Source organism: Populus trichocarpa, chromosome 4 (assembly GCF_000002775.5).
Source record: "Populus trichocarpa isolate Nisqually-1 chromosome 4, P.trichocarpa_v4.1, whole genome shotgun sequence".
Taxonomy (NCBI): domain Eukaryota; kingdom Viridiplantae; phylum Streptophyta; class Magnoliopsida; order Malpighiales; family Salicaceae; genus Populus; species Populus trichocarpa.
This window is the reverse complement of record NC_037288.2, coordinates 6,175,326-6,447,367: the sequence shown is the minus strand read 5'-3', so window position 1 is coordinate 6,447,367 and position 272,042 is coordinate 6,175,326. Positions and strand designations below refer to the sequence as shown.

The window sequence follows — 272,042 nt, the reverse complement described above, 5'->3', positions numbered from 1 at the left end:
TTTCCTTATTATTCTAATGACCAACTCTTTGAAGGCTAATTAATGGAGTAGATTTGAACCTTAGAGGTGCTTATACAGGCTGTAAATCTATTAATCAGCAAGCCATGGGATTCCTCATCGAATTTGGTTATGCTAATCAGGATTAGTCACTAATAAACTCAAATTTTACGGGTCTAAAAAATCTTAAAAGTCTAAAAATTCATGATTTCTAGTAACATGTTTGAGTCTAATATCATGAGCTCAATTTAAAAAAATAACTTAGAAGAAAAGCCTAATGTCAAGGGTTTCTCCAAGAAAAACCATCATATGGCGGACTCAACTTAGCATGAGCTTGTTCAAGTGCCGAGTCCAACTACCAAGAAAAATTGCTCTATAGCAAACCCAACTTGGTATGAGCTCGACCAAGTACCAAGAGGAACTTAGCTTAAAGGAGAAACTCAACCTAAAGGAGGAATCTAGGAGAAGAGCCTAATGGTAGGAGTTCTTCTAGGAGGAATTGTTTTATGACGGACTCAACTTGGCATGGACTTGGTCAAGCATTAAGCTCAAGTGCCAGGGGGAGCTCAAATTAGGAGAAGAACCCAACCCCTATTAGGACTCATCTTCTTACTCCCCATACACCCCTATGTAAATAAAAGATCTTTCAAGGACCTACAATCTCTCTGTCTTTTTAATGCATGTATAAAATATATTTATTTCTCATTAAATACTATAAGGCTAAAAATTACACTTCAGTCTCTTCTATTCATAAAAAGACAAAACTTATGGGTTATAAATACTCTCATTAATCCTTCAAGTTTTATGTTCACAATCTTTTCATTCTTAATATATTTAACATATATATTTTCAAAGTCTATTTTTCTAAAATATCATTGCACTTTCTCTTTTTATAAATATATTTACTTAAGAATTTTAGAGTCCATACATCTACCACATGAGACTTTTTACAAATACTAGTTAGTAATCATCTTGACTTACCAAGCATTAACCATTCACTTTGACTTACTAAGTATTATCTACCAGCCACCTTAAATAGGGATAATGTATCAGATTTGTTAAAATTAAGAAATTAACCGATTATTCAACCAATAAACCTTATTCCTAAACTATTTGAATATTTTGTAACATCATCTATTATGATTAATTCTAGAAGTAAAAAAAATCTTTGGATACAATAAAAATAGATATATCTGGCACCCAATAGTTAAAAAAATAATAATATGGATATACATATTTTAATGGCTGAAATATATATGTATTTCATGCATAGTTTTTAAACCTAACATGTGATTGACTCGAGGAAGTTTTAAGTTATAGATTAGGTGTGTTGACTCGGGTTAATTTAGTTAATTCTTATTTTAATAAATAATCTTTAGTGTAGTGTAACTTAAACAATATTACTATCTTATTTTCTTTAAAAGAATTAGAATCCAAATCTGTGATTTGTAAAAAATAAAAATAAAAATTAAAGCCTTTATTGAAAAAAAGTTTCTTAAAAGACTTAATTGAAAAACATATTTTAAAACATGATTGAAAAGAAATTTAAAGCATGTTTCAATATTAAATAACTAGTTCAAAAATATAAATAGGAAAAGATTACAAACCGTTTGATATTGCGATCCAATTGTGTTCTTAAAAAAAAAATTAAATTCTTTAAGTTTAAATATGATATTTTAATGGTTTTTTTTATTGTTTTAATATGCTGATATTAAAAATAAAAATATTATTTTAATATATTTTTAGAATTATCGATATGAATATGTTAGATATAATAATAATAAATCAACATATTATTTGATATAATATATCAATATGTTAATTATCATATTAACATATATATTTATATAACAATCGTAAACTTGTGTATTAAATATCATTACCTATACTTTAAAACTAGAGTTTTTTTTTTTTTTGATAAAATGATTTTGACCGAGTTTGGACTAAGTTGATTAGGCCAATTTTTTTTTCTTTATTTAACTCGAACCCGTCTAAGCCTCAAAACAACTAGATCTAAGATCTTATAACTATGACCACCTTACACATTTAAAAAAACCTTGGCTTTCTTGAGTTCTCGAGTGAACTTTATTATCCATATGTAAAGTGAAGGAGGGGGGCTCTTTTTATTTTTACATTTCTATTTTTTTTAATATTTGTTTTTCTTTGAATTTATTTTTATAAATTATTTTGATTTATTTTTTATGAGGTTATCATAATTTTAAACAAATATCATGATAATTGTTTTTTCTTGGTTTTATGAGTATTTATTTTTGTTATGTATAAAAACAAAGTTTTTAACCCAACAGAGTCCATTGTCTTGATCGTGAATTTGACAAGTTAAACAACGAAACACGGGTTGATCTAATATGTTATTATTTTAATATTAAAAAAAATTTATTTTAAAGTTTTTGTTAAAACAAAACTATACCTTTCAGACTTCTCAAGTTTACTATATCACATCAATACAACTCTCACATAATTTAATTTTAAATCTAAACTAATCAAGAAATTGGTATAATATTTTTTAAAATTAACTCATTAAACTTGGATTTAATAATAATATCAAATAATGTCTTATAAAAAATATTTTTTTATGTTAATTTTTTTTTTTTTCTGGAGTCTTAGCATTGCACCATCTTATAAAGTAGTTAAAAGTTAAAACATCCTTCACAGGCGAAACTCCTATAACCTCGCCCCTTTTAAATTCCACCGCTGCCACTAGCTTTCCCTTCCCTCCCTTTCATCATCATCATCATCATCATCGACGTTTGCTCCCAAATCATGGATCCCCATTAGCATTCCTCAACTGGGTAATTTCTCTTTTTACAAATTTTTGCATTTACTTATATGGGTTTCAATTTGGTGGGCTGTTTTTTACTTTTCAGTGAATAAAATCTTGTTTTTGTTTCAGGGTCAAGAGAAGAAAAACTGATGGAGGGGAGTAAAAGCTTGATACAGATGGTCTTTTCTTGGTCTGTTCAAGATGTTCTTAATCAAAACCTCTATAAAGACAAGGTATAGTGGCTACTTTCACATTGAAGTTGTTTGTCTTTTAGGGCACGTGTGTGTAATACAGGCACAGTTTAGATGTCACAGTTGTGAGTTTAGCTAGCAGCAGTCATGTTTTTGGAGTGTTTTGATTCGTTTATCGAGTTGAAGAATATGTATGGAAAAAGGGGTTGCTGTTTTCTTTTTTTAAAGTTGTCGTTAATGCTTGTATAGGGAGAATCTTAGTTGTTGGAGGCAGTTTGAATTGTGGGGATAATGTGTTATGAGTATTGTATTTCAAGTCTTTTGATTTGTTTTTTGACGTGAAGAATGTGTATTGAAAAATGGGTTGCTGATTGTTTTTTAAGTTTTGTTGTTAATAGTGAGAATCTTAGTTATTTGTGTCCGAGAGATGCATGCCATTCTGAATTGTTGGATGACATGTTATGTGATACTCATTGTTTCTGCTTTTGCGAAATTAATGTTGTTCAAATTATTTGTTTGTGTTGCTTTGTTTGATCATCGTGTACATGTTGTACAAATTATTTTTTTTTCTTTTATGAATGTGATGAATGTAATATAAATTCTTACAGGTGAGGAAAATCCCAGAGACGTTCCCGTCAGTGACTCATTATAGGAGCTCATTTATTCTCCCACTTCTCGAGGAAACTCGTTCTGATTTGTGTTCAAGCATGATGACAGTGTCATCAGCACCAGTGTGTGAAATATTGTACATTGAGAAGTCAGGGGATTACAAGGAGCCCAATGATTTGATATATGATGTTGGAGTGAATAAAATGAATGATGCAGAGAATGGGAAGGAAGTGTACGTTCCCGAGAATGGAGATCTCCTTGTTTTGGCAGAGGTATGGCCGAAATGCATTGGTGATTTGAGCTGGTTTAATGAATCATATAAGATTGCTTTAGTTCAAAGGAAAAAAAGATTTGAACATGAAGATTATGACGAGATTCAAATTTTATCATCGAAGCCCATCAAAGAGCAAGACATGCAGCAACATACCAAGCAAAAGACTCGTTTTTCTGTTTTTCTGACAAACATGAAAACAAATGTTCGAATATGGAAGGCACTGTCCTTGCTAGGAGAAGGGAACATGAACATCATTCAACAAGTTCTGCAAACTGATTCCTCTGTAAGCTTGTGTTTCATGCTATCCATCAATTTCATAAACAAATTTCCTTTTGTTTTGTGTACAAATGACCAACATTTAGTTGCTTTCCCTATAATAAAGCTTGTATTGTGGTTTACTACTTTACACATAGTAAGTGTTGGTAGAATGAGTCTATTCACATGTTATTACCTTTTCATATCTAAATCATATAGGTGGTAGACAATTGTGCCAACTGTTTCATTAGAGAAAAGCACAACGTTGATGCATCAACTTTAGGTGCATATATTCGCTCCTTTGATCTAAATGCTTCCCAAGAAGAAGCAGTTTTATCCTGTATATGTGCGAGGGAATGTCATCATCGGAATTCAGTCAAACTAATATGGGGTCCTCCTGGGACAGGAAAAACAAAGACTATTGGTGCATTATTATTTGCATTTTTTAAAAGGAAATGCAGAACCCTTACCTGTGCCCCAACCAATGTGGCAGTGTTGGAAGTTACGACACGGCTTCTGAATTTGGTAATTCCAAAGCTTGAATATCAGACTTATGGTCTTGGAGATATTATTTTATTTGGGAATGGTGAGCGGATGAAGATTTGTAACCATGATGACCTTCTTGATGTATTTCTTGACTGTCGTGCTCATATACTTTCCAATTGTTTAGCACCTTCATCTGGATGGAATTATCATTTAAGATTGATGATATGCTTGCTTGAAGATCCTGGCAAGCTTTACCATGAGTACTTGCAAGAACTAGCCAACAGAAAGAAAGACAAAAATTTCAAAGCACAAGAGAAGGGAATTCTTAGAAATGAGAAGATTCAAAACAACAAAGAAAAACAGGATGATGTCAACTCTAAAAAGTCCAGAAACCAAAATAACAATGTTTTTTGGAGGAAAGTTATTTTACAAACCTTAGAAGAAAGCAAGAAGACATGGAAGGAGAAATCTTGTTGTAGGAAGGAAAGCCGCTTGAAGCACAACAGAAAAGTGGACATGGTTCATTTTTCTCAAGATCATGAGATTGAAGGATTGACATTCGAGGAGTTTGTAAACTGTAAATTTAATTACTGCAAAGATCAGATGCGGATGCATGTTGTAATCATGCATACTCACTTGCCATCTTCTGTCATTTCTCCAAGAGTGGTAAAAATGATGATTGAATTTCTCGAGTTTCTTGAACTGCTTGATTCTTTGTTACAAGCTGCTGATGAAGGGTTAAGTCATGCCTTCAGTCAATCTATGGATGAACCTTATGGAATTGGCTTTTCTAAGCAGCACAAGCTGGAAGAGGCTAGAGAACATTGCCTTAAGTTACTCAAATTGCTCCACAGTAAATTTACTCTTCCAGACATTTCTGGGGAGTCTAAAATCAAACTTTTCTGTCTAGAAAAGGCTCGCTTGATATTTTGCACTGCTTCAAGCTCTGCTAAGTTGTATGCAGAGGATATGTTACGGTCGAGTCTGGAAGTGTTGATTATAGATGAAGCTGCCCAACTGAAAGAGTGTGAATCAACTATCCCTTTACAATTTCCCGGTCTGCGTCATGCTATCCTCGTAGGGGATGAGTGCCAGTTGCCTGCAATGGTTCAAAGCAAGGTTTCTGTTTCTTACTCATGTTTTTTCTCATTTCCCTTGCTCTTGTGTTTTTTTTTCCTCATTCCAGCGTAAACTAATTTAAGTTGCATTATCTTTAGATTTCTGAGAAAGCTGAATTTGGAAGAAGTTTATTCCTAAGACTGGCACAATTGGGACACAAAAAACACCTTCTGAATGTTCAGTATAGAATGCATCCATCAATAAGCTTGTTTCCAAATGTAGAGTTCTATGGAAAGCAGATTCTTGATGCTCCACTTGTTAAAGAAAGAAGCTATGAGAAGTGTTTCCTTCAAGGAAAAATGTATGGCAGTTATTCTTTCATAAATGTAGACTATGGACATGAAGAGGCTGATGATAGGCACAGCCGAAAAAATGTGGTAGAGGTAGCTGTGGTCTCTGAAATAGTTGCAAAACTTTTTGAAGGTATTCCTAATGTTTTTACAAATGCATCTATGTAATGTATGTATGAATTCTTCTGGTAATTCAGATTAGTTTTTATGCCTTATTCACTTTGCAGAATCAGTTTCAATGAAAGAGACATTGAGCGTTGGTGTTATATCACCTTACAGTGCTCAAGTGTCTGCCATTCAAGAGAAACTTGGAAAGACATTAAGTAGGGGTTCTGGCAATGGTTTCTCTGTCAGTGTGCGCTCTGTTGATGGGTTTCAAGGTGGCGAGGAAGATATCATAGTAATCTCCACTGTCAGATGTGATTTGATGGGTTTGGTGGGGTTCCTTAAAAGTCCCCAGAGAACAAATGTGGCTTTGACTCGTGCAAGGTATTTCTGTCATAATTGTTATTGCATGGCTCAAACATGTTTTGAGTGATTTTGTTAGTTTGAAAGTAAAAGGCGGTGCTACTCCCTTCTTTTAGGTATTGCCTTTGGATAGTGGGAAATGGAGTAACTTTAGGTAATAGTGATTCTGTCTGGGAGAGAATGGTCATTGATGCCAAGACTCGGGGATATTTTTACAATGCTGATGAGGATGAGAGCTTGGCTCAAGCTATCATAGCTGCACTCGTTGAGGTTGGCAAAACTGATCAATTTCCTAATGCACATTTGGTCCTCTTTAAAAGTGCCACGTGGAAGGTGTGTTTTCACGTTATCCTTTCCAGGATTTAGCCTTTTTTTTTAATCTCTGTCTGCAGCATCATAAATTTAAGAGTTAAATTGAGCTGATTATAGTGGTTTTCTTTAATGCATTTAATTAGATGAAAGGATTTTACTTCATTTTATATATCATATATAAAAAAACACAAAACCTAAGAATTAGATGATTGCAGTTATATGAAAGATATTCGGTTTGAAGCATCCTTAGATTTTAGTCATGAAAACACATTAGTGCACAATCATTAGAAGAGAACTGGTTGGGTGTGTTTATCACCAGCTGCTGGGAAGTAAACTTGCATGCTTGATTTAGTGATTGGATAATGGGGTTGGTTCAGTAATTAGGTTGCACCAGATCAATTTGCATCCGCATAGGAATCAATGGCTGACGTCAAAAAATTCAGAAAATTTGACCCTCTATTCCACACTTCTTTCATCTATGCTTTTGAAAATTGAGAGTGATGCTTACAATCATGCCCAGGTTTCCTTTCATGACGGTTTCTCCAAATTTGTTGCGAGAACTAAAACCATGGAGATTTGTAAGGAAGTTATTTCAATGTTAAGGAAGCTTTTAAGCGGTTGGCGTCAGCCTCACAAAGGGAGAGATCCTAATTTCACCAATGGGGTTTCTTCTCAGCTGTTGGAGCAATATAAGATTAACGGATCACTCTATCTTGTCTGGACTGTAGACATTCTAGAGGAAAATGCATGCATTTTCCAGGTTCTGAAGGTTTGGGATCTATTACATTTGTCTGAGATACCGAATTTAGCAAAGCTTGTTGACACCTTCTATGGAAAATATACAGGGGATCAAATTAATCGATGCAAGCTAAGGCACTTCGAAGGGTATGCAATCCTCTAATTTCATCCTTTTGGGCTTCTTTTTCTAATTTTTATATTTCCTTTTCGTACGTGATGATGAACAAAAAACATAAAATGTTACTGCACAAGTGATTAAGACGTGTAAGTATCAGGGTAGCATTAACCTTAGAAATTAATGTATTGGTGAATTTTGGTTCAAAGAATTAGAGAATACGCTTCCTGTGGAAAGCTACCTTGACGTTATGCTATCTCATTCTTTGTTTCCAAGAGCAGTGGAGCTTGGAGTCAAATAAATACAAAATAGAACAGAAAAAACTCAAATACTTTGACAAGCATCGGATCCTGGATCATAACTGTCAAGACTAACATTGGTTCCTGGATCATTTGCCATCCATTGTGCCATGCCATGTTGCCATTTCTACTTTAATTGGTATAATGAAACCACAAAGTCTACCGTTACTGCCATTTCTTCAACCACCCACGTCATCAATCTCACAGTGACAAACAGTCACTGTCAACGTTTGATGCCACGTGACTACTGTAGATAGGGGCATCTTGGCCCCATCTGTTATAATGCCTCCACCATGACTGCAGTTCATGGCATATACGTATCACTTGATGGCCTTTTGATCTGTTGCTATCACCACACACTGCAATCTTGCTGTTGTATGTGGGAGTTTCTAGTGGAAAGGAGCTAATGCTATTGGAAAAAGTTAAGCTGGAAGAAGAATATAAAGACCTCTTAAGCTGGAAGAAGAATATAAAGACCTCTTAGTTTATAGCACTTGAAATGATATAAGTTTCTCCTGAAAATTTTACAATCAACTTGATGCAGGAACTTGCAGGTTCCGATGACCTGGCCTGTTCATTCTAATGAACACCCTAAAGATGATCCTGTGGAGTTTTTGTCTATCCAGTTTGCTTCACTCAGTTTACTGGATTAACATGGGCTATCAGCTAATTGTCATAGGTTAGTATATAGTTGTAAATTTTGGGGCGTCAGTTTTGTCCTTGGAATTCTTCATGCATTGATAAGTATGTGTTATTGTGCGGCACAATTCATGATATGTATCTGCATGAAAGGTTTCAGTGATATGAAAACAGACTGTTTCACAAAATTACCAGATCTGGATAATTCCTGTATGCCAATGACCTGTTATGGTCGGAAACCCTTGTTCTTACAGAACACCTTACAGAACAACCTGTTGGGCTGCAATAGGGCTGCATGAGTGCCCTTATCAGTTGTTTTGTCAAGTTATTAGTAAGATCGTAACCATACTATTTTATGGATGATGAGCATTGTATTACTTTGTATGTTATGAAGCTACAAAACTAATTTATAATATAAGCGTGGCAAAAGGTTAAAGCATAAGCCCCTCTTCTAAAGTGAACAAACCTCTCTTCTTCCTCTTCTTCTCATTATCCTTTTAATTTTCTAACTAAATTGTAGTCATGAAACTTTGCTTCTCAACTATTGATTTGTGTTTCTTGTTTCTCTCCTCTAGTAAATATTAATTGCCCTCGAGTTAGTAGCTTATCCACTTCGCTCTTTGCCTTAGGAGATGAAATCCTTGCTTCAAGCCTAGGCAATGAGATGGAGCTGGTATAATATATTTCTCGAAGGCTGTAAAGTAAAACAACAAAATACAAAACAATGTTAAGTGGTTTATATTTTCATGATGACAGATCTAACGTTACCCATCTGTGATACTCTTTGGATGCAGGTCGAAAGTAGGTGTTCTGTCAACATTGAGCATGGTATGCTGAAAAAATGTCTATGCATGACGTAAATACTTGCAGTATTTGTATAGTGTCTAGAGTAGCTAGTCATATTACTTGCCAAATGGCTAATTTCTTCTCCCCACGATTCACACTATGTACATGTAAAATCATGGCGGCTTTTTGGGGATTTACACAGATGAAAGTAGGGTGGTAAAATGTTTCGGATTGGGCAACAAGGTTGCAGTTTGTGCGATCTTTTGATTGAACCATTATATCGTTTCCATGCAATTGCATAATGAAGTTTCAGATGATGTTGGGTGTATTGTAATTGATGATTCCTGAAGGTTTCCGTGTTGTATGACAATGTACCATCTATGCTCTTTTTGTACTTTGAAATGTGAAACGAGGAAGAGATTGACTGGGAGACCACAAAGCGATCTGGTCATCACTTCTCTTACTTGGACACAATTTTAAGGAGAAGAGTGTTCCTCTCACATGTTTGGTGGTATAACAAGTGGCTGTTCCTTCTGTCCCTGTTCCCTCTACTTCCAAACCAGAAAAAAAAAACAAAGCACAATTTTCTGTCATAGAGAATCCAATATTGAATCCTGAAAGGGAAAATGTTTAGAATCCTTTTCAGCAAGCAGAGGGTTTTCCCATGCTAGGCTCATGCCTCGTGCGTTCAAACTTGTAAGATTTCATGGGTATGTTGATTTTTGTGTCCGTCTCCAAATCTGTTTAGATATCACATAAATACTCCAAATCGAGTGGCAAAACAGTCGATAGTGACGTTTCGGCTGGCAGTTCTGCCAAAGGATAGTCAGTTGACTCAGTTGTAGGAGTTCGAGTTGGCTGGTGATTCAATGTTGGATTGGCTGGTGATTCAATGTTGGATTGTTGGGTGTAAATCATGGTTTTAAACATATTTACAAGTCTACTCAAGAGTTCGACATGGTTTGAGGTGGTTTGGATCGCGAGTTGATCAGCAGGTTAAACCAAGGGTTTTTTTTTCAATAAAAAAACTATAAAAACGATGTCATAATATAGTTTTAAAGAAATTGTTTCACATGAATAACGTAATAACCGTGTTATATGATGCTGATGCTCTATATAGTGAAACTTGATGGTGATATTGGTTATGAAGAGAAGTAGTCATCATATGTGAAAACTGGAAAATAGTTTGGACATCTTGCTACCCATTCCCATTCATGTAGAATTCACACTTGAAATTACAAGTTGATCAGCTTTGCGTTTTCTTACACCTTGAAGTAAATGAAACTTGCTTTAATTCTAAGCAATACTTCGAGTGGATAGAATAATTCTCTTGTGAAAATCACGTGTACTAGGAAAGGGAAAGAGGCAGACATGTAAAGCATCATCGTATTGTACGAATGCATTTGTGTCCTTTCCTCTACTCAATAATCAACATTAATTCGTGCATCGGTAATGTTACAGTAAAGGAGAATACGTAGGAATATGGAGTCTCTCTGTTTTATAACCAGGAAAAGTCCGTTGGCCTCCTCGTATGAAAGCTCCCTCCATTTATTCCTCTCTCTTTTCATATGCTATCCCTAACTTTAATTATGGAAAATAAGAGACTGTAGTTTCCATAGGGACTAAGACTCGATACATTGCTTGCTTTAATTTACTTTTGACTGACTTGTAGTCAGTGTGTTCTTTCCATCTCAGTCTTCAGGAACCTGCCCCATTTTTTCTAATCAACTGTACGTTCATTTCTTTTCTTTCATTGGGATTTTTGATAGCTATCAAAAAAGAAGCATTGCCACTTTTTGGAAAAAATATCTGTACTAGCCTTACTGTAGGGTTGCTTGCTTCACTCATAAGAAACCTGTAGTTTCATTGTTTAATTCTTTGCAAGTTCAAGAGTTTTTATTTTGTTTCCTTATTATCGGCTTCGTCAACTGATTTTACAGACGCATACTAGAGAGGTGAAACGATGGAGAAGAAAGTAGCGAAAACGAAAACTAAAGAAGGATTAGTAATTCCTGGTAGAAGCTTGGTAGATTTGGTGTTCTCTTGGTCTATCGGGCATGTACTCAACAAAGATCTTTACAAAAACCAGGTTTGCATGCATGCCATTGTGGTCATGTTTATGTGTATGATGGCGCTTCAGATTTTTAATTTTTTACATGGTCTGTTTTTCTGGTCAAAATCTGGTTGTTTAGTGGGCAGGATTTTATTTTTCCTGATTAAATTTGGCAACTTGATTAAAGTGAAATCATTTAGAGACATTCATGTCAATTTTATTTTTAATTTTTTTGACCTTATGTTTTTTTTTCCCTTTTCTTACATTTGATGTCTGGCACTAAATTGTTCACGAACAGGTGAAGAAGATACCGGAGACATTCATGTCAACGACACATTACATGGAGTCATTCATTCCTGCGCTAATCGAGGAAACTCGTGCTGACTTATGCTCAAACATGACAATGGTCTCCCAAGCACCTAAAAGAGAAATCTTTTCACTGGGAATAGCTAAAGAGAACAAACCTCCGAAAGACTTGTTTTATAAGATCTGGTTTGAAAAAATGAGAAACAATGTGAATGGGGAAGGAATATATGAGCCTGGGGTTGGAGATCTCCTTGCTTTGACAGATGTAAGACCGAAAGACATTGATGATTTGAACAGGCCTGGGTTTAACTATCTTCTTGCATATGTTCATGGACTATCTATAGCGAAAGATGATAACGATAAATATGACATTTTGTCAATTCTCACATCCAAACCCATTCAATTTGAATTAGAAGACAGGGAAAATAAAAAGGAGTCTGTCATTGCTGGAAAAGGAAGGCGAAAGAACATGAAAGCTAATGTCTTTGTTGTTTACCTAGTGAACATGATGACAAATATTCGTACATGGAGATCATTGAACTCAGAGCTGGAAGGAGGGAACATGAACATTATCCAGAATGTGCTTCATACTAGCTCAGCTGTAAGAAGGGTGGTTCATTTTTCCTGATATGCGGAAGTTTTAGCTATATTCTAATCATTCAATTGCCTAACTGACAGTTGTTGTGTCTGCTCCTGCAGGATGGCCAAGATTGCACTCACTGCTTATCTGAAGTGAATAGAAGTGCTACACTTTCTGGTATGGAAGAAACCTCTTCCAATTTAAATGACTCACAGCAAGATGCAATTGTAAGCTGCATTGGTCTGAGTGAATGCCAACATCAAAGTACTGTCAAACTAATTTGGGGCCCTCCGGGGACGGGCAAAACAACGATGGTTGGTTTATTATTGTTGTCTCTACTTAAGTTGAAGTGCAGGACCCTTACATGTGCTCCAACCAATATTGCTGTGTTGGGAGTAACATCGAGACTCCTAAGGCAAGTTAGGCAAGTTACAGACTCTCTTGAATATGACACTTATGGACTTGGAGATATAGTTCTCTATGGGAACGGAAAGCGAATGAAGATCTCCGAGAATCATGATCTTGAAGATATATTTCTTGACAATCGTGTCGAAGCACTTTATCATTGCTTTAACCCGTCAACTGGCTGGAAGCACACTCTAGGCTCATTGATAACTTTGCTTGAAGATCCTGAGCATCAGTACCGCCGGTACTTGGAAAGTAAGGATGGAATGCATGGATTTGAAGAGATAAACACCAGCAAAGGGAAAGATGAAGCGGTCAACGATCAAGAAAAAAAGGGCACGAACAGCAGGAAAGTTTTGAAGAAAGCTCTTATTCAGGCCATGAAAGATAACAAGAAAAAGGAAAAACAGAAACAAAATAAAGATGGCAAGGTAAAGAAGGAAGTTATTCTCTCTTTTGAGGAATTCGTAAAGGATAGTTTCGAATTCCTTAGTGCGAAGTTGGATGTTTTAATTGTAGATTTGTATACACACTTGCCAACATCTATCATTTCATTAGAAGTGGTGAAGAACATGATCATAGCACTTGGTGGACTCAAGAGCTTCAAACCCTTGCTGTATAGTGTTAGTGTTGGAGATGAAGGTCTAAAGCAAGTCCTCAGTGATTTTGAAAATGAAGGAAGCGGCGCTGGTCAATTTTCACGGTTGGCCTTTACGAGAAAATATTGTGTTCAGACACTAAATTCACTTCCTCGAGTATTTGACATTCCCAATATTTTTGAAGTTGAAGGTATAGCAGCAAGAAACTTTTGCTTGGGAAATGCGTGTCTGGTTTTCTGTACTGCTTCAAGCTCTGTCAAGTTGCACACAGAAGGAGCAACACCGATAAAATTGTTGGTTATTGATGAAGCTGCCCAGCTTAAAGAATGTGAATCGACTATTCCATTGCAACTTTCTGGTCTTCGCCATGCCATTCTTATAGGTGACGAGCGCCAACTTCCTGCCATGGTTCAAAGCAAGGTGATAAGGTTTATCTTTCTTGCACCCCATTTACTAGGTTATTTATAAGCTCTAATGTTTCTGATACATACCTTCATCAGATTTCCGAGGAAGCTGAATTCGGGAGGAGTTTGTTTGAGAGATTGGTCATACTAGAACACGGGAAACACCTTCTGAATATGCAGTATAGGATGCATCCATCTATAAGCCTATTCCCAAATAAAGAGTTCTATGATAGGCTAATTGAGGATTCTTCAAATGTCAAAGAAAGAAACTATCGGAAACAATTCCTTCAAGGCAGTATGTATGGCCCTTACTCATTTATTAATGTAGCCACTGGGAAAGAGCAATCCTATAACGGCCGCAGCAAGAAAAATTTGGTCGAGGTTGCTGTAGTTTCAGCGATAGTTGCAAGCCTTTTTAAAAGTACGCGTTTCAGTCATATCAGAAACTATTAGATTTTTTGTTATTTAATAAATGTTGTCTGAAATATATGATATTGCTATTGGTTTTACTTTTGATTTGCAAGTTTGAAAGCTAAAGCTTTCCTTTTCTTTCTCTTGCAGAATTTATAAGGGCAAGAAAGAGGATGAGCATAGGAGTCATATCACCATACAAGGCTCAAGTGTATGCAATTCAAGAAAAAATTGGAAATGCTTACAGTAAATATAGTGACTTTGCTGTAAAGGTTCGGTCTGTCGATGGATTTCAAGGCAGCGAGGAGGATGTTATCATTATCTCTACAGTCAGATGCAATGCAAATGGATCAGTGGGTTTTCTTTCCAATCGCCAAAGGGTAAATGTTGCGCTGACCCGTGCAAGGTATTTTTTCCAAACACCAGAATTTAAACAATAGTTTGAGCAAGTTTAGGCAGGTTCATGTGTAAGTACATGTGTTTCGGTGATTTTGAATAAAATTTTACGACGCTATGTCTAATTAAGGTACTGCCTCTGGATATTGGGAAATGGAGCAACTCTTGTCAACAGTGACACTATTTGGAAGAAATTGGTTACTGACGCGAAGGAACGAGGGTGTTTCTACAATGCTGATGAGGATAAAAGCTTGTCCAAGGCTATAATGGATGCCTTGTTAGAGTTGGACCAACTTGATTATTTGTTGAATGCCAATTTTCTACTGTTCAGAAATGCAAGATGGAAGGTATGTATGCTGATTTTTCTTGCAGCACAAATTTCTTAATTCTTACTCTTATGTCTGAAGCTGAATACTACTCAGTGGACTTCTCACATCAACCTTTTTTCAATTGAAGTTTTTCTTCAGTGACAGCTTTCGGAAATCTATTATGAAAGTGGGAAATGAGGCTCGTCATGAAGTGATTTCTTTGTTGGCAAAGCTTTCAAGTGGCTGGCGTCAATCTCCTGAAGAGAGAAACATCATTGTCCTACACGGAACTTCTTCTGAACTGTTAGAAAATTACAGAGTCAATGACCAGCTCAGTCTCATTTGGACAGTGGATATAATCAAGGAAAACAAAAACGACACTCAAATTCTTAAGGTTTGGGATGTTTTACCATTACGTGATTTACCGAAACTAGCAAGGAGCCTCGATGCTGTCTTTGGGAATTATACAGTGAATAAGATGAACCGCTGCAGACACAAATGCACTGAAGGGTATGCATCTTTCTATTTTCCTTCTTCAGATATTATAGAGTGGGAGTTGTACAGCAGCAGTAGCTTGAGTTGGCTTCAGCATTAGGAAGCCATTGTTAAACAGGCGTGTTCTTTTTCCTGTTTTGAGGAATAAGGGCAGGTCTCAAACCTGTGACCTCTCTCCTCCCTCTTTCTGTGCATTGAAATGGATGTTTATGTATAATTTGTCATTTATAAATTGGCAGGGATGTGGTTGTTCCAATGAGATGGTCAATAAGTTCCGGTGCCGCTCTCGAGAGTAGTAATCCTGAAACCGATCCTGCACAACTCCTGTCACAAACATTAGCTTCACTTGTTATCAGGGATGAATCAGAAGCACCAGCAGCAACTAGTAGGTATGCAATACTAAAACTCTGAACAATTTGTTTCACAATAGAAAGGTCAAATTTTATGTTGTCTTAGCTTCGACCTCCCACTCTATCAGTAGTATTCTTCGAATCACCAATTCTTGTATGATATTCATGAGTATCAGACAGCCCTGGAGGTCTAAGAAAGATGGATTTAGCAGTGGAACAAGGAGATCAAAACCTAGGTGGCGAAGGACAAATGATAATTAATGTGGTAAGAACATCTTTAGTACTGCTCTTGTTAAAATATTTTTAGAATAATCTCTCTTGCTCTAATGTGTGAAAACAAAAATTAAGATGGCAATTTGACTCCTCAGGTTGCTCTACAAGCTCTTGAATGGAAGTTGCAGCTGTCTGACTGAAGAATGAAGTCCTCCCTACTTGTTGCATAGCTATATATCTGTTTAATCATGTCAATCTGGACTAAATATAATATGTTGCGAAAGGGTTGTAAAAATTAATGAAGATGTTTTTCCTTTCTAGTTTCAGGCATTAATTTAACGTTAATGTTTTTATTTTGGATGTGCTGAAGAAGAGAAATATGAAGTGGGAATCAAAGATGAGATGATGATTTCATCTCCCAGTTATTAAAACCCAGCCTAGGTTTCTTAAAAAACAGTGGGGAAGTTAAGACCATATAAAAAACAGGGAGCTAATACAATAATAGCAGTGATAATTGTAAAAATATATTATCTTCATTTTATTTGATTTTAGGACTTCATCGAATGAGGAGCATGGAAGAGGGGACGAAGATGAATATAAAAAATGAATTTTAACGAATTTTATATGAGTGGACAAATCAAATAAATGACCTAAATATTATGATTTCTACTATTATTATAATTTTAATTATAACACATACTAAAGGGAGTAGTGAAATGTCAAGATGTTTTACTCCTTGATTCTAAAAAACAACTTTTATATTTTATGGGATTATTATAGTCTCATAATCAAGGTTGTGAGTTTTGCGGGTTAGTCAGGTTGGTTAAGATTTTTATTTTTATTTATTTTTTTAATTGATTTTTTTTTTAATTTCATCTTTCAACATTGAGTTGATTGAGAATTGAACTTTATAATTTTTTTTTTAATTTTTTTTCTATAGAGCTATCCCGATCTCTTGACCCGAGTTTGACAAGTTAACCCGAGTTGACTTGAGTTATTTTTTTATTTTTTTTTCAATTTAATCCTTCAATATTAGGTTGATTGAGAATTAGGCTTTATATTTTTATTTATTTGCTTTATATGGAGTTGTCATGGTCTTATGACTTGGGTTAATACGGGTTAGGCCGATTGATTTTTGTTGAAACTTTTTTAATTTTATCATTTAATATTGTGTTGATTGAAAATTATATTTCATAATTTATTTCAGTTTATGTTTTATAAGGTTATCATGGTCTCATGACTCGGGTTACGACTTACGATTATGGTTGGTTGGCTCAAATGTTTTTTTTTTGTCTTTTTATAATTATTTTTTTCCTTCTATTTTTATCCTTTAGCATTCAGTTGATTAAGAATTGAGTTTCATAATTTATTTTAATTTATTTTTTATGGTGTTATCATGGTCAAATGATCTAGGTTTGACAAGTTAACCCGAGTTACTCAGCTCATTTTTTTAGTTGAATTTTATTTTCAATTTTATTTTTTAATATTGAATTGAATAAAAATTAAGTTTAATAATTTTTTTTTTTATAAGAGGTGTGCTGTCATGAAAAATAAGTGAGCAAAAATCACCATATTAAGTTACTAGTAAGTTTTAAATATTTTATTTTGCATACAAATAAAATATCATAATTATTAAAAACTCAACGACACAATTTCTTCTTCGTCTTATTTGATGGAGATGGTTTACGTTTTTATATTTCAGCTCATCCTATTACAGATTATTTAGAATCTCATAAAAAATTGGTATAAGATTTTCTTTTAAGAAAATCAAGCTAATATATTCAATTGTACATTTATCAAGGCAATAGTCTCTTCAATCCCTTCAAATTTAGAGGGATGAAAGTGGTCGACGACAGCGACAAGAAGATGATCTGAACTCGAGGAAAGAGTAAGGGGCAGAAATGTAAATCATCATCGTATTGCACGAATGCATTTGTGTCCTTTCCTCTACTCAATAATCAACATTTGTGAATCGGTAATGTCACAGTAAAGGAGAATACGTAGGAATATGGAGTACTCTATCTGCTTTATAACCAGGAAAAGTCCTTTGGCCTCCTCGTATGAAAGCTTCCTCTCTTGATTCCTCTCTTTTTTCATATGCTATCCCTAACTTTAATTGATGTTTAGTTTTGCTTTAAAACGCTTGAAAAAAAAGCAATGCTTGCTCTATATCTATAGGGGTAAAACAATGAACAAGAAAACAAGAGACTGTAGTTTCCGTAGGGACTAAGACTCTCGATACATTGCTCGCTTTAATTTACTTTTGATTGACTTGTAGTCAGTGTGTTCTTTCCATCTCAGTCTTCAGGGACCTGCCCCATTTTTTCATTGTTTCTTTGTAAGTTCAAGAGTTTTTATTTTGTTTCCTTACTATCGGCTTCGTCAACTGATTTTACGGACGCTTACTAGAGAGGTGAAACGATGGAGAAAACTGAAGAAGAATTAGTAGCTGGTAGAAGCTTGGTAGATTTGGTGTTCTCTTGGTCTATCGGGGATGTACTCAACAAAGATCTTTGCAGAAACAAGGTTTGCATGCATGCCATTCTGCTCATGTTTATGTGTATGATGCACTTCAGATTTTTAATTTTTTATATGGTCTGTTTTTCTGGTTGTTTAGTGGGGAGGAAAGCCTGCTTAAGCTTTATTTTTCCTGATTAAATTTGGCAACTTGATTAAAGTGAGATCATTTAGAGACTTCTCCTTTTATGACCTTATGATTTTGCTGCAACAAGGTTATCTAACTTGGGATCAATAAGCTAAGCATCTGTTGGTTAGTAAGGCATAACATATTGTTTCTGATGTTCATTTATAGCAGTGACTACTTCTTATATCTTTTATAATTTTGAGAAATGACTTAAGAATAGTTGACAATTATGTACAATTGCAAGAATGCTCGATTATTTCTTGTTCCTGTGAATATGCTCTCTTTTTTTCCTCTCCCTTTTCTTGCATTTGATGTCTATGGCAGTAATTATTGTTCATCAACAGGTGAAGAAGATACCAGAGACGTTCATGTCAACAACACATTACATGAAGTCATTCATTCCCGCACTAATCGAGGAAACTCGTGCAGACTTATGCTCAAACATGATAATGATCTCCCAAGCACCTACAAGAGAAATCTTTTCAGTGGGAATGGATAAAAAGAATAAGCCTCCGGAAGACTTGTTTTATAACATCTGGTTTAAAAAAAGGAGAAACAAAGCCAATGGGAAAGAAATATATGAGCCTGACGTTGGAGATCTCCTTGCTTTGACAGATGTAAGACCGAAAGACATTGATGACTTGAACAGGCCTGGGTTTAACTATCTTCTTGCATATGTTCATAGGCTATCTGAATGGCAAGATGACGACGATAAATATGTAATTTTGTCAACTCTCACATCCAAACCCATTCAATTTGAAATAGAAGACCAGGAAAATAAAAAGGAGTCTATCATTGCTGGAAAAGGAAGGCGAAAGACCATGAAAGCTAATGTCTACGTTGTTTACCTAGTGAACATGATGACAAATATTCGTATATGGAGATCATTGAACTCAGATCTGGAAGGAGGGAACATGAACATTATCCAGAATGTGCTTCATACTAGCTCAGCTGTAAGAAGGGTGGTTCATTTAATTTTTCCTGATATGTGGAAATTTTAGCTATATTCTAACCATTCACTTGCCTAGCTGACAGATGTTGTGTCTGATCCTGCAGGATGGCCAAGATTGCTCTCACTGCTTATCTGAAGTGAATAAAAGTGCTACACTTTCTGGTATGGAAGAAACCATAATCAGCTCTTCCAATTTAAATGACTCGCAGCAAGATGCAATTGTAAGCTGCATTGGTCTGAGTGAATGCCAACATCAAAGTACTGTGAAACTAATTTGGGGCCCTCCGGGGACTGGCAAAACAAAGATGATTGGTTTATTATTGTTCTCTCTCCTTAAATTGAAGTGCAGGACCCTTACATGTGCTCCAACCAATATTGCTGTGTTGGAAGTAACATCGAGACTCCTAAGGCTAGTTACAGACTCTCGTGAAGATGACACTTATGGACTTGGAGATATAATTCTATTTGGGAATGGGAAGCGAATGAAGATCTCTGAGAATGATGATCTTGAAGATATATTTCTTGGCCATCGTGTTAAAGTACTTGAATATTGCTTTAGCCCGTCGAATGGGTGGAAGCACACTGTAGACTCATTGATAAATTTGCTTGAAGATCCTGAGAATCAGTACCGCCGGTACTTGGAAAATATGGAGAAAAAAAATGAGGAGGGAGAGAGAGAGGATCAGGAAGATGAAATGCTTGAAATTGAAGAGATAAACAACAAGAAAGAGAAAGATGAAGTGGTCAATGATCAAAACAAAAAGGGCAGGAACAGAGTTCTTCTTCAGGCCTTGAAAGATGACATGAAAAAGGAAAAACAAAAACAAAAACAAAAGGTTTTTTCTCATCAAGAGAATCTTACAAAGTGTGAGGAAAAGGAATATAAAGATGGAAAGGTAAATAAGGAAGATATTCTCTCTTTCGAGGAATTCGTAAAGGAATGGTTCAAATTCCTTAGTGCGAAGTTGGATATTTTAATTGCAGGTTTATATACGCACTTGCCAACATCTATCATTTCATTAGAAGTGGTGAAGAGCATGACAAGAGCTGTTGATTCACTCAGCTGCCTCAAACCCTTGTTGTATAGTGTTAGTGTTGGAGATGAAGGTTTAAAACAAGTCCTCAACGATTTTGAAAATGAAGGAAGCAGCGCTGGTCAATTTTCCCGGTTGTCCTTTATGAGAAACTATTGTATTCAGACACTGAATTCACTTCCTCGAGAATTTGAAGTTCCCAATTTTTTTGATAATAGGGCAGCCAGATACTTTTGCTTGGGAAATGCGTGTCTGGTTTTCTGTACTGCTTCAAGCTCTGCCAAGTTGCACACAGAAGGAGTGACACCGATAAAATTGTTGGTTATTGATGAAGCTGCCCAGCTTAAAGAATGTGAATCGACTATTCCATTGCAACTTTCTGGTCTTCGCCATGCCATTCTTATAGGTGACGAGCGCCAACTTCCTGCCATGGTTCAAAGCAAGGTGATAAAGTTTATCTTTCTCGCGACCCATTTACTAGGTTATTCATAAGTTCTAATGTTTCTGTCACACACCTTCATCAGATTTCCGAGGAAGCTGAATTCGGGAGGAGTTTGTTTGAGAGATTGGTAATACTGGAACACGAGAAACACCTTCTGAATACGCAGTATAGGATGCACCCATCTATAAGCTTATTCCCAAATAAAGAGTTCTATGATATGCTAATTCAGGATGCTTCAAATGTCAAAGAAAGAAACTATCAGAAACAATTCCTTCAAGGCAATATGTATGGCCCTTACTCATTTATTAATGTAGCCAATGGGAAAGAGCAATCCAACGACGGCCGCAGCAAGAAAAATTTGGTCGAGGTTGCTGTAGTTTCAGCAATAGTTGCAGGCCTTTTTAAAGGTATGCATTTGAGTCATATCAGAAGCTATTAGATTTTTTGTTATTTAAGAAATGCTGTTAGGGAAATCAAATATATGACATTGCTATTGGTTTTACTTTTGATTGGCATGCAAGTTTGAAAGCTAAAGCTTTCCTTTTCTTTCTCTTGCAGAATTTAAAAGGGCAAGAAAGAGGATGAGCATAGGAGTCATATCACCATACAATGCTCAAGTGTATGCAATTCAACAAAAAATTGGAAATACTTACAGTACATTTAGTGACTTTGCTGTAAATGTTCGGTCTGTCGATGGATTTCAAGGCAGCGAGGAGGATGTTATCATTATCTCTACAGTCAGATGCAATGCAAGTGGATCAGTGGGTTTTCTTTCCAATCGCCAAAGGGCAAATGTTGCGCTGACCCGTGCACGGTATTTTTTTCCAAACACTTTAAGTTAGACAATAGTTCGAGCAAGTATAGGCAGGTTCATGTGTAAGTACATGTGTATTGGTGATTTTGAATAAAATTTTGCGATGCTATGTCTAATTAAGGTACTGCCTCTGGATACTGGGAAATGGAGCAACTCTTGTCAACAGTGGCTCTATTTGGAAGAAATTGGTTACTGACGCGAAGGAACGAGGGTGTTTCTACAATGCTGATGAGGATAAAAGCTTGTCCAAGGCAATAATGGATGCCTTGTTAGAGTTGGACCAACTTGATGATTTGTTGAATGTCAATTTTCTACTGTTCAGAAATGCAAGATGGAAGGTATGTATGCTGATTTTTCTTGCTGCACAATTTTCTTAATTCTTACTCTTATGTCTGAAGCTGAATGCTACTCAGTGGACTTCTCACATCAGCCTTTTTTCCATTGAAGTTTTGCTTCAGTGAAAACTTTCGGAAATCTATTATGAAAGTGGGAAATGAGGCTCGTCAGGAAGTGATTTCTTTGTTGGCAAAGCTTTCAAGTGGCTGGCGTCAATCTCCTGAAGAGAGAAACATCATTGTCCTACACGGAACTTCTTCTGAACTGTTAGAAAATTACAGAGTCAATGACCAGCTCAGTCTCATTTGGACAGTGAATATAATCAAGGAAAACAAAAACGACACTCAAATTCTTAAGGTTTGGGATGTTTTATCATTACATGATTTACCGAAACTAGCAAGGAGCCTCGATGCTGTCGTTGGAAATTATACAGTGAATAAGATGAACCGCTGCAGACACAAATGCACAGAAGGGTATGCATCTTTCTATTTTCCTTCTTCAGATATTATAGAGTGGGAGTTGTACAGCAGCAGTAGCTTGAGTTGGCTTCAGCATTAGGAAGCCATTGTTAAACAGGCGTGTTCTTTTTCCTGTTTTGAGGAATAAGGGCAGGTCTCAAACCTGTGACCTCTCTCCTCCCTCCTTCTGTGCATTGAAATGGATGTTTATGGATACTTTGTCATTTATAAATTGGCAGGGATTTGGTTGTTCCAATGAGATGGTCAATAAGTTCCGGTGCCTCTCTGGAGAGTAGTAATCCTGAAACCGATCCTGCACAGCTTCTGTCACAACCATTAGCTTCACTTGTTATCAGGGATGAATCAGAAGCACCAGCAACAACTAGTAGGTATGCAATACTAAAACTCTGAACAATTTGTTTCACAATAGAAAGGTCAAATTTTATGTTGTCTTAGCTTCGACCTACCACTCTATCAGTAGTATTCTTCGAATCACCAATTCTTGTATGATATTCATGAGTATCAGACAGCCCTTGAGGTCTAAGAAAGATGGATTTAGCAGTGGAACAAGGGGATCAAAACCTACGTGGTGAAGGCCAAATAATAATTAATGTGGTAAGAACATCTTTAGTACTCTTGTTAAAATATTTTTAGAATAATCTCTCTTGCTCTAATGTGTGAAAACAAAAATTAAGATGACAATTTGACTCCTCAGGTTGCTCTACAAGTTCTTGAATGGAAGTTGCAGCTGTCTGACTGAAGAATGAAGTCCTCCCTACTTGTTGCATAGCTATATATTTGTTTAACTATGTCAACCTATGCCAAGTCTAATTATGTTGCAAAAGGGTTGTAAAAATTAATGAAGATATTTTTCCTTTCTAGTTTCAGGCATTAATTCAATGTTAATGTTTTTATTTTAGATGAGCTAAAGAGGAGAAATATATAGTGGGAATAAAAAATGAGATGATGTTCATCTTCTAAACAGGGTTGTTAAACTCGGGACAAGTTTCGTATAAAATAACGCAGAAGTTGTCTCCCTATCTAGTTAAAATCCGTTGATATATATATATATATATTTCAAAACTACGTCAAAATTCTTCTACATGCACGTTATTTCATTAGGTACCAAAAACGTTGTACGGCAGACTATATTTTTGCCTCTATAGCTTTTCCAACATTGATCTTATAGTTTCTAAAATGTTTCAATTTTACCACCGATAATTAAATGGCTAACAAAATGTTGGAACCGGCCCATACGGAGGGATCTCTTTGACAAACTAAAACAAATTCAAAGGTTGCAACAAGTTTCACTGCATACAAAGATTCTTGGCGCAGAAACCATATATATAGAACAAAAATGAAAGAGAAGGGAGAAGGGATATTGCTTGAAAGAATCTTGTTTGAGTAGAAGGGTTGAGTTAGAAAACGTTTAAACGACAGAGATTATGCTAGGAATTCTGAACTACAGGGATAGGTATGGAGCATTTGTGAATCTAAAGTTATTCTTTTCTCTGTATCCCTGGCAAAGTCCATATACGAGGAAGAAAGACTTGAATATAAAAGGTGGAAACGATAGTTGACGTGAAGTCTATGAAAGGAATACATTTTAAATGTATCAAGCTTTTCTTTGTTTCCAAGGAAAAGCACGGCATATACTTTTCTTTCACTAGCAGAAGTGCTCAAGACATTAACTGTTCTGGATTTGCTACGGTATAGATGAGTTTGTGCTTCATTTTGCAACTCATAATAACCATATAATGTTGTTGTGCTTTTTGAGAAGCTGATGAATATGTAACAGGAAAGCAATGGACAAGAGAACTGATCGTGTGAAGTGGGAAAAGGTCAAGGGTAGAGGGTTCCTAGATTTAGTGTTTTCTTGGTCTATTGAAGATGTGCTCAATAAGGATCTTTACAAAGACCAGGTTCGTTAATTTGCAATAACATTCTCTTGGAAGATCATAATCTTATTCCATATATGTTTTGTTAAGTTCTTCATAGTTTTTTTTAAGAAGGAAAGCTCAAGGAAAAATATAGCTTGAAACTAAATAGAATAAGTTGAAAAACTAAGACGTAGGATTTATTAAATACTCTTCTTTCAACTTCTTTTATTAAATTGAGAATTTATTGTTGTCAATAATTAATTATTTGTCATTAATGTTCTATTATTATCATTTTTAGTTGTATTTCTAAATTAAAGAGAATAAGCTGAAAAACTAAGGTGTAGCCTTAATTGTCCACCATAAAACAAAATTAACAATATTTTTTGAATTTTACCTTTTCATGTTAAATAAAAAAACTTTTCATAATTATTATTCATAGACTAGGTCAATTAATGAATTGATAAAAAATAGTTCATTACATGCTAAAGAAGAGTCAGAACGAAATTCAAGTCAATAATACAGTGAATTGCTATAGCTAGTCTCTAAAACATGAGATCCAAGTCCATGCCGGTATCTAAAGCCAAGGTCACTTTGCTTATATTTATTTATGATTCTTTAATTTTTTATTATATAAATTATAAGAAAATTTTGTATTTATTCGGTGAAGTATCAAGGGTTTTAGATTCTACAGGAACATACTAAAGTACTGTTTGAGATTAATTTCTAGTTTACATATAATATATATAATTTATTTAAACCATGTTAATATTTCTGTTTAAAAAATCTTATTGAATTTTTTTTTTCAATAAAGTCTTAACTAAATTAAGTTTAACCATTTTAATTTGGCCCTTAGGAACAAATTTTCTAACATTATGTTCTTTTAAGAGCTTTTGGATTTAAATTTCTGTCAAAACCAGTTGGTTTTTCTACTGCAAGATTTTCTTCAAAAGTTTGGCAAATTAAGCTCTTGAAAATTCACACCAAGATTTCCTGCTAGCCAGATTACAAGCATGAGAATGATTCTGAACTCTGATATTGTCCCCTAATAGGTGGAGGAGATCCCAAACTCCTTCATGTCAACAGCTCATTACATGAAAGCATTCATTACACCCCTACACGTGGAAACACATGCTGATTTGCTTTCAAGTACAGAATCACTGGCTGGAGCACCAACTTATAGAATACTTCGTGTTAGAAAATCTAAGGATTACAAGCCACCTAAGGACTTGTTTTACGAAATTTCGATGGAAGAAACCAGAGGTGGATATGTGCCTTGGGTTGGGGATCTTATAGCCCTGACAAATGTGAAACTGAAGTGCATTGATGATTTAAGGAAGACCCAGCAATCCTATCATGTTGCTTTCGTTCATGCCGTGAAAAGGGGAAATCGTTTGACACCCTCGATTCTGTCTTCGAAGCCCATAGTGGATGAAGAAGGCTTGAAGAATGGAACACTCTTTGCTGTTCATTTGATAAATCTGATGACAAATTTGCGAATATGGAGATCGTTGCACTTGGAACTCGAAGGGAGGAACATGAACGTTATTGAGAAAGTGCTGCAAAATAATTTCAATGTAAGAAGAACTATGATTCTGGTTTCTTGATTCAGCATCTCATTTTGGTAATCCCCAGCTTTGAAGATGGAAAATCTGTTTGTTGTATTCATTTCTATATTGAGCTTGACTGCATCTATAACTGATCTCGTGCAGGATGATGGAGATTGTACTATCTGCTCTTCTCGTAAAAAAAGTGATGCTGCCTCTGCCTGCATAAGGGATACATTACAGTCTTCTAATTTAAACAGCTCGCAAGAAGCTGCGGTTTTAAGCTGTATTCACACAGCCAGATGCTGGCATCAGTACACTGTCAAATTAGTACAGGGTCCTCCAGGAACTGGGAAAACAAAGACAGCTAGTTGCTTATTACACGCACTATTAAGAATGAAATGCAGAACACTTACATGTGCTCCAACTAACATTGCAGTGGTAGAAGTTGCAGCTCGTGTCGTGAGTACAGTTGCCGATTTAGTTGAATATGAAACTTATGGCATGGGAGACATAATTCTGTTTGGGAATTGGGAGAGAATGAAGTTTGATGGTGATCAGAATGACCTTCTTCATGTATTTCTTGATCATCGTGCTGATATACTTGAGAAGTGCTTTGATCCATCAACTGGCTGGAAACGCATTTTAGCTTCATTGATAAGTTTACTTGAAGACTCTGAAGCGCAATACCATTTGTACTTGCAGGATAACATGGGAAAGGAAGGACTTTTGACTTGTGAGCAATTCGTATGGAAAAGATTTGATTTCTCCGGAAAGCAATTAAAGTTCTGTATTGTGAATTTGTATACACACTTACCGACTACTTTGATTTCATTACAAGTGATGAGGATCATGACCAGGGCTCTTGATTTGATGACATCACTTGAAACCTTGTTGCTTAGTCTCAGTGCTGCCGATGAAGGTTTAAAGCAGATTCTAGGGGAAAATGAAGATGAAGAAAGAAAACTTCATAATCGTATAAAGTTGATAAATGAAAAAAGGGAATGCCTCAATACTCTACGCTTACTTTCTCTAAAATTTCAGGTTCCAGAATTCGCTGATAAAAATGCTATTGAGAAATTCTGCTTATCAAATGCATGCCTGATTTTCTGTACCGTGTCAAGCTCTGCCAGGCTGCATAGTATAAGAATGGCACCTCTGCGTTGCTTGGTGATTGACGAAGCTGCTCAGCTCAAAGAATGTGAATCAACCATCCCCTTACAACTCTTCGGCCTTCACCATGCTATTCTCATAGGAGATGAACGGCAATTGCCTGCCATCGTTAATAGCGAGGTTTGGATTTTCCTGAATGGTTCTATTCCTCTATCTTTTGATGCCATCAAAACCTTTTACTTTTTCATACCATAACATGTTTAAAATGCACCGCTATTAGATTTCAGGGAAGGCTGGTTTTGGTAGAAGTTTGTTTGAGAGGCTCGTAAAGCTGGGATGCAAGAGCCATCTTCTAAACATTCAATATCGAATGCATCCATCAATAAGCTTATTTCCGAATACGGAGTTCTATGGAAGGCAGGTTTTGGATGCGCCAAACGTCCAAGAAACTGGCTACAGGAGACGGTTCCTCCAAGGAGACATGTTTGAATCCTACTCTTTCATAAATATAGCCCATGGAAAAGAGGAATTTGTTGAGAAACAGAGTTTCAAAAATACAGTCGAGGCTGCTGCTGCTGCTGATATAGTTGGGAGACTTTTCAAAGGTTCTATTTAGAAATATCAGATGTTTCTAATGTATCTATTGATTTACAGAATTCTTTTGACTTCATTTTGATGTTACAGATATTAATGGCACTGGGAAGAAGGTTAGCATAGGTATCATATCACCATACCAGGCTCAAGTTCATGCAATTCAAGCGAAGATTGGGAAATTCATTTCAGACTCTGACAGTGCCTTGTCTGTAAGCGTTGGCACGGTTGATGGTTTTCAGGGTGGAGAGGAGGATCTGATAATTATCTCTACTGTTCGAAGCAATGAGAACGGATCGGTGGGTTTTGTTTCGAATCCTCAACGAGCAAATGTGGCGCTGACTCGTGCAAGGTACTAAATAAGAATCGAGAAAACATCAGCAGCTCAAAAGTTTCGTTTCCTTTTTTTTTTGCCTCTCCATTCCTATTTGAACTTTTATATTTTCTGGTGTGGAGGTATTGCCTCTGGATTTTAGGAAATGAAGCAACTTTAGTTAAGAGTGGCTCTATTTGGAAGGAGATAGTCAACGATGCGAAGCATCGGCAATGCTTCTATAACGCTGAAGAGGATGAGAGTTTGGCTCAGGCTATTACAGAAAGCTTGATCGAGCATGGCCGACTTGATGTTCTGCTACGAACTCACTCCCCATTGTTCCGGAATGCAAGATGGATGGTAAGCTTATTAGTTCTTGGCAAGTCTTGAATATTTTTTTCAGAAATATTAACAGAATATACAATAGTTGCTGCTCTGCTGATCCATGGAACTGGAGCAAGCCATTCTTCAGAACAGATATTACTGCTTCTTAGCCCACAGTAATGTCATGCTCCGGTGCCAAGTATTAATCAGCTGTTACCTTCACTTTAATACAGGTTTTTTTCAGTGATGATTTTCGGAGATCCGTGGCGAGAGTTAGGAATGTCAGAATCTGTAAGGAAGTGCTTTCCCTATTAGCCAAGCTTTCAAATGGTTGGCGTCAGCATCATTCTCGCAAGAAGAGAAGCCTACTGGTTCACAATGGCATTTCTTCTCCACTGATAGAGCAGTATAAAGTTAGTGGACAGCTAAATATGATCTGGACTGTGGACATTCTGCAGGAAAACTCATTCTGCATTCAAGTTTTGAAGGTTTGGGATATTTTACCATCATCTGATATACCAAAACTAGCACCGCGTCTCGACACCTTGTTTCGGAATTATACGGAGGAGCAGATGAATCGCTGCTTATACAAATGTATGGAGGGGTAAGTTAACTGCAAAGATTTCAAGATATTTTTCATTCTTAGGATTCAAAATGTTGCTTATAACTTTTCCATTTCTGCTGCAGGAATTTGGTTGTTCCAATGAGATGGACAGTGGACTCGTCTAGTGATCATCAGGACAGCTGCGGCGAAGCCGATGCTGTGCAGCTGCCGAAATCACTTGCATCACTCTGTCTAGACGATGGACAGTGGACTCGTCTAGTGATCGAGTAAAGCTGCCAGGTATGCTACAGTTCTAGCTGGTACCGCCTTAGATTTTATCCCTGCCTTGATGGTTTTTGCTGGAAATAGCATCTAACATTAGTTTTATGCTGACTGTGATCAGAAAACAATGGAGGCTCAGAACGAATTAGCAGAAGCGATGTTGTCGATCAGAATGATCACTGTTGGGGTCAGATTCTTTCCTCATCAAGAACCAAATTACAACTCCAATCCAAAGAAATAGAAGTTCTTGAAGGGCAAGGACAATGATGCCTCTTTTACATTTCCAGCTTCTAGCCAGAGAATGTCTCCCTAGGCCTTTGAAACTCATGAACGTAACATTCCAGTAATTTCTGATTTTAGATTTCTTCAAATAATTATAATAATAATACAGTTTGGATTTCTTAAGGATGAAGTTCCATTTCCTCATATGTTGTGGCAACTAAAGGGGATTCATACTACTCATTTTTTACTTGTCAAAAACATAATTATTGAAACCCGCCCAACCTTACATATTGACCTTGCAAATTTAAGATTCGAAATCTAATCCGAATTTAATTTAAATCAATAGTGATATTAACTCGGCTAAACCTAAGTGATCCAATATATTGACTCACTACTCATTTGAAGCAACTCGGTCCAAATCCAATCGAGTTAATATTAAGAAATTTTGTTTTAAAAAAAACTAAACATTGTCTGAAAAAAAATAATTCAGATTGACATGATGATTCATTTTTTTTAATCAAAAGCACCAATTCTTCCATAGTTAAATAAAAGTCCAACCTCTGGATGGTTCGACTACACCCAGCTCTTCCTAAACTTCAGTGATATTACGATTATGAAACAAAAGAAAACTTAATGTATCATCATCCTTATAAAACCAAGGAGCAGTAGAGGGAGCAATGACAAAAAGAAAACTTGTTAGAAGTGTGTACTTCCTAAATATTAGACATTTAATGGGGTCCAAATTGTGATGTTTTGAAATAAATGAATAGGAAAAGGCAATAAAGGTTTAAAAGTGTGTATAAATGAATAAGGAGTATTGTGGTAATTGAATAAACATAATAAGTATAAATAGAAAAGGAAAAAAAAAGAAAGAGGGATTTGAAATTTTAGTGTGAGGGACTGCAGGAGAGAAGGGAGAAAGAAGAAGAAGAAGAGAAAAGAGGGAAAGATAAGGGAAATAAAAGAGAGTTGAAGAAAATAAGTTTAAAGGTAAGATTTTTTTTTTTAAAATATATAAATGTGTGTTCTTTTATCTTTAAAATTCTGTTTTGTTGGATATTAGAGTTTTGAGATTTTGTTTTGGGTTGATTGATAAATTGATTTGAATGTTATAGGTTGATTGTTATGGATAATTAGTTATTTAGTTGATTTTGGAAGATTGTAAGTAAAGATGATGATTTTGAGTTATGATTTTTGTTTAAATGGTGAATTTGAGTTAGAAATATTGAGATAATAGTAGGTAATGTGTGGAAATTCTAGGTTTGAGTTTGAAGATGATGAAATTTCAGTTTGGTCCTTCAATTTGTGAAAATTACAGTTTAGTCCCCAAAACTTGGAAAATTACATAATGGTCCCCAGAGCATAATATGAGATTTTGGACGGAATAAAAGATGAATTATAGGCAGAATTACAGTATAGTTATGAATTTATGACATTTTTTGTTTGGTCCTCCAATTTGACAAAATTACAGTTTGACCCCTAAAAATCTACTAAAATTCTAGATTGGTCCCTGGAGCATAATTCGAGATTCTGGATAGAATTGAGGATGAATTATTGGGAAAATTCCAGTATAGTCATGGATTTATGATCTTTTCAGTTTGGTCCTCCAATTTGACCCTAAAAATATAATAAAATTCCAGATGGGTTCATTGGCTATAATATTAGCTTTTTTCAGATTAGTTTGATGAATAATTTAGGGTTATTTAGTGAATTATTATCAAGTTTTATGATTTGTTATCTTATGAATTAGATTTCGGGAAAACCGTTTAATTTTTGAGTTTTTGAAAAAAAAATGTCTAGTTTGGTTCATAAACATATATGATTATGAGTTACACCTTTAGTTAAGTGGATTAAATAGGTTGTAAGTTCTTTTCGAGTTGTTTTTTAGTATGTTTCCTTTCGTATTTAGATAATCCTGATATTCTAGCTGCGGGATATTTGTAGGATTTCTTTCGGTATCTGCTTTCGAGTTCTGTTCGCTTTTGAGTCGGGTGAGTGGATAATTTTCCATATGCATGAGAAATAGTATAAATATTTGAATTGTTAATATGAATTGGATCATGCTTCTTGATAATAGATATATGTTGATTATTATCCTTGTTACGATAAAACATGATCAATTGTTGAATCTGAATTCTTGATATGAGCCAATATATACTTTTGAATTGACTTCTGAATTGATAGCTCCTCATTTGATTGATGTCATGAGTTGAGCATTGGGATATGAATATGTTTGTTTGATTATGATTATGAACCTATGGTATGCCAGTCAGAATACCCACGTTAACAGGGTAGTGTTAGTCTTTGTGCACATCGTATCTGAACCCTAGTTGGTCGGGGGAGTCACCAACCTGTATGGACTGATCATCCCACAGTACGGAGCCTCATGCTCATTGCATTTTGATTTTCTAACGAGTTTTACCATATGATATTCTTGTTATGGCCTACTTGAGAAGCCTTCCTATAAGAACCTAAAGCCATAATTGTATATATATTCCTCATTGTTGTATTACCTTATGTGTGTATATCTACTCATTGAGTTGTTGAACTCACCCTCTCATTATTTATCTTTTCAGGCTTATAGCTTGTTAGCAGGTCATTTTTTTTGGACTTTCAGAACCTGCTCTTTTGTTAAAATTTATACTTTTCCTTTATGTTTAGTTAGTGCTCCACAACTATGAATTTGTATTAACTTTTATATTAATACAATCTAATTATATTATGAAGTTAATTTTGTTTTTACTGTTGTGTTAAACTCTGATTGAGGTATTTAAAAGATAAGTTCGTATATGATTTTGAGTTCACATAAATATGAAACTCTAGAGGAGAATCTTACTTATATGCCGGTTAAGGATTCAAAAATCAGGTCATGACACTTCTTGAACTCCAGTGATATTACGGTTCTGAAACAAAAGGAACCTAAATGTATCATCATCCTTATAAAACCAAGGGGGTAGAAGAGGGAGTAGTGACAGAAAGAAAACTTGTTAGAAATGTGTACTTCTGAATGATTGAACATTTAATGAGGTCCAATAAGCATACATTTAATGAACATTTGGAATCTATGTGAAGAGACGGGAGGGTCAACTCGAGTTGACCCAAATTGTTTTCAAGAATCAAAACAATATTGTTTTGACCAACTTTTTTTAAAAAAAAATCAAAGGATTTTTGACACGTATTTTATTTCGTGTTGTTCGACCGAATCGTAGGTCGACTTGAGTTTTTGGTTGGGTTAGGTATGATCAATCATTCCTCTATTTTTTTTTAAACTCGAACTCGTCCAGTCTGAGTTCTATAATTAGGGTTATTATAATATTATTAATTTCAAAACTCAATATAAATTAAAGTAAAAAAAATAATATTTATTTTTTTAAAATATGTAAGTTTGACATTAATCCATATTAAGAGTAAAATAATTTTTTTTATATTTTACCTTCACCTTATATTTGAATACCTCTTTTAATTTTGATTTAGAAAACAATATATATTATAATCTACACTTCAAATATTAGACAAGATATCAAAACTACAGGACATGATATTTATTTATCTAGTACAGTTCAATCCAAACAATATTGTTCAACATACCAAAAACTACCTTAAAAGAAGGGAGGAAGAATAGTGCTTGAAAGAATCTTGTTTGAGTAGAAAGGTTGAGTTAGAAAAGATTTAAACTAAGAAATTATATTAGGAATTTTGAACTCCAGGGATAGGTATGAAACATTTGTGAATCTACAGGGATAACAATTAAATTTACTCAAAGCCATTCTTCTCTCTGCATCCTTGACGTATCCTTAACGAAGACCATATACGAGGTAGAAAGACTTGGAATATAATAAAAGATGGAAACGAAAGTTGACATGAAGTCTATGAAAGAAATACATTTTTAATGTAACAAGTCTTTGTTTCTAAGGAAAAGCACGGCCTTTACTTTTCCTGCACCAGCAGAAGTGCTCAAGACATTAACTGTTCTGGGTTTGCTACTGTCTAGGTGAGTTTGTGCTTCATTTTGCAACTCATAATAACCATAACGTTGTTGTGTTTTTTGAGAAGCCGATGAATATGTAACAGGAAAGCAATGGACGCGAGAACTGATCATGTGAAGAGGGAAAAGGTCAAGGGTAGAGGGTTACTAGATTCAGTGTTTTCTTGGTCTATTCAAGATGTGCTCAATGAGGATCTTTACAAAGACCAGGTTTGTTAATTTGCAATAACATTCTCTTGGAAAATCATAATCTTATTCCATGTTTTGTTATGTTCTTCATAGTTTTTTTCTAGAAGGAAAGCAAAAGGAAAAATATAGCTTGAAACTAAATAGAATAAGTTGAAAAACTAAGATGCAGAAGAGTTTCTATGTCAATTACTCTTTCCTTGAAGTCTTTTTTTATAGTGTATTTTGAAACAAAACATGATATAGAACTACTACAATTAATTTCCACTATTTATCCATTTTAATTACCCACCATGAACAAATTAATAAGCCGACAAAAAATGATTCATATAGGCTAAATAATTATTTTATAATAAGTTTAAATTCAAGTTTAAAATAGGTTTTAAAACAACTTTTCTTAACATCATGTTCTTTGGATTTAAATTTCTGTCAAAACCAATTAGTTTCTCCACTGCACATTTTTCTTCAAAAAATTGGGCAGATTAAGTTCTTGAGAATTCATACCAAGATTTCCTGCTAGCTAGATTACAAGCTTCAGATTGATTCTGAACTCTGACATTTGTTAAAGTAATTGAGATCAACTACAAAAAGAAGGCTACAATTTTGAATAATCTGTTTATTATGAATGCATAGTGTTAACCTAAATACAAATAAAGTATATATAGGTCAAACTGAAAGTACTATTCTACCCTTAATAAATAAGACTACATAAATATTATTTAACATCTCCCCTCAAACTCACGATGCGGCAGCTACAAGCATCGAGAGTTTGCCAACCAGAAAACGAAAACGAGAGATGGAATGCGCCTTGGTAAAGAAATCTGCAATCTGCAAGGAAGAAGGAACAAAAGGCAAAGCAATGGTGCCATGTTTGAGATGATGACGAGTAAGATGACAATCGATCTCAATGTGCTTAGTGCGCTCATGAAAAACCGAGTTATGAGCAATCTGAATAGAACTCTGATTGTCACAATACATAGGAGTAGGATGAGAAAAGGAAATTCCCATATCAGCAAGTAACCAACGTAGCCAAACAATCTCTTTGGTAGTAGATGCCATGGCACGATATTCTGCTTCGGTGGATGATTGAGAAACAATAGATTGTTTCTTGCTCTTCCAAAAAATAAGAGAATCACCTAAAAAGATACAGAACCCGGTAACAGACTTGCGATCTGTGGGATCACTACCATGATCAGCATCAGAGTATGCACGCAACTCCAAGGAAGAGGTGGATGAAAGTAACAGACTCTGAAAAACTGTACCCCGAAGATATCGCAAAATACGAAGAACAGCTGCCCAGTGAACAGTAGTAGGAGAAGCAACAAACTGACTAACAACATGAACAGCATATGCAATATCTGGACGAGTAATGGTGAGATATACCAAACTCCCAACAATAGTACGGTATAAAGTAGGATCTATCAAAGGTAAACCATCAGAAGAAGAGTACCTCGCGTTGACCTCAATAGGAGTATCTACAGTCTTGTTATCAGTAAGTCTAGCCGGCTCAAGAATATCTGCAACATATTTCGACTGAGAAAGAAGGTAACCTCTAGGTGAGTATGCTACCTCAATACCCAGGAAATATCGAAGATAACCCAAATCCTTCATTTCAAATCGTCTAGCCAACTCTGTCTTCAAAACTGAAATACCATAAATATCATCACCAGTAATAATCATGTCATCAACATATAAAGACAGAATGATACGACCTGCATCAGTGCACTTAATAAAAAGAGCAGAATCATGACTGCTAGAAACAAAGCCAAGAGACGAGATCACAATAGAGAATTTCTCAAACCAAGCACGAGGTGCTTGTTTGAGACCATATAATGCTTTCTTAAGCTTACAAACATATCCAGAGTCATGTGAAATACCAGGAGGGGGTGCCATATAAACTTCTTCTTGAAGATCTCCATTCAAGAATGCATTTTTAACATCAAGCTGAGAAATATGCCACTGACGAATCGAAGCTACGGCAATAAGAGTACGAATAGTAGTCATTTTGGCAACCGGGGCAAATGTCTCCTCATAGTCCATACCATACTGTTGAGAGTATCCTTTTGCAACCAGCCTAGCTTTGTATCGCTCAATAGACCCATCAGAATTAGTCTTGATCTTATACACCCAACGACAACCAACAACACTCTTACCAGGAGGTAGAGGAACCAGATCCCAAGTATCTGTCTTATGCAAAGCAGAAAGTTCCTCATCCATAGCTTGCTGCCAAAGCGGATCAAGAATTGCCTCTTTATAGGAAGAGGGCTCAAAGAGACAATGAATAGAAGCTAAAAAGGAAGTAAATGATGAAGAATAACAAGAATAAGCAAAATCTGGTAGTTTTGTGGACTTACGAATGCGGATGGACTGACGTGGAGGTGGATCCACAATCTCAGATGAAGCTTGAGGGGCTGTAGATGAGAATGGAGCTTCAGGTGTGCCAGAGAGTAAAGTACCAGTACCTGCAGAGTTATGAGTACAAATTGATCGAACATAGGGAGAGGTATCATTACCAGAATCTTCAGAAAAAGGATCTATATGAATAAGATCAGATTTTGTCAGGCTATGAGTAGTGGATGGAATAGAAAAGAAAGGTATATGCTCAAGGAAGACAACATGACGAGACACATAAAGTTTCTGAGTTATTGGATCAAAACAACGATACCCCTTTTTACCTTCACCATAACCCAGAAAGACACAAATAGCGGATCGAGAGGATAGCTTATTGCGTTCTACATGAGGACGAAGAACGAAACAAGTACAACCAAAGACTCTAAATGAGGAATAATCAGGGACATGCCCATATAGCTTTTCAAAAGGAGATAGACCTGAACTATGAGAAGATGGAATTGTATTAATCAAACTTACAGCAGTAAGAACAGCTTCTCCCCAAAATTCACTAGGAACAAAAGCAGACAACAAGAGAGAACGAGCAGTTTCGACAATATGCCTATGTTTTCTTTCAGCTACACCATTTTGTTCAGGAGTATCTGTACATGAAGTTTGGTGGATGGTTCCATCTAAGGCAAGCATTTGACAAAATTTATTAGAGGTGTATTCCCCACCCAAATCACACCTAAAGCATTTGATCACAGCAAAATGTTGAGTTTTGATAAGAGCTCGAAAAGCTGCATATATCTCAAAGAATTCAGAACGATGTTTCATTAAATAAACCCAACAATAACGAGTATGATCATCAATAAAAGAGACATAATATCGAGACCCTCCTTTTGTGGAAACAGGAGAAGGTCCCCATACATCAGAATGAATCAAATCAAATGGTGAAGATGAAACAGAAATACTTCGATTAAAAGGTAAAGCAGAAAATTTTGCCAGTTTACATCCACTACAATCAGAAATGTCACAAGTTTTCAAATTTCCTAAAGCTCCTGTGGATGCCAAAAATCTCAAACGAGAAGACGAAACATGACCTAGACGGGAATGCCATAAATAAAAACTAGAAGATGAAAGACTCAAACGAAAGGAAGACAAATCAGCAGTAGTAGCAGCGGCAGCAGCAGCAGCAACTGGCACTTTTAACTCATCCAAAATATATAGCCCATTCTCCCTACGGCCTGTCCCAATCAGCTTCTGAGACTGCAGATCCTGTACACAACAAAAAGAACCAGAAAACATGACTAAATAATCACCAGAATCACATATTTGACCAACAGATGCAAGATTCAATTTGAGTTTTGGAATAAGATAAACATTAGGGAGAGACAAGTGAGGTGTGACAACAGAACCAACACCTGCTAAGGGCATAGGAGTGCCATCAGCAGTCATAACAGGAATGGAGGACAAAGGGGACACTGAGGTAAAAGATGAGGAATCTGAAGACATATGATGTGAAGCACCAGAATCCAAGACCCATTCAGAGTGTGACATACCTGAGGAATTATGAGGCAACTGACCTATGGAAGAAGCGGACATTGCTTGTGGCTGCAAGGAGAGAAACTTCTGAAATTGCTCAGCTAAAGTATTAGGATCGGTAATAGAGCCTGGGGAAGCTACTGCTGCAGTATTGTGGTGTGGTGGTTTATAACCCTGAGGTGATCGATGAGCATTAGATTGTGACTGACTGCCAGACTTCCAAGCTTGATTCTGCTGTCTCAACTTAGGACACTGAGCCTTCCAATGACCTTTCTGCTTACAGAAACTGCACTCATCGAAGCCAACCCTTGTGTAAGGCTTGTTCTGATTATTAGAGAATGGCTTAGAAGGTACTGCTAGTACAGAAGGATTCGAAGCAGAAAGAATTCCCTTTTCAGAATAAGACTGAAGACGTATTTCTTCAGCAAATAACTCACTGACAACAGAGGGCAGTGGAGAACGATGCAGAATTGAACCTCTAAGTCCTTCGAAATCACTGCGAAGTGCTGTTAAAAATTGTACCAATCGTTGCTGCTCTCTACGTTCAATATAAGCACCACATGCTTTTAATTCTGCCGATTCTGTAAGAGCCAATTGATCCCAAAGATCTGTCATGGCAGAATAGAACTCCTGAATACTCATATTCTTCTGGTGAAGAGCTCGTATGTCATTCTCTAACTGATACTGTTTTGCAAAATTTGATTGCGTGAATAACCGTTGCAGATGATCCCAAACCTCCTTTGCTGTCTCATACTTTGCCAACTGTGTACCTATAGAATGCTCAACAGAATTGTTGATCCAAGTAATGATCTTTGCATTGTTTGCTTCCCATGTATCTATCGAGACAATATCTCCTTCTTCAGTATTCTTAGGTACCACATAAGTTCCACTAACATATCCCCACATCTTCTTACCCTTAAGAAAATTTCTCATTACATAGCTCCAATACGAATAGTTCTTCCCATCCAACCTCACACTCACAGACTGAAGCGAATCATCTCTTTCAGTAGCCATAATCAACAATCACAAAGAACCAGAATGCAAAAGCAGCGGAAAACAAAATACCAAATTGCAGAAACTGAACAGAGATTGCAGAAACTAAACAAATATCTTCTCAAACTTATACGATTACTCCAAAACACAAAACAAATTTGCAGAAACTGAACGGAATTACCAAATTGTAAAAGCTGAAGGGAAGACGAAACTGACGAAATACCAAAATAATTGCAGAAACTGACGAAATACCAAATTTTGCAGAAGCGGAAGACAAAATCTCACTCCAAAAAATTTATTACAAACTCCTTCATGTCAACAGCTCATTACATGAAAGCATTCATTACACCCCTACATGTGGAAACACATGCTGATTTGCTTTCAAGTACAGAATCACTGGCTGGAGCACCAACTTATAGAATACTTCGTGTTAGAAAATCTAAGGATTACAAGCCACCTAAGGACTTGTTTTACGAAATTTCGATGGAAGAAACCAGAGGTGGATATGTGCCTTGGGTTGGGGATCTTATAGCCCTGACAAATGTGAAACTGAAGTGCATTGATGATTTAAGGAAGACCCAGCAATCCTATCATGTTGCTTTCGTTCATGCCGTGAAAAGGGGAAATCGTTTGACAGCCTCGATTCTGTCTTCGAAGCCCATAGTGGATGAAGAAGGCTTGAAGAATGGAACACTCTTTGCTGTTCGTTTGATAAATCTGACGACAAATTTGCGAATATGGAGATCGTTGCACTTGGAACTCGAAGGGAGGAACATGAACGTTATTGAGAAAGTGCTGCAAAATAATTTCAATGTAAGAAGAACTATGATTCTGGTTTCTTGATTCAGCATCTCATTTTGGTAATCCCCAGCTTTGAAGATGGCAAATCTGTTTGTTGTATTCATTTCTATATTGAGCTTGACTGCATCTATAACTGATCTCATGCAGGATGATGGAGATTGTACTATCTGCTCTTCTCGTAAAAAAAGTGATGCTGCCTCTGCCTGCATAAGGGATACATTACAGTCTTCTAATTTAAACAGCTCGCAAGAAGCTGCGGTTTTAAGCTGTATTCACACAGCCAGATGCTGGCATCAGTACACTGTCAAATTAGTACAGGGTCCTCCAGGAACTGGGAAAACAAAGACAGCTAGTTGCTTATTACACGCACTATTAAGAATGAAATGCAGAACACTTACATGTGCTCCAACTAACATTGCAGTGGTAGAAGTTGCAGCTCGTGTCGTGAGTACAGTTGCCGATTTAGTTGAATATGAAACTTATGGCATGGGAGACATAATTCTGTTTGGGAATTGGGAGAGAATGAAGGTTGATGGTGATCAGAATGACCTTCTTCATGTATTTCTTGATCATCGTGCTGATATACTTGAGAAGAGCTTTGATCCATCAACTGGCTGGAAACACATTTTAGCTTTATTGATAAGTTTACTTGAAGACTCTGAAGCGCAATACCATTTGTACTTGCAGGATAACATGGGAAAGGAAGGACTTTTGACTTGTGAGCAATTCGTATGGAAAAGATTTGATTTCTCCGGAAAGCAATTAAAGTTCTGTATTGTGAATTTGTATACACACTTACCGACTACTTTGATTTCATTACAAGTGATGAGGATCATGACCAGGGCTCTTGATTTGATGACATCACTTGAAACCTTGTTGCTTAGTCTCAGTGCTGCCGATGAAGGTTTAAAGCAGATTCTAGGGGAAAATGAAGATGAAGAAAGAAAACTTCATAATCGTATAAAGTTGATAAATGAAAAAAGGGAATGCCTCAATACTCTACGCTTACTTTCTCTAAAATTTCAGGTTCCAGAATTCGCTGATAAAAATGCTATTGAGAAATTCTGCTTATCAAATGCATGCCTGATTTTCTGTACCGTGTCAAGCTCTGCCAGGCTGCATAGTATAAGAATGGCACCTCTGCGTTGCTTGGTGATTGACGAAGCTGCTCAGCTCAAAGAATGTGAATCAACCATCCCCTTACAACTCTTCGGCCTTCACCATGCTATTCTCATAGGAGATGAACGGCAATTGCCTGCCATCGTTAATAGCGAGGTTTGGATTTTCCTGAATGGTTCTATTCCTCTATCTTTTGATGCCATCAAAACCTTTTACTTTTTCATACCATAACATGTTTAAAATGCACCACTATTAGATTTCAGGGAAGGCTGGTTTTGGTAGAAGTTTGTTTGAGAGGCTCGTAAAGCTGGGATGCAAGAGCCATCTTCTAAACATTCAATATCGAATGCATCCATCAATAAGCTTATTTCCGAATACGGAGTTCTATGGCAGCCAGGTTTTGGATGCGCCAAACGTCAAAGAAACTGGCTACAGGAGACGGTTTCTCCAAGGAGACATGTTTGAATCCTACTCTTTCATAAATTTAGCCCATGGAAAAGAGGAATTTGTTGAGCAACGGAGTTTCAAAAATACAGTCGAGGCTGCTGCTGCTGCTGATATAGTTGGGAGACTTTTCAAAGGTTCTATTTAGAAATATCAGATGTTTCTAATGTATCTATTGATTTACAGAATTCTTTTGACTTCATTTTTGTGTTACAGATATTAATGGCACTGGGCAGAAGGTTAGCATAGGTATCATATCACCATACCAGGCTCAAGTTCATGCAATTCAAGAGAAGATTGGGAAATTCATTTCAGACTCTGACAGTGCCTTTTCTGTAAGCGTTGGCACGGTTGATGGTTTTCAGGGTGGAGAGGAGGATCTGATAATTATCTCTACTGTTCGAAGCAATGAGAACGGATCGGTGGGTTTTGTTTCGAATCCTCAACGAGCAAATGTGGCGCTGACTCGTGCAAGGTACTAAATAACAATCGAGAAAACATCAGCAGCTCAAAAGTTTCGTTTCCTTTTCTTTTTTTTTTCTCCATTCCTATTTGAACTTGTATATTTTCTGGTGTGGAGGTTCTGCCTCTGGATTTTAGGAAATGAAGCAACTTTAGTTAGGAGTGGCTCTATTTGGAAGAAGATAGTCAACGATGCGAAGCATCGGCAATGCTTCTATAATGCTGAAGAGGATGAGAGTTTGGATCAGGCCATTACAGAAAGCTTGATCGAGCATGGCCGACTTGATGTTCTGCTACGAACTCACTCCCCATTGTTCCGGAATGCAAGATGGATGGTAAGCTTATTAGTTCTTAGCAAGTCTTGAATATTTTGTTTAGAAATATTAACAGAATATACAATAGTTGCTTGCTCTGCTGATCCATGGAACTGGAGCAAGCCATTCTTCAGAACAGATATTACTGCTTCTTAGCCAACAGTGATGTCATGCTCCGGTGCCAGGTATTAATTAGCTGTTACCTTCACTTTAATACAGGTTTTTTTCAGTGATGATTTTCGGAGATCCGTGGCGAGAGTTAAGAATGTCAGAATCTGTAAGGAAGTGCTTTCCCTATTAGCCAAGCTTTCAAATGGTTGGCGTCAGCGTCAGTCTCGCAAGAAGAGAAGCCTAATGGTTCCCAGTGGCATTTCTTCTCCACTGATAGAGCAGTATAATGTTAGTGGACAGCTAAATATGGTCTGGACTGTGGACATTCTGCAGGAAAACTCATTCTGGATTCATGTTTTGAAGGTTTGGGATATTTTACCATCATCTGATATACCAAAACTAGCAATGAGTCTCGACACCTTGTTTTGGAATTACACGGAGGAGCAGATGAATCGCTGCTTATACAAATGCATGGAGGGGTAAGTTAACTGCAAGGATTTCAAGATATTTTTCCTTCTTTGGAGTCAAAATGTTGCTTATCACTTTTCCATTTCTGCTGCAGGAATTTGGTTGTTCCAATGAGATGGACAGTGGACTCGTGTAGTGATCGTCAGGGCAGCTGCGGCGATGCCGATGCTGTGCAGCTGCCGAAATCACTGGCATCACTCTGTCTAGAGGATGAACCAGGCACAACGGGTAAAGCTGCCAGGTATGCTACAGTTCTAGCTGGTGCCACCGTCGATTTTATCTCTGCCTTAATGGTTTTTCCAGGAAATAGCATCTAACATTAGTTTTATGCTGACTGTGATCAGAAAACAATGGAGGCTCAAAAGGAATTAGCAGAAGCGATGTCGTCGATCAGAATGATCACTAGTGGGGTCAGATTCTTTCCTCGTCAAGAACCAAATTACAACTCCAATCCAAAGAAATAGAAGTTCTTGAAGGGCAAGGACAATGATGCCTCTTTTACATTTCCAGCTTCTAGCCAGAGAATGTCTCCCGAGGCCTTTGAAACTCATGAACGTAACATTACAGTAATTTCTTATTTTAGATTTCTTCAAATAATAATAATAATAAAGTTTGGATTTCTGAAGGATGAAGTTCCATTTCCTCGTTGCATTTTTACTTGTAAAAAATGACAAACATAGTTATTAAAGCCCGGCCAATTGCATTTTTACTTATAAAAAACTATTATAGCTCAACCGGCCTAACAAATTGACCTTGCAAATTTGAAATTCAAAATCTAACCTCGAGTTTTCATTTGAATCGATAGTGATATTAACTCGACTAAACCTAAGTGATCTAATATGTTAACTCGTTACTTGATTGATTAGAAGCAACTCAATCTAAATCCAGTTGAGTCAATATTAAGGAATTTTTTTCTAAAAAAAAAAAACCCTAAAACATCATCATTTAGAGAAAAAAAATTCAGATTGATTCATGGGTTGACCCGGTGATCTAGTTACCCCGGCCCTAAATCAAATCAGACCTGAACAACTATGATAAAAAATAATTTTACATTTGAATGAAAGATTATTTCAGCTATTCAAATATGATAATGATGTTATATGTAGAAGCTTAACTAATCTTCAAAAATTTAAGCTTTAAGTAGCATGGAAATCAACCAGCAATTGCACCGTACCAAAAGCTGTGCCTTCTGCCATCTGCCTTACTCTTCTAACTAATCTTCATACCTAGTTTGATGGTAGATTATCGATGCTTACTCTGATGCAAAAGCGTGCAATCTGCATTTGCCACCATATTCAGATTTATTTATTTTCAATGTGGTCCATGAACAAAATAATTTCTTGATTTGGTTCCCAACAGATCAAGGATTCCGTAACTGGGTTTCTCCCGAAATTATCAGAAATTTATAAAATATACAGTTTAGATAGAAAAAGCTTTCACGGACATGGGAGGATGACTCAGTTAAGAAATGATTAAAACTTCAGAAACCCAATTGGAGAAACTTTTAGTTTGAGAACCCAATTAAAGAAACGATCCCCTTGATGTTTGAAGCTGAATGAATGAATAAAGATTATAATTGTCTCTCCATTTGGATAGAGGAAGAAAATGAAAGAAATCCTTCAGATGAAAAACAAAAATGATGGGGGGAAATGGAACTATGAATTATATTGGATCATATTTTCAAAAAAAAAAAAAAAACTACTATTGTGAAAGACCAGTTCGAGGATAGGAAAACATGACAAACGGTTGCGCATATGACAAAAATAAGATCCTAGATTGGGTGCTAATGCCAATTCTGAAGAGACCAACTTAATCCCTCACGGGCCTCATCATTACAGCAATTACCTCCTTTAGCCCTTTGTTTCCCATCACCATCTTTCTATAAGCTCTCCATTCCTCCCCTCCCAAACTAATGGCTTTGCTCCATGGTGATTATTGATTGCCCCAAGATAAAGGAAACTGTGGTTTTTTTCACTCTCTTTTGCTCTTCTGAGTCTTAGATTCAACCCCTGAGGACAAAGTATGCCATGCAATGAGCAAGCGAATACATTCAATTAGAAAACCCAATTCTATAACTGAATGGAATAAATAGAAATGAAGATAATCACTTCATGACAATTGACTTGTAAGGACAAGATTTGAATCCAATACTTTAGTAGAAAATTTGAAAGTGCAAAAGCAGTGATTCTTTTAGCTAAAAAAAAAACCTGCTTAACCGACCAAACTTTACTTTCACCATAGTTCAGTTAAAAATCTCCAGGGTTTTTTTTTTTTTTGAATCAAAAGCACCAATTCTTCTATAGTTAAATAAAAGACCATGGTTAAATAAAAGACCAACCTCTAGATGGTTTGACTACACCCAGCTCTTCTTGAACTCCAGTGATATTACGATTCTGAAACAAAAGGAACCTTAATGTATCATCATCCTTGTAAAACCATGGGGGTAGAAGAGGGAGCAGTGACAGAAAGAAAACTTGTTAGAAGTGTGTACTTCCTAAAGATTTGACATTTAATGAGGTCCAATAAACATACATTTAATGAACATTTGGAATCTATGCGGAGAGACAGACATGGGTAATGAAAATATGACAGGAACCATAAAAAAAAATGTTTCTGAATTGAAATGACAAGATATGAGCAATCACCTCCAATCACTCACCCCTTAACATGAAACTTACAATCCTACAACATCAGTTCTTGTAAAGTCAATTACTGTAGACAAATTCACATAGTTCTTCACAGCTTTGTTTCACACATAACTTTTGACCAAGTGAAGCTACTTATAAAAACTCAACAAACTCTGCATGTTTTACCAGATACACAATGCTTCAATACGTGTCAATGTTAATGAATGTATCATAAATGAGAATTGCATGTATCACAAAGCTTCGATACGTGTCAACGTTAATGACTGTATCAAAAACACTCCCCATAGTGTTTTTTGTCATGTCCATAATGCCTTTCCCAAAATATTACTATTTTGAAGAGTCAAGCATTAATATTATCATGTCTGTCCCAAATTTACCCTATATATGTCGTTCTCTAAGAGTTAAATGCAGAAAACAATATCTGCAAATTGGACTTTAATATCCTCAAGAAGACTTCATGGGAGCATATCATATGTGTTCAACTAATGGACGGTGTTTGCCAAGTCTGAACAGGTGCTATCACAATCCAAAAAATGCAAAATAGGGAATATACCAGAGATACCACTAACCTCATCATAAACTGGAATTTGGTTGCGCCAGAAATCTAGGGTAGGTAAAAGTAGTCTCCCTGCAACATGTACAAATTGATTAAATAGTTGGTGAATCATATTACAGAAGATATATTAACAGACCCTCCATAGAGATGATTTCCATCACTGGGTTTCTCAAACATGGGGAAAACCATGATCTCAGAAATGGCCATCTAAAACAGTTCAAGAGTTTGACAAATAGCTTCTGCAAAAACATAAGCAACAAGACATCTCATTTTGATTTCCTGAAATCAGAAAACTGATCTTTATGTCATAAAGACCATAAAAATATCATATTTCTGTAATGTTCCATGTAAAAAAATTCATAGACCAGGAATAAACTACAAAAAAGTAGCAAACAAACCTGATCTGGATCTTTTGAGATTCAAGGATTCTGGAGAATGAATACATGTTGTCATTTCTCTTATCTGATTACAAGAATTTACCAACGTAGACAAATTAAAAACAAGTATTTTGTATAGACTAAAAAGGAGTTAAAAAATAATGATAAAATTTGAGGCAGACATTTTAGTGCAAAGCAAAAGCGCAAATGAAAAACGCAGATCATAAAAAGCTCTATCAACTAATAGCAGGTTCAATTACCAAAAAAAGGTGATATTCAAGTCTAATCTAAATATAGAACTAAGCAAAAAGGTAACCCCACATAAATGACAAAATGTTACCCTTTATTTTGAAATGGTAGACTGGCAGATGCTAAAACTATCAGGATATCTACAATTTTCTTTTGAGAACATTTTTCAAGTGATGAGGGCATGAAAACATCAGAAACTTACAAGGAATTCACTTGAATTCTTGGGGGAACAGCTATCTTTAAGATGGCGATGATAAACATAAAGTCAGGCCAGTTGTAACTGGTTATGATTTATGAATCGGTGGACATTAAAAATAAATGTTGAGGATTTGCACATTTGAAAAGGAAAAAAACTAAATTACCATGAAAAAAAAATCAGAATAGCTTACATCGGCATCAAAAATAACTTTCCTTCTAGCTTGCTTCATGGACAAACCTCCTTTCTCAACAGCAATTGTTTCTTTCTTCTCTTTACTTTTTGAATTTCCTGACAGTGTATTCATCTTTCTTGAAGCTCTCAACATTGCCTCTGCTATATCAAGAGTTGTGCCTGAATTTCTCTTCGGTTTACCTTCAACTGATATCAACCTTTTGGCTTTGTACCTCACTGAATGTCCAGAGACCGATTTCTGTTTCGGTATATCTATCAGATTTATCACAGAGGCAGTGCTTTTCCTATGTCCAGAATCAATGAGATTAGCATCCAATGTCTCTGTTTCTTCCATGGATGGACTAATGATATTTGCTTCCGCACCTGACCGCATGCTGGAAAACACAGAGTTTTCCACGAGACATTTTTCAGATTGATTTAAAATATCAGAATCTCCCCGAGTCGGAGATCTAGAAAGAGACGGCCCTTGTGTAGTATTATTTTCAATGCATCTTAGCATAACCTGAGGGCCTTGAGGCAAAGATGGCATTGAGAAATCACTTCCACTCTTCAGTCCATCCTTGTTTCCCTCATTTTCCCTTTTCTTTTTCTTTAAACTCGAGCTCACTTCTAAGGATACAGCCAGTACCACACCTGAAGTTCTAACAGACCGTGTCTGGTCAAAGTTTGATTTAGTGATATTGCCCACATTATAATCCGTGAGTGCTGAGCATTCCCCCGATGCATCATTCTTGATGCTGATTCTTTCTAAACTACTTGACCTTTTAGCCATCAACTTTCCAAAGGACCTGGTTTTGCTTTTCTTGCTGCCTATCTTTTCAGAAGATAGTGCCACATCCACATGGTGACCAGAAGGTTTTGCTGGTACCACCACACTATCTTTCACCCAACTTACATCATTTACACGACAACTTGATAGTGGTGAAAGATTCTTTGAGTCGTCATTCTTCAAATTATTAACACCATCATCTACTGGCAATGATAAGAAAATAGGCCGGCATTCATTTTGAGACACCGGAGGCTCTGCCGCGCTTTCACAGTTACTATTCAGAAACTTGGTTCCACATTCTTCCCAATCAGGAGGAAAGCCGAAACAGAAATGCCGAAAGACCTGTTGCGACATAAACCTTAACCTAACTTAAAGTACGATGTGATGTCGAAAAACAAATAATATTAATAAACACGGAATAAAATAAGAAAAAAAAAACCTGAGAGGAAAACCCATTTTCAACAGTGAGTGTCCTGTTAATGTAACCTTGGAGAAGAACATTGACGCCATCAGCTGTCTGAAGAGTGAAAACATCGTATCTTTTGGTAATTGCTGCTGAGTGAAACACACGAACAGGTTTTTTCCTGAAATTTTTAATAATTAAAAAATAATAATTATTTACAAAGAAATCAAAGATTATAAGAGAGATAATGTAAAAATAAATAATTACTCAGGAGAAGTTAAGCCGGCAACAGCAATTTTCTTCCCTTGGAACTCCTGCTCGGCTTTGATCAACCACCAGTCATGTAACAACACCTATTTTTTCCAAAAAAAATATTAAAATAGGAGACATTATCAGCATCGTAGTGTAAAAGCGGTGGTTAAAGAAAGCAGTGATTAGTAACAAACTGTTTTCTGGAAAGATGAGGTGGCGGCTTCGGTAGTCATTTTGATACTGGAACATGGGATGAAGGTGAAGGAAATACGAGAGAAGTGAAGTGACCGTTGAGAAAGAAGAAAGAGAATTAGGAGACATTATTAAAATCGAATTGGGGTTTCTTTTGATCACTATCATTAAAAACGCTGTCGTATAAAGGATAGTTAGACACCGTTTGTTTGTTTTTGCGGTAACGCTTCTGAAAAAAATTAAGTCCAAGAATTGATCGTTAGAATAATTAGGAGAAACCAAATTAAGCCATCTCTCCATGTCTCTCACGAAGCTCAGACGCTCTTCTAGTCAAGAAAATATGCATCATGTTTCTGTCAAAAGACACAAACTCTTCAAGAATAAATTAAACTAGCATCCTATTCGCCATCGCCATCGCCATCTTGGGAGCTTCTTTTTCTAGTGGCTCAGTATCTAGACCCTAAATCCCTTGCTACTGCTTCTTGTGTGTCCAAATCATGGTTGGAGTCATTCTCCTCTGAGGATATTTGGCGGCCGATATGCTCTGCTCACTAACCTTCTGTCTACAACCTCAAACACGTAGACCCAGCGGTCTCTTGCCACCGCCTTTACGGTATTGCCTCCACGGCAGCCTCCAAGCTCCAGCTTCAAAAGCCAATAAAACCCCACCTGCCCCTAAATGACCTCCTCTTCGTCATCAATGCAAGGACCGGAGAGTCTTCCACTTTATTCACCCTATCGAAACCATGCGATGAACTCCAGATAGATCCTAATGGGATATTCAAGTTCGCTGTCGACATAGATCTTGAGTCTTCACTGAAAAAAGAAGCGATACGGGAGATAAAAGTCACATGGAACGTTGTGTTGAGAGGTTGGAAAGCTGTATTTAATATGATGGAATCTTGTAGTGGAAAGGCGAGCCTTGTTCCGGAGGCAGAAGACTTGTTTTCCAAGGAGCTTCCATTGCCGGGGTGTTGCTCAAACATGGTCACCGCAAGCAGCCTTGTTGCTGAGATAAAGTTGGGATTTTGCAGTGAGAATTATACTGATGAGGAGGAGGGTATAGAGGATGACGGCAAGTTCAAGAGAGGAAAGTTGAGTTTGGCCATCATGAATACAAAACATTGGAGGTACCTAAGCATGGACGATGCTCTGAGACATTTGCAACACTTTTTGCTGCCTTGCGATGCCTACGTCGTTCTCATCTCTTCTCTGATCACTTCTGGGAAGCTTGCATGGTGGCTCCTCTGATCAAGCTTCTTGCAGTTCTTTTTTTTTTATTCATTTTAGTTTTACAAGACTGGCATTGTGTAGGCTGTGATACAATGATTAATGTTTGTTTTCTTCATTAATAAATTTTACCAGCAGTGATTTGTACTGTTAATATCTTTGATGATTCTGTCTTCCTACCCATGAAATCTTTGTTACTCTCAAAATAATAATAATAATAAAAAATCTGACAGCACAAGAAACAAGCCCTTCTTCCCAAAAAAAAAAAAAAAATACTATTGCTATCGAATTCAGATATAATATAACTCAAAATGAGTCCCTATAACTCCTGCATGTATAGCAAAAGCAACTCCAGCCATGCCAATAACTTCACCAGCAACAGGTTCGGGGTGTTGATTTTTTCTCTTCTTTTTCAAGGTAAAAAAATATTTTTACCTCGTTAATAAAATATAGAATTATTAATCAAGAACTTTAACTTTATTGACTTTGCATAAGTTTTTTAATAGTAAAAATATATATTTGTCTCATAATAAATATATCTCATAATAAAAAATTATTATGATGCTGGATAAGGGTGTTTTGGAGTTTTTAAATTTTAATATACAATACAATTATATTTTTAACCTTAAAAAAGACAAAATATAAGATTACCATTTGGGGGTATTTTAATACTTTCATATGGGTATTTTGTGTAATTGTCGGGGTCATAACGGGAATTTGATATTTTTTTCAAATTTTTTAATGCTTAAAGCTGTTGTAGCGTGCTCGGGACTCCCCAACATGTGGGTGGCGTCTACATCATTCAGGAGGCGTGTGTGACGTCACCCAGTGGACGTAACTGACCTTCTACCGTATCCCTAGCGTCATCGTGTCTTCTTCCATTTGGAGTGGCGTGTGACAGTTTACAGTGATCGAATTATCTTCAGTGGTCATTTGATTCCCCCCCTCTTATTTTTTCTCTTTTAATATGTAATGTACACCATTATCTTCTTTTCAATTTCAGTCTTCAATCTATTAATTTCTTATTTCGTTCCTTTTTTCATTTATAGAAGTTTTTATTCTTTTCAATTTAGTCCTTTAATTGCAATTTCTCATATGTATGGTTTTTCATTTCGGTTCTTATTTTTTAAAATTTCTAATTTGTCCTTGGCACTTTTGTTGAAGTTTTTTTCTTTCAATTTCATCCTTTAATCAAATTTTTTGTTGTTTTATTTTTTTAAAATTTGACCCTCATTCTTTAGATTTTTTTAAAGCTATTTTTTAATTCAATAAAACCCTCCAATTGAAAATTTTTATCCCTCTAATTATTATTGTTTTCTCACACTCATTTTTTTTTATCCTTTTATGTTATTAATTTTTTTCTTGGTTTCATCTTTCGACATTTAATTTGTTGGGAATTCGGCTTTGTATGATCTTATTGTTCTACATTAGTTAATTTATAATATTGGTCTTGTGATTATCTTCAAGTTTTTTTCTATGAGTTTATCTCGGTCTCATGATCTAAGTCACAATATTTGCATGACTTTTTTTAATATAAGTTTTTTTTAGTTGTTTTGTTTCTATTTCTATTTTTAATGTATTATTTTAATTCATCTATAATTGTTTTATACAAATGAAGTTTTTTTAAAAATAAAAAGTATTCATTTTTAAATTATATTGCTAATGTATTCGGCCTTGCATAAAATTTTTTTTGGCATTGGTTTATTCAGTGAGTTTCATTTGTGTTTATCTTTTAAATCATGAGTTTTTTTAGGATATAGATTTATCTTTTATTTATTTTAAAAAATATATTTAATAAACATAATCATATGCACATCTCATTTTATGTTATGAAATATGTTGATCTTGCTTGCATAGACTTTTCAATTTATAGTTTGAAATTTCTCATGTAAAAAAAACATTGTGAAGCAACTTGCATACCATATTAGTTTTTATACCAGATTTAGTTTTTATTATTTTGATTACTATTTATTTTCTTTTTAATTTTTTGATGGTTAAGAATTTTGTTCAAGGTTTTTTTTTTATCTTCTATATGGTCATTTCAGTCTCATAATCAAAGTTGTTGGTTTTGAAAATTAACCCGATTTAATTTTTATTTTTATTTTATTATTTGATATTAAGTTATTGATCTTGAGCTTTCTATTTTTCTTCTTCTTCTGGGTTATCCCGGATCATAGATTAATCAAGTTAACTTGGGGTTCACTTAGGTTATCATCATTTGAATATTTTTTTTATGTTAAAAAAAAATTAATTCACTCCACAGCATAACACAGACAAAAAAATCTAGTGTGGATCTCGTCCATTCTCAACTAAATCTTCCTTTTTGACAATTGAATGTACCCTTATAAGCACATATATTTAGTAATTTCATAAGTCTTTCTTGGGTATTACGATCACCAAAGACAAGTAAAAAAATATTAATCAGACATTAATTAGTTATTTTTCTTGAATGGATTGGGATGGGATGATAAATTTATGTTTTCACCTTTTTGCCAATAAATCAAGATTTTTGTGAGGAATAGCATGATATATGAAATTATAATGACCAATACATATGATTCGATTAATGTCCGAATAATCAAGAATTCTACTTTCGATTTTACTAGAAAGATATGAACTAAAGAATTTATGTTTAATTTTATTATTATTATTATTATTTATTGAAGGGTTATAAATTCAATATAAACCTAAAAGGATAAAATTAGAAAAAAGAAAAAAAAATCATTGTTATATATAACAATTCAATGAACAATGAAGAAGTTAAATCATACTCCAATATGTGTATAAAAATTAGCACAATAGCTGCAAGAACGTTACCAGATAACCAGCCAGAAACAGGCAGCTAAGAAAATCAAGGCTCGAGGATCTAAACAAGACAGAAACATCCAGCTTCAAGCAAATGACCGCAAGGAGCTCACTGTTGTAGAAGATCTGAGCCAACAAGACACTGAGAATATACAAACAAAGAATTTAACACTAATGGCAAGTTCAAAGAAATCTTAATATCTTACTGGATGAATCAGTTAACTATTAATCAGAATGCAATATCATACCAGCTCGCTCTTCTTGCTCTGGTAAAGCTGGTTTTCCATTGAATCTACAGCTCCAAAACACAAGCATCGCATACTTATTGAACAACACACGGGGAGAAAAATGACACAACGTGTACCGAAAGAAGAACCTATTAAGATGTTTCTTAAATGTTTACATAGTCAACATCAATCTCGGGGACATGAGCAATCTTGGGCCAATCTTCTCCTGTTTTCTTTTGGCACCTTTCGCCCAGACTTGGACACATCCTGATCACAAGCTTTTGAAGTTTCTTCAGATTGCCGGTGCACTCTGGCAAGTCTATGATGTTTGGACAGTCTCCCATTGCAAATGTTTGCAAGGAGCCTGCATATCCTTGAAGAAACTGTTTTGGTAATGCTCGCGTTGCTGGTAACGTTATAAAACATAGAGTCTGAAGGTTAAGTGGCTTAAATCCCTCCTCTTGCTCTTTCTCTATTGTCATCAGATCAAGCTTTTCACATACCATAATACTCAAATACTCAAGTGCAGTTAGGTATTTCATACTTCGTGGCAAAGAAATCAAGTTTTTACACCCTCCAATGCACAATTTCCGAAGACTTTTAAGACCTTGCATATCTTCACACAAACATTCAAGATTTTCACAGTTAGCAATCAATAAAATTTGAAGACTCCCCAAGCACCCAACTCCACCCTCTGGCAACCGTTTCTGCTTGGTGATTAGAAATAACAATCTAAGGCTGATCAAGTACCTCACATCTGTTGGCAGCTCTTCGAATCCATCACCTAGAATCAGAGCCTGCAAATTTTGTAACTTGAAAATAGATTTTGGGAATCTTTTCAGCTTTGTATTCTCAACCAAATTCAGATATCTCAACTCTTTCAGGGAGCCAATCTTATCGATCCGGCAGAAATTCACAGACATCCATTAGTTCCAGCGACCGCAAATGCTTAAATCCTGACAAACATTTCTCGAAGTCTGTTCTGCAACTAGGTTCCTCTAGACTGGTTACAAAAACAAGCGTTCTCACACGCTCTATCTCATTTGGGAACTTAGGAAGAGCTTGGAAAAAAGAGTTAGAATCAACAACTGATAAATGTCTGGCAGTTTTGAAAACTTGGTGGTTATTTGAGCGTAGGATTGAACTTTCATTTTGAGCCAATGATGATGCAAGATCATGCACTAAAGCATGCATTTTAAAGCTAAGTACAAAAAAGCAAATCGTTAACATCTTGGAAGAAACATTTTGAGATCAACTCACGCACATAGTGAATCCCAACATCTTCCAAGTTTTCACTTGGATATTGTGATGATTGATGAATGAGTCCTTGTGCCATCCAAAACTGCACCAATACGGCATCCGTGAAGTCATAATCTTTTGGAAAGATCGAGCAATAAAGAAAGCATCTTTTCAAGTGATTTGAGAGTTGTTGATAGCTTATTTTTAAAGCAGGTAAGATACCATCTTCCCTCTCTTCCCAGGTCTCACTATCTCTTACCAATTTCCACTCCCTTTCATCAGTTATACCATAAAGTTGAGATCCCAAGTTGATTACTGCCAGAGGAATTTGCTTGCATTTTCCCACTATTTCTTTCCCAGTTTCTACCAAATTTGGATGTTGCTGTTAGAAATATTTAGTTCTGGAAACTAAAGTTTAAGTATAGGAGAAACAGATTCAAAATGGCAGAGTTGAGTAGAAAGATCAATGTTTCATTAATTTCGAATGTCTATATAGACTTACATAGAACTTGTAATGGTTTGAAACTCTAACAAACTTGAGAGATTATTGGAATTGAAATAACAAACTTAGCAGAAAGTTCCTGTTGCAAATCCTGAAGAAGAAAAACGATTACATAAAATTCAAATAACATAACTGCACTTAACTCTATCTTTCTCGAGGCAGAATCTCATAATTCTAACACTCCTCCTTGAGACTTGCCTTGGACAAACCAAGTTTCATCCTTAGAAATTCCAGCCTTGATCTAGGAAGAGCTTTAGTCATTATATCAGCAAGTTGAACATCTGTTGGACAATAGTGTAGCTTTATAAGCAGATTCTTCTCAGCTTCTCTTATAGAATGAAATTTCACATTGATATGCTTGGTTCTGCCATGTTGAACCGGATTTAGAGCAATAGCAATAGCAGATTTGTTGTCACAATAAAGCTCAGTTGGTGAGCTTTGATCTTGACCCAAATCAGCAAGCAACTTGTTCAATCAAATTGCTTGATTTGCAGCAGCTGCCATGGAGATATACTCTGCTTCTGCAGTTGATTGTGCCACCACCTCTTGCTTCTTTGCATTCCAATAGATTGCACCTGAACCAATGTTAAAAACATACCCAGAGGTGCTTTTCATGTCATCAACACTCCCTGCCCAGTCACTGTCTGCATAACCAATTAGTTTTACTCCTCCTGTCTTCAAGTACCAGATGCCAAGATCAGTTGTTCCTCTAATGTACTTCAACACCCTTTTAGCAATTCCCATGTGAATATTGCTAGGTGAGCTCATGAACCTTGACAGCAAACCAGCTAGAAACATCAAGTCAGGTCTAGTTGTTGTCAAGTATAGTAAACTGCCCACTAAACTTCTAAATCCAGAGGGATCTTCAAGTTTCTCACCATTATTCTTTGAAATCTTCTCATTTTGTGCCAAAGGAGTTGCTACTTCTTTGCATGACTCAAGTTTGAACTTCTTGAGTATATCAACAACATATTTCCTTTGTGAAACAAAAATACCCGAACTACATTGATGTATTTCCATTCCAAGAAAGTAGTTCATAATGCCAAGATCAGACATTTCAAAAACATCTTGCATTTCTGTTTTGAACTCTTCCAGCAACTTTGCATTGCTTCCAGTAACTAGCATGTCGTCTACATAAAGTGATATCACCAGCTGCAGACCATCTTCATCTTGTTTCAAATACAAAGTAGCTTCATTTTCACTTCTCTTGAATCCCAGTTAAATCAAATGAGTGTCAATTCTGTTGTACCAGGCCCTTGGTGCTTGCTTCAAGCCATAAAAAGCCTTGTGTAGCTTGTATACTTTGTGTTCATTACCAGCAACTATAAAGCCTTCTGGTTGTTGAACATAAATTTCTTCAAGAAGTATTCCATTTAGAAAGGCAGACTTAACATCTAAATGATATACACTCCATCCTTTTTGTCCCACAAGAGCAAGAAGGAGTCTTATAGTGTCATGCCTAGCTACTGGTGTAAAAGTATCTCCATAATCCACTCCAGCAACTTGAGCAAAGCCTTTAACAACCAATCTAGCCTTGTGTTTAAAGATTGAACCATCTAGATTGAATTTGGTTCTGAAGACCCACTTCACTCCAATTTCTTTTTTATCTTCAGGAAGTTCAGTCAATCTCCAAGTCCTATTTCTTTCAATGGAATCAATTTCTGATTTCATTGCTTCAATCCAAGCTGGAACTCCTGCAGCTTCAATATAGTTTGTAGGCTCAGCATGTACAAGATTACATCTTTCATACACATCAGACAATGGCCTAACCTTAAGTACTGTTGTATCTGAAGTTGCTTCAATGTCTTGTTGAACTTCAAAACCAATACTTCTTACTGCTGGTTCAAGTGCAGCTGTGATATTCTGATCAACTCCTTTTAAGTCCCAATTCCAGTAGGAATTCTCATCAAAATGCACATCTCTGCTGACCTGAATTTTAGCTGCATTCAGATTGAAAATTCTGTAACCTTTTGATTCTGTCACATATCCCACCAGAATTCCTTTCTCTGCTCTTTCATCCAGTTTCCCTCTTTTGGCAGATGGTACAAGAAAGTAGCACAATGATCCAAACATTTTGAGATGTTTGGCAGTAGGCCGGACACCAAACCATGCTTCCAATGGTGTTTTGCTTTGAACAGACTTGGTTGGAAGTCTATTAAGCAAATATACTAGAGTATTTACTGCTTCAACCCAAAGAAACCTTGGCAACTTCTTTTCAAACAAGATACATCTGGACATCTCCATCACAGTTCTGTTCTTCCTTTCAGAAACTCCATTCTGCTGTAGAGAGTATGGAATTGTCAGCTGGTGTACAATCCCAGCTTCTAAACAAAAGGCATTGAACTCCTTCGAAATATACTCTCCTCCATTATCAGTTCTCAACACCTTGATCTTCTGTCCACTTTGAGTTTCAGCCATGCTCTTGAAGTTTTTGAACATTAATAATGCTTGTGACTTGGTTTTCAGAAAATAAACCCAAGTCATTCTACTGAAGTCATCAATGAACAATATAAAGTACATATTATTGCTCAAGGAAGCTGTGCTCATTGGTCCACATATGTCTGAGTGGACTAACTCCAGCTTGTGAGTTGCTCTTTTAGATATACCTTTGGGAAATGGTTGTCGGTGTTGCTTTCCCAGTTCAAAGCTTCCACATGTATGAGCAGTAACATGAATTTCAGACATGTTTTCTACCATTCCAGTATCATACAACAACTTTAATGAATTGAGATTGTAATGACCAAATCTTTTGTGCCAAAGAATGTTTTCATCAATCTTAGCACTAAACACATGTCCTTTAACAGCATCAAGCTTCAAATAGAAGCTATTACCATCCATTTTGATTTTTGCTATCTCTGAATTATGTGTATCAGTGATAAAGCAAAATTTCTCTTTAAAAGAGACTTCATAACCATTCCTGAGCATCTGTGCAACACTAAGAAGATTTTGATCTAGTTCTGGAATGTAAAGAACATTTGTGATGGTTTTAATACCTTTATTTGTGCTGACTGCAACAGTGCCTTTCCCCTTAGCCTGCACAATATCTCCATTTCCCAACTTGATCTTCGGTTGAACTGATCTGTCAATAGAAGAAAAGATTGACAAAAACTTAGACATGTGACTTGTGCAGCCACTGTCTATAAGCCATGTATTTAGTTCAGAAGTATTGCTAGCTTGTGATGCCATAAACAAATGCTCTTCATCATCTTTGCCTTCTTCAGAAACATTTTTTTGTTGTTGTATTTGTTGTTGTGATTGTTTCTTCTTGATTCTACAAAATTTCTCACTATAACCCAGATTATTACAGAACATACACTGGAGAGAAGGTTTACCCTTAAACCAGCAATCTTTCTCAGTATGATTAGTTCTTCTGCAATAAGGGCATGGTAAGAAAATCTGTCTTCTTGAAAGTGTACTTGTTTTCCTTTTAGAAAACTTGACAAGTTTGTTTCTTGGCAGGTTACCAGCACTCATTCCCTTGTTGTTTGCTTGGAAAGCCCCTTTAACAGTCTCATCATCTCTCATGTGAACCCTTTGCTCCTGAACATGAAGTTTGCTAATTAACTCTACAATAGTAAGATTTTGCAAATCACAAGATTCTTCTATTGTAGAGATCTTGGCTTCAAACTTTTGCGGGACTGACATCATAAGTTTTTCTACTACCTTATGATCTTCAAATGTATTTCCAAGAAGTCTCATTTGATTTACAACATCCATTAATCTGCCAGAGTAATCTTTGACAGATTCATTGTCTTTCATCTTCATCAACTCAAATTCCCTTTTAAATGCAAGAAGTTTTACTGCTTTGACTCTATTGTTGCCTTCAAATGCAATTTGGAGCTTATCCCATACCTGTTTTGGTGTTTCCAGATTCATTATCTTCGTGAAAATATGATCTGCAAGTCCAGAATGTAGGCAGGTAATGGCTTTATCCTTCTTGAGTTTTTCTTCTTCATGTGCTTTCATTTGAGCAATTGTAGGATTTGCATTCAATGGTGGTGGATCAGAATCAGTCACCACAACATTCCATAAGCCTTGAGATCTTAGATAAAATCTCATTTTGACAGCCCAAATATGATAGAGTTCACCACTAAACATTGGAATTGCATATGCAATATTGCTTGAAGAAGACATTGATAAAAAAACAGAAGGAAAATAACTCACTAGTATTTATGCTCACCCTCTTTATGTTTAGCACTCAGAATACTTGCCTCACCCTCTCTGTTTTTATCACTTAAAAGAAAGAAAATGCTTGCCTCACAGCCCGTAGGATTTATATGCTTTGATACCACTGTTAGAAATATTTAGTTCTGGAAACTAAAGTTTAAGTATAGGAGAAACATATTCAAAATGGCAGAGTTGAGTAGAAAGATCAATGTTTCATTAATTTCGAATGTCTATATATAGACTTACATAGAGCTTGTAATGGATTGAAACTCTCAACAAATTTGAGAGATTATTGGAATTGAAATAACAAACTTAGCAGAAAGTTCCTGCTGCAAATCCTGAAGAAGAAAAACGATTACATAAAATTCAAATAACATAACTGCACTAAACTCTATCTTTCTCAAGGCAGAATCTCATAATTCTAACAGTTGCTCCTTCTGCCTTTCCTTAAATGCAGACTTGTAAAACAAAGACAGACAATCCTTTTGATCAAGAAGACTTAACTCGTGCGCGCCAGCAGAACCCATAATCTGTGCAACACGTTTACTTCTGGTGGTTACTATGATCTTACTTCCAAGTGCACCTTTTGATAATATAGGCTTCAGCAAGAGCCACTTCTGGGAGTCTTCGTTCCAAACATCATCTAAAATAAGCAAGTATTTCCTACCATTTAAAATCGCTTCTAGTTTTGCTTTTAGTTCAATCTCTTCCAAGTCGTTACATCTTTCCCCAGTTGCAGATTTGATCATCTTTTGCATCACTTGTTTGAGAGCAAATCCATCTGAAACAAAGGTATTTCGCAATGTCGGTTACAAATTCTTCCATTTAATACAAATAATTTATGTATGTTGATATTGACTATATAATGATTACAAATGACTTTCTTGAATGTCTATATATATATATATATATATATATATATTGATTTATTTTCCGAGTTTTCATTAGTTTCTTGAATTTGTATTCAAATTCTGTTGATTAAATTTGTATATATGTTATTGGTTATAACAGTCTATATACCTAGTTGGTGAAAGGCATCAATATGCGGCGACTTATCCTCCACAGTTATTAGAGCCGTAAACTTCGTTTGTTATCGAAACCTTATGGTTAATTTCATCTATTATCTGATCTTATAACTCAGTCTGATATCTGACATGTATACCACTACAACATTACTATTATGCTTAATATGTGTGTGTATATCTATATTATATCACAATTTATGGCCTATAACTTGAAAATATTTATAATGCATATTAAATGTTATTCTATTACTGAGTTAATTGAACTCACCTCTCCATTCTAATATTATTTTTAGATTCTTAGTTTCTATTAGCAGGTTGACATTTAGTTGAGAGTTTCTGCTATTTCATTTGTTGGTATACCATACTTGTTTTCGCGAGGTTTTTTTTCTTATTCTTTTTTATTCGATTATTAGACGCTTTAGTATTACGTTGTTTTTATTTAAATTTTTATTTTTATTTCAAATATTGAATTTTATTTAATATAATAAGTATTATGAAGTTTTGTTTTGTTTTTATTTAATGATGAGAAATTTTGAAGTTTTATATATATGTTTTATAAAATGTATGTTCGGAGATGTAGCGTATGTGACACATATACTGTTGGGCTGAGAAGAACAATGTGCAGAAGATACCCTCAGTATAAAAAGAAAACATATAGTACTAATTCCTGGGAAGGAGAAGATATTGTTGAAAGGGTAAAAATAAGTTGTTTTTGCACAAATTTATGGAGAAGGAGAATATGGAACAAGAGAAAGTAGAGAAGGCGAAGGAGGTAGAGAGTCTAAAAGGGAGGACACGTCATTAACGATCAACAGTGGCTTTGTCACGAACAAGGGTGTTTTAGGAAAGACGTTTCTGCTAACTTTATCTTATTCGTATCCATGTTAGAGGGATGAAAGTGGTCGACGACGGCGACAAGAAGATGATCTGAACTCGAGGAAAGAGTAAGGGGCAGAAATGTAAAGCATCATCGTATTGCATGTACGAATGCATTTGAGTCCTTTCCTCTACTCAATAATCAACATTTGTGATATCGGTAATGTCACAGTAAAGGAGAATACGTAGGAATATGGAGTACTTATCTGCTTTATAACCAGGAAACGTCCTTTGGCCTCCTCGTATGAAAGCTTCCTCTCTTGATTCCTCTCCTTTTTCATATGCTATCCCTAACTTTAATTGATGTTTAGTTTTGCTTTAAAACGCTTGAAAAAAAAGCAATGCTTGCTCTATATCTATAGGGGTAAAACAATGAAGAAGAAAACAAGAGACTGTAGTTTCCACAGGGACTAAGACTCTCGATACATTGCTCGCTTTAATTTACTTTTGATTGACTTGTAGTCAGTGTGTTCTTTCCATCTCAGTCTTCAGGAACCTGCCCCATTTTTTCATTGTTTCTTTGTAAGTTCAAGAGTTTTTATTTTGTTTCCTTACTATCGGCTTCGTCAACTGATTTTACGGACGCTTACTAGAGAGGTGAAACGATGGAGAAGACTGTGGAGAAAACTGAAGAAGAATTAGTAGCTGGTAGAAGCTTGGTAGATTTGGTGTTCTCTTGGTCTATCGGGGATGTACTGAACAAAGATCTTTACAGAAACCAGGTTTGCATGCATGCCATTGTGCTCATGTTTATGTGTACGATGCACTTCAGATTTTTAATTTTTTATATGGTCTGTTTTTCTGGTTGTTTAGTGGGGAGGAAAGCCTGCTTAAGCTTTATTTTTCCTGATTAAATTTGGCAACTTGATTAAAGTGAGATCATTTAGAGACTTCTCCTTTTATGACCTTATGATTTTGCTGCAAGAAGGTTATCTAACTTGGGATCAATAAGCTAAGCATCTGTTGGTTAGTAAGGCATAACATATTGTTTCTTATGTTCATTTATAGCAGTGATTATGTCACGACCCGAATCCCGGGTCCATGACCGGCAACGCAGGAACGGTGTCAAAAGGACACATCACCTACGCTAAACCTCAAAACAGACATATCAAAAGAATAATTCATTAAAAAAATACGCAGCATTTCATAATCTTCAGAAATATTATATTATTTAAAACTGATGAAACCAAAAAATAGTTCAAAACTCCTCATCGGTAATTAAAACAAAAACAATAAGCCATAATACTCATTACATTGTCAAAATCCAAACTTAATTAAAACAAGGTAATAGTGGAGCGTCTAAGATATCGAATCAAAACTAAAAGGAAAGTCTCGCAAAATAAGCAAGGCATACCGACTAAAACTGAAGAAGCAGGAACACTCAACAAAGTTCACCTGCTAATAGAAACTACGAACCTGAAATCATATTAAGAATGAGGGGTGAGTTCAACCAACTCACTGAGGGAATAACATTTAATATACATTTTAGATATTAATAGTTTGCAAGTCGATTTATCTTGATATACATATACATATTATCATAAAGTTGTGGAATACATGTCAGAGATTAGATGACACCCGAAGGTGACCAGATGACACCAGAAGATGACCACTATGGGATGATCAGGCTGACGCCTCTCTCACCAGTTAGGTATACAAAATACTATGTGCATATAGGCTAACTACTTTCTGCTATCATAGAGTTACTGACAAGTTCTATATCAAGTCATAATAGATATTCACAGAATCATCAAAGAAACGTATATCAAATCAAATAGAATTTAGTTCGACAGATTGCGAGTGCAAATTTAAGAATAAATGAGTACTCAGAAAACAAAGCAATATATATAAATATTCAAGAAATTAACTGGTTGTACTCATCGTATAATCAACATACATATTTATATATATTATATGCATATTAAAGATTATCCCACTCACCCTGAAAATATAGAACTAAAAGGAATATCAAATGAAAGACCTGAAAAACCTATTGAGAATCGTTAGGAGAACCTACAATAAATATACGAAATATACTCAAAAGCAACTCAAATCAACACAAATAAAAGATTCCAATGCATAAAAGAAAATCAGGTTTAGTCTCCTAGGTTTAGGGACTAAAACGACAATTATCCAAAACAGGGATCAAAACATAATTTTACCAAAACTGGACCAAACTGTAAATACATAACCATACTAAAATTTCACCCATAAACCATCCTCAATTCTGTCTAGAACGAACCAAGGACCGAATTGTAATTTTTATAAAGTTTAGGGACTAAAATGTAAATTCCCAAAATTGAGGAACCAAACTGAAAATATTCCAAATCAATTATCAAACTGAGATTCATCATCATTAATCTCATAATAACACTGTCTAGAATCTCAAAATACATTTAGGGGTCAAATTGTAATTTTTCCAAAGTTTAGGGACTAAACTGAAATTTTCATAAATCAAGAACCAAAATAAAATTTGGTCATCTTCAACCTCAAGACCATTCTGTCTAGATTTTCCAGCAATGTTAAAATAAATTTCTTAACCCATAAAAATTAATTTAAACAAATCAACTCACAAATTCTTATTTTTAACAACATACTAATTAATCACGTACCTAACATTAAACCCTTAATAATCATAAATCAATCTTAACAACATAAACTTCTAATCCTTCTAAACCCTAATCTCTCTCTCTCTCTCTCTCTCTCTCTCTCTCTCTCTCTCTTTTAATCCTTCCATAAACAAATCATAATTAAAAGTAACATGAGAGAGAATCACTTACTTGCTACTTTCACTTTTCTTAAACCCAAAACTCAAGATCAAAAACTGAAATCTTTAGTATGATAAGGAGAGGGTCACAGTGGCCACAAGATTTAGAAGAGAGAACAGTAATTCTTTTGCAACTTTTACTTATATACCTAGGTTAACTTAGGTTGAGTTTCAGCACACTTAGGCTTGGATTTAGACCAAAAGTTTGGATATTACAATTACTTCTTATATCTTTTATAATTTTGAGAAATAACTTGAGAATAGTTGACAATTATTTACTATTGCAAGAATGCTCGATTATTTCTTGTTCCTGTGAATATGCTCTTTTTTTTCCCTCTCCCTTTTCTTGCATTTGATGTCTATGGCACTAATTATTGTTCATCAACAGGTGAAGAAGATACCAGAGACGTTCATGTCAACAACACATTACATGAAGTCATTCATTCCCGCACTAATCGAGGAAACTCGTGCAGACTTATGCTCAAACATGACAATGGTCTCCCAAGCACCTACAAGAGAAATCTTTTTACTGCGAATAGCTAAAGAGAATAAGCGTCCGAAAGACTTGTTTTATAAGATCTGGTTTGAAAAAATGAGAAACAATGTGAATGGGGAAGGAATATACGAGCCTGGGGTTGGAGATCTCCTTGCTTTGACAGATGTAAGACCTAAAGACATTGGTGATTTGAACAGGCCTGGGTTTAACTATCTTCTTGCATATGTTCATGGACTATCTTTAGCGAAAGATGATAACGATAAATATGACATTTTGTCAATTCTCACATCCAAACCCATTCAATTTGAATTAGAAGACCGGGAGATTAAAAAGGAGTCTGTCATTGCTGGAAAAGGAAGGCGAAAGAACATGATAGCTAATGTCTTTGTTGTTTACCTAGTGAACATGATGACAAATATTCGTATATGGAGATCATTGAACTCAGATCTGGAAGGAGGGAACATGAAAATTATCCAGAATGTGCTTCATACTAGCTCAGCTGTAAGAAGAGTGGTTCATTTAATTTTTCCTGATATGTGGAAATTTTAGCTATATTCTAACCATTCACTTGCCTAGCTGACGGATGTTGTGTCTGCTCCTGCAGGATGGCCAACATTGCTCTCACTGCTTATCTGAAGTGAATAGAAATGCTACACTTTCTGGTATGGAAGAAACCATAATCAGCTCTTCCAATTTAAATTTCTCACAGCAAGATGCAATTGTAAGCTGCATTGGTCTGAGTGAATGCCGACATCAAAGTACTGTGAAACTAATTTGGGGCCCTCCGGGGACGGGAAAAACAAAGATGGTTGGTTTATTATTGTTTTCTCTACTTAAGTTGAAGTGCAGGACCCTTACATGTGCTCCAACCAATATTGCTGTGTTGGAAGTAACATCGAGACTCCTAAGGCTAGTTACAGACTCTCTTGAATATAAAACTTATGGACTTGGAGATATAGTTCTCTTTGGGAACGGAAAGCGAATGAAGATCTCCGAGAAAGATGATCTTGAAGATATATTTCTTGACCATCGTGTCGAAGTACTTGAATATTGCTTTAACCCGTCGACTGGGTGGAAGCACACTGTAGACTCATTGATAAATTTGCTTGCAGATCCTGAGCATCAGTACCGCCGGTACTTGGAAAATAAGGAGAGAAAAAATGAGGAGGGAGAGAGAGAGGATCAGTATGATGAAATGCTTGAATTTGAAGAGATAAACAACAACAATGAGAGAGATGAAGTGGTCAATGATCAAAACAGAAAGGGCAGGAACAGCAGGAAAATCTTGAAGAAAGTTCTTCTTCAGACCTTGAAAGATAACAAGAAAAAGGAAAAACAAAAACAAAAACAAAAACAAAAGGTTTTTTCTCATCAAGAGAATCCTACAAAATGTGAGGAAAAGGAAGATATTCTCTCTTTCGAGGAATTCTTAAAGGATAGTTTCGAATTCCTTAGTGCGAAGTTGGATTTTTTAATTTCAGGTTTATTTACGCACTTGCCAACATCTATCATTTCATTAGAAGTGGTGAAGAACATGATCAGAGCTGTTGATTCACTCAGATGCCTCAAACCCTTGTTGTGTAGTGTTAGTGTTGGAGATGAAGGTTTAAAACAAGTCCTCGGCGATTTTGATAATGGAGGAAGCAGCGCTGGTCAATTTTCCCGGTTGTCCTTTATGAGAAACGATTGTATTCAGACACTGAATTCACTTCCTCGAGTATTTGACATTCCCAATATTTTTGAAGTTGAAAGTAAAGCAGCCAGAAACTTTTGCTTGGGAAATGCGTGTCTGGTTTTCTGTACTGCTTCAAGCTCTGCCAAGTTGCACACAGAACGAGCAAAACCGATAAAATTGTTGGTTATTGATGAAGCTGCCCAGCTTAAAGAATGTGAATCGACTATTCCATTGCAACTTTCTGGTCTTCGCCATGCCATTCTTATAGGTGACGAGCGCCAACTTCCTGCCATGGTTCAAAGCAAGGTGATAAAGTTATTCTTTCTCGCGACCCATTTACTAGGTTATTCATAAGTTCTAATGTTTCTGTCACACACCTTCATCAGATTTCCGAGGAAGCTAAATTCGGGAGGAGTTTGTTTGAGAGATTGGTAATACTGGAACACGAGAAACACCTTCTGAATACGCAGTATAGGATGCACCCATCTATAAGCTTATTCCCAAATAAAGAGTTCTATGATATGCTAATTCAGGATGCTTCAAATGTCAAAGAAAGAAACTATCAGAAACAATTCCTTCAAGGCAATATGTATGGCCCTTACTCATTTATTAATGTAGCCAATGGGAAAGAGCAATCCAACGACGGCCGCAGCAAGAAAAATTTGGTCGAGGTTGCTGTAGTTTCAGCAATAGTTGCAGGCCTTTTTAAAGGTATGCATTTGAGTCATATCAGAAGCTATTAGATTTTTTGTTATTTAAGAAATGCTGTTAGGGAAATCAAATATATGACATTGCTATTGGTTTTACTTTTGATTGGCATGCAAGTTTGAAAGCTAAAGCTTTCCTTTTCTTTCTCTTGCAGAATTTAAAAGGGCAAGAAAGAGGATGAGCATAGGAGTCATATCACCATACAATGCTCAAGTGTATGCAATTCAACAAAAAATTGGAAATACTTACAGTACATTTAGTGACTTTGCTGTAAATGTTCGGTCTGTCGATGGATTTCAAGGCAGCGAGGAGGATGTTATCATTATCTCTACAGTCAGATGCAATGCAAGTGGATCAGTGGGTTTTCTTTCCAATCGCCAAAGGGCAAATGTTGCGCTGACCCGTGCACGGTATTTTTTTCCAAACACTTTAAGTTAGACAATAGTTCGAGCAAGTATAGGCAGGTTCATGTGTAAGTACATGTGTATTGGTGATTTTGAATAAAATTTTGCGATGCTATGTGTAATTAAGGTACTGCCTCTGGATACTGGGAAATGGAGCAACTCTTGTCAACAGTGGCTCTATTTGGAAGAAATTGGTTACTGACGCGAAGGAACGAGGGTGTTTCTACAATGCTGATGAGGATAAAAGCTTGTCCAAGGCAATAATGGATGCCTTGTTAGAGTTGGACCAACTTGATGATTTGTTGAATGTCAATTTTCTATTGTTCAGAAATGCAAGATGGAAGGTATGTATGCTGATTTTTCTTGCTGCACAATTTTCTTAATTCACATCAACCTTTTTTCCATTGCAGTTTTGCTTCAGTGACAACTTCCGGAAATCTATTATGAAAGTGGGAAATGAGGCTCGTCAGGAAGTGATTTCTTTGTTGGCAAAGCTTTCAAGTGGCTGGCGTTAATCTCCTGAAGAGAGAAACATCATTGTCCTACACGGAACTTCTTCTGAACTGTTAGAAAATTACAGAGTCAATGGCCAGCTCAGTCTCATTTGGACAGTGGATATAATGAAGGAAAACAAAAACGACACTCAAATTCTTAAGGTTTGGGATGTTTTATCATTACGTGATTCACTGGAACTAGCAAGGAGCCTCTATGCTGTCGTTGGAAATTATACAGAGAATAAGATGAACCGCTGCAGACACAAATGCACTGAAGGGTATGCATCTTTCTATTTTCCTTCTTCAGATATTATAGAGTGGGATTTGTACAGCAGCAGTAGCTTGAGTTGGCTTCAGCATTAGGAAGCCATTGTTAAACACGCGTGTTCTTTTTCCTGTTTTGAGGAATAAGGGCAGGTCTCAAACCTGTGACCTCTCTCCTCCCTCCTTCTGTGCATTGAAATGGATGTTTATGGATACTTTGTCATTTATAAATTGGCAGGGATTTGGTTGTTCCAATGAGATGGTCAATGAGTTCCGGTGCTGGTCTCGAGAGTAGTAATCCTGAAACCGATCCTGCACAACTGCTGTCACAACCATTAGCTTCACTTGTTATCAGGGATGAATCAGAAGCACCAGCAACGACTAGTAGGTATGCAATACTAAAACTCTGAATAATTTGTTTCACAATAGAAAGGTCAAATTTTATGTTGTCTTAGCTTCGACCTACCACTCTATCAGTAGTATTCTTCGAATCACCAATTCTTGTATGATATTCATGAGTATCAGACAGCCCTGGAGGTCTAAGAAAGATGGATTTAGCAGTGGAACAAGGGGATCAAAACCTAGGTGGTGAAGGCCAAGTCATAATTAATGTGGTAAGAACATCTTTAGTACTCTTGTTAAAATATTTTTAGAATAATCTCTCCTGCTCTAATGTGTGAAAACAAAAATTAAGATGGCAATTTGACTCCTCAGGTTGCTCTACAAGCTCTTGAATGGAAGTTGCAGCTGTCTGACTGAAGAATGAAGTGCTCCCTACTTGTTGCATAGCTATATATTTGTTTAACTATGTCAACCTATGCTAAGTCTAATTATGTTGCAAAAGGGTTGTAAAAGTTAATGAAGATATTTTTCCTTTCTAGTTTCAGGCATTAATTCAATGTCAATGTTTTTATTTTAGATGAGCTAAAGAGGAGAAATATGAAGTGGGAATCAAAGATGAGATAACGGAGAAGTTGTCTCACTAACTGTTCGCCAAGTCTGAACAGGTGCTATCACAATCCAAAAAATGCAAAAATGGGAATATACCAGAGATACCACTAACCTCATCATAAACTGGAATTTGGTTGCGCCAGAAATCTAGGGTAGGTAAAAGTAGTCTCCCTGCAACATGTACAAATTGATTAAATAGTTGGTGAATCATATTACAGAAGATATATTAACAGACCCTCCATAGAGATGATTTCCATCACTGGGTTTCTCAAACATGGGGAAAACCATGATCTCAGAAATGGCCATCTAAAACAGTTGAAGAGTTTGACAAATAACTTCTGCAAAACATAAGCAACAAGACATCTCATTTTGATTTCCTGAAATCAGAAAACTGATCTTTATGTCATAAAGGCCATAAAAATATCATACAAGAATTTACCAAGGTCGACAAATTAAAAACAAGTATTTTGTATAGACTAAAAAAGTATTAAAAAATAATGATAAAATTTCAGGCAGACATTTTAAGTGCAAAGCATAAGAGCAAATGAAAAACGCAGATCATAAAAAGCTCTATCAACTAATAGCTAGTAATAGCAGGTTCAATTACCAAAAAAGGTAATATTCAAGTCTAATCTAAATATAGAACTAAGCAAAAAAGTAACCCCACATAAATGACAAAATGTTACCCTTTATTTTGAAATGGTAGACTGGCAGATGCTAAAACTATCAAGATATCTACAATTTTCTTTTAAGAACATTTTTCAACTGATGATGGAATGAAAACATCAGAAACTAAGGAATTCACTTGAATTCTTGGGGGAACAGCTATCTTTAAGATGGCGATGATAAAACATAAAGTCAGGCCAGTTGTAACTGGTTATGATTTATGAATCGGTGGACATTAAAAATAAATGTTGAGGATTTGCACATATGAAAAGGAAAAAAACTAAATTACCATGAAAAAAATCAGAATAGCTTACATCGGCATCAAAAATAACTTTCCTTCTAGCTTGCTTCATGGACAAACCTCCTTTCTCAACAGCTATTGTTTCTTTCTTCTCTTTACTTTTTGAATTTCCTGACAGTGTATTTATCTTTCTTGAAGCTCTCAACATTGCCTCTGCTATATCAAGAGTTGTGCCTGAATTTCTCTTCGGTTTACCTTCAACTTATATCAACCTTTTGGCTTTGTACCTCACTGAATGTCCAGAGACCGATTTCTGTATCGGTAAATTTATCAGATTTGTCACGGAGGCAGTGCTTTTCCTATGTCCAGAATCAATGAGATTAGCATCCAATGTCTCTGTTTCTTCCATGGATGGACTAATGATATTTGCTTCCGCACCTGACCGCATGCTGGAAAACACAGAGTTTTCCACGAGAAATTTTTCAGATTGATTTAAAATATCAGAATCTCCCCGAGTCGGAGACCTAGAAAGAGACGGCCCTTGTGTAGTATTATTTTCAATGCATCTTAGCATAACCTGAGGGCCTTGAGGCAAAGATGGCATTGAGAAATCACTTCCACTCTTCAGTCCATCCTTGTTTCCCTCATTTTCCCTTTTCTTTTTCTTTAAACTCGAGCTCACTTCTAAGGATACAGCCAGTACCACACCTGAAGTTCTAATAGACCGTGTCTGGTCAAAGTTTGATTTAGTGATATTGCCCACATTATAATCCGTGAGTGCTGAGCATTCCCCCGATGCATCATTCTTGATGCTGATTCTTTCTAAACTACTTGACCTTTTAGCCATCAACTTTCCAAAGGACCTGGTTTTGCTTTTCTTGCTGCCTATCTTTTCAGAAGATAGTGCCACATCCACATGGTGACCAGAAGGTTTTACTGGTACCACCACACTATCTTTCACCCAATTTACATCATTTACACGACAACTTGATAGTGGTGAAAGATTCTTTGAGTCCTCATTCTTCAAATTATTAACACCATCATCTACTGGCAATAATAAGAAAATAGGCCGGCATTCATTTTGAGACACCGGAGGCTCTGCCGCGCTTTAACACAGTTACTATTCAGAAGCTTGGTTCCACATTCTTCCCAATCAGGAGGAAAGCCGAAACAGAAATGCCGAAAGACCTGTTGCAACATAAACTTTAACCTAACTTAAAGTACGATATGATGTCGAAAAACAAATAATATTAATAAACACGAAATAAAATAAGAAAAAAAAAAAAAACCTGAGAGGAAAACCCATTTTCAATAGTGAGTGTCTTGTTAACGTAACCTTGGAGAAGAACATTGACGCCATCAGCTGTCTGAAGAGTGAAAACATCGTATCTTTCGGGAATTGCTGCTGAGTGAAACACACGAACAGGTTTTTTCCTGAAATTTTTAATAATTAAAAAATAATAATTATTAACAAAGAAATCAAAGATTAAAATACGAGAGAAGTGAAGTGACCGTTGAGAAAGAAGAAAGAGAAATAGTAGACATTATTAAAATCGAATTGGGGTTTCTTTTGATCACTATCATTAAAAACGCTGTCGTACAAAGGATAGTTAAGGCACCGTTTGTTTGTTTTTGCGGTAACATTTCTGAAAAAAACTAGGTTGATTTTTGCTTTTAATTATTTTTTATATTTTTATATTATTTTAATTTGATAATATTAAAAAATAAATTTTAAAAAATAAAAAATATATATATTATTTTAATATATTTTAAAACAAAAAATAATTTAAAAAATAATTATTATTATAATATTAAACAAATTCTAAATAAATAACAAGAGTACCATCAGGGAAAAAAATATATTATTCTTCAACTTGATTATTAAACCTAATCTAACTTAATTTAAATCAAATTTTAATTTTAATATATTTTAATAATAATCTAATTAAATTTAGGTAATCAAATAAGTTAATTCATTAGTGAATTAAAATTATTTGATTAAACGAGATTTTTCTTAAAAAAAAACTTTTACCACCGGATTAGGATTAACCCAAACTAATCCGGAATAGGATAATCCAAAATGAACAGGAATCCCATCGGCTTGCTGATCAATAGATTAGCAGCCTATATAATTAAGCACCTCCAGGGTTGAAATCTACTCCATTCTTTAGCCTTCCAAGTATTGATCGTTAGAATAATTAGGAGAAACCAAATTAAGCCATCTCTCCATGTCTCTCACGAAGCTCAAACGCTCTTCTAGTCAAGAAAATATCCATCATGTTTCTGTCAAAAGACTAAAACTCTTCAAGAATAAACTAGTATCCTATTCGCCATCGCCAGCTTGGGAGCTTCTTTTTCTAGTGGCTCAGTATCTAGACCCTAAATCCCTTGCTACTGCTTCTTGTGTGTCCAAATCATGGTTGGAGTCATTTTCCTCTGAGGATATTTGGCGGCCGATATGCTCTGCTCACTACCCTTCTGTCTACAACCTCAAACACGTAGACCCAGCTGTCTCTTGCCACCGCCTTTACGGTATTGCCTCCACGGCAGCCTCCAAGCTCCAGCTTCAAAAGCCAATAAAACCCCACCTGCCCCTAAATGACCTCCTCTTCGTCATCAATGCAAGGACCGGAGAGTCTTCCACTTTATTCACCCTATCGAAACCATGCGATGAACTCCAGGTAGATCCTAATGGGATATTCAAGTTCGCTGTCGACATAGATCTTGAGTCTTCACTGAAAAAAGAAGCGATACGGGAGATAAAAGTGACATGGAACGTTGTGTTGAGAGGTTGGAAAGATGTATTTAATATGATGGAATCTTGTAGTGGAAAGGCGAGCCTTGTTCCGGAGGCAGAAGACTTGTTTTCCAAGGAGCTTCCATTGCCGGGGTGTTGCTCAAACATGGTCACCGCAAGCAGCCTTGTTGCTGAGATAAAGTTGGGATTTTGCAGTGAGAATTGTATTGATGAGGAGGAGGGTACAGAGGATGACGGCAAGTTCAAGAGAGGAAAGTTGAGTTTGGCCATCATGAATACAAAACATTGGAGGTACCTAAGCATGGATGATGCTCTGAGACATTTGCAGCACTTTTTGCTGCCTTGCGATGCCTAAGTCGTTCTCATCTCTTTTCTGATCACTTCTGGGAAGCTTGCATGGTGGCTCCTCTGATCAAGCTTCTTGCAGTTCTTTTTTTTATTCATTTTAGTTTTACAAGACTGGCATTGTGTAGGCTGTGATTCAATGATTAATGTTTGTTTTCTTCATTAATAAATTTTACCAGCAGTGATTTGTACTGTTAATATCTTTGATGATTCTGTCTTCCTACCCATGAAATCCTTGTTGCTCTCAAAATAATAATAATAAAAAAATCTCTGACAGCACAGAATTCAGATATAATATAACTCAAAATGAGTCCCTGTAACTCCTGGATGTATAGCAAAAGCAACTCCAGCCATGCCAATAACTTCACCAGCAACAGGTGTGTGTATTATTACTACCTAAAAAATGGCAAAAATGTTTTACTGTAGTAAAATATATCTTGAGATTCGGTAAAATTATATTTGTGCTCTTTTGAAAAAAAACAATTAAGCCTCTCTTAGTTAGGGGTGTTGATATCTTTTTCTTTTTCTTTCAAGGTAAAAGTATTCTTTTAACTTTAAAGTCAATTTCTTGACCTCGCATTATAAGTTTTTTAACCGTTAAAATATATATTTGTCTCATAGTCAAAAAATTATTGTGCTGCTGGAATATGATATTTTGGGATTTTTCAATTTTAATATATAGTGCAGTTATATTTTTAACCTTAGAATAGCAAAATATAAGATTAGTATTTGGGGATATTTTTGTACTTTTATATAGGTATTTTGTGTAATTGTCAGTTATAGGGGATATTTTGACATTTTCAAATTTTTTAATGCTTAAAGCTATTGGAGCGTACTCGGCACGCCCCAACACGTGGGTGGCGTCTGCATCATTTAGGAGGCGTGTGTGACGCCGCCCAGTGGACATAACTAGCCTTCCACCGTCTCCCTAGATGCGTCGTCATATCCTCTTTCATTTAGAGTGACACGTGGCAGTTTACGATGGTCGAATTATCGCTAGTGATTGTTTGATTTTTTTCCCTTCTTTTCTCTCTCTTAATATGTAATGTATATCATTGTCTTCTTTTTAATTTCAGTCCTCAATCTATTAATTTCTTATTTCATTTTTTTTCCATTTATAGATGTTTTTATTCTTTTCAATTTAGTCATTTAATTGCAATTTCTCATATGTTTGGTTTTTCAGTTCGGTTCTTATTTTTTAAATTTCTAATTTTGTCCTTGATATTTTTGTTGAAGTTTTTTTTTCTTTCAATTTTATCCTTTAATCAAATTTTTTGTTGTTTTATTTTTTTTCAATTTGACCCTCAATCTTTAGATTTTTTTTTCTTTTTTTAAAGCTATTTTTCAATTCAATTAAACCCTCCAATTGAAAATTTTTATCCCTCCAATTAATGTTTTTTCTCACCCTCATTTTTTTCGATCCTTTTATGTAATTATTTTTTTCTGGTTTCATCTTTCAACATTTAATTTGTTGAGAATTTGGCTTTGTATGATCTTATTGTTCTGCATTAATTATTTTTTAATATTGATCTTGTGATTATCTTCAAGTTTTTTCTATGGGTTTATCTCGGTCTCATAATCTAAGTCACGATTTTTGCATGACTTTTTTTAATATAAGTTTTTTTTAGTTGTTTTGTTTCTATTTCAATTTTCAATGTATTATTCTAATTCATCTATAATGTTTTTTATACAAATGAAGTTTATTTTTTAAAATAAAAAATATTCATTTTTAAATTATATTGCTAATGTGTTCGGCCTTTTATGATATTTTTTTGGCGTTGGTTTATTCAGTCAGTTTCATTTGTATTTATCTCTTAAGTCATGAGTTTTTTAGGATATAGATTTATCTTTTATTTATTTAAATAAATATATTCAATAAACACAATCATATGCATGTCTCATTTTATGTTATGAAATATCTTAATCTTATTTGCATAGGCTTTTCAATTTATAGTTTGAATTTTTTCATGTAAAAAAACAATGTGAAGCAACTTACATACCTTATTAGTTTTTATACCAGATTTGGTCTTCATTGTTTTGATTACTATTTATTTTATTTTTAATTTTTTTATGATTAAAAATTTTGTTCAAGATTTTTTTTGGTCTTCTATATGGTCATTTCAGTCTTATGATCAAAGTTGTCGGTTTTGAAGATTAACCCGATTTAATTTTGATTTTTTTATTTCATTATTTGATTTTAGGCTATTGGGCCCTTGAACTTTCTTCTTCTTCTTTTTCTCTTTCCTTTATCTAGGGTTATCTCGAATCATGAATGAATCAAGTTAACTCAAGATTTACTCAAATTATCACCATTTAAATATATATTTTTATATTAAAAAAAAATTGATCAAATTCACAACATCATAACACGGACAAAAAAATCTATGTGTAACTCGTCCATTCTCAACTAAATCTTCCTTTTTGACAATTGAATGTACCCTTATAAGCACATATATTTAGTAATTTCATAACTCTTTCTTGGGTATTAGGATCATCAAGATAAGTAAAAATATTAATCAAAGTGGTACATTAATTAGTTATTTTTCTTGAATCAATTGGGATGGGATGATAAATTTATGTTTTCACCTTTTTGCCAATAAATCAAGATTTTTGTGAGGAATAGCATGATATATGAAATTATAATGACCAATACATATGATTCGATTAATGTCTGAATAATCGAGAATTCTACTTTTGATTTTACTAGAAAGATATGAACTAAAGAATTTATGTTTAACTTTATTATTATTATTATTATTATTATTATTATTATTATTATTATTAATTGAAGGGTTAGAAATTCAATATAAACCCAAAAGGATAAAATTAGAAAAAAGGAAAATAAATCATTGTTATATATAACAATTCAATGAACAGTGAAGAAGGCAAATCATACTCCAAAGTGTGTAATACCAATTAGCACAATAGCTGCAAGAAAGTAACCAGATAACCAGCCACAAACAGGCAGCTAAGAAAATCAAGGCTCGAGGATCTAAACAAGACAGAAACATCCAGCTTCAAGCCAATGACCGCAAGGAGCTCACTGTTGTAGAAGATCTGAGCCAACAAGACACACAGATTATACAAACAAAGAATTTAACACTAATGACAAGTTCAAAAAAATCTTAATATCTTACTGGATGAATCAGTTAACTATTAATCAGAAAGCAATATCATACCAGCTCGCTCTTCTTGCTCTGGTAAAGCTGGTTTTCCATTGAATCTACAGCTCCAAAACACAAGCATCGCATTCTTATTGAACAACACACGGGGAGAAAAATGACACAACGTGTAGCGAAAGAAGAACCTATTAAGATGTTTTTTAAATGTTTACATAGTCAACATCAATATGAGGGACATGAGCAATCTTGGGCCAATCTTCTCCTGTTTCCCTTTGGCACCTTTCGCCCAGACTTGGACACATCCTGATCACAAGCTTTTGAAGTTCCTTCAGATTGCCGGTGCACTCTGGCAATTCTATGATGTTTGGACAGTCTTCGATTGCAAATGTTTGTAAGGAGCCTGCAGATCCTTGAAGAAACTGTTTTGGTAATGGTCGCGTTGCTGGTAATGTTATAAAACATAGAGTCTGAAGGTTAAGTGGCTTAAATCCCTCCTCTTACACTTCTATTGTCATCAGATCAAGCTTTTCACATACCATAATACTCAAATACTCAAGTGCAGTTAGGTATTTCATACTTCGTGGCAAAGAGATCAAGTTTTTACACCCTCCAATGCACAATTTCCGAAGACTTTTAAGACCTTGCATATCTTCACACAAATATTCAGGATTTTCACAGCCAGCAATCAATAAAATTTGAAGACTCCCCAAGCACCCAACTCCACCTTCTGGCAACCGCTTCTGCTTGGTGATTAGAAATAACAATCTAAGGCTGATCAAGCACCTCACATCTTTTGGCAGCTCTACGAATCCATCACCTAGAATCAGAGCCTGCAAATTTTGTAACTTGAAAATAGATTTTGGGAATCTTTTCAGCTTTGTATTCTCAACTAAATTCAGATATCTCAACTCTTTCAGGGAGCCAATCTTATCCGGCAGAAATTCACAGACATCCATTAGTTCCAGCGACCGCAAATGCTTAAATCCTGACAAACATTTCTCGAAGTCTGTTCTGCAACTAGGTTCCTCTAGACTGGCTACAAAAACAAGCGTTCTCACACGCTCTATCTTATTTGGGAACTTAGGAAGAGCTTGGAAAAAAGAGTTAAGAGTCAACAACTGATAAATGTTTGGCAGTTTTGAAAACTTGGTGGTTATTTGAGCGTAGGATTGAACATTCATTTTGAACCAATGATGATGCAAGATCATGCACTAAATCATGCATTTTAAAGCTAAGTACAAAAAGCAAATCGTTAACATCTTGGAAGAAACATTTTGAGATCAACTCACGCACATAGCGAATCCCAACATCTTCCAAGTTTTCACTTGGATGTGTTGATTGATGAACCAGTCCTTGTGCCATCCAAAACTGCACCAATACGGATCCGTGAACTTATAATCTTTTGGAAAGATCGATCAATAAAGAAAGCATCTTTTCAAGTGATTTGAGAGTCGTTGATAGCTTATTTTTAAAGCAGGTAAAAGACCATCTTCCTTCTCTTCCCAGGTCTCACTATCTCTTACCAATTTCCACTCCCTTTCATCAGTTATACCATAAAATTGAGTTCCAAGTTGATTACTGCCAGAGGAATTTGCTTGCATTTTCCCACTATTTCTTTCCCAATTTCTACCAAATTTGGATGTTGCTCCTTCTGCCTTTCCTTAAATGCACACTTGTAAAACAAAGTCAGACAATCCTTTTGATCAAGAAGACTTAACTCTTGTGCACCAGCAGAACCCATAATCTGTGCTACACGTTTACTTCTGGTGGTTACTATGATCTTACTTCCAAGTGCACCTTTTGATAATATAGGCTTCAGCAAGAGACACTTCTGGGAGTCTTCGTTCCAAACATCATCTAAAATAAGCAAGTGTTTCCTACCATTTCTAGTTTTGCTTTTAGTTCAACCTCTTCCAAGTCGTTACATCTTTCCCCAGTTGCAGAGTTGATCATCTTTTGCATCACTTGTTTGAGAGCAAATCCATCTGAAACACATGCCTGCATCTTCAGCTCAAAAAAGGCATCCACACTTCCATCGTCATACACCGATTTGGCAAGAGCAGTCTTCCCCAAACCAGCCATTCCGACTATTGGAATGACAAAGGGATGAGCGTCATCAACCTTTAAAGGTTCTACTAAGAGGTTGATGGTGCATTCCTTGTCTCTGTCTCTTCCAATAAGACCGGAAAAGCTCTCAAAGGATTATTTCATCTCTGATATTTCCTCAGGCAAGACAGAACTATGATCACTAGTCTGCTCGGTGAGGCCAAGCAGAGACTTCAGAGATTCAATCTCGGCTAGCCTGTCGTTGAGGTCCTTTATTTTATGACCCATTTTAAAACGCAATGCAAGCTTGTTAGAACTTGAAAAGAAGCGGCTTAGCTTTCTGCTAGTGCTCCCTGTAGTTTTCACCACTTGCCTTCTCAAATCTTCACACTCAAATCCATCCAGTGCGTCCTCTGCATCATACATGAATTCTCGGAGCATCTGAAGCCAGAACCGAATCTTCTCATTCCGGGACTGTTTCTTCTCGGCATCCATCAAAACTGCATTGATGGCTAACAATTTCTCTTCAAGACTTGCAAGTTCAGCTTTAAGTCCCCATGCCAGATAAAGTTCTTTAATTGCAGAAGAGCCTAACTTCCCTAAAAGGGATTTCGCAGCAAATTCTTCCATCTTCTTTTTGAGTGGAGAGGAGAAGTGATTGATAGGAAGAATGATCGAGAAGGGAGTGAAGTTATTTTCAAAGAGGCATAATACCTCTTCATCTCTAGCTAAAAGATTGCTTAAATTATTTAACTTTCATGTGAAGGCAACACAAATGCTTGTGTTTTCTTTATTTTGCTGACATTGCCCTATGAATATTCTTTCCTTTGGTAGTAATTAATTTATCTTACTTTGCGACGCGGAGAAAGGTACGAATTCGAGTAACAAGTCTAAACCTACGAACACTCTTTCCTTTGGTAGTAATTTAAGTTTTATTTAACATTCAGATCAAAATTTATAATTATTTTATGTCAGGCTACTCATTTGAAAAACTTAAACCGTTTCTATTCTCAATCTAATCCATAAAATCCCAGGCTAATTGTTCTGCAAACAAAACAAAACAAAACAAAAATGTTGAGAATCTATCCTATGGTACTTTTTATTTTGCTGACATTGCCCTATGAATATTCTTTCCTTCGGGTTGTAATTAATTTATCGTACTTTTGCCACACAAATTTTTTTCCCAAGAATCTGACCTTTGATGATATACTGTTAATTAATTTTAGGTTAAAAAAATACCAACAGGACACAGTTAATTAACATCATGTAATTCTCTTTTCTCATTGCCTAGACCTAGACTCCAGTCTCCTTTATTTTAACAACGACCGTAACCCTAAAATCAACAAATATTGGAAGATCAAACCTTGAATTTGCAGAAGCAGCAGCAGCAAATACCACCAATATTTTAGCATGATTTTGATGATCAATAATTTCTTCCATATATTTCTTGAATTCAATCAACTTTAATTGCACCCCAAGCCAATAAAATATCCATTTTGATGATCATTATGAGATTTATTCAAGGCTTTAGGCTTGTTTCATCATGTGTGCCTTAAAAATCTTTAGATGATTTACCTTTACTGTGATTTTACAGAGAAAGGAAGCTAGCAGATTCCTTGGCAGCGTATGCAAGTTGCCTCAAGCTGAAGTTGCAGTCATAAAGTAAAGCATCATTTCTTGAGAATTATTGCTTCCAGCTTTTTTACAATTTTGGATTTAGCATCAAGAAACTATTTTTACGACATTTGAAACTCTTGGATACAATAGTACAGATGCTTTAGGATTCCATTTATCCTTCAAGGAGAGAGTTCATTTTCCTAGTATGTTATTACCATATAAACGGGATCCATACCACTAGCATACCATGGCAAATTACGTTCACGGGAGAGTAGAAAAGAAAAGGAAAAAAAAAGAAGAAGAAGAAAAGAGAATTCTGTTTTAAGTCAGAGAAAGGCATGGAAACCTCATAACCACATAGGAATGCGCCACCACAAGCATACAGAAGTTTACAGAGATGCATCTGAACAATAATAATGCACATAATCACACTTCTAAACTTTCCCATTTCATGGGGGCTCCATTTGATAAACGGCTTAATGAAATTTTACAAGAGTATGCTTCAACCCTATCAAAACATCTTAAGCCTCTAAGAAAGTGTGAGGGCTGGACCATTTTACAACAGTAACCTTCAATCCTATCAACAAAACTAGGTCTCTATGAAAGTTCGAAGGCTGATATAAATTTCAGAACTCTTGCTTGCACTCGCTCCTTCTCTTCAGGTCCATCGAGGTCACCAATGTTATCATGATATTCCTATATATGATTCATAAAAGGAAGCATCACACAAAAGGTACTTGCTACGTTATGGCATTTGCTAGTTCAATGAAGTTTTTATGCAGTGCAATTTGATGGAAAATTACAATTTGTAATTTAAGGCTACCATTTCTACATATTTCATTCTTTTATATCCCATGTGATTATTTATGACTATTTTGGTATTCCATATATGGATTCTACACCCATACCCTTTTATAATGTGAAAATATCTTCTTAATAGTCTGAACTGTTAATTTCTTTTCAGACAGTGCTAAAAGTTCACTTCACAGATAAGAACTGAATATGTTTTATAAGAATGGACATCACCAATAACACAGGTCACTGGACAGAATCTAGATGCAGCTACAAAGCACGTACCAGAAGTATATCCTTAACATCGCTCTTAGTAAGCTTTTGCTGCTTCAATAATAGTTCAATCCTTGCTCTCATTCGAGGGTGCCTGAAGAAAACCCCACAAATCATCTTAAGAATTCAAAGTTAAGATAAGATATAACCTACAAATAAAGCTCCTCTAATGAGCTGATAAAATTATGGTTGATGGGAAACTTACTCGGAGCACCAAAGATGGCCCAGAATAATGGCTATCGACTGCAGGTTAAAACAAAAAACAGAGCTGAGATATTGAAAGCACGAAACTATTGAAAATCAGAGACAGAAACATGTTGAAACTCAGATAAATGGTTTTTTCAATCAGAAACTTTTCCAGATAACTTTTTTATCAGACACTTTTCCAGATTACTTTAAATGACCAATATCTGTGCTTGATATAAACTTTCCATAGCAATGCTAATTAAAAAGACCTCAAACTAAAAATTACATACTGATTGAATTACAGTAGCAAGATCTAAATTACAACCATGAATCAATGATAACTTCCTACCACCAACTACATGATATATCCCACAACATGTGCAAGTCCATCAACAAAGTAAACAATTTCATAGACAATTCTGACCAAAAGCCACTAGAATAGAAACTAACCTGAAGGGTGTACAGTCCAGATTCTAGTTTTCGATTATATCTTTCATCTCCATCCATCTGTATAACACACAACCCATTGTAAACGAAGTGGTTTCAATGTCAAATATGGACAAGACAACAAAAAAGCAAATGTGATGTACCTCCAGATCATCCAATTCAAGCTCATCCATTCGTTTAGTCTCTTCTTTTACTCTATCTGAATATCTGAGTAAAGATCATCATTAATCAGGTGTTAAAGTCTGAATATAGACATTAGAAACAGAATTTACAGCAACACCCCTGCCTCCTCTGCAGCGGCAAGAGGGTAGAAAGGAACAAGGGTGGAGGAATAGGGAAAATGTTCAAAATCCATGGGTAGAAATTCAAAAAAAAACGAGTGGGTTATTACCTTATATAGAGTTCCATAAGGCGGTCTATCTTCTCACACTCATTTTCCACAAATTTACTTAGCAGTCTCTCCCTTCTTGAACCTCTCAAAATTCCACCTGGAAAAGAAAGAAACACCAGGAAAGATAGATTACATCGTGGTTTTCTTGGGGGGGGGGGAATGGGGGGGACTGAAAATTCTTTGTATAATTCATTTTTTTCATGTGAATTTAGTTGTGTACAATTTAACTCCAGTACGATCTTCAGGTAATTCTTTTAATATTACAGCTATAAAATCCAGTATGATGAAAACAAGGTTTGCATAAATATATTACAAATAGAAGAGCACCATATATGACTCCAATTTGGGTCTACCAATCTCTACCACCATCATATAATTGGCCCACCACACCATGGGATAACAGATCTGACGGTAGACAGATATCTGAATATCCATTTGATTCACTGGTTTCAGCCCAGATATGCTTTTGCCAAGTGAAACTCAATCCTCCAATAAGTGAACTTTTAGAACTCTTTTTGGACATTAATTTACTTTGCATCAGGTGACAATGCCACAACTCCTCCTTCGTGACCATGTATGAAAGCCAACAGATTAATAGATAGAATCATGTATATCATAAGATTATAATGTTGTATTGAATCAATCAACTAAGAAAAAATGCCAAAATCTCAATTCTCAGTTCTTTTTTCTTTTAAGTTTGCTAACCAAACACCAGGAAGAGCAAAGGGGCATCATTTGCATCCACTCCAATTACTGTTATAGGTTACCAAATGGTCCTTGAAGCTTTAAGTATTGACTACTAGCAACCATGAACAGAATGTTTAAAATGGTTTCACTACTTACCAAATAATGATGCAATTAGGGAAATAACACGCTCTTCTAACTCCTCTTGATATCGTTCTTTCTTATTCTTCTTGCTCATGGGAATCTGAAGAATTGAAGGTAACAAAAAAAAACATGTTAGTCCAATTACCTTCTACGGAGACAAATTAATGGCACAATCAAATCACAATTTCACTGCACCTCTGTTGCATTATGCAGTGAAAGATGTGCTTATACTTTATGTCAACAAAAGATGAATGTTTATACGAAGAGAAGAAGAGCACAAATACATAAGGAGAACCAAGACATCTTCCACAAAGTAAAGATATTAAAAAGAAAGAAAATCAGAAAACTTGTGCATTCTAGCCCATCCAATTGTGGCTAATGACAGTTCCAAGAAGCTGAAATCCACAAAGAGACCAAGACAGCCAAGTTTAGGGCATTTCTTGCCCCATTGAATATTGATTGACAGGTCTCCTTTAAAGTACTAGAAGCTGAGACAACTAGCTAGTGATTGTCCTGAAAGGGATCATTAAAAGTTCTTGAACACAGTACCCTGTGCAACTGCAGCATCTTATAATGTTTCATGCTCCAGAACCTCCCAAGAACGCCTCCAATAAACTAGAGACCCCCTTGATTAACCACAAATCTCAAACAACATTTTCTGCACATCTTAAAACAATAAAAAAAAATGTGGGAAAATAATGTTACAGGTCTCCCAACTACTGTGACACATGACATAAACACCCACGCTCTATTCTTATCCCTACATGGTTGATGAAAATGAAGGTGAAACTATAGAAACTGAGAATAACCAGTGACGGAAGGAAATCCTATGTTTGTCTATCACAATAATAGACAACGCCATGCATGCACACATGTCTGGGGAGAAGGAAGCAGGGTATCTATGCAGGGATGATTTCTTCAAGAGATAAATAATCTCCATGTATGTTTTTATCAACTGCCAAAGTTTGATCTTTGAAGCTCAGAAAGCAACAGAAACTGAAACACAACAGAAAAACTTCAATCGTGAAACACCGCAGACAAGTGCTTTCATATCTATAATCTACTTCAACACTAACACAACCAACCACACAAAAAAAAAAAAAAAAACAAAAATTTAACAAGACTCAAACAATAAAATGTTGCAGAATCCCAAATTTTAACTAGAGTTCCAAACTAAATTCAATATCCATATTCAAGCATTAACATTAGCATAAAAAGTACAGCTAACCAATGAATGTAACTAAACCAATAGGAAACACAAGATCAGGGAAAAGAAGGAAATAACTTGCCTTACCCATGAAGGCAGCAAAAGCAGTTTTCAGCCCCAAAACATCAACAAACCTCTCACATGCCGGCGGATAATTAGTCATAGCAAAATCAAGCGCTCTAATCGCAGACCCATAAGCCAATTTCTTCTGTTTGATAATAATAATCATCAACTCCACTCCCTCTGCCTTCACAAACCTCTCCTTGTTCTCCAAAGGCATTAACAAACAACACAGACAATCAAACAAATTCTCCACCATTTCCTCCTCATCCCCACTCTTCGGGTCCTTACTCTTATACATCGCAACCGCCTGCAAAACCACATCAACCCCGTTCATTTGCCCCAATTTCTTCTGATTCGCCTCACTATTCTGCAACAAAATCGACAAAATCTCCGCCGCATACTGCTTATTACTATCAAACTCCCTCACCTTCAACTTCCCCAACAACCACTTCAAAACCCTCGTTTTCTCACAAATCATCTCCGCCACCTTCGGCTCCACCTCAATCATGTTCTCCACCGTCGCCAACGTGTTATAAACCGCCGCCATTTCATCCTGATCATCGGAATCCGACAACCTCTGCAAATTCTGCACTAGCAATTCCAACACATTGTTCTCGATAAGCGTGTTAACCAGAGCCTTCATCGACTCCTCTTCGTTCTCGTTGCTCATTTCCACTACATCCTCGTCGGTTAGGTCTTGTAATAACTGAATAACATCGATGGCAATATCAGTATTTTCATGTGATAATAGGGATAAAACGGAAGGAATGGTGTTCAGGTTTATTAAATCGGGGTAAAGTTCCGGTGCAGAGGAGAGTATTTTGAGTTTGTGGAGCTCGTTATGGAGGTCAATTTCGGAATCGGCGAATTTTTCCGGCTGGTCAGGGTATTTGAGGCGGGACTCGATGTTTTCTTTGTATTTGCGTTCGAAGGAGAGGATTAGTTTTTTTAGGGTTTTGGGATCTAGGGTTTCTATGGGTTGGGACTTTGACAAGGATTGGGATTTTTCTATTGCGTCGAGGAGAGAGAGGTCGATTTCTTCGGTGGTGGTTTCACCGTTGGAGTATGGTGGGGGAGGAGAGGTGGCGTCGCGTTTCCGTTTAGGGTTGTGGCTGCGCGCGGTGGCGATTTCCATGGTCGTTTAGCTTTTGCAGCTGGAGATGAGAAGAATGCACTGTGATGACTGTCTTCTCTATTTGTAGTGTGCTGGTAAAGTTTGATTTAGTCCCTATAATTTATATTATCTTATATTTAAACCTTAAAGATAAACAATTCTCAATGTTGAACTCGAATGAAAGCCGCGAAAGTTTCAATTTAATCCCTCGTTTGCTAACATAAAGGCTCATAGATATTTCTATTTCTATTTTTATCCTCTAGATTTTCTTGTTTTTCCCTTTTTTTTTCTTCCAAAATATCATAGAACTCTCACATATTCCACTAAAATTCTTAAAATAGAAAACATATTAAATTAAAAAAAAAAACAAAAACTAATAATATATTTAAATTAATTTGTTCATCAGATAAAAATAAGTTTGTTTTCCTCAAATAAAAAAAATATCATTAAAATACAATCATTACTGATCAGGACATGTACACATCTATATTATATTTACTTTTTATTTTTTTTTGAATAATATAGGTGTTCGGGTCAGATTGCGCGCACTTCGACTAATCCCACGAGCCCTGAAATTAACGACCATATAAGTCTCTAGTGGTCCTAAGATTTGTAAGACTCGAACTAGTAACCACTAAAAAACAAATCTAAAACCTGACTAGTAAACTTCACCTGGTTTATATTATATTTACTTAGAATGTAAGAAAATGGAGTGCTAAGCCAGGAAAAGAAAATGGAGTGCTAAGCCAGGAAACATTCAGCTCATCTCTCAGTTGATTTAGAGGTGATTATTTTTTGTTCGATTCGGTTTTTATCAAAAAAATAATCAAATTGAAATTATTTTTTTTTGAAAAAAAAAACTGAAACCGAACCGAAACCGGGTCAAACCGACCGGTTTCGGTTCGGTTCGGTTTTTTAGGGCAAAAACCGGTTCAAACCGGTTTGGCTCGGTTTTTTCGGTTTGGCTCGGTTTTTTCCGGTTTTTTGTCGGTTTCGGTTCGGTTCGGTTTTTTTAGTTTTTTGCTTATGAAACCGAACCGGCCGGTTTTTTCAAAAATTTAATCGGTTTAATTGGTTTTTTTTTTCGGTTCGGTTTTTTCGGTTATTTTTTTTTCGATTTTCTCGATTTAATCAGTTTTCCGGTTTTTTTGCTCACCTCTAAGTTGATTTGCTTGCTTGGTGCCCGGGTCTCATTTCAGCTGTTATATATTATCGTGCTAAGGATATGTTTGTTATTTTGTTGAAAACATTGTTTTAAAAAAAATATATATATATATATATATATATATATATATATATATATATATTTAGCAGGTGTCATTTTAGCTGTTATATATATTATTATATTAATATAAAAAATAAATTTTAAAAATAAAAAATATATATTTCTAAATAAAAATACTTTAAAATACAATCACCATTATAATTTATTATAATTGTTCTCGCAACACTCGGATGTAGACTTTATCTTTCAATGTCAAAAAAATAAAGTAGAAAAAAACATGTTTCATCATTTATTAAGGAGCACAACAAAGGGTTTGTTAGATTCTAATTTTTTTAAAAATGTTTTTAAATTTTTTAAAAAAATAAAAATAATTATTTTAATATACTTTTTAGTAAAAATCATTTTAAAAAACAATCATTATCATAATCTTTAACATATTCTAACTATGCTCATAACACTCGGATACAGACTCCATCTTTAGATTTAAAAAAAAAAAAGAAAAAGACTTGTTTTATAATTTATTAAGGCATTGTTTGGGAACGTGGTTCAAACCGTGTTTTATCAAAAAATTTAAAAAACATTATTTAAAATTAATTTTTTTATATTTTCAGATCTTTTTAAAATGCTGATGTCAAAAATGATTTTTAAAAAATAAAATAATATTATTTTTATACATTTCTAAATAAAAAACACTTTGAATCGTAACCGATACTATATTCTCGAATACAACTTAAAAATTTAGAAGGAGACAACCAAAAAAAAGAAATAGTTCTTAAAAGTACAAACCAACAGTGTGTTATTTGATATTAAAATTAAGTTCGATATGAAAAAATTGTATCAAAATTATTAATAGGAAAACAAAAGGATTTATTTGTATTAATTAGTATCAGTTAGGAATAATCTTATGATACATGTGTGATCAAATTAGAGAACTGGAGTCCTGAGGTGGTTGCAAGCGCTCTACCATTCATGGAGGAGATGCATAGATAGGGTTACATATTAAAAGTTTATTTGTTTTTGTATTTTAAAAATATTTAAAAGAAATTTTATGTTTTTATTTTAAATTTATTTATTTTTAGATAGTTTTGATGTGCTGATATCAAAAGCAATTTTAAAAAAATAAAAAAATATATTATTTTAATATATTTTTAAACAAAAATACTTTAAAAAACAACTATTATTATACTATCAAACAGCGGTAAAGATATGCTGGCTGCAACTTAAAAAACAAATAGTACAGAAGTCAGGTGCAATTGCAAAAATAAACGATTCCTCTGTTGGGGAAAAGATGAGAGAGGTGTGTAGCATTTTGAGTATTTGGAGACGTCTGGGAACTCAATTGGAATTAAGGAATTAATTTTTTTATGTTTTTATTAATTTTGGTAATATAGTATATAAATTTTGATTTTTTTATGGGAAAGGAATCCTCGTGCTAGCTTGCATGTCAATCGAGATTAAGTTTCTTCTTAGATGATTTTAAGAACACATCGACAATATTAATATGATGTATTAAGAAAAACTAAGTCTGCAAGAACAATTTAAACTAGAGCACATTTGTTTCTGTGTAATGAATACAAGTTGGGGGCAACTGTTGGTCTTGCTGATGCAAAAAATGTGCTGAAACTGATCACACTTCTTCTAGCCCTCCCATTTTGAGAGTGGAGTAAAGCTAGAAGATTTTGTTTGAAGTCTGTATTTAGAACTCAAATCGCCAACGTGCCAACACACTAATTGATTAAAGTTGGAACGGATTTTCTGCATCTGGATTATGCAAACAGCAGAGTCTTTGAGAGCAATATGCTACATTGACTAGCTCAGGCCATGGAGTTTTCCAAGATATTTTTGGTACAATGCTTCATGGCCTGCTGCAAGGAAGACGCGATGCGTATTTAAAACTTAAAGGTCATGGATTATGATAGCGGTGCTCGAGGAATCTGAAATTGATCCACGAGGAGATCTTGGAGGGGAAGACAAGATCGGTCTTGGTGGGATTGGCAAGGACTCGAGGCTTCCTTGCAGCATTTCTACCACTCGAGACATGGGTGGCCGATTTGAGGGATCAGTTTGTATGCACCACAAGCTTGCCAGAATCATTTTTCTTGCAATTTGCTCTTCCACTTTATTGCCCGTCCCTTGAAGTCCAAGTTCTTCACCTAGTTCAAGACGCTTGTATATCAAATATGGAAAATAGATCTCACTGGTATTACCAGCTCCGACGCAAAAGTTTTTTCTCCCTCCAATCATTTCTAATACTAGCATCCCGTAGCTATAAACATCAGATTTGTGAGAGACACCTCCAAAATTTCGACAAAATACTTCGGGGGCAATGTATCCAATAGTTCCTCTTGCACCCATCATCGATACGATACTCTCTTTTCTGGGGCATATTTTAGCCAGGCCGAAATCAGAAATTTTAGGACAGAAGTTTTCATCTAGAAGAATATTATTAGGCTTGATGTCGAAATGTAAAATCCTTGTGTTGCAACCTCTGTGCAAGTATTCTAATCCCCGAGCAATGCCAACTGCAATTTGGTATAGTGTTTCCCACCCCAATTGGTGATCTGCCTTCGAGAGATTTTCTTCATATATGTGCTTGTCAAGTGACCCATTAGACATGAACTCGTAGATTAGAGCTCGTTTGGAACCCGCAAAACAGAACCCCAGAAGAGTAACAATGTTGACGTGGGAAGTCTGGCTGATGCTTGAAACTTCGTTGACAAATTCTTCTCCGTTACTCTTTGCTTTCTTCAAGACTTTAACAGCAACAAGACGACCATCAGGTAAATTGCCTTTGAAAACACTTCCGTAGCCTCCTTGGCCTAGTTTCTCTTTGAAGGTTTTGGTCATTTTCTTAAGTTCTGAATAACTGTATCTTTTTGGTGCCAAGGTTCCATAGTTCCTCAGAAAAACCTCTATACTTCGACTTCCTCTGGTTTTTCTCAAACTGGAAAGGAAGTTGACGGGTGAGAACTTTCTGATGATGACGCAGCAGATTGTAATTATTAGAACTCCAACGCCGGCAGCTGAGGCAGCTGCAGTAAAGAAAGGTGATGAGGAAGGAAAATAATGCAGTCTAAGAATGAGTCATTTAAACTATTTTTGAAGAGGTTTCAACCTCTCACAGTGAAGGAAAGTTTGGTAAAGCATGCCTTGTATGCACATGTGCTGCTAAACACTTTGTACTACGCTTGTTTAAAAGATTGGAGAAGGAGGAGAACAGTTTCAGTTGGGAGATATAGTGTCCGTCTTGGTCAGGTTTTTTGGTTGAAGAAAATAATGCGAGGGATGAAAACGATGATTGGCTTGTTCAAGTTCACTGAAAGAGAGAACTCTGCTTTTAATCAGAAAAGGGAAATGCATAATGGCAACAGAATTATCATTATAGCTTGGCCTTCTGTTCCTACGCCTTGATGATGGACAGGCATGGAGAAAAGCATACGACAGTCGAATTCAAGTGAAGATTGTGAAGGAACATATAGAGCATAAAAATGATAAATTATTCTGTTACCTATTATAAGCTTTCGTCCCATATTGCCATTCCCTGCATCATAGTTGACAGAACATAATGTTATGTTCGAATAATAAGAGCTGAACCAATGCAGAAGAAAAAACAGACAGCTGCAAGTTAATTTCCTGATCTAAATTCATTGAAACAGAACCAGTTCTATTCCTGAAGAATCATTCAGAAAATGATACAAATCAAATTGTATAAATATTAAAAAATCAAGTTTATATACATGCATGAAAGTAGCTATCTCCCCATTTTTCATCGAAGACTCTTTGCCTAAACCACCCAGTACCTACTGCCAGTTTGTTAGTGGTGTGTGCCACTGTTCATCCAAGACTTTGCTAGCCTAGCAAGATGGACCTCTTCTAGACAGTGGAAGGAAGAGAGTTTTTTTTTTTTTTACCATGGTTGTGTGGACATAACGATCCCAGCGTAACACACAACTAGCAACTTTTTAGCCAAGGCAAACAAGTGGGCAATGGCTCTATGCCATAAAATAACATTAACAAAATTTCAAGACAGGAAAAAAGAAAAAATTAAAATGACTCACCGGAAGTACAAGCCCGAGAATGAGGTCTATCAGGACAGAAACATTTGAAATGGTATGTGGCGTTATCAAATCCACACTTGCCACCACTCTCTTCACAGATGCTACAATTACTTGCTATCCAATTCAACACAAACCCTCTTTCTAACAATAGCATCCTTTCACTCCCAACATTCTCTCCTCTATACACATCCACAGGTGCCACAGCTCCAGTTTCACACTTGTCCGATGCAGGACCCAACAGAGGATCATCATCAAGCATTGCTAGAGTTGAAACAGTTCCATTCTCTCCAAAACAATCAACCTTGTAATTCAGAAGTTTACTATCATTTGCTAGCAGTGTTGAGTTGCAATTGTAAAGCAAGAAGAGGCTTGCTCTGTTAGAAGGTAGACGGAACCTGTCATCAGCTAGAGACATGTTTTGTATTTGAGGAATACAGGAGGTGCTTTTCCCAAAAACAGCTGCATTTGAGACACGAAGAGATTGGTTGTGGTAGTAGATTTCGTGGATGATATACTCATTATTGGACAGTTTAAGGACTGGCTTGCCTTTGTTATTGCAAGAGAGACTGAATCCAGGGTAGCCACAGGAGGGTTCTTGCTTGTTCTGGATGTAAAATGGGAAGTTTATGTTTTGGCCATCGCCACAGCTTTCGGGATTGCAAGCTAGGAACTGAGGGTCTGTACATGAGGCTTTCTTTTCCAGGAGGAACAAAGTGACAACAAAGAGACTTGTTATTGGAGAAAAGGATGTTAAAAAGAAGTTATGGTTCATTTAGGAATCTTGATTTTGTGGAGGAGATAGAGGAAGAGACACGGTGGTGAATAAATTATGGGGGAGGAGGGTGAAGAGGGAATCAGTATAATGAAGGTTATGAGAGGGTGAGTTTGAGTTGATTATTGGAGCTTTTCTGCCTCAGACAATTTTTGACCAGCCGGCCTTTTCATCACTTGAAATGATAGTTACTGGGAAGTTTACCTTGTGCTGGCACAAAGGTTTTTTTTTGCAGTGTCACGGCGGGTTGTTTTGGAATATGGTGTTGGGTTTCTAAAAAAAAATTAAAAAAAAATATATTAAAATTATTTTTTTATTTTTAAAAAATTATTTTTAAATTAGTACATTAAAAAATATGAAAACATTAAAAAATATTAATTTAAAATAAAAAAATAAAAAATTTAATTTTTTTTAAATCCAAAAACAAAAATGCATGAGTTGAGTTTGAGAGGTAAATATGAAAGCATAATGGGGGGAGTTGAATTGGTATTGTGGTAGCTTTTATGGTTGTGGTTTGAAAAAAATTGTTTTATAAAAAGTACTTTTGGTTGAAGTTGGTTTAGTATTTATGTATGTTTGGTTAAAACTGTGGTTGAAATTGAGGTTGAACAAAAAGTAGTTTAATGTCTTTGGTTAAGAATGCTTTTGAAATTGAGGTTATAAAATAATTTAAATATATATATATATATATTGATGGTTTTTAATTTAAATATTGTAGATTTAACTATTATTATTACATCATGAAATAAATAATATTTTATATAAAATATTTTTTATTATTCAATTAAACTATCTACAATTCCATCACGTATGAAATACATCCGACAAGGATTACAATTTTCTTGGTTTCTTAAGCGCGCAACAACATCAGGTAAAATATAATCAGGAACAAAATTGAAATTGCGATCAAATTCTGCAAATGCTACATCATCAAGTGATCTCCGTCTAATTTATGTAGTGTTATTGAATAATATTAAACACTAGTTTTTCGAATAAAACACAATTAAAAATTAAAAATAAAATTTAATTTTTTTTTACTGGGTCAGACCCAGTTCAATGCATTTAGCAGTGTTGTGTTGCTTTTAGTGATCCTGCATTTTCAACGCAAATAGTAATAGGACCATGAATAGTAAATTGAGTTTTATTAGTTATCAAATGTTTTCCGTGGTTTGCTTCAAAAGCATAAGCAATCACGGAACAAATAGGCTGTTAGTCCATTCAATATGACAAGATGGAGTTTTTCTTTTCTTCACACCGCCGGCCCTCTTTTAACAGAAAGGCTAAACTTTCCTTTCTTTTTTTTTCATTTTAGTCCTTCACTTTATAATAATTTTAAAATTATCCCTCATGTCCTACTTAATTTACTAGACTTTCATTCTCACCTCTTACTTGTATAAGCCCATTTAATTATGTTTTCTAGACAAGTTTCAACTAGGTTTTACAAAAAGAAAAATGGCACTATTGTAATTCATAATGAAAATACAGAGCGTGCACAATAACTTCTTGTCCAGTAAAACCACTGGCTTTTTTAGTTTTTCTTTGTAATTGTAATTTTATATAGTCATTACTAGTTTATTTTATTTTTAAATGTATTGTAATGTATTTTCATTTTGGCACCCTTCATTTTCAAAATCCTAATTTTGCCCCCGTTTTCAGTTGATTAGAATCATCAAATTTTGGTTTTAACAACTATCACAGCCAAAGCTTTATAGAAAAAACAATCAGAAATACTTGCCAAAAAATTTAATAATAATCAAAGATGTTTTGGTTTCCAACTATATTTACTGTTTAAGCTATATATGATAAAAAGTTTCGATTTTAATTTATGAATACGTCAAAGAAATAATTGAAAACAATTGATGGTATTTTGAATAAGAAGCTATCATGATTTGAAAATATTGTTTCAATAAAAAAATATATATGCCTTGATAATTTTGATGTGATTGTATACAAAAATTAAAAAAAAAATTAAGTTGAGAGAATCGAATAAAAATTCATAAAATAAAATAAAAAATAGACTTAATATTCTCAATAAATATTCATGGGAAATTTTAAAAAATATATATAATATATAATTATTCATAAAATAATTTGCCATAAAAACCTCTGATATGATTTGAAAAATATGGGATCATTGTATTGTATGATCTTTAAAATGTCATTATTATTATTTTGTTTGAAAATAATATTATTTTTAAAATATTAAAAAAAATAAAAAAAAAATAGGGAAGGGTCAAGAGACTCAAGCTTAGTTGAGTCTAGGTTTGAAATAATAAGCTAGATATACACGTGCTTGCAAAGCTAGGCACATATATATAGTTTTGTTTTTAAAAAAAACAAAAACATAGCGAGCAACATGATAATAAAAATTGAACAAATATATTGTTCACTATAAGAATTTTTTTTGTAACTTTCGTGTCATAATTCAATTTTTGAACGAATAATAAAAATTGAATATAATTGACAATGAGATTATTAAATTTGAGAATCAATTGATCAATAATTGAAAAATTAAAAGTTGAAAAGTTAATTAAAGATCAAATTGAACAATCCAGGAATTAAGGACTGTTTTGTAAACAGTGCTATAATTTAGGGATTTAGGTAAAATTAATCCAATGGCAAAATTAAAAGAATTTTTTTTATTATTATTTGGGATCCAATTGTTAAATTTCCAGAAGCAGGGGTCAAAGTGAAAATTTCCATTTCTGCCGAAACAGCACCGTTGCTGGGGAACAGTCATGCGTCTTCTCCATCTCGATTCAACAGGGGAGCTGAAAAACTGCAACAAATCTGATCCAATCGTGGACCACGTCTCTTGCCCACGATCTCGTTCGTGGAAAATAACAGTCCTGTAAAGGCAAGACTGGTTGGAGGCAAGCTATTGGATCCACAGTTATTAAACCCGGCCCGGCCCGGCGGGTCGACCCGGGACCCGGTCGACACGGTGGCTGGACCGGTCCGGGTTTAACAAAAGACTGGCTGTGGCAACAGCCCGGCCATACCCGGGTGACCCGGGCGAACCCGAATGAGACCCGTTTTTTTTTTCTTCAAATGTGGGATTTGAAACACATTAGTATATATACTCTATGTTCCCATGAAAAAAGTCATGTTTTTTCAATGTGAGATAAAAAACCTTTTGGTTTAAATACTTCAACTTAAAAGGATAACATAGTATCTTTTCAATGTGGGGTTTGAAGCCCTTTCATATATATACACTATGTTTCCATGAAAAAAACCATGTTTTTTCAATGTGGGATAAAAAACCTTTTGGTTTAAATACTTCAACTTAAAAGGATAACATAGTATCTTTTCAATGTGGGGTTTGAAGCCCTTTCATATATATACTCCATGTTCCCATAAAAAAAGTTATGTTTTTTCAATGTGGGATTTGAAACCCATTAATATATATGCTCTATGTTTCCAAGAAAAAAGTTATGTTTTTTCAATGTGGGATAAAAAACTTTTTTAGTTTAAATACTTTAACTTAAAAGCTTAACATAATATCTTTTTAACATGGGATAAAAAACTTTGGTTGGATCTCTATAAAAGGGGAAGAAAAACCCAGAAGAGAGGAAAAACCGAAAATCGAAGACAAACAGAGCAGAAATACAGAGCAAAAAAACAAAACACAGAAAAGAGAAGGAAAAGTAAAGGAGCAGGACAGATAGGAGTATTGGCTTTTCCATTGTTTTCGTCCCTGCAAACAAAGGAAAGACCCGGAATCAGTCAAAGAAAACTCACAGCAGGCCAGCATCATCTTCGTAGTTTTAAAAGCTACTGAGAAAACAAAAGGAAAATACAGACAAGTGAGAACAGAAGGAAGACAAAGAGAAGCAGTAGGCGAGAATCATCATCAGCGCTGCAAGCATCTTCGATCTCCAGAAGCAGGTACGCCCGTTTCTTCATCCACTTTTGCATCTTCATTTCAAATTGAATTGTTACAAGAACAGTGTTCATGCACGCGTGAATTCACTTCACGTGTGCTTTTAGTTTTTTTTTGCCCAGCCGGGTCACTGGCTTGGGCCAGTGACCGGGCTGGGCTGGCTGGGTCTAGCCCAGCCCATGTGGGATGAGCTGGGCCCAACCCAAAAATATGAGCTGGCTGGGCCTAGCCCAGCCCAAAAAAATAAAAAAATAAAAAACAAAGATGTGTGTATGTATAAATAAAAAAATAAATATAAATTTATTATTTTTATTCATTGACGCCAGAATCAGAATAAAAATATTGATTCAAATTTATTTCATTGTATTTTATTTAAATTACATAAAAAAATATGCTTGCAAAAATAAAATAAAATAAAGTAAATTTATTGGTTTATTCACTGACGCCAGAGTTAGGAATAAAGATACTGATATAAATTTATTTTATTTTATTGTATTTTACTTTTATTTAGTCACATAAAAAAATGTGTATGCGTAAAAAATAAATTTATTTGATTTGTTTATTCACTGACACCAGAGTCAGGAATAAAAAATACTGATTTAGATTTATTTTATTTTTATAGCTACGTAATATTTTTCAACACCAAAGTTGAAAATATCCGTAGTTAAATATTCACTGACGTCAGAGTCAGGAATATTACACGCAAAACCACCGTAGCATAAACGAACAAAACATTAGCAATTTATGACAAAGTCAGCAATGCAGCCTGCCCTCAAGGGGTGATAATATCTTCCCTTTTACGTAACTAGTCTCGTACCATAGAATCTCTGTTGACCAGTTAGGGTTCCTAGTAACCATAATACTAGGTGGCGACTCCTTAAATAATATCATTCCCCGTTAAAGAACAGGATGCCAGAAATCCATTCTTTTCCATGATAATTTTTAAGGCCGCCGCGATGTCGAGTGCGACAACTAGAAAATTGAGGTCTGAGTTTTCTGACTCTTAAAACTCAAATTTTAACTTATTTTTACTTAAAACACCAAAAAAAAAAAACATGTTAGAAACCTCTATAATCTTATTTCAATTCTAAAACACATCTTAATCAGTTCAAAAACTCAAAATGAAATTAAATCAAAATATATTTTTTAAAATTTCAATCTGCTTTTTTCAACAAATTCTTTAAAATTTCAATCACCTTCATTAGACTCTTTTATTTAAGAAAAACTAATTGACACCGAGATATGTGATTTTCATAGCCGATATGAAGCTTTCTCTCATTATTTTCATCTTCAGTGCCTCTCTCATCTCTCCACAGTCAGAGATTGAAAGAAAGTGAAAGAGATGAAGTTTTATGATCAAAATGTAAACTTCAAAACCTAGACGGATAATATCCACATTGTCCATCTCTTGTTGTGGTACATAACGAGTGAGGTTTCCAGTCAACTTAATTTGTAGTCCAATTCAAGACATATCTTTACTGTTGCTTTAGGGTTGTAAAGTTCCTCAAAGCCAGCAAGAATCCAAACTAGGATGTTGTTACCACATGATTGAATATGTGGTTGCCGGTTCCGTTTGTCTATGTAGAAACCTCCGGCAGTCGTAACTTTTATGGGGCATTTTGAGGTAATGGGTATTTGATTCTACTTTTCAGGGGGGAAATCGTATATAAAACTAGGGTTTATACTCCAAGGAGCATAATCAAAGGGAGTATTGCTGAGGGTGATGTTAAAAAGATCCTCAGGGCAACCATCATCCTTCATATCCATTCGAACTACTGTACGAATAGGAAGCTCTTTGTCGATTGACATTAATGCTGTAATTCTGTGACATGATCTCTATAACAGTGTTATTGTTTTGGCACTAAATCTTGAATCCTTGACGTCCACAGTCTAGGCTTCGGTTGTTGCCCCAGAAAGGATATGACAAGTCTTGTATTGATCCGCAGCTGAACAGGTGGCTATGTTCTTTAAATTTCTCGTTGCCATGGCGATCTAGAGGTGTGGATATGTCCAAAAGGACAAATATAGTGGCCAAGAAGAAGAGAAAGGAGCGCGAGCGCGAGCGCAATATAGGATGCATAAGGAACGTTTTAGAGAGCAGGGGGCTGTAAAGAAATAGCACAATGATTAATGATGTATGATTGATTTGAAAGGATTATCAATATATTAAAATAAGATAAGAATATAAAAAAAAAAATAATTCTAGGGATTGTTGGTATGAAAATATTTTACTGATATTTGAGGAGAAAGGTTTGGAATACCGCAGTATAGCCATGCTTTTAAAAAAAATTTAAAAAATTATATTTTAGTGTTTTTAATATCGTTTTGATACGTGTCAAAAAAAAATTTTAAATAAAAAATATATTTTAATTTATTTCTAAATAAAAAATATTTTAATAAAAAATTTACAATAAAAATTATATAGTATGTATCAATTGAACAAACATTTTCAAAACTCCGCATCTGAAGTTAAGACAGAGGAGAGGCGGCTAGCATAATTGGTGGTCAAATCTCCATGTAACAGAAACTTCGACTAAGACACGTCCACAAACCAATTGAGCTAAGCACAACAATTAAAATATATATATATATATATTAACTTTTTTTTCTCCATGTTTTTATATGAAGAGTGTGAAACCGAACTTAAGTCGTTTTCGTTAATAACAAACCTCCCATTTTCTTTATTCTATTCGTCAGAATGCGCATCGAGTCAACATTAACAAAGAGAGTTAAAGAACAAAACGTTTCTCCTGCACTTATAAATTTATAATCACTCAAATAGCAATACACAGAGAGCTAAATCTCAAGCGTCATTGTTAGCATCAGCAATGGCTAATTGCAAGCCACAGAAGAAAGTTCTATTGTTATGTGGGGATTACATGGAAGATTATGAGGTGGGTTTCTTTCGTTTTTATCTGTCTTTCTCATTTTGAAGTTGTTTTTCTTCTTTAAGTGATGGGGTTTTGTTATTGTTTTTGCAGGCTATGGTTCCATTTCAATCCTTGCAGGCTTATGGAATAGCAGTTGATGCTGTTTGTCCTGGAAAGAAAGCTGGTGATTATTGCCGCACTACAGTTGGGGACTCTGGTGCCTATCATGGATATCAGGTCCCCCCCTTCCTTGTATTTATTAATTTGTTATTATATAAATATCCATTTCATGATTGTTAACGAAAACAAGCATGTTAGTATGTCAGTCTCTAGATATTAGTGGACAAAACCCATGGTGTTAGGCAAATCTTCTTGGATTAAAGAAGATTTCAAATCTAAGATTTTGATTTTTCTGAAACTAATTAGAGGGTTTTTCTGATTAATTGCTTGTCATATTGGTGATGATAGTGGTTGTGGTTGTAGTTGTAGTGAGACTGGTAGTGATAATGATTCCATGATCATTTTACATTCATAATGTGTCAAGCGAGCTCCCTTTTTGATAAAAACCGTGTTTTGAACTTCTGATAAACTTGGAGGGTGTGGCCCAACTGATCAAATAAAGTACATCCATAATATGGCCATTCATTTCCTTAGTTCTGATGTGTTTGTTCGAACTTTACTTGCTGTAGACTTATACTGAGAAGCCTGGACACAACTTTAGTCTCAATGCAACTTTCGATGAAGTTGATTTCAGCAAATATGATGCGCTTGTTATACCAGGAGGAAGGGCTCCAGAATATCTTGCCATAAATGAATCTGTGTTAAATTGTGCGAGGCAATTTTCCGATTCAGGAAAGCTGATTGCTGCTATTTGCCATGGGCCATTGATCTTGGCAGCTGCAGGCTTATTAAAAGGTCGGAAGTGCACTGCATACCATGCTCTGAGACCTGTTCTCATCGATGCCGGTGCTCATTGGATTGAACCCAAAACCATGATGGATTGTGTTTCTGATGGCAATCTCATTACTGGAGTTATATATAAGGCGCATCCTGAGTACATCCAGCTTGTTGTGAAGGCACTGGGAGGCAAGATAGCTGGTTCAGATAAAAGGATTCTGTTTCTCTGTGGGGTAAGTTCTAATACAAAAATTATTTGACTCTGGTTACTATCATCAAGCTCGAAGAAACAAGTGTTTTTTCTTGTTTACTAAGAAGTATTTATTCTCTTATTCTTGCTTTCAGGATTTCATGGAAGATTATGAGGTTACTGTTCCTCTTCAATCCCTTCAAGCTCTTGGGTGCCACGTTGATGCAGTTTGCCCCAAGAAGAAGGCTGGGGATTTCTGCCCGACTGCAGTCCATGACTTTGAAGGTGACCAAACATACACTGAGAAGCCAGGCCATAATTTCATTCTAACAGCTTCCTATGAAGGCTTGGATGCCTCGAGTTACGACGCTCTCGTCATCCCTGGAGGCCGGTCTCCAGAATATTTGGCACTGGATGAGACAGTGATTGCCTTGGTGAAGAAATTCATGCAATCAAAGAAGCCAGTTGCCTCTATTTGTCACGGACAGCAGATCCTAGCTGCTGCGGGAGTTCTCAAGGTAGTATCCAATGTTTTCTTTCCCCTTCATAGAATCACAGAAGTAATCATTTTCTTCACACTTGCCATCCTTATTCTTGTATATGTGAATCATGTTGCTGCAGGGAAGAAAGTGCACCGCATACCCTGCTGTGAAGCTGAACGTCGTCTTGGGAGGGGCAACATGGCTAGAACCGGATCCAATCGATCGTTGCTACACCGACGAAAACTTGGTTACCGGAGCCGCATGGCCAGGGCACCCTCAGTTTGTGTCTCAGCTGATGGCCTTACTTGGTATCCGAGTGTCATTCTAGCTGTGCTGTTGCAATAATACTTACCTGTTCATGTATGTCTATCAAATAACATCCGGATTCAAAGCCCTTGATGACCCTGCTTTAATGCTTAAGTAGATGGCCTCATTTGGCATTGTATTTTATTTTTTATTGAGTATAAACTATTAAATACTATATTCTAATTAAAAAAATATATATGAAAATACGTGAACCCGTACCAAATCCTATAAATATGTAGCAGGGGCAAGGGAGGAACAACTCCCATCCACCACTACATTTAACGTCCATGGCTCACGTTGGAACTTCACAAACAACAGCCGGCGTCTTTGAAAGATTTTCAAGTCAATTGGAAATAAAATGGAATATTTCTGCATCTATAAGTGCTAGTGTTTTTTAAATGTTACAAAACTCCCTCAAAGATTTGGCAATGGTAGCTCTACTCGCAAATCATTATAACAGTGTTTTTTTTATCTTTTATTTTCTTGCCCTTCTAAATTTTGTTTTGAGGTTTTTTTTATTTAATTGAGTTCTTTGATAATTGGTTTTCAAAATGTTTTTTATTTAAAAATATATTAAAATAATGTTTTTTTATTTTTTAAAATTATTTTTGAAATCAGCGTATTAAAATGATCTAAAAATACTAAAAAAATATTAATTTAAAATAAAAAAGAAATAAAATAAAAAATTAATTTTTTTTAAAAATGCTTTTGAAACGAAAAATAAAAAGGGTAAATTTAGGTATTTGTGTTCTAATTTGATCCTGCTTGCCTTCTGTTAGGCTACCGTGGTCTTGACAAGGCATTTCAACTTTAGGTTCGGACTTGATATTGCGGAAATCAAATTAATTTTATGGTTCTAATTGGATTAGAAGCTAGGGTACCAATATTGAATAACAATCAAAATGGTAGCTCTGATATAGGGAAAAAAACAGTCCCTCTGCTTTTTTATCAAAGTTTCCTTTTGGTCCATTTAGTTTTGAAAATACATATTTTGGTCCAAGACTTTATTTTGTTCCCATTTTGACGAGAAGAGAGAGAGTTGCTAGTAAATAGGAAAGAAGAGAGAAAGTTATTAGCTAGGCATGGTTCCGAGCACAAAAAAGATCAGGCCTGGTGCAAGGAAGACGCGATGCGTATTTAAAACTTAAAGGTCATGGATTATGATAGCGGTGCTCGAGAAATCTGAAATTGATCCACGAGGAGATCTTGGAGGGGAAGACAAGATCGGTCTCGGTGGGATTGGCAAGGACTCGAGGCTTCCTTGCAGCATTTCTACCACTCGAGACATGGGTGGCCGATTTGAGGGATCAGTTTGTATGCACCACAAGCTTGCCGAAATCATTTTTCTTGCAATTTGCTCTTCCACTTTATTGCCCGTCCCTCGAAGTCCAAGTTCTTCGCCTAGTTCAAGACGCTTGTATATCAAATATGGAAAATAGATCTCACTGGTATTACCAGCTCCGACGCAGAAGTTTTTTCTCCCTCCAATCATTTCTAATACTAGCATCTCGTAGCTATAAACATCAGATTTGTGAGAGACCTCTCCAAAATTTCGACAAAATACTTCGGGGGCAATGTATCCAATAGTTCCTCTTGCACCCGTCATCGATACGATACTCTCTTTTCTGGGACATATTTTAGCTAGGCCGAAATCAGAAATTTTAGGACAGAAGTTTTCATCTAGAAGAATATTATTAGGCTTGATGTCGAAATGTAAAATCCTTGTGTTGCAACGTCTGTGCAAGTATTCTAATCCCCGAGCAATGCCAACTGCAATTTGGTACAGTGTTTCCCACCCCAATTGGCGATCTGCCTTCGAGAGATTTTCTTCATATATGTGCTTGTCAAGTGACCCATTAGACATGAACTCGTAGATTAGAGCTCGTTTGGAACCCGCAAAACAGAACCCCAGAAGAGTAACAATGTTGACGTGGGAAGTCTGGCTGATGCTTGAAACTTCGTTGACAAATTCTTCTCCGTTACTCTTTGCTTTCTTCAAGACTTTAACAGCAACAAGACGACCATCAGGTAAATTGCCTTTGAAAACACTTCCGTAGCCTCCTTGGCCTAGTTTCTCTTTGAAGGTTTTGGTCATTTTCTTAAGTTCTGAATAACTGTATCTTTTTGGTGCCAAGGTTCCATAGTTCCTCAGAAAAACCTCTATACTTCGACTTCCTCTGGTTTTTCTCAAACTGGAAAGGAAGTTGACGGGTGAGAACTTTCTGATGATGACGCAGCAGATTGTAATTATTAGAACTCCAACGCCGGCAGCTGAGGCAGCTGCAGTAAAGAAAGGTGATGAGGAAGGAAAATAATGCAGTCTAAGAATGAGTCATTTAAACTATTTTTGAAGAGGTTTCAACCTCTCACAGTGAAGGAAAGTTTGGTAAAGCATGCCTTGTATGCACATGTGCTGCTAAACACTTTGTACTACGCTTGTTTAAAAGATTGGAGAAGGAGGAGAACAGTTTCAGTTGGGAGATATAGTGTCCGTCTTGGTCAGGTTTTTTGGTTGAAGAAAATAATGCGAGGGATGAAAACGATGATTGGCTTGTTCAAGTTCACTGAAAGAGAGAACTCTGCTTTTAATCAGAAAAGGGAAATGCATAATGGCAACAGAATTATCATTATAGCTTGGCCTTCTGTTCCTACGCCTTGATGATGGACAGGCATGGAGAAAAGCATACGACAGTCGAATTCAAGTGAAGATTGTGAAGGAACATATAGAGCATAAAAATGATAAATTATTCTGTTACCTATTATAAGCTTTCGTCCCATATTGCCATTCCCTGCATCATAGTTGACAGAACATAATGTTATGTTCGAATAATAAGAGCTGAACCAATGCAGAAGAAAAAACAGACAGCTGCAAGTTAATTTCCTGATCTAAATTCATTGAAACAGAACCAGTTCTATTCCTGAAGAATCATTCAGAAAATGATACAAATCAAATTGTATAAATATTAAAAAATCAAGTTTATATACATGCATGAAAGTAGCTATCTCCCCATTTTTCATCGAAGACTCTTCGCCTAAACCACCCAGTACCTACTGCCAGTTTGTTAGTGGTGTGTGCCACTGTTCATCCAAGACTTTGCTAGCCTAGCAAGATGGACCTCTTCTAGACAGTGGAAGGAAGAGAGTTTTTTTTTTTTTTTACCATGGTTGTGTGGACATAACGATCCCAGCGTAACACACAACTAGCAACTTTTTAGCCAAGGCAAACAAGTGGGCAATGGCTCTATGCCATAAAATAACATTAACAAAATTTCAAGACAGGAAAAAAGAAAAAATTAAAATGACTCACCGGAAGTACAAGCCCGAGAATGAGGTCTATCAGGACAGAAACATTTGAAATGGTATGTGGCGTTATCAAATCCACACTTGCCACCACTCTCTTCACAGATGCTACAATTACTTGCTATCCAATTCAACACAAACCCTCTTTCTAACAATAGCATCCTTTCACTCCCAACATTCTCTCCTCTATACACATCCACAGGTGCCACAGCTCCAGTTTCACACTTGTCCGATGCAGGACCCAACAGAGGATCATCATCAAGCATTGCTAGAGTTGAAACAGTTCCATTCTCTCCAAAACAATCAACCTTGTAATTCAGAAGTTTACTATCATTTGCTAGCAGTGTTGAGTTGCAATTGTAAAGCAAGAAGAGGCTTGCTCTGTTAGAAGGTAGACGGAACCTGTCATCAGCTAGAGACATGTTTTGTATTTGAGGAATACAGGGGGTGCTTTTCCCAAAAAAAGCTGCATTTGAGACACGAAGAGACTGGTTTTGGTAGTAGATTTCGTGGATGATATACTCATTATTGGACAGTTTAAGGACTGGCTTGCCTTTGTTATTGCAAGAGAGACTGAATCCAGGGTAGCCACAGGAGGGTTCTTGCTTGTTCTGGATGTAAAATGGGAAGTTTATGTTTTGGCCATCGCCACAGCTTTCGGGATTGCAAGCTAGGAACTGAGGGTCTGTACATGAGGCTTTCTTTTCCAGGAGGAACAAAGAGACAACAAAGAGACTTATTATTGAAGAAAAGGATGTTAAAAAGAAGTTATGGTTCATTTAGGAATCTTGATTTTGTGGAGGAGATAGAGGAAGAGACACGGTGGTGAATAAATTATGGGGGAGGAGGGTGAAGAGGGAATCAGTATAATGAAGGTTATGAGAGGGTGAGTTTGAGTTGATTATTGGAGCTTTTCTGCCACAGACAATTTTTGACCAGCCGGCCTTTTCATCACTTGAAATGATAGTTACTGGGAAGTTTACCTTGTGCTGGCACAAAGGTTTTTTTTTGCAGTGTCACGGCGGGTTGTTTTGGAATATGATATTGAGTTTTTTTAAAAAAAAAACAAAAATTTAAAATATATTAAAAAAAAATTTTATTTTAAAAAAATTATTTTTAATATTAGCACATTAAAATATTAAAAAATATTAATTTAAAATAAAAAAATTAAATTCTTTTTTAAAGTCCAAAAACAAAATGCATCAGTTGAGTTTGATAGGTAGTGTGTTTTGTATTGTGGTAACTTTTATGATTGTGATTTGAAAAAAGTTGTTTTATAAAAAGTACTTTTAGTTGAGGTTGGTTTAATATTTATGCATGTTTGGTTAAAACTGTGGTTGAAATTGAGGTTAAACAAAAAGTAGTTTAATGTCTTTGGTTAAGAATGTTTTTGAAATTAAGGTTATAAAATAATTTTAAAAAATATAGATTAATATTGATGGTTTTTAATTTAAATATTATAGATTTAACTATTGTTATTACATCATGAAATAAATAATAGTTTATATAAAATATTTTTTATTGTTCTATTAAACTATCTACAATTCCATCACGTATGAAATACATCTGACAAGGACTACAGTTTCCTTGGTTTCTTAAGTGCGCAACAACATCAGATAAAATATAATCAAGAACAAAATTGGGATTGCGATCAATCAAGCGATCTCCGTCTAATTTATGTAGTGTCATTGAATAATGTTAAACACTAATTTTTCGAATAAAACACAATTAAAAATAAAAAAATTTAATTTAAATTTTTTTACTGGATCGGACCCGGTTCAATGCATTTAGCTTTGGACCAGACCCGGTCAGACCGGAACAATAGAGACATGCTCCACTGTTCACGTGAACAGTGGAGACACTCTCCACAATTGAAAGCAGTATTGTGCTGCTTTCAGTGATCCTACGTTTTCAACTCAAATACTAATAGGGCCCATGAACAGTAAATTGAGTTTTATTAATTACCAAACGTTTGTTTTCCCGTGGTTTGCTTTAAAAGCAGAAGCAACCACGGAAAAAAACGGTTAGTCCATTCAATATGATAAGATGGAGTTTTTATTTTCTTCACACCGCCAGCCCTCTTTTAAGAGAGAGGCTAAACTTTCTTTTCTTTTCTTTTTTGCATTTTAGTCCTTCACTTTATAATAATTTTAAAATTATCCCTCATGTTTCTAATTTAGTCCTACTTAATTTACTAGACTTTCATTCTCACCTCTTACTTGTATAAGCCCATTTAATTATGTTTTCTAGACAAGTTTCAACTAGGTTTTACAAAAAGAAAAATGGCACTTTTGTAATTCATAATGAAAATACAGAGCGTGCACAATAACTTCTTGTCCAGTAAAACCACTGGCTTTTTTTGTAATTGTAATTTTCTATAGTGATCATTTCTAGTTTATTTTATTTTTAAATGTATTGTAATATATTTTCATTTTGGCACCCTTAATTTTCAAAATCCTAATTTTGCCCCCGTTTTCAGTTGATTAGAACCATCCTAATTATTTTCATGATAAAGCAGGAACCATGCATGCATGCATCTTTGGCATGGATAAGATCTTTCTTTTCCTTCAAAAAAATATCAACAGGCCATAGTATCAAGCAAATAGATTTTTATTGTGAATTTTTGCCAAGTTTTTCTTTGATTAAAACTTCCTTTCCTTGTTTATGTTTTTTTTGTAAGATTTAAATCACTTTCATTAGACTCATTTATTCAAGAAAAATTCATTAACACCAATCGATTTTCATCACCGATATAAAGCTTTCTCTCTTTATTTTCATCTTCAGTGCCTCTCTCCTCTCTCAACAGTCAAAGATTGAAAGGTGAAAGAATGAAGTTTTATGATCAAAAAGTAAACTTTAAAAACTACACGGATAATGTCCACATTGTCCATCTCTTGTTGTGGTGCATAACGAGTGAGGTTTCCAGTCAACTTTGGAGTCCGATTCAAGACCTATCTTTACTGTTGCTTTAGGGTTGTAAAGTTCCTCAAAGGCAGCAAGAATCGAAACTAGGATGTTGTTACCACATGATTGAATATGTGGTTGCCGGTTCCGTTTGTCTGTAGAAACCTCCGGCAGTCGTAACTTTTATGGGGCATTTTGAGGTAATGGGTATTTGATTCTACTTTTCAGGGGGCAAATCGTATATAAAACTAGGGTTTATACTCCAAGGAGCATAATCAAAGGGAGTATTGCTGAGGGTGATGTTAAAAAGATCCTCAGGGCAACCATCATCCTTCATATCCATTCGAACTACTGTACGAATAGGAAGCTCTTTGTCGATTGATATTAATGCTGTAATTCTGTGACATGATCTCTCACTATTAAAAAAGGAGGGTAATTAGCATAGGATGTTACTATCACAATAATTTAGATGTAATTTTAGTAACAGATTAGCAATGGATTAAATATATATTAATTTTTTAATATTAACAACGGATTCAACAATGAAAAATCAGATACTAAAAAATAAATTAATATATTAAGAATCAACAACATATTTTCCCTTGTAATATGATTGCTGTAAACTTTTATAAAATAATAATAATAATAATGACGTGTTGCTTTTTTATTACCTTGAAAACAACAAAAAGAGAACCCCACAGCTGCAAACTTTCTTCATTCTCCGGAAGAACCCAATATTGTATCCCTTTCTATAATTCTTCAAAAACCTAATTAACCCATATCTCTTCCTTTCTATTCCTTTTCCAGGAGCCAAACCCATATGTCCCTTTTAAATCTACCTATCCCTGTCATGTGTCATTTTCCACAAACATAACTTGTTGTTTTCTTAACTTCTTCTCCAGTTACTTTATGCTTCCAAAAATTCAATCTTGCAGGGAGCAAACATGGTGTGAAAAATTAAAATAGCAGGTATAATCAAAAACCCATATTTAAAAGATTATGTTTGTAATTTAGAGAGAATATATATTGTTTTATTAACTAATTTTACAGAATAATTTTGTAAATCTATTGCTAATTATTGTTAAATATGGAAGTAGTTAGACTTTTTATAGGGTTCTGGGTTTTTTGGTTTTACTGGGTGTATGGGTGTTGTTTTTTGGGGGAGAAATATGGGTAATGTGTCTTAGAAAGGATGGCAGAGTTTGTGCAAATTTTATGGTAAAAACTATATATGACAGTAGGGAATGTGTCTTAGCCGGCTTCCTAGCAAAGCTTCCTAACTTCTCCATACAAAGTTTGGGTAATGTATAGGGCTGAATATTTTCGGTTCGGTCCGGTTTTGAACCAAAATAAACAACCAAACCAAAATATATTTTTTTAGTTTTTGAACCGAATCGAAAACCAGTTCAAACCGATTAATTTTGGTTCAGTTCGGTTTGGTTTTTTCCCTTCCAAACCGATTCAAACCGAAATGCAATGCCAAGATGCCATCCTCTAAGAATCAACAACGTTGTTCTCATTGTTACAACTTATTGCAAAGGAAAAATTAATTGCAAAAAAACAGTATCAGTTCTTAGCAATCAGCCAATCACTGCTTTGATTTTTCTGGACACTCTTCAGCTTCTAGACCCAAAATAATCCCTCTCAGGCAATCGATGTGGGATTTTTTTATGTCATGACCCATAAAGGAGAATCAAGTAAATCAATGGAAGAATCATCAATAATTCACATCTGACATGGCAAGTTTGAGAGATGAGAGATGAGAGACAGAAAGCATGGAAGATTGGAAGAAAATAAGACAAATTTTACTCAAATGTTGAAAGGAAATATTAAAGCTTAACATGTAATCAGTTACTTTTCCCTTACGTTGAGAGATGAGAGACAAAGAGAGCATGGAAGGCTGGAAGCTGTGAATAAAAGGGACCCTTTAAATTGTGAAAGCATTCAAAGAGTTAATGGGAGGGGAGGGGGCGGCTGTGTGAAAGAGAAAGAAATGATAAATGGTCTGCTAGGGTTGTTGACTAATAGGAGGGAGGAGCCGGCCCGCAACTTGGTTTTTTTTTTCATTTTTAAACCGAACCGGTTCAGTTTGGTTCGGTTCGGGTTGGCCGGTTCAGGCACACCAAAACCGGAGACCGAACCGAACCGGACATTTTCCTAAATATTTTAACCGGTTCAATCGGTTTTTTTTAACGGTTCGGTTTTTTCTGTTAATTTTTTTTTGGTTTTCTCAGTTAAATTGGTTTTTCGGTTTTTTTTGCCCACCTCTAGTAATGTGTCTTAGGAAGGTTGTCTAGGCAGCAGAAATGCAAAAGAAGGCTGATTGGGGGAATGTGGGTTTGATTAATTTTGTGTTAATAAAAATATTAATTTTTTTATTTTTTTATTTTAGATTTAATGTTGGCTGAATCAATTTCAAGTTTTTTAAATTAAAATTGAACTGGATAATAGTTTTTTTGGATTTTATAATCAGTTAATTTGATTTTTTTTATTTAATTAATTTTTGAAGGCTTTTTTTTTTTTTCCAAGGCTTTACCGATACTGCATGCGCACTTAATGAACTCAAACGTCCAAACATGCCGAGAGAGGAGAAATTTTAAATTTTCCGGTTCAGGGAGAAGATTAATGACTCAAATATGTTAAAAAATTGACCTTCCGGCCGATATACTTTCCTGCTTTCTCCGATTTTGCAGAGGCAGCCCATCGCAATAGTTCCTTCATTCTCGATATGGCTTTGGCTTTGTCTCCTTTAACCTTGTCTTTTTTCTCCAACGTGCTACATTTTTCATTTATGCTGGCAGAGGACGACAACTAGTACGTAGTTACGTTGATTTTCATTATTTGAAACAAATGGAGACTCATTATCTGAAACAAATGGAGACAAGAACGATGCATTTTAATATGTTGTTTCTTCATGGTTGAAAAAAAAAAACATGACCTGCAGGATGGATCCAGAATTCATGAACTAGTCTGTGAAGATATTAGCTACTATGCGATTTCTTCATGTGTTGAAAGAGTCTGCTATGTTCAATTCAATCTGAATATTTTAACTAGAAGTAAATGATTTTCATCCAGATTTCTTGTTTTCTGTCAGGATGCTCAATATAATATGGGACTCTTCAGAAGACTATTATTGTATGTGTTACAAATGTGAGTCCAAGTTCATCAGCCTCGCCGTCTATAGCCACGAATGCTAACTTTTGTACCGTTAATTGCTGGAGGATTTCCTTCTGCGAAGGGTCAGCTGTCATCAATATCAGGTTATTTAGCCTGAGGTTGAGCAGAAAGGTGAGTTGAAATCTACTCCAATTCCGTTCCCCAGTGATTGCCAATTCTCTTTCCAGCCTGTTAAATGATTATTTTCTGACTTTATTTTTGGGTGTGCAGGGATATGGCAGTGTTGGGATTCTCTTTCCAGCCTATTAAATGATTTTATTTTCCAACCTGTTAAATGACTTTTATTTTATAAAGTCCTGATAAATCATAAATAAAATGGTTGGAAACATTATTCAATGCTATTCTTGCTCATTACATGCTAATTTACTTTTTTAATTTTTTAATATTATTATTCTTATTTATTGTTATTTTTTTAATTTCAGATTGTTGAACCTATCATCATCACATTACTTATTTGCATTTGGAGTTGTCAAGTTTTTGGGTTGTGCATATTGGTCCTCCAGGTTTGTCAATGTAGCTTAAAACTTTTTATTAATTTTGAAAGATAACTTGATTTGTAGAAAAATTGCATCGTAATTAAATCTTAGCCTCTGTTTGCTAATAATGATATAATTTGTCTCCAAAGTGTTTTTAGTTTGTTAGTATTTCTTTGTTTAATATGATGATCTTAAGTAATAAATTATTGATGAAATAAATATTTAATAGTTGGTTAAAAAAAAATAATTATGGCATATGTTTGCATGCAAACTTTATTTCTACAATATTACTTGACAATGAAAACGATTATATTTTTTTTTCCAATAGAATAGTCTATATTACTAAAGTTGAAGAAAAAAAATTATGGTGAGAAATAATAAACAGAGCAATTGCTTGGTGTATCCTATTTAGCTAGCTATTTTGCCTACATCATTTTACTAATCCAATGGACAATCAAAACAACGTATTATATTTCCCTTTGATAAATTATGGATGATGTGTTTTTGGTGTTGCATCAGAATGCCAAGAAGCCTGAAACCTTCATAGATAACAAGTCTAAAAAAGTTATTGTAAGTATTTTTTTATGTAATTTAATTATTATTTAAAATTAAAATGAATTTATTATTATATTTAATTTTATTGTAGGAGAATGACATAAAAGAGATGATTTCAAGATATGAAACTGATCTGGAAAATCATCCTTCATTTGATGGAGCAGCTTGGTGTATGGCTATAGAAGGAGTTATAAAGGGTAGAATATATGGTGCACCTAGTATGCCGAAATCCATGGTTAGTACGAGTGTTTCATCACAATCCTATACGATGGAGTCAACACCTCCTAGCCCATCAATTCAGGCATTGAAAGAGCAAATAAAGAAAAGAGATGGTCATATTTTATCACCACAACAGGAGATGACTTCAATCAAAAACTTTCTTAGTAATATGGGATACCAAGCTTGGGCATCAAATATGGACCAAGGTATGTTGACACTTATGGCTTCATTTATGCCATCACATATGGCTCCATATATGTATTCCTTGTCTAATCCAGTATATCGACCGAGGCCTCGACCACCGTATACCGGTCCCACCTCATGATGGTCAACATTGTTTTGGTTCGTTTCCACCACCACCCCCACCACCACCTTTATGATAAAACATATTTATTAAATTGTGACTTATCTATTTTGATGTAAGTTTAACGAAATTTAAAAATTTATTGTGAAATTTATTTTATTTGACTTATTATTTTTGATAAAATAATTTATATTATTAATTTATGTTCTTTGTATATTTATCTATAATTTTTGAAATAGCCACAAATAATTAAAAAATTCAATAAATGAAAAAAATAATTTAAAAAATTCATGTTAAATCAACAACGGATTGGCAACAAAATTTCTATTGTTAATTAGCAACGGATCAGCAACGAATATTCCGTTGCTGATCAGCAACGTTCATTAACAATGGAATATCCGCTGCTAATTTACACATTCAGCAACCGAATTTCAGCAACGGATAATTTGTTGCTAAACAAATTAGCAACTGATAATCTGTTGTTAAAAAATTAACATTTATTATTTGCATCTGAAATTATCTATTGCTAATTCTGTTGCTGAATTTTATCAACAACATATTTTAATATTATCTGTAATGGAATAGTTAGTTGTTAATAGATTTATTTTTTAGTAGTGTCTATAACAGTGTTATTGTTTTGGCACTAAATCTTGAATCCTTGACGTCCACAGTCCAGGCTTCGGTTGTTGGCCCAGAAAGGATATGACAAGTCTTGCATTGATCCGCAGCTGAACAGGTGGCTATGTTCTTTGAATATCTCGTTGCCATGGCGATCTAGAGGTGTGGATATGGCCAAAAAGAAAAATATAGTGGCCAAGAAGAAAAGGAAGGAGCGCAAGCGCAATATAGGATGCATAAGGAACGTTTTAGAGCAGGGGGCTGTAAAGAAATAGCACGATGATTAATGATGTATGATTGAGCTCTTCAAAGAAAAGGATTATTTCGAAGATATAGGAGATTAACAGAGAAGGTGTTCATTTGGAAAATCAAGCATTCAACTGCAGCAAGCAAGCAACCTAATGAATTTTTCTAAAAGAAAATAACAGAAAGAGAGACCAAGATTTTATTCACTTTCCCCATATGAATTTCCGTGAATGGGAATTTCTTGCCGATTTCTTAGATGAATCTTGTTGTATATACGAGACAATTCAATCATTCCATCATTCATCATCAAGAAATAGTGTCTTCGACAAGTTTTCAGAATGATATGGCTTTACAGACGACAAATTTTAGAGTGAACAGTAGCGATCAACTATAATTTTAGCGCAACATCTGCAGTGGTCAGTTTATGTTGTCCATTCAGACCGACACCAAAGTGCAGTGCATACATGAAGAGGAGCTTCAAATTGAACTGGCAAGGATCAAACAACTAATACTGGAGGAAATCTTGAATCTAAAAAATGAGTTCGGTATTAAACCCCACAAAGCAATTAGAGCAGCAACAGACCAAAATCATCACAATAGCAAGAATCAGATCCAAATTTAGGCAGTGGAAGCCAAAATGAAGTCAAGCAATCTTAGGACACCATATGAGTAGAGATACCTCGGAGAACTCAAAAGCAGGAAAATCTGATTGCAAGAAATAGAGTACTAATGTTTGCCAAAACTATGGCCTTGAAATTGCCTGCAAAGATGTTCTAGTTGCTCGGAGCATCATAATCTTTAACTGTATGTTTAGGAACATTTGTGATTTAGAGTATTTTTTATTTAAAAATACATCAAAATAATATTTTTTAAAAAAATTATTTTTAATATTTTTTATCTATGTTGGTATAAAAATAAAAAATATATTATTTTAATATATTTTTAAATAAAAAATATTTTAATAAAAAATTTACAATAAAAATTATATAGTATGTATTAATTGAACAAACATTTTCAAAACTCCGCGTCTGAAGTTAAGACAAGATAGGTGAGGAGAGGCGGCTAGCATAATTGGTGGTCAAATCTCCATGTAACAGGAACTTCGACTAAGACACGTCCACAAACCAATTGAGCTAAGCACAACAATTAAAAAATATATATTTATTAACTTTTTTTCTCGATGTTTTTATATGAATAGTGTGAAACCGAACTTAAGTCGTTTACGTAAATAACAAACCTCCCATTTTCTTTATTTTATTCGTCAGAATGTGCATCGAGATCGAGTCAACATTAACAAAGAGAGTTAAAGAACAAAACGTTTCTCCTGCACTTATAAATTTATAATCACTCAAATAGCAATACACAGAGAGCTAAATCTCAAGCGTCATTGTTAGCATCAGCAATGGCTAATTGCAAGCCACAGAAGAAAGTTCTATTGTTATGTGGGGATTACATGGAAGATTATGAGGTGGGTTGCTTTCGTTTTTATCTATCTGAAGTTGTTTTTCTTCTTTAAGTGATGGGGTTTTGTTATTGTTTTTGCAGGCTATGGTTCCATTTCAAGCCTTGCAGGCTTATGGAATAGCAGTTGATGCTGTTTGTCCTGGAAAGAAAGCTGGTGATTATTGCCGCACTACAGTTGAGGACTCTGGTGCCTATCATGGATATCAGGTCCCCCCCCCTTCCTTGTATTTATTAATTTGTTATTATATGAATATCCATTTCATGATTGTTAACGAAATCATTGTTTGCTTGGCAATACATATTTCTTTGTAACACCCCCATCTATGTCTTGTATGGATGTGCAAATTATTGTACAGGGCATGTGAGTATGTCAGTCTCTAGATATTAGTGCACAAAACCCATGATGTTAGACAAATCTTCTTGGATTAAAGAAGATTTCAAATCTAAGATTTTGATTTTTCTGAAACTAATTAGAGTGTTTTTCTGATTAATTGCTTGTCATGTGATATGGATGCTGGAGGTGGAGGTGGAGGTGGAGGTAGTAATATTGGTGTTAATGCTGGCTCCGATGGTAGTAGAGGATGTAATAGTGATGATCTTGGTGATGATAGTGGTTGTGGTTGTGGTGAGACTGATAGTGATAATGATTCCATGATCGTTTAACATTCATAATGTGTCTAGCGAGCTCCCTTTTTGATAAAAACCGTGTTTTGAACTTCTGATAAACTTGGTGGGTGTAGCCCAACTGATCAAATAAAGTACATCCTTAATGTGGCCATTCATTACCTTAGTTCTGATGTGTTTGTTCGAACTTTACTTGCTGTAGACTTATACTGAGAAGCCTGGGCACAACTTTAGTCTCAATGCAACTTTCGATGAAGTTGATTTCAGCAAATATGATGCGCTTGTTATACCAGGAGGAAGGGCTCCAGAATATCTTGCCATAAATGAATCTGTGTTAAATTGTGCGAGGCAATTTTCCGATTCAGGAAAGCTGATTGCTGCTATTTGCCATGGGCCATTGATCTTGGCAGCTGCAGGCTTATTAAAAGGCCGGAAGTGCACTGCATACCATGCTCTGGGACCTGTTCTCATCGATGCCGGTGCTCTTTGGATTGAACCCAAAACCATGATGGATTGTGTTTCTGATGGCAATCTCATTACTGGAGTTATATATAAGGCGCATCCTGAGTACATCCAGCTTGTTGTGAAGGCACTGGGAGGCAAGATAGCTGGTTCAGATAAAAGGATTCTGTTTCTCTGTGGGGTAAGTTCTAATACAAAAATTATTTTACTCTGGTTACTATCATCAAGCTCGAAGAAACAAGTGTTTTTCTTGTTTACTAAGAAGTATTTATTCTCTTATTCTTGCTTTCAGGATTTCATGGAAGATTATGAGGTTACTGTTCCTCTTCAATCCCTTCAAGCTCTTGGGTGCCACGTTGATGCAGTTTGCCCCAAGAAGAAGGCTGGGGATTTCTGCCCGACTGCAGTCCATGACTTTGAAGGTGACCAAACATACACTGAGAAGCCAGGCCATAATTTCATTCTAACAGCTTCCTATGAAGGCTTGGATGCCTCGAGTTACGACGCTCTCGTCATCCCTGGAGGCCGGTCTCCAGAATATTTGGCACTGGATGAGACAGTGATTGCCTTGGTGAAGAAATTCATGCAATCAAAGAAGCCGGTTGCCTCTATTTGTCACGGGCAGCAGATCCTAGCTGCTGCGGGAGTTCTCAAGGTAGTATCCAATGTTTTCTTTCACTTTCATAGAATCACACAAGTAATCATTTTCTTCACACCTGCCATCCTTATTCTTGTATATGTGAATCATGTTGCTGCAGGGAAGAAAATGCACCGCATACCCTGCTGTGAAGCTGAACGTCGTCTTGGGAGGGGCAACATGGCTAGAACCGGATCCAATCGATCGTTGCTACACCGACGAAAACCTGGTTACCGGAGCTGCATGGCCAGGGCACCCTCAGTTTGTGTCTCAGCTGATGGCCTTACTTGGTATCCGAGTGTCATTCTAGCTGTGCTGTTGCAATAATACTACCTGTTCGTGTATGTCTATCAAATAACATCCGGATTCAAAGCCCTTGATGACCCTGCTTTAATGTTTAAGTGGATGGCCTCATTTGGCATTGTATTTTATTTTTTATTGAGTATAAACTATTAAATACTATATTCTAATTATAAAAAAAATATGAAAATACGTGAACCCATACCAAATCCGATAGCAGGGACAAGGGAGGAACAACTCCCCTCCATTCACAAACAACAGCCGGCGTCTCTGAAAGATTTTCAAGTCAATTGGAAATAAAATGGAATATTTCTGCATCTATAAGTGCTAGTATTTTTTAAAAATTACAAAACACCCTCAAAGATTTGGCAATTGTAGCTATACTCACATGTCAATAGAACAGTGTTTTTTTCCTTTTATGTTCCCGGCCCCTCTAACTTTTTATTTTTTTTTGAGGTTTTTTTTCTTCAATTAAATCCTTTGATATTAAGTGAATTTAGGTATTTGTGTTCTACGTTGATCCTGCTTGCCTTCTGTTAGGCTACCGTGGTCTTGACAAGGCATTTTGACTTTAGGTTGCGACTTGAAATTGCGGAGATCAAATTAATTTTATGGTTCTAATTGGATTAGAAGCTAGGGTACCAATATTGAAAAACAATCAAAATGGCAGCTCTGATATAGGGGGAAAAAACAGCACCTCTGCTTTTTTGCCAAAGTTTATTTTCGGTCCATTTAGTTTTGAAAACACATGTATAATTTTCTTGATTATTTAAGTTGAAGGACCAAAATATATTTTTTCGAAACTCATGGTGCGTCACCCATGTTTGACATGTTTTTCATTTCGGTCCCTCTTTTTTCAATCTCACCCTTTCATAAAAATTTAAAGCCAATTGCTTCTTAATTGGGACTAAAATGCCCAAAAAAGAAGTTTGATTACAAAATTTAAAAAATACAAATTTTATACAGTAATAAATGTACAATGAAAATCCCACTCGTTTTAGAGTACAGGTAATGAGACCATGAAAATAGAGATGCATGTCTTTTATGTTTATTTATTTTGTAATACTTAAGTTGATTTTAAAATTAGTTTAAAAAAAAAATTTTCTTAAACAAAATATGTTGTTGTCTTTTGTTAAACTTACACGCTAATCAATGATAGTTGGATTAAGTGATTTGAAACTTATTCCTTTTATTTTTTGAATTCGAGTTTTATGAATGAAGTATATTATTACTGGAAGAGCTTTACCTCTTAGTAGATCATCCCGACTTGACCGAATTAATTAAAGCCTATTGAATTTCTAGATACCAAGATTTAGGAAAAAAAAGAAAAACTTCCGCTTATTTTATTATCTTCTGTATTTATTGGGCACAAAATATAAAAGTCAAAGCTATTGTAATGTTTTGTTTGATATTGCATAATGCTGCTGTGATATCAAAAAAGCTACAGATTATAGCTTTTTACTAGCTTTTGATGCCGACGCAATGCTGAGGGTGTTTTAAGTGAAATTTGATTCTAATTATTATAATAGACAAAGATAAAATGCCCAGAAATATTATGAAGTAAAAGGCATGGAATTCATAAAGTTAGTGATACGATTGTAAAAGTTAAGTAAAGGCATGGAATTCATAAAGTTAGTGACAGGATTGCAAAAGTTGAGTAAAGATAGTTAAATCAAAGCAAAACAAAAGGTGCCTGGAGCCAAGTACTTTATGCCTCGTACATAGAGAAAAGGTGGACGTCGATGAACTGCAGGTTGCAATAAAAAAGCAGGTGAAGAAGATGTCCAATGAGCTTGCGATGCTGGATAAGAAAGCATTGATTAACTGAATGCTAGTTTTTTTCCTACTTTAGGAGATAAGTGTAAGTGTAAGCTACAAATGATTCTCAAAGGAAATAAGAATGATGTAGCTGCTTGTGATTGAATAATTGGTTATCTGGCGAGTTGATCTGTACGAAAAGTATCTTTGTTAAACAGAGAGAAGGTGGAGCAGCACAGAGAGATAAATGATGTTGTAGATGCAAACCTTTTCAGGGGATGGAATGGAGAGGCATTGCTTCTTTGGAAGTGCTGGTGCAGGACCGACATCATCTCCGCCAAGATGTTTCTTTGATGAACCTGCATAATCTTCCAGGTTCTCTTGGCTGGGGAAGTTGGGTGGTGCTGAATCACATATTAAGATGAAATACTTAACCAATGGCAAGTGTAAACTTAAGGAATGAAAGGCAAAACCATTTATTTATTAGTAGAACACTCAAGTAATAACTGTCAAGGGAATGTATATGGAGCAAATGAGACAGTGGTTTCGGTCAGTGCATCATCTCGACATTGGAAAATAACAAATAAAACTTTGACATGGTTTGAAGCAGCATCCTGCAAGATGAAAAATGCATCACACTATGCGTGGATTGTCTATGTGTGAGCAAGTGGAACAAACCTGTCATGTTGCCCAGCATCAGTGAAGATTAATGCCCTCTTTGAAAAGTGCAGGTAAACATTATGTGATGTGTGTATATTTTTATAACCCCACGCTTGAAGTTAAGACAAGATAGGTGAGGAGAGGCGGCTAGCGTGGTCGATGGAGTCAAATCTCCACGTTTACAGATTCAACCATGTTTTTTACAACAGTGTGCACACGTTATTTATTTGATGCTAGCAAGACTGTCATCAGTGGACAACAGGGAGACATGGAAATGCTTAAAGATTAGTTTTACCGCTTTTAACATTTAAAACTATACTACTTTTAGAACTTTACCTCTGAAGAAAATTCGTATGCAACTGATCATGGCTCATATCATCAAATGACAGATTCAACCACCTTTATCTTCTATGTTTGAAACAGGATTGCTCCATAGAATTGCAAATATCATATGTTAATTACATGTGTTATACCGTATAATCCCTCATACGAATCACCTTTGCAGGGACTAAAATGCACAGTAAACCCTGCGGTGAAGCTGAATGTTGTCTTGGGAGGGGCAACATGGCTACAAGCCTAGAACCTGATTCAATGCATCGGTGCTACACCGATGAGAATTTAATCACAGGAGCTGCTTGGCCTGGGCACCCTGATTTCGTCTCTCTGTTGATGGCTTTACTTGGAATCCGGGTGTCATTTTAGCTATTTTCATGTTAACTGCTGTGCTTGTACCTTATATCAAATAACACACGGATGCAGACTCCATGTTTGGGAGTAGAAATCCATCTTGTAACAAATAACACATGGATTCTATGTTAGTGTCTAGAAATCTTTGTAACTTGTCTGCTGTTTTGCCTGTGGCGAAAATAGACTCTACTGCTTGGCAAAGAAATGGGTTTTCATCATGTTGGTTGTGCGAATGAATGATGACCTGTCAATGTCATTAGCAGAGGATTTTGCTTACAATATGAATGATGTCAGTGAAAAATTAACAAGATCACTTTAAATATCATGCTAATTTCGATAGTGAGTTGTTGTGTTTCATTTTCACCTGAAAATTATCATTAATAATGATTCAGTATTGATGTAAGACTTGATTGGATCAAGTCTAAATGCGATTTAGTCTAACTCGTATTTTTTTTTCTATTTTCAGGTTACGAACAACATTTATCATCCATTTTTTAAAAGGAAAAAAAAACGATTATCTATCACATAGCAGACACTTCGACTAAGACACGTCAACAAACCAATTGAGCTAAGCATAACAATGTTAGAAAACAATTAAAATATATATATATATATATATATATATGAACTCTTTTTTTTCGATGTTTTTATATGAATAGTGAAACCGAACTGAAGTCATGTAGTTGTTTTCGTTAATAACAAACCGCCCATTTTCTTTATTCTATTCGTCAGAATGTGCATCGAGTCAACATTAACAAAGAGAGTTAAAGAACAATACGTTTCTCCTGCACTTATAAATTTATAATCACTCACATAGCAATACACAGAGAGCTAAATCTCAAGCGTCATTGTTAGCATCAGCAATGGCTAATTGCAAGCCACGGAAGAAAGTTCTATTGTTATGTGGGGATTACATGGAAGATTATGAGGTGGGTTGCTTTCGTTTTTATCAGTCTTTCTCATTTTGAAGTTGTTTTTCTTCTTTAAGTGATGGAGTTTTGTTATTGTTTTTGCAGGCTATGGTTCCATTTCAAGCCTTGCAGGCTTATGGAATAGCAGTTGATGCTGTTTGTCCTGGAAAGAAAGCTGGTGATTATTGCCGCACTACAGTTGGGGACTCTGGTGCCTATCATGGATATCAGGTCCCCCCCTTCCTTGTATTTATTAATTTGTTATTATATAAATATCCATTTCATGATTGTTAACGAAAACAAGCATGTGAGTATGTCAGTCTCTAGATATTAGTGGACAAAACCCATTGTGTTAGGCAAATCTTCTTGGATTAAAGAAGATTTCAAATATAAGATTTTGATTTTTCTAAAACCAATTAGAGGGTTTTTCTGATTAATTGCTTGTCATGTGATATGGATGCTGGAGGTGGAGGTAGTAATGTTGGTGTTAATGCTGGCTCCGATGGCAGTGGAGGAATGTAATAGTGATGATCTTGGTGATGATAGTGGTCGTGGTGAGACTGATAGTGATAATGATTCCATGATCGTATTACATTCATGATGTGTCTAGCGAGCTCCCTTTTTGATAAAAACCGTGTTTTGAACTTCTGACAAACTTGGTGGGTGTAGCCCAACTGATCAAATAAAGTACATCCATAATATGGCCATTCATTTCCTTAGTTCTGATGTGTTTGTTCGAACTTTACTTGCTGTAGACTTATACTGAGAAGCCTGGGCACAACTTTAGTCTCAATGCAACTTTCGATGAAGTTGATTTCAGCAAATATGATGCGCTTGTTATACCAGGAGGAAGGGCTCCAGAATATCTTGCCATGAATGAATCTGTGTTAAATTGTGCGAGGCAATTTTCCGATTCAGGAAAGCTGATTGCTGCTATTTGCCATGGGCCATTGATCTTGGCAGCTGCAGGCTTATTAAAGGCCGGAAGTGCACTGCATACCGTGCTCTGGGACCTGTTCTCATCGATGCCGGTGCTCTTTGGATTGAACCCAAAACCATGATGGATTGTGTTTCTGATGGCAATCTCATTACTGGAGTTATATATAAGGCGCATCCTGAGTACATCCAGCTTGTTGTGAAGGCACTGGGAGGCAAGATAGCTGGTTCAGATAAAAGGATTCTGTTTCTCTGTGGGGTAAGTTCTAATACAAAAATTATTTTACTCTGGTTACTATCATCAAGCTCGAAGAAACAAGTGTTTTTCTTGTTTACTAAGAAGTATTTATTCTCTTATTCTTGCTTTCAGGATTTCATGGAAGATTATGAGGTTACTGTTCCTCTTCAATCTCTTCAAGCTCTTGGGTGCCACGTTGATGCAGTTTGCCCCAAGAAGAAGGCTGGGGATTTCTGCCCGACTGCAGTCCATGACTTTGAAGGTGACCAAACATACACTGAGAAGCCAGGCCATAATTTCATTCTAACAGCTTCCTATGAAGGCTTGGATGCCTCGAGTTACGACGCTCTCGTCATCCCTGGAGGCCGGTCTCCAGAATATTTGGCACTGGATGAGACAGTGATTGCCTTGGTGAAGAAATTCATGCAATCAAAGAAGCCAGTTGCCTCTATTTGTCACGGGCAGCAGATCCTAGCTGCTGCGGGAGTTCTCAAGGTAGTATCCAATGTTTTCTTTCACTTTCATAGAATCACACAAGTAATCATTTTCTTCACACTTGCCATCCTTATTCTTGTATATGTGAATCATGTTGCTGCAGGGAAGAAAGTGCACCGCATACCCTGCTGTGAAGCTGAACGTCGTCTTGGGAGGGGCAACATGGCTAGAACCGGATCCAATCGATCGTTGCTACACCGACGAAAACCTGGTTACCGGAGCTGCATGGCCAGGGCACCCTCAGTTTGTGTCTCAGCTGATGGCCTTACTTGGTATCCGAGTGTCATTCTAGCTGTGCTGTTGCAATAATACTACCTGTTCGTGTATGTCTATCAAATAACATCCGGATTCAAAGCCCTTGATGACCCTGCTTTAATGTTTAAGTGGATGGCCTCATTTGGCATTGTATTTTATTTTTTATTGAGTATAAACTATTAAATACTATATTCTAATTATAAAAAAAAAATTGAAAATACGTGAACCCATACCAAATCCGATAGCAGGGACAAGGGAGGAACAACTCCCCTCCATTCACAAACAACGGCCGGCGTCTTTGAAAGATTTTCAAGTCAATTGGAAATAAAATGGAATATTTCTGCATCTATAAGTGCTAGTATTTTTTAAATATTACAAAACACCCTCAAAGATTTGGCAATTGCTTCTAAATTTTTTTTGAGGTTTTTTTTTTCAATTGAATCCTTTGATATTAAGTGAATTTAGGTATTTGTGTTCTAAGTTGATCCTACTTGCCTTCTGTTAGGCTACCGTGGTCATGACGAGGCATTTCGACTTTAGGTTGCGACTTGATATTGCGGAAATCAAATTAATTTTATGGTTTCTAATTGGATTAGAAGCTAGGGTACCAAAATTTGAATAACAATCAAAATGGCAGCTCTCATATTGGGAAAAAAACAGTCCCTCTTTTTTTTTGTCAAAGTTTCTTTTTGGTCCATTTAGTTTTGGAAACACATGTTTTGGTCCAAGACTTTATTTTGTTTTCATTTTGATCCCTGATTTGATAGAAGAGAGAGCCGCCAGTAAATGGCAAAGAAATGAGAAAGTTATTAGTTGGGCATGGTTCCGGGCACAAAAAAGATCGTTGTTGATGGTTAATAGGTTTCTTCGATGAGAAAAGTTTTATTGAGATGTTTTTTGGCCTTCATCTTGTCTAAAAAAATAGAACAAGTTTCTGAAAGTTTTTTAGAGTAGGATTGATTTTGTGTTCCGGGGTTTTTTTTTTAATATTAATACCTTTTTTTCAATCTTGCCTAAAATGGATTTTTCAAGGTCTCTACATTATTTTATAGAAAGTTTTTAGATGAAATATTGGTTGGAAAATTAATTTTTAGGGTTCAAAAATTTGAGCCTTAATTTTTTAGCCTCAACAATGGTGACCAGAATTTGAATTCATTCAAATGACGCATAATTTATTTCTACATATGACATGTTATTAGTTAAGATAAAAAGGAGTTGATGACATGTCTTCCACCCTTTAGAAAAAACAAATAATGATCAAGTGTTTGGACTTGGTTTTCTTGTCAGGCATGTAGGGCTGACAAAGCAGACCTAAAAATACCTAGCTTTATTTTTTTGTTTTTTCTTTTACAATTTTTATTCAAACTCTCTTTTTTCTTTTTTTTTTAGTTTGTGTTCGTTTTTTTAATCTAAATTTTGATTAAAACCCTTCCTTTTATTTTTTAGATTATTAATCATTCAATTAAACAAGAAATAATTCCAAAAGACAAGGTTATTCGACCTAGTAAGGGCTATGATCGAGATCACGGTTTGTGTGGATTAAATTGGTTTGACCTAGATCTATACAAGATATCATCTTTCCAATATTTTTTCTAGACGTCACTATTTTTTTAAAAACAAAAGCATATCGGGTTTTGACACATTTTATTTTTTATATTGTTAATCATTCAGTTAAACCAAAAAATAAGCTCTAAAAGATAAGGTTATTCAACTCGATAAGAGCTATAACATGAATTAGAGGTTGGGTGGGTTAACTTTATTTGATCTAGGTGCATCCAAAATATCATCTTTCTAATATTTTTTTCTCGTCATCATTTTATTTTTAAAAAAAGATCAAGTTTTGGCCCTGTAAATCAAATCAGTTAGACTATACCTTGGGATCCATATCCACACAAGATAATATCATTTTTAATTTAAAAAATTAATTAAAATAACAACATTTATAAATTTTTTTAGTCTTTAATCATGTCAATTCAGGTCACACTCGTACCCTTTAAACTGGCTGTTCACATTCACATTGGTACCCTTCAAATTGGCAAGGTCACATTCACATTTGTACTGGTTAGGTCACAATAGTTCAACTTTACCAATGCCAAGTAAAGAGCCAAGTTGAGGTTAACCCACCCAATTTGATGAGAAACCAAAGTTTTAATGAGACCCTTACCCTTCTTATCTTTATTTTAGAACATCTAAGATTTTTTTTTATGTTAGTGGTAATGGTTTTTTACTTTTATTAAAAGAATGACATTAGAACAACAAAATTATTATTATTATTATTATTATTATTATTATTATTATTATGTAATAGATATTAATAAAAGAAAATAATAATTATACTAGCAAATTATTTTATTTCAATTAGCGTAATAAATATTAATGAGAGAAAAAAAACTGGCTAAACAGCTAAAGAGACTCCATGATGAAGATAATATAATAAAAGGCAGAAAGGTTCTTGGAGAGGTTCACAGAGAGCAAAGCATGTTACATGTGCATCTCAAGTTTAGCAACACCAACACAGAGAATGATGCTCGTTTACCTTTGGATAAATGTCATGAAATCTTCTTGTTCAGACATCACCAGTTGAATAATTTCACATCCTTGAGATTTGGAGGGGAAATGCAGCATCATGGATTTCACCTCTTGAGGGAACTAGCTGGAGCTTATCAAAGTAGCCAAGTCTCTCTAATATGTGTCCTTGACAGTTCTCGGCAGCCATGATTCCTGCCGAGTATGCTCCGTGCACGGATCCTTGATGGTCCTCCATGCTGACTGCTTCTCCTCCAAAGAAGAGATTGCCCAATGGTGCACGGAGTCTCTCATATGAATCTCCAGGCTTTCCAACTAGATCATACGAGTAGCAACCGAGTGAGTTAGGGTCTGTTCCCCACCTTGTTACAAGATATTGAACCTGTTCCAGCAGAGCCAATGATATTAGTTAATAACCTTTGACATGAGAACTGAATTGAGAAAACTAACATGAAAGAGATAATAGGAGCAGTGCAGAAACCATGTGAAATTTACCGGTTCTGTTGCATTTGGAAACATTTTCTTCAGCTGCAACATGACAAAGTTTGCAGCAGACTCATCAGATAGCTTCTCAAGATCACAAGCAAACCTTCCGGCAGCCATGTAGACAAGAACAGGGTGGCCAGTTGCCTTGTGGAGATTGAGAAAATAACCACATGCATAAGATGTGGGTGCAACAACACCCAATAGTTCAACATCTGGCCAAAATACTCTATCAAATTGCATTGCAATCTTGTTTTCACTGCCAAAACCAAGATCTGAAATTGCATCAACCTTCCACTGTGGCAGCTTTGGCTCAAAATGAATTAAGTTTGCTTTAAGAATCCCAAGGGGTACTGTAATGATAGCTGCATCAGCAATAAAGCCTGTTCCATCCTCTACAGTGACCATCACCTTATTAGGCCCGTTGGATATTTTTGCAACCCTACTCAATCACAATTCATTAAAGAATGAAATCATTTCACCGGGAAGCACTGTATAAAACTTCCAATTCAGAAAACAAGATACATCCAAAATATTAAGAAATGAGCAAGTATACCTGTGATTCAGGCGAATATCAATATCTTTTGCAAGAGCCTTTATTATAGGGTCATAACCTTGCACCATAAGACCATGACCGCCAGAAAGAACTTGCTCCTGCATGTCAAGCAATACCCTCAATAACGTCAGCATTCATCTAAAGATAAACTCAAATTGACCTTAACATAGTACAGATTTTGTATAGAATTTTGCAACATACAAGGAAGAGAACGTATTACATTTAATAGGAAAGCAAGCCAATTCTGCAATCTAAGATTCTCAAAAAAACATTCACCAATTTCTTTGCTGCTACCATCTCAAATCAAATTCATTTTTTTCTGAATCTTAAGTCAACCCATAATGATAAACAACTTCTTTTCAAGTCAATTTTATAAAGGCAAAGCATTTCTTGACATATAGCAATGTTGTGGACATAAAAGTATGCATTAAAGCCCAAACATCCTTATGCATAGTTCATGAAATCATTGCAGCACAATGACAAGACACTTTAGAAGAGGTGCAGAAAATCAAGTAGTCCACTTGCCTGATCCCAAGATTTCAGTGATATCATATCGGCATCTGCTGCAAACCAAGCTTCCATTCTACAGATGTACCATTGCAGGACTTCATACGCAAGTCCTTCTTGCCTGCGGAAAAAAGAAGTTTTATTAGTAACCCTCAAAACTCCATGCTGAAAAAAATTCAAAAGTTTGTATTTGCTACAAGCTGTGCTTTTTCCCGTACCTTAACTCTGGATGCCTATCCAACACAATCCAAATCGCTTGAAGAACAGACATGTCATCTGTGTGTTCATCTCTTACTTTCTCAGTCTAAAGGTGTACACAAAGAACTCAGTTTGCTTTAGGAGGAGAATTTTTAATCATAAAGAAAAGTTCCAGTCACATAATTTAGTATGAAAATCCTACCTCGTCAAGAATTCTTTTGAATGCATCTCCAACTTCGATGACCATCTGTTGTGGAATTTTGTGTCCTTCCTTGTCAAAAAGGGTGTAACTGAAAGGGAAAACCCAAATCCTCTTGATAAGTTTGGACTCTAAATTAATAAGAACCAGAATAGTGGCTCATAATTTTCTAAGCGATGCAACTTTAATCCATACAAAATAGAATCAGTTTGTTCTACTTGAAAGGAAAAGGAAGGAAGGAAGAAGTCTGCTTAATGCAAAGTCTGAAGTGAATTGCAGAGAACGTAAAAGTAAAACTGGCAAATGACAGACCTCTCTAGATCATGGTCATATAATACAGAGTTGTCTCCACTAGTACGGTATAGTTTAAGCCCCAGACCTCGTATCAGCGGCGCCAAAGGATTCTCATTGCAAACACCATGTAGCCTGGAAGGCAACATGAAAAAAGAATTAACACATTGAGGAGTCAATCTGTGTGTTGCTTCACATTTACAAAGAATCAAATCAAGGCAACCCAGCACATATTACAGCAATGGCAAAGAGTGGTTAAGGAATCAAATGACACATGAGCACAGAGATCTCTTCCTGAGCTCCATGAAAAATTAATTGTTTTTTCAACACACAATTAATGAGCATTAGCATCCCTAACAAACAAACATATGGATCAACCTTTCCAATGTCAGCACATGTAAAGTGCATTCATTCCACAAAACATGGCAATCACACTACTAGATTATGAGTCAAAATCTATAACAACTTGATATTAGGCAGAATATTAAAAGGTTCCAATAAAATTAAATATGACTGAGAAAGGAAAAATACCATGATGCTCCCAGATCCACAGGATAGCCAAATGAATGGTCAGTATGAATGCGGCCACCAAGTCTATCCCGTGATTCCAGCAAGATCACCTGAAACAATAGAACACCTATTAGCCAATTGATGCATATGAATACACATATTCCGACAAACATATAACTATGTGCATAAATACATATTCACAGTTTGCTAACCTTAAAAGATGCATCATGGAGTCTTCGGGCAGCAGCAAGCCCTGAAATACCACCACCAATCACGATGACAGTAGGAAGCGAACTGTTTGGCCTCTCAACTTGTGAAATGAAAGTGCCTAGTCATTGGTTGAAGAGAAATCAGCAAATTTGAAACACATGTGTTCATCAAAAAGTAAGAGAGCAAGACTGGAGAGACATTTAGAGTACACTGGCATCACTTGATTTTGTCCAATCGGTTGACTTCTTGCTCATGAAAATTATGTTTAATATTTTCAAAGAGACAAAGACTACAATACATCATACGCAGCACATGATCTACCACATCAACATGGTTGCCAACATGATCATCCAAGATGACAAACATGTCAACAACTTTGATGGCATGCTCATGCCAGCTTCCTTAATGTAACCTGACATAATTGATAACTTGGACGGTCATGTTAGCAAACATGACTAAATGGTTGCCGACGAATGTCCTACAATGTTTGTCCCAGTCCCAATGCATCGAAAACTTATTTTCATGGTAAAAATCATTTTTGTCCTAAAATAATTTATCTATATTAACTCGAGAAAATAACTGCCTTCTGTTATAGGCTTATAATCATGCACGAGTCACGTCAAACAAACAACAAAAAATCAATTAATACTATTTACTACTATATAAAATCACTATCTTTTCACCCTAACAAATCACAATTTATATCATAATACAATACCAAGAGAAATTCAATCAAATCATAAATAAATAAAAAAACCCATATGCTATCTTTTCAACTTATAACAAATCCAAAAACAAATTGAAAAAAAGAGAGAGAGAGGATGTATTCTATCTTTTCAACGTCAACAAATAATTAATGAAATCAAGAAAGTGTTTCATAGATTATACTAACCGTTCTCGATCAGATTCTCCATCTTTGAACCACACAAATTATCAGAACACGCAGAAGAATCAGCCAAATCGACGGATTATTATTCTTAAAAAAAAAAAACAACTGATCGCTCGCGGTTTTTTCAAAAGAAAGAAAGAAGAAACGATTTGTTCACTGGTGTATAGGAACAGGAAAATTAGAAATTAATTGAGAAGAATGGTAAAGAATATATAACAGAATTCCAGCAATAAAATGACTAAAAAGACTGCTCAATGAAGAAGAAGAAGAGCAATGTAGCTGCTGCTTCTGCTGTTGTTTATGATTTAGACAGCTCATAAGGAGATATTTTCTTAAATCCTCTCAAAATTCCTCTTTCTTTTTGATCAATTATCTGATTATTCAAACCTAAGAACCGAATTTCTTTTAGAAACGAAGATGGTTGCATAGATCGATTGATTGGTTTTTGATGATCAAAATATCAATCGATTGATCGATCAATGCAGGTGAGAAGGAGGAGGAATTTAGGTTTTTTTTTGTTTGGGTTTCCTTGAGTTTCTGTTGTGCAAGCAAAAAAATCTATGGTGGGTTGGGTCATTTTATAGTAGTGTTTTGTGGGAATAAATTATGAACTAGTCCTTCTAGTTTTTAGAGAGGAATGAATTAGTCTCCTTCGTTTCGTCCATTTTTTGTTCTTTTTCGGTTTATTTTTTTATTTTATTTAAAAATAGAAACGTTAAATAGATATTACGAAAAAATTTATGAGGGAAGAATATATCATCTGAATTAAATTAATTTAAATTAATTATTTGATTATTTGTAATACATTTAAGGGGCTAAATAATTAGTTTTAAAATAAAAGGAAGTAATTGATTATTGTTTAAGAGTAGAGGGACTAGGTTATAATTTACTCTGTTTTGTGGCGATGACCAAGTTGCTTACGGCTTTAGGTTGGGCTGGGAGCCTGGGAATAAGAATTGGAATGGGAATAGGAATGGGAATGGGGAGGGAAGGTTCCTTTTTTTGCTTTATTCTGGGTGGATGAGAGATCGGCCATCGAACCCGGCCACATTTGATAAAGAACTAAGAAAATATTCTATTTTTGTGATTTCTTTTTAGGAAAAGACAAATATAAAATCTTTTTAACGTGGAATAAAAGTTTTTTTATATATTTTTTTATTTTTTTTAATGTGTTGAAGTTAAAAATAATTTAAAAATAAAAAAAATATTATTTTAAAAATATTAAAATAAAATTAAAAAAAAATATTATCATATTTATAAACATCACTTTAAATATTCTCAAGATAAAATAAAATAGATACTGTTAGTTAGGATGAATTTAGCGATAGATATTTATATGTTGCAGTTCCAGCCTTATTTGACTTTCCCCTTTCATAACCTATCCAAAGAAGAATATGATTTTTCTTGATTTTGAGAGTACTAAAATGCATAGTAGTTGTTTATTAAAGTAGTTTTTATTTAAAAATATATTAAAATAATTTTTTATTTTTTAAAAATCACTTTTAATATTAGCACATTAAAACAATAAAAAATAAAAATAAATAAATTTAAAATAAAATAAATAAATTTTAGCCAACCTTAGTTTAAAATGCAATATCAAATAAAAACTTAATTGATTAATCAAATAATTGAAATATATATTTTACTCCCTTAGAAGATCTTTAAATTGAGAATACCTTTACTTCTTTTATTAATTCTTTAGATTACAAGTTCCAACTTTAGGATTAATATCCATGAAATGAAAAGATAATTTTGAAATAAAAAAATATAATTTCGTTAACTTAGGTGAGATTTTATATTAAAGGATATATTATATAATTAAATATTATACAATGATATAGTATACACTTTTAAAAGTGAAAAGACACATCGGAGACTTATCCATTTACCTTTTTTTCGTTATTATTATTATATGCATCCTTGAATTAGAAAACATTTATATTTTTATCCTGGATAATGATTTAATTATTCTAGATAAAGTGCCCGCTTTGACCTGTTTTTTTTTAAATTAAAATTATTTTTTATATTTTTTTATTATTTTAATATAATTTTTTTAAAAATAATATCTACCACACTTTTAAATAACTCCAAAATCATATTAACAAAAGAATGACATATTTTTATCAAGCATATCTTTATCAAAAACACCCCATCTCTCACGTAAGGTTTGATTTCAACAATCATAATGTGACATTATTTTTATTTTCTGTGTAATTTTGACAAATGAAAAGTAAAGAAAAATAGAAAATCAATATATGGTATAATTTTGATAAAATAATATTTTCGTTTTAAATAATATCTTAATTAATCAATAAATATTTATAGAGGTATTACTGTAATTTGATTTCGTAATTTTATAATCTCCATTTAAATTTAAATTGGATACGTTTTTAAGTGAATTTAAAAAAGAATTGCAACCTCTTAATCTTGCCAAATGACTTTACTGGCTCACGTAACTCTATTATTTTTATGTTACTTTTGTAGCCATCTAATTTTTTATGTGATTCAAAGGCAAGGAATATCTTTGTATTTAATTTAATTAAATACAAGTTATTTTTTATAATAAATGGTATATTAGTAACATCTTGTGCTTTAAAAAATATGGTAAGAACACGTAGTTCGTATAATCTAATACATAAAAAAAAAAAATGGAGAATAATGATTTTATTGGTAGTAATATTTTTATTTGATGAAATATATGGGTCCGTGCATGAGGAAAATTCCACGATGCTGCTGACTAAGGGATGATTGGAACACAGCTCAGCTACCCTCAATTATTCAGCAACTGATCAGAAGAGTCAGACCTGGCAGTGGTATCTTCGGAAAGTCGAAAACTAAGTAGGTGTCCTTGATTTAAAAAAGTACTAGTACCCGCTGCGGAATATTCTTTTTTAATGTAAAAAAAATATATTAAAAATATAAAAATATATTTTAAATGTTTTTATCTGATAGCCAAGCCAGATCCATGACACTTGAATTTAACAACCAAACTAGACTCTATAGCCTTAGATTTGATGACTATGTCTTGATTTCATCATAAATTCAACGCTACTCGTGGTCATATGAACATCTATAATGTGATTCACAGTGTAAATATTTTATATTTACAGCGTAGCCTATAATAAAAATATTCTATGTACATAGTTTAAAGTATAGTATAAATTTTTGTTAAAATTATTGTAAAATAAAATTTTATATATAAAATAAATAGAAAACATGTTATTTTAAATTTTAAAAAATCAAAATTTAAAGCATAATCTTATTTAGAATTTAATATAAAAAATAAAAACTATTTATTTAACAAAATAGTTTTTTTTTAAGGTGATTGGATAAAAAAAAAATCTCTGAAAACAAGATGATGATGTAGCAGCAGCCGTCAATGGCCCAATGAACCTGCAGAGAAGTGTTGGATTGTAGCGTATTAAAATATAGTATTTGGGTTAGGTGGGGGATTGGAAAGGGTTATCTTGCTTTTTTTGTTCAGATTAACTTTTTAAGGTGACGGGGGAGAGGATTAGACAGGAACACGGAAAGGTGACTCCATATCCGTCTCGATTCTGATTCAAGAATGGGTGCAGGCTACTGGGCAGTGGAATTAACTTGGTTTCAACGAATTAATTTGGATTTATTAATTTTTTATTTAAAATATTTTTTTATAAAATTATTGGTTTTGATGTAGTCAAGTTTAAGCTTAATTTGATGAAATTATATGTTAACTTGTTAGATCATACCAGTTTAACTAGATCAATATAAAAAATTAATTAAAAAAATAATAATTGTATGCGAAGGTCTAAAAAACAAACAACTTAAAGTTTGAAAAAATTTATATATATACCCAACTAATCATGTATTAAATAATTGTAAATTATAGTATTTATATTCAGGTTTTGGATATTTGTAACCCAATGGAGTATATTTTAGGTATTATAAATCAAAATCTTGCATTACTTAGATTTGAATAGTTATTTTATTTAAATAGTTATCATGTATTAAAACTCGATTCATGTATATACATTATTATCCCGTAGGTCCCCAAGGGGCGTAGCGTGATGACAAAGGGTTTGAGATCTGCACAGCAGGTCTCGAGTTCGAGTCAGGGCGTGCACCTCTTGTAAGAGCCTGGGACAGCCGGGGTTTTACTCGCTCACCTGGACCCACAAAGTGCGCTTTCCGGGGGGTGGGGTTTCCTCGAATCCAAAAAAAAAAATTATTATCCCGTAGACTATACTTTTATTTTATTTTTTTTCATGATATTCTTAGAAGTTTTTTTTTTTTACAAAACTTTATTATCCTATAACAAAAAAATCACAATTAAATTTACAATAAAAATCATAAAAGTGCATCTTTTTTTTTATGGCATGATTAGTGGCTTGAATTGTGATAATAAAAGAATGACTATATTGTTCACTATTAAACCATTTTTTTCATATTTTTATTTCTTACGAGGATGATTGAATGCAACGGTGGCGTTTGGTTAAGAAAACCCTTGATACAACCTTGAACTTTTGTCTTATCTCGCCTTTTGCAACCTCATAATTGTGCCAACACAAGCACAACCTTGTATTTTTTTTCTAGTATTAAACTATTAATGGGTTTAGATATTTAGGTGTAGAATGCTAACTATTTTGTCTTAATTATATATTTAAAAATGTTTGATTAATTAATATATACTATAATTTTACATAAATGTTACTGAAAAACTTTCTTTTAAAACCTTAATTAAAATAAAAACTATAATTTATAATTTTTTTTCAATCAATTCTTTCAAACCACAATTATAAAACCACAATTATTCTTTCTCTGTCCATTATTTCCTGGGCAGTCATAAAATGATGATTTGATGTTGAAAAATTTAGGGCAAGCTTTGATTTTGAGGGTGGTCTAGTTATGATTTTGAGAGCTGTGTTTTTGAAATTACGTTGGGCTTTGCTGAATTGAGCTACCATCTCCATATTTGGGATGATTCACGTCATCCTAATTAGTGAATTAATTTGGTGGTAAACATGGATTAGTCTGATGACTCAGTTACAACTCCCATTTCCACTAGGTTTCCCACCAACTCTTTTGATTAATGCTTTCTCATCATGCTAACCTAGTATCATCAAGTTAATTAACATTTTAATCAACTTGCTTAATGTTATTTTTAGATTAATGCTTTCCCGTGATCCGCGACCTTCTAGAAAATTCTTTTTTTTTTTAAGTGGATTAACTTATCAATATACTCTTTACTTGAAATTTATTAATTAACATGTTTATAATCATTTCTTTTCTTAATTAATCTAATTATTTCCCTTTCACTGTCTTATGAAAATAATTTTTTACTCTTTTTACTATTAATAAATCTTTCTTTCGTTTTGAATTCAATATTAAATTTTACATATTTTTGTTAAAGAAATCAAAGTCTTAATGGAATGATCTTTTTCTCTTTCAATCATCTTAATAATTTGAATAATTTCTTCTCCAATTTCAAACTCATATTGTGGCCTAATGGGACCTAGCCAATTTAAAGCATCCATTCAAGTTTTTTATTTATTTATTTACTTAAGTCTCTATCTCATTAATTCATATTCTAATCACCAATGAAGTGTTGGTCTAGCGGTTAAAGTACTGCTATATCCCTGCAAGGGTGAGAACACAAATTCGATCCCCAGAAAACGCATTTATTGAGAGGGACAGTCACAAATCCCGAATGGAACTAGTCTCATCCTTTAAAAGGATGTGAGGATATCCAGGTAAGAACAAAAAAAAATATTCTAATCAACATGCTTACTTTATATTTGTTCATATTATAGTCAAATAAACATCACAATCCCACATAAATATTTCTAGTTGGAATTTAGCATATTCTTTCAACAATTTCTTTCAATTACTCCTTACCTAAATAATTTATCACGCATAACAATATTAATCTATCGTATAGACATCAATTCAAAAATTAAATCATTCTACACAATTGTACCTAACATTCTTTTATGCTAAATTCATTAATATATCATTAGGAATGCATGAAATTCACAAACTTAACCACTTAACCACTTACTCATAAGGATAAATGAAGATAAAAGGTCTTAGAATAATTTTTTCTTTTATTCCTCCCTATTTCTTAAAGAACCCACCAATCCCCTACCAAAATCCTAAGGATTTTTTCTTGTTTCTTTGTCTAAACCCCCTCTAAACTTCTTCTAATCTTCCATTCTTTAGTATTTAGTGCTTAATTAGGTGTAATATAAGTGAAAGATGTAAGAAATCTCACACGATTTTCCTCTCTTCTAACCCTCACATTGGTCGGCCATGAATAGCTTCCCAAGGAAGCCATTAATGTACTTATATCATGCAATTTCTTTATTTGCGTAATGGTTGTAAGTTTTTTTAATTCTCATTTTGGACCCCACTCTTTCATCACCTTAATTGATTCAATCTAACAACCATTTGCTTAATGTTATTGCACCCCTCTCCAATTTAATTTAATTTTATTCATTTATATTTATATTTATATTTCTTTATTTTTTTAAAAAAAATTATTTTATATAAAAAATCTGACTTTATTAATAATTCTATTTTCTTTTTATTAAATTACTAATCCAAGAAAATTTTGACTGGGTGTTCATACCTTGAGCTTAGGCTACCAAGCCTGAGCTCAATATACAGTTGGGGTCCAAGAAAAATGAGCTCGAGCGTTGTAGCCCGAGCCCAACACCCAAATAATCTGGGCTCGGGTGTGGTAGCCTGAGCCCACCCATAGATTCGAGTTTCTGCACCCGAGCCCAACGTGCTTGGGTCCATGAAGTACGTTTGGACCCATTTTTTATCTTTAATGAGCTCGAACACCTTGTTCAAGCCCGACACTCACCAAATATTTTTTTGGGATCCCATACGGGTCCCTCAATATTTTATATTGATTCAATACGTATTATTTTGAGTATAATACAACTCGAAATATCATAAGGATGAAATTACACTTTAGCCCCTCCTCTTCACAAAAAAAAAAGACTCGTGGACTATAAATACACCATTAATCTTTCAAACTAAAGTTTTACAATCTCTTTATTCTTAACATTTTCAACATATATATCTTTATAATATGTCTCTCTAAAATATCATTGCACATTTTTTCTCTACAAAGTTACTAACGTTACCATCGAAGAGTATTCATGTCCATCAAATAGGACTTTTTGCAGGTACCTACTACCTTGACTTACCAGGCACCACCAGCTACTACTCACTTAGACTTTTTATATCAAGCCACCAAATACTTTGGCTTGAGAGAATGAATTAGATTGCTTGAACTAAAAAATTAACTGATTATCCAAGACATTAATCTTATTCCTAGGCATCTTGGATTTTAAAACTCATTAATTAGAAGCCCGTTGAATATATAAATTACCAATTTTTTTCATGTTAATTTCATCTATATTGTATAAGTTAGTCAGGTAATATTAAGTGTCGACAATGTTTAGTTTATGTGGTAGATCATCTAGTGGGTGTGATTAATCACTTTTTATAGCCAAAATTCATTTTCTCTAGGTTTCTCTTAGTGACTTCTCAAGTTTCATAGGCCAATAATGGGAATTATACTTTGTCTTGTACCACTAAAAACAAGTTTTTCCCTTTTGGTTCTAGCTACACTTAGCAGTATGTTCATGTATAATTGAATATTTCATTTATTATGCTGGAATTATAAGAGCAAAGTAGACTAATAACTTTTTCTGAGCTCTTATGGGATAAGATCTTAGGAACTCGAGATCCCATTTTAGATAGCAGTGCACATGAATCCAATCTAACCCTCTGAAGTTCATCATAGTTTTAACTAAATTATTGACATGTGTTACGTTGTGGATCAGGTTAAAAAATTTGAATGTTAAAAAATATTTAGATGTTGCTAATTTTTTTTTCTAGTGGGAAAATATTTAAATCATATGAGGGTTGACTTTGCGGGTCCATAATCAACCTCAATGACCCATAAAAACATAATTTCACTAGAATTTTTTTACATGACATCTTTTTTAAAAATATTAAGATAACAACATATTGTATTGACTTGAGTTAACATGTCAAATTCACAACTAGGACTATGAGATTATGATAACTCTATAGAAAGTAAAGCAAAACTAATTATGAAGTTGAGCTCTCAATCAATCCAAAGTTTGAAGGATGAAATTGAAAAAAAAATAATTAAAAAAAGGACCTAAAAAGTGTCAAGTTAACCTATCAAACTCGTGATCCGGGTCATAAGATCGAGATAACCATATAAAAAGTAAATCAAAACAAATTATGAATTCCAATTATCAATCAACCCAATATTGAAGGATGAGATTAAAAAATCAATCAAGAAAACATAAAAAATAATCTGAATCGATCCATCAAACTCATAACCCTAGTCGCGAAACTAAAATAATCTTATAGAAAGAAAATAAAAAATGACATGATTTAACTCGGGTTAAATTGTCAAATCTATAACTCTAGTCATAAGACTAATATAACCCCATAAAAACAAGTTAAAATAAATTATAAAGCTCAATTGTCAATCGATCATGTCGGATCCAATGTGGAACGGTGAAATTTGTCAAAATTTGAATTAAAAAATGACACAAAAAATAAATCAAGTCAACCTGAGTTAACCCGTTAAACATTATTCTTAAGTCATGATGATGAGATAACCTAATAAAAAAAACTAAAATAAATGATGAAGTCTAATTCCTAATCAAACATAATATTAAATGATGTAATTGGGAAAAAAATCAATTAAAAAAAACTGAGTTAACCGGGTTAACCTGCCAAACCCGTGATCAAGGTCATGAGACGGGGACAATCGAATAAAAAATAAATTCGATGTTGAAGGACCTGTGACCAAGGTTTTGAGACCGAGATAACCTCTTGTAATAAAATAAAAAAATGACCTGATTTAACTAGGGTAAAAATATCAAAACATGTGACCTTGGTAATGAGATTAAGATATCCTTATAAAAAGTAAATCAAAATAGATCATGAAGCTTGATTCTCAATCGATCTAATGTTAAATGATGAAATTAAAAAAAAAAGACAAAAAAATGACCCAAGTTAACTCTGGTTAACCCATTAAGCATTATTCCCAACTTATGAGACCGAGATAACCTAATAGAAAGCAAACAAAACAAATCATAAAGTGTAATTCTCAATCAATCCAATATTAAAGGATGAAATTGAGAAAAAAAAGTTATTCAAGAAAAAAACCGCAAGTCAGCTCGTCTAACCCACGATCTATGTCATGAAAGTGAGATAATCCAATAAAAAAATTTAATATTAAACAATAATTTTTTTAAAAAAACATTGATTAAAAAAAACAAAGAAAAAAATAATAATCCAATGAATGGAACTTTGTAAGGAGAGGTATACTAAAACCCCCTCATCTTTTAGATTTTTTTTTTTGTCAATAATGATACAAGAAACAATAAGAGAAGAAATTTTTTTTCCAATCATTTAGGCCATGATTTTTCAGCCAAAGATATACCAAAACCAGGTGTTTCTTAGTTTGACTAATGCTACTTAACAAACTTTTTTATGTATTTTTTTTAGGTTCCCATATGCTGCCCATACAAGCTTTTTATACACACAGTTCTTCCATGCACACAACTTTCTCAATGCCAAACTAATATGACACCAATTTTTTCACCAATGATACAATTTTTTTTCCATGAAGAAATTTCAAGGTTGGGTGTATAAATACACAAGTCACAGGCATGAAGCTAGCCAAGAGCCACGAAAGTTAAGCAAAACCATTGACTAGCCAAGCCAGACCATATAATTTTTAGGCTAAATATGTGCTTCTAGACACTAGCATTGCATCGTATATTTATTTTTCTCTACATATACATATTGACTTAAACGTCAAACAAAATCCATGTTTTTTGAAGGGATTTATTTTTTCAGAATCGGTCAAATCATCAACTCAGCCACGGAAATTTTAATTTCTGTATATAGTTTTTTTACGAACTTCATTAATTTCCTTTAGCAGTCAGTATATACTTGGATAATTATTGATCACTTCATCTTTGTACAAATCTCCTTATGATACTTTTCTATCATTTTTAATATCAATCTCCTACTTTTAACAAACCTGGCTCTTACTTGGTCATTGAAAAAATTTAAAAGGATTATCAAGCAACAAAGTTGTTGTATATATGATGCAATGCTAGTGAGAGCCTTAACCAAGATAAAAAACAATAAAACCATCTAGGTGATGGCCTAGTGATAAGAGCTTGAGATCAAGAGGTTTGCTCCCTCTATGGTCTCAGGTTCGAGCCCCGTGGTTACTCATATGATGACCACTGGAGGCTTACATGGTCGTTAATTTTAGGGCCCGTGGGATTAGTCGAGGTGCGCGCAAGCTGGCCCGGACACCCACGTTAAACTAAAAAAAAAAAAAAAAAGAATAAATAATAATAAAATATCCATTTTTTTTGTCATAATTATTAACAATAAAAGATACAACAAATCAATGCCCAGACTTTTAGATCAATCCTAAACTTAACTTGATTGATTAGAAATCTGGCCGAAGCTAAGTTTAAAAAATCTAAATAAGAGTTGATCTGGTTAAATTTAGATAATTAAGTGATTTAACTTGCAAATGAATCATAAAATTTATTTGATTTTTTTAAAATGATATAATTTTAATTTTTTAAAATCTTAAAATTATATTATTTTTTATTTATTTGAATTAACTTGAATTAACCTATTATTTTATAATAGGTCTAGGGTATGGTGCCAGGTTTGATAACTTTTGTTTAAACAAGTTGCGGGCTCAAATATTTGGGTCAAGTAAATAGGCCTATCTAGTGCCTTATGTTGGTCATGAATGGGCCGAACTTTCATTGAAAAAATGGAAAAGATAGTAATAAAAAAAAGAAAGGCTACTTCTTTCTAGACCAACTAAATCAAATTTCCATTTAGGTTTCTTTCACGGATTTGATTTCATTCTCGCCGAATCAGAGAAGACCTTAAAAAAAAAAAAAAAAACTAAAAACCCAATAGAGATCGTAACTTTTCCTTTTATTTCCCTCAATTTTCGATTGAATTTTCTCCATTTCTCTCTCTACAGGTACTTGCTAGCCTATTTTATTTTAAGATTTACAGCTATAGTTACATTAAATGGAACTCATTTCTTGATTTAGTTTTTTTTTTTAATGCAATTTAGTTGATGTATTGGTTAATTGAGATTTTGGGGCGGCTGGGTTTTTTGTTTTGTATGATGTGCTTGGTTTGTTGGGTTTTTGATGATGGTAAAGATGCAGACTTTTGAAGATTTCAGCTTTAGAGCAGTAAATAGAATTACGGGTTTTCCTTTTTGCTTCCTTTTACTGATTGTTTAAGCAGTGAAAAGGATTTTTTGGGTTCTTAATAAAGCTAAAGATGCCGAAGTTGAAGTTCCTCAAATTCTGTTTTATTGAAAGTTTATAGGGCTCTGAGTTTATTGAGATTTGTTATAGCAGCATCAAAATCGAGCTCGGGGTTTCATGGGCTTTTCTTTTTATGTCTTGTTATTGATTGTGTTTGGCTGATTTTGTTAAATGTATTGATTTAGTAGATAAAAAAAGGTTTTTTTGGGTTCCCAATGAAGTTAAATTTACTAGTTTTGAAATTTATAAAAGAGTTTTAGAGCTTAACAATTTCTCGGGGTTTCTCTCTGATGTATTTTTATTGATTGTTTACGATTAATGTTGTTAAAAATATGTTTTAATTTTGATTTCGGGTTTGTTGCCTTATCAATGAAGCTAAAGAAATGAAGCTAAAGATACAGACTTTGAAGTTTTCATTTTGGTACACATTAATAGCCAGCCTAAACAGGATTTTGTAGCCTCTTGGTTTTTGTGTTCTATTTCTTGTTATTGATTTTTTATGTTCCATTTTGTTAACTTCATGATGTTTTTTATTTTGTTGCAGGAATACGATTTGAGAAACTTTGATTATATGATAATTCATTGATAATTATATGTTGTTGTTTCAATTGTACTAAACACAGGAGTGCTTGCATTTGTTTAGTACATTATGGAGGTACAGACAAATGGGAAACCGATAGATTCACTCTTTGAGAAGGTCCTTTGTATGAACATTCTATCATCGGATTACTTCAAGGAGCTTTACCGATTAAAGACGTACCATGAAGTGATTGATGAAATATACAATCAAGTTGACAATGTTGAGCCATGGATGACTGGTAACTGTCGTGGCCCATCTACGTCCTTTTGCCTTCTGTACAAGTTCTTCACCATGAAGCTCACTGTCAAACAAATGCATGGTCTGCTAAAGCACAAGGATTCTCCTTATATCAGAGCGGTAATTGTGCCATACCCTTGCTAAAGCTTTACCAATTATTTTTTTGTTGTTATTGGCTTGATTTGGTTGCAACTTCCTGATGTGTGGATATTTATTCAAATACTTCATTGGTTGATCACTCTTGAATTTGAGAAACATTCCCTTGCTAAACAACTTTATATTCTCTTATGTGACTGTATTTACAAGGTCGTTTAATTTGTGGAAGCATTTGTTAATCTAAAAGTGTTTTGGTGTGTAAACATGCATAATTGGGTCTTGAGTTTTAAGGTCACAGGTTGACTTTTGCGGGCCTTGGCTTTAGATCATGTCTTATCAACTTCTTAAGGTCTTGTCTTTACTTTATCTTTTCTTGTTTTCACAAATATTAGCTAAGCTTGGAAACATGATGACTGACTTTTATCAAATTTGGGAACTTTTGGTTAGAGTCTATGATTTTGTTACATCTCAGGAAGTATTTTACCATTTTACATGATTTAAACTGCACAAAGGAAACTAAAATTTTTTATGCAACTTGATTCAAGCTGTTCTATCAACTGCAAATTTATGAATGGATATTTTTATATGAATCAAGCTCCACTTATAAGGACTTTTTATCAACTTTGCTGGAGTGTGAACTGCTGAGAAATTACGAGCCCGTTTTTAATTACAAGGTAATGGGCGAAACATTGCCACGTCTGAATTTTAACAACATTTGAAAATCTCTATTTTGATTTACATATCGCACATGATAATGTCCTTGTTTTTCATAGCAGATCTCTGCAAACCAAGGTTGAGGTGTTCTTGTTTCTTTGAGTTGCTCTGACTTTCTCACTCCTACATAAACTGCCCTTGCTTTGCTGAGCAGGTTTCGCAAAATTAAGGTTTGGGGTGTCTTATTTTTGATTCTCACTCCTAGGCTTTTTAATCCTGAATCGATGCTGTCAGCACTTTTTTAATCATGAATCAATACTGCTCGTTATCTTTTAACCCAATTTCTCTTGCTACTACTTTGACTGGTATTGTTACTATTTGCTAATTATGGGAAAACCAGAACTGGCATTCTGTTGCCCACTTTTATTGACCAGGTGCTGTTATTGTTACCATTTTGGTTCGTTGAAACCATGGATAGAGATTCCTTATTCCACTGCCATCAAAGCTTGGTTCACATTAATCCGCATGTTTACAGTTTTTCTTCTCTTTCTCTGCTTGATTTGCGGAATGTACTGTTTAGCATAGGGACTGCTTTATCTTAGCTTTGTGTTTGAAATGAGGGATTGATATCTCCAAATTTGATTGCAGGTTGGGTTCCTTTACCTGAGATATGCTGGTGACCCAAAGACACTGTGGAATTGGTTTGAACCATATATCAAAGATGATGAGGTACTTCTCTTATCCTTGCTTGAACTACAGTTTAAGTTTCTCTTACCAACCCATGTATAATAACTGGCAACTTGATGCCTTCTGATTCTTGAACGCCTAAGTTGCAACTCAATCTGCTTTTTGAAACATTTTTAGTTTGTGAAAAATGAATGCCCAATAACCATGTTTAAGCTTTCTTCCACATCTTTATTTTGCAACTGGTACTGATCTTAGCAGTTGCTTAGTTACAAGTAGTGTATACATGCCAGTTGTTTAAGGTCTTTGGTGGTGGGTGGGGGAGGGAATTCAACTTCAACACAAACTTATCAGAAGTGTTGATATAGTCTAATCTCCTTTAGAATTGTATTGTTTTAGTTGAAATGATGATTGCAATCGCTGTGCTCTGTATTCTTTGAATTAGAGATCCAGTGAGTGGTCTTTTGTTCAGGGGAACTGTCTAAGAGCACAAGTATGTTACATACATAGAGATGGACAAACACTTGGATAGCTCTTCTGCAACCCAGTTTAGCCAATGTATAAAAACGTGGTCGAACAGAATGCTGTTCATTTCACCAATTGCTTTTCAGATACATAAATTCAGGAGTTAATGTATGATGATTTTTTAGTTGATTGTGAAAACTTCTTGATGAAACTGGTAAAGCGGCTGGAACATTTTCTAGTTCTAATTGCTTGATGAATGTAGGCATTGAGGGGGGATACCAATTGCACAAATAACTGAAGTAGTTGAGGAAATAGGAAATCCTACTTAATAACTAAAATACTGCTCCATATACCAATGTAACACCTGGCCCCCCAAAAAAATATTCTGGACTTCTCCTTCAAATTATGTATTTATTTTTTTGGTTTCACATTATGTTCCTAATTAAAGTGTATCAGGATTCCAGCTAGATAGCTACCAAAGATTGTTTAATGCATGGGTTTCGGGATACAACTTGATTGCTTAAGAGGCTGACCTCTTTGTCAAATTGGTCATGTTTCTTGCCTGTCCTTTAGTTACTGACATGTATCAGTGCAAAAGAGCAGTTCGTAATTTATTTTGGCCCCTGTCCTTGTTGAGTAGCTTGCTGAAAAGAGCTCGCTCCCAACATCAAATGACCTTGGGAGAATTTTTTTGTTTGCATTTGGATTGGTGGGACTGAAATGCTTCCTTTTCTAATATGTGAATTTTCCAGTAGATCCTGCTTTCCAAAATTTGATATTTATATACAAGTACCAATCTTTGACAGTTACCTAGTAGTTTTCTAGCTAATGCCATCTTTCCTTTCACTGCTACTGTTAACTAAATGCTCCTTCATGCGAGATGTTAATCCTTCATGATTTTTTTGACATGATATGCATGTCCTTTTCCATCTGTAGCTTAAGTTTCTCTGTGTAGTGACGTAGTAGAGTTATGATATTATATTTCAGGAATTTTCTCCTGGATCTAGTGGAAGGAAGACAACAATAGGCATATATGTGCGTGATTTACTTCTCGGACAGGTCAGGTTGAAACAATATCTAATGCCTTGTATTGTAGTATTTTCATATTCTGTTACTCTTCCTGGTAGGCAAAAAGGGATTGATACCATATGTTTTTCTCTTGCAGTACTACTTTGATACCCTTTTCCCCCGTATTCCTGTTCCTGTCTTGCGGCAGATCACAGCCAATCTTGAGATGATGAAGCTACCCACAAAAATTTCTGGTTCAACAGGGGATGGCAACCGTCATGGATCTGATGATACTGCACGTCGACCACCATCTGTGAAGGCTGCACTTTCAGTCTCTTTTGGTCAGCGTGCTCCTCATCGTGCATCAACTAGGGACTCATCTCCTGTTCGTCGCACGCTACCGCCACCCTCCTATGACAGAACCAGTGATGATCCACGAAGTCATCGCAGCCAGAGTCGCGAATATTCTGATAAAGAATATTCAGACAGGGATCGGGATCAAGATAGGGGTAGAGAGAGGGACCGTGATAGGGACAGAGAGAGGGACAGGGTTCGGGATAGAGATCATGATAGAGAAAGAGATCGGGACCGTGGCAGGGACAGTGACAGGAAACAGGAACGTGAGAGGGGTAGAGACCGAAGGTCTGATTACGATAGGAGTTCCAGGTACACTGACAGGGAGAGCAGAAGGGATTATGAACGGAGCAGCCGTGATGGAAGTAGGCGTCATAGAGAAAGTAATTATAGAACCCGGAGTCGGAGCAGGAGCAGAAGTAGAAGCCAAAGCTTGCAAGCTGGCACATCACCATTTGATCAGCATCCAACTCCTCAAAGGGATGGAAGCAAGGATAGGACATCTGCATCTAGCAATCTGGCTAAGCTCAAAGATCTTTATGGTGATCTTGGTGATCAGAAAGGGGATGCTGGCCTGGAAAGGGGTCCTCGGAGGGACAATGATGGTGAAGAAGTTTTTAGACTGGGTGGTTCTACTTGGAGGTAGGTAGTTCAATGAAAGCTGTAACTGTCTGATGTATCAGTAAGGTCTTCAGCCATGCCAAATCACTGTTTGAGTCAAGAAAATGGTCACCATTATAAACCTTTCCTCATCTCTATCTAGTCATAGTTCATGGAAGCACGTGTAGTGCATGTGCTTGAGCTGTAGGGGTGCATGTACATGAGCCCCCCTTCCCTATGTTCCATGCGTACAATTGTTTTAGAAAAATTCATATCATGTCTAATTAACTTATTGCATTAAATACGCAAGAGAACTTTCTTTGTCATATCTCGAATCTGTTTTTCTTTTGCTAGTGTTTTCTACGATGTGGGTTGTGATATTCATGTCGATCAGGCACGATTTCTCCTTGCAGATACCACTCCTTGTATCATTGTAAGGGACTTCGTCTTTATGCTAGAGGTTATATGACTAGCAGTTTGGATCCCGTTGCGACCATGGAAATTTTAGATGAAACTGTAAAAAGTAGACCCAGATTCTCCAGGCTCTAATTGTTTTGTTTTGTTTTTCTGAGAATGAATATACAGTTTGGTGTAATTCAATAAAAAAACAGCAGACAGCCCTTCATTTAATTTCAAGATTTGAAAGAAAAAAAATGAAAAACATTAAGAAAAGATAAATGAAAAATATGATTTGGATAAAAAAAATATACTTTCCATGTTTTATATATTTTCTAATCTAGTTTCAGCAATTTTTACTATTGTAATGTATAAAAAAGCTAAAGTTGAAAGCAAAAACCGGCTAAATTGATGTTTATGCCCTTTTTATAAAGTCCACTTGCCTTTGAGGCAGAGATAATTTTATTTTTTCAAATGAAGTATTGGTTATTAAAGGATTGTTCTGGGTATAATTGTATTTTTCATTTTTGTTTGCATAATTAAATAACTTAATTACTTCCATATAAAAAATAAAACTTGTGGGAAGGGGTGTAGAGGTCTTTTCATTTATTTTTATATAGTAAATTGGTAGATATGTCCTTGAGGTAAAAAACAATTATACCATAGGATCATGGGTCTTTAAATCTTTTTACCAAGGTTTTTTTTTGTAATTATTACAGGGTTAAGGGTATTATTGTCTTTTTATATTTATTAAATGTTATCTAAAGTTAAAAAGTTGTTAGTACGTGTCATGCACTCATCATTGCCTAGGAGACGCTCATATATTTTGGACGACGTTTGTGGTGTCTCTTGATAATAGAGCCCGCGGTAAAGCATGAATCAATGCAATTAGACACGCAGCGGGCATCAGCTTTAAAGAAAAGAAAGATAGAGGCATTACGAAGACAATTACCTGATAACACCTCTCTACCAAGGAGCCTGACAGCCTAGGCCTATGGTCACACATGAATAAATAGGAAGAGGAGCTACTTCAGGGCTCTCGGACTCATTCAATAAGGGTTACATCCTACTAATAGTAATGATAATAATAATAATATTAATATTAATAACTATATATGATTTATTGACGATTGAGTTTTTTCTATTTTTCTAATGCTTTAAGTTATGAATTTGAAAAGTTGATGTAGGGCTCTCGAGCAAGGTCTTTTTTTGTCTATTTTTATCCAATTATGCATGTCTAAAGATATTTTTCTGGTTTATCATGATATTTTTATTTATTTAGTATATTTATTATTATTGCTGATTTTTTATCCACTGATTAAAATAAAATGATCTTATTAAATCTAATCAGGGCTATAACTTATTTATTTATTTTATTTTTTAAAAATATATTTGCAATACCTAGAGATTGTTCTTAAAAAATAAAAAAAAAGACACCCGTGGCGTAGTATAGATTTCTAGCCTTAATACAAAAACTTACAGTGAAAGAATATAATATTTTCTGCCAAATTCTGCTTCTTCTCTCTCTCTCCTTTTCTTTTTATTCCTTTGCTCTTATACAGAATCAGAGCATTAAGTTAAGAACATTCGTAACTTCACGATATGTTCTCTCTTGCCTTTTTAGCAATCAAGAACAACAACCTATTTCTTCCCTTCCAAATGGCCAGCAAACTACAACAACATCCTCCTTACTGTCACTTTATAATGCTCATTATTATATCTTCATATCAGACTTGTAAATGCATCAGAAAGATGTTAAATCCAAAACACAAACTCGTAGCAAAATCTTCTTCCGTTTCGTTTCTTCTTTTCATTCTCTTGATCTTATAAATCTTAAAAGTTCATTCCTTACATCCACATCGTACTTGTCTACTCGGGAATAAATTCTCCATGTAAGGCTCATATAACTCGATAGCAGGGGTTTTATCCCTCTGTCTTCACTATTTTATCTCCCTCTCTGGGAATGAAAAACTGTTGGGCCTAATCAATAAATAATGTTTCTGTTAACATGAGCCCAGACCTAAGATTTGAATTGGGCTTTTGTCTCTTCCTCAAAATGCTATTAACTACCCTAAATTACAATAAGAAGTAACTTCTAGCCGTTTCTCAACGACCTTGCCCTATACATTCCTTCTCGTACCTTCCCTTCGTTTAGATTCTACAGAAGTTTGGTTCTTTGCGGCTTTCTTCTTCAGCTTTATCTTGTGTTTCATTGCAAACAAGAGAGAGAGAGAGAGAGTTGCTTAAGTTAATAATAACAGAGAAAAAATGGAAGGCAGAGATAACAAGGAGCAAATAGTGGACGTGAGATCAGTTGTTGAAGCTATCTCTACAGCAGATAATAATGACATTAATGTCCCTCTTTATGAAGTTGAAAGTCTCTGTATGCGTTGTCGTGAAAATGTATTTCCACTCTCTTTCTTCCTCAAGTTTCTTTGTTTTCTTTGTGTCTCTTTCATGTTGGTGTTTTAGAAAAATGTTTGGATTTTGATTGATTTTAGGTGAATTGTGAGATACCCGTTAACTAGAATTTGATAAAGAAAAATGGGTTTTGGTTATTTTGGTTTGTTATTTGTTAAAGTTTCATGCTTGCCTTTGTTTTTGACACTAGCTAATGTTGTGTGTTTGTTGCTAACAGGGAACCACAAGGTTTTTGTTGACATTAATTCCACATTTTAGAAAGGTATTGTAGTCCTTGTGATTTGCTACCTATAAGGATCAATTCTGGTTTTTGTTTGTGAGGGTTTTGCTTTAGAAGTTCTAGTTTTGGTTGTGTTAATTATTAATGAGCCTAACTTAATTTTGTGCTTGCAGATATTGTTATCTGCCTTTGAATGCCCACATTGTGGTGAGAGGTAGGTGGGCTGGGGGGAATTTTATTTTATTTTATTTTTTGTTGCTGAGGATATACCATTTTAGTTTAAATTTCTAATTTTTTTTATTCCTTTATTTGTTATTAGGAACAATGAAGTTCAGTTTGCCGGTGAAATTCAGCCGCGCGGGTGTTGTTATTCTTTAGATATCCCATCAGGCGATCAAAAGGTTGTTTTCTTTTGTCTTTCAAGAACAACAAAACCAAAAAAAGGTTATGTTTTGGTATAATGTGTAGAAGTTCTAGCTGTACGAGTTTGTCATCATATCAAATTTGAAGAAGATGCACTTTGATAACCGAACAAAATTGTGTGTTTGACAATGCAGATTCTTAATCGACAAGTTGTAAAATCTGAGTCTGCCACGATAAAGGTACCTTTTACTTGATCCTACTTGTTATATTAGGTTTACATTATTTTTTTTACTTACAATTCCTAGCTTTCTGATATTCTATTGAGCTTATAACTGTATTAAAAGCCAGATTGGTTAACTTCTTTAGCAATTCAATGAATGTATCTTTCTGATTTTGATCTTGGTCTTGGTTTTTTTTCCTTCTCTTGGATACTAGTTCTGTTTCTTTAGTCTGGACAAAATTTTTCATTAGAATTAATGATTATAGTTTGGTTGAGGCCTTAAGTCATAGTGAAGATAAACTGGTATCAACAAGCTTTCTGCAAAATTTATGCCATCCTTTCTTATATTGTGAACAATGCATCATTTTATCCTAAAACAAACTTCCTACTTTAGGAAATGAAAATAGAATTATGAGAATCTTTCAGTAGTAGAATGCTTTCCATCATCCTTCTGCTTTTTTTTCAAGAAAATAATTTAACTGGTGGATGATGCATTGACATCATTTCCTTTCATTCTTTTATCTATCAATTGCAGATTCCTGAATTGGATTTTGAGATTCCTCCAGAGGCACAACGTGGCAGTTTGTCAACGGTATGCTTCAGACCCTAGTTTTCTTTCAGTTTTACTAGTTTTCAGTTTCCATCATCCTTCATTTTGTTGATGGCTTCAGTCTGTTGATATCCGTCTTTCCCCTGGCCTGGTGCTCTGATTTTGTGGAAACTGAAAACTGTTTCTGTGCATGATTAAATTTGGTGACATCTCTCTGACATTTCTTTTTGTTAAAGGGGAGTGAAAAACAATACCATCAGAAATAAATGTGATGGATTGCTAGAGTGAACAGTTTAGAGAAACAGAATGATGACTTTTTAACCTTTTTTTTGTCATCTTAAACTTGATGGCTGGTTGGTTCTATTTTTATTTATTTTATTGTTTTGGGAAGTCATATCTTGAATGCTACAAGGAGATAGCCATCTGGATAGTGATTGGTACTTGATCTCCCTTTATTTTCCTTAAATTGTATTATGGAGAAAAATAGAAGATGATTTAGTAGTGCTCGCTCCTCTGAAAGATGTTGGCTAGAACTACATTTGAAATCAAACCTTATGCTGCTTATATTTACTTTCACCAGAAAGATAAGTTCAGTTAGATATTGCAATGAGAGATTTGTCTCTGCATGCCTTTGACAAGATTGTTACTGCTTTCAACTTCAACATAAAACTTCCTTTTACATGTTTGTTGTTCTGAATCTTGATCTCTGACCATGATACCAATTTCAGAAAGGACCATGGCAGTGAAAAATTGTGTGGTGTGAAAGTTTAATGCCATTGGATGGGTGAATTTCTGAATAGTGTTTGCTGTGTTCCTCTGAATTGCTTCTGGTGCATCATGTCAACTTAGACAACTCATTCACCCCGGATATCATGCTTTTACTTTGACCATGCTTTTTGCTGCATAAGTTACTTGAAGATAATGTTTCTGTTATTTCCTGTATGTTCCTAGAGTATTTTATATCTTCCTTTGAATATTTAAACCATCTCTTGTTTGGCATAATTCTTTTAGATTGAAGGGATTTTGGTACGGGCTGCTGATGAATTGCAGGCACTCCAAGAAGAACGCAAGGTGAATGATAACTTTGATATCACTGTTGTTTGATGATGTTTAATCTGCTATTTTCTATTTCCTCAATGTTATTTCTTTGGTTACCAGAAAGTGGATCCAAAGACTGCTGAAGCAATAGACCAGTTCTTGTTGAAATTGAGAGCTTGTGCAGCTGGGGATTCATCATTCAAATTCATCCTGGATGATCCTGCTGGAAACAGCTTCATTGAGAACCTGTAAGAGGCTGTCTTAAACTTGAGCATTTGTTCTCTCCTTTGGTACAGGAACTGTACCAATTTTTATTCTTTGTTCCCTGCTGAGCAATGTAACCCCCCCCCCCCCCCCCACTAAAGTTTTGACAATCTAGAGGTTGATATTTTATTGTGATTTCTCACGGATGATTAAAATCATTTTGCTTTGGCTGACATGGGCTGGGATCTTGTTTTTCTATCATGTATTATGGCATATTGAACAAACCTTTGGGTGATTCTATTACATTTAAATTAGAATATAACAATATTTGATAAACAGGTTTGCTCCATCCCCCGATCCATCATTGAATATAAAGTTTTATGAGCGAACACCAGAGCAGCAAGTAGCACTGGGCTATCAAGTTGGCCAATCACAAATGGGAGTACCTGGTGATGGACCATCATCAGAAGTGACCAGCAATGTTTCTGATCAGATGCGAAGAGAACCTCATGGATCAGTTGGAGCTGCAGCTGGTCATCGGGCCATTGCTCAAAGTAATAGTGCAGAAATTGCTGAAGCCATATTTCGGTACTCTGCACCGGAAGAGGTAAATGTGATTGTCAATTGCAATCATTAAATATCTTATACGACGAAGGAAATTGTCTCTTATATATCATATTCTTTGACACATCCTTCCTTCTGTCAGGTGATGACTTTCCCATCAACCTGTGGATCTTGTGCCAGCAGTTGTGAGACTCGAATGTTTGTCACCAGTATCCTTGACCGTTGTTCCATTTCTTGTTGTTGATGATTTAGTTCCTTTTATCAATCAACTTGTCTTCTTTGCTGGAAATGTCGTAAGTTTCTAGTTTGAGTTCAGAATATTATAAGACTGTTTAATGGGCCTGCCAAACGTTTATTGGAAATTTGTTTATGGAGAAGCATGAAAAGAATAATTTAAAGGCCAAGTAGTTTGGCACTGAGGTAACTTAAAGTTAAGGCGTTGTAGTTCAGCTGGTGGGGAAGGGCAAGGTAATCTGATCTCATTATCTAAACCTGGCGCTTGAATTCATTATGATATCCATCCTTTTTTCAGGCATTGTCCACCATTTAGTATGTAGGGGTGCTGCTACAATATTATTTTCTGGGAAGACACTTATCAGTAGCTAATTGTTTCTTGCTTGAAACGTTCACTTTTTGCTATTTGCTGATAGATTTACACTTGTTGAGCTTATTGACAAGAGTTGTCTAAGAGAGCATTGGATGATTATGGTGGACTGTGTTTCCCAACTGTATTTCATGGAATTTTCTGTGTGAGAATAGCAGTCTTGAGGTTAATACCTGGTTTATGATTCAAGATAACTGTCTCAAGGAATTGTTTCATTGGTACCTTCTGCAACTTCCCCCGTCACTGACTTATTTTTCCTTCAACATTCTCAATTGCTAAAATAAACTGTAAAGGATTGCAGTTTTGTGAAATTTGATCATATTAGTTGCTGTGTAGAACTCATCTAACAAAATTCAGTTGAATGCTTCCTTTATAAGGATGAACTCGTTGAAAGCATTATGATATGAATTTTGATCCTTAAATGTTAGAGCATATTGCTGGTATAGTGGATGAAGATTGTGGGTCTTAACTTCAAGCAGATATTCCATACTTCCAAGAAGTAATTGTCATGGCATCTACTTGTGATTCCTGTGGTTACCGAAATTCTGAGGTTTGTGCTTTTGTGGTATCATGTTCTTACTTTCTACTCTCTTTTCCATGGAATGATTTTAATAATTATTTACCATGCAGTTGAAGCCTGGCGGTCGAATTCCTGAAAAAGGAAAGACAATCACTTTGTGTGTGAAGAATGCAAATGACCTAAGCCGTGATGTGATAAAGGTTTGCTCTTGTCTTTTATATAATCTTTTTTTTTGTGATACAATAAATTCCCTATTATGCTGGTTTTCTAGTCACAGAATCCCCTTTCAATTTTCCAAGTTTCCCTTGCCAACTCCACTATTTTGGATTGAGGCTTGGCTGAGTTGAGCTGCTATTGCGGAGTAAATTTTAATTCCAATTGTTTATACCTCTCCACTGAAAGGAGCATCTTGAAAGACAAGGAGGAAGTGATTCTAGGAGACAAGAAGTTCTTGACCTGTGCCCACAATTTTGGGGTGCTAACATTGGGACCATTTGGGCAAATAGATGATAATCCTGTTATCAATTTTGTGTTGCCTGCTGTTCCATTAGCTTTGTTCTTATGGGCAATAGAGACCTGAAGAGGACATCATGAAACCAATCTAGAGTTAGGGGAGGGTTTTTCATCAAATCTCCTAGTCTGCGTATGGCATGCACGGCACAAAACATGTTCATGTAAAGGAATGAAACAAACATTTCGCTGTATAGTGTGATCAAAACAAACATTTTTCTGTGCAGTTGATCATTTTTTCTTTGTGTAGTTTCATTTCTAATTTTGCTTTCTTTTTGTGTTTTGCTGCGTGGCTCTGCATATACTGACTGTCCATTGCTGGAAGAGTGTGCTGACTGTCCATTGTTGGAAGAGTGGATGTTACTACTGGTGTCGTCTAAATGGAATCGGATTAATATTTTTATTGTTTGACTTAGAATATTGAGGATACTGCAAGTGTGAAATATACTTAAATACACATTTAAATCAGTTACATGTATTGTCTGCTGGTGATGGAGAAAGTGTAGTCACTGTTTCTTTCTGCCTTTACCCATGCTCAATACTTAGTGTTCTGCAAGATGTTACAAACCACTCTCTAACAGTATTTTGGTTTTATCAGTCAGATACTGCAGGTGTGAAAGTCCCAGAGCTTGACTTGGAGCTGGCTAGTGGGACTTTGGGTGGCATTGTTACAACTGTTGAAGGTCTGGTCACAAAAATTAGTGAAAGTGAGTATTATTATTACATCTCGCACCTGTTTCAGTCATCCTATCATTTTATAAATGCTCTTGTATTTGTTTTTAATTTCTGTAGTAATTTTTTTTCCCCAAATATATTGCATCTGACCCAATATGTGTCACTGCTACCTTGGAATAGACCAAGTACCAGCCCAGTCCCTTCCTGGGACATGAATAATGATCCTGTTGTGTTCACATCTTATTGTAATTTTTTTGTTGGTCAGACAACAGACCACAATAATCAGTTTGCAATTATCTTTTCAAATTCTATACTATGAATATCATTTTTGTTCTTACAACATTTGCATCTTATATTATTGCTTGGCATCTCCAGTTAACTAAATGCTGGTTATCACTTTTAGGAAATTTTTACTTTTTTTTTTCAACTGTGCAAATTACTTCAGCTGTGCCCTTAATTCCAGAAAAAGGTTTGAAAGTACTGAAACCCTAAGCTTCTTTTTGTGTGAGTCATGCCTTTCCTTCATTTCCTTGAAGCGTCTTTCCCCTTATTTGTGCTCTATCTTTCTTACAACTTTTGTCAACTTCAATTGTTTCCTTGTCCACAATAGTAATCTTTTCAACTAAAGAGTGACGTTTACTTAGAAATGGTGAATATTCCTTTCTGTAGAACTGAATGATGTCGAGCCAAAGATAGTAATTTACCTTCTGTCATGATTTTCTTTTGAATATCCACTCTAGATCTTGTTACCACTTAAGTGTGATTTCCTTCTGGACACTGAACACTGACTAAATTAGATCCCAGTTTCATGTTGATTTCCATTCTTCTAGCCATTTTCCTTAGAACACAGTAAACCCCACCCAAGATTTTCCAAGCTTGCAAGCTGTAACTCTCTTTTTTGGACTGTGCATCTTTTTGGAACTCTTATAAGAACTTATGTATATGTGTTAAAATATAATCCTTGGGAGTTCTGTTATTATATGAAAATATTTTCAGGCATTGGTTGGGTGTGGTTTTTCTGTTTTTGTCCTGCTTTATTTATCACATCTTCATTGCAGTATAAGTTTAATTAGTGTCAACTTTTTCTGAAAAGAAAATGACATGTACTATACGATTTACTATATGGACTTCCATTTTCCAGCTTAAGTTAAGGAAATCATAATATGTATGCTTTACATGTGCAGGTATTGAGAGAATTCATGGATTTACTTTTGGAGATAGCCTTGATGGATCCAAAAAAAGCAAGTGGCAGGACTTTAAATTAAGGTTAAACAAGGTAAAATGTGGTGTATGGTTATCAAAATTGCAATCCAAGTGTAAATTGTACAATCAGTCCAACATGTTTTGGATGATCCTCATTTATTCGAAAATTGCAAATTTCTAGGATCTAGGTTTGGATCATGGCACTGTGATCTCATAGTCCTGCAATTTCATTTTAATCAAGACTATGCATTGGTAATTACTTGGTATATTTTAAGTTTTGACCTTCACCGGTATTTATTAAATTTTTTTTTTATATATATGTTTCAGCTTCTAAATGTGGAAGAACCTTGGACTTTGATTCTTGATGATGCATTGGCAAATTCTTTTATAGCCCCAGCTACTGACAATATCAAAGATGACCATCAGTTATCATGTGAGTTCTTTTCCTTACTGTCTTGGCAGGTTCAATGTCTTATACAAAATTTTGATGATAGGTCTATATGGATGCTTGCTTGCTTCAGAAATACATGTATAGATTCCTAGAAATACGTTTGTAGTTTGAAATGAAAACATTACACGACAAACAATTGAAGAGAGCATTGAAGGAATGTGTTTGAACTAGTATAGTACTCTGGGAACTAACAATTCATTGCATTTTTTATTTTTTAAAAAAACCTTAGCTTTGAAAGGAATGTAATTTGCTTACGAGGAGCTTATTATGTTTCAAAAGTCATGCTATGGATTTATTATTCAGATGTAAAACTCAGTGAATTTAGTACTTCAAAGATGGTGCATGTAATTTGTTTCACTCAACAGTTTTATGTCTAAACTGATTGTTCATCAAGTCTTCCCGTGTCAAATCACTGCATTTTCCTCTTGATGACTTCATTGTGTATTTTACTATTTTCAGATGAGGAATACGAGAGGTCCTGGGAACAGAATGAGGAGTTGGGATTGAACGATATTGACACTTCTTCAGCTGATGCTGCCTACGACTCAGCACAGACAACGATAAAAGAGAAAACGAGAGAGTAAATTGTTATGTTCAATCGCCATGCCCCTCTCTCTTTCTCTCTCTCTCATCATGGGGAGTAGGAGGAGAGAGGCGATGCTGAGAAGAGTGTTTTTAGAGTCTAAAGTTGTGCAACAATGTGTTAGGACTGCTTGTGGTGTGTACAATTCACAGTTTTCTGAAGGTCGGATACTGTATGATATGAACTGCCTGTCTGGTTCATTTAAATAAAGTGCTGTTTTTTGGGTTAAATATGGTAAAGCAAATGCTTCTATAGAAAATGTACTAGATTTTTGCGGCCTAGCTGTGCATTGGATTAAATATTTTTTTTTAACATGCAAAAAGAAACATCCAGTGTTCATGTTTTTCTAATAGAAAAAAACTTTTAAATTGTACAGGGATTTACCTGATTTACATTTGATAGACTGATTAATTTAAAGATAACTTAAACAATTAGTTTGAATCATGAAATTTCAAGAAAATATCTTTTTAAAAACAAAATATTATTTGAATTAATTTGGATTAACTTATTAAATTCTAAATATAACAAATTAAAATAAATTATAAAATTTAATTTTTAATTATCTTAATGTTAACTTGAGCTTAATTATATATATATATATATATAAAATCAACATGAGCTACTTTGTAAAACTTGTGACTCAAATTATGAGATCGGTATAATCTCATAGAAAATAAGCAAAAAAAATTATCCATGTTAAACTGGGTTAACCTGTCAAAACTATAACTCGGGTCATGAGACTGTAATAACCTTATAGAAAGTAAATCGAAACAAATCATGAAAACCAATTTTCAATAAATCTATATTGTTAGAGGTAGAGGATATAATTAAAAAAATAATCTAAAAACATGACAATAAAAATATCTTAATTTACTTCGGTTAACTGGTAAAATACTTGACTTGAGTCATGAGATCGGAATAACCTCATAGAAAGCAAATCAAAACAAATCATGAGACTAATATTGAACGATGAAACTGAAAAAATATCAAATAAAAAAAGAAAAAAAACTCAAGTCAACTAGATTAACCTATCAAACCTGCGACTCGTGACTCGGGTCATGAGACTAAAACATCATAAAAAAAATTAAAATAAATCATGAAACCTAATTCATAATCAATTCAATATTAAATGATAAAATTAAAAAAATAACAATTAAAAAAAATAAAAATAAAAAACTTGAATCAGCCAGGTTAACCCGTCAAACCCATAATATTAATCGGGGCTTATTATATAGAAAATAAATCACAATAAATTATAAAATTTAATCTCCAATAAATTACATATCAAATTATATATTGAAGAATTAAATTTTATATATATATATATATATATATATATATATATATATATATATATATATATATATATATTAAACAAACCCCTCGATGGCAAAGAGATGATGCACGGTAAAAACACGACCGCTTTTATGTTATTTTGTTAATGCTAATGTTCGACAGCTGGTAACCTTCTTGTTCTTTTTTCTTAGCGGCATGGAGTCTTTCAAAGTGCTAGAGAACAAATTGTCGACAGAGAATTTTCCAAGTGCTGCTCTCAGCTACAGTCTCGTGTTCAAAAAATATTTTTATTTTTTAAAATATTTTTTTATAATTTTAAATTATTCTAATGTATTAATGTAAACAATAAATTTTCAAAAATTAAAAAATATTATTTTAATATATTCTAAAAAAACAGGTGTTAAAATAATATGTGTAGCTATCATTATCTTGAATTATTTGTAACACACGCACTTAACAGCAATATAGCACTGAAAAAGGGTTCCGTTAAATAACGGTTAATGCCTTACAATACACTAAAAACAGAGGGCTTGTGCTCACATTCAAGCACTGCATGATATAAAGTCCTACATATTCTACTATAAAAGATAATATAACAAAAAGTCCTACATGTAATCTGCAATCATTCTCCAAGGCAGTGGCATAAAGCCCTTGAAATCCCAGAGCATGTCTTCCAAGCCACCTGCTGCATCTCCTCCTGTAGCATAAGAGATTCTATAAGACAGCATTCATGTATACAGATGTGCAGAGTTCTCTACAATGAAGCCAGTTAAGAGAAAGGAAAGGGGCCTACTCATTGAACATGATGAGCACCATATCACTTGCTATTCGCACTTGATTGAATGGTAAATGTGGCGGACAAAAAATAAGGAAGCACGGAAACCAATGGAGCCAAGCATGAGGAAGAAACCATAACAAACGCAAGCCATGTAGCCAAAGAAAAATGAGGTTTGCATGAAGCCGGACATATCCGATCTTGCAAAGTAGTAATACAAGCAATAGCCATAAATGAACAATCCAGTTGATCCACCACAGAGGAAAGACCTGACAAAAACCAAATACATGATAGTGAGTGTGTAGAAAGACGGATCAGGCAATCAGATATCCTTCTAAAACAAGACAATTTGCAGAAAACGTGAGGCAAATTCATGCAATGGGTGATGAAAAGCAAGCTAGGAGACCATTATGTCTGGAAAGTTTGTAACATGACACAAATGATGCCAGATTGATATTATGACTTGGATAGTTCGAGCAATTTTGATAACATCCAACAGTGAGAAAGCATAAAATAAGTAACACAATCTGCTAAAATATCACTACAAGTTAGAAAAGAAAAACAAAGATGAATAACTTTGCAGACAATGATGTAAAATTGAACCAATAACCTTAGAGACATTGATATTTTACAAGTGAACATTATATTGATCAGTAAAACATACCTCCACCACCACTCATGGTCTTCAGCAGCAAGTTGGAAATATGTCAATGCCACTGTTATAAAAGCAGTGACAATCAAGAGAATGATGAAGACAATGAACAAGATGCTGTATATGGTGTAGATCCTGTGACCCCAAACACTGGCAAATATGTAGTAAAGTTCGATATAGATTGCACTGAAAGGTAAGAACCCAGCCATGGCCATCTGAGGAAGTGTTTTCCGATACCAAGGCAACAAAGGAATCTCTCTCGGATATTTAGTGGTGCGGCAAGGAGCCTGAAACTCAGCCTTGCTATTCTTCCCAGCAATCCCACCAAGTACCAGCAATGGTGTTGTTACCAAAGCCCAAATAAGAAATATCACCACTATGGTTCCAAAAGGCAATGCTGCAGTGGCACTATATGTGATTGCAACAGTATTAAGAAAGCTGAATGTGAGGAGCAGAGGTCCGCAAAACAGACCTCCAGTTAACAACAAGTTCCTGACCTGCCACACCAAAATTTCAGAACTGTTTGGCCTAGCATGTCTCAAAGTTGAATGGTAGTTTCTAGAGTAAGAAGTTTTGCGATAAAAGAGGATATAGGATCACAAAAAATTACAACGATGCCACTGCAAAATGCTTACATCATTATAATAATGACCAATGAACATCAATATCATAGTTCTAATGAATGCTGGCCATGCTAATTTTCACTAAGCCGCAACCAGCATAAAATAGTCAATTGCACTCTTATCAAAGTCTACATAGTTTCATTTCATGTAAACTTATATTCAACTGTAATCTTGAATGTTGAAATCTAACTTATTGTCTCCTTAAGATCGCCTTTTCAAATGCACTGCAAGCCTTCAGGCAGCAGTACACCATCAATTTTCAAGTACACTGTTTCCATGCACTTTCTTCTTTCAAAAAGCTTACCTTTCACATCCCAATTGGTTCAGTTATTAAGTGAGAAGAACAATTCAGTTATCAAGTGATAAAAAAATTTCACAGAGTAGGTGGTTTTGACCCCCTTCTCCATGCTTAAGCCAATTTCCACTAAGCATTTATAAAAAAATCAACCACATTCTGAAAAACCATTTTCCATGCTTAATTTCTCTCAAAACCAAACACATTCCAAATAAACATTGAGAATTCCAATATGCATGTTACTGAATTTGAATCCGAATACCCTGGGAGACACAGTAATAACAAGTTTCAAGGGCATGCCCAGCAATGACAATGATGTGTGCAGAAGGCAATGAGAAAGGAATTCATGATCACTTACCCAGTTTGTTCCTTCCAGTTGGCAAAAGAAAGAGGCTGCAGTGTAGCCTGCAATTCCAGCTGTGAGGGCATATATGACAACCAGGGCGGTGAAAAGAGCTCCGCGATTATAAGGATAAAATACACCAACTAGAGCGAGTAAGAAAATGAAAATTGTGCTGGCAAAGTATGTATATACAAAGTTAGCAGGTTGCTCAGCAACATACAATAATTAAAAAAAAGGTTTGAGACAGAAACCCCATATGCACAGCTTTGAAGTTAAACTTACAGAGTAAACAGCTGGGTGCCAGAGCCAACTGCTGCCGCAAGGACAGACTTATACTTTGGATATCTAAATACATCACCATGGATGTACTTCCACCCGGTCTCTTCTTGGTCTTCAGCTGACTTCCTCATCGTGAGCATACCTATTGTAAATGGGAGCATCACCAAATAAATAAACCAGAAAGCTTAAACAATGTTAGTAGACATGTTCTAACAACATAAATCATTAACATGTTCTTACTTGACAAAATCATTCTTCAGGACTCGCATGAGAATTGTTGCAAGAAAACCAGTCAAGAGGAGAACAGTCACACATGAGTTAATGATTGAGAACCAATGAATTTCCAAGTGATGAGGCAGTGAAGAAGATTGTGAATATTTCTCCATCCTTTTCTCATATGGAATTTCTGTTTCCTTCCATTTAACTGAATACATGAACTCCACATTAACTTCCTTATTTTCAGTCAGCTCCACAACATTTTTCTGATCAGATAGTGCAGTTATCTCAATGACACGATCCTTGTTGTAAAAGATGGTGAAGTGAAGATGCTTAAAGAGGTAATATTTGTATTCGCTAGGGTCATTCTTGCCTTCCTTTTCAACTTTCCCTATGAAACCCCAAACGGGCAAGTCATCGTAGTACATTTGGAAGTAGTAGTCCTTGGAAACTGCTTCTCGGAACTGAGCAACTTGCTCCTTTGTCAGCTTGTTTTTGCAAGCAATTTCAGAGTCTTTGTCATTTAAAAAGTCAAGTTTGTATGGGGCAGTGACTAAACGATCCCCGTTCAACAGTTCACCAAGGGCTTCCTTCTTGTCCTTTGTAGGACCTGTAATAAATAACATCAGCAAACTTCCACAGTAAAACATGGCATTAAAGTAGGAATAATATAAATTGACGCAAACCTGATGAACAGAAAGGAAGATCGAAATACCGGTATGTTTCACTGACAGAAAGAACAAGAAAGAAACAATATCAGACAATTATGACTAAAAAATACTTAAAAAAGTTCATAGTTCAACGGTTAAAATCTCAGTATAAAAAACCAAAAAATTGGGATGATATGAGTACTTATAAGTTTCCTATCTAATTCATACCACCCAACTCACCACCAGCCATGCCTTCTAAATCAAAGCAAATACACATGTAATCTAGAGTGGACTAAGAAAATATAGTTAAATTTTCCAGCATAATTTTGGGTAAGGAAAAGAGTTCTTTCGATTGCTTATAGGATCTAAAACTGAGATCTAATTTTCAGCATTAACAAAGAAATAAGCCCCTAAATAAAATTTTCCACCTCACAAGAAAAAAACAGAAATACAAATCACCTCCTACATCTCTAGACATTATTCTGTTCTTTTACAAACAACCTTTCCTAGCTTGCAGATTTCTCTATTCAACAACTTGCATTCCCGAATCCCACTAAACTATCTCCCCAACACAAAATTAACCAGCTCCTTGTACAAACATTAAGCTGTGTTAAATTTCCAACTTAATTAGTACCTAACCGACATCAACAACATTTTCATGTTCAAGTCCAAGTTCCAATCTTTGATCTTCTTCTGTAGAAAAACAAACCCAGATCCACTTTACCATAAGCTCAGATCCACAACAATTAAAGAAACCAATCCAAAATTTCATTTCTAATCCAAATCCCACAGTCCCCACCATCCCAAATCATCAAAAAGTCACAAACTTGAAGACAACCCACAAAACCGACATCCTTGAGCTAATCAAAACTGCAAAAGACAGAGAATTGGATTACCTGGGATTGTGAAAAGGTCCAACTTTGTTAACATAAAGAGGGACATCATCACCTACTTTGTAACGATTAGTAGATGCATCTGATCTAACACGGGTCACATTGCATAGGATCAAAATAGAGACTACCAAACAAGGCACTAGTTTCATCTCCATTTTCGCTCTCTGTAACTCATAAACAGAGCATAGAGAGATAGAGAGAGAGAGTTATAAAGATGGATACTTTTCAGGCTGTGGCTCGAAGAAGACTTCAAGATGCTAAAACGGTTAACCTTCGTGTCAAAAAGAGGCCTTTCTTTAATTAACAATAACAAGGCGAGTAATTGACTTCTCATTAAGGTCATTTTTTTAATTTAAATTTTGGTTTTAATGATTTTTCTATTCTTGAAAATTCTCAACCTTGAATTTTTTTTTTTCAAAATAATTAAGTATTGGGCATCCCAAAAATATCATATTTTTACTTTAATGTTCATCTCTTTAACTTATTTGGAAATTAATCTTGGTATTTTTGTATTCATTTATTTCAGCACCACTTACAAATTTATAATTCCATTATTGGTTCGGATATAAAATAATTGTATTAAAAGACACCCTCAACATGTAGTTTTTGTTTTTCAACTTTTTAGTTTTGAAATAATTGTGCAAGTCATGTTGCAAATCAACTTCTCGGATGATCCAAGTTTAACCGATAAATATTAAAATTAATTTAAATTAAAAATCAATCAGAATCAAGTCTTGAATCACGAGTTTTCTAGATTAACTTATTAAGCTAGATCAATATCAAAACTAATTTAAACTAAAACCCGATTTAAGTTAGGTTTCAAATCATGAATTTATCAAGTTAATTTATTAGATTGAGTTAGTGTTAAAACCGATTTATTTTAAAAATTAACTCAAGTGAAGTTCTGAGCTATAAATTTATTGAGTCAACATCAAGCTTAAATTAAATCTAGCTCGAGTCATGTTTCAAGTTATAGATTTGCTGGATGAACTTGCTATGGTGGATTTAATAACTGGTGGTACTTAAATTAACTAATTATTATTATTAAGAAGAAGAAGCTGGACTTCATTTGGAATAGATCCCAATACATGCATAAACTATTAGAAGAGTAGGAATCAAGGAACCCTCCAAATTATGAAGGTGGGGGAATGCTTAAATGCCAAGGATTATAGCTTGACACTCATGAAGCCCTGGATATCAAAATTGCCATGCCATCATCTACTCTGTGGTTAATTCTGAGGTTTCTGCTGTCTTTTTTTGTGGTAAATTGCTTTCACTTTGATCCAACTCTCTTTCCCATTACGTGGTTGTAATAGTTATTTTACCATGCAGTTGAAGAAGCATGGAGGTCAGGTCAAATTCCTGAAAAGGAAAAGAAAACCACTTTGTGTGTTAAGAACGCTAATGACCTAATTAGCAGTTATGTTATGTGATGAAGAGGGTGAGGTGATGTTATGTGAGTTTCAACATGTTTTTTGTTAAAAAAATTTAAAAAATATATTCTTCAAGTAATTTTTTTCAATGTTTTGAATGATTTTGATTTACTGATATCAAAAATAAATTTTAAAAATTAAAAAATATATATTATTTTGATATTTTTCTAAATAAAAAATACTTTAAAAAAAATCACTACTACTCTCAAATACCCGTAAAGGCTTGCCCTAATCTTTCCATATAAATTATAATATTTTCTTCCTTTTGCAATGTAATCAATGTTTCATATTATAATTTAAAGTCATTACAAATTATACCATTAGATTTAAATAAAATAAAATAAAATTTTAAAATTCAAATTCAACCATGTAATGGACATTTCACTCAAAACAAATATTAATTTGATGATTTTTATTGATATTTTTTATTGTTTTAACATGCTAATGTAAAAAGAAATATGATAAAACATCATTTTAATATAATTTCATTTGAAAAATACATTGCACCACATTATTAAATACACACCAAGTCATCATGTCCACAACTTAAACTACATAGTTATTAAATTGATCTTAGTACAACAAGTTGACTTGATGATTTATCAAGTCAAAACTTTTTGAATGGTTTTTTCTTAAATTATTTTGGAAGTTTACCTGGTTAAATCTAGATGATAAGGTGAGTCAAACTGGAATTTGACCAAGCTTAGATAAAATCTAGTTGGGTTAACTTTAAGGATTTGTTTATCCAAGAAGATATCATTTTAGGATTTTTTTTTTAAATTTTGTCCAATTGACATTATTTGAGATTTAAAAAAATAAATAAATAAAAGGTTTTTTTTATTAGATTAGAGTTAATTTGTCCACTTGCTACTTAATTCATAAACCTCAACCTGGATCTTGAACCGGGATCCCCAAGTGATAGTTAGTCTTTGGCCGGCATTGTTATTGAAGAGAGGATGAATTCTAGAATACTAGGTTAGACTGTTAGGTTTAAATGCAACAACAGAATCGATCAATTCAAAACGAATCCAACAAATTCAAATCCAGCGATTTAGCAAGCATTGATATTTTATTTGCATCTGGTCTTGACTTGATTTGTTACTGCTTACATTGAAATGGACAGGCTACCAACGCCATCCCCTCCTGGACCAGAATGTTGTCTGAGACATAAATAAAAGTTTGCTGTCATGTCCACATCTTACTGCAAATATTTTGTTAATAGACCATGATTTTCTGTTAATGCAAGCACCATAGAAAACTCACCAAGGTTAACCAGTTCAGTTCCAAAAAATTAAGAGATAGTAAATAGATAATTTACAGCTTAGTTTAATCCTCTCGTTTTTGTTCAATCTAAAGATTTTAAGGCAGTGCAAAAACATAATTACTTGCATATTTTTAAAAATTACCGGTTAGGTTTCATCGCCATGCTCAAGTTTTCTAGTTTAACCCCCGAAATAAATGAATGATGGGAAATATATCTTGCTGCTGTAATAAATTGTGGAAATAAGAATGTTCAAAGTGCTGCTACCAGGAACACAAATTCTAAGGCTTCTTAAAGTTCTAGAATACATTCAAAACGATGGCTTGTGCTCACATTTAAGCACCACAGATTCTTATAACAGCATTCTAAGGTCCTATATGTTCCTCTCCTATCAAAAAAAGGTTATTACAGAAGTCCTCCATTTGATGTGCGGTCATCCTTCAAAGTAGTGGGATAAAGGCTCCTGCAATCCCAGAAGACATTTTCCCAGCCAACTGTTGCTTCTCCTGTAACATAATGCGAAACAATAGAAGACTACCTTCATCAATACAAATGAGCAGAGTTTCCTTCAATTAAGCCTGCTAAGAGAAAGTAAGGGATCCTACTCACTGAACACAATGAAAACCATATGACTTCCTACTCGCACTTGATTGAGTGGTAAATATGGCGGACAAAGAACAAGGAAGCACGGAAACCAATGCTTCCAAGCATGAGGAAGAAACCATAACAAACGCAGGCCATGTAGCCAAAGAAAAATGAGGTTTGCATGAAGCCGGACATATCTGATCTTGCAAAGTAGTAATACAAGCAATAGCCATAAATGAACAAGCCAGTTGATCCACCACAGAGGAAAGACCTACAAAACACCAAATATATAAAAGTGAGTGTCTAGAAAAATATATATCAGGCAATCGTATCCTTTTAAAACATGGCATTTTGCAGAAAACACAGCTACAAGAAAAGGATAAAAGAAGCAAACTAGGAGAGGACTAAATCAATGCCAAATTACATTATGACTTGGATATTCCAGCAATTTAGATAAAGATCTTAAGAGTCAGAAAACATTGAGAAAAAAAGGCAAAATTTAACTCAAAGTTAGAAAAGAACAACATTAAAGAACTCTTTTTTTTCCTGTGAGTGAACCTTGGATATTTTATTGTGCTTATAATAATGGAAAAGCAAATCAGAAGTAGTAACAGTTTATACCCGAACTTCATATAATCTAACAGTAAAACATACCTCCACCACCACTCATGGTCTTCAGCAGCAAGTTGGAAATAAGTCAATGCCACTGTTATAAAAGCAGTGACAATCAAGAGAATGATGAAGACAATGAACAAGATGCTGTATATGGTGTAGATCCTGTGACCCCAAACACTGGCAAATATGTAGTAAAGTTCGATATAGATTGCACTGAAAGGTAAGAACCCAGCCATGGCCATCTGAGGAAGTGTTTTCCGATACCAAGGCAACAAAGGAATCTCTCTCGGATATTTAGTGGTGCGGCAAGGAGCCTGAAACTCAGCCTTGCTATTCTTCCCAGCAATCCCACCAAGTACCAGCAATGGTGTTGTTACCAAAGCCCAAATAAGAAATATCACCACTATGGTTCCAAAAGGCAATGCTGCAGTGGCACTATATGTGATTGCAACTGTATTAAGAAAGCTGAACGTGAGGAGCAGAGGTCCGCAAAACAGACCTCCAGTTAACAACAAGTTCCTGACCTGTCACACCAAAATTTCAGAACTGTTTAGCCTAGCATGTCTCAAAAGTTGAATGGTAGTTTATAGAGTAAAGCTAGAAATTCAGCAATGATACAGATTAGGATCACAAGGAATTCCATCAATGCCAAAGAGAAAAACTTAAATCATCATAATAATGAATAATTAATATCAATATCAAAAGACCAACAAATGCAAACCACGCTAGTCTTCATAGAAACCACAACCAGCATGAAATAATCAATTGTACTTGTATCCATGTCTAGAATTACTCAGTTTCAATGCACCTAAAGTGATACATTTAAATGTGACTCTTTAAGTGTTGATCTTTAGTTTATTGACTTCTCAAAATCACTTTTTTAAAAATTTAGTGCAAGGCTTCAGAAAGCGTTAAGCCATCAACTTTCAAGTACACTCTTCTCTTTCTCTAGGACAGGTTTTTTTTGCAGCATCAAATGGGTTCAGATATGATACGTAAGGAAAACAATTTACCCAGCATAAGGTGGTTTTCAGCCCCCTTACCCATGCTTATACCAATTTTCACAAAACACTTGTCCCAAAACCAATCAGATCCTAAAAAAAACTGCAATTCCACTATGTATGTGTACTGAATCTGATAACATTAACCTTATAGAAATACACCAATAACAAGTGCTTTGGGCATGCCCAAGAATGATGTGAGCAAGAGGCAATGAAAAAGGAACCCATGATCACTCACCCAGTTTGTTCCTTCCAGTTGGCAAAAGAAAGAGGCTGCAGTGTAGCCTGCAATCCCAGCTGTAAGGGCATATATGACAACCAATGCAGTGAAAAGAGCTCCACGATTATAAGGATAAAAGACACCAACTAGAGCGAGTAAGAAAATGAAAAATGTGCTGCAAAGTATGTATATATACAAAGTTAGCAGGTTGCTCAGCAACATACAATAATTAAAAAAAAGGTTTTGAGACAAAAACCCCCCATGCACAGCTTTGAAGTTAAACTTACAGAGTAAACAGCTGGGTGCCAGAGCCAACTGCTGCCGCAAGTACAGACTTATACTTTGGATATCTAAATACATCACCATGGATGTACTTCCACCCGGTCTCTTCTTGGTCTTCAGCTGATTCCTCATCGTGAGCATACCTATTGTAAATGGGAGCATCACCAAATAAATAAACCAGAAAGCTTAAACAATGTTAGCAGACATGTTCTAACAACATAAATCATTAACATGTTCTTACTTGACAAAATCATTCTTCAGGACTCGCATGAGAATTGTTGCAAGAAAACCAGTCAAGAGGAGAACAGTCACACATGAGTTAATGATTGAGAACCAATGAATTTCCAAGTGATGAGGCAGTGAAGAAGATTGTGAATATTTCTCCATCCTTTTCTCATATGGAATTTCTGTTTCCTTCCATTTAACTGAATACATGAACTCCACATTAACTTCCTTATCTTCAGTCAGGTCCACAACATTTTTCGGATCGGATAGTGCAGTTATCTCAATGACACGATCCTTGTTGTAAAAGATGGTGAAGTGAAGATGCTTAAGGAGGTAATATTTGTATTCGCTAGGGTCATTCTTGCCTTCCTTTTCAACTTTCCCTATGAAACCCCAAATGGGCAAGTCATCGTAGTACATTTGGAAGTAGAAGTCCTTGGAAATTGCTTCTCGGAACTGAGCAACTTGCTCCTTTGTCAGCTTGTTTTTGCAAGCAATTTCAGAGTCTTTGTCGTTTAAAAAGTCAAGTTTGTACGGGGCAGTGACTAAACGATCCCCATTCAACAGTTCACCAAGGGCTTCCTTCTTGTCCTTTGTAGGACCTGTAATAAATATCATCAGCAAACTTCCACAGTAAAACATGGCATTAAAGTAGGAATAATATAAATTGACACAAACCCGATGAACAGAAAGGCAGATCGAAATACCGGTATGTTTCACTGACAGAAAGAACAAGAAAAAAATAACATTAGATAATCATGACTGAAAAGAAAATCCTTGTGATGCATAATGGAACTGTTAAAATATCAATATAACAACGAAAGATTTAGAATGTCTCGAGTACTAAAGAAGTTTCCAATCTAATTCAAAATAATCCAATGTGCTACTAGCCAAGACTTCTAAACCCAAGCAACATACACAAAACGCACATGAAATTTATAGTAGAAAAGAGAAAATATACATAATTCCAGCATAATTTTGCTTAAGAGTGGTAGTTTTCTCATTGCTTAAAAGATCTGAGAATGTAGATCCAAGTTCCGCATCCACAAAATAATTTAAAATCTCTCAAACACCTAAACTTTTCTAGCTCACAAGAGCCACCAGAAAAAGAAACACCTCCTACATCTCTAGACCCACTCTTATATTAACTACTGCTTCTTGCTTACAATTTTCTCTATTCAAATCAAACAATTTCATTTCCAAAATGCCACTAAACAAATTATCTCCTCAGCACACTATGGCCTACTTAATCAACTCCTATTATAACATTAAGCTATATGAGATTTCAACTTAATCAGTAACCAACCCATTTCTTTATCATGCTCAAGTTCCAATCTTTGATCTTCCTTTACAGGAAACCAAATCACGGATCCACTTCCTCACAGCTCAGGTCCACACAAATTAAAGAAACCAGCACAAACAGGAACAAAAAAACTAAACATGGGTTCTTTGAAATCAAACCCATTAGGCCATTAATGCTAAAATAAAATTCTCCAAAACCGTACTCCACAATTTCAATTCTAACCCAAATCCCACAAACCCCATTTTCTCAAATCATCAAAAAGTCACAAACTTCAAGACACCCCACAAAACCAATAACCTTAAACTAATCTAAATTGCAAGAAGATTGAGAATTAGATTACCTGGGATTGTGAAAAGGTCCAACCTTGTTGACATAGAGAGGGACGTCCTCTCCTACTTTGTAACGATTATCAGATGCATCTGATCTAACAAGGGTCACACTGCATAGGATCAAAATAGAGACTACCAAACAAGGAACTAGTTTCTTCTCCATTTTCTCTCTGTATCTCACAGATGCATCGAGCGAGAGATCAGGCAGGGTTATAAATTTGGGAACTCCTTAGGGCTGTGCCTTCGTGTCGAAAGACGGCTTCCTTTAATTAACACAAGGAGTGAGATTTTTTTTTTGTTTTTATATTTTTTTTTTTTTCCTGAAACAAATTCTCATTCAGGTCGTTTACGGAAATCTCTTTTTTAATAATTTAATAGTTTTTCTTGAAAAAAAACGTTTTTTTAAGATTTATGTACTATATAATAATGGCTGAGAGTTTCACTGCAGTTAAAACTAATTTTTTATAGTGTAAAAAAAATGTTGTTCAAGTGCCACAAATGCTATAAATATATTTTTAAAAATAAAAAAAATATCCACAACTCAACATTATAGAAAAACATTTAAAAAAATAATGATTGTCAATTCTTAAAAATCAAAATATAGAGAAATAAAATTAGAAATAAAAAATCTTTTTATATATATTTTTTCCTAAACAAATTTTCATTCAGGTTGTTTACAAAAATCTCTTTTTTAATAATTTAATAGAACTTCTTTTTTAAAAAAATATTTGTTTGTAGATTTATATACGAGATAGTTGCCCACATTTCACTGCAGTTCAGACTAATTTTTTATAGTGTAAAAAATGATATTTATGTATTGTAAGTGTATTTTAAAAAACAAAAAAAAAATCTAGAGGTATTAAAGAGAAATTTAAAAAATGATTGTCAATCCTCCAGAATCAAAATATAAAGATATGAAATTGAAAAGGAAAAGATCTTAAAAAAACAAAATAGATCGCTAAAACTCGCAAGTAGAATCATATGAACAGGAGAATTTAATAGAAGGCAAAACAAAAACAAAAATTAAAGTTTAATTCTAAAAAGAATCGAATTTTGAAGGATAAAATAAAAAATAAAAAAAAACGACCTAAAAAACCTGGACCACTCGGACAAACCTCTTACCTAAATTATGAGATAGGGATAACTTAACTAAAAAGAAAACCGAAGAAATTAATAAAGTTTATTTTTCAAAACAAACAACTTCAAATGATATAATTGAAAAGAAAACGATGTCAACTCGCGTTAACTTTTCAAACTTATGACTCTAGTTAGTAACTAAACTGGAAATACCGCATCTGGAAAGCTACTATTTTAAAATTCAGCTCGATCTAACAGGTTGACCCATGACTCAGGTGACCTATGGCTTAGACCGAGTTGGATTTCAAAAGAAATTAGGAGAGAAGTAGTCCAATGTAAGGTGGTGGTCAACCCATGTCTCGGTTAATCTAGGGCAAATCTAGTCGAAACCCATTGACTAGTTTGCTTTTTTCCCCTTCAAGATTGTATCTTTTTTACTTTTTGGTAAAACAAAAAGTTTTAGTTGATTTAAAGTTAACTTGGGTCAATTCACTCGACCCGTGACCTGGTACTTATTTCATATTTCAAAAAGCTAAATTATCAATATAATAACTAAAATAATTTAATTTATTTCCTTTTTTTTTCATGCAGTACTCTAATAGAAAATGACATTTTAACAAGCCATTTGTATTTTATATAAAACGAGAAAAGAGAGAAAAGAAGTTTTAAAAAGAAAAAAAAAAAGAGTTAAAAGTTTTTCCTTCATTTGACAAAAGGGACTTTAATAACCCATATGATGATTGAGTGAAAATCATGGAGTATCTATTCAACACAAGTGATTCCCACGTTCATGCTTGGAAATTAACAACAAGCCATTTCCTTCTAACGTGAATCCAATCAACTATTATGAGTTTGAATCCATACAATGTCCCTTTTCCCCCATTACATTTCTTTATTCTTCTCTTTTATTATAATAATTTTTACAATATAGGTTTGAAAAAATATATTTTAAAAAAATATAAATTTTAGTCTTTTAGTAACTAATATTTCTAAAAGGGTTTGAAATAAAATTATAACGAGTATAAATTAATCACATGTTTTTAAATTTATATTGAGATAAAACATAAACCATACTGCATTACCGCACTACCACACCACATCATTATAATAAACAAATATTAATTAAATATTTTTAAATTTATATTAAGGTAAAATATAAATCATACTATACCACCGCACTACGACGTGATAATAAATAAAGCCTAAAAAAATAACAAAATTGATTTGGGGGGTTGGGATAGATCTCTCTCTCAACAAGTATAGATCTCATTCTGGTTGTCAGTATATGCATTTGAAGAGTGAGAATTAAGGGACAATGCTCCTAATTGTAAAGGTGTATGGATGCTTAGATGCAAAGGATTCACCGATGAACAAACCTTGATGTCAACCAAAAAGCCAAGAAGGCTTGAAGGTAGGCCAGATTCATTGTTATTCTACTCTGTAACTTTGTTTTTAATGCATTAATTTTCTGACATGGTTTTTTTTAATTATTATTATTATTATTAAGTGAAATAAAAGATTCATTAGCTACAAGTTTGGTGGATTTTGATCCCTCACAGGGAACAGGCATCTACTTATATAATAAAATTTTACTTCGATTTTTCTATTGAGACGTGGGCTGGTAGACAGCCGCTAGATTTTTTATTCTCCAGCTGATTGGATGCCATGAAGCCATGAACAAATCCATAAATACTAGTTTAGAAGTTGTGTTGTGTTGTGTTGCGAATCGGATTAAATAGTTTGTTTAATGTAATGAAAAATATATTTTATAAAAAAATATTTAATATTATTATTAAACTCAGTTTAGTAGACATTACTCAAATCTTTGCTTATCCCAGATTTAAAATTAAATAATATGATAGTTATTCGACATGACTTGTAAAAAAAACCCTAGATAATTGTTAAAAAAAACATGGGGATAAAATGAGAAAAAATGACAAAATTAAAAGAAAAAAACATTTCCCTCAACTCCTTGTCTAACTCGGATTTAAAATTAAACATGTTAGATTTGTCCTCATATTACCTAGTTGACTTGATTTAAATGCAACCCAAATAACCGATAAAAAAAATTTAAGGATGAAATCAATAAGAAAAAAAATACAAAATTAGAAAAAGAAAAACTACTTCAAACTTGACTACTTTCTTAGCCTAAGTTTAAAATTAAATGCGTGAGATTTATCTTAACATGATTCTGTCAACTTGATCGGTCCAAAAAATCTGGATGGTTAGTTAAAAAAGTCTAAAAACAAGATTGAAAAAAAAATGAAATCAAAATAAAATAAAAAAGAAGATGAAAAAACAACCTCCAAGTTTTTTAGTTTGCAGTATGATAACTTCACCTTCATATTCTAATAATAACATAGTTAATTAATTAACTAAGAAATACTTTGAAAGGCATGGTTTCCGACGCTATTGTTCAACTAGAGATAAATTATTGTGGATTGTCCTGGTGATTTGTTTTTTAGTCTTTTTTTTTAATTACATATTTATAAGCTCAAATTGATGGTCAATTAAAACACATTTATTAAAAAAAACAAGATTCAAAGATAAAAGAATAAATTGAAAAACAGAAGTTTTTAAAATTTAAAATTTTGCATCACAATACCTTCAATTCATTATTTGATTATTTTCCTAAAATTTCTCTAACATTTAATACCATTCTTTATATCAACCTGTTCCAATTTGTTTTTTTTTTCTTTCAAAACAATCCCTCTAATCATTATTTATTTTTATCAAAATGAAATCCTCATGATGTCTTGTTTATCCATTCTTTATTATTTTATAAAACTTTCACGGGGCTTACAAATCTAACCAAAGAAAAAATTTCAAGAAATTAGGGTATATTATTTTGAGATAATTCATTCATAAAACATCATATATCTATTATGAAATTTTCTTTTCTTTTTTTATTTTAATATCTTGATTTTTATGCTAAAACCAGGAAATATTTTTTAAAATAAATAAAATAAAAAAGAAAAATCTTATAGATAATATTTTAAAATTAGTATACCTATTTAAATTCACTTAACTTTTACCTTATTTACCCACCTATTTAAATTGTTTAACCAATTCCAATGAAATTTACAATTTGGCGTGTAAAGACTTAATCGAAAATAAATCAAGTTAGAGACTAAATTATATCAGTGTGTTTTATTTATTTTTGGGGCGTGTAATTTTTTTTTTATGAAAAATATCAGTGTGTTTTTTTTTTTTGTCGGTAGTAAATTAATTATTTTCATAAGATCCATATGGACAAGATAGGTCCACATGCTATACTGACCCAATGTTGACAGTATGCATGCAAACAAGCCCAATAACAAGGGAGTTCACATGAAAATTATATAACAGCCCAGTCATTGTTTTAGTATTGAAGAGAAGGGATGATACATTTTCTTGTATTTTCTATTTTAATAATATATAAATTTATTTCAGAGATATATTTATTTTATATCCCCCACTTTTTTTTTTTTCAACTAAAAACATCTTATCTCCATTGTCTTTATTTTTTATGTCAGGACAGTGAATAAACACAATTTTTTTTTATTATTATTAACGTGGGTGTCTGGGTCAGCTTGTGCGTACCTCAACTAATCCCACGGGCTCAAAAGTTAATGACCATGTAAGCCTTCAATAGTCATCATATTAGCAACTACATGGCTCAAACCTAAGACCACAAGGAGAGGAAATCCTTTGATTCCAAACTTTTACCACTGACCATCTACTAGATGGTTAATAAACACAATCTTTACTTGGTTGTGATAGTGGAGATTCTCAGCAAAACTTTGTATGCATTTATTTCTTCTCTCTTTTTTAATTTATTATTTATTTTTTTTCTTATTTTTTCCCCTTTTATTTTCTCACAATTTTATTTATGTTCATGATTTTGCAATGCTTACTTTATCCTTTTCACTCAATTTTCTCTCCAAAATGAATGAAAACAATTTTAGAATATTAGAATAATCATATAAATGTATTTTTTTAAAATTTTAAAAAATCATTAAAATAAAAAAGGTAAAAAATAAGTTACAACAACAGCCGTGAACCTAGGTTACCATAAAAATTTATTGGATATGAATTTGCACAAAAAAAGTCAATATATTTAGGCATGTTAATAATTATGAAGAGGACAAACCTTCTGGAAGGAAACTGGCACTGTTAGCAATCTTTAATGATGCTAAATCCCCCCACTTTGTCCAAAATTTATTTTCTATGAGAAAAGTCTTACCCAAATTTGATTTTTTTATGCTGCTAGTTGCTTCAAGAACTTGCTCTCCTGCTCTATAAATAAATAATCCAAACCCCAGAAGAATTTCAAGAGGCATAAACTGTGACATCCAATATTATTCAATAATTAATAAACACAACAACTCCAAGAATCTATCTTTCTTTTAGAGCATTTTAGAGATGGAGAACGCACGTACGGTTGGTATCGGCATGGATTACTCTTCTACAAGCAAAGCAGCCCTGCGTTGGGCGGCTGAGAATTTGATAGGTGAAGGCGACCGAATTATTCTGATCCAAGTTCAGCCTCCTAACGCTGATCATACCAGGAAGCAGCTTTTTGGGGGCACTGGATCACGTATGTATTTTCCCATTTCTTACTGCCTGTTCTTGTCCTGAAAACTCAGAGCTAGCTGTTGCATGTATCCATGGATTTAATTTATACTCTGTTAAGTTATTTACGAAGCTAATATTTTAATTTTTTTTACGAGTTTTCAGCCTTAGTGCCACTCGCGGAATTCAGGGATATCAATTTTTCAAAGCAATACGGGCTTACTTATGATCCTGAAGTTCTTGATATTCTTGATACAGTTTCAAGGACCAAGGGGGTATGTATGCATGCATGATCCTAGTTTTGATCTATAATTTTCTGTATAATCTGGTCTTTTATTGGTGCCAAAATGATATATTTATTTATGTTCTTGGTGATTAATTGTGTGGTTAATTAGCAGGCTGAAGTGGTGGCGAAGGTCTACTGGGGAGATCCAAGGGAGAAGTTGATTGATGCTGTGGAAGATCTTAAGTTGGATTCTCTTGTTATGGGAAGTAGGGGTTTAGGTGCTATCAAAAGGTATTTTTCTTGTCAATCAAATCCAAGTGCCCTTATGTGAATTTCTTTTTCTTTTTTTTTCATTTTTCATTTCCGTTTATCTCCCATTTTTAAACTGTATTTATTTTAAAAACATCAAATTCCAACTTGTTCATTTATTTCATGTGTATATTCATGATGTTTTTTTGTTAAGAAAAGTAACTTGGCATGAATTATGAGTTAGATGAATGAATCTGAGTTGACATAAAAATTAATTTAAAATGATATGATTTTAAGGAAATATTTAAAAAGTAAAACAAGGTGGCTGTAAGTATTTTTAAAAGTAAAATCAAGTTAACCAAATTAATTTTCATTATATTTAATTTAAAATCTGGTTCCAATCAAATCCGAATCTGTTACCAATCAGGTGGTCAAGAAGTTGGAGTGTTGCTGGTTTTGGCCAAGTTAAAAAAAAACTTTAAATTTGACCGAATATTATAATATTCATAGTTTTTAAACTTGGTCAATCTGGGACCCGATCGATCTGGGGCTAAAACCGGGTTAGGTTGAAGAAAAATAAGGGAAGAAAAAACCTGGTGTGACCCAGCAACCCGGTTGATCCGGCAAGATCCGGTTAAAAACCCGGTTGCAACCCGTTGACTTTTTTTTATTAAAACGACATCGTTTTAATTTTTTTAAAAAAATTAACCCAAACAACCCAGTCAAAACCCAAAATCTAAACTTTGAACCGACCGAGTGTAAAAACTATAACAATACTAGATCATGTAGCATTTTTATTCTTAATGCTGAAAAGTAAAAGTCTTCGAAGACATTATTATTCTTTTAGATGCTGAAAAGTAAAAGTATTCGGAGATATTATTATTTTGTAATATATTTTTGTATTTCAAAAGTATTTAAAAAAATAATATGTTTTTTTCATTTATTTTCTACTATGCTGATGGCAGGGTGTTGCTTGGGAGTGTCAGCAACTACGTGGTGACAAATGCTCCATGTCCAGTCACTGTAGTTAAGGGATCCAAACCTTGATGTCCTCAAGAATCTAGCTTGTGTCGCAACATGGGATTGCTGACGATATCACGAGGCTCAATGTGTGTATTTTCATGTGTAGAATACAGTATTTTTTTGTTTTACTGTGACGTTGGTATTTGGTAAGAGTAGATACAACTTACGAGTGCTGGTATGATAAAAGTGTGACAAGGATATCAATGATTTGCTTCGAATTTGAGCTTATCTCTATTTATATTTATTTTCCGTAGATATATTATTTTTTTAATTATTGTATTTGAAAGTCCACTGAATTATTTTTTTTTTTTAATGGTGAGTGTTTAGGTTAGTTTATATATAATTTGACTATTTTTTTTGAGGTTTTAAAGTTAACAACTATATAAGATTTTAGTGGTTTTAAAATTTGTCGAATTGATAATTTTTAATGAATAAATTTAAGATCTAATCAATTAAATTATATTTTTTAATTAATTTAATTAGATCGAGTCGATTATAAAACTCTCAAAAATATATTTTATTCATAGAATTTGATCTCGGGATGTTATTTTTTTTAAAAAAAAACATTGAATCATTTGAACCACCCACTGTTAGTTGACATTAATAGACACACGTATGCATATAAAGTGTGTCCTTTTGTTATTGGGCTAGGGCATATTGATATGCTCCACGTCCATGTCCTGCTTGGACTGAAGATCTTCGATTTTAATTCATAAATTTGTGGTGGAGACCTGCTTCAATTATGTGAGGCGGCTACTGATATTCTCGTGTAGTCGTTTTAATTCGGAAAAAAATCTAAACACAAATCTCAAATGGGTGCCCAAACTATATAATTTCTTATTTGGATCATCAAAGTATCATACATTTCTCAATCGGGTCCTTCCATCCAAGGGTATTATTAATATTCAACATTAGAACCTGATTAATTAATGTCTGATACATTGAAAATGAAATTAACCAATTTTAAAAGGTTATTTGTTGGGGGATGAAAATGGAGTTACCCTCTTAATTCCCTTTCTCTCTCTATATAATCCCATTGTATAGTCATGGCTGGGAGATTATAAACATTTAGGATAACACATGTTGGAATCTATATCTTAAATATGATTAGATAGATCGCTCATGTTACGTCGCAGGCTAATCCAAATGTTTTTCTAACATAAAAAAAATGTTTAGTCAATTGTAATGTTTTCAAAAAAACAAGAAAAATCTGAAACACGAATCATTGATTTAACTAAATTCAATGAGTTGGTTAATTTAATAATATAATTTTAAAAAAAGATATCGACAATAAATAGAACAAACATAAAAAAAGCAATAATTAACTGAGAAAAATGACTTGCCAACATCATACATGTGAGGAGAAAAAAGAAAAGCATATTGGCGACTCACCATTACTCCATCATGGACACCACTCGATCACTAAGAAAGAGCTTACCGAAATTATTTTAACGCTATTGTGGAACGCTGCACGATAATATCGAAAAAGACCACATGCGCCTTAAAGCAACAACTCGAAAAGCAAATCAAATAAAATATCATTAATTAAGCATCTCATGATTACATTTAATCAATTAATTTAATTTAGTTTTTTAATTTCTTTTAAAAACAATTTTTTTGAAAAATCATATAAAAAACTCAATCACCAATTAAATAAATGAAACTAAAAAATCACGAGTTTAAAAAAATAAAATAATTTAATATTGAATGATGAAATAAAAAAAAACCCTATACGAATCTTAAACGTAAGTTAACTTTTTAAATTTGCAACCTGTGAAATTCTAAACTGAAACTCAATCAAAAAACTTAATCATCAAAAAAACAAATTAACTTGTTTGATTGAAGAGATATAATCAAATACATAAAATAAATCTATCATTGAAATAATTTTAAAATAAATTTCTATTAATCCAAATATAAAATACAGATAAATTTATCGTTTCTATCTGTATCTTTTTTATTCCAAGAAATTAACCCAACAATACCTTATTCTTTATCTTTAGACGAGACTAATTACTAGATTTTTTAGTTAGAATTTTTTATTTTCCTTTTAAGCTTGCCATTTAATGTCCCCTGCAACACCGTGTAATCTTGGAGTTACAAATCTTAAAGAGATAGTGATTAGATATAGTACTAGAAAATTGACAACCTTATGCTGTGACTTTGATAAATTGTTTTTTTAATATAACAATGATATTAAAATGTTTGATATAATTTTTTTAACTATATAAATATTAACTTGATGTGACCTGATTAATAATAAATTTAAAAATAATTTAGATAATTGATAAAAATATAATTTAATTTTAAAAAAATCAAGATGATATATTTTTTAAAAAAATATTGAAACGATAATATATTATATCGACTCGGATCAAATCGGGTTAACCTGTCAAATATGTTACCCAGATCATAAGGCCCTGATAATCCAATAGAAAATAATAATAATAAAATTATTAAACTCAATTCTCAATTAACTAAATAATAAATGATGAAATTAAAACAAAATTTAAATAAAAAAATAAGGCGAGTCAACTCGGATTAACCGAACAAACATAGATCATGGGACCAACATGACCCCATAGAAAGTAAAGCGAAATAAATTATGAAACTCAATTCCTAAAATCAATTCAATATCAAAGGATAAAATTAAAAAAAAAATCGCTTGAAAAAAAACACAATAACCCACCCAAATCGACCTACCAAACAATAAAGTCATGAGACTGAAATAACCTCATAGAAAACAAACCAAAACAAATTACAAAGTATAATTCTCAATCAAACAAATATTAAATAATAAAATTAAAAAATAAATTCAACTAAAAAAGAACAAAGAAACCTTCGGTCAACTGGCCTAACCTGTAACCCGGGTTATAAGATTGTGATAACACCATAGAAAGGAAATAAAAAAAATAAGGTTGAATTCCGAATCAACCAAATGTTAAAGGATTAAAATGAAAAAATAAATAAAAAAAGACAAAAAAACCCGAGTCAACTAGGGTTGACCTACCAAACTTGAATCAAGAAACTTAGAAAACTCCATAAAATGCAAATAAGAAAAATAAAAAAGTAAAATTCTCAATAAACCCAATGCTAAAGGATAAAATAAAATAAAAACTCAATTTAAAAAGGATAAAAAATCCCGAGTTAACATGGCTAACCCGCAAAACTCGGAAGCCGGGTTATGAGACCATGATAACCGCACAAAAAATAATAAAAATAATAATTATGAAACCCAATTCATTGAAGGATGAAATTGAAAAACAAAATCAACTAAAAAAAGGATAAAAAACACGCGGTCATCCGAGCTAACCCGTGACCCGGGTTATAAGATCGTGATAACCCTATAGAAAGCAAATAAAAAAAATTATAAGGCTCAATTCCTAATTAACCCAATATTGGAGGATTAAAGTAAAAAACATAAATAAATAAAGACAAAAAAAACCCGAGTCAACTAGGGTTAAACTGCCAAACCTGAGTCAAGAGACAGAGATAACTCTATAGAAAGCAAATAAGAAGAATTATAAAGTCAAATTTCCAATAAATCAAATATTGAAGGATAAAATAAAAAAATAACTACTCAATTTTAAAAAAAGATAAAAAAAAAATACCTGAGTTAACACGGCTAACCCATAAAACTCAGAAGTCGGGTCATGAGACCATGATAACTCCATAAAAAATAAATAAAAAAACAATTATAAAACTCAATTCCCTATCAACTCAATGTTAAAGAATGAAGTTGATAAAAATAATAATTAAAAAATATCAAAAATAACTTGAGTTAACACAGCTAACCCGCAAAACTTGTGATATGAGTCGTGAGACCAGAAAACTCCATAGAAAGTAAATCAAAGTAAATTATGAAGTCCAATACCCAATAAACTCAATATTAGAAGATGAAATTAAAAAACATCCACACAAATATAAGAACTAAAATAATAATAAAAAAAACTTGGCTTTTCACCGTTGGTCACTACAATAAAAAATCAAGCCCTTCTAGTTCTTTTTTATTTCATAATAATAATAATAAAAAAAAATTAACAACGACAACAACTAATATTTTAATAAATATGAAAATTAATGTAAATGATTACTGTTTTTCCTTATACAATATGATTTTGCTTGATATTGTTATATATAATACTTTTCAAAAATATTTTCAACTTAAAAATGTATCAAAATAAATTTTTTAGATTTTTTAATATTAACATATTAAAATTATAAAAAAATATTAAAAAAATATCAATTCATGTTTTTTCAATCTAAAAACATTTTTAAATTGCACTCAAACACAAAAAAAGAAAAAAGAAAAAAAACGCCTTAAAAGCTCTATCTTGAGTTTGTGCAAAGCACTTACCAGGTGATCAAGTCCTATTAAACCCCAATACTTACATGATTTCTTTCATTAAATATTTCAAGGCACTACCACTGTTCATGTTGTTCATAACCCTGAGCGATGCTTGCTGTACAAAAAGAACACAGCTTTCCATCACTAACGATCTGGATTCAGGCTCGGAACTCTTAGTTCAGTGTAAGCCAAGAAATTATGATCTTGGCTTAAAATCCCTCTCTCCTCGATATAGCTGGTCAATTGATTTTTATTTTTAGATTAATAAAGGTGTTCGGGTTATCTTTTACGCATCTCGACTAATTTTATAGATCTTGAAGCTAACGACCATGTAAATCTCCAGTAACCCTGAAGTTTGTAAAACTTGAACTAATAATTCTTAAAAAATAAATTCAGAGTTACTACTAATAATTCCTAAAAAATAAATTCAGAGTTTGACCAAACTAATCTAACTAAACTAATCTAGTTGGTTATTTGATTTTTGTCCTCGTTGTTGTTGGGGAGACGCCTCGTATTTTTGTATTATGGTATGGAATGGACAAAGTAAACTGTTCGATATCTACACAGGAGAAAGGGATGGTGCAATACGTGGTGTCGGTGGCTGGCCTGTCCTTCAAACTGGTCCGTGGAGGCATGTGGTGTCGGTGGTTGCCCTGTCCTTCAAACGGCAAAGTCAATTGTTATAAATAGAAGTATGTATGCTAGATTTCCTGTTTAATAAATAAAATAAATTAATTTTTTATTTATAACCTTTTTTTATTTATAACCTTACAAGTTGCAACCATAGTCGTTTACTGGTCTAAATCGATTCTCAAAAATATATATTTTTTAAAAAATTAATGAATCAAGGGTTTGGTTTTGATTGGATTAGCTAAGATATTTTTTCTTCTAATGTTTTCTTCTTAATTTAAATTAATTTAAATCTTGAATTAACTAGATCTTGACCCAACCTGCTAGAAAGGATCTTGAAGTATGTATGCTAAATCTCTCCTATTTAATAAAAAAAATAAATTATTTCTTTATTTATAACCTTATAAGTTGCAATCATAGTTGTAGAACCTGTTCTAGATTAATTCTCAAAAATATATCTTTTTAAAAAAATTAATGAATTAAAGGTTTGGTTTTGATTGGGTTAGTTAAGATCTTTTTTCTTCCAATTTTTTTTTCAATTCAAATCAATTTAAATTTTAAATTAGCTAGATCTCAAGTCAACCTGCTAGTCCCGTCAGGATTTTATAATTAAGGTTGCAACTTTAAAGATTATATATATATATATATATATCATTATACTGTACATGTCAGTGTAATTGGCATAGCTTTCTCTATTTATATTATTGCTTGTTTCCAGTGATTATGAAAAATATTTTTAATTTTATAAAATTTTTATGCCACAATCAGTTTAATTTCAGCCAGCTATTCATTTTCAATCCAATAAAAATAATTTTTATTTTTATTGGATTGAATATCGGAACCCAATTAAATAATAGCTGATACAATTAAAAATAAAATTAATTAATGTAAACGGCTATTTGTCAGGGATAAAATTTAAGATCGCCTCTGAATTTGTCATCCTAATAAATAATTTTTTTAGGTACGGGTGCTTGTTAAGTTTCATTTAATACTTTTAATCAATCACAATGTTTTCTTTTTTTGTTTATAATTTATTATAAAATTATAAGAATATTATCATAAAAAATAACACTTATTTAATGTCTTTAATACATGTAATTGGTTTTTTCTTAAATATCTGAGTTTTATTTTTAAAAAATTTAAAACAATAAATTAAGTTTAATAAAGCTCACATTTTTTGAATTCTAATATCATAAACTAATTTATGCCTCCCTTTGTTTTATTCTAATATTAAAAAAACTAAAAAACAAAGGAGATTAGTGTTTTATTATAAAGCCTGATATAAAACACCGTGAATTGAAATAATATAATAATTATTTTGCTTATTTCAATAAAAATAATTGAATTGTCTATTAAAGATAATACAATTTTTTTTTCAAGGTATACTAGTCATAACCAAAATGATTGGGGTAGATCGTTTTTTCAACCTTTTAAAGCACAATAGAATGATTAAATTAACCTTAAAAGCAAAAAATATTTAACTGGAGTCTAGGTTCCTTGTCGACTTTTTATTTTTTTATTAGCACGATAAAATAATTAAATTACCTTTAAAAGCAAAAAAAAAAAATTAATTGGTGTCCAAGGTTTTTTTTTTTGTAGTTTCAGCATAATTTTTTTTTATTATAATCAAGTTGAATAATTTATTCATTTTTCTTTGTTAGAATAAGCATTTTTTAAGGAATTTTTTTTAATTTAATTTAATTAATTGATTAAATATAAGAATGAAATACTCATTTTATGATATTTTGTTTGGTTTGCTTTCTAAGTCCTTGCTCTTGTGGTCATGCAGCCTTTCATAGTGATATTAAAACCATCTCGATGAGCTTTTTCTAATGGTGGAGTGGTGTCAACAATAAAATGATAGTGAGTCTCCAATGATTTTTTTTTTAATTTTTTCCTTAAATATGATATTGACAATTCATTTTTTATAATTAATTATTTCTATTTTTTTTCTCGTTTTATTTACTATCAATATCGTTTTTTAATCATATTATTAAATCAACCAAATTTATTAAATCTAGTCATGTACCCGAGTCTCAATTTTTTTTTCTTTTTTAAAATCTCTAGCATTACCTAAGTATCCTTTTTTTTTTAGTTAAGAAAAACCTAACCTGGCCTACTTACATAATGCAAAACACTTATCAAATATTATTGTCTACCAATTTCATAATATTGTCCTTCTCCCTGAACTAATTTGAAATTACCTGTAATTAAGAAAAGGTCCACTAAAACACCTCTTAAGATTGAAATTTCAAGGGATTGGTTAATTATGTTGTGTTAGGCTTATGAAACAAGCTCAATTAGACATTAAAGATAATTTTCAGTAGGTTTTTTTTCCTAATCATGTACCTTAAATTTGATTGTGAAATATGTATTGAATTTAGTTTTGATATATGAAAATTCACACGAGAATACTACTAATTGTAAAATAAAACCTTGAAAGCTTAAGAGGGATATATATTATTATCATATAATAAGTAGAATTTTAACAAATTAATTCCAGGAATAGAAAATATTGCAACTTGAAAAATATTATTCGCGTTTTCAAATCAAAAGTATTAAAATAATGCTTTTGGTTCGCAACGCGAATATAATCACAACCACACCGGCATTTCCAAATGCGACTAAGGCTCTACTCTCTTGGGAGATAATTGAAGAAGTGAGAAAAATCTTTAGCAAACACCATTCATCTTCTTCTTTTCCATCACAAACTTCCTCCAAATTGTAGTTATCTCCCTCTGGGTCTCTAGAGCAGTTTTCTTCACAACTACAGCACCATGCTGCTCATTATCACCATCACCAGAAATCGAAATCCTAGCACAAACTTTGCATGGTACGGTCTCAAGCTCATGCATAACTTTCTGGATATCATTGACAAGCCGTTCGGCTAGTGTTCGTGAGAAGTCTTCTCGTATAACGACGCGCAACACTGTAATATGTTGAGCATCAGGAGGCATGGTGTATGCAGGCACAATCCAACCAAACCGCCTTAGCATGTCGGATACCTCAAACTCATTGTGGGTGCTACTGTCCTTCAAAGAAAAGGCTACCAATGGTACTCCAATGTCTTTAGAGATAATGTCGAACCTGCCTGTCAGCTCCAATCCTTCTTTGAGCACTAGCATGTTGTCTCTGCAATTCTCCATAACATTCTTGTATCCCTGATGAAAAAAAGATTAATAATTTTGGTGTCTCAAAACTAGCTAATTTCTCATGTTCATAGATATTGTTGGAACCTACCTCATAACCCAAACGAATCAGTTGATAGTACTGGGCAATGACTTGACTAGAACCTGCAACAACAAGAGGCAAGATTTAGCTTATCCATGTAAGATACAGGGTAAGCTAGGTAGGTAGAAAACTGTTAAGAGAAAGCTATTTTGAGCTTGGAAATAACCTTTAGAGAAGTTAAGGGTGAAGGTGGGCTGATCAGCTCCGAGATAATTGATATGGAAGATAAGCTCTTCTGGCAAGTCCTCTTTGCTCCTCCAAATGACCCAACCAATTCCAGCATAAACTAGTCCATATTTGTGTCCACTAACATTGATGCTCTTCACCAATGGCAACCGAAAATCCCATTCAAGATCAGGGTATATGAATGGTGCTATGAATCCTCCACTTGCTGCGTCCACATGGATTGGTGTATCCCATCTGCAAAATAGTGAAATTCTTGTTGAATTTAGTGTAACGTACATGTAAGAATGTAATGTCGAGAGGGAGAGAGAGAGATCATACCCAGTTTCCTTGTTCTTCTTAGTCAATAGATCATTCAAGAGCTTGACATCTTCAAACTCTCCATTGAGAGTGGAGCCAAGGATAGCAGCAACACAGATTGTGTTCTCATCCACCATTTCCACAGCCTTTTCAGGGTCCATCACATAATAGCCTTCTCTTAGCTTCACTTCTTTCAACTCCACTTCAAAATACCTTGCAAATTTCTCCCAGCAAACCTTTCATGCAAAAGGGTCAACAAATTCTCAGCTATACTAGCAATGATCACATTTGACTTATTGAAAAAGAAGCATAGTACTAATCTAAATTTATTACCTGAACATTGGCCCCGGTGACGATGTTGGGCTGATCACAGGGCTTTCCCTCAGCTTTTCTCTTGTTCTGCCATTTTCTTTTGAATGCTAAACCTGCCAACATGATTGCCTCTGAGGATCCTACAGTTCCCACTCCAACTGCAGTCTCTGATTCTCCAAGTGGGGCATTGAAGAGATGTGCTATCATGTTAACACATCGATTCTGCTTGTATAGGAATTAGAAGATGAGCTCCACGAGCTTTAATATTAAATGTTCGTTATTTAAAAGATGATTGTAATTCAGATTTAAATTAATTATTTTTTGAGTTAATTGGGACTGATTTGTTTTCTCATTAATAAGACCATATGAAGAATAACGCAAAATTATATGAGAAGCTTTATTGTTTTAAGAATGGAATTATGTGGTTAAATTATTTTGATAATTTTCTAAATTGATATATTTTTTTTTTTGGAAAAAGACATTTTTGTCTCCAAAATATCCCATTATTCTTGCTGGCTCCCCAAACCAAAAGCAACTCCCAATCAGTCCCTCTTCTATCAAACATTACCCAATTAAAATGGTCTCGTTTCTTAAGATTAATTTAAAGGCAAAAAATTTAATTAAAGGGAGGGTTAATTGGGTAAGGTCAAATCGATTAGGGGATCCAATTGGGATTTGTTTTTTGTTTGGGGACATTGTTGAGAGTTGCACGATAGTTGGGGTATAAATATGTTATTCGCTCTAATTTTTTATTTGAATGTAATGATAATATTGTATATGAAATCTCCTTAAAATAATTAAATTATTTTTAACAACGATTTCTTAATAATATCAAAACTATTATTACCAATTTCTGCTCTAAATTCTTTTAATATCAAAACTATTAAATCTGTTTGGGCCATGGTTTGACTCACATGTTAGATACATAAATTAACTCGGATTATCCATGTAAATTTAAATTTATGTTGTTTCATATTTTTCTTAACTCTTTTATTTTTGCGTTTTAATTTTTTTTTAAAAAAATATTGAATTTTTTATATTTTAAATTATTTTATATGTTTTTAAATTATTTAAATATAATAATATCAAAAATAATTTTTTAAAAATAAAACAAATATTATTTTAATATATTTTTAAATAATAATAAATACTTTTAAAAACAACCAAAACATAAATATTTATTGCAATACCTCATTATTTACCTTTGGGCACACCGAAATTATAGAGCTTAAAGCTGAAATCTCGGATAAACAACACCTAGTCTTAAGAAAAAAGCACCAAGCAAAACTAATGACGACCCAATCAAACCTCAATCTGCCTAAAAATCTGCCTTCTTTCGGTTTTCCCTCTAGGCCAGCAACAACTATGGTAGGAGTATATCAATAATATTAATTACACCATATATAGATATGTGATAGTTTTTATTTTTTAGATTTAAATCCCATATATAACATCATATCATTCAATGAGTAAAAAACTGACATATTTATTACATTAAAATAGCATTTAATTATTATATCAGCAAAAGAAAAAAAACAATTAATTATTTAAAAAGAGAAAAACTTACTTCAAATTAAACTGTTTAAAAAACAGATCTATGTCTGTTTCTCTAGCCTAACATCTCTTTGTTTCTTCTTGTACATGTCACTTTTATCCCGAGACATTAACTAGACGTAATCTAAAGTCTTTGATATAATTTTTTTTATTTAGTCAAGATCTTTGTATAACAATGATCTGAATAGTGCTGGCTAGGAAACTATCTTGGCTGTCACACCTCCATGCATCACTTAATTCATGGGAAGATTACAGATCCAAAGAGCTGAAACAGGTTTTTGATCTAAATGAAATATCCATTTTAGAATTAATTAATTCATGCATGGAAATATATAATTTATGAATGCAACACAAGAATATGATCTGAAATACCAAGCAAATATAATTAACTCGCCTGTAATTCAGTGGTGACAGGATACTCATCCATGTCAACATAGTTCTTGTTAACAGAAGCCATGATGAGCTTGTCGCACTCAGGCTCCATCCATGTTGTCACAAAAGACGCCAGGTTCAGCCTAGGGTTACCATCCAGCATGAGCTCATCGTTTATGATCTGGTAGGCTGCCTCTTTTGGGATCGAATTCTCTGGCATTCTGAACCTGAAAGAATGTTCATCATGGAAAAAAAAATGATTTAAAGATCGAAATCAGAAAAACAGATTCAGGAAGTGATGGGATATAGATCACCTTGGAAGCGAGGCTCGAACATATCGAGATGCGAAGGTCGAGTGGACAGAAACATCAGTGTCTAGTGTAGTCTTGGAGAGAGCCATGGTGTGAAGACAAGATCAGAGGTAGCAGAGAGACAGAAAACGAGAGAGGGATGATGCTTATATGGTGAAAACTTTGAGGCTTTGTATTTGCAGCTTAATTTAATTTCTTGCCATTTATAACAGACATTGACGTCATTTATGGTTACTCTATCATTTCTTTTTTGTTTGGTTGGGGGAATTATGGAGTATGGTGTTCTTTTTTTAATCTCTTAGCATTTTAGGTTTGGCCTCATTTATTTTTAGATGACATTTCCTGTTGATTTCATTTATTTCCTGTTCTTTTTATTTTTATTTTTTTATTCTCTTTTTTTTTTAAGCAGGTTTACATTTTGCTCCATTGCATTTGATTAATGTTAGATGACATAAAGAATATAAATAAAAATATATTTGATTAAATAGATAAAAACAAAGACATAATTAATATAAATGTTTTAAAATAGTTTTGAATGAATTTTAATATTATTAAAATATGAAGTACAATAAGACATATCTCTGTTTTTATTTTTTCCGTTTCGAAATATAAAATAATAGTTATTTTTGAACTAGTTTGTGCATTAATTTGAAAATAAATCTCTTCTTCAAACGATCTTAAAAAGACCCTCTTCCTTGTGCTTTTAAAATAATTCAATAAATCTTGTACTAATTTCCAAATTTAAATACAAAAACTGAAGAAAAAATCATATATTTTTAAACATCAAACCAATTGTTTCCTCGCAATCAGTTTAATTTACTGAATTAGTAGTTCTCACAACTAAACAGGACATACAATTTTTTACAATTTCAAGCATGTATTATTGTGATGGTTTTTTTTATTATTATTTGAAGTTAATGGTAGTCTACTCTTCTGATTTATTTCATAATTGTCCCTGAGAATACCTGAGTTGATTGCACTTAATTAAATTAAAAGAAATTAAAGAAGTGTTGAAATTATTGTAGCGTGTTATGCATTTTTCACTCTCTCACAAATCATTGTTGATTATAAAGTGAGTTTATTTTAATTTTTAATTTAATCATCGAACTTTTATTTCACACAATCAAGCTTATTTGAACTTAAATTAGCACCCAATTATATTTTTTTTATAGGGACAATTGAATTGAAAAACAGAGGATTAAAGTGAAAAAAAAGTAAAATAGGTGGTGATTTTGAAATTTGTTTGAAAAGTTTAATTTAGCCCGCCATCTTTTTTAGCTATTAGGTAAGCCATCCCTTTAATTTTTAAAAATTCAATTTTGATATCAAACTTTATTTTCCTTATTTTCAGTCTTTTTTTTTTGTGGGAGAAGAGAGAGAGGCTTGCTGAATTCCAGTGTAAAGAGAGAAAGTTGTCGTTGACGATGATTCTGGCAATAAAAAAGATCGATTTTTATGTCAAATATTTTTTTATGATAAGAAGAGTTCAAATTAAATGTGTATTTTTACCTTGAAAGTGCCTGAGCTTAGAAAGATTTTTTTTATTTTAGGTTGATTTTGGATTTTGAGATATTTTTCTGTGTTTTAGGAGGTCATTAATTAGTTTAACAAGGTTTTCTATGTGTTTTTGGTAAAAAGGTGAGTTTTTGGGTGAAAAAACAAGAACCTTGTTTTTCCAGCCCCTAATCTAGGGAATTCTAGACAATGCGCCATCTATGTTTTTCCCAGCAAAATTAGGGTAGACTAACTTAAGAAAAAAGTTAACATCCTGCGCGCGAGCCTTTTCTTGATGGGTCAGGTGCTTGTCTTAGCTTACCAGGCACAACAACGCTTGCCTCATTCTTTTCTTTTTTAATTTTGATTTTTTAAATACTACCTTTTTTTATATATATTTTTTAAATAACACCCGATTACATAAGAGATACAAGGATGATTTCTTAACCCATCCAGAATTTGATATGAATTTATAGTTAGAGGTTGGATTGTCCAGTAGACTTGATAGAAATCGGGTTTACAATATCTCAAACACTACGATCAAAGACATGCAGACAAGCCATAGTGTATCAACTGCTAGTTCCTCGTAATTGGGTTTGAGCTCCCACTCTTTGGTTATTCAGGCGATTATATGAGAATAAGTTGAAGCTCGAACGACTTGGCTTAGTGCCGAGATGACCTAACTTAGATCCGAGATGACTGAACTTAGACGATTGTATGAGGAGCTGTTGCCAAGCCTCGATGGTACATGCATGTGGTCTACCTCATCGCCCACCTGGTCCTGATAAAGATTCGTCTCCTCCTCTTTCAGTTTTTGTCTACTACATAAATTGTATTCAATAATAATTTTTAAATTAATAATAAAAAATTGGTTTTTTTTATTTTAGTTTTATTTCTTTTAATTACTTTGTTTGTTTTTAATTTTTTAAATATTAAATATAATACTAACGGAATTACCGACGGACTTTAAAGCATAGATAGAATGATTGACAGAATAAATCCCTTAGAAGGTTCTAGAGAGTTGAAAAAAATTACATGACTTTGCCATTAATAATTACAAACTGAATTACCGACAAACTAATTCTCTCAGAAAGTTCCAGAGAGTTCAAAAACATTTACAGAACTTGCCACTGACAATATGTGAATCTCCGACGGGTTAATTTTGCTGATAATTTGCATTTTATCACTGATAGAATTACCAATTGTTTATTCTTTCGATAATATGCCATAATTCTTGATAAAATTATCAACGAAATAATACTGGTAATTTTTTTTTGTTTGGCGTGGTTTTCCCGCCAATAAAATCATTGGAGATTATATTACCAACAAAATAATCGATATAATATAAATCACATAAAATATGTTTTTCAATGAACAATTACAATCTATAATTTTATTGATATATTTTTTCTGACAAAATAAGAATTTAAATACCGACAAAATACTTTAATGGTGTTATGCAACATTCTAGTAAACCAGGCTATGAACCAATTAAAGTTTTATAACTATGGTTTTAGTGTTTGATATGGAATTAATTAACCCATCCTCTTCTGTTTCGATTATGATATTTAAGAGACCTTTTTTCTTTATGGAAGAATATTTTGGAAGAAAACTCAATAAAAATCTGAAGTCCTCATAATCCTTGCTCGAGAAGTACTTCAAGCATAAATCCATTCCTGGGTTTAAAAAATACACACAATCAAGTAGTTGTACATCACATAACGATGACACAAGAAAACAAAAAAAAAAACAATTTGATTGATTAGCAACACTAGCTCAACATCATAAATAATAAAATTGCGAGAGGGAAAATCACTCCAGCTCAATCCACCATCCTTTCATTCTCTAGCAAACACCATTCATCTTCTTCCTTTGAATGACAAGCTTCCTCCAAGCTGTAATAATCTCTCTTGTTTCTTTCTGGACGTCCTTCTTGTCTTTATCGGCCACGGCATCCTTCTCTTCATTAGCCAACACAATCTTGGCACTGATCCTGGATGGCAATGTCTCAAGCTCATGTAGAACCTTGCCAATGTCAATGACAAGACGCTCAGCGAGTGTCCGAGAAAAATCTTCTCGAATTACGACGCGCAACACAGTAACATGTTGAGCATCAGGAGGCATGGTGTAGGCAGGCACAATCCAACCAAAACGCCTTAACATGTCGGACACCTCAAATTCGTTGTGCAAGCTATTGTCCTTCAAAGAAAAGGCCACCAGTGGCACCCCATTGTCTTTCGAAACAATGTTGAACTTGCCTGTCTTCTCTAGTCCTTGTTTGAGTACCAGCATGTTGTCTCTACAATTTTCCATGACATTTCTGTATCCCTGATGAACAAGATGTGTTTCTGATGTTAATTATGATTATCTTATGCAAAGTATAATATGATTGATCATGTTAGCATATGTTCGCGAATCACCTCGTAACCCAACCGAATGAGTTGGTAATATTGAGCAATAACTTGACTAGATCCTGCAAAAGAAAAATAGGGTGAACTGAGTATAGATTTTGGTCGTGAAGAACTGAAGGAAAACGTTATGAATCATGGATGTTTTGTCAAGTTACCTTTGGAGAAGTTAAGGGTGAAGGTTGGTTGATCAGCTCCAAGATAATTGATATGGAAGATAAGTTCTTCAGGCAAGTCCTCCTTGTTCCTCCAAATGACCCATCCAATACCAGCATAGACTAGTCCATATTTGTGCCCACTGACATTGATACTCTTCACCAATGGCAACCGGAAATCCCACTCGAGCTCCGGGTATATAAAAGGTGCAATGAAGCCACCGCTGGCCGCATCGACATGGATCGGAGTATCCCAACTACAGAAGAAAAACTCAGGATTAAACAGAATGTGGATTTAAAGCATATTCCCCCCCTCCCTCTAAGATGAGCAAACTTAATTTTGTTAATAAAGTATATAATCAAAGAGATTAACTACCCTGTTGATTTGTTCTTCTCCACCAGGAGATCATTCAAGAGCTTGACATCTTCAAATTCTCCATTAAGAGTGGAACCAAGAATAGCTGCAACACAGATTGTGTTCTCATCCACCATTTGCACTGCTTTCTCAGGATCCATCACATAATAGCCATCACTAAGCTTCACCTCCTTCAACTCCACCTCAAAGTACCTTGCAAATTTCTCCCAACATACCTTCAAGAATGAATAAACATCACATTATTTAGTATGATTTCTTGCACATTATGGTTAGTAACTTGTACCTTGAGCATTAATTGTTATCAATATATATTCATATTAATCACAATACCTGAACATTGGCTCCCGTGACAATGTTAGGCTTATCGTAAGGCTTTCCCTCAGCTTTTCTCTTGTTTTGCCACTTCCTCTTGAATGCCAAACCAGCCAACATTATAGCCTCAGAAGATCCAACAGTTCCTACTCCTACCGCTGTCTCTGAGTCTCCAAGTGGAGCATTGAAGAGATGGGCTATCATGTTAACGCATCGATTCTGCATGTAGAATAAACAATCATCATATGGTTCAGCTCCTTTGCAAAAAAAAAAAAAAAAAAGGTCTTGAAAATTCATCAAATTAAAGACTAACAAATGCATTAATCAATAATTTTTATTTGTGGTTGAATGGTTACTTTATATTTAAGAATATCATAATTAACTATATATATAAGAAGAAAAGTATCGTAATTAATTAGTCTAGCTATGATAAACACTAAAACTTGTCATGTAATTAATTTTTCTTAACAATTAAATATCAGAAATCAATTACTGATTTTTCTTTAATTTATAAGACAGATTCTTCATGATTTTCATTTCCTAGCTTTATATCCTCCCTAATTATAAAACCTAAATAATCGGCGTGGCAAGTCAATCTCGAATATAGTTGATTTAAAATTTAGAGTAATTCAAGTAAAAAAAATTAAAACGACTCAGTTAAAAACTCAAGTTAATCAGAAACCAATCAATTCAAGATAAAAGCAAGTCAAAATCAAGCCATCAATTAGTTATTTATTTTTTTGAAAACAATTGTTAATAAAAGCAACACCATTTTAATCTTTAATATATATGACAAATATCCTGTTCTTTGTTGAAGCTCAATTGTGTACAGATCTGTCATATCTGTATTCGTCTTTGTCATTTGAAAAAGAAAAAAGAAAAAAGAAAAAAAGAGAGAGTAGAAGACAAAAGGACATCAATTTTGATTCATCATTCATCACACTTGTGCCATTCATTCATCACTGGCTCAATGGGCCCAGCAATGTAGTCGTCTTCTTCCTGACTCACCGACTAGTGGATGTGATGATAGAAGATGAAAAAGTCCTTAAATCATGAATTCTCTAAGCTGTCGGTGTGTGTGTGTCTTGCTCCTTTTGGGAGAATCAAAATAATCATAATTTCCAAGGTTAATCTCAATTAATTCTTTGCTGATAAAACAGAAAGTGAATCCCTGTTTCCTAATCTCTTATAGCAGGCAGTTGGATCGTGACCTTTTGTTTTAGGGCATACTGTAAAAGTCAACATCTAATTAGGAGAATGTCACATCATTGGACAGCTCGAACATCATCTACACACAGCCAATAGTTCAATAAGTAATTTTGGACCTGCAACTATAAAGTAAAGGCTTCAAAATCGGCAAGAATGAAGACTAAATTTATTCAGTTCGATCGCACTGTCCAATCCAACTTCAATTCAAACTTATATTATACTGTATTTAATTTTTATTAAATAAAATAAAAATAATAAGATTTAAATCGAATTAATTTTCAACATTCAAGTTGTTATGTCATTGTACCTGTGGATGAATAATGATGACGATTCTATCGTTTTAAAATATTATTTTTATTAATAATATATTTTATAATGTCAATTCTAAACATTAGATATTAATATTCCATTAAAAGTCAATTATATCTTTTTGTAAGATTGATTAAAAGGGTACTTGGCAACCTAGTTTATTCTGATTGTTTAATATTCTTAACTTGTTAAACTAGGGGATGCGTGGAGACCCATCACAGGCTTACAAGCTTCGTTTGCTTCCAATCTTCGTATATTTAAATTCGATATTTTTAGAGATTAAAACGTTAATTAAACCATCTTGTCCATAACTACCACATTATACAAGTCAAGATTAAATTATTTTAGAATATAATCTTTATTAGAATCCAATACTTTAATGCATTTTATAGCTTCAGTAGGTAGATGTAATTAATGATCTGTCTAAATTTATTTAGTTTTGAAGACTTGAATCTCTGTGTAGGAGAAGAAAATAAATAAAAAAATAGCAGCTAACATATCGTGTGTGAAGGTACTGGTGGCTTGCCTGAAGCTCAGTGGTGACAGGGTATTCATCCATGTCGACGTAGTTTTTGTTGATAGAAGCCATGATAAGCTTGTCACATTCAGGCTCCATCCATGTCGTCACAAACGATGCTAGGTTCAGCCTAGGGTTTCCATCCAGCATGAGCTCATCGTTTATGATCTGAAAGGCTGCCTCCTTCGGGATCGAGTTCTCTGGCATCTTGAACCTAATCGAAGGAAATTAAATAAAATACAGGAACACCATTTATTCATCATGTGTGTGTGTAGGTGGATTCAAAGGCGATATATGATAAAAAAAAATGGAGAAGAACATGATCAAGATGATCAGACTAGTAATTATACCTGGGAAGTGAAGCTCGAACATATCTAGAGGCAAACGTTGAGTGAACGGAGACATCAGATTCTGAAGCTGTCTTGGAGAGAACCATCGTGATCAAAGAGAAGTGTGAAGTGTTGCTGAGATGGGAAAGAGTCAAGAGTGAAATTGCGTGAGGAAGGTGAGACTTGTGGGCAGGTTTATATAGAGAAAGGAAAGGGAAGAAATGTCATTGGTCAGTCCGATTAAATATTACTGGAGTAGTTAGCAGGTTACATATTTTTCCAGAAAAAAAAATATTTAAATATTATAAACGTTTTTTTTTAAATAAATAATAATTCAGATTATATTTATGACCATTTTATTTGAATTATACGGGAAAATAGAGAGGTAACAATGGTAAACAAGAAAATATATCTATCTATATATATATAATTGCTATATAAAAAGGATAAATAAGCTAAAAATATTAAAGAGTGAGTATTAATTAAAAAATTAGTTTTAAAAATATTAAAAAATATTCTTATAAAAAAGTATCGATAAAAAATCAAAATTTAAAAACAAAACAAAAATGAGATCAGGTATCGTTGGGCCTGGTAAGTCAGGCTAAGCACTTGGTTTAGTCTTGAAGGGTAGCTTAATTGGTCAGGTCTTGGGTTTGCTGGGTCACAGTTCGAGTCCCTTCAGAACCACTGGAGGCTTACATGGTCGTTAATTTCAGGACCCGTGAAATTAGTTAAAGTGTGCGTAACCTGACTCAAATACCTATGTAAAAAAAAAAAAAAAACTCTATGCGCGGTTCTTTAATTATTATTTTTAAGTTAATAGGGAGGATGAGACATTGTCTCGTCTATTAAATTTAATATAATTATTTAATTTATACTATACTATAATTATAATTGGTCAAAAAAACAAAAACAATGGTGATCTAAATAATTGTGCATACAGTCCTTTTCTTTTGCTAAAAAAAGAAAGAGCTGATCGTGCATTGGATGCTTCATTCCAAGCTAGCTCCCAATGCCATCTGGGCCTTAATTTGTCTAATACAATTGGCCCTTTTTCTTTGTTTTGTTTTTTTTTTTAATTCATTTACTTTATGCAATTAAGGACTTTCTTTTTTGCATATATCAAGATTTGATGGCATTAGGGAAAAGAAAAGCCCCCCATAGTTAAGGCCAACATTAATTATGGATGTCCATGCCTCAAAATCTTGACTCGAGTGAGTTGGATATACTGCGTTTGGGTAGAGGGAAATCTAAAGTCAAAATAACCATGTGCCCTCTGTCATTTATTACCGTTGTCCTTCTGTATTAGAGAATCTAGAGTGCTTGTCAGACTTTTGAAAGCAAATATTTTTATTTTTTTGTGGAGGCTATGAACGCGGAAAAAACTCTTCGGCACGACTGATTGTTCAGTGATTTTTGTATTGTTCTTGTATGCAAATTGTTGCCTCGAGGGAACATTTGCCATGGGCCCTCGGCAATTAATTGCCCTCGCCTATCTCTTGTCCATAGATTCCCCTTCCATCATTGCAACTAATTTTCAAAGATACGTGGCTGCTTCAATTCGATCTTCCTCTTCCTGTGAGCTCAATTTGAATTAAATCCTTACTTTGATAAGAAATTTCTAAAATATTGGGGTTTACAGGCAATAAATAGTATTCAACATAGCTGGCAACGTCAAGCTAGAAATCCAAAGCACTTCACCGTTCGCCCCCTCTGTGTTTCATGAATTACCACCTTTTCTTTTTCCTTCCCTTGAGCAAAAAACCAAGAAGCTGAAAGAGAAAAGGGGCATGGAGGTAGGGATATCAATGGCTTTCGATGAGTCGGGAACATGTATGGATCTTTCATACTCGATCCCAACTCAATTGAGTCTTGGGTAACTATCGGGTACTCATGATTCGGATTTGAATGCTATAGTTTAGAACTATTTAGTATATAATTATCGTGGTACATGTATAGTTTTGTTTTTGAACTCCAAGGGTATTTATTTATCTTGAGTTGTTCCTGTCAAATAAACTAGTATCTATATCAAATTTGAAACCTGGATTTTTATCTCCAAGTTTTGCCGGAATCTGATGAAGTGAGTTGGTTCAGGTAAGTCTTCATCGGCATGAAATTAATTGCCATCCCAACCAAGCGGTTTCTGAATTATTATTATCTTTAAATTACTGTTGTGGCACAATTGAAAGCAACTATGCATTCGGCTTGAGCACGTTTTATGCATCCAAATGAAGGGAAGCTCCGATGCATATAAAAATGGGGGACACGTCCAAGCCGAAGAAAGCCAGAAAAAGGAACGGTTAATCTGGACACGTACATGCTGGGATGTGAAAGGAATTGCTAGTGCTTAGAAAAACGACATCCAAACATGTTTTTTCTCTCGAAAATGAAGATGGTGCCAGTGCCGAATGGAACAGCCTAGGTTTTGTCGTCCTATAATTGTGTACGATAACATGAATCATGATGGCCAGGTGGGCCGATGATGATAGATGATAACTTTGAAATATAAAGGAGTGGTCGGTGAAGTTTTGGATGTTCTTAGCTACTGTTCTTGATGATATTTCAGAGAGAGAGAGAGAGAGAAGAGAGAGAGAGAGGGCATGCCCGCTCGCTGTGGATTAGAGTTATTAGAGAAGACAAGGTAAATGCGTGTTTGGTACCGTAGGGTATGTTTATATATATATATATATATATAATTTTTTAAGAATTTTTTTACATTAAAAAATTAAAATTATTGTAAAATAAAAAAAATCAATTTAAATTTTTTTAAGCCCAAAACATTTTTAAAATGCACATAAATAATTTTTAAACATAAAAACAAATAGAATCGTTAAAAATCAAGAAAAAAACTCTATTGGATCAAATAAATAGAAAATATTTTGCTAATCGCAATTACAAATACTCTACATTTCATACATATAGTCATTGGTTAGGTGATTGAGTGAACTTTTTTTTATTTAATCAAAATAGCTTAGTAATTCCCCTAATTTGTAGTCATATATATCTAACCAGTATACAACCATAAGAATCTGCTTTCACGAGGAAAAGGAGAGTGCATGCAATTCACAATAATGAATAACTCATTTTCCACTAAATAAATAAAAACATTGCAATAATTTATAAATTATGCTATCATGCTCTCTCTTTTTTCAATGAATTTGTTAGCATATTTGTTAAATTTATTCCAACTTGGCGGGTTGATCTAAAAATTTGATAACCCGAAGCCTATTTAAATTTAAAGTTAAATTGAAAAAAATATTATTTTGGTGAAATCCATTTAATCCAACAAGGTTATTAGTAATCCGATTTATCAAGTCAAATCTAATTTAAGTTCGTACGTGTTCATATTAAATATATATTTTTTAAAAATAAAATGATATTATTTTAATAAAAATAATTGATTAAATTGATTGATAATATAGTAATATATGCTCTTTTTTAGGCCAATTTTTAGACGGACTGTGACAATTATATTTATTTGGCTTATTTTATTAAGCATAACCTTTTTTTAAGCTAAATATTGATTTTTTTTAATCTAAATTATTTCTAAACAAAACTTAAAGAAATTATAGAAGGATAACTGTACAAGCCCATTATCATTGGACCAACAACAATGGGCCGCATAGCCTACTGAAAAGCCCATACTCATAATCTGGAATCCTCACAAATTTTTAAGAACTCGGACCGTTTTTTAATATTTTTAAAAGACACCATACCTACGTTACCTCGCCGCCAAAACCACCACCAGCGCCACCATCCTTCACAAAACGAAATGACCTTCAAACAAAACTTCAAGCTTCCTTTAACGAAAAAAACTAAAATTTTACTGCTAACAGCAACCACTGGCACCGCCGCTCTCACTCTCTACACCAACACAACTACCACCGACTCCTTCACTAACAAAATCACCTCTCCAATCCACGCCGTCCCTCGCTCCTCTCGCGCAATCTCCACCGTCTGTAGAAAACTCTCCTCTATCTTTCTAAACTAATTACTTAATGAATCATGTTTTAATCGTTTCCATTTTTGGTGACAGATTGCGTTAACCATCGCTGATTACAAACTCTCTCTCCGTAACCTACCAGTGAACTCTGATTCTTATTATCAGAAATTATCCGAGGTAAATGAAGTATATTTGTTTTTCGTATTTTTTTAATTTATGTGTTAATTTTTGATTTAGTGAATATTTTAAGTTTTGATTTTGATTGAATTTAATTAATTAAGGTACATTTACGATCTGCGAAGAGGATACTAAAATTATGTGAAGAAAACAAAGGATTTTATGTGAAAGCTGGACAGTTTGTTGCTTCATTAAAACAAGTACCACAGGAATACTCTTTGATGCTTTCTTCATTGCAAGACCAGGTCTTAAATTTTGAATTTCTTGTTAATTTTGATTGTGTTTATTGCGAAATCCGTTTGTTTATTTGTTGCATGAAGAATTTGTGTCTGTTTCGTAGGCTAATATTTTGTTTAGTTATAATGTAGGCAGTTCCTTGTAGTTTTAAGGATATAAAACAAGTGCTTCAAAGCAATCTGGGTCGAGATTTAAAGAATATGTAAGTTTCGATTCAGTTTCTTTTTTAGATGTTGAAGGTGGACATTTGTTGTTGAATTATTATTATTATTATTTATTTATTTATTTTAACGTAAATGGCAGATTTTTGTCGTTTGATGAACAACCAGTAGCTGCTGCATCGATTGCGCAAGTGCATCATGCGATTTTGAAAGATCATCAAGAAGTAGCAGTCAAGGTTGGTTGGTGTCAGTTTTAGTTGTAAAACTCCCTTGGTTTCATTTTTTGCTTTAGCAACTAAGCAATTTTCTTGACCTAAATTTTGGAAGTTAAAGAATGCTTTTAACTGGAGATGATGTGATTCATTGACACCATTGATCCTTTGATAACATGTTTCCAATTTTACTTTGATTGTCTTTAGTTTGTTGAATCTTTGCTTACTTTCCAATATTAAAGTTGTCTGTGACTATTAATGCTGGGATTCTTCTTCTCTCTCTTGCCTATCTATTTTTTGACCTTTTCAAAAGCAAACTCTTTGCCATACAGTTATTTATTGGATATGTTGGATCTTGATTCATATGTGGAACTTAATCCATCATTATATATCCAATTTGCAGAGGAAAAACTTGATATCATTGTGATTTGATTCTTCCAATAAAGTTGATGATTACATTAGGAGAATCTATATGATGTTCTCTGGTGAATGTGGAACATACCCTTCCAAACCTTCTTTTTAAATGTTAGAAAATTTTCTTGTTCTTCAAAACTTTACGGATTCTTGTGAGTTATGTATTTAATTGTAACATGCTTCTCTTTTTCTGCATGTAGGTACAGTACCCTGGGTTAGAAAGCCAGATGAAGATAGACATAACCACTATGTCCTTTCTTTCAAAATCCGTGGCATGGGTGCGTGATAAAATTCTCTTGACAATTTAAATTATATCTCTGTTGCATCATAGTGGTATCATCTTTTTGTGAAGTTAGACTGTGGATGTTCTTTTTTGGATAAGGTAACAGTCAACACATCTGATGTCTCTTGAATCTTGAATATGAATATGTCTTCCTTTTCTTTTTGGACAACAATTTATTCTCCTGATTTTTTTTTTTGCATATTTCATGTGGGAGTTTTCACTTCCTAATTAACTTATACTCCTTTTATTTTGATGACTGATCCACTAGCTTAGAGTTATCTTTCTTTTTTCCCTTTCTTCTCCCCCCCTCTCTTTTCCACAGCTTTTCCCTGATTATAGATTTAACTGGCTGGTAACAGAATTCAGAGAGGTTATTTCTTCAGAACTTGGTCAGTGGTATTCCTTTGCTTATTTTATGCATTTTTAATCTCCTTCATAGACACTTGAAGAACTTGTGTAACTTCTTCACTGCATGCATTCTCCATATTCCAACATGAAAAATTGCCTGCAACCAAGGGTAAAAGTATGTGCTATATGATATTCCAACCTAAAGTATTCAACTGTTTAGAACGGATGTCAGTTAGTTACCTTTTTTTATAGGAAAAAAAAGAATATTTTAGACCCCCTTGCCATCATATGGCCAGTCAATGCGATGCGGAACAAAAAAAGATTTGAAGCCTAATAAGAAAGAAAAGAAGAAGCTAAGAAGAAAAGGCTAAAGAAAAAGTTAGAGGAAAAGAGTTGGGGTTGGAAAAGTTTGCAACTTTGCAATTTTTTATTTGATTTATCAAAACTCCTTAACATTTAGAAAAGTAGTACATAAATACTAAAACCTTGACTAGAACAAGCAATTGGGCTTATAGCCCACTAAATAAAATACCCAACAATAATTAAATCAAGCTCAACAAATAAAGCCTGATTAATAAACCTCAACATAAAGTTCAAATAAATTAAACCAAAATATAAGCTAAAGCCTAATCTCCATCGTCTATGATCATACAAGTGCGTAAACAATGTCTCGAGTCCGGTGTCCTCACCAATTCTCCCGAGATTGGAGAAACTAGACCTCGTCAAGTATAGTTCAAGGCGACTCCAATAATGATCCTAAAGATCATGATTAAGTTATTGTGATATCTCTCTGATAATCAAAGTATAGTCAGTATCTAGTTATCCAGCCCCTATACTGGGATTCGTTGAAGTTTTCCATCCCTAGTGAAAACAACTTGTGCATCCAAAGTAGCATTAATATGTTCCTTTTGTGTCAATGATAAAGATAATACGGTAAGGATATCAAAAGGAGTATCAAGAATAAACTGTTGTGTTTTATATATAACAAGATCTTTCATGTCAAAAGTAGAACTAATATCAAAATTTAGTGATAGTTTAATGACATAATTATTTGACTCAATCATTTACAACACTTTGAATGGTCTAGCACTACTCACTTATTTATGACTGGAAAGATATGATTTTTCACTTTTCCATGTTTCACAGATTTCATTCAGGAGGCAAGAAATTCTGAGAAAACTGGCAAAAACTTTAAAAATAACAAGTTCGTCAGGATTCCTCGTGTATTTTGGGTAGGATGACTGAGATTTTCCTTTACCAACAGCCATTGTCAAATTATTTGTGCTTACTGGTGAATGTAATTCTGAGGACCATATTAATATTTCCAGGAGCTGACCACATGTCAGGTTTTGACGATGCAATTTTGTTGGGGGCACAAGGTATGGATTTTGAACTTGCTGCATCTGTCTTGTGATTAGGATTCCAATGAACTTAGAAGGTCTATTTCAGTTCTCTGCGGGCCTTGAATTCTTTACAAGGCTGCCAGTAATGTATTAATAATACAAGCTTGGGCAACAAAATGGGTTCCAGAACCATAATTGCCAGGATAACCAATAGCGTTTTTTATTTTTTTCCCAGCAGAGAAAAGGTGCTACTTTTAACAAATAGTGGTTTATGACTCCAATTTTTGCACCAATTTTTCTACCAGTTACAGGGAACTAAATTGGGCACTAAACTAAAAGGTTCTGGGACTTATTAAAGGAGAAGTATCGGTTACCTAGCTCACTTTTCCAAAATTTTGATGGTGTTAAAATTCAAGATTTTTAAACCATCATTTTAAACAACAATTACAATATAACATAACCGATGAACATTTCTTCCATGATGGACTGTTGTTAAATCATGGACAACTTTATCTGATACTTCTCAGAAAACCTATTAAATTATAGCACTGTTCATAGTATCATTTTGAAACGTAATGGTTTCTTTTAATTGGTCTCTATATTATTATGAGGCTTTTGGGTCAACTGCTACGTGCTATTAACATGATGTTCCTAGCATTTCAGGTTGATGATGTGGAATTTATGAAGGAAACGAGAATAAATCCTATAAAGGTTGGTTTCATGAGTCCCCTTTAGGTTGTTTTTCTCTAAATTTATAACAAATACTCAGTTTCCTGCAATTGAGATTGCTTGTAAACGTTCACAAATCGAGGATATCATATTTATTTTGTGGCTGGTCATGATTCATCATTAAAACTTACAATGCATGATGCTGACTAAATTAATATTTTTTACCGATCTTCCCTTAGTCTGTATATTAGGTTGCGAAAGCTTTGGTGGAAATCTTTGCTGAGATGATATTCGTACATGGATTTGTGCATGGAGATCCGCACCCTGGAAATATATTAGTTTCTCCAGAAGGTCCAAATGGCTTTACTCTGGGTATGTGTTGAATTTTGAATTATCATAAATAAATTCTCATTTGCGAAAACAGCTTGTAGTATGAAGTTGTTTCGCCATACACCTGCAGTTATTTTAGATCATGGAATCTACAAACAATTGGATGAAGGATTTAGACAAGACTATTGTCAGCTGTGGAAAGCTATGATTCTTCAAGACACACATAAAATACAGCAGCTTGGCAAAGGACTTGGTGTTGGGAAGTATGCTAAATACCTCCCTGTCATTTTTCTTGGAAGAACCATGAACAGGTGATTTTTCTTGTTTTTATCTTTTACTGTGTGATGGTAGAGTTAATTGTTGAATAATTTTGCAATTAAATACAGATTTTTGTTAATAATATCATTGTCGACCATAGTGGTGATGAGATGATGGGGGTGATAATTGAAGTCTTCTTGATGATGTAGAGTGGTACAAGGGACCGTTCTGGAATTGTATTATGTGGTACACTTTTCTTGAGGCGCTACAGTATAACACCAAATATGAAACTCAGTATTTAACCAGGAAACTGGGGTTTTATGATTCCTAGGTATATAAGATTGTCACCTGACTTGGTTCTAACTTTCACTCTTAATTCTTTCATCACCTCCTGTTTCTTGCACTCCCTGTGTTTCTCCACAAATACTCGTTTTCTTTCTGTTCGTTTCATCCTTTACTGAATGTGCCTTTTAGCATTCCACAGCCCATAACCCCGCTTAAGGATACCCAAACAAAGACCGCAAGTGAAACATAGTTACACTGGTCTGTTCCTGTGAATTAGCATTTCTTATCATATAATGGAGATCTAGTGGCAATTTATTATTGAATATTAACAATTAAATTAGAGACCTAACTGAGCTTGGTTCATGCAACAGTAAAGCAATTCTTGGAAAGGGAATGTCAGATGAAGAAAAGAGTAGCTTGAAGCAGGAGTTGAATTATTTGAAAGTGGATGACTTATTTTCTTTCATGGAATCTCTACCACCTGACTTTCTCACTATATTGCGCACGGAGTAAGAAAAGTCCAACATCCTAATCATTTACTTTCTAATAAAGTAGCTGCGCAGCCCTTACTGGTCGGCTGTTCTTTTGCAGTGGCCTCCTCAGGTCAGTCATTAGGAAGCTGGGAGCTCCACAGAATGTCAGGCTATTATCCTATGTGAAGTACGCAATACGTGGCCTCTCTCCAAAGTTGAGTCCTGAATCTGGTAGGTTCTTGAAATACATGTCCTAAACAAAGGGATTATTTGATAATTCAAGCATCTAGGGATCTTACTCTCTCATTTCCATGCCCCTGATGATGAGTTTCAGCTGATATATTTTTATATGCTCTTGTTCTCCTTTCAGATTCATCAATGAAAGTTACCTTCTCCAGATTAAGGACAAATGCGAGTTATCTTCAGCTACGGCTTTTTCTCGGTAAGAATGCATATAATTCACATCGATAACAACCCTCTAGAGGCCTAGTTTAGACAACTGGATTTACAGGGTTTCCTTCTTTTGCAATTATAGCGGGACTGCAGCTGCTTTTTTGGATGGAGAAGGTCAAGCAATTTCTATGCACATTGTATAGAAAATTGTTGCTGAAATGCCTTCCTGGTAAGCATGATAATTGTCCTATATAGTTAAACCTCTATAAAACAGTATCTTTGGCACCATAAAAAATTATTAATTAATTGTCATATTATTTTATCAAGACATTAAAGTTTTAACAAAAATATCATTTAATTGAGGTTATTGATTTATCAAGGTTATACTGTAATTTGTATCTGATTGACGATGGGTATCTTGTAAAGGATGGGTGAATGGATGGTTGAGATTGATTTGATAAAATAAATAAATAAATAAAAATAAAGGGTTATGAGATTAGTTTGGGATTTTGATCTAAATTAATCATATTGTGCCATTCAATTGAAAGAGGGCAAATACATGAAATTATAAGAGAGAAAAAAGATGCAACTATTTCTAAACAGTAAATCAAGCCACTGTTATAAAACCTGCCTGGCATGTAGATTTTGGACTTGGACGATGTGGGATCTATTTTGAATGAATTGACTCGGTTTGATCCGGTTCGAAATCTAGGTTTAAATGAACATCTTCTTGACCAAAACGAACATCTACTTCTACACCTTTTTCTTCCATGAACTTGGCCAATTCCATCCGACGATCAAACATTGGATCCCCTTTCCATCAAATTACCATCACACTCCACTCTATCAACTTCATTCTATCCATCAACTTTGATCCACCACCCACCGTTGGATTGCAAAATTCATGGTCCCGAGCAGCACCAACGGGCAATGCGTGGTACCACAGCAAATCATTAACAGCTAGTGGTATAACAGGATCATCATCGATCGATAGAGATTCAAACTTTGTCCTAATAGCCCCACTAAAACCTGGGCAGTGAAATATATCAACCCTTTGATTTTCAATGGCTCGATATCATCAAAATGAGCTGAACGTAAGCCTGCATGGTAAGCTATGTTGCCTCCATCACTTTGACCCATAACATAACAGCTTGAGTAATCAGCATGTTCCTTGAACCAAACTTCGCTATTTTTTATAAAGTGAGTTGCTTCTATTGCATCATCGGAGGCCGCGGGCAGCCGGTGCTCAGGAGCGAGGCGGTACTTGACAGACATAACGATAGCCTGGACATGACTTGCCAAGTTCGAGCAAAAGCCATGATAAACAATCGAGGCTGCACCAATGGAAGTAATGAAACCTCCTCCATGCAAATAAACCACAACAGGGAGTGCTTTCTTGTCGGACAAAGAAGCATCTTATGCTTGCTTAGGTAGAAATATTCGAGCCCAAAGTGTCTTTTGCTTGGTTAACAGGGATGTCCTCGGAGAGAACTGGGGTTGGATTGTCAGGGTCTGGTGTAGCTGGGACGTTGTGAATCGTGCTTTGGTTTTCTAGTAATTGCACTATCAGGTATAGGCTACGTGACCGTGCTTTGTCACGGGTCGGATAAAAAAGCTTTCGAGAAAAAAAATAATGTTAAGCTAGAGTATTTTTTTCTAAATATCAAATGATAAAAAATAAAAAAATATGAAGAAAAAAAACTCTATGTTAACTTATTAAGCTTGTAATTCAAATAATTTGGCAAAAAAAAAAACCTAACTGAAAAACCTTGAAGTCCAATCCTTAATAAATAAAATATATGAAATTTTAGAAAAAAAAACAAAACCTAATATACAAAATGATGATAATAATAATAAAAAAAGCAATTATAAGCAAAAAAAAGACTTGAACCTACTTGGGTTAACCTGTCAAACTTATCGGTTAGGTAATGAGACCAGGATAACTTGGCAGAAAGAAAAATGAAGAAAATCATAAAATCTAAGTTATTTAAAAACCAATGTCAAAATATGAGATGAAAAAAAAAATCAAGTAAAAAGAATAAAATCAATGTCAACACTTGTTAACTTATAAAACTTGAGTCAAAAGTCATTTGATTGAAAGCACCAAATATAAAAAAAACCACGAAAGTTAATTTTTAACAAATCAGATATTGAAAGATGAAATAAAAAAAAATTAATAACACAAAAGGATTTTTTTAAAAAAAAAGTAACTGAAAGGAAAAAAAAGGGGCAAACCTACCTTGTCATGAGATCGAGATAACCCTATAGAAAAGACAAACAAAGAAAACCATGAAGCTTATTTTTTTAAAAAAAAATCAACGTCAAGTAATGAGATAAAAAAAATAAGTCCATGAAAAAAGATGAGAACTTGTGTTAGCTCATAAAACTCGTGATCTGAACCATTTAATTAGAAGCACCAAACTTGAAAAAACCATGAATCTCAAACCTTAAAAATCCAAATGTGAAAGGATAAAATTGAATAGCAATTAAAAGAATGATGATCATATTTGAAAAACAAAAGTAATATGTGGATAATTTTGAATTAAAGGGCTAAATTAAAAGGAAAAATCAATTTTACAAAAGAATTAAAAGAAGAAACCACCCAAAAATTTAGAACCAGATTTAAAAACAATAACAAACTAAATATCTTGATTAAAGGACGGAATTGAAAACGATTAAAACTTCATAAAAGAGATAAGAAATTCCATAGATGCCCCTAAAGCAAGCCTAGTTTTATTTTGATTCCAAGGTTAAGTTAGTAATTGAACTATACAAAAAAAGAATTAATCTAAAAAGAACTCTTAGTAACTAATTACCTAATTTTTGCCTTTAAAGATAATAAAGATATTTGACTATTCTAAAAAATTAAGAACTTTGTACCTCCAATGAAAATGTTAATGATAAATGGATTAGATAGAAAAGTTTATTTGACCCCTAAGCTTAGTCTTCTAGGTTAATTTGATGAAGGGCAAACACATTAATTTCCTATTATAATCCATGATAAATCAAGTCCAATGCATAATGATTTTTTCACATGAAATAGTTCTGTTAATTTGGAGATATTAATCAGGATCGACTAATGATAGGTTTGTTTAGGTATTGATGTAGCCAGCTGACATTTTGAGACCCATCTAATTTATGCACTAAAGGTGTACGTTATTTCGATTAAAGTTATGAATTATGTTTTGTTCTGATTGGAATTAATGATATATCTTATACTAAATTAAAAAATAAAATAAAATAAATTTTATCTTGTTCAAAATCTTAGATTATTCCAAAATTTTCAGCTAAATTCCAGCGAAGAACAAGATCTCATATTATTACAGATTTTTCAGTTAAATTCCAGCCTAGACATTTAAACATGAAATTTCATTCCACTCGCTCTGTTCCTTTCATGAAAAACTCTTTTTCATTTTTTCCATCTTAACTAGATTGCGTTTATTCTCCTCAATCAGACAAACCAACTATCCCAGTCCAATGCATTAAAACTTGTGTGATTTTTTTTTTTAATTTAATCAACTTAGTGATAATAGAACATATCGGTCTTATGGTAGAAATATGGACAGCCAAAAGGCATTTACTATTAAATTGGATTTCCATCAATGAAGTTTTGTTCTTCAACAGGATAGGTATATGGAAAGCCAAAATCCCTTGAGCCAGATGATTCTATCAGACAACAAGATAGTTCTCTCAAAATTATGAGGGCCCTTCTGCGAAGGCTCAGCCAACAATTTGATGTCTGCAACCAGTTACTCTAGTTATCATACCTAGTCCAGGTTTGCCTACATGCTCAAAGGTCTAGGTTGTATGCATGCGGGCTTAACTCAAAATAGAATATATGTGTATATAGATAAAAATAAAAGCAGTCTTCGACATAGCCATCGAGTAAGCAGAGATTTGAGATTAGGAACCGCCTTGCAGTAAACTAGTCGGCGACAAAAATTACAGTTGAAATGATATTGAATTGAATCAAACAAGAGAATGGAAAGAAGAAAATAAAGCTGAGTTGTTTAAATTCATGAGTTCCCTACTCTTCCATCTTTCCCTCTCCTTTATTACCTTCACTGCTCACTTTGCATGCGAAGTCCTGTAAACAACACCAACACCTCGATTAAGATCTCTGTTGGTTTCGAACTACAATTTGGAACAAAAACAGAAAACAATTAACAGAACAGAAAACCACAAGATATTACAAACATTGAAAAGTCGACAAACAAACATGAGATACAACTACTCTTGTTAACACATTGCTTATCTAGATGATATCAATATCCACTTCTCAGCTCAAGTTGATGACGTTCATGAATTCCTCATGGCGACATTTTGCAAGACGAGGAGTAGGTTATGATATAAATTGGAAACCTCCTATGAGACAAGAAGCCAGCCCTGATGTTTCTAACAGCTAAGTGATTGGCAGAACTAGACTTCGATGTTAAAATTATTTACTCATAAAAATCCTACATTCATAATCCTTTTTTTTAGCAAAGAGAAAAAAAACACAGATAATCATACGCTCCAAACTTGATTAACATCAAGGTAAAGAAGAAACTACAGCATTAAAACCATTCTAGAGCCGAGCAAAGTTGGTGAGTATCACATACACTTATGCCTTGATAGAAAGTCTGGCTTTCAGCTCCTCCGCCACAGCATCAATGAACTCCTCGGTATTGAGGTAATGGTCCCTACTAACCCTGCAACATGCACAAGAATAATATTAAACACTTACAATTCATATAAAGTAGAGCATAAACATTGATATACATTCAAAATACACTTTTTACTGGGCTGGTCTTACTTAGATCCATGGATAAGCAGAGCGAGATCCTTGGTCATCTTGCCAGACTCCACAGCTCCGATACAGGCTGCCTCTAGTTTCTCAGTGAAATCCAAGAGTCTGGCATTGTCATCCAACTTAGCCCTAACCAATAAAAAACACATTTAAATTATTGACCAGAGCTTTCAGCAAACTTAAATAGTATAATTTTCAAGACCAATGGCATAAATTTGCGGGATCATAATTACATACCTGTGGGCAAGTCCTCTTGACCAAGCAAAAATAGAGGCAATACTGTTTGTGCTGGTTTCACCACCTTTCTGGTGAACCCTGTAATGCCGAGTAACTGTGCCATGGGCTGCTTCAGCCTCTATAGTCTTTCCATCTGGGCACACCTGAACCATACCAATTTAAACATAGTCAGAGATGATGACAAAGAGAGAGTGAACAATATGCTAATATCTTAGTTGTTGCTGAAATTTCTTTCTGCAAACCATCCCCCCCCTTCCACACTAGCATTAACCTATTTCTTGTATCAGCACCTTGATACAAGAAAATCCCAAGTTCCACTGTCAATCTAATAACTAAAGAGTAGTTAGAGGATGCATTTTAATGTGTCATTTTAACTGTGGCGCATGAGAATTAGAGAAGCTTCAAAATTGGGAAACCAATGCTTTATGCATGTAAAAAGTAGTCCATAAGGAGAAAAGGATGCAAGACAGTTTGATTAGCAGAGGGATGATTATTCTACTGCAGGAGTACAGAGAATACAGATGAACAGAGACGGCTATCAAAAATTAAACAAAAGGCAACTAAAAAATATTACAAGAAAGTTTGTCGGATATCATACCAATACAGAGGTCATCAAGCCAAGAGATCCGAAACCTGTAAAAAGACAGCCAGATATCAGTACTGAACTTCCTACCCAGAACCAAAGGCCACAAAGAAGAATTATAAATGTTGCAGCCAGAATAAGATAAGCACACTACAAAGGTTTTGGAAGCTGAATCTTCATGGTGTCAATGGTCTGTTCCACATACCTTGGGCCAAGAAATCACTCTGCACATCTCCATCATAGTTTTTGCATGCCCATACATAACCTCCTTCACTCTTAAGAGCATAAGCAACCATATCATCAATGAGTCGGTGTTCATACCTTCCAGTTCAACCATACGAGTTATTGACAATACAAATGCAGCCAAAACGAACCATCATCTTAAATGAAAGACAGTGAGTCACTCACCATATTCCTGCGGCCTCATACTTTGATTTCCAGTTGGCCTCGTAGACTTCTTGAAAGATGTCCTTGAATCTGTATCAAATAGAAAAGTCGACATATATCAACTAAATAACCAAAAGAAAATACAGGCAGGTTCATGAAAGCCAAGCATGGAGTTCTAAAAGGTATACAAAGTGATGAAAGTGTCATACCTTCCATCATACTTCTTCAGAATGGTATTTTTTGTGCTGAGATAAAGTGGCCACTTCTTCTGGTAAGCAGTGTTCATGGAAGCCTCAGCAAAAGCACGGATGGACTGCATTCCAGGGTCAAAAATAAAAGACAATTAACATACCTGCATTTTGGCTCATTAGAATAATCATCCGAAAAAATTAATATACCTCATCAGTGTTATACATGGCCAATGCCACCCCACCAGCACCTGTAAAGTTGTAAACCTCCAACTCAGTCTTCTCATCCTGTCCTTCTGGTACTGCAGATTGAAAGACAAATAAGAAATGAGAAAATATCAACAAAATAGGAAATTATTCCTAATAAATTGTGAATAAAAGCTGCAAATCAACAGAAAATCTTACCAAACACCAGCTTGAGCTTGCCAGCTCCTTTGATAACTGCATCAGTTGCTCGATATTGATCACCAAAAGCATGTCTTCCAATGCAAATTGGCTTTGTCCAACCTGACAACAACAATAATCAGTACAGCCCTAGTCCATCACTGAAATTGTAGAGCTGCTGCATCGACAAAATGAAAGTTACCTGGGACAAGGCGGGGGATGTTTTTGCAAATAATTGGTTCTCTGAAGACAGTGCCTGCAGAGATCGAATATGTAATTGGAGCTAAAAGCAAAAGGAATGTTATATAAACATATGGTCTGTCTTAAGTGCAGCTTCACTGACCATTCAAAATGTTCCTGATTGTTCCATTTGGACTCTTCCACATCTGCTTCAAATTAAACTCCTTGACACGAGCTTCATCTGTCAATAACACATTGAATATAAGAATTGTGCATGGCTGCTTTAGAAGAAAAAAATATATTGCCATAGGAAATTAATGTTCATTTATATCGATGTTCATGCCAACAGAGATGAATGCATACCTGGAGTAATAGTTGCACACTTGATTGCTACGTTGTACCTGAAAAGATTCGAATTTTCATAACATAATCACAGTCAGGTCAAACACTTAGTTCAGTACTATTAATCCAATATCTACACCAAAATACTCACAAGTAAGAACTGAAGGATCGATCAATATTAACAACTTTTTACATACATCTTTATATCTAAAAGGAGAGGATTAAAGGATAACTCTATCTGGGATAAAGGATTCTCAGCACAAAGGAACATATATATAAATGAACTGAACACTCACTTAAGAGCAGCTTCGGCACTTTCAACAGTGACTTTATCATCAGTGGCATCACGGTGAGGGAGACCAAGGTCAAAGTACTTGATATCCAACTCCACAAAGGGGAAAATAAGCTGTCGTCATTACACCAAAACCCACATTACAGCTATAATCCATTAACTCAAACCTTTATCAACCAGCAAGATAAATTCATAAATGTACAAACAAATATTAAAATCACCTTATCCTTTATTGACTGCCAGAAAATTCTGGTCATTTCATCTCCTGTATCATCACAATAACAAACAAGCACGACATGAGAAACAAAGAATGACATAAAGTATTCAAACACAGAAAGAAAGGCACCATCTTTGTGATTGACAAAATGACGATTCCAATAAAACCCAGATCTCAAGTAAAGGGATCAATCAATCCCAGATTCAAAATCAGATCCTATCCATGACCCTACAACTTTTTTTAGACAAAGAAACATAAGGATCCAAACTTTCATGCATCTACAAAAGCAAGGATGCTTACTTTATAACACCATTGCATCACTAACAACCAATCAAAGTCTAAACTTTCAGTGATAAAAAAATGAATCCAAACAGCTTAAAGTGATAAGATCATCAAAATGAATAAAGGAGTCAGAGTTAAAAAAATAATAATCTTACCGTCCATTTCAACGATGGGGTTGGCAACCTTGATCTTTTCGAAAGCCATTGTTTTGTTGTCTTGTTTTCGTTTGAGCTGAAAGAGTTTTAAAGATTGAAACTTTAGAATTGTTTTTCTTTCTTTCTCCTCCCGTGAATTGAATAGAGAAGGAAAAGAGACAGTGGAGAAATAACGCAGAGAGGAAAGACAGGAGGAAGGTGGAACTGGTTTATATATTCAACCAGGGAGTGTTTTGCCCTACCAATCATTTTGATGTTGGGCTTTTTTTAGTAAGAGATTAGAGAAAGAAATTAAAAAATAAAAATATTAATTCGAATGATAATTTAGATTTAAGGATGATTAAAATAATTGGATTATTTAGAATATTTGTAAAATATTGATTCAAAATTAAAAAAATAAAATTCTAAAGCTTAAATAAAAGCACTTATTAAAAAGTATTCAGTTTGGTTTTGATTTTAAATTAAAAAAACAAAAAACAAATCAACAAAAATAAACAAAAAATCAAATAAAAATCAAATCAAATCGAAAAAAAAAACTACATACAATCAAATTAAATCAGATTATCTATTTTTTTTTCAAAAAAATCTTTGATAAAAATCACATAATTTTCTTTAATTTTTAACTCATTTTAAATTATTAAAAATTTTTTAAATAAAATTAAATCGAATTGGACCAGACGAAACTATTTAGTTCTTGTATTCAATTAAGTTAAGTTTAAATTTTTCAAAAAAAATATTAATTTGTTGGAATTTTTTATCCAAAAACTTATTTTAAATGAAACATTTAACATAATCATATATGAGGATTGAGTTTTTATTTTTGTTTTATATTTGTTTTAATATAATTGAAGGGGTTCATTTTTCAAATCCTTTATTAGCAATCCAAACCCTAAACCATAATTATTATTTTTCTAATAAAATAGTGAAAACCTAATTTGCATAATGCATTTTTTTCCTTCAAGAACGCACAATGATCTCTTAAATGATCCTTGATGAGTTGGAAAAAGGTTCTTCACATAATCAAAAGAGTCGACGACCAAATGTTGATTAACATAATAAAAATACAAGAATTAAAACTTTAAAAGGCACAGACGCAATGGCATATTGTAATTAAGGTATGGAATGATGGGCAATCGCTTTAGAGGTGGTCCCCTCCAACTAACCTCCACTTTTGTCAGAAATGATGGCATCATTTTCCACCTAACACATTGACATAACCCTGATCCGAAAAAATGGACTCTCAAACGATATGTCTTGTGTTTTTTGAAATATTTAAATTTTTTATTTTAAATTAAATTTTTTTATATTTTTAAATTATTTTATTTTGATGTGTTGATATTAAAAATAAAAAAATATTTTTAATATATTTTTAAATAAAAAATAATTTTTATTATTATCTCAAATATTACACACTGCAATAAAAAAAAATAATATATTTTTAATGTATTTGTAGGTAAAATACAGGTGCCACCTCTAGAGAGAAAGGGTAAGTTGATCCGCTTCTTTCTCCGCCTACATAAAATATAAGAAACTCCATGAATCCTTGAGTTAAAAAAAAAAAAAAAAAAAGAAACTCCATGAATCCTTGAGTATACTTTGTTATTTCTTAACTCGAAGCTTTTTCTTAGGAAAAAAGCTGAGGACGAGGAGGAGAAGATCTTGTTCTAGAATTACAAAAAAACCAGGTCATTTTCCATATATAAAACAATTATATATATATATATATATATCTTTTTATATATTGAAAATGACCTGATTTTTTCGCTATATAGATGAGAAGGGAGTATATTGATAAGAATGGAGTGGGACAATATTTATTATCGCTACGTGACAATATATATATCTTTTTATATATTGAAAATGACCTGATTTTTTCGTGTCTTTTTATTTATTATTTTATTTTTTAGATTTTGTTATTGCTCTAAATTAGCCCACATGTCATTTTATAAAATCTGCCGTATACAATTTTCAATGCCAAAAAACAACATTGAAGGGCATTGCACAACAAGAAGGAAAAGGTTTATAAATAGCCATTTTATCTGCAATAACATTCAGTTCTCCATTTGGAACTGCAACTTTCATTTTGCCATTCTTGTACATAAAATATTGTCAATATATAATCCAATTAATGGATCAACATCTATTAGACAAGGGATATGTCCTCTTGGTAAAAAAAAAGGATAAAATTTAACGGGTTGCAATCGGGTTTTTAATCGGGTCTTACCGAATCAACTCGCCGAGTCACCCTTGATTTTACCTTTCTTTATTTTTTCTTAAGCCTGGTCCGGTTTCAGTCTCTGGTCGGCCGGGTCTCAGGTTGATCCGCCGAGCCGGACCGAGTTTCAAAACTATGGTAAAAACAATATTCTTCTATATATATTACACTGTAAATGAGAATAATATTTTTATCTTCTTGTCCTTGAAGCTAAAAACATTAGGCTAATGGTTAAAATGGTTAAGGGTAGAATTGTCTTTGTAATAGAAGCATTTTAACATTTTTAAACTAATCAAGAGCAAGACGAGTATTTTACTTTTAAATTTCACAGTAAAATGTCATATATTCTCTTAAAAGTCATAAATTGTTGGATGCCATAGAGATAAATCCCCTTAAGAGTCGTTAATTGTTGGTTACTATAAAAGGGTAAATTTGTATTTTTCATTAAAAGATGCAAGATAAAACAATCTATTTATCTTTATAAAAACAAAAAACCTTTGGCAGTTAATGAGGGGTGTTTTCATCTTTTCCCTTTATAAGCATAGTAAAAACACTCATTACTTCAAATTTTTATACCCTAGGTCTGAGGGTATTTTTGTCATTATATTATTAGTTTTCTTTTTTGTTATTACAGGATTAAATTAGGGGAAGTTTTGTTTTTTAATAAATTAAAACTATTAATACTCACTAATACTATCTTACAAAGAATTTACCAAAAAAATCACCATCTAAGTCTCAAACTGAATAATTTTACTTTAATCTTTACATATTATTCACTCTCCTTCTCATAATTCTTTTGAGTTATCATATCCTTACCAAAGATATTATATCATTGATCATATTTAAGTTGGTTGATTTAACCCATTTAAAACACTCAATATCTATATAAATATTCTTATCGTGATATCATTAACATTGACATTTCCTTATCATTATTTTTTCCATCACTCACATTTAAAAGTTTACTGAATCATATATCCATTCTGATATTAACTGTAACATCTTTATTTTTAATAATTACATGTAGATTTATCTGCTTGTATTTTATTAGTAAAAACCAATGATTTTTTTTCAAAAAAAATTTAACATAGTTTTCCATGCAATTTTACACATCAAGTTATCGACATTCGTACTTCCAATTGCTATTGTTAATTTCAAAATTTTATTCATGATCCAATCACCTTAAATCCCGTTTCGTTCAAGACTAACCATGCTTTTCAGTTCACCTGTATCCAAACACGCATTTGAACCACCATATCATAAGTATTTAGGCTTAGTTTGTTTCTTGGAAAGTGGTTTCCGAGATCACTTTCCAAACTTTCATGTGTTTGTTTGCCATTAGGAAAGTTGGTCAACGGAAAACACTTTCCAGTCAACAGAAAACACTTTCCAATCAAAGGAAAATTTGGCTTGGTTTTTAGAAAAGTGTTTTTCTTTTATTTTGGACGGAAAACACTTTCCAGTCAACAGAAAACACTTTCCAATCAAAGAAAAATTTGGCTTGGTTTTTAGGAAAGTGTTTTTCTTTTATTTTGGATGGAAAACACTTTCTAGAAGTTGTGAAAAATTTAGAAATGTCATATTATTTGCTGATTATATCAAATTTGGTTCTCAAACTTTTGATTGCTATATATATTTTGTTTTGAATATTTGTTTTTCAATTTCATCCCTTAGAATTTAATATTTATATTAAGTTTGATCCTCATTTTTATAATTGTTATTTGCTTTTCACTTATTATTTTTTAATTGAAATTTTTTATCTATCAAATTTGGTCCTCATTCTTTTGATTGTTACTTATTTTATTTGAAATAATTTATAAAATGTTAATTATTATTATTTTAATTTCTTCATCTTTTAATTTTTTAATTTTTTAAATTTAATCTCTATTATATTTTGATTATTATTTATTTTATTTGAGATAATTTATGAAATTATATTTTTTTTTCAATTTCATTCTTATTCAACCTTTTAATTTGTAAGATTTATTTCTCATTATTTTAATAAACTTGAAAAAAATAAAACATTAATAAGTTATTTTCCAGCTCATTTTCTATGACATGACCAAACAATGAAAAGTGTTTTTCAATTTATTTTCCATTACACTACTAAACATCGGAAAATAAATCATTTTTTCCGGAATTCACTTTAAAAAAAATATATTTTTTTCAGCAAATAAACGAGCTTTTAAGAAAAATAAAATACAAACAACAGACATGTATTCAAAGGAATTCAATATATATAAACATCTACTACCTATTTTCAACTACTTGGCACATTACACCAGTATCCTCTCCATGCATTTTCTAGATTGTTGACTTGAAGTGAAAGCCTCCATGGAGTAGATGTGCTTGCTTACGTGGGCTCTTTCCCAGTGAAGCTGTTGAATGACATCGAGACACGTAATATTCAAGGCACTGGAGAGTGTTTCTGGAATTGGTCCACAGAAGAAAAAATTGTTGTGAATCTGAAAATAACAGAAGAGAGATTGCATACAGAGGAAGGGATAGTATCACACAGGATTATTAAATCCAAAATTGAAGTCGTATACTTGTTTCAACAATAAGCACCTGTAGCTTTAAGATGTTGACAGAAATCACGAGGGGTAGTTTAAATCGTCAGATCTTGGATTTGCTCCTTTAATATTCACGATTTCAAGTTTTTTTAGGGCCACTGGAAGCTTACATGGTCGTTAATTTCAGGACCTATGAGATTAGTTGAGGTATATATAAGCTGGCTCAAACACCCACATTAATAATAATAATAATAAAAAAAGATGTTGACAGGAATTTCATCACTAATGAATGTGTTGTTTCCCCAGGCCAACTGCTGTAGACGAGACAAACGATCTAACTCTCGCGGGATAGAATAGCTGAAGCTGTTGTTTTTCAGGTTTGGTATCCTGAGAAAGCTCGATTGGCGCCAATGGGGGGAGATAGGCTGTCCTCCGGCAGCCCCACAACTCTCTGATGATAAGGATTCGTTCCACGAGCTTAGCATACCCAGAGGATCATTAGTAATATTTGCATTTGATTAGTATTCTAGAATAAAAAAAAATGTGTTTAGTTGAAGAAATAAAAATAGATATATATAAAAAACATGTTTAGTTGAATTTCTATACTTTAAAATAGAAAATGCATGAAAACATATCATTTCTATTACTAACAAGGAGAGTCTATTTCCTGCTCTGGTAATGAGAAGCAAAAGGAGAGTTAAATTATTTGCAAGAGAAGTTACCAACGTAATTAGCATCACAAAAATTTCGAAGACTATGCACGAGGAATCAAGCAAAAATACACCTTGATTTTCATGATCAATCTCGAAAAAAGTAATGAATTAAATTTACAATTTGAAATAGAAGTTACAATTTTTTATTTTATTTCTTACAGAAACCACCACAACCGGGTTAATATGTTAAATCTACCATCCGAATTATGAGATTTCAAAGTTCAATTTCTAACTAATCTAGTATTAAAGGATGTACGTAATCGAAGAAAAAACAAAAACATAAATAATAAAAAACAACACAAGTCAACTTGAGTTAACCTGCTAAATCCGTAAACTAGGTTATAAGACTAGGATAATTTCATAAAAAAAATTATAAAGCTTCATTTCTAACATATCCAATGTTGAAAGTTAAAATTGAAAGAAAGAAAAAATCAATGAGGCAATGATAGCTTAGTTCTCAAACAACTTAATATTGAAGGATAAAATTAAAAAAAAATGAGTTGTTGGAGGGTGAAATTGAAAAAAAAAATTAATTAAAAAAAATCTAAAAAAATAAATCAAATCAACTTAACAAACTCGTGATCCAAGTTTTTAAAATTGGGATAACTTCAAAGAAAGCAAATAAAAAAATTATGAAGTTCAATTAAAAAAGAACCCAAAAAAATAAACATAAACAACTCGGATTAACTTACGAAACTCACGATCTAAGTCACGATTTAAAAAACATGATTATTGAAAGATGAAATTGAAAAAAATAAAAAAAATACAAAACATTATTCCAATAAATAATATTTTGTTAATATTACTATAATAATTTAATCATACTCTTTAGTGGTTTTTTTTTTTAATTAATGCTAGCTCATGTACATGGCATGCATTGTTTTAGAACATGTAGCAATGAAAAACATTAAATTTCTTACAAAATAACGCAATTTTTCAATAAAAAAAATATAATTTAGATAGTTGTTCTAAATTGAAAACTTCTAAAAATCCAAGACTAAGATTGATACAATAAGTTGTTTATTGAAAAATATGAGACTACTAATAGTCGTGGGGCATTTTTTAGGTTAGTAAAATCAATAAATTCTCTTAGATATGTATTTAATTCAAATAAAAAAAAATGGAGGAAAAATTTAGATTTTTAGTTTTTAAAATTCACAACAAGACTTTATCACCATCTAAATCCAGGTCTCGCTCGCCACTATCATAAACCCTAAATGGAAAATCTTGAGAAAATATGGAAGGTTTTGACAGGTCAGATTATAAATGATGGATTTTCCTATTTTCTTTTTCAGAGACAGCTGCAATACTTGATAGATATTTAATTTGCTTATAAAGCATTTTACTAAATATTCAATTAATATTCTTTACATCTCAAATATATAACCATAGTTGTAAATTCTCAAAATAATAGTCTCAAGTAAAATTAAAATGTTTTGAATATTAGTTTGAGATTTTCTTAATATATTTATGCAAACATTTTATTAAATTATTCATTAAATTAACTAGAATATTTTCAATTTCAAAATTCAATTAATTGTAGCTACTTTGGGATTTTTTTTAATATATTTATGCAAACATCTCATCTCAAGTTCATGGAATTTTGAATACATTATTCAATTAAATTAACTATAGATTTTCTCAATTTCAAAATTCAATTAATTGTGATTTTTTTTTAAAATTCTTAAATCAAGATATCTAGAGAACAACACAGTAGTTGCATTTAGAGCACAATATTGTTGCATTAATATTCCGTAGATGTATGCTAATACTTAATCATAATTTTGGAAAAGGTCTTACCAATCATCAATTTACTAAATTTGTTAAATGATTAGTATTATCTAGTGTTAATCACACAATAATTAAGGGCATCCATGGCACAATCAAAATGTGTCTTGATCAGTACACAAGACAAACTAAGCCTACCCCAATTCAAACATGTATCATCAACAATCCATCAACAGATTAAACTAGCCAAGCATGTTCCTTAGCCACAGCAATTAGTCCTCCACTCTGCGAAACTACACAGTCGAGTCATGCTTGTTCTTGGATTGATGAGGGGGAAAACAATGGTTATGAATACTTGGAAAAAAGTAAAAATCATTTGTATACATCCCACTCCATATATGGTACGTAGCTTTTCATGCGAAGCATATCTCTGAAACGACGAAATTTGCTGGCTTGCACCTTTTTTTTTTTTTTTTTGCTGTAACGTGTAATGCAGTTCATGGCCAAAAGAAAGAAAGAAAAAGTTTACAAAAAGCATTATGCCTAAAACAGTAGAAAACCAAGAACCAGAAATCTATCTTTGTAGGATTGGTTTGGTGTTCATTTGCTGTCCTTATTTGGAATTGAGTTGTTGGGCTATATATGCACAATATCTGATATATAATCATAGATTGTGCATTACTAGCCTGCATACCAAGAAGGGAGACTTGCAGTGATAATATTTGTGCGAGTAAGAGGAAAATAATGGAGCTTTCAATGGGAAACAATGGTGGCGCTTCGGGCGATGAACATGAAGCAGCTTCTAACTCTAGAAATCAGGGAAATAAGGCTTACCATCGCCATTCTAATCAACAGATTCATCAGCTTGAAAAGTACAAAACTAGCATCACTCTCTTTTCAAGGACTTTGTTTTATGTTCTTTAAGCAAAATATAAAAACAAGATTTTGATCTTTATATGTTGCATTTGTTGTTGTTTTTTATATGGTTTTTGTTTGGCTATTTTGATATGTTCTTCCGATTGATTCATAGTTTCACCATCCATTGATTACTGTGAAGCTTCTGTTGATGTTCACGAGGAAATCTATAAATTTTGGTGTTTCACTCTTGGCTTGCTCTTTGTTGGTAAGGTCTTCATTATTGAGCGGCTTTTGGATAAAGTCATTTCACTCGACATGAGAGGTCTATTTTATTTATCTGTGAATGGAAGAGGATTTTCCCATTTCCCCCCGTTTTCAGATTGCTGATGGTGTTTTTGATGGAGATTGTTTACTTCTTCTGTTGATGCATTCATTTTTGTCTTGATAAATCAATTTTCCTATGTGCTAGTTCGGTCCTTGATTGTGTTGTTTGGATTGCTTGCTTCCTTAATTCATTCACTTGGCTTATTAATGTCACAACTTTTTTCATGGATTTTTAATATGCATCCTGTAAGAATATTTGATGTTTCTTCAAAAAGGTCCGTCCTTCCACACCCCCCCCCCCCCCCACCTTCATTTTCTGCGTTTGAAGTTTGTGGTTTTGTTACTCTGATGAAGATTTTTCAAGGAATGTCCACATCCGGATGAAAACCAGCGGCGCCAGTTGAGTAGGGAATTAGGGCTTGAGGCTAAACAGATCAAGTTCTGGTTTCAAAACAAAAGGACTCAGAAAAAGGTACTCGTGATTTCTTGGTCTAAAACCCTGTGTTCGAATACATTGTATCCCTTAATAATGTACTGATGCTTTTGCACCTTCTGATCCATTTCGCAGGCGCAGAGTGAGCGAGCAGATAATTCAGTTCTTCGGTTAGAAAATGAGAGGATTCAATGTGAAAATCTGGCAATCATAGAGGCACTGAAGAATGTGATCTGCCCAGCTTGTGGAGGTCCTCCCTTCGGAGAAGAAGAACGCCAACGTAGTTTGCAGAAACTAAAGCAGGAAAATGCTCGGTTGAAAGAAGAGGCTAGTTTGGATTCTTTCAACGAAGTTCCCTTTCTAAATATCTCCTCGTTCTCTATTAGGCCTTTTCTTTTTAATGATCCATAAATGTTTCTGTTTCGAGAGTCTTAATGATTTTTTATTTATTTATGATTATTATGATTGTTGTGCAGCATGAAAAGGTATCCACCCTTCTTACCAAGTACATAGGAAAATCGATTTCACAGATTGATTCGTTGACACCTGGCGCTGGATCTTCACATGGCGTATTGACAACAAACCCTGGCATTGATCTGGAACGGAATCCAGGACTGGACAACAGTCAGTTGGTCTATAAACGTAGAGGAATTCTAGATATGGAAAAGGCACTCATGGCTGAGACTGCTGCCAGTGCAGCAGATGAGTTGGTCAGGCTTTTGCGAGTTAATGAGCCTCTGTGGATCAAGTCCCCATCTGATGGAAGATACATTATTGATCGTGTCGGCTATGAGAAACTATACCCCAGGGACAGTCACTTCAAAAGTTCTAATGCTCGTGTCGAATCATCCAAGGATTCAGCAATGGTGATCATGCCTGGAATGGACCTGGTTGACATGTTTTTGGATCCAGTTAGTGCGCTTTTACTTTCCACACTGTAAGATCAGACCATATTCTGTTGCTAAAGAGGAAACAAGTTTAACTATTTGCTTTGATTTTACAGAATAAATGGATGGATCTTTTTCCGACAATTGTTACCAAGGCCAGGACAATTCTATTACTTGAAGCTGGAACTGTAGGAAACCGAAATGGTTCCTTGCAGATGGTATGTTGAGTAGCTAATAAATCTCTATCATTCCTTAAATTTTGTCAGGTCTTGAGCTGAGTATTTATGAAGTGAAAGGGTTAAATGCAGATGTATGAACAAATGCACATACTGTCGCCCTTGGTTCCACCTAGGGAGTTTTACTTCCTTCGTCTTTGTCAGCAACTTGAGCCTGGGGAGTGGGTGATAGCAGATATATCGTATGACTTCATGAGAGATGGCTCCCCTTCCCGCGCTTGGCGGCTTCCTTCTGGATGCATGATCCAAGATAAGTCTAATGGATGTTCCAAGGTGAGTAGTTACTGCATCACTATACCCGAAATGATCAAATGATTGAGCAAGTGTCACTTCTGCGAATTACTTGTTCTAGATTAACCATACCATGCTTGTTCATAGCACAGATTAGGGCTGATTGTGGCCGAGCTTTACAGTTATCAAATGTTACCGATTCTGACGAACAACGACCAAGTTCTGATGCACATTTGTCAATTAATCAATGAACTATAAAAGGAATGGAGCCTGGCATCTCTATCCTCTTGTTTACAGAATATTTTGACGTCTGCATTTAGTGTAATGTTCATATTAATTAATGAGCATGGCTATTATAAATGTTTCGTAGATGCAATATCTAAAACAAGCATATCTGCAGACCCCCATTTATTCGATACCAATTTTTTCATCGCTGATAATGTCATGTACAGGATGATCTTTTTCTGTCATAAGCACTAAGCAAGCGTTTGTATGCATCGCCATGAGCTACCAACAAACGATGACTTAAAGATTGCAAGACTAGTTTAGCATAGAATCATTGCATAATATTAGTATATCTGAAATTGTCTAACAATAATTTATGTCAATTTTAAGTGAATCGTGTGTGAGACTGATTTTGCATCACACAAACTTGATAGGTAACTTGGGTAGAACATGTGGAGGTTGATGATAGAACTCAAACTCATCGCCTTTACAGAGATCTCATATGCGGAAGATCTGCTTATGGAGCAGAACGATGGATTGCTAGTCTCCGGAGGATTTGTGAGAGGTTAGCTTTCTACAAGGAGGAAACTGCAGCTGCTCGAGAATTTGGAGGAGGTGACAATAATCATTTTTTTGCCTTTCCATTTCTTTGACACCCATTTTATGCAATACTGTTGAGCTTTAACATCTTCCATTGCTCAGTGATCACTTCACCTGAGGGTAGAAAGAGCATAGTAAACCTAGCCCACAGGATGGTGAAGATCTTTTTTGCAAGTTTGGGCATGTCAGGAAAACTGGATTTCCCTCAACTCTCTGAAGTGCACAATAGTGGGGTTCGGGTGGCTATTCGTAAGAACACAGAACAAGGGCAGCCGATTGGCATGGTTGTTAGTGCTGCTACTTCTCTCTGGCTTCCACTCTCACCTCAGAATGTGTTTAACTTCTTCAAAGATGAGAAATCACGAATTCAGGTTTATGAAAAATAGAATGATTCATTCTGTGATCAATAAATACGTACATATTTCACTCATTCGGATATTTATAGCAATGTAACAAATGGTATTTCCTGTCATTGTCTCTAACAGTGGGATATTCTGTCCAATAGCAATCCTGTGCATGTGATTTCACACATTTCCAATGGGACTAATCCAGGGAACTGCATATCCATTACTCACGTAATTTCTCTTCCTTTCTCTCCTATTCTGATGCAGTATAAACTATAGCCAAAAGGCTTACAGCAACAATGTCTTGATTCATTTTCAGTAAGTTTACTTGTGCAGTTCTTTGATTGTTTTTCCTTTCAAATTAAAGCAGCCTTTCATTCCTACTGAGAACAACATGCTGATACTTCAAGAGAGCTGCACGGACTCTTCAGGATCAATGGTGGTATATGCTCCACTTGACATTCCAGCCATGAACATGGTGATAGGCGGTGCAGACTCATCGATCATTCCCATACTTCCATCAGGTTTTGTAATATCTGGCGATGGCCGTCCAGACACAGGAGGGGACAGTTCTACTTCCACAAGTTCTACTGGGGCAGACTCAGGAGGTTCACTTCTTACAGTAGCCTTCCAAATTCTGGTCGCTGGCCCTAATGTCACATCCTCCACAGAACTCAACATGGAATCTGTGGCAACAGTCAATACCCTTATCAGCACCACGGTTCTCAAAATTAAGGCTGCTTTGAATTGCTCTAATTTGGGTTAAGCATTGGTGATGCTGTTGGAAACTGAAACACAAAAAAATAATCAGCTGGTACTTCTGCTCAACTTTTGGCTGCCAGTCTAGTTGTTTTAAAACACTTTCATCTCCAGGATGATGGTCTTGCATTGCAAGAGAAAGACATTGAGTTTTTTTTTTCTTTGATGGATGATGGGGATATTTTATTTATTTATTTTCTTTCTTTCTTATATATCCTCTCTTTAATTAATTATTTGTGTTTATTTATTTATTTATTTGAAAATATTTCACGCTATATTTAGCATCAATAGAGATAAACCATTGATTAATATTTCTTATAATGCAAAGGATTTAATACTTAAGGAAATTTGTTACCATCAAAATGCTTTTATAAATCATTTGTAATACTGTTTTGCACTTGACATTTTGAACACTTTCAACAAAATATATATATCCTGATGGACTTCTTAGAAGAGTAAGAGACTTCAATAAAGATTAATTTCCAAATCCCATTAAAAGGGATTGCTAATGGCAAATCGCATAGTCACCTGCAGAAGCACAAAATATAAGACCAAATTTTGAATCCATAAACTAAATTAAAACTGGTTGCATTCATCTTTTGTTCCTCCATGCAGTATTCGTTCTTGTTTCTAATCAGATGGTTTAAGATTTCTGAAGCACTAAGTCAAGGATATAACACGCTACAAGACTTCAATTCCAAGCATTTTCATGTTTAAAACCAGAACAGAGTATAACAAAAATAAAATCCTGAAGTCAGTTTACAATGAGAACCATAAATAATAGGATACTCAAATCAACAACAGCACCGAGGTTCCCTGGTTGGCAACAAACAAGTACTCTTTACCCTGCAAGGTTATAAGGAAATACAAAGGACATAAGAGCTAAAGTACCAGAGGAGCACAAATTACTTCTTAATATCACAAGGATAAAACAAAAGCAACATCATAGCATCAACCCGTGACAATAAAGCATCAAGCTTGCCACTGTTCTTTAGAGATGGGAACAAATCACCATGTCCAGGAGGATACCTACATGCATAAATAGAAGTTTTCAGAACAGCAAGCAAGAAGATAACACGTTGATACGATTATAAATTAAACTATACACTCAAACCTACTCCTTGCACTGTACAATTCCTAACTTTTTTTAGGTGTTATTTTACTTTCATTTCTGAATTTTAAGAAATTGCCCATGTTGGATCCCACTAAAAAAATTTCTTTCTTTAAGAGGGACAATCCTTGATCAGACACCATCAGCTTCCAAAAATTTGAGTAACAGATAACATTAAAGATATGCCAAAGTAAGATTGGATACACAATCTTCCAATTGTGGCATACTTTCGTCACTGGCCAGTGATCCAGACACTCCATGCTAAGTTACACTCATCGCTCAGTTTTCAATAAACAGCTAAAAGTATAATAGGCATGTCTTTGTCACATATCATAAGGAAAGGAAGTAATTTGTGAGAGCATTAGTATGCAAGTATAGGAGTTACTTTCTGGATTTTACACATGTCAGAAAAGCAAAATTGATTTGGAGAAGTTTATACAACTCAGAAGTTGGTAAATAAATAAACGACTTGATATGCATCCAAATAGTCCCTTACATAAGACTCTAGAAGTAAGAGGTGGAATAGATTGATAGAAGTTCACAAGCTCAGAACAGCAGGTAAATAGAAGAGTTTTCAACTCAACTTTCTTAATCAGAATTCAAAGAAGTTCAAGCTCTCCCCTAGTTTTACAACATATTCAAACTCATAAGCATCTGGTGCCAAATATATTATCATCAGAGTGCATCTGATAGAATATATAATTATATAGTGCATGCAAAATGGTAAAAATTGACTGAAAGATATTCATTGAACTTCATATAGTAAAATATAGAAATTTGAAACTATACCATCCATCCTTGTCAGTGTGTCCTTTTGAAGGCATTGGCACAAAATCATCAGCAACCAGACGAGGATATTGGCTCTGTGTAATTCCAAAGGGGAAAAGGCAAATTTGTTGTTTAACATTTTCAGACGCAGATATTAAAAGAAACCGATCAAATAGTAGCATCACAAACCTGATTAAAGGTGTGAATCTCAATATTTGAGTTTGAGTGCTTCTCAATAATCTGAGTTGGACAGCAACTGGTGTTACTATACAAGTAAAATCTAGCAAGGACAAGAGAAAGAGCAGGAGAAAAAGGTAAGGATCAGGCACCTTCTGTGTATCATCATGAGTGTTGAATGAGTTCATTAGAAACAAGGGAACGCTGCACCCATATTTGTTGTTAAGATTCTGCAGCAACTTTAACAGTTAGTTCCATGCAAAAACAGAACCAAATCAAAATCAAAGCAGAAGAGAAGAGAAGAGACAAACACTCACCTCAATCTGGATGACAATAAGGTCAAGAAATGTCAGTCCATTACGAACTTCAATGCCAGAACGATGAAACACAACAGCATAAATCAATTTCAATGTCATATATATCTCCTAAACCTCCTTTCTGCTCCACAGACAAAAGGGTAAATCATTTCAGCCAAAAAAAACAACAACCATCACCCTAGTCACCAATCTGACATTCACCTTCTTTTTTCCCTAGCAATTTGACAGCATAACGAACAAAAGATTACATATTTAGGACCAGTGCATCCCATTGTTGTCCCCAAACCAAACCTCCATTAACCTTCAAAACAACAAGCTTGTCAAAAAGCTTCTTGGTTTCCTCTGGGTCCGCAACAAAATCAAATCACTTTAAGCAACAACCACACAAGTTTGGCTAAAAATAATGCAATAAAAATTCAGATCATTATCAATTACCCTCAGGAGCTGACTCCAAGGTATCATATGGAACCACTACTTCATCAGTAGGTGTCTGAATCTTACTCCACTCAACTTGCCGCGCTTCCCCACTTTCACACACAAAATCAATCAATAAATAATTCAATAAATTCCAAATCTCAGATTCATAACAAAAAAAGAAGAGCAATTATCCAAATACCAAAAACAATCTCCATCACATTGCGCTTAGCACTAATACAAATATCAGTCATATAAAACAGAATTATTCCTTTTTTTCATTTTTGAGCAACAAAATCAATTTTTTTAACGGGAGTTGGTTGAAGAATAATGAATTACATATGATAGCAAGAGATGAGGATGAAGAATGTTTTCTCACTCTCACTGCACCAAATCTCGAAACAAAATTAAGAAATTGTAAGTAGATCTGAGAACGTAATTACTTTGATTAGTGAGATTAGCAAGAAATGAAGGAGTGACTAAAGCAAAAGAACATAACAAGATTTAATGACAACACCCGAAAATCATCTATGAATTTTAAAGCAACACCTAAAATTATTTGTGTATTAATATTAATTGATGACTTGATAGGAGAGAAACTTAGGACCCACAATAATAATAAGAAAGAATGCAACATTGTCTCGACTCTAGAGTCAATAAAAACAGTGAAGCATGGCTAATCAGTTCTTGAATATCTTTTATTCATGTGCTATAGGGATTTTGCACTGTACATTCTAGACTACTAAACTAAGCAGTCAAGCCCTAGTACTTTTATAATTTCAGCAACGTTGATTCCTATTTTCTATTTTATCAACTCTTTAAGGTGTGGGGCATAAACAAAGTGGGAATCCAAAAGAGATCAGTTGAAATTGGAAGGAGTAAATGTTGTACTTTGAGTCTTGTTGGTTTCACAAGTTTGCAGCTTTTCCCGCTTAAAAAGCTTGCTCATAATCTTTAGTTTTATTGATGAAACTATAGCAAAAACATCACAGAGAAATTCACATGAGAGAAACAGAGGAGGCTAAGTAATAGCAGTGGCTTATGTTACTCGCAAAAGGAGGAAAAATAGAGGTTTGCTGCTGTGGAGGTACTTGGAGGTCTTACTGGTTATGCAAAAAAAATAAATTGATGCCCTTTTATGCATTAAGATTTTGAACAAGTCAAAATGGAAGAGGTGTACATCACAACAGCAACAAGTAAAATTAAAGAAGTCAAGTTTACTTTGGAAAGATTGATCCATTGGCATCCAGGAAAACTGGCTTCCAACCTGCCTTCTCCTATTTTATTTTTCTAGAAAACTTAGCAATGAAGGATCATACTGAGTGCTGAACATATTCACTGGTCAATTTGCTAAAACAACCACACTGGAGAATCTCTGATTTATTCACACACAAATGATATCAACTATCCAATTATAATAAAAATTAGATTAACACTTCACCATCGAATTCCAATTGCCTGTTTGCTATGTCATGTCATCAAACATCACGAAATTCAGCTGTACAGCACTAAAAATGAAGATCCGATGCTCTTTCATGGAAATACACCATACATATTCAACCATGAAAACACATATTACCCAACTTTGCAAACAGAACAAAAGATCCAAAAACCAAAATAAGAAACACAAAATAATCCAAACGCACCAGGGTTGTTTGCGTATTTATTTGTTTCTCATTTGCAGAATTGGGGGTAGCATCCACCTGCATCCATAAGGCAACAGTAATTGAGAACATTCTACATACAATAGCACTTAAATTATGTCTTGTTTGCTTTAAGAAAAGCGTTTTTGAAGTTACCCAAGATGATGAAAATTTTACACAAGTTTAATCACTAATGAGAAAATTGAATAGGTTCATCACTTTAACTCAATTCCACACATATTTATTGACAAACATAAATGTGCATGTATAACCCAGAAAGCTGAATGCTAGTCCAAAACAGGTATTATGATTTGTGAAACAAAAGCAAGTAACTGGTGTCATTGTCAAGTTTTTGACAAGACTGAACTAACAATATATTAACCAAGATTTTGACAAGACTGAACTGGCAATAAAATAACTAGAGAAGAAAAAAGCTACCTAATATTTGCAGTGTGAATTAGCAGCATGAAAAATTGACATAAGCCTTTTTCACCATGACGACTTCACGTAAGCCTAGATACTTCTTCAGAACAAGATTGTCTTCATTAGATAACAGATCTTCTACCAAGCTGTGGTTCCCGCATCTGTAATGAAACCTCTGTCTCTCATTTCACCGATAAGATGCACTGCCCTTGATTCATCCTTGTGTTGGAGAAATCCTCGGATAATAACATTATAAGAAAATTCATCTGGAGGGCAGCCATCGTCTTCCATATTTCGGAAAGCTTCCAATGCTTCATCTAACAACCCTTCTTTACAAAGTCCATTTATTATTGTAGTGTATATCTGAACATTAGGCTGCAACCCGATGACAAAGAGTTCTGAAAACAGTTCCCTTGCATCTTTAAGATTCCCGGATTTGCACATGGCATTAACTAGGATGTTATACATCACCAAATTAGGCTTCAAGTAAGTACTTTGCATTGCTCGAAACAATCTGAATGCCTTTCCAAGATACCCTTGTTTGCAAAAGCCATCAAGCAATATTGCGTAAGTATATAAATTTGGGAGGTTTCCATTAGTGTGCATATTCTTGAAAAGATCTTGTGCTTCCCTAAGTCTGCCTAATTGGCATAATCCATGAATAAGAGTGTTGTAACTAACATTGTTCGGAGTTGAGCCTTGATGAATCATTTCATTAAAAAGTTGCTTGGCCTCATCTATCCTTTTGGCCTTACAATATCCGTTAATTAAGATGCTGTAACTAAAAACATCAGGTTTACAACCCTTGGTTATCATAACATCGAAAAGCTTTCTAGCTTCAACAACTTCCGTCCACATGGAATATCCATACATCAAAGAATTGTAAGTCACTACATCAGGCTCCACACCCATTTCAGTCATTGTTTTTAACACACCTTCAGCCGCTAAAACCTTGCCTTCTTTACAAAATGTATCAACTAGCACGTTGAAGGTGACAACATTTGGCATGATATTCAAACTCGTCATTTCATTTAGCAATGCCGAAGCCTCCTTCCATCGGCTGAAATTGCATAAGCCCTGGATCAGAGAGGTGTAAGTGAAAATTGTTGGGGAAATGTCTTTAGCCTTCATATAAGAGAAGATATCTAAAGCCTCATTCACCCGCCTGTATTTGCAAAGACTGTGGATGAGTGTACTGTATGTCACCACATTCAGCTGGCAGCCTGCCTCTTCCATTTTCTTAAACAATCCAGCAGCCAGAGCAGTTTCCCCAATCTTACATAAGCCATTGATAATCGTAGTATAAGTGTAGTCATCAGGTTGACACCCTCTTGCCACCATGTCATCAAATAATTCCACGGCTTGGGCAAATTTACCCACCTTACCGAGCCCATTGATTAAGGTGGTAAATGTGACAATGGTGGGTTGAAGACCAAGTTTAATGCCTTTGGCCAAGACAGAGAACCCAAGATCAACATGTTGCAACTGGCAGAAGCAATTAATCAAGATATTAAGCGTACAAGTATTAGGAGAGAGCCCAGCTAATTCCATTTGTTTGGAAAGAGAAATCACAGCATCGTAATACTGTCTCATTTTGACAATTGCAGATAATAATTGATTGAATTGGATGATACAAGGCAGGGGTTTCCTATGAAGCATTTGATTGAAAGAAGCAAGGGCAACATCAATGTTTCTGAAAGAAGAAGAAGCATCATCATTTTTGTGTTTATATCTACTGCTACTGCTACTGTTACTGCTAGATGAAGAAATGGAGTTGGAGTGGTTGCTAGACAACAGTGATGGAAGAATCATACCCATTATTTTCATTTGGCATCGCTGAGTTTGGGACCCAATAAAGAAGGCTTCTGAACCTCGAAGTCTGACTGCCGCCACCGCCATCATCATCGGCCTTCCTCTGTGTTTTTCCTTCTCCTTGTGGTCTCGTTTTTTATCGACCAAAACGACAGAGACACTTTTAACAAATCTGGAAGATTGAAGAAAGGGATTTGGGGAAGCAGCAGCGTCTCCCTCTAAAACCACGTGGGCATGAACGGTTGGGACTTGGGATCATGCTTGGAGCGCTTCTAAAACGCTGGCGTTTTGAAGAAGAAGAGACAGCAAATTTACAGCTAATACAATCCAGTCCAGATTTGCTTTTAAATTTTAAATTGCATCCATTTTTAAATTTGAATATTTGTTCCAGTTTATATGTAGAAGTTCTTTTAAGAATAAATGTATATTTGAGTGTCCTAAAGCTATTAGTTTAGCAATTGGAGGCCCCAGCAACCTCGATTCTACCCACAAGTTTTTTTCTTCTTTTCAATTAAGTCCCTGTTAATTAAAGTTATTTCTTTCAACAAGAATCTCAGTTTGGGTTCCTTTCAATTACACCCTTTTTCAACACAAACTACTAAATTACAAACCCAATTTATCACATTATACATTCACAAAACACCATTAAAAAAGAGAGAATTGTTACACATTGAATGAATTACAAGCATAGTAATTCAAATTCAAGAAAAGTTGCCTCATCATTGAATGAATTACAAATATTGGAACTTGGAAGGTTTCTTCTCACCATCTTTCTTGCCCCCTCTCTTTTCAATGCATGTAACCTCTCTAGGGATGAGCTCTATAATGGCTTCCTGGTATTTTTTGTCAGCTTCTTTAGGGAATTTTTCTTGCTTGGGCAAGCAAGCACTTGCAATTTTTTTACCATCATAAGAGAGAGAGGGAGACACCACAAAAATGGTATTCTATGAATCTTATTTCATCTAATTTTGTAATTTTATTGTATTTTCTCATCAAATGCTCATTATGCACTTCAACTTCATTGATGATTTTATTTTTCATCTCCTTTTATTGTAGATGGATGGTTGTTTATCGGCATAATTAAAGAATATCCATGAAATCATTGCCATGCAAAACCTATCTATCAACACTAACAATTTCAAAGCCTTGATAATTCAATACATATATGAAGAACAACAACATGGTTATTGACGATGTTTTAAATTAGATTTAGGGGGTATGTGGAGTATAGTAAGATTTGTCTTTATGAGCAATTTATCCCTCAATAAATAACAATAAACTAATATCCTAGAACTAGCTTTCAAACAAGAACTATCTTTGTAATCCATTTAAAGATAAATTATCTATGTAAATTTTAATAAGAATCTTTCAATGTTTTTATAATAATATATAAAATTCATTCAAAATCAATTCTACTTGAAGTGTTTAAATAGAATTGCATGCACATTAAAAAGCTAAAGTAAAAAACTTAGACTTGTGATTGAATAAAAATAAGTTCCTAACATGCACATTAACATATATAATACAAAATATTATACTTATGACATCAAGTATGGACCTAAAAACAATTTAAATATGATTTATTTACATGTTGAAGATATTTAGAATAAGAAGGAAAACATTGTTCTCAAGATTCAACCATTTATCTTTAAAATTAAAATGATAATCAATGCTTAATGCAAATGATCTTCTTGCAAATAATATCTCATAACTCTATCAACTTAACTTTTAAAGTCTGCACTACCTTTCAGATTCCATGGATCAAGGAAATGAACTCAAAATTTTTCTGTGACATACCAAAATATAAGCTTTAGAATATAACTAGATTGTTGGCCAGAGCTACGCTACGGGTCAAATCAACTTTTTTTTTTTCATGTAAAAAAATCAATTGTTGCTAATGGTTTTTTAGTAGAAAAAATCTAAATCGCGAGGGGGTTAACTCAACATAACACGTGACCTCGTTAACTTGGTAGTCCAAAGACAATCTGAATGGACAGTAAAAGCATAGTTTGACTAAATAAATTCAAGAACATATCTTCTTCTTTTTAATATTGAGACAACAATATATTGGATCGACTAGGGTCAGTCGTGATTACCCTGCCAAATTCACAATCTAGGTCATGAGACCATGATTATCTCATATAAAGCAAATCAAAATAAATTATAAAGTTCCCAACAACTGAATGTTGAAAGATGAAATTAAAAAGAAATTAAAAATAGATAAAAAAAAATGACCGAGTCTACTCGTCAAACCAACAAACTAAGGCGTGAGACTAGGATAACCCCATAAAAAATAAATCAAAACAAATTATGAAGCCTAATTTCTAATCAACCCAATGTTGAATGATGAAATTGAAAAGAAATCAATATAAAAAAGAAACACGAAAAGGACCAAAGTCAACCCAGATTAACTCATCAAACTCATGACCTAGGTCATGAGATTGGAAAAACCTTATAGAAAGTAAATAAAAAAAATAACCCGAGTCAATTTAGATTAACTTGTAAAACCCACAACTCGGGTCTTGAAATTAGGATAACCCTATTAAAATCAATTTTAAACAAATTATGAAACTCAATTCTCAGCCATCCCTTTCTTGATGGATGAAATTGGAAAAATTCATTCTAAAAAAAAGACATAGTAAAACGACCCAAGTTTATTTAGGTTAACCCACAGAACTTGTGAGTTGGGTTATGAGATCGGAAAAGTCTCACAGAAAGCAAACCAAAACCAATCAAGAAGTTTAATTCATAATAAAAACTAATATTGAAGAATGAAGTTGGAAAAAATACAATTTTTTTTTTAAAAAACTTGAATCAACCAGGTTAACTTGTCAAACCCGCAACACGAGTCAGGAGACTGTGATAACCACATAAAAAACCAAACGCAACAAATCATGAAGTCCAATTTCTAGTAAATCAGATATTAAAAGATGAAATTAGAAAAAGAAAAACATAGATTTTAAAAGGAAGAAAAAACAAAGACAAAAATAAAATTACAATTGATAGTATTTTGTAAGGTGATGATTAGTAAAAGCAGCACTTCTTTTAATCTTTTGTTAAATTTTTTTATTTGATCAAACGATTATCTCTACCAATAAAAAGTTAAAAATTAATCACAAATGAAAGCAAACTGAATCAAACTATGAGTTCAACTTTTAAAACAACTCAATTTTGAATGATGACACTAAAAAAAAAAATCAGGGTCAACTTGTGCTAACTCATTAACCCCACAATCATGGACACATAATCGAGATAACCTTATGGAAAAAAAAAAACATGAAAACTAATTCCTAAAAATATTAAATGGTGAAGGATTAAATTGTTTTTTTTTTTTTTGAAAAAAAGACCTAAAAAACACCAAAATTAACTTGTATTAACTTTCAAAACCCGTTATCATGATCATGAGCCTGAGACTTACCGTGTAAAAGGCAAACCTAAAAAAACAATGAAGCAAAATTCTCAATAAAAAAATGTCAAGGTATGAAACTTAAAAAAATTTAAAAAAACCAATGAAAAAAAAATCAGAGTCAACTCTAATTAACCCACAAACCCAGCTACTATAAGAATATGATTGAGATAACCTCATAGAAATAAAAATGAGAAAAAAAAAAAACAAAGACCAACTCGTACAAAAATAAATATTGAAGGTTGAAATTGAAAAATAAATAATTAAAAAAAATACCAAGGCCAACCTGTTTTAACCTTCGAAACTCGTGATTGTGGCTATAAGGCCGAAACTAACCACATAGAAGGCAAACCCAAAGAAATAACAAAGCAAACTTCTCAATAAAAAATATGTTGAGGCATGAAACTGAAAAAAAAAAAACAATGTCAACCCGGGTTAACCCGCCATCCTCGTGATCATGAGTATAAGATTTGGATAATCTTTTAAAAAGAAAAGCCAAAAAGAAGAATCATGAAGACCAATTCTACAAAAATCAAATATTGAATGATGAAATTGAAAAAAAAAATCAATTTTATAAAAGGAAAAAAAATCAAAGTCAACAAAATTGATATAAAAATCAAACCTAATGATTGACGATGAAATTAAAGAAAAAAATCAATAAAAAAAATAAATAAATAGCAATCAAAAGAATAAAGATTAAATTGAATATGAAATATAAATGGTAGGACACTCTCATACCTTGTCCAACCACTTTTCTTTCTATTAATATTTTATATTTGTGAAAGATCAAATTAACTCTAAATCAATTTGATTATAATAAAAAAACCAAAATGAAAAGATGAAAAAACCCTTTGAATGAAGCTTTATTTTTGTAATTAATTCTAAATTAACTTGATTATAACAACAACAAAAAAAGATGAAAAAGCCCCAAGGAAGTTTTATTTTTGTTGTTTTTTAAGGAAGTTTAGTAATTTAATTATGCTTGAAAGATAAAAATATCTAAAAGGTCCCTTGATGAAAGGTTTTTTTATTATTATTATTACTTTTAAGGTTAATTAAATCATTTAACTATTCATAATGGAAGACAAAAGTTAAATTTGTCCTTAATTAATTTTTGTCAATAATTAATGTGTCTCATGAAAACACTAAATCAGCCCTTAATTGTTAAGTTAGTAAGTTTTTTATAGGGCCAAATTAGGGAAGATTTTGTTCATTGCTACAATACTTTCCCCACTTATTTTAGTTTCTTGTTAATAACAAACAAAGCAAAAATAGAGCAAAAGAAAGCTGAAAAAGAAATCAGAGGATAAGAAGGCAAAGAGTCATTGCTTGTTATATAGAACACCTCTCATTCAATCTTTTTTTATAAATGATAATTAATAGGAGGGACTAACATGATAAGGCTTAGAAAGATTGGGGATAAAAAGAAAACTAGAAAGATTATAAATGATGGTTACTAATTATAAAAATTATAAAATTTAGAGGCTAATTTTTAATTATTCTGTTTTAAAATGTTAACATTCAATAATTTGCAAAGCAAATAATGAAAAAAAAGCTCCAATCACTAGGATTAATGTTATTAAACAGTCCGGCCTAATAGATAAATTCAGTGACCCATTAATTTGAGACCTGACCATACCAAGTTTTATAAATAAAAAAGAAGACTCGATAACTTCGAGATTCAGACAACTGCAAACTGAATTCATCTCTTATTGTTCTAGCAAAATACATGGGAATTGCGACATGAAAACAGGGCTGCTCAGAGTTTTTCTTCAAAACATTGTTGCGCCAGGCAACTTCCTTAGAGGTCCTCTGGGCCATTAATTTCCTGGGCACAGAAAAAGAGATTGGTAACTCCATGGTGAGCCAATACAAAGAATGTTCTAATTATGATAAATCATTCAAGTTTAGCATCTTACCTTGTTTTCAAGAACGACTCCCTCTGGTATTTCCAGTTTCACACCAGATTTCACCACGATGCTCACTTTTCCCTGCAGAGGTGATGGAACAGAAGGGCAAGTGTCGGTCTGAAGGCTTTTACCCAGAGAGACTAAGGCAACAAATCAATAATTACATGCAACACGTTAAAGATAAAGGGATTTATACAAGTCGCAAGTTGTTGAGAATCAATACAAGGCCAGGCATAGAGAGTAGTGGTCACTAAAAGATCTCTATACAGTAAAAACAGTCATCTACGCCCATGATTATACAAAAAGAAACACAACAAACACTCACCTCAATCTGGATGACAATAAGGTCAAGAAACACAACAACATAAATCAAGTTCAATGTCATATATATCTCCAAAACAGACCTGTGAAACACAACAACATAAATCAAGTTCAATGTCATATATATCTCCAAAACCTCCATTCTGCACCACAAACAAAAGGGTAAATCGTTTCAACCAAAAAAACAACAACCATCAAGCTGTGGTCACCAGCCTTCTTTTTCTTCCCTGGCAATTTGATGTACAGATTAAAATGCACCAAACATAACAAACAAAAGTTTACATACCTAGGACCAGTGCATCCCATTGCTGTCCCTAAACCTCCATTAAGCTTCAAAACAACATCTTGTCCCAAAGGGAACCACTACTTCATCAGTAGGTGTCTGAATCTTACTCCACTCAACTTGCTGCGCTTCCCCACTTTCACACACAAAATTCACAAAAAAATTCAACCAATTAATAAATAATTCAATAAATTCGGAATTTATGCAGTCAAGCCCTAATAATTTTGTAATTTCAGCAACGTCGATTCCTATTTTCTATTTTATCGGCTCTTTAAGGTGTGGGGAATAAAAAAAGTGGGAATCCAAAAGAGATCAGATGAAATTTGAAGCAGTAAATGTTGCACTCTGAGTCTTTTGGTTTCACAAGTTTGCAGCTTTTCCTGCTTAAAAAGCTTGCTCATAATCTTTAGTTTTATTGATGATCTGTTTTCTCATCTCCCTCTCTCTTTTCTCTTTGTCCTCTATATGAATGGCATTTTGCTTGAATAACTATACCAGAAATGTTTATCAGTAATTAAGTATTATAAAGGATGTCAGCAATCTCTAGATATGACCATGAATTTACAGGCTATACATAAGAAAAATAACAACACAATTCCAGAAATTCTAGATTCCTAGATTCTGATGAAACTACAGCAAAAGCATCACAGAGAAATTCACATGAGAGAAACAGAGGAGGCTAAGTAATAGCATTGGTTTATGTTACCCTCAAAAGGAGGAAAAACAGAGGAGATACTTGGAGGTCTTGCCAATTATGCATCTAAGAAATAGATGCCCTTTTATGCATTAAGATTTTTAATAAGCCAAAAAGGAAGAATAGATATGGGAGTATTACTTTGGAAAGATTGATCCTTTGGCATCCATGAAAACCTGGCCCCCAACCTACCTTCTCCTATTTTATTTTTCCAGAAAACTTAGCAACGAAGGATCATATTGAGTGCTCACTGGAGAATCTCTTATTTATTCACACAAATGATACCAACCATCCAATTATAATAAAAATTAGATTAAAACTTCTCTATCGAATCCCACTTGCGTGTTGCTATATCATTATCATCAAACATCATGAAAATCAGTTGTACAACACTAAAAATGAATATATGATGCTCTTTCAAGGAAACATACCATACATATTCAACCATGAAAACAAATATTACCCAACTTTGCAAACAGAACAAAACACAAAATAATCCAAACTCACTAGGGCTGCTTGCGTATTTATTTGTTTCTCATTTGCAGAATTGGGGGTAGCATCCACCTGCATCCATAAGGCACAGTAATTGAGAACCTTCTACATGCAGTAGCACTTAAATTATATGTCTTGTTTGCTTTAAGAAAAGTGTTTTTGAAGTTACCCAAGATGATGAAAATTTACACTAGTTTAATCGCTAATGAGAAAAATAGGATTCATCACTTTAACTCAATTCCACACGTATTTAGTGACAAACATAAATGTGCGTGTATAAACCTAGAGAAGTGAATGCTAGTCCAAAACAAGTATTATGATTTGTGAAACAAAGCTAGTAATTGGTGTCATTGTCAAGATTTTGACAAGACTGAACTAACAATAAATTAACCAGAGAGAGAAAAAAAGATGCCTAATATTTGCAACATGAATTAGCGGCGTGAAAAAATGACATCACCTTTTCACCTTGACGAGATTCAAGTAAGCCTAGATACTTCTTCAGAACAGGATTGTCTTCATTAGATAACAGATTTTCTACCACATTGTGGTCCCCGCATCTGCAATGAAACCTCTGTCTCTCATTTCACCAATAAGATGCACTGCCCTTGATTCATCCTTGTGCTGGAGAAATCCTCGGATAATAACATTATAAGAAAATTCATCTGGAGGGCAGCCATCCTCTTCCATATTTCGGAAAGCTTCCAATGCTTCATCTAACAATCCTTCTTTACAAAGTCCATTTATTATTGTAGTGTATATCTGAACATTAGGCTGCAAACCTTTGACAAAGAGTTCTGAAAACAGTTCCCTTGCATCTTTAAGATTCCCGGATTTGCACATGGCATCAACCAGGATGTTATACATCACCAGATCAGGCTTCAAGGAGGAACTTTGCATTGCTCGAAACAATCTGAATGCCTTTCCAAGATACCCTTGTTTGCAAAGGCCATCGAGCAATATTGAGTAAGCAAATAAATCTGGGAGGTTGCCATTCTTGTGCATATTCTTGAAAAGATCTTGTGCTTCCCTAAGCCTGCCTAATTGGCACAAGCCATGAATAAGGGTGTTGTAAGTAACTTTGTCCGGAGTTAAGCCTTGAAGAATCATTTCATTATAAAGTTGCTTGGCCTTATCTATCCTTGTGGCCTTACAATATCCGTTAATTAAGATGTTATAACAAAAAACATCAGGTTTATAACCCTTGGTTATCATGACATCAAAAAGCTTTCTAGCTTCAACAACTTCCATACACAAGGAATATCCATACATCAATGAGCTGTAAGTAACAATATCAGGCTCCACACCCATTTCAGTCATTGTTTTTAACACACCTTGAGCCTGTGAAACCTTGCCTTCTTTACAAAATGTATTAATTAGCACGTTGAAGATGACACTATCTGGCATGATATTCAAACTCCTCATTTCATTTAGCATTGCTGAAGCGTCCTTCCATCGGCTGGAATTGCATAAGCCCTTGATTAAAGAGGTGTAAGTGAAAATATCAGGGGAAATGCCTTTAGCCTTCATATAAGAGAAGATATCTAAAGCCTCATTCACCCGCCTATCTTTGCGAAGACCGTCAATGATTGTACTGTATGTCACCACATTAGGCTGGCAGCCTGCCTCTTCCATTTTCTTAAGCAATCTAGCAGCAGCAGCAGTTTCCCCGATCTTACATAAGCCATTGATAATTGTATTATAAGTGTGGACATTAGGTTGACACCCTCTTGCCACCATGTCATCAAATAATTCCGCGGCTTGGGAAAATTTACCCACTTTACAGAGCCCATTGGTTAAGGTGTTAAATGTGACAATAGTGGGTTGAAGACCAAGTTTAATGCCTTTGGCCAAGACAGAGAACCCAAGATCAATACGTTGCAACTGGCAGAAGCAATTAATCAACATATTAAGGGTATAAGTATTAGGAGAGAGCCCAGCTAATTCCATTTGTTTGGAAAGAGAAATCACAGCATCGTAATACTGTCTCATTTTGACAATTGCAGATAATAATTTATTGAATTGGATGATACAAGGCAGGGGTTTCCTATGAAGCATGTGATTGAAACAAGAAAGGGCATCATCAATGTTTCTAAATAAAGAAGCATCATTGCTGTGTTTATATCTACTGCTACTGCTAGAGGAAGAAATGGAGTTGGAGTGGTTGGTAGACAACAGTGATAAAGTGGTTGGAGATAGAAGAAGAATCATACCCATTATTTTCATTTGACATCGCTGAATTTGGGCCCCAATAAAAAAGGCTTCTGAACCTCGACGTCTCACCGCCGCCGCCGCCGCCATCATCATGAAGTGGTCTGGTTTTTTATTGACCAATACGACAGAGACACTTTGTAACAAATCTGGAATATTGAAGAAAGGGATTTGGGGAAGCAGGATCGTCCGTCTCTAAATGCAGAAGTTTCGGGAAGAAAAGTATGTGGGAATGAACGGGAAACACTGGCGTGTCGACGATGATGAAACAGCAAATTATATTATAATTATAATTATTTTTTTAAAAAAAAAAACCTAGAAGATGGTTTGTTTTATTGTACTAATTTTTTTTTACTCAGTGTTTTAATAAAAAAATATTTTTTAATATTAAATTTATTTTTTACTGCCCTTCTTTCGTGACATAAATAACATAAATAATAAAGAGGCGGTTAACCTCATTGATTTAAATTTTTTTTTTTTGTTAATTTTATTATTTAATATTAAATTAATTTAAAATTATTTTTTATGATTTATTTTGTTTATTTTATATTAGGTTATTCCAACTTTATAATCCCGGAATAACACTTAATAGGTTAACTCAAGTTAACTCGGATTGTTTGTATTATCTTTTTTTATTTGAATTTTTTTTCTAATTTCATCATTGAACATTGAATCGGTTTAAAATTAAGCTTTATAATATGTTTTGATTTTTTTTTATAGGAATATTTTGGTCTCATGGTCAGTGTCATGAGTTTTGCCATTTTAACTCTGGTTAAATCATGTTGTTGTTTTTTTTTTATTTTCTTTTTAAGAAGTTATCTTAGTTTTGTGATTTGGTTTACAGGTCCTTATGACCCAAGAATAATCCTTAACGAGTTAATTCGGGTTGACTTGACTCATTTTTTTAATTAAATGTATTTTCAAATTTTATCGTTCAATATTGAATCCAACAAGGTCGATTGGGAATTGAACTTCATAATTTGTTTGTTTTGTTCTCTAATGTGTTATATCAGTCTCATGACTAGAGCTATGGATTTGACAGGTTAACCCGAGTTAAATCAAATCATCTTTTTATTTTCTTTCTATGAGGCTATCTCGGTCCCATGAGCCGGGTCATGGGTTTGGCTGATTAACTCGGGTTGTTTTTTATGTTCTTTTTAAAATTGATTTCCTTTTCTAATCATGTCTTTCAACATTGAGTTGATTATTGGACTTCATAATTTGTATTGATTTGCTTTTTAAGGGGTTATCTTGGTCTTATGACTTAGGTTGCGAGTTTGACAGGTTAATCCGGGGCTATTTTTTAGGTCTTTTTTTAATTTTTTTTTAATTTTATCCTTAAACATTAAGTTGATTAGGAATTATGCTTCATAAGTTGTTTTAATGGGGTTATCATAGTCTCATGACTCGAATCGTAGAGTAGACATGTTAACTCAAGTTGACTCAAGTCAATTCAATATGTTGTTATCTTGATATTAAAAAAAAAATGTCATCCTAAAATTTTATTTTGAGTCAAACTATATTTTTTATGATTCGTCTCATTTGATTTTGGACCCACAAAGTTAACCATGTCACATCAAGTCAATCTCCATGAGGTTTAGATTTTTTTTTCACCAGAAAAAAATAGTAGTAACATCTAAGTATTTTTTTTTGAAGTTCAAGAAAAATTTAACTTGGTCTGCAGTGTAACGCGGGTCAGTGATCAATATATACTAAAACGCCTAGTTATATTGTTGTTGTTGTTGTATGACAAAACTATGAACGTTATGACTTATGGGTAAAACATTATGCATACACGCATTGTTTACCCTCTTACATTTTAATATAGACTCGTTGTTTTTATTTTGATCTTTGAACTTTTTTTTTTGTGCAATTGTATTTTTTTTAGACCAATTTAAAGAATAATTGAATCAAATTTGTTGATAGAGAATTAAATTAAAAGATGGAGAATCAAAGTAGAAAAGACACCACAATGGGTGATGGTTTCAAGTTCTCATAAAAAGTTTATTTTAGTCCTCAAACTTTACAAATTATACCTTTTAGGCCCCTCAATATTTTTTAAATTCAATTTTAAAATAAAATCTCATTTTTGTTATTTTTTAGTTCCTGGTTTGAGAGAAAAGAGAGAGATTGCTTGATCCCAATGGTAGAGAGAGTTGATTATCTGACCACCAAAATGGTTGATCTTGGTATCAACGAGTTCCATTTGGTGATGAGAGTTCTACTTATGTGTTTTTTCACTTTGAAATTTTTTAAAGAACCAGATCTAAGCTCGATAATATTTTTTGTTTCAAGTTTTTATGTGATTTTTTCTTAAGGCCATTAATGCGTTTTTAAAGGTGTTTAGACTATTTTTTAGGTGATCTGGATCAAAACGAGCTGGAAAAAAACTTTTTGATATAAAAAATATATCTTGTTTTTTTGGCCACCACAGTGACTGGAATGTGGGGAAAACCAAACGATGAGTCGTCTAGAATATTTTTTAAAAAAATAATGGAGGGATGATTTCATTTTTCAAAAAAAAAAAACAGAGTCCACGTGCGAGCCCTATTTCTTTTTTTTTTTTTTTTAATTTTGCCTTTTAAAAAATCATGTTTTTTATGAGTTTTTTAAAATAATTTTTTTATTTATATTTAAATTAATATTTTCTCTCTGATTTCTTATTTTTTGTATTTAGCTTTTTTTAAATAGTGGTTTTATTTATTTATTTTGTTTGTATTTAATTTTTAAAGAGATTATTCTAATTCAACTATAATTTATTTTATGTTTTATATAATTGAAACTTTTTTTAAAAACATATTTTTTTATAGTATTTCAAATAAGTGCAACCTTGAAAGATATTTTTTTCCCTTTAATTTTATTCAATCAATTTTCCATGTGTGTCTATTTCTACTATTATTTGATTAAATAAAAAATTGATTTTAATAAATAGCGTGATGAACACAATCATGTAAATACCCTGTGTTACAATATTAAATATCTTGATTCACATCCCCCTCTCGACTTTTTCAGATATGTATTTAGTTATTGTTTATAACTTTTTATTTATTTACTGACACAAATAGTTTTTTATTTTATGTAATTAGATATATGCATATGTTTTTCAATTTACACTTAATACTTTTCTTTTCAGGTAAGAAAATGTGTCAAGAAATCTTGCATGTTCATTATTTTTGTTGGAAAAAAAATATCAAACCTGTGACGGAACGCAGTCAAATAGCTAGTAAAATATACTAAAATGCTTAGGATGTTTACTGTGGCAATAATTTTTTCAACCTTTTTTCTTTCTATGCATCCCTCTAAACCTAGAATGCTAAAAAAAGTTTGTCAAATTTTTTTAAGGATTGAATTATAACATAACGACATTTATTGTAACAAATGTTTTTCCATCCTTGAATTTTTCTTTCAATTGCTTCCCTCTATGCCTAAAATGATGAAGAATTTGCCAAATTTTGTTAAGGATTGGAAGCTTTCAATGATAGGGTACCAAGGTGAAAAATACATAGAAGTATAACAACCAATCTTATTGCCATCATAGTGTGAAATTCTAAATGTTAAAACAATATCATTTAAGTCAAACCAAAGTTAATCAAGTCAATTATTGCCTGATTTAATTTAAAACTCATCCCACGCTAGTTCTACACCAGTTCTAGATTGAACTTCTAGAGTCAAATTAATAGTCTTGATTTTTAGGTTTTCACCAGACTTGATGTGAACTAAATACGGACATCACCAAAATTTCCATGAGATAATAAGAAATGCAGAGGGTCATCATCATCGTAAACCTCCCAATAAACTAACTGATGGATAATTGAACAAAAAATTGGATCATATATAATTATATATTAATATGTAGCAGAAGCAGTTTTCACACCCTCGAGTATACCAGTTCTTGTTATAAACAAGGAAGACTTGTATGCTGCAAGAAAACTTCGATATTCAGACAACTGGAAACTGAATTCATCTCTTATTGCTCTAGCAAAATACATGGGAATTGCGACATGAAAACAAGGCTGCTCCAAGTTTTTCTTCAAAACATTGTTGCGCCAGGCAACTTTCTTAGAGGTCCTCTGGGCCATTAATTTCCTGGGCACAGAAAAAGAGATTGGTAACTCCATGGTGAGCCAATACAAAGAATGTTCTAATTATGATAAATCATTCAAGTTTAGCATCTTACCTTGTTTTCAAGAACGACTCCCTCTGGTATTTCCAGTTTCACACCAGATTTCACCACGATGCTCACTTTTCCCTGCAGAGGTGATGGAACAGAAGGGCAAGTGTCGGTCATGAAGGCTTTTACCCAGAGAGACTAAGGCAACAAATCAATAATTACATGCAACACGTTAAAGATAAAGGGATTTATACAAGTCGCAAGTTGTTGAGAATCAATACAAGGCCAGGCATAGAGAGTAGTGGTCACTAAAAGATCTCTATACAGTAAAAACAGTCATCTACGCCCATGATTATACAAAAATAAGTTTCAACACCGAGCTAAGGAAAACACCCTTCCAAATTGATGTTAGGCAAAGAGTCTATTAATAATTTTTGTAGCATGAGCACAGGGTAAGAAGGGTCACTAGCAAAGATACTGGGAGTTTAGTGAGTCAACAGAACTGGGATCAGACTCAAGAGAGAGTGAACTTTTGAGAGTGAGAGACCACCTCAGATCATTTCAATGGCAAGGTTAATCCCCAAATTTGCCTCATCATATGAAACTGACTTTGAGGGACAATAACAATTCAAGGGATTTTTTTTTGTGGGACTATAACAATTCAATGGCCTTCTTTTAACACCAATCGATTGCTTGTACCGTAATATAAGAACCTTACAGATTACATGGTTTTTTTCACTAGGAACTCCACACTATAATATGGATAGGTATTCAAGTTAGTAAAAGTTCAAAACACTAGCAACTGGTCTCCTAATTTTCCAAAGTACACCCATCCCACGGTACACATATGCATGGGGGCAAATGGTTAAATAGTGAGCATAAAAAATGTAATGAAAGAACATGTAATACCTTGAGAGTAATATTAGCACCAAACCATACATCACCAGCAACCTTAAGACTATCAAGCTCAATGATGCTAGGGATTGACTTAAATCGGCTCAAGAAGTTGGCAACCTGCCAAGAGGAGAAAAAAAAATCAATAATAATAATAATAAAAGAAAAAAAAAATCTCAAGAATACTTGATTATCAAACACTTTTTTACCTTCTTAAATTCTGGCCCCAGTTCGATAGAAGGATTTGCAGGATTTGTTCTAGCTGGATTTCGGATGACAAAGCCATCAACTACAGTGTAAAGATCAGACTGCGAAAGAGGCAATGAGTTAAGCGAGTCTCAAACACTTCACCAAGATCCAATGACAGTGACCGAAAAGAAAAGAAAGCAACCTGAACAAGAAGCAAATCTGAAGAAGCCTTCACTGGAAGGAATCGAGATCTAGGTACATTTATACCAATTGCATGGTCAAAGAACTGGTAGACAAGGAAACATTGCATCAAATGTGTGATTTCAACATAAAAACATCATGAAAAATCACGTTGAGTATCAAGTACCTTAATTGCTGCTCCAGCTGCAGTTTCTAGCTGAAGAACTTTGACTCCATCCACTTCCTGATAGCAAGATTAACGTTATCATGATTAGCCATTCTAAAAATGTAACTCGAATATCTGAAAACAAAGAAACAACAGTTAAAAGGAAAGAAATAAGAACATACCTTTGGGTTTGGAATAATCTCCATCTTAAGTGCATCAGCTTCCACAAGCCTTTTGATTGCCTTCAAGTTCACCCATCTATTATAGCATATATTGTTAGTAGCCTATCAAAGTATAATTTCTGCATTGATGGCAAGGTTGACTTACAAGTTGTTTGTATTGAAAATTTTGAACTTCTCAATCGACTTGAACTCATTGACCTGTTTCAAACAGAATCAGTTGGACAATAATTCAAATAAGATAATTCTCCAAAAATAGTGCAAATGAGAGCTAATTCCACTGCCATCAAGGCAATCTGCTTAGCAAATGCCAGATGGATTGATGGAAATGAAGAATCAGTTTCAATTACACAAATGCTGCCAGCCTCAAAGCGGGTTAATCAGTTTCAATTACACAAATGCTGCCAGCCTCAAAGCGGGTTAATCTCCCTCTTCTCCACTGGTGCCATTTACCTCAATACTGTACACTAGCACCTCAATGTTGTCTCTTCCCTTTATCTAAAGGCTACTGATCTACAACATATATCTAAAAGGCACCGCTACCTATCCATTATAGATATACAAAATGAAAACTGGAAGGAACACATTATCTGAAAAAGGGATCAGAACATGTCTTACATGCTGATCAGGGACCTGTGCAATTTCCAGGAGCTGCATCACATAATCAAGGAAAAAGTATTAGTCAACACCAAAAGCCATATTTTTCTTCCTTTTTCTCTAATAACTTTGATTCAAGAGGGAAGGGGGAGGAAAGGGGAGACTTTGGGGCTGCTGGAGGGAGCAAAGTGAATGGGAGCATTCCCAAAGAAAGAGGAAAAGGCAAACATAGCATGAGCAAAAAGAATTAACCTCAAAACTGAAAATTGGAGTGAAAAAGAAAGAACCAGATAAAAATGTCAAATATGAGAAATGAAAGCACTTCCAAGTCTACAGAATCAAGTCGTTTGCAAGTTCAAGCAAGTATGATTTAGAATAATTTATGCAAAGCTATATTGGGAATTTTATCCAATTCTGTTGGACTGTTGAACTCAAGGCAGGAGTTGCTAACACCGGGTAAGAGGTATATACCTGAACCTTCCCTTCATAAGAGATGAGAGTACCACCCTTCACATCAGCCAAGGTTTTGGGTGTCACCTGCAGAGGCACAAAGTATATGAGCAAATTTTGAATCCATAAACTAAATTAAAACTGGCTGCATTCATCTTTTTGTACCTCCATGCAGTATTCATTCTTGTTTCTGATCAGATGGTTTAAGATTTCTGCAGCACTAAGTCAAGGATATAACAGGCTACAAGACTTAAATTCCAAGAATTTTCATCATTAAAACCAGAACAGAGTATGACAAAAATTAAATCCTGAAGTCAAAAGTTTACAATGAGAACCAAAATCAGGATACTCAAATCAACAACAGCACCGAGGTTATCTGAGTTGGCAACAAATACATACTCTTTACCCTGCAAGGCGATAAGGAAATACAAAGGACATAAGAACTAAAGTACCAGCGGAGCACAAATTACTTCTTAATATCACAAGGATAAAGCAAAAGCCACATCATAGCATCAACCTGTGACAATAAAGCATCGAGCTTGCCACTGTTCTTTAGAGATGGGAACACATCACCATGTCCAGGAGGATACCTTCATGCGTAAATAGAAGTTTTCAGAACAGCAAGCATGAAGACAATACATTAATAAGATTTTTTGATAAATTAAACTATACACTCAAACATATTCCCTGCATTGTACAATTCCTAACGTTTTTCAGGTGTTATTTTACTTTCATTTCTGAATTTTAAGAAATTGCCCACACTGGATCTCACTAAATTTTTTCTTTCTTTAGGAGGGACAAACCTTGATCAGATACCATCAGCTTCCAAAATTTCAAGGGAGTTACAGGTAACAACAAAGATATGCCAAAGTTAGATTAGATACATTATCTTCCAATTATGACATACTTTCATCACTGGCCAGTGATCCAGACGCTCTATGCCAAGTTACACTCATCACTCAGTTTTCAATAAACAGTTAATTGAATTATAGGCATGTCTTTGTCACATATCATAAGGCAAGGAAGTAATTTGAGAGAGCATTAGTATGCAAATATAGGAGTTACTTTCTGGATTTAAATCAGGTCAGAAAATCATAAATTGAGTCAGGAAAGTTTATACAACTCCTTAGAAGTTGGTATACAAATAAATAAATAAATGACTTGATAAGCATCCAAAAAATCCCTTACATAAGACTCTAGAAGTAAGAGGTGGAATAGATGGATGGAAGTTCACAGGCTCAGAAGAGCAGGTGAATCAAAGAGTTTTCAATTCAACTGTCTCAATTAGAGTTCAGATAAGTTCAAGCTCTACCCTAGTTTTACAACATATTCAAACTCATAAGCATCTGGAGCCAAATATATTATTATCACAGTGCATCTGATAGAATATATAATTATAAAGTGCATGCAAAATGGTAGAATTGACTGAAAGATATTCATTAAACTTCATATGGTAAAATATAGAAATTAGAAACTATACCATCCATCCTTGTCAGTGTGTCCTTTTGAAGGCAATGGCACAAAATCATCAGCAACCAGACGAGGATATTGGCTCTGTGCAATTCCAAAGGGGAAAAGGCCAATTTGTTGTTTAACATTTTCAGCGAAGCAAAACACAAATATTGAAGGAAACTGATCAAACTGTAGTGTCACAAACCTGATTAAAGGTGTGAATCTCAATATTTGAGTTTGAGTACTTCTCAATAATCTAAGTTGGACGACAACAACTGGTGTTAGTATACAATTTAAATCTAAAAAGGACAAGACACAGAGCAGGAGAAAAAGGTAAGGATCAGGCACCTTCTGTGTATCATCATGAGTGTTGAATGAGTTCATTAGAAGCAAGGGAACGCTGCACCCATATTTCTTGTTAAGACTCTGCAGCAACTTTAACAGTTAGATCCATGCAAAAACAGAACCAAATCAAAATCAAAATCAAAGCAGAAGAGAAGAGAAGAGAAGAGAAGCAACAAACACTCACCTCGATCTGGATGACAATAAGGTCAAGAAATGTCAGTCCATTACGAACTTCAATGACAGACCTGTGAAACACAACAACAAAAAATCAAGTTCAATGTCAAATGCATCTCCTTAACCTCCATTCTGTTCCACAAACAAAGGGGTAATTCATTTCAACCAAAAAAAAAGATAACCATGACACTGTGGTCACCAATCTGACAATTGCCTTCTCTTTTTTTTTTCCCTGGCAATTTGATGTACAAATTAAAATGCACCAAGCATAACGAACAAAAGTTTACATACTTAGGACCAGTGCATCCCATTGTTGTCCCCAAACCTCCATTAAGCTTCAAAACAACAAGCTTGTCCAAAAGCATCTTGGTTTCCTCCGGTTCTGCAACAAAAATTCAAATCACTTTAAGCAACAACCACACAAGTTTGGGTTAAAAAAAATGCAATAAAAATTCAGATTATTATCAATTACCCTCAGGAGTTGACTCCAAGGTATCATAAGGAACCACTACTTCATCAGTAGGTGTCTGAATCTTACTCCACTCAACTTGCTGCGCTTCCCCACTTTCACACACAAAATTCACAAAAAAAATCAAACAATCACTAAATAATTCAATAAATTCCAAATCTCAGATCTCATAACAACAAAAAAAACATCCAAATATATATAAAAAAATCTCCATCACATTGCACTTAGAACCAATACATATATCGCAATTATAAAAAAAACATAATTATTTAATTTTTAAGCAACAAAATCAAAATTTTAAAAGGAAACTCGTTGAAGAATAATGAATTGCCTGAGATAGCGAGATACGAGGTTGACGAATCCAGTTTTCTCACTCTCACTGCACAAAATCACGAAACAAAATCAAGAAATTGTCGGTAGATCTGAGATCTCTTGGCTTCATCATCTCATTAACGAAACGGAATCACTTTGATTAGTGAGATTAGCAGGAAATTAAGATTACCTGATTTGATTGAGATTAGCAACAGCGGATTTGAGCTGAGAGATCTTCTCGGTATCAGTAGCCATTGTTGATTGATTTGATCCTAAGAGGTTAGAGAGAGAGAGAGAGAGAAATGAAGAATAAATCTGTGTGAGAAAAGGAGGATGTTTGAAAGGATGCGTTATATATATAAGTAGTGGTGGTGATGAAGGGTGTTTTTTTTTTTTATGAGAAACCCCAAGTTAGCCCCTAAACTAGTATCTATTTCTCAGTTGAGTCCCAAAATTGTTTCGTAGAGTGAGAGATTATTAGGGTAATGTTTGATTATTATCTCATTATAAAAAAGAGGAGACAATAGAGATAGAGTAAACATACCTTCACATATTTTTTATTTTTAAAGTATAGAGATTAATTTTAAAAACAGATTTATTTCATATTTTTATTTTTATTTATCTCCTAAATCAAAAATATTTTCACCTACTATATATTCTTTCTTTCTCTATTTTCTCTTCTAAAATACTAATCAAACGCAACTTGATCACTCTTGTTTTAGTTAATTCGTTTTATTGTTTACATAAAAGTGAAATTTATGTATATTTATCATAATAAACATTTTTATGTGAATGAAAAAGCATTGCATTTAAAATTAAAAAAGATAATTTATTCTGAACTTGATAAAGATATTAATCTGACTTGTTCTAAATAAATAATTATTTTTTTAAATAATTATCTTTCTTGATGGTTAATAAATAGGATATAGATATTGTTAAACGTTACCCAACATTTACATCAACCTAACATAAAATATATATTTATATTGTATAGATATACATGTTTAACATTTATTTTTTAAAATAAAGTAAATATTCTACAATCGTGATAAGGTATGGTGCAAAAGAAAACGTGTGTACCTAGAAAACAGAGATTTTGTTGATTTGTTTTTTAATATAACAAGACTTAAAAGAGAGTAAATAATGATGAGAGTAAAAGACAATAAAATTTTGTCTCTGGAATTGGAATAAAATAAAAATGTGATGGGCAAAAAAGGGGTGGTGCTGTGTGGAGGAGATGGAATTTGCTACGCCACAAACAGTGTTTTTGGACGGGCAGGAAGGCTAAAAAGGCCAAAAATAGGCGTCAAGGTGTAAGAGGATGAAGGAGAATATGCAGGAGAATATAACGTTAGGCCTTTTAGTTATACCCAAAGAGATAGACTTGAAAAGGAAGTGGTGGCGCCTGTTTTACGCAAAGCTGTGGACAGCTCTCGCGCCCCCGCGATCCATGTGTTTGGTCATGATTGGTTTCTATAAACTTTGTTTAGCTTTAGTAACTAGATCGATGGCCCCGCATCATGATGCGGCTAGTACTAATTTTTTTTTCTTTTAAATTAACATAATTAGGATACGGTTGTGTTTTTAAAAAAATAATAAAAATTTAATATTAGTTTAAATTTTGGTTAATTTAATCATAAAAAAATTGATAACACCAATAAATAAATTAAAATAATATTGTCTAAGTTAGAGTTGGACATGCAAAACTCGTGACTTAACATATAAGATAGTGATAAACCTATAAAATTATGGTATTAACAAAAATCATTCGTAAAAAAAATAATTAAAAATAATAATTAAGTCAACCTAGTCTAATCTTTCTAAAAGATTGTGGGTGTAACAACCCAAAAATACTAATTATATATCCAACTATAATGATTCATTTTTTCTTTTTGTATATAAATTATTTTATTAAAATTTTGACAAAATTTCCTCTATATCTTCAATACCGAGTTATCGACTTAGTAATTCCACAACCTATGTACATCAATCATAATATTTGTCCTATCATCCTAAATTTTCATATCTTAACCATAACATCAACTTATATTTCCCTCGACAAACATTCAATAGAATTATCATTTTAACATTTCATAATTATGGCATATAGTAGAACAAACATTTAAAAGTAAAATAATTAGAAATACATAAATGAATACACAGACACAAACACAGAGAGTAAACACACAACCATAAATTAGCTTAAAGTAGTTAAATATCTTGATTACAATATCCATAATTAAGTTAAACAATACAATTTTTTTATATAAAAATATATTATAACAAGATATTGATTCTTCAAAATGCATGAATTACTTAGACAAAAAATCGCCTATCCATGAAATATCATTATATATAATTCTAGATGTAATTAACTTTACACATTATTAAAAATTACATATATCCATGCACACATTTAAATCACAACATCCTGGGAAGGTTTGTTTTTATTTTATTACCATCTTTGCATAACATTTATAATAATACCAACCTTTACAAGTATACCAAAATTGTTTACAGGCTAACTCAAATATCTATCTTATCTAAAATTAATTTGTATTCTTTAATTACTTAGTAACAAAAAACGTAGACTCCAAGTCCGTCCATTCAGTAGGACATCATTTCCATTAATCCATGAAATAATTTGATCATTTGCTCAATAACTCGAGTATTAATCTCATTAACCAAGAATTAGTCTCTCAATCCACCCATTCAGCATCACACTATTTCCATTAACCTAGTAAATAGTTTCTTCATTCACCCAATAACTCAGGCACTAATCTTATTTACCAGGAATTTATCTCTCAATCCATCCATTCAATAAGACACTATTTTTATTAACACAAGAAATAGTTTCTCCATTCGCGTAATAACCTAGGCACTGATCTCATTAACCAATGATTTGTCTATTAATTTTCTCATTCAACAAGGCACTTTTTTTCATTAACCCGGGAAATAGTTTGTCCCTTCACCCAATAACCCGAGCACTAATCCTATTAACCAGGGATTAGTTTATCTGTTTTTTTTTTACCTTTTTCTTTCATAATTCACACTAAGATACAAAATAAAGAAAATCTCATCTAAATTTAATATAATTAATAGTTTGTCTTAAGATGTCGAATACCTACCTAATATATGTGCGCGCGAATTAGTAATCTGTTGTTAATTAGGTCCCACAACCTCTCTTGTAGCAATTAAATCATTACATCAATTGACATTCATTTATTATATAAGTCAACTACATTCTCATATAAAATTCCGAATTTCACTTTATTCTCGTCGAGAATTCCCTTTCTAGTTATATAAAACGTCCATTTCTTTTCTTCCATTCATTCTCCATTTTCTTTTTAATCAACACATTTTATATAAATCTCTTATTATTTAATCTAACCAAACCCATTTTATTTTTATTTTTTCTAACTCAATCAAAATCATTTAAACATATTTTTCCATAATAAATAGTTAAGAAAATTTATAATCCTTCCCATTTCAATACATCCTTGGCCGAACATGGGAAAGAAAAAAATAGGATTTATTTTCTCCTTTCTTCTTTTTACTTTCATCCAATAACATTCATCTAATCATAATCCCCTACAATCCTAATTAATTTCGTCAAAATTCTCAATTTACTAATTTCTTTACCAATTTCTTCTTATTGGCTGAAATTCAACACAATTAGGGAAGCGTTCTTATCCTTTACATTTTTTAAATTAAATCCTTACCCAACCCTAATTCATGCATACAAACGTAAATCAACCACAATAACATCTATTCATCATATAATTAATTCAATTTCATCCTCAAATACATCTAACAATTTCAATTTATTAACAAAATCATAAATTCAATGAAATTAATCTATGTGGAGGTATTCCTTATCTTAATGGGATGATTTTACAAGTGTTGGATGAAAAAAAAAAAACCCTAAGCCTTCATCAATCCCTTCTTTTCCCTCTTTTCTTCCAAAACCCTAACCCTTACTTTATCCCAAAAACTACCCAAAACACTCAATTTCTCCCTTTTGATTCCTTATCTAACTTCTTCCACGCACTAATTCTTTTAATTTTGAGTGGATTTGACAAGAATTTTGAAAGAAAAAAATCAAAATTTCCTACCCCTCTCTTTGCTGGAAATGCCGTCAGCCATGAGAAGAAAATTGGCATTTATAGTGCCCAATTTTCTAATTTTGCCCATTGACCCATTGTTTTTAGGTTTTTTTCTATTTTGCCCCCAAGCTTTCCTTCTCAATTAATTCATGCTTTACCACCTTTTCCTTTGTTCAATTTCACCCCTTCGTTATTTTGTTTTAAATCCTTTTATTTATTCTACTCACTTTTGTTTTCAAGTTGCATAGTAATTTAATTTCCACTCGAAATACAATTTTAGTTGGGTTATTACAGTGGGAGAAATCGCACACAACCACCTTTTTTATATTAAATAATATTTTATTTATGCTAAAAATACTAAATCGCCCCTTTTCAAATTCAATAATTACTAAAAAAATGAAAAGACAAAACAAACCCATTGACCCAAGGCAACACAATTATGATTCAAGGGTGTTGTGGTAATTTTACTATGCATTTAAAATGAAAAGGTAAAAAATGCCCCTGCCTATTAGTGTTTAAATTTTTGCCTCCATTGACATATCAATAATTTCATTGTGCAAATAGTGATAAAAGACTATTATACCCTCCCTCATTCACAAGGCCAATTGTTTTATGTTTACTTGGGCAAAATAGTCATCTCATTGTTTCAATCCACAATAACACTAAGTCTATGTACACAATAATAAATTCATAGTAAAACCAGGAGCCCCATCAGTTTATCTAAGTTATTGTCTAAGGATTCGATTTCACAATGTGAGTTAAAACTATATTATGTGTCAATCATCAATTTTGAAAGTATTTGATTAATTAATATACAACATAAAATTATAATTTATAGTTTTTTTTTAATTCACCTTTTTAAATCATAATCTCAAAATTTACCATAATATCAAACACATGCTATAAATAAGCAAATAGCTTTTGATGTTGTAGTGTGAAAAAAATAGGCTTAACAAAAACTATAAATTATAGTCTTTTATTAATCAAGATTTCAAAAGAGATATATATACAACTGTGGTGTATGTTGATTAAAGCAAAACATAGATCACAGTGCATCACAAAACAAATTGAGCCTAATTAATCTAGACAATGAATGATTTCTTTTGTGATGTTTGATACATGAGAATTAAGGCTCCAACCAATGTTCAGAAGGTTATGTAGCATTTTTTTCTAGCCATTTGATTTATGGATTTCTCAACAATAAGACAACCTTTTGTGTGTCACATATAAAAAAAATATTATATTAATGCCTTCACATTCATGGGTTATATTCAAAATATTAAAAAAAATATAGCATCTATGATCTGAAATATTTAAAAAATGAAATATTCAAAGTCTTTTATTTTTAACAGTTAAATAATATTATAAAAGTATAAATTTTAAAAAAAATTGTAGAAGGTGTCATGCAATGTTAAAAACAATGCATTATTGTTTTTGTTGTTAATTGAATAAACTATAAAATTGAAATCCATGAATTATATAAATAGATTAAAAAAAAAATACTTCTCCATGATTTTTAATGTATGTGTAAAATCAAAACTTTTTCTCTCATACTAGTGAGCCTTGTAGATGAGAACTTTATAATTAAGGTGCTTTCTGTTGCCTTATATGAATTGACAAATTGATAATCAATTGCTTTTAGCAAATTAAAAACTTTACCATTTTGATTAACCAAGTCATATATACCAGCGGATATTCTAGTTTTTATGAACATCATACTAAAACAATTAGATCGTTCCCATCATTTATAAAGTGCAATATCCTGTGAAGTGCTGATAATAGTAACTGTAGGTGATTTATATTTTCTAATTGCATAATATGTATCCATCTATCCTAAATGAAGAAGAATTCTTTCCTTCTATATTTTATAGTTATCGCCTTTTAGATCAGAAATATCAGAAATTAGCATATTGTATAATTGTAAAAACAAATTTAAAGTAGATTTTTATGTCAAATTTGAGGAACAAATAAAATTTCATACTTTACCAATATAATTCATGCTAAAATTGAATCTAATGACATAAAAATTACACGTGGGCTAAATTTTTAATTCAAGCAGGTTCAAATATATTGCATGATAGAAGTATCAAATTACATACTTAATTCATAATTTTGTGGGTATATATTATGAGAATAATTTGATATTCTATCTTAAACCTTACAATAAAACTATCAAATTATTTACTTAATTTATAATTCTTGTGGGTATAGTATAAGAAATAATATGATATTTTATTGTAATCAATTGTATAAATAATGATAATTAATTACAATTAATGTCTATAATTCTTTATGTGATCCATAGCATAATATATAATTTTATTTAATTAAGGATGTTATGGCTAATCCCTAATTATTTAAAATCATATAGATCACTAAACATTAAGTTAAGACATAATTTTATATAACATAAAATAACATGTTACCTTTTTTTAAATTCATAAAAGAAGCACCAAAGAAAACAAAAATAAAGCCATGAAAATAAACCATGTAAAAAATCAAAGTGACATCCACGCGAGTTAAAATTACATAGCCTGAAGAAAAATAAAATAGATAGCTCAAATATTGAATGATTAGAAATAATTTTTTTTAATGATTTATAATCATATAAAGCATCAAAACAACCCTTAAAATAAAAACCCCAAAATATTTATTTTTGGGACAAGTAGTTTTCAATTTATTCCTACTAGGCATGTTGATGGCAATTATCTTCTTTTTGCTACTAGGCATCATATTCATGGCAATTATTAAAACTCATTCCACCATAAACTAAACTTTGAAGCCATAAATAAAGTCAAGTTAATCATTAATTTAATTTGGAAACCAAGGTTGTTCCTGAAATTTTAGGGCATATAAAATATGGCAGAATAAAAAATAAATAAATCAATTGACTACTAAAAATTTTCATGAAAAATATAATTAAGAAGATTAATTAATTTATTTGGGCACGAAAATTCCTAAACATATATATCAACATAGATATTAAGGCATGTATATTATTACAGGCTCTGATACCAATTATTAGACTTGATAGATCTAAACATGTTTTTAAAACAATTTGCATTTAGATATTATGTGAAAAAACAAATATATCAAAATATATCTCATTTTATTGATGAAGAATACTCACTTTTTTTTTTTTAAGGTTTTGGTACTTCCAAGTTTTGACACGCTCAAATTTAATAGTGTATTTCTGTAGGTAAAAATTTGTATTTTAGTGTGCAAATCTAAGGAATGAAAGTTTATATTTATACAACAAGACCCATTAAACTCCTATTGATATAACTCTCATGCCATTAATTTAGAAAATATTAATTTGAGAGTTAATTTATTAGACCAAATTAAAGTTCCTATAAAAACTGAATCTCACATTAATATGAATTAATAAAACATAACTTTAACACTTAATAAATAGATATTATAGGTCGGATGCATGTTGAGATTTTTAAAACCCGTGTAAGCCACTCCAAGTAACCCTAGTCCTAGTGTGTGTGTATTCATGTAATCTTTGTTGTGTTCCATGCATTTTAGTTCTTTAGTTTTTAGTATATAGTTTAATTCGCCCGTTAAAGTTCAATTGTTGCAACATGATCCTTATAATTTCTCAAAGGTAACAATTATTTGGTTAATTATATTCCATAGCTAGTAGGTTAGTAGCCTTTTATACATGCATGGCGAATGTCTAATGAGGCATGTAGATGAAGATATTCACATTGGAAAGTGAAGAATTTATTATATTTAATTAATTTGAACCAAGAAATGGAAAATGTGAAGATCAATATTCATGTTTCCAAGGTATTGGATGGACCTGAGAACGATGGACTGGAATTCTTCTTGTGTTGATCTCATGGAGATATCATTTTCTGCTCATGCAAACTAAGCGCAAGAAGCACTCACGTGCATTTTGAAGATGGAATGATTGCTGTATTTGTATCTAATATATGTATTCTATGGATGCTATCTTCTTCTATATTGTTTTTTTAGTATCATAAAAAATATATGAGAATTTATGTGTCTAAACCCATATATATCTGTATTATTTGTAAAGAATTTAATCTAATCTGCTTGGATTTAAAAAAAAAATTAAATAAATTAAATTTATATTTTATAAAATATTAGAAATTAGGTTGGATACAAGTATAGAACGAAACGAACTCAATTATTTCTATAAACACTGTAATATTTATCATGTTTGAGGTGATAAGATTTTTTTTCTTCATTTCCTTTGGAGTCTCTCAATTAAAAAAAAAACTATATATTTTTTTAGTAATCACAATGTAATATTTAATAGTCAATATAAAAAATAAAAACATATATTATCCATAAGAATAATGAATTTATCACAATTCTAAGATAATGTTTGGTTACTGTCCTGGGACAAAAGAGATAAAGACAGTAAAGATAAAAATATGTTTGGTTGAAGAGACAGAGACAAACACAAACACAGGGACAAAGACATAAAAATAAATCTCTCTCGGGGATAATTTTAAAGTGAATTTCTGTACTTAAAAAATAGAAAGTACAAAGGAGACATGTCTACAGAAACAATATTTATTATTTTTTATTTCTAAAATATCATTGTAAAAAAATCTCAATTTCAAAATTATCCAAGTAAGACCTGTAAGTATAAAAATAATAATTATCATAGTTTTAAAACCCAATTTAGAGGATCGATCCTAGGTAAAACTTAGGTCACTAGTCGAGGCTTGGGTCACAGGCCGAGTTGACTCGAGTTAGTATAAAAATAAAAGTAGTTGTTATCATAATTTTAAAACCCGATTCGGGAGTCAGCCTGAAGCAAGGCTCAAGTCACGTGTTAAGAGGGTCAACCTGAGTTTACCTGAGTCAGTATAAAAATAAAAATAGTTATTATTATAATTTTAAAACTCTATTCGGGGGCCAACCCAGTGCAAGCCCCGGGTTATGGATCATAAGGGTCAACCCGGGTTGACCCAAGCCAATGCGAGGATAAAAGTTGTTGTTATCAAAGTTTTAAAACTTGGCTTGAGGATCAACCGAGACAATGTATGGATAAAAGTGATTATTATCATATTTTTAAAACCTGACTTGGGAGTCAACCCGGGGTAAAGTTTAAGTCACAAGTTGGGAGAGTCAACCCGGTTAACCCATTTATTTTAAAAAATAATCAAAGTAACTTTGTTTTGACTTTTTTTTTTAAAAAAAAGTCAACAAGTTTTTTACATGTGTTGTACCATTGGTTGACCTGGGTTTTTGACTAGGTTAAGTTAAGTCATTCCTTTATTTTTTCTTAAACTCGGGTCAGTTCAAGCCTTGAGTCAACCCGATTCCAAGTTAATCAGTCAGGCAGTCTTGGTTTTGTAACTAGGGTTACTATAGCATAATTAATTTTAACACTTAATATAAATTAAAGTAAGTAAAAAAAATTAATATCTAATTATTTTTAAAATATGTAAGTTTAATAACAATATATATTAAGGGTAGAATATATATGTTTATATTTTATCCTGTCTTGTTCATCATAACCAAACAGGATATAGAGACAGTTATTTTGTTATGTACATTACTACCAAGCACAATTTCCCCCCCGTCTTCTCTATCTCCATCTCTTCTGTCCCAGTACAGTAACCAAAGGTTACCTAATATATAGCTAAACACTAAGTTATTTGACCAGCGCTTTGCCGTAGGTCGGATATTTTTTTGGTTAAAAATGAATTTGTAGGCTTTTCCAACATGTTTTTTATAATATGAAAAGAAAATTCTAATCATAAATAAAAAAGTATATGCTTGCATTGAATTAAATAAACTAAGAACCATTTGTGCCAATAAAAATGAAAAAAATATGTTAACGTGTTTATTCGACTTGCCTTGTTGCGGGTCGAATAATTGTTTTTCTAACACAAAAGAATAGATGTATAGGTGTTATTAACATGTTTTTTAATATCAAGAAAAAAAATATAATTATGAATAAAAAAGTCGATGCCTACATATAATAAAATAAAATGAAAATCATATATGTTAATAAAAACTTTTAAGATCTTAAGTTAATTTTTAATGTAATAGAAAATAGAACAATGTTATAATTGCTATAACAAAACATCATTTTCTTTTAGTATTTGTATGATAATTGTTTTAAAAAAAAGTGTAAAGAAAAATAAAACATTACAAAACACAAATTACAAAATAATAAAAATAAAAACAAAAAAGAATGGTATAAATAAGTCAAGTGTAAAGAATAAAAAAATAATTTTTTTTAATCAAAATCTTAAAAAAAATAAATAAGAAACATTAATTTAAAAAAGTTTAAAAATCATTTTAAAGAAGGATTTGAACCAAAAAATAAACAAACCTTTAGTTTTATCTGTATCTGGTAGGGGTGTTCATGGTTCGGTTCGATTCGGTTTAGACTCAAAAAACCAACCGAATCGAATTACATTAATTTTGTGAAATATAAACCGAATGGGACCGAAAACCGGTTCAAACTGAACCGGTCTGGTTCGGTTATATCCGGTTTTCTTGGCAAAAAACCGGGAAACCTAAACCCAAACCCTGACCTGCCAACCCAAAACTCCACCTGGTTCTTTGGCTCTCTCATCCAAACCTTAGCAACCAAATCTAAATCCGTCATCGAAATCTACAAGAAAGACCTAGAAGAATTCGGATCCGGCTTGAAAAATAAATCCGCCATTATCCGCGATGTCGCTTCACACGCTGTCCATGATCTCCCCGCTTCCTTCGAGGCCAGCACTGCCGTCGCTCAGGAGTATATCAAGGGGTGATGGGCTTGTTTAGGGAAACCTGGCTGGATTTTCACCTTTGCTCCTATGAACTTGAACAACAACAATTGGGGTTTCTTGAACCAGAAGCACAATTCAAATGTTTGTGATCCCTAAAGCCAATAAAACATCTAAACCAAACCTCTCTATATACATATCTCATACATCCACTGTCAAGTCGAACCAAGCAGAGAAAGCCAGGGCTTTGCTTGTTAAACGCTTAAACACAGATGACAATGTAGAAACTGGAAAAGTGGAGAAACTGGGAAAGTGCAGAAATTGGGAAAGGAAGATTGAGAATTAATTGAGAGAAAGATTGAGAATTTATCTGAGAAAGAGACAACTTTTTGTGAGATGAGATACACAGGGAGGAAGGGTTAGCCGGTTAGGTTCACTTAACTATTTATATCATAATTGTTTAATGGATCCGGTTCAGTTTGGTCCGGTTTCTTATTCAAAACCAAAACCGGACCGGACCTGTTAAAATTTATATTTTTAAAAATTAGTTTAATCAGTTTTTCATTTTAATTTGGTTTTTTTAATTAATTTTTCTTTAGTTTTTTCAATTTTCTTAATTAATCAGTTATTTTAAACATTCGTGGTAATCGGTGATGTTTCAGGTCTGGCTGGTAGTATTACGAGGAACAGCTCGAAAAACACGAGCATTCATTCCAATATCTGCCCCTTGTGTGGAACTTTGAGCTGTCCCCTTCACCTAGGAGATTCTCTACTCTTGTGGCTAATATCCATGATAACAATGTCTGTCCTTGCTGAGGCAAATATATAAGGATAACATGAAGGAGGAGTGGAAGAGAAAAGAAGGGGCCCGTCCAAATTAAAGAAAAGGAAATGAGCTATTACATTTGATGTCGATTCTTGTTTTTTATTTTATTTTTTTCTCTTTTGCTTTTTATAACAAGGCTATAATCGATCTCCAATTTTTTTTTATATAATTTTTTATAATTATATTTAAACTTTTTCAGTATTCACATGTTGTTTGTTTACTGTTTTGTGATGAAAAAGATAACATAGTAGATATGTATTTACTATTTTAAAAATATAAAATTCACTTTAAATTTTTTCTAGAAATAGATTTATTTAATATATTTACCTTTATTTCCTCGTTCAAACGTATTTCGTCTTTTCATATATGTATTTATACTAATTAAATGCAGGTTTTGTGTTGTAATCTTTTCATTTGTATAAAACCGTGGGCTCTTATAGCATATGAACTTGACTGATGTTTTTTCATGTGAAAAAAAGTGAAAAAAATTTAAAAATCTAGATATGAACTAGGTAATTAATAGTTTTATCTAGAGTTTTGTTTATTTATTGGAAAGTAATTTTTCTTTTAAAAAATAGTTTTCATGAAAAATAAATTATTTATGATATTTGGTACTGGTATGAAAAATGAGTTGAAAAATATTTTCCGGTGTTTTGATATATCATGAAAAATGAGTTAAAAATTAACTTATTGATTTTTATTTTTATTTTTTTCAAGTGTATTAAGAGAATGAAAATAAAATCTGACAAATAAAAAAGTTGAAGAATGATGAAATAAAATATTTTTAATTTTATAAATTATTTCAAATAAAACAAATAGCAATAAAAAGAATAAAGATCAAATCCAATAAAAAAAATTGAAAGATGATGAAATTGAAAAAAATTAATTTCATAAATTATTTTAAATAAAATAAATAGTAATAAAAATAGAAATCAAATCTGATAGATAAATCTTTTTAAGAAAATAACAAGAGAAAAATAAATAACAATCAATATAATGAAAACCAGAATTGATATAGAAATTAAATTAAATCAAAGTTTAAGAGAGTAAATTTAAGAAAAAATAATTTAATACAAAATATATATCAATAAAACAAATTGATGTCACACTTGATATAATCAATAAATAACAATATATTTTTGAATTTTTGTAATTTATAGAAGTTGTTTTCCTTATAAAATAAAAGAAAAATATTTTACTGAAAATCAAACTATAATTGTTTTTTACCGGAAAATATTTTTTGTTAATTAATTTTTTTAATAGTAAACAAAAACCAAAAAATTTAAAAATAATTTTTTTAAGATCACTTTTTATAAAATAAATGGGCCCTAGTCAAGATCTTGATATAAAAAGTGTGATTTTCCAGATTTTATAGTATATAAAAGAAAAAACTTAAAAATAATAAAGAAAAAGCAGAAGAAGAAAAAGAAGTCAAAACTCAATAAAGGAAAATGTGAAAATTTGACGATCACAGCAATCCGCTGAAGAGATATATTGGAAGCCACAGATTCATGATGAATGGCCATACACGACGTCACAATTATATGCAAACCAAGATGACCCCACCTGACCCACCAACCACCACCACCACCACCACCACACAGCCACCCAACCAAAGACAAGATGTTGAAAGATCCAGGGCAACAAGCAAAAATGGTGATGGCTAACATGGCATAAGCATGTTGCACAAGATCTGCCTGCTTTGCAAATGTTCTAGTTTTGTTTTTTAAATTATTTATTATTTTAAAAATTATTAAATTTATTTTTTTATATACTTTTTAAATGAAAAATATTATTGAAAAGCACAATGTATAGAGCCTGTAAACCGCGTTATTTTAAATTTTAAATTTATTTTCATAAAAAAATATTATTTTTATATTTCTCAGATCATTTAATGTGCTGATATCAAAAATAATTTTTAAAAAATAATTTTTTTTATTTTAATATATTTCTAAACGAAAAGTATTTTAAACCGTAACTGCTATCACAATATCAAATATACTTATATTATTACTACACACGATAACAAGTTTTTAACATTTGTGGTAGAAAGAATTAGAAAGAAATATCTTTAACAATCAGGTTGATCGATGAATATATATTTTAATTTAAGTTTTAAATTGAATGAATTTTGATATTAGCATGATTAAATTTAAATAACCCAACAAGTTTATCTAACCAAGTTTTATTTAGGTTAAAATCAAATAATTTTTTTAAAAAATAATGAAATTTAAAGTAAAAAACTCGAGTTAATTTATTGATATGATTAGTTGACTTGCAGTCAGTCCCCAGATGAAGGCTGACAGCTGTACCTTTTGCATTTTCCTGAATCATATTATCATATGATATCATGATAGATGTATGGTTGAAAAAGGCAAAAAGTTCACACAACACTTAAAATGAGATCATCCTCTTCTAATCATTTCCTCCCACCAAGAAACTCTCGTAACCCAAAGAAAACAAAACATGTGGCCAGAGATTTGTGAGAATAAAAATTGAAGATTAATAATAAAAATGAGTGGCTAGCAATGATGTTTATCCCTTTTTGTTCTCTCTCTCACTCTCTCTCTTATTTATTTTAGAAAAATACACGTGTCAGTGTTTACAAGCAAGGGCGGCCAGTGGTGGTGCTTACGTGGCCAAAAGTGCAGAGGAAAGTCACCTGACCTTTTTCTAATCCACAACTCTAGGCCTACCTTCTCTTTCTCTCGGTCACCCTCGTTATCAATTTATATTTCTTTTAATATATATATATTTTAATTTTTAATGACTATATTGTGCATTTATATATATATTTATCCAGGTTCTTCAAGTCATGATTGAGTTTTTTTTTTTTTTAATTACATCAGGATTTTATTACCATTATCACGATTCTTACATCCATCATAATTATAAATCTATTTATTTATATTAAAGCTTGGTTTTTAAAGCTATAAAACTAGATAAATCAATAATCAAACGAATTCTCTGAGAATATTGAGTTGAATTTCTATTTTTATAATTGTAAGAAAAAAATAATTCAAACTCAAGATTATTTTAAAAAAATTAAGATATTACTTCATTTATAAAAAAGCTGAATCTATTTAAAAGATAATTTGTTTTTTAAAATAATTAAAATGATATTTATTTATTTATTTATTTTGATGGTATTCTTACATCCTCAACTTATTTTTCTCGATTTATTTCAAGATTTGAACCTTGAATTGACAGCCTTGGAAATAATTTCACTCAATATTTGAGTGTTAACAATTTTTTTTATATATAAAATAAATATCTATGCATAGATAATTATGAATTCAACGTCTCTAGCAATCACTTTCCACTGGCTACGAGAGGTACGAATGACAGGTAATGTGCTCGCCAATTTAGACGAGTAGTAGACGGGCTTGTGGTCCCTACTCCTTCCTTTTCGTGGGACTTTCCAGTGTTCATGAAAGATCAATAAAGTTATGCTTCTTACACTTTCCAGTGATGAGGTGGAAATACGAAGAAGTGTGTAATTGGCTGGGCGGTTCAAATTTCAAACCTGTTTTTTTAATTAAAATTTAAATTTTAAAAAAATTATTTTTTTTATGTTTTTATGTTTTTTTATGTATTTATATAAAAAATATATTTTTTTTAAAATATTATTTTAATATATTTCTAAATAAAAAATACTTTAAAAAATTATTATTGCACCGACAAATACCACCGAATGATATTATAAAGACTTTTAGTGAAATAAAAAGATGGGAGACAGTTGGAGCTTTTGAAAACTCGTCCATGAATTGCCTACAAATTGTCTTTCGTGAAAACAATTCAATTAATTAGAATAAATTAATAAGAAATTAAGCTGCCTTGAACAAGGCTAACTCCTAATATTTGTCTCAATAAAACTGAAAAAAAATAAGAGAAATTAGATATTATTAAAATAGTTTTTAAAAATAAAAAAATATAAATATATTTAATTAAAAAAATATAAATACAGATATGCAACGAAAATTTAAGAATGAGAGTGATATCATACAAAATTATTAATAAGATGATGTCATATAGAATATTATGGTACATAAAATCTTGAGCATAGAGATGACATGACACCTATAACACATGCTAGAGGTCCGCCCTAGGATATATCTGTACCTTCTCCGTCTATGATTTTTACAATATCTAACTTCTATATTTATTTACTTATTTATCTATAAAAACATAAAAAAAATTGCCTCCATTTTTCTCTCCAGCAAATTAAACATGCTTGCCTAATAAAAAGGGAAGATGCAAAAAATATAAAAAATAAAATGCCACGTGTTCTGCTGCTCTTTTGACGCGAGCCACAAGATTCCATTGAATTCTCGAGCTTTCTATCTTAAAAAAACAAAGAATAAAAAATCACTTCTGACGTGGCATCCTTTCCTTTCCTCTCTTATTTTTCTCTTCCTTTTTTGTTTTTCCATCACAAGCCAAATAGACATACAGACTCACACGCCTCTCTCTCTCTCTCTTTCTCTCTCTGTCTTCCTTCTTTTCTCTTTCTGTTTCTTCACTTCTCCTTCTGTTGCTTGTTTAGTTCTTCTGGGTTTTCCTTTTTTAGCTTGGTTGAAGCCAAAAGTTTCAATCTCTCTAGGTTTTTGTAGATGGTTTTTGTTCGAGTACCAAGGTATGACTTCATTGCTTTGAAGGGTCAGGTCAGGTTTTTTTTGTTTTGTCAGAGGGCAAGTGAAAGTTGAGAGACAGATAAATATTTTATTGGAATTATTATGTTGGGTTATGAGTTTGAGGAAGATATCATCAAGAAGGGTACAATAAGAGTTTCTTTTACTACGATTTTTTGAACGGTTTTTTCGGCTATGGCTATTCAGGTATGAGAATGAACTTTATTTGATTTTATTTTTTGGATCAGTGCCCTTAATTTATAAATTTTGTAACTCAAAGGGGTATGATGAATTTTTTTGTTTGTTATTGTTGTGGTTGTGGTTGTTTGCAAGAATTGACTTACTGTAATTAAGGAAAGATGGATCTAAAAGGGAGACCATATAATGAAGACTTGTGTTAAAAGTCTTATTCTTGACACAAAGAGTTATAATATTCATGTGGTAAGAAGTTGTCTGGTCGAAAAGGTGACTATCTGTGGCAAGTGGCAAAATTTATGATGATATATTCTTGTTGATGTTGAGCTGTCTTTTGTCTGTCTATATAGTTACACGAGCAAGTTTCTTTATGAGTGTAGTTGTTTTTGGGAATTTGATATTCAAGTTTCAGGTAGTTTCTGCTTTGGTGAACATTCATTATTTATAAATTCGATTCCTTGCCTTTTTTGGTCTTGCAAGATAAAGGAGCATAAGCACATTGTAACTGTTATTTTAATTGTGTTTTAGTTAGATTTATGAAGTACGATACTCATTTGGATCTTGATTTGTTGAATTTTATTGTAGCTGCTCAATTAATGAATTTTAATGGATATTGAATTTTCTGCAAGTTAAAATAATCGTGTGTCCTTCATACAGAGTTGCGTGCTAGCACTGGTAATGGTGGAAGCTGGGATACCTTTCTGATGTCTTTGTTTCCCATATTTGATGCAGGATCAGTGTGGAGGGACTCGACTGAATCTGGTTCTCCCAGCAGGCAATGGAATTTCACTGAGTGCTCCACTAAATAATGCATCTGGGCAGCAACTAAAGGAGCAATTCTCTTGTGGGAGTGATTACTCTCCCAAGGTTTTATTCTTAACATGTCGGATGTGAATTGTGATCGATATAACTCTCCACAATTATCTCTTGATACCCATCCTATGGATGTTTTTTTAATCAGGCGAGGAAACCATACACCATCACGAAGCAAAGAGAAAGATGGACAGAGGAAGAGCATAAGAAGTTCCTTGAAGCTCTAAAGCTTTATGGTCGCGCTTGGAGACGGATTGAAGGTATAATTGATTGTCAAGGTTCTTAATTAAGTTAATTTGTTCTTTGACTTGTGAATCTAAATCATTGCGTGTTTCATTTGACAGAGCATGTTGGCACAAAGACTGCGGTTCAGATTCGAAGCCATGCTCAGAAATTCTTCTCTAAGGTTTACTGCTCTTATTCCAGCATCTGCTCTCTACCATAATATATAAATACCCTCAATTAAAGCAGGTTGGATTTTTGACGAACCCGAGGAGTGTGAATGATCTTCGATGGGTTCATTTTTCATGCTTGATGTTGCTCTTACAATGTATTTTTATTCGGGGTAGGTTGTGCGTGAGTCTGGTGGCAGCAACACTAGCTCAGTGGAACCAATTGAAATTCCTCCTCCTAGACCAAAGCGAAAACCTATGCATCCTTACCCCCGCAAATTGGCACATCCTCTAGAAAAAGAGCTCCTTATTCCTGAGAAGTCACTAAGGTCTTCTTCTCCAAATTTTTCCATTTCAGAACAGGAAAACCAATCTCCAACATCAGTATTGTCTGCAGTTGGTTCAGATGCCCTCGGTTCCACTGATTCAGACACACCAAACCACAGCTTATCGCCAGTTTCATTTGCTGGTGGTGTTCATCATGCTGATTCCTCTCCTGAAGAGGATGGATCTCCATCACCAGCAACTGCTAGTTCAGTTCCTGATGAGCAATTTCCCAAGGTATTGGCTTACTCCTATAACAAATCACAATTTTACTCTGCTTCCGATGTCTTAAAAGTTCTCAGGTTGTCCTAAATGTTTTTTCCTGTTTGCTTGAAGGTCGAGAAACTTGACTCCTCTCCCGAAGAAAATGTGTCTTCTGACGAACCTGTTGTTGAGGAAACATCAACTCGGAGTCTGAAGCTCTTTGGAAGGACAGTATTAGTCACAGAATGGCATAAACCATCTTCTCCAAACATGGGAACTTCTAAATTGTCTACACCAGACGCTGCAGAAGAAAAACTTGTGCGACCATTAACACTGAACAATGTGGCCGCAGAATTTCCGTTCAGGAATGGGGAATCCACTTGGAGTCCTTTGCCACATGGATCTCATGGAGCATTATGTTACAAGAAATTTCAAAAGGAAAACTCAAGTCCTGCACAAAATGACTCTGCTCCTCTGCCTTGGTGGACTCTTTATGGAGCCATGCCATTTCCTTGCATACCATTTCACAAGAAAGAGCCCGCAATAGAAAATTTAGATTCAAAAGGAGATGAAGTCCAAGATAAAGAGATTCCAAAGGAAGTATCTTGGACTGGCTCCAACTCTGGATTAGTGAGTGAAGGGGAAAACGTAGATAAAAACATGGATGCTGAGACCGAAAGTCAACAATTTTCTTACGAGGAAAAAGAGCTATCCCCAATTTTTGAGCTTAAGCTAACCAGGAAATCAGCCTCATCTGGATCAAAAGTGATCAATGAAAAGTGTCCGAAAGGGTTTGTGCCTTACAAGAAACGAATTGCAGAAAGAGACAGCCAATCCTCAACAATAACCGGTGAAGAGAGGGAAGAGCAAAGAATCCGCCTTTGCCTGTAGTTAGCCTCATCAGTCAGTCATAATTTCCCTTAACTAGAACATAGAGCCTTTTTGAACAAGTTGAGGGTGATGGACTGTGAGAATGCCAGTTGCTGGATGATTCAGAGTGAGAGGGGGAATGGTGCTTAAGCAGTTGCCATCTTCAGAAACTCTCCAGATTCTCATCTAGTTACTTAGTTTTTCCACCTTCAACTGTTTATATCTTTATTTCCACCCTTTGTTGTATGCATCATGTTCTGTCAAGCCTTTTTTCTTTCTTTTTTGATCCTTTGGATTAGCTTTCTAATCTCTTAAATTCTTTTGTTTCTTTGAACTATGAATCCCTTAGTCCCCTAGTTTTGTTTTGACCTCTGTACAATATCATAAAGCAGTACCTATTGTATTTATCTCCAAGCAGCTAAGTCAGTTGGTATTTATGAATCTGTCTTTCCCTATTGTCTCCTCTTGCTGCGCATACAAGGTATACCATCACTGCAATTTTGCCATGATTGGAATGAGAAATTTGTCAGCATTTTCTCCTGTTATTTTATCAGATTAGGGCAGACCAAGTTTCTTCCTCAAAAAAGAAGAGAAGAAATCCATCCAAGAAAAGGGTGTTAGCTAAGATCAACTGGTTAAGTGACTTGCTGTGTTTACCCTAAAGCAACGAAGGCAGATTGGAATCTATGGATCTGTCTTCACACAGGCTTGAACTTCTCCGAATTGCTTGAATTCTTTAGAAAAAATAGAACTCTCTTGACGGCTTAGCCGTGGAAGTGGAAGTCTAAGAGCGAGTACCTCTCATTCTTATAAAAAAGAACTCCCTTGAACAACCGCTTTACAGTAGAGGAGGAAAACTTCTTACCATAGTGTCTCCTTTTGCTATGTATGCTGCATGGAGGGTATCTCAACCTGTCTCTGCAATTATGCTAAGACTGGAATGAGAAATCAGGCATCATTTTCTTCTACTATATCATTAGGGTGGACTCAGATTCTTCAAAAAAAAAAAAGAAAAAAAAAGATTAATGGTTTGATTAAAAGGGCAGTTTACTTGATGTTCTAAATTCATCTAAAGTGAAAATATGTAGAAACTTCACCTCCTAAATGTGCTCTTTTTTTATTTTTGGCTAGGAACATCAAGTTGGATGTTTATCTTCCTTTTCTTCTCAGTGTGTAAGGATTCTACTTTTTTTTTAATCTTCTTATATTTCATATTTTCTACACAAAACTCTTTATATATTTCATATTTTCTATAATTCTGTTATGCTAACTCTGTTCTTTTTTTTTTCCTACTGAACAGTATTTTAACATAAATCATTTTTTATACGAAAACCCAAATAAAGATTTATTTCTAAAGAAATAAATACAAGTTTTAAATTAAAATGCTAGCTAATTAACACAAGCCATCTCCACTATACACCAGAGAGAAATCATAATTCATTAATAATTTGACTTTGACATAATTGTTTCGAAAGTGGTTCTAACAAGTGATAAATAATTTTTATTTTCTCATTTCGTAGAATTTGGTAATGATTTTGATTTGAAACTTTTTCTACAGTGGTACAGTTACTAAATAAATAAATAAATAAAAAACAGCAAATAAACTTTTTTATTCTCCAGGGTATTCCTAGCCTATTGTCCATTACTAATCCTTCAAGGTTCTATCTAGCGTCAAGATGAGGATCACTCCCAAGAAAGTTTACTGTATTCAGCAAGGCTCAAACTCAAAACTACTTGCTTAAATGGCTAGAGCTCCTTTCGCTCAGGCCAACCTTCATTGGTAGAAGCAAATACACTGGACATGATAAAAATTAAAGATGAACTAATTTGAAAACTGAAAAAAGAAGAAGAAGAAGAAGTGGATAAGCATATATCCACCATTGGATAGACTTGAAAACAATCCAACGTGCTTTCCCTATACGTTCCTTTTTTTTTCTTTGTTAATTATTAATTTACTACATCATTGTCCTGGGTCAGATCAAAGTGTTTTTTAAAATGTAAAAAGAATATCTAGAAGTTCCTTATGTTTTATCTAATCCAACGTATTTTTCCTGGCTGTTTTTTTTTTAACTAGTAATTTATTATATTATTGACTTGCACGATTCGGCAGGTTAGATTATTTTTTTTAATATAAAAAAATATCTAGAAGTTGTTAATGTTTTTATAGTAAAAAAAAAAATTTAATTGTGTAGAGATTAATTTGATATAATTTGATGAATTAAAAAATAACCTGAAAAACTAGGTAAAACATATTTTAATTCAAAATAAATTTTTTATATATATAAATACCGAGACGATAATATATTGGATTAATTCGGGTCATTCCATGTTAACCAGTCAATCTACATGTTGGGTCATGAGACTATAATAACCTCATAAAAAGCAAATCAAAATAAATTATGAATCTTAATTTTCAATAAACATAATTTTAAAGGGTGAAATTAAGTAAAAAAAATGAAAGAAAATGACAAAAAAAAAATTTAAATCAACCCAGTTAACCTGTCAAACTCACGACTAGGGTAATGAGACTGAGATAATTCATTAAAAAGTAAATAAAACAAATTATAAAGTCTAATTATTAATCAAACCAATGCTAAAAGATAAAATTAAAAAAAACATTAATAAAAAAAAAAAAACTGGAGTCGACTTTACTATCAAAACTAGAATAGTATTTCATGAGAAGGGTACAATTGTATTTTCTCTTATTTTTTTTATTAATGGGAATAAACTAATATAAAATAAATTTTAAAAAAATCTCAATTCTTGAAAAAAAAGTATTTAAATGAATAGTATTAACGAGAAGGATTACTGTAAAATCATCTTCTCTTTCAGTTTCTTTGTCAATACTTCTTCAGGTTTTGAGATCCTGCTTTCTAGAAACATAATAAATTGTAAGAAGAGATTATCAATAATGTTTGTGTGTAAAAAAGCTCTCTCCTAGTTCATTCTGCTAGTACAAGAACCTCTCCAATATTTTCTCCTTTATCAAGAAACCCAATTGATCTCTGAAATTAAGTAATTTCAGCCCTATTCGTATAAATCACTGTTATATATTCGCTACACACGTAAAAGATTCAAACTTTATTAGAACCCATGATTTGTTTGTGGATAAAAATGCTAAATTTTGGAACTTGGCAATCTCTGAGGTGGTGCAGAGTAATAAGCCCCCCTCTGTAGCACCCTGTGGATGACAATGTGGTTTCTGAAACTTCCCAACAAAAGAAAGCGGAAAATAAGTTAAGGGCTAAGCTAGATAGGTGCTCGAAGCGAGGTGATGTTCTTGAGGCATTTAGGTTGTTCTTGAGGCAAGGCGTAGTGGGTTTCAGCTTAATCAACAGCATTATAATTTCTTTCTTCTTGTGGTGAAAGGGAGGTGAGGGGAAGTCATTCTATATAGGTTTGCAGAAGGGGTTTTGAGTTATTTCAGCAGAAGGTTATTGATAAAGTAATGCCAAATGAGGCTACGTTTAAGAAATGTGGTGAGGCTAGCTTCTGTATTGGAAGACCCGGAAATGGCTTTTGACCTGCTTAGATCTGCAAAACTAGCTAGTAGCTAAGAGCATCCACAACCATGCTCTCTGGCATGCCTCCTTGGGTATAATAGCTAGAAAATATGGTTTTTTTCCATAGCATTCATGCTCTCTAAAACACTCCCTGTTCTAGCTTCATGCACAGTGCTCGCTACAAATAGCGAACACTGTAGCACTCCTTAGTTGTTGGTGGCTGGTGGCGCGAGATAGAAGATTGAGCAACGCCGTTCGCGGGAAAAAGAAGGCTTAGCTCCAGGGGTACCTGGTAGACTAAATGGGGGTGGAAAAGCTAAGAGGAAGTACCTAGTTTTCTTACTTCTGCTTCTCTTTCGATTTCTTCTCTCTATAACTAAAGAATCAATTCTGTTTATTTTTTATATCTAAACTTGATATTCCTTCCTTTTTCTGTCATTTTCTATTTGATTTCAGACCATACAGGAGGAACTAGGAAGATAAAGGCAGAGAGAGAGAGTGCTCCTGTTCTTGTGCTGCTGGGTAGGTAGAGACAAAACGAGAGGGATGGGAGCAATCAAGGGAGCCATAGTAGATGGAATCTTGACATGCATGTGGGTATTCAGTGTCCTTTGCTGGGTGTTTTCTCCTCCATCATAGCAACATTTGCGGGTGTTGAAGCCATGTCCATAGCAGGTCTTTTCATTTTTTTGGTGCCGGATATTAAAACATATATATGGGTCTGTCTTGTGAAGAATGAATAGTGGAGTTTTAGTTCAAATTGATGTAATTGTTGCCATTAATCTTAGATTAAAAGTTGAGTTTTCTTTCTATAGGGTTGGAAGTAATTGTAGTCTCTGTTTGATTTTTGAAAGCCTCCGAAAAGGGTAAAAGATTTAGCTTTTTAGCATAAAGACTGAGAATTTTCTTGGCATTGGCTTGGATCTGATATTCGTGTGCACTTTAAGGTATTTTACATGTTTAACATGCACCCCGCCCGAATGACTGTGAACTAGTTTGAATTGCAAACAAGGATAGTATATTTTGAGTTAGTGGGAAGAGCAGATAAGAAATGAAATTTCTGGTTAACAAGATGAAATGGATATTGATATTTTGGTGGTTTTGTGTAATATTCCAGGGATGTCATTGATCAGATTTTGTTCTTCAACTTTTTCGCACCCATTTCTGTCATTGAGAAAGTTTTATTGCTTAGTATAGGGCTCCGGCAATGTAAGCTGCAGTATCATAAGTTCACAGGCTCGTCAGCAGAGGTCTAAGGTATAGGATTTGTGCCTTTAGGAAAGAATAACAGTCTTGTCTTTTCTGGAATGTTGGAGTTATTAGCTAGTTGATGTTTTGAAGCCTTTGTCTTCGGTTTTCCCAAATCTCTTTGGTTTGGTTAAAAGTTTCTTCTACATCGCATGGCTGGTTGCAGGAATCTGGAGGTGTTGAAGTTGAAGTTTTATAACATAACAGAAGTTTTAGGACAACTGTTTCAGGACCTTGTTGCTCACTTTACTGTCCTTAAAGTCTTGGCTTTGAATTGTTGTTCTAATTTTGTAAGGAGGACAAGTTAAAGTTCAGTCTTTTTATCAATTTAAAAATTTGCATTAATTCATAAAGCAAACTGTAATGTTTCAAAACTTGAAAGGCAAATGCAATTTTATTTCCACTAAATTATAGAATATCAATGTATTTTTTTTTTAAACAATCCTTGAATTCAAGTCCTACAACCATTTTATCTCTTAAACCTTCAAATAATTTAGATAATGATTACTTGTGCTCTGCTGCGGGTCGGATCAAATTATCTCTGGACACAGGATCATGGTAATCCAATAGAATAGAAAGTAAAGGAAAAAAAAAAGATAGGGATACTAATTTCAAATAAATTAAATGTCGAAGCATGAAATTGAAATAAATTAATTTTAAAAAAGTACCTATAAAAACAAAAGTCAACTCACGTTAACCTTTGAAATCGGTGACTCTAGTCATGAAGCTGAGACTAATCCTATAAAAGGAAAATCATAAAAAAATAATAAAGCAAAACTCTAAGAAAAGGTCACCAATAAAAACATAAGCTTTTAAAAAAGAAAAAAAACAAATCAGACAAACCTTATAAACCCGATCTAATATTTAAAACTCGCAACTAATAAAATCCTTAAATAAGGTTTAATTAAGAAGCTTTATTTCCAGTCAATTTAATTGTAAAGAATGAAATCGTAAAAAAAAAAAATACAAATTCAAAAAACTTGCCAAAGAAAAAAAGATAACAATAAAAACAATGGAGATCAAATTTGGAAGAAAAAAAACTCATGGAGGATGAAATTGTAAAACAAAAAACCTAAAAAATAATCTCAAACAAAATAAATAACAATCAAAAGAATAGATACCAAATTTGAAAGAAAAAAGAAAGGGGGTGAAATTAAAAAATAATTGTAATTTTATAGCTTATTAAAAATAAAAAAATAACAATGAAAAGAATGAGGACCAAATCTGAAAGATCAAGAAATAAAAGGGGTTGAAATTGAAGAATATTTGTAATTTCATGGCTTATTCAAAATAAAAAAATAGTAATTAAAAGAAAAATGACCAAATGTGAGGGAGAAATAAATTGCAGGGGTTGGTGTGATTTTTTGATGGGGCTAGTGCAAAATTCGAGATTGAGAGAGAGAGAAAAAAAATAAATGGTTGTTGATGCCAATCCCGATGCGTGTTTGGGGCACTCGCCAGCCCTTTGTGTCGAAGGTGCTGAGACCTTCAAACGCTGTCCTTAAAGGCTCCACACACGCCATCTAGATGACCTGGTGATCGTCCGCACGCTGACGCGAACACATCAACAACTTTTTTTTTTTAAATTATGTTCA

General features: G+C 33.7%; 29 protein-coding genes, 1 long non-coding RNA gene and 2 pseudogenes across 57 annotated transcripts; 16 read left to right on the top strand and 16 right to left on the bottom strand.

The window, feature by feature from the left end:
• Positions 1-2,660: 2,660 nt before the first annotated feature.
• On the top strand, positions 2,661-9,677 carry LOC7494304 (uncharacterized). Of its 4 annotated transcripts, none has more exons than XR_002981469.2 (11): positions 2,661-2,807; positions 2,909-3,012; positions 3,579-4,136; positions 4,328-5,713; positions 5,812-6,136; positions 6,231-6,492; positions 6,588-6,804; positions 7,304-7,668; positions 8,480-8,614; positions 9,204-9,247; positions 9,369-9,677. XR_002981469.2 is itself a non-coding variant. In XM_002305213.4 (10 exons), the coding sequence occupies exons 2-9, from the start codon at positions 2,929-2,931 to the stop codon at positions 8,586-8,588; spliced, it is 3,306 nt and encodes a 1,101-aa protein (XP_002305249.1). In that variant the 5' UTR covers positions 2,661-2,807; positions 2,909-2,928; the 3' UTR covers positions 8,589-8,614; positions 9,369-9,677. The 4 variants fall into 4 exon arrangements, 2 of the variants coding, with proteins under 2 accessions (XP_002305249.1, XP_024455599.1); XR_002981470.2 differs by having other exon boundaries at positions 9,204-9,275; XM_002305213.4 differs by lacking the exon at positions 9,204-9,247.
• Positions 9,678-11,123: 1,446 nt separating this feature from the next.
• On the top strand, positions 11,124-67,741 carry LOC18097562 (uncharacterized). 3 transcript variants are annotated; one of them, XM_052451998.1, is made up of 11 exons: positions 11,124-11,449; positions 11,712-12,320; positions 12,419-13,723; positions 13,804-14,128; positions 14,269-14,524; positions 14,645-14,861; positions 14,971-15,332; positions 15,557-15,706; positions 15,844-15,855; positions 23,099-23,175; positions 67,560-67,741. In XM_052451998.1, exons 1-10 carry the CDS (start codon positions 11,324-11,326, stop codon positions 23,151-23,153), a joined length of 3,417 nt encoding a protein of 1,138 aa, XP_052307958.1. In that variant the 5' UTR covers positions 11,124-11,323; the 3' UTR covers positions 23,154-23,175; positions 67,560-67,741. The 3 variants fall into 3 exon arrangements, with proteins under 3 accessions (XP_052307958.1, XP_052307957.1, XP_052307956.1); XM_052451997.1 differs by lacking the exons at positions 23,099-23,175; positions 67,560-67,741 and adding an exon at positions 16,036-16,200 and having other exon boundaries at positions 11,126-11,449; positions 15,844-15,932; XM_052451996.1 differs by lacking the exons at positions 11,124-11,449; positions 11,712-12,320; positions 12,419-13,723; ... (5 more) ...; positions 15,844-15,855; positions 67,560-67,741 and adding exons at positions 17,728-18,406; positions 18,869-19,477; positions 19,581-20,954; ... (4 more) ...; positions 22,800-22,949; positions 23,276-23,479 and having other exon boundaries at positions 23,087-23,175.
• Positions 24,280-29,556, top strand: LOC7480271 (uncharacterized ATP-dependent helicase C29A10.10c). The gene is made up of 9 exons (XM_002305215.4): positions 24,280-24,482; positions 25,490-26,014; positions 26,150-27,277; positions 27,378-27,702; positions 27,782-28,040; positions 28,145-28,361; positions 28,559-28,929; positions 29,013-29,169; positions 29,273-29,556. The coding sequence occupies exons 1-8, from the start codon at positions 24,366-24,368 to the stop codon at positions 29,158-29,160; spliced, it is 3,090 nt and encodes a 1,029-aa protein (XP_002305251.3). The 5' UTR covers positions 24,280-24,365; the 3' UTR covers positions 29,161-29,169; positions 29,273-29,556.
• LOC18097560 (uncharacterized ATP-dependent helicase C29A10.10c) lies at positions 38,685-42,754 on the top strand. Its single transcript, XM_024599838.2, has 8 exons — positions 38,685-39,223; positions 39,359-40,486; positions 40,587-40,911; positions 40,991-41,249; positions 41,355-41,571; positions 41,770-42,140; positions 42,224-42,370; positions 42,474-42,754. The coding sequence occupies exons 1-8, from the start codon at positions 38,723-38,725 to the stop codon at positions 42,499-42,501; spliced, it is 2,976 nt and encodes a 991-aa protein (XP_024455606.2). The 5' UTR covers positions 38,685-38,722; the 3' UTR covers positions 42,502-42,754.
• Positions 43,165-70,215, bottom strand: LOC7468331 (kinetochore-associated protein KNL-2 homolog). 5 transcript variants are annotated; one of them, XR_008058957.1, is made up of 9 exons: positions 47,969-48,131; positions 47,790-47,875; positions 47,559-47,703; positions 46,349-47,461; positions 45,732-45,795; positions 45,347-45,405; positions 44,468-44,522; positions 43,975-44,138; positions 43,165-43,406 (listed from the first exon to the last, which is right to left on the bottom strand). XR_008058957.1 is itself a non-coding variant. In XM_002305885.4 (8 exons), the coding sequence occupies exons 1-8, from the start codon at positions 48,005-48,007 to the stop codon at positions 44,101-44,103; spliced, it is 1,599 nt and encodes a 532-aa protein (XP_002305921.4). In that variant the 5' UTR covers positions 48,008-48,131; the 3' UTR covers positions 43,668-44,100. The 5 variants fall into 5 exon arrangements, 4 of the variants coding, with proteins under 4 accessions (XP_002305921.4, XP_052307962.1, XP_024455608.2 ...); XM_002305885.4 differs by lacking the exon at positions 43,165-43,406 and having other exon boundaries at positions 43,668-44,138; XM_052452002.1 differs by lacking the exons at positions 43,165-43,406; positions 47,559-47,703; positions 47,790-47,875; positions 47,969-48,131 and adding an exon at positions 69,892-70,215 and having other exon boundaries at positions 43,668-44,138.
• Positions 60,463-66,630, top strand: LOC127905179 (uncharacterized). The gene is made up of 7 exons (XM_052451999.1): positions 60,463-60,759; positions 63,193-63,801; positions 63,905-65,281; positions 65,362-65,686; positions 65,838-66,093; positions 66,215-66,431; positions 66,498-66,630. The coding sequence occupies exons 1-7, from the start codon at positions 60,643-60,645 to the stop codon at positions 66,600-66,602; spliced, it is 3,006 nt and encodes a 1,001-aa protein (XP_052307959.1). The 5' UTR covers positions 60,463-60,642; the 3' UTR covers positions 66,603-66,630.
• Positions 66,734-68,981, bottom strand: LOC18097557 (uncharacterized). The gene is made up of 3 exons (XR_002981471.2): positions 68,777-68,981; positions 67,909-67,967; positions 66,734-67,165 (listed from the first exon to the last, which is right to left on the bottom strand). It is a non-coding gene; the product is annotated as an uncharacterized LOC18097557 (long non-coding RNA).
• Positions 70,216-70,931: 716 nt separating the features above from the next.
• On the top strand, positions 70,932-71,816 carry LOC18108818 (probable F-box protein At5g04010). The gene has a single exon (XM_006387020.2). It carries the CDS (start codon positions 70,932-70,934, stop codon positions 71,814-71,816), a length of 885 nt encoding a protein of 294 aa, XP_006387082.2.
• Positions 71,817-74,722: 2,906 nt separating this feature from the next.
• Positions 74,723-77,604, bottom strand: LOC18097556 (putative disease resistance protein RGA3). Its single transcript, XM_052452277.1, has 7 exons — positions 77,178-77,604; positions 76,810-77,096; positions 76,508-76,741; positions 76,218-76,296; positions 75,465-76,018; positions 75,141-75,347; positions 74,723-74,863 (listed from the first exon to the last, which is right to left on the bottom strand). Exons 1-7 carry the CDS (start codon positions 77,602-77,604, stop codon positions 74,723-74,725), a joined length of 1,929 nt encoding a protein of 642 aa, XP_052308237.1.
• A 1,416-nt stretch (positions 77,605-79,020) lies between these two features.
• On the bottom strand, positions 79,021-83,950 carry LOC18097555 (uncharacterized). Its single transcript, XM_006384065.3, has 8 exons — positions 82,798-83,950; positions 81,524-81,608; positions 80,681-80,777; positions 80,433-80,496; positions 80,293-80,349; positions 79,862-79,899; positions 79,669-79,750; positions 79,021-79,287 (listed from the first exon to the last, which is right to left on the bottom strand). Exons 1-8 carry the CDS (start codon positions 83,911-83,913, stop codon positions 79,189-79,191), a joined length of 1,638 nt encoding a protein of 545 aa, XP_006384127.1. The 5' UTR covers positions 83,914-83,950; the 3' UTR covers positions 79,021-79,188.
• A 2,754-nt stretch (positions 83,951-86,704) lies between these two features.
• Positions 86,705-90,018, bottom strand: LOC18097554 (LEAF RUST 10 DISEASE-RESISTANCE LOCUS RECEPTOR-LIKE PROTEIN KINASE-like 2.1). The gene is made up of 3 exons (XM_052452000.1): positions 89,176-90,018; positions 88,626-88,658; positions 86,705-88,149 (listed from the first exon to the last, which is right to left on the bottom strand). The coding sequence occupies exons 1-3, from the start codon at positions 89,945-89,947 to the stop codon at positions 87,014-87,016; spliced, it is 1,941 nt and encodes a 646-aa protein (XP_052307960.1). The 5' UTR covers positions 89,948-90,018; the 3' UTR covers positions 86,705-87,013.
• Positions 90,019-96,524: 6,506 nt separating this feature from the next.
• Positions 96,525-98,798, top strand: LOC7494513 (protein DJ-1 homolog D). Its single transcript, XM_002305217.4, has 5 exons — positions 96,525-96,724; positions 96,812-96,937; positions 97,390-97,830; positions 97,943-98,305; positions 98,409-98,798. The coding sequence occupies exons 1-5, from the start codon at positions 96,659-96,661 to the stop codon at positions 98,595-98,597; spliced, it is 1,185 nt and encodes a 394-aa protein (XP_002305253.4). The 5' UTR covers positions 96,525-96,658; the 3' UTR covers positions 98,598-98,798.
• A 498-nt stretch (positions 98,799-99,296) lies between these two features.
• LOC112327238 (LEAF RUST 10 DISEASE-RESISTANCE LOCUS RECEPTOR-LIKE PROTEIN KINASE-like 2.1) lies at positions 99,297-102,889 on the bottom strand. The gene is made up of 3 exons (XM_052452001.1): positions 101,883-102,889; positions 101,332-101,364; positions 99,297-100,855 (listed from the first exon to the last, which is right to left on the bottom strand). The coding sequence occupies exons 1-3, from the start codon at positions 102,652-102,654 to the stop codon at positions 99,720-99,722; spliced, it is 1,941 nt and encodes a 646-aa protein (XP_052307961.1). The 5' UTR covers positions 102,655-102,889; the 3' UTR covers positions 99,297-99,719.
• An 8,732-nt stretch (positions 102,890-111,621) lies between these two features.
• LOC7494515 (protein DJ-1 homolog D) lies at positions 111,622-114,051 on the top strand. Its single transcript, XM_024600241.2, has 5 exons — positions 111,622-111,842; positions 111,920-112,045; positions 112,665-113,105; positions 113,217-113,579; positions 113,683-114,051. The coding sequence occupies exons 1-5, from the start codon at positions 111,777-111,779 to the stop codon at positions 113,869-113,871; spliced, it is 1,185 nt and encodes a 394-aa protein (XP_024456009.1). The 5' UTR covers positions 111,622-111,776; the 3' UTR covers positions 113,872-114,051.
• Positions 114,052-117,761: 3,710 nt separating this feature from the next.
• On the top strand, positions 117,762-120,019 carry LOC18108951 (protein DJ-1 homolog D-like; annotated as a pseudogene).
• A 2,199-nt stretch (positions 120,020-122,218) lies between these two features.
• On the bottom strand, positions 122,219-126,736 carry LOC7468334 (probable polyamine oxidase 4). 2 transcript variants are annotated; one of them, XM_002305888.4, is made up of 10 exons: positions 126,174-126,736; positions 125,284-125,399; positions 125,093-125,181; positions 124,583-124,696; positions 124,274-124,361; positions 124,092-124,177; positions 123,892-123,994; positions 123,367-123,464; positions 122,823-123,252; positions 122,219-122,709 (listed from the first exon to the last, which is right to left on the bottom strand). In XM_002305888.4, exons 1-10 carry the CDS (start codon positions 126,193-126,195, stop codon positions 122,392-122,394), a joined length of 1,464 nt encoding a protein of 487 aa, XP_002305924.1. In that variant the 5' UTR covers positions 126,196-126,736; the 3' UTR covers positions 122,219-122,391. The 2 variants fall into 2 exon arrangements, with proteins under 2 accessions (XP_002305924.1, XP_024455674.1); XM_024599906.2 differs by lacking the exons at positions 125,284-125,399; positions 126,174-126,736 and having other exon boundaries at positions 124,583-124,741; positions 125,093-125,176.
• A 10,337-nt stretch (positions 126,737-137,073) lies between these two features.
• LOC7494516 (pre-mRNA splicing factor SR-like 1) lies at positions 137,074-142,546 on the top strand. 5 transcript variants are annotated; one of them, XR_002981413.2, is made up of 5 exons: positions 137,074-137,244; positions 138,087-138,479; positions 139,232-139,339; positions 139,758-139,838; positions 141,246-141,313. XR_002981413.2 is itself a non-coding variant. In XM_024599537.2 (5 exons), exons 2-5 carry the CDS (start codon positions 138,192-138,194, stop codon positions 142,264-142,266), a joined length of 1,284 nt encoding a protein of 427 aa, XP_024455305.1. In that variant the 5' UTR covers positions 137,074-137,244; positions 138,166-138,191; the 3' UTR covers positions 142,267-142,546. The 5 variants fall into 5 exon arrangements, 4 of the variants coding, with proteins under 4 accessions (XP_024455305.1, XP_006384124.1, XP_024455307.1 ...); XM_024599537.2 differs by lacking the exon at positions 139,232-139,339 and adding an exon at positions 141,424-142,546 and having other exon boundaries at positions 138,166-138,479; positions 141,246-141,317; XM_006384062.3 differs by lacking the exon at positions 139,232-139,339 and adding an exon at positions 141,424-142,546 and having other exon boundaries at positions 141,246-141,317.
• A 2,149-nt stretch (positions 142,547-144,695) lies between these two features.
• Positions 144,696-152,972, top strand: LOC7468335 (uncharacterized). The gene is made up of 16 exons (XM_002305220.4): positions 144,696-145,019; positions 145,255-145,299; positions 145,431-145,471; positions 145,577-145,658; positions 145,815-145,859; positions 146,376-146,432; positions 147,402-147,461; positions 147,549-147,676; positions 147,972-148,239; positions 148,339-148,405; positions 149,280-149,350; positions 149,431-149,520; positions 150,429-150,537; positions 151,690-151,781; positions 152,036-152,141; positions 152,619-152,972. The coding sequence occupies exons 1-16, from the start codon at positions 144,885-144,887 to the stop codon at positions 152,741-152,743; spliced, it is 1,521 nt and encodes a 506-aa protein (XP_002305256.1). The 5' UTR covers positions 144,696-144,884; the 3' UTR covers positions 152,744-152,972.
• Positions 152,973-154,438: 1,466 nt separating this feature from the next.
• On the bottom strand, positions 154,439-159,050 carry LOC18097552 (transmembrane 9 superfamily member 4). The gene is given in 9 exon segments (XM_006384061.3): positions 154,439-154,735; positions 154,832-155,082; positions 155,478-155,962; positions 156,742-156,898; positions 157,009-157,127; positions 157,129-157,147; positions 157,246-157,831; positions 157,908-157,948; positions 158,768-159,050. Coding segments are annotated over 8 exon segments (1,779 nt in total). The 5' UTR covers positions 158,920-159,050; the 3' UTR covers positions 154,439-154,735; positions 154,832-154,862.
• A 2,610-nt stretch (positions 159,051-161,660) lies between these two features.
• On the bottom strand, positions 161,661-166,295 carry LOC7468336 (transmembrane 9 superfamily member 4). 3 transcript variants are annotated; one of them, XM_024593019.2, is made up of 8 exons: positions 166,030-166,295; positions 165,065-165,105; positions 164,403-164,988; positions 164,167-164,304; positions 163,898-164,054; positions 162,698-163,182; positions 162,064-162,314; positions 161,661-161,964 (listed from the first exon to the last, which is right to left on the bottom strand). In XM_024593019.2, exons 1-7 carry the CDS (start codon positions 166,179-166,181, stop codon positions 162,095-162,097), a joined length of 1,779 nt encoding a protein of 592 aa, XP_024448787.1. In that variant the 5' UTR covers positions 166,182-166,295; the 3' UTR covers positions 161,661-161,964; positions 162,064-162,094. The 3 variants fall into 3 exon arrangements, with proteins under 3 accessions (XP_024448787.1, XP_024448786.1, XP_002305925.2); XM_024593018.2 differs by having other exon boundaries at positions 162,068-162,314; XM_002305889.4 differs by having other exon boundaries at positions 161,661-162,314.
• A 5,006-nt stretch (positions 166,296-171,301) lies between these two features.
• Positions 171,302-173,458, top strand: LOC7494517 (universal stress protein PHOS32). 2 transcript variants are annotated; one of them, XM_002305221.4, is made up of 4 exons: positions 171,302-171,674; positions 171,815-171,924; positions 172,045-172,166; positions 173,090-173,458. In XM_002305221.4, exons 1-4 carry the CDS (start codon positions 171,500-171,502, stop codon positions 173,169-173,171), a joined length of 489 nt encoding a protein of 162 aa, XP_002305257.4. In that variant the 5' UTR covers positions 171,302-171,499; the 3' UTR covers positions 173,172-173,458. The 2 variants fall into 2 exon arrangements, with proteins under 2 accessions (XP_002305257.4, XP_006384122.3); XM_006384060.3 differs by having other exon boundaries at positions 171,308-171,674; positions 172,048-172,166.
• A 7,103-nt stretch (positions 173,459-180,561) lies between these two features.
• LOC7468337 (glutamate decarboxylase 1) lies at positions 180,562-184,621 on the bottom strand. The gene is made up of 7 exons (XM_002305890.4): positions 184,392-184,621; positions 184,100-184,304; positions 182,173-182,373; positions 181,861-182,075; positions 181,523-181,776; positions 181,366-181,418; positions 180,562-181,286 (listed from the first exon to the last, which is right to left on the bottom strand). Exons 1-7 carry the CDS (start codon positions 184,475-184,477, stop codon positions 180,798-180,800), a joined length of 1,503 nt encoding a protein of 500 aa, XP_002305926.4. The 5' UTR covers positions 184,478-184,621; the 3' UTR covers positions 180,562-180,797.
• A 2,874-nt stretch (positions 184,622-187,495) lies between these two features.
• On the bottom strand, positions 187,496-191,660 carry LOC7494518 (glutamate decarboxylase 1). 2 transcript variants are annotated; one of them, XM_002305891.4, is made up of 7 exons: positions 191,519-191,660; positions 191,178-191,382; positions 189,152-189,352; positions 188,822-189,036; positions 188,449-188,702; positions 188,303-188,355; positions 187,496-188,210 (listed from the first exon to the last, which is right to left on the bottom strand). In XM_002305891.4, exons 1-7 carry the CDS (start codon positions 191,602-191,604, stop codon positions 187,728-187,730), a joined length of 1,497 nt encoding a protein of 498 aa, XP_002305927.1. In that variant the 5' UTR covers positions 191,605-191,660; the 3' UTR covers positions 187,496-187,727. The 2 variants fall into 2 exon arrangements, with proteins under 2 accessions (XP_002305927.1, XP_052308427.1); XM_052452467.1 differs by having other exon boundaries at positions 189,152-189,358; positions 191,184-191,382.
• A 3,533-nt stretch (positions 191,661-195,193) lies between these two features.
• LOC7494519 (uncharacterized) lies at positions 195,194-201,407 on the top strand. The gene is made up of 16 exons (XM_052451917.1): positions 195,194-195,452; positions 195,534-195,617; positions 195,722-195,862; positions 195,986-196,056; positions 196,158-196,251; positions 196,842-196,919; positions 197,247-197,313; positions 198,419-198,504; positions 198,601-198,651; positions 199,279-199,326; positions 199,536-199,656; positions 199,745-199,925; positions 200,529-200,666; positions 200,749-200,861; positions 201,001-201,072; positions 201,166-201,407. The coding sequence occupies exons 1-16, from the start codon at positions 195,270-195,272 to the stop codon at positions 201,276-201,278; spliced, it is 1,641 nt and encodes a 546-aa protein (XP_052307877.1). The 5' UTR covers positions 195,194-195,269; the 3' UTR covers positions 201,279-201,407.
• A 436-nt stretch (positions 201,408-201,843) lies between these two features.
• LOC18097551 (probable carboxylesterase 120) lies at positions 201,844-202,298 on the bottom strand. Its single transcript, XM_024599618.2, has 2 exons — positions 202,145-202,298; positions 201,844-202,052 (listed from the first exon to the last, which is right to left on the bottom strand). Exons 1-2 carry the CDS (start codon positions 202,296-202,298, stop codon positions 201,844-201,846), a joined length of 363 nt encoding a protein of 120 aa, XP_024455386.2.
• A 2,544-nt stretch (positions 202,299-204,842) lies between these two features.
• Positions 204,843-209,282, bottom strand: LOC7468338 (isocitrate dehydrogenase [NADP]). Of its 2 annotated transcripts, none has more exons than XM_024600251.2 (16): positions 209,060-209,282; positions 208,627-208,670; positions 208,410-208,519; positions 208,135-208,172; positions 207,935-208,012; positions 207,794-207,847; positions 207,613-207,714; positions 207,418-207,509; positions 207,229-207,332; positions 207,041-207,109; positions 206,838-206,953; positions 206,648-206,682; positions 206,050-206,192; positions 205,819-205,941; positions 205,625-205,714; positions 204,843-205,157 (listed from the first exon to the last, which is right to left on the bottom strand). In XM_024600251.2, exons 1-15 carry the CDS (start codon positions 209,106-209,108, stop codon positions 205,627-205,629), a joined length of 1,245 nt encoding a protein of 414 aa, XP_024456019.1. In that variant the 5' UTR covers positions 209,109-209,282; the 3' UTR covers positions 204,843-205,157; positions 205,625-205,626. The 2 variants fall into 2 exon arrangements, with proteins under 2 accessions (XP_024456019.1, XP_002305928.2); XM_002305892.4 differs by having other exon boundaries at positions 204,843-205,110.
• Positions 209,283-216,972: 7,690 nt separating this feature from the next.
• Positions 216,973-220,075, top strand: LOC112325882 (homeobox-leucine zipper protein HDG11). Its single transcript, XM_052452276.1, has 7 exons — positions 216,973-217,100; positions 217,765-217,882; positions 217,979-218,170; positions 218,320-218,754; positions 218,847-218,948; positions 219,039-219,239; positions 219,857-220,075. The coding sequence occupies exons 1-7, from the start codon at positions 216,973-216,975 to the stop codon at positions 220,073-220,075; spliced, it is 1,395 nt and encodes a 464-aa protein (XP_052308236.1).
• Positions 219,692-221,400, top strand: LOC7494520 (homeobox-leucine zipper protein ROC8). Its single transcript, XM_024599617.2, has 4 exons — positions 219,692-220,037; positions 220,125-220,393; positions 220,508-220,597; positions 220,737-221,400. The coding sequence occupies exons 2-4, from the start codon at positions 220,175-220,177 to the stop codon at positions 221,130-221,132; spliced, it is 705 nt and encodes a 234-aa protein (XP_024455385.2). The 5' UTR covers positions 219,692-220,037; positions 220,125-220,174; the 3' UTR covers positions 221,133-221,400.
• A 63-nt stretch (positions 221,401-221,463) lies between these two features.
• LOC112327324 (UTP--glucose-1-phosphate uridylyltransferase-like) lies at positions 221,464-223,845 on the bottom strand (annotated as a pseudogene).
• LOC7494521 (pentatricopeptide repeat-containing protein At1g62930, chloroplastic) lies at positions 223,701-237,399 on the bottom strand. 6 transcript variants are annotated; one of them, XM_052452503.1, is made up of 5 exons: positions 235,466-237,399; positions 225,994-226,151; positions 225,559-225,615; positions 223,934-224,025; positions 223,701-223,799 (listed from the first exon to the last, which is right to left on the bottom strand). In XM_052452503.1, the coding sequence occupies exons 1-2, from the start codon at positions 237,198-237,200 to the stop codon at positions 226,117-226,119; spliced, it is 1,770 nt and encodes a 589-aa protein (XP_052308463.1). In that variant the 5' UTR covers positions 237,201-237,399; the 3' UTR covers positions 223,701-223,799; positions 223,934-224,025; positions 225,559-225,615; positions 225,994-226,116. The 6 variants fall into 6 exon arrangements, with proteins under 6 accessions (XP_052308463.1, XP_052308467.1, XP_052308468.1 ...); XM_052452507.1 differs by having other exon boundaries at positions 225,994-227,671; positions 237,107-237,396; XM_052452508.1 differs by lacking the exon at positions 235,466-237,399 and adding an exon at positions 227,793-228,106 and having other exon boundaries at positions 225,994-227,423.
• On the bottom strand, positions 232,738-246,980 carry LOC18097549 (UTP--glucose-1-phosphate uridylyltransferase). 2 transcript variants are annotated; one of them, XM_052452509.1, is made up of 22 exons: positions 246,813-246,980; positions 246,642-246,689; positions 246,314-246,405; positions 246,133-246,223; positions 245,852-245,912; positions 245,671-245,748; positions 245,528-245,578; positions 245,351-245,424; positions 244,388-244,460; positions 244,220-244,277; positions 244,036-244,082; positions 243,892-243,957; positions 243,442-243,474; positions 242,972-243,024; positions 242,827-242,902; positions 242,666-242,722; positions 242,501-242,584; positions 242,319-242,417; positions 242,125-242,229; positions 241,282-241,353; positions 241,143-241,190; positions 232,738-232,948 (listed from the first exon to the last, which is right to left on the bottom strand). In XM_052452509.1, the coding sequence occupies exons 1-21, from the start codon at positions 246,875-246,877 to the stop codon at positions 241,164-241,166; spliced, it is 1,410 nt and encodes a 469-aa protein (XP_052308469.1). In that variant the 5' UTR covers positions 246,878-246,980; the 3' UTR covers positions 232,738-232,948; positions 241,143-241,163. The 2 variants fall into 2 exon arrangements, with proteins under 2 accessions (XP_052308469.1, XP_006384119.2); XM_006384057.3 differs by lacking the exon at positions 232,738-232,948 and having other exon boundaries at positions 240,916-241,190.
• A 15,722-nt stretch (positions 246,981-262,702) lies between these two features.
• LOC7494524 (protein REVEILLE 1) lies at positions 262,703-266,151 on the top strand. 3 transcript variants are annotated; one of them, XM_024599787.2, is made up of 6 exons: positions 262,704-263,105; positions 263,826-263,960; positions 264,055-264,166; positions 264,251-264,312; positions 264,476-264,859; positions 264,959-266,151. In XM_024599787.2, exons 1-6 carry the CDS (start codon positions 263,094-263,096, stop codon positions 265,715-265,717), a joined length of 1,464 nt encoding a protein of 487 aa, XP_024455555.1. In that variant the 5' UTR covers positions 262,704-263,093; the 3' UTR covers positions 265,718-266,151. The 3 variants fall into 3 exon arrangements, with proteins under 3 accessions (XP_024455556.1, XP_024455555.1, XP_024455554.1); XM_024599786.2 differs by lacking the exon at positions 262,704-263,105 and adding an exon at positions 263,119-263,339; XM_024599788.2 differs by lacking the exon at positions 263,826-263,960 and having other exon boundaries at positions 262,703-263,105.
• The last annotated feature ends 5,891 nt before the right edge of the window (positions 266,152-272,042 follow it).

Bases quoted from the DNA above. Each gene is read 5' to 3' on its own strand.
- LOC7480271 (XM_002305215.4), top strand. From the start codon at position 24,366: ATGGACAAGAGAACTGATCGTGTGAAGTGGGAAAAGGTCAAGGGTAGA. The intron at 28,041-28,144 runs GTACTAAATAAG...TCTGGTGTGGAG, and splicing joins GTGGCGCTGACTCGTGCAAG to GTATTGCCTCTGGATTTTAG. The intron at 28,930-29,012 runs GTAAGTTAACTG...TTTCTGCTGCAG, and splicing joins TTATACAAATGTATGGAGGG to GAATTTGGTTGTTCCAATGA.
- LOC18097549 (XM_052452509.1), bottom strand. From the start codon at position 246,877: ATGGCTACTGATACCGAGAAGATCTCTCAGCTCAAATCCGCTGTTGCT. The intron at 242,903-242,971 runs GTAAGTCAACCT...ATGCTATAATAG, and splicing joins ATTTTCAATACAAACAACTT to ATGGGTGAACTTGAAGGCAA. The intron at 241,354-242,124 runs GTATTACATGTT...TCACCTCTGCAG, and splicing joins GTGCTAATATTACTCTCAAG to GGAAAAGTGAGCATCGTGGT.
- LOC112327238 (XM_052452001.1), bottom strand. From the start codon at position 102,654: ATGAACCATAACTTCTTTTTAACATCCTTTTCTTCAATAATAAGTCTC. The intron at 101,365-101,882 runs GTGAGTCATTTT...ACTATGATGCAG, and splicing joins TTCTCGGGCTTGTACTTCCG to GGAATGGCAATATGGGACGA. The intron at 100,856-101,331 runs GTAACAGAATAA...TCTTTACTGCAG, and splicing joins GGGACGAAAGCTTATAATAG to CTGCCTCAGCTGCCGGCGTT.
- LOC18097555 (XM_006384065.3), bottom strand. From the start codon at position 83,913: ATGGAAATCGCCACCGCGCGCAGCCACAACCCTAAACGGAAACGCGAC. The intron at 81,609-82,797 runs GCAAGTTATTTC...TCAATTCTTCAG, and splicing joins TTGCTGCCTTCATGGGTAAG to ATTCCCATGAGCAAGAAGAA. The intron at 79,751-79,861 runs GTAAGTTTCCCA...GGTTTTCTTCAG, and splicing joins GGCCATCTTTGGTGCTCCGA to GCACCCTCGAATGAGAGCAA.
- LOC7468334 (XM_002305888.4), bottom strand. From the start codon at position 126,195: ATGGAGAATCTGATCGAGAACG. The intron at 124,362-124,582 runs GTCTGTCATTTG...TTTCCCTTTCAG, and splicing joins TATGACCATGATCTAGAGAG to TTACACCCTTTTTGACAAGG. The intron at 124,178-124,273 runs GTAGGATTTTCA...GTACACCTTTAG, and splicing joins TCAAAAGAATTCTTGACGAG to ACTGAGAAAGTAAGAGATGA.
- LOC7494513 (XM_002305217.4), top strand. From the start codon at position 96,659: ATGGCTAATTGCAAGCCACAGAAGAAAGTTCTATTGTTATGTGGGGAT. The intron at 96,725-96,811 runs GTGGGTTTCTTT...TTGTTTTTGCAG, and splicing joins ATTACATGGAAGATTATGAG to GCTATGGTTCCATTTCAATC. The intron at 96,938-97,389 runs GTCCCCCCCTTC...TACTTGCTGTAG, and splicing joins GTGCCTATCATGGATATCAG to ACTTATACTGAGAAGCCTGG.
- LOC7494515 (XM_024600241.2), top strand. From the start codon at position 111,777: ATGGCTAATTGCAAGCCACAGAAGAAAGTTCTATTGTTATGTGGGGAT. The intron at 113,106-113,216 runs GTAAGTTCTAAT...TCTTGCTTTCAG, and splicing joins GGATTCTGTTTCTCTGTGGG to GATTTCATGGAAGATTATGA. The intron at 113,580-113,682 runs GTAGTATCCAAT...ATGTTGCTGCAG, and splicing joins CTGCTGCGGGAGTTCTCAAG to GGAAGAAAATGCACCGCATA.
- LOC7468337 (XM_002305890.4), bottom strand. From the start codon at position 184,477: ATGGCTCTCTCCAAGACTACACTAGACACTGATGTTTCTGTCCACTCG. The intron at 184,305-184,391 runs GTGATCTATATC...ACATTCTTTCAG, and splicing joins GTTCGAGCCTCGCTTCCAAG to GTTCAGAATGCCAGAGAATT. The intron at 181,287-181,365 runs GTAGGTTCCAAC...TTTTTTCATCAG, and splicing joins TGATTCGTTTGGGTTATGAG to GGATACAAGAATGTTATGGA.
- LOC18097551 (XM_024599618.2), bottom strand. From the start codon at position 202,298: ATGTCTGTCAAGTACCGCCTCGCTCCTGAGCACCGGCTGCCCGCGGCC. The intron at 202,053-202,144 runs GCAACATAGCTT...TTCACTGCCCAG, and splicing joins TATGGGTCAAAGTGATGGAG to GTTTTAGTGGGGCTATTAGG.
- LOC7468336 (XM_002305889.4), bottom strand. From the start codon at position 166,181: ATGGAGAAGAAACTAGTTCCTTGTTTGGTAGTCTCTATTTTGATCCTA. The intron at 164,989-165,064 runs GTTTGTGTCAAT...TATTTATTACAG, and splicing joins TCTGCCTTTCTGTTCATCGG to GTCCTACAAAGGACAAGAAG. The intron at 164,055-164,166 runs GTAAGTTTAACT...CATACTTTGCAG, and splicing joins GGCACCCAGCTGTTTACTCT to CACATTTTTCATTTTCTTAC.
- LOC7468331 (XM_002305885.4), bottom strand. From the start codon at position 48,007: ATGACTACCGAAGCCGCCACCTCATCTTTCCAGAAAACA. The intron at 47,876-47,968 runs GTTTGTTACTAA...TGGAAAAAATAG, and splicing joins CCTCATCTTTCCAGAAAACA to GTGTTGTTACATGACTGGTG. The intron at 44,523-45,346 runs GTTAGTGGTATC...CTTTTGTTTCAG, and splicing joins AAATTCCAGTTTATGATGAG to AATCGTAATATCACTGGAGT.
- LOC7468335 (XM_002305220.4), top strand. From the start codon at position 144,885: ATGGAAGGCAGAGATAACAAGGAGCAAATAGTGGACGTGAGATCAGTT. The intron at 145,860-146,375 runs GTACCTTTTACT...TATCAATTGCAG, and splicing joins CTGAGTCTGCCACGATAAAG to ATTCCTGAATTGGATTTTGA. The intron at 151,782-152,035 runs GTAAAATGTGGT...TATATGTTTCAG, and splicing joins TTAAATTAAGGTTAAACAAG to CTTCTAAATGTGGAAGAACC.
- LOC18108818 (XM_006387020.2), top strand. From the start codon at position 70,932: ATGTCTCTCACGAAGCTCAAACGCTCTTCTAGTCAAGAAAATATCCAT.
- LOC7494524 (XM_024599786.2), top strand. From the start codon at position 263,283: ATGAAGACTTGTGTTAAAAGTCTTATTCTTGACACAAAGAGTTATAAT. The intron at 263,961-264,054 runs GTTTTATTCTTA...TTTTTTAATCAG, and splicing joins GGAGTGATTACTCTCCCAAG to GCGAGGAAACCATACACCAT. The intron at 264,167-264,250 runs GTATAATTGATT...TTCATTTGACAG, and splicing joins CGCTTGGAGACGGATTGAAG to AGCATGTTGGCACAAAGACT.
- LOC18097562 (XM_052451996.1), top strand. From the start codon at position 18,302: ATGGAGAAAACTGAAGAAGAATTAGTAGCTGGTAGAAGCTTGGTAGAT. The intron at 18,407-18,868 runs GTTTGCATGCAT...GTTCATCAACAG, and splicing joins AAGATCTTTGCAGAAACAAG to GTGAAGAAGATACCAGAGAC. The intron at 22,576-22,799 runs GTATGCATCTTT...ATAAATTGGCAG, and splicing joins AGACACAAATGCACAGAAGG to GGATTTGGTTGTTCCAATGA.
- LOC7494519 (XM_052451917.1), top strand. From the start codon at position 195,270: ATGACCTTCAAACAAAACTTCAAGCTTCCTTTAACGAAAAAAACTAAA. The intron at 195,863-195,985 runs GTCTTAAATTTT...GTTATAATGTAG, and splicing joins TTTCTTCATTGCAAGACCAG to GCAGTTCCTTGTAGTTTTAA. The intron at 200,667-200,748 runs GTAAGAAAAGTC...GTTCTTTTGCAG, and splicing joins CTCACTATATTGCGCACGGA to TGGCCTCCTCAGGTCAGTCA.
- LOC7494304 (XM_002305213.4), top strand. From the start codon at position 2,929: ATGGAGGGGAGTAAAAGCTTGATACAGATGGTCTTTTCTTGGTCTGTT. The intron at 5,714-5,811 runs GTTTCTGTTTCT...CATTATCTTTAG, and splicing joins CTGCAATGGTTCAAAGCAAG to ATTTCTGAGAAAGCTGAATT. The intron at 6,137-6,230 runs GTATTCCTAATG...TTCACTTTGCAG, and splicing joins AGTTGCAAAACTTTTTGAAG to AATCAGTTTCAATGAAAGAG.
- LOC7494518 (XM_002305891.4), bottom strand. From the start codon at position 191,604: ATGGTTCTCTCCAAGACAGCTTCAGAATCTGATGTCTCCGTTCACTCA. The intron at 188,356-188,448 runs GTAACTTGACAA...TTTCTTTTGCAG, and splicing joins CACCCTTAACTTCTCCAAAG to GATCTAGTCAAGTTATTGCT. The intron at 188,211-188,302 runs GTGATTCGCGAA...CTTGTTCATCAG, and splicing joins TCATTCGGTTGGGTTACGAG to GGATACAGAAATGTCATGGA.
- LOC7494516 (XM_024599537.2), top strand. From the start codon at position 138,192: ATGGAGGTACAGACAAATGGGAAACCGATAGATTCACTCTTTGAGAAG. The intron at 138,480-139,757 runs GTAATTGTGCCA...ATTTGATTGCAG, and splicing joins ATTCTCCTTATATCAGAGCG to GTTGGGTTCCTTTACCTGAG. The intron at 141,318-141,423 runs GTCAGGTTGAAA...TTTCTCTTGCAG, and splicing joins GTGATTTACTTCTCGGACAG to TACTACTTTGATACCCTTTT.
- LOC7468338 (XM_024600251.2), bottom strand. From the start codon at position 209,108: ATGGCTTTCGAAAAGATCAAGGTTGCCAACCCCATCGTTGAAATGGAC. The intron at 207,333-207,417 runs GTATATTAATTT...CCTGGAATGCAG, and splicing joins CCATGTATAACACTGATGAG to TCCATCCGTGCTTTTGCTGA. The intron at 205,942-206,049 runs GTATGTAATTAT...TTTATTGGTTAG, and splicing joins TCAAGAGGACTTGCCCACAG to GGCTAAGTTGGATGACAATG.
- LOC127905179 (XM_052451999.1), top strand. From the start codon at position 60,643: ATGGAGAAGACTGTGGAGAAAACTGAAGAAGAATTAGTAGCTGGTAGA. The intron at 60,760-63,192 runs GTTTGCATGCAT...GTTCATCAACAG, and splicing joins AAGATCTTTACAGAAACCAG to GTGAAGAAGATACCAGAGAC. The intron at 65,687-65,837 runs GTATGCATTTGA...TTTCTCTTGCAG, and splicing joins AGTTGCAGGCCTTTTTAAAG to AATTTAAAAGGGCAAGAAAG.
- LOC7494517 (XM_002305221.4), top strand. From the start codon at position 171,500: ATGGAGAACGCACGTACGGTTGGTATCGGCATGGATTACTCTTCTACA. The intron at 171,675-171,814 runs GTATGTATTTTC...ACGAGTTTTCAG, and splicing joins TTTTGGGGGCACTGGATCAC to CCTTAGTGCCACTCGCGGAA. The intron at 171,925-172,044 runs GTATGTATGCAT...GTGGTTAATTAG, and splicing joins CAGTTTCAAGGACCAAGGGG to CAGGCTGAAGTGGTGGCGAA.
- LOC18097554 (XM_052452000.1), bottom strand. From the start codon at position 89,947: ATGAACCATAACTTCTTTTTAACATCCTTTTCTCCAATAACAAGTCTC. The intron at 88,659-89,175 runs GTGAGTCATTTT...ACTATGATGCAG, and splicing joins TTCTCGGGCTTGTACTTCCG to GGAATGGCAATATGGGACGA. The intron at 88,150-88,625 runs GTAACAGAATAA...TCTTTACTGCAG, and splicing joins GGGACGAAAGCTTATAATAG to CTGCCTCAGCTGCCGGCGTT.
- LOC112325882 (XM_052452276.1), top strand. From the start codon at position 216,973: ATGGAGCTTTCAATGGGAAACAATGGTGGCGCTTCGGGCGATGAACAT. The intron at 218,171-218,319 runs GCTAGTTTGGAT...ATTGTTGTGCAG, and splicing joins ATGCTCGGTTGAAAGAAGAG to CATGAAAAGGTATCCACCCT. The intron at 218,949-219,038 runs GTATGTTGAGTA...GGTTAAATGCAG, and splicing joins GAAATGGTTCCTTGCAGATG to ATGTATGAACAAATGCACAT.
- LOC7494520 (XM_024599617.2), top strand. From the start codon at position 220,175: ATGGTGAAGATCTTTTTTGCAAGTTTGGGCATGTCAGGAAAACTGGAT. The intron at 220,394-220,507 runs GTTTATGAAAAA...TGTCTCTAACAG, and splicing joins ATGAGAAATCACGAATTCAG to TGGGATATTCTGTCCAATAG. The intron at 220,598-220,736 runs GTAATTTCTCTT...AAATTAAAGCAG, and splicing joins ACTGCATATCCATTACTCAC to CCTTTCATTCCTACTGAGAA.
- LOC7494521 (XM_052452503.1), bottom strand. From the start codon at position 237,200: ATGATGATGGCGGCGGCGGCGGCGGTGAGACGTCGAGGTTCAGAAGCC. The intron at 226,152-235,465 runs GTTTCATTGCAG...TGAGAGACAGAG, and splicing joins TGGTGAAATGAGAGACAGAG to GTTTCATTACAGATGCGGGA.
- LOC18097556 (XM_052452277.1), bottom strand. From the start codon at position 77,604: ATGGAAGAATTTGCTGCGAAATCCCTTTTAGGGAAGTTAGGCTCTTCT. The intron at 77,097-77,177 runs GTGATCATAGTT...TTATTGGAAGAG, and splicing joins TGGCCTCACCGAGCAGACTA to ACAGAGACAAGGAATGCACC. The intron at 74,864-75,140 runs GTAAACATTTAA...TTGTTGGCTCAG, and splicing joins CTCATATTGATGTTGACTAT to ATCTTCTACAACAGTGAGCT.
- LOC18097560 (XM_024599838.2), top strand. From the start codon at position 38,723: ATGTCAACAGCTCATTACATGAAAGCATTCATTACACCCCTACATGTG. The intron at 41,572-41,769 runs GTAAGCTTATTA...ACTTTAATACAG, and splicing joins TCCGGAATGCAAGATGGATG to GTTTTTTTCAGTGATGATTT. The intron at 42,141-42,223 runs GTAAGTTAACTG...TTTCTGCTGCAG, and splicing joins TTATACAAATGCATGGAGGG to GAATTTGGTTGTTCCAATGA.